This window comes from Stegodyphus dumicola, chromosome 1, assembly GCF_044657685.1.
Source record: "Stegodyphus dumicola isolate Sdum_Otavi_A_Nest chromosome 1, ASM4465768v1".
Taxonomy (NCBI): domain Eukaryota; kingdom Metazoa; phylum Arthropoda; class Arachnida; order Araneae; family Eresidae; genus Stegodyphus; species Stegodyphus dumicola.
In genome coordinates this window covers 240,299,117-240,548,055 of record NC_140768.1, presented here as the reverse complement: position 1 = coordinate 240,548,055, position 248,939 = coordinate 240,299,117, and the positions used below count along the sequence as shown (strand labels likewise).

General features: G+C 32.5%; 2 protein-coding genes across 5 annotated transcripts; one reads left to right on the top strand and one right to left on the bottom strand.

The window, feature by feature from the left end:
* The first annotated feature begins 13,891 nt into the window (after positions 1-13,891).
* Positions 13,892-52,915, top strand: LOC118202355 (uncharacterized). 2 transcript variants are annotated; one of them, XM_085826775.1, is made up of 3 exons: positions 13,892-14,169; positions 30,893-31,047; positions 52,568-52,915. In XM_085826775.1, exons 1-3 carry the CDS (start codon positions 13,969-13,971, stop codon positions 52,590-52,592), a joined length of 381 nt encoding a protein of 126 aa, XP_085682901.1. In that variant the 5' UTR covers positions 13,892-13,968; the 3' UTR covers positions 52,593-52,915. The 2 variants fall into 2 exon arrangements, with proteins under 2 accessions (XP_085682901.1, XP_085682892.1); XM_085826766.1 differs by lacking the exon at positions 52,568-52,915 and adding an exon at positions 48,458-48,709 and having other exon boundaries at positions 13,895-14,169.
* A 12,388-nt stretch (positions 52,916-65,303) lies between these two features.
* On the bottom strand, positions 65,304-205,445 carry LOC118190739 (E3 ubiquitin-protein ligase Mdm2-like). 3 transcript variants are annotated; one of them, XM_085826735.1, is made up of 11 exons: positions 205,357-205,443; positions 201,893-201,947; positions 175,204-175,275; positions 163,769-163,902; positions 161,372-161,424; positions 154,857-154,916; positions 150,168-150,298; positions 99,506-99,721; positions 78,403-78,516; positions 77,550-77,729; positions 65,304-65,754 (listed from the first exon to the last, which is right to left on the bottom strand). In XM_085826735.1, exons 2-11 carry the CDS (start codon positions 201,935-201,937, stop codon positions 65,425-65,427), a joined length of 1,335 nt encoding a protein of 444 aa, XP_085682861.1. In that variant the 5' UTR covers positions 201,938-201,947; positions 205,357-205,443; the 3' UTR covers positions 65,304-65,424. The 3 variants fall into 3 exon arrangements, with proteins under 3 accessions (XP_085682861.1, XP_085682869.1, XP_085682864.1); XM_085826743.1 differs by lacking the exon at positions 78,403-78,516 and having other exon boundaries at positions 205,357-205,445; XM_085826738.1 differs by lacking the exon at positions 201,893-201,947 and having other exon boundaries at positions 205,357-205,375.
* Between the last annotated feature and the right edge of the window lie 43,494 nt (positions 205,446-248,939).

The window sequence follows — 248,939 nt, the reverse complement described above, 5'->3', positions numbered from 1 at the left end:
TTTACGTCAATTTTACACAATAATTCGCCTCCACAGGACAAGCTTAGAATTCTTCAAATAAACTTAGGCAGAGGAAAAAAGGCTTCAGAACAACTAAGTGAAGTAATTGAAAATAACAATCCTGATGTAATTTGCATTACTGAGCCGTATTGCGTAAAAGGTGAAGTTAGATGCCTTCCCCTTCACTGGCAAATATTTCAATGTATCGAAAAAGATCCTCTAGTTAACCCACGTGCCAGTATTATAGTCACCAATACCAAATGGTCCCCTACAATTATATTAAGCCATAGAGATGTGATGACGATAAGTATTAACTGTAAATATGAACAGCTATTAATTACTTCATTTTCTGCTCACCACGAGAGGATATGGGGCTGAATCTCCACACGTTAGAAAATATCTTTAGTAATCTCAGAAGATCACAGCACGTGATTACAGGTGACTTCAATGCTCGCCATCAAATGTGGCATTACAATAATACAGATAATAGAGGACATACACTAGCTGACTTTATTGCTACATACAATCTGTATATACATAACCTCTCTTCAGACACTCCTACATTTGAAACAACAAATGGTAAAGGATGGCCGGACTTGACACTGTCAACATTGAGTATCTCCAATAAAATACAAGAATGGAAAGTTCTTGATGACCCAAGCCACTCAGATCATAACTACATCTCATTTGAATTATCAGAAGAAATCCCCGACCTCAAATTAAGAAGATTTTCAATCTCTAAGCAAAAAGCAAGACAATTTGGAAGAAAAATCTCCACATGTCTTCAGTATGCGGAGAAACTTATAGATAAATGCACATCACTCGATCCAGTCCATGATTTAATGGAAACAATTATCAAAACAATACAGGAGACAGCGACCAACACATTTAAACTCCGTAACAACAACAGGATTACGAAGACTAACTGGTGGACAAAAGAATTAAGACGTGAAAAACAACATACAAAGGCCCTTCGAAGAAAAATGAAAAGTGCTTCGGAAGGGATGAAAGTGGAAATATGGATAAAATACAAGCAACAATTAGCAAATTACAAAAAGAAAATAACTGAAGCAAAATTACGCAGCTGGAAGAATTACTGCTGTAATAATAAAGATACATACGGCCAGCTGTATAAAATGGCTACAAGTAAAGTTTCAGTCCCGCATATATCGGTCTTCCGAAAGATCAACTCTCACGTAACAGCCAGCTTGGTAATGTCACTGAAAATATTCTCAACAATATTTTAGATGCTGTCTTCCTAAAAGATAATGCAGAAGACGATGGCCACTCACATTTTAAGCATCTTCCGAATAATAAAGCTTCGGGACCTGACGGATTAGACAACAGGATTATCAAGATAATTCATCACGCAGTGCTTTTTCTGTTCCACAAACTACTAAACCTCTGCCTCAAATTTTATGTCTTCCCGAATTGTCTCAAACAGGGACAAACAATACTGTTCAAGAAAAATAATAAAGATCCTACGGATCCGGAAGCCTTCAGACCAATCAACCTTTTACCTGCAATAGGTAAACTTCTGGAACGTGCAATCGCGGGCAGATTACGCCACCACTTAGAGAAAAACGGTACCATAAGCCCCAACCAATACGGCTTCACACCTCTCAAATCTACATCACATGCGATAGCAGAACTTCAAGAGCAGATCCGTAGGAATAAATCTTCAGCTCTCCATACAGCAGTACTCTGTATGGATCTCAAAAATGCGTTTGACTCGGTGTGGTGGCTTGGTATCCTTGAAGCCTTGAGCAACATTAAATGCCCTCAGAACGTATTCAAGCTAATGAATAGTTTCCTAACAAACAGAGCAACGATAATCATCAGCAACAACTGTATAGTAGAAAGAATAATAACAAGGGGCTGTCCACAGGGATCTTGTCTAAGTGCAGACCTGTGAAACATCACCTTCAATTACATCATCTCCTACAAGTGCCGGACCATACAAAACTCATCGCCTTTGCCGACGATGTGGCCTTTGTAACAAATGGGCATTCAAGAGACATACTAGAAAAGAATAGTAACGAGACTCTCTCCATATTCCATTCCCTCTGCGTCAATCAAAAACTAATAATTTCAGAGCCCAAATCACATATTATTTTATTTCCAAAACCGGGCAAATCGCTACAAAGGCTACCTTGCATTAAAATCAATAATAGAAGAATCAAGATCTCAAAAGAAATCAAATTTCTTGGATTGAAAATTGACCAAAAGTTTTCTTGGATACCACACCTCATGGAAATTCGGAAGAAGACCCAACTATTTCAAGAGCCCTCGCAAGGATGCAAGGCACAACGTGGGGCCTCAAGTCGAGGATGTAAAACATTCTTTATAATACCGTGATCGGGAAAATAATTCTCTACGGGGCATCAGCATGGGCTCACCCTATGACAGTGAAAAAGAAAAAAACTTAGCTTCGATCCAACGCCCCTTCCTCTTACAAATAGCAAAAGCATACAGAACTACCTCAACGGCAGCTCTCTGTGTATTAACAGGAATCCCAACCCTCCATCTGAAAGCAACAGAAGATGCAGACTTAGCCAGGTTATTCCACCTCAAGAAAAACATACAGGTAGAAGATCAAAACCTGTGCCCTCTTGATTTTGAACAACCACGAAATCCTTACCTAAGACATCCTGCAGTACATGCAAAACTCAGAATATCTACAAAAGAAGACACCCTCAGTGTACCTTCATTTCCAGTCGTGTACACAGATGGGTCAAAGTTAAACGAAAAAGTAGGATGCGCGTTCTTTGCACTCCTCTCAGAACAAGAAACAACATAATGGAAAGGACACCTAAGGAACAACAACAGCGTTTTCCAAGCTGAGCTTTCAGCCATAAAACACGCTATTCTATGGTCTCATCAAAAGCATCTAACATATGTTACCATCTACAGTGATAGCCAAGCGGCAATTAAAGCTGTCGATGATGCAAGAAACAAATCATCAATAGTACAAGATATCTACGATTTAATATCACAGCACAACAGAACATCTATGAAAATAAAGTGGGTAAAAGCGCATGCTGGACAAGCCTAAAATGAAAGGGCAGATGCGCTTGCTAAGAATGCAGCTCAAGACCCATCTCTACCTCCAATCAATGTCCCATTCTCTAAATCGTATGCGAAACATATGTTGAAAAAATTTACATTAAAGAAATGGCAAGCTGAATGGGAAAATGCAGAAGTAGGTAGAAGGCTTTTTAACTTCTACGAGAAACCCACATATGATCCAATCTCTTATAACTTCTTCATCAACATATTCTTATCTCGACATGGTCCTTTCCCCACGTACTACTTTGCCCGAAATTTGAGCGATTCAGACAAGTGCGTGTGTGGGGAAAAGGGAGACCCAGAGCACTATATTTTCAAGTGCCAGCTCATAAAAGAGCTACACTGCAAAGGAAGGTCACAAATAACGCCTGAGTACATTAAATGCATGCTAACGATCCCTCAATTACAACAAAAGGTTTCCTTGATTATGAAGAAACTTTTCGTATATAAAAGAGAAGACATATGTCAAGATGTTATCACATCTCCCTAAATACCTCTTATTCCATAACGTGCAAAAAATAATGCAAGATTTCAGAAATATTGCAAATGTCTGAAACAGGCTAAATATGGTATTTTACAAAATAATTACATTAAGAATTTGGACTGTATTAGGAGATGAGGAGGGGAAATCTTGTAATAATTAAATCATTAAATAAAATAATATACGACTCTATTAGATATATTAGTGTAAATGTAAGTGTTATGTGATTTTCTAATGTATATTTTCTGTGTTTATGACACATTAATTTACAAAAATAATAATGCAAGACTTCAGTGCTGATGCAGTTGTGTCTAACAAGTTAAAAAATGAAAGGAAATGTATTAATAAGATAATTCGCCTTAGTAATTCAACTAAGTATAATAAGATGCACAAAAAAAAAAATTCTTCCCCAATTATTTCCTTAAAAAGATGTTTATTGTAATTCGATGTAACTAGATATACTAATGTAAATATATTGTTTGTATGAAGTACAATGTACAGTGAAAGTTTGTATGTATGTTCGAAGTAATTATGTTACATTAATCTGCCATAATCCAACTTTTGTTAATAGGTCAATTTCTTTGTAATAATTGTATACTGTGTCTTTGTAATTGTATATTCAATACGTAAGTCTAGTATTAATGTAAAATTTCTATGTAAATGTCTTGGTAGGCTAGCATCCGATGCGGGACAACTAAAAGCCCAGCGAGGTACAGTAGTGCGGCGGAGCAACACTGACGAAGTTCTGGTGCTCCGTCCACTTTTCCCTGTCACTGTCCCTGTTAGAAGGCGAAAAATTATTTACAAAAGGAGGGGAATGTAGTGTGTAATATGTGTAGAAATAGTGTGTGGGTGGTTAATAAAAGCATATAATAAAATTAAACCCGACAAATTTCCAAAGACATTAAAATATTATATATCGATCTAGATGGAAAGGAAGATGATTATTTATTTATAGATGAGAGTAACAGTGATGGTGAAGATGACACAAAATATTCGATGAAATGCCTGGAGACATAACGCAAGATTGAATTGGTGAACTATTCATGTTATCTATTAATGAAAATTTTTTGAGTTCAGAAGGTATGTCATTTCTTTTAAGTAAACTGCACACGTAGCACATACATTAGATACACATAAAAAAGTTATTTTTGTATGCTCAAGTTTTCCTTATGTTTAAATCTGTCAGTTTTGTATCTGGTGTATAACACTTAACCATAAATTTCGATCTTATTTTTTTGCATTGAAAGTGCGCGTTTTGTGCCGGCATTTACGGTAAGTCAAATTTAGCATTTTAAACAAGGTATTTGGTGAACCTCATGATTTAAGCATATGTAAGTTAAATTTAACTAAAAATTACCTAGTTAAACACATGCAAGTCAAATGTAGCGTGTTAAACATGAAAATTAGTACAATTAAATTCAGGCTAGCAGAAAAGCATTACATTAAGTATTTGCATAAAATTAGATAGTTAAACATGATATTTAATACGAGTAAATTCAGGTTGGTAGAAAAGCATAATGTTAAACATGTTGAAGGTATTCGTGGTTCATTTTTGTTTACTGTTACAACTTCGCTAAATCGAGACGAGCAGATGAATAAAACAGAATTAAAGTTCTTACCTTAATAAAGTGTAATCCAAGCTGCCGATGTAAGGAACACGATCATTATATTAACAAACACAAAAATAACATATTTATTAGGTATTGGAAGAAAAAAAATATAGCGATGATTACAAGCGTTGTTTACTGTCTATTGCATAACGCGAAAAGTGAGTCATACAAGGAGAGAATGTTTCTCCTTCTTTTTTGATCAAGTCCAATCACAGTTAGCGGGGGTGAGGGAGGAAATTAACGTCGGAGTGTACAGCTTCATCGCTGTCATTATGAATTGCTCCTCAATCTCCTACTCGATGAGCTGTTCTGTCCAAAGTAAGGCCGATTCCTTTTAATAAAAATTCCAGCTGTTGTCTCGGCAAAGGTTTCGTGAACATGTCTGCATACATCATTTTACTGTTGCAGTGTATTAATTTAACAATCCCTTGATTTTGTAGATCACATACGTAGTGATATTTCACATCGATGTGTTTGGTGTAACTGCTTCCTTTCTCTTTTCTGGAAAGATTTATGCATGATATATTGTCCTCGAATACGATGTTAGCTTCCTGTTGAGCGAAACCTAAATCTCCCATCAGTTGTCTAATCCATTGTAGCTCCTGCAATGTTAAGGCTAGAGCGATGTATTCGGCTTCTGTCGAAGATAGGGCGACACAATTTTGTTTCTTGCTTCCCCATGATACCGTACTGTTTCCTATTTGAAATATATATCCGGATGTGGATTTTCTGTCAGAGGTATCTCCTGCCCAATCAGCGTCACTGTAAGCTTTGATGACTGGTGCACCATTGGATTTTAGATGTAATTTGTAATTAATTGTAGCTCTCAGATATCGTATGATTTTAATGATACCGTTCCAGTCCGATGTTGATGGATTTTCTAATTTTCTGCTAAGTATTCCAACAGAATTTGCTATGTCAGGTCTTAATACTGTTGCTAAATATAAAAGTGCTCCCACTGCTTCCCTATACTTCCGATTATCGGGAAAAACGTCATCCTGGTTGTTTTGGTTCTTCGTAAAATTCGTAGTCATGGGTGTATAGCTTAGTTTCTTTGGTGACTCTCCGTCGAATTTTTCGATCATACTCTTAATCTTGTTAGCTTGATGAAGTTTAAAGCTTCCGTCTTTTTCTTTTTCGATTTCAATTCCTAGATATGTAGACACTTCTCCAAGATTTCGAATGTCGAAATATTCTTTGAGAATTCGTTCAACTTCTTGAATTGATTCACACTTGTCGCTCTCGACTAATATGTCATCAACGTAAACGATTATGTAAGTTCTTGCGTTTTTCTCGATTAGTGTGAAGGAACATGGATCAGCCTTTCCTTGAACGTATCCTTGTTTGCGCAGGATTTCAGCTATCTTGTGATTCCAGTTTCTGGCTGCCTGTTTTAGTCCGTAGATACTTTTATTCAGTTTACAGACTTTGTTTGCTTCTTAAGCAGAGATGTAGCCTTCCGGTTGCTTCATATATATATCTTCTTTCAGATCTCCATATAGGAAAGCTGTGTTTACATTGAAGTGATTTACGTGCATTTTCTTTTGAGCTGCTATTGCCAAAATAGTCCTTATTGTTGTATACTTTACGACTGGTGCGAATGTTTCGTCGTAGTCGTGCCCAAATTTTTGGCAATATCCTTTAGCTACTAAACGAGCTTTATATCTGATGATATTTCCTGAAGCGTCGGATTTTGTTTTAAATGTCCATTTGTTTCCAATTGCTTTCTTTCCTTTTGGAAAATCGACTAGTTCCCATGTTTTGTTCCTCTTCAGTGCTTCCATTTCTTCTTTCGTAGCTTTTAACCACAGTTCCTTTTCTTTGGTAGGAAAAGTTTGCAGTTCTTCCCAGTCTTTGGGAACTTCGATTTCTTCATTCTTAGCCATGTATGAGAATCTGTTTGGTGGGATTCCTTTAGTCGTTCTGTGGGATCTTCTCGGTAATGGGGGAATTTCTTCTGTTTCAAATACTTCCTCTGTAATATCATTTGGAAGTGGTTCTGTCAATTTATTTTCTTTAAAAGGCCATTCTATTTCCTCATGCTGATCGTTTAATTGACAAGGCATTTCTTCTTTTTTGTTTTCATCGAATATTACGCTTCTTCTGAGCACGACGTTGTTTGCATGTGCCATGTAAATTCTATATCCTTTAGTACGGTTACTATATCCAACAACTGCTCTTTCGTCTAGTTTACTTCTTTTCTACTTTGGAACTCGACAATAAGCTGTGCTGCCGAAGACTCTGATATGGCTTAGATTCAGCTTCTTATTATTCCATAGTTCATACGGTGTTTTTTCAACTGATCTTGATGGTAGCCTGTTTTGTAGATAGGTGGCTGTCATTACGGCTTCACCCCAAAATTCTCTTTTGAGTCCTGAATCGAGTAGCAGGCATCTTGTCATTTCCATTAAGTATCGATTTTTTCTTTCTGCTCTACCGTTCTGTTGCGGTGAATATGCTACGGAGGTTTGATGTTCGATTCCCTCTTCCTTTAGATAGTCTTCAATCTCTTTGCTTGTATATTCTCCTCCATTGTCTGTTCTTAGGACTTTTGGCTTCTTTTCAAATTTGTTCTTCGTCATGGTTACAAATTGTTTTAATTTGGAGATAGCTTCATCTTTTGTAGCTAGCAGATAGATCGTTGTGTATCTCGAATGATCGTCGATGAATGTTATGAAGTATTTCTTTCCTCCTAGTGATGTCGTACCGATTGGTCCACAAATATCTGAATGTATCAAGTCTAGAACTGATTTTGCTCTAGAGTTGTTTAGCTTGGGATACGGCAATTCAGTCATTTTGCTTCTGATACAGCATTCGCATTCTATTTCCTTTTTGGCTTCTTCGTCAATTCTTATTCCGGTTGCCAGGTCATCACTCTTTAGCCTCTTGATTGCTTCATAATTTCTATGTCCTAGCCTTCTATGTCAAAGGTCTATACTATTTTCTCTTCTTTCTGCAGTTGCAATTTTGGCTGTTTTTCTTTGCGATTCAACTACGGTATATAAATTTCCTTCTGCTTTAGCAATTCCTATGGTTTTATCTTTCTTCTTTATTCTGCAAATATCTTCTTCAAATTCAACTGTAAATCCTTTCTTTGTAATTCTTCTTACGGATATCAATCCTCCTTCTAAGTCAGGAACGTACAGAACATCTACAAGTTTCACTTCTATTTCGTTATCTTCGTCGTCTGTACAGTATACGTATCCTTCTCCTATACCTTCGGACTTCATCTGCGTGCCGTTAGCAATTGTTATCTGCTCAGTTTTGCTTCTGTCCAATTTGGTGAAAAAGCTTATGTTATAGGTCATATGACAAGTAGCACCTGAGTCAACTGACCAGTTTGAGTTTTGAGATTTTCTTTCTCTGGTGACTTCGAACGTGTAATTCTCAGTCTTCTCATGATTCTTATTTTCGTTTTCATCTTCATGTGTATCCTCGTTTACAGCAACTTTCGTTTTCTGTTTATTTCCATAATTTCCTTTATTTGTTTGCTTTTCATTCTTGAAAAATGAGTTACTTTCGTTTTTATCTTTTTCTTTGTGGTTATTTAAGAATCTGCACTCTTTTTCTAAGTGTCCTATTTTTTTGCAATAATTGCATCTTCGTTGATTGAAATGCTTGAATTTTGTGCTAAAATTCGTTTTGAAGGCAGTCGTTTCTTCTGCTCGCGTGACTTCTTTTCTTCTCAGGCATTCGTCGATGAGTTTCGTTTTTGCGTATTCCAGCGTTAGTTCTTCTTCTGGGTGTGCTTCTAAAGCTGTAATGAGATTTTCGTAGCTCTTTGGTAAGCCGCTTAGTAAGAGCGCTGCAATGTGACTGTACTTTATTTCTTCACCGATTCCTCGCAGTTCGTCTACGATTTCGAGCATCTTGTTGACATGTTCTTCGAGTTTGTATTCGTTTTCTGCTTTTAACGTATACAGCTTTCTCAGAAGGTAAAGTTTACTGGAAAGATTCTTTCTTTCATGTATTTTCTTTAATTCATTCCATATTTCTTTGGCTGTCGTTTTATTTCTTATGTGTACGATTTGGTTGTCTTCTACGAGTAAACTAATGGTAGCTTGCGCTTGTTCATCTCGTTTTCTCCATTCGACGTTTATTTCTTTTGGTGTATCATCTGCTATTAAATCCCATAAATTTTCCTTTTTTAGGATCATTTCAAGTTTGTATTTCCATACTTGATAGTTGTTATTGTTTAGTTTCATGATCGAATATTTATTTTCGCAGCTAGTAGCCATTTCTGCTTCTGTATTTCGAATGCGCAGTATGCAACTATGCAGTTTTGTTTCGCTTTTGAAGGCAGGCTTGGCTATTTCCTTTTTCGGATTATCCAGCGATAATTTATGGTAAAGTATCTTTTCTGTTTTTTTTTATTCTTAATGGCTTATCTCGATATATTTTATGCGTTTAATTGAAGTAAACATATTTTCGGTCTCATAATCTTTTGTTGAAGGTATTCGTGGTTCATTTTTGTTTACTGTTACAACTTCGCTAAATCGAGACGAGCACATGAATAAAACAGAATTAAAGTTCTTACCTTAATAAAGTGTAATCCAAGCTGCCGATGTAAGGAACACGATCATTATATTAGCAAACACAAAAATAACATATTTATTAGGTATTGGAAGAAAAAAATATAGCGATGATTACAAGCGTTGTTTACTGTCTATTGCATAACGCGAGAAGTGAGTCATACAAGGAGAGAATGTTTCTCCTTTTTGGATGAAGTCCAATCACAGTTAGCGGGGGTGAGGGGGAAATTAACGTCGGAGTGTACAGCTTCATCGCTGTCATTATGAATTGCTCCCCAAAACACAGGAAAGCAAAAATTATCTTAAAAAGTAAAATAAATATTAGTATTATTATTGAAATAGATTTCTAATTAATTCTATTATTATAAACGAGTTTATAAAGAAGCTTGTAGACTTATATCTAGCAAAGCTTCCTTTTCTTTTTCAGAATTTTATGGCCCTGTAGAAGACTGCCTTTTTTTTTTTTCCAATAACCTGATCCACTGAGGAAATTGCTGGAGATGTATGAGCCGAAAAGATATAATCTAAAATTGCATTTAAATTTTTCGTGAATCTATCTTGCCCTTATGTTTAACTTCACTCCTAAATAGGCATTCAATTAGTCATCAGCTAGATTTGTTTTATGAAGACCACTTCAGAGTAAAACTAAGTAAATTTAAAGAATGAGGTTTTAAAGGCCACCAGTTAAATTCTGCGGCCTGTGTATGTGCATCAGTTACCTGATTAAAGTAATATATGAAATTATTAACATTCTGAAGTGCATAATATTCAGCCTGCGTAAGGGTGAATATATCCGCCATTCATCATCCGTAATAGTTGTTCGCTTTCCATGTTCTTATTAATCAGTGGCATCATAATTCCGCTGATATATTGTTTCCTCTAAACATGTTTTCAATGAAGGAAATAATTTTTTTTATATCTGTCTGCTATAATTCACTGCAAACAAGCATCTGTCTCTGACAACTTTTTTAATTACAAGAAAATATTTCTATCAATTCGTTGTTAAAAAATTCAGAGCGTGGAAATCAGACAAAGTAATGTAATAAAGAAGTGAAGAATAAATTACATGTGCACATGTAATTTATTCATGTCATGCTTCAACAAAAAAGACTTAAGAGGAATGATTGCTACTTCCAAGAATGTGAATCTGTGTACCAGACATGGTACATGTGTACCAAGTTTGAACTATTATTGCCTTCTTTGGTAAGAACGGTCCATTTACTGCGTTCTTTGCAGAAATGCTTCCAATGCTTGTACATCTGCAAACATTTTACAGCAGTTTCAATTGAATTTACGGCGAAAAAATATCACATTCTGTAAACATTATTCAAATATAACAGACAAAATGTGTGTAAAAATGATGATTTTGTTTGCTAGAACTGAAGAATTATTACTTGCATGCTTGAGAGAGTTTGACAGCTTATACTAATAAGGTTGCATTAATGGTGTATTTTAAAATTTTGCTTCCATATGCTGTCCCAGAAGAAAGAAAGAAAATTCAAAAGTTTTTTGTTTAAAGTTTAAGTTGAGCAATGCATTGCATAAAGATGACTATTAATATATAATGATGATAATTATTCTAGTAATAATATTGCTTATGATGTTATTTCTATGTGTACTAAAACTGCTAAATCAGATGTTAAAACTGATATAAATTGTGTATCTAATACTCAGAGCGATGGTACTGTTAATAATCCTAAATCAAAAAGAACTAAAAAATCTAAGCGCAGTGCTAACGACATAAATAATGATGAGGGCTTTAAGCAGCCTCGTCATGTGGCCAGGCAAACTAAATTAATAAAGCCTAATATTGACATTCCTGGTTAGAGATAACTTTGAAAGTCTAGCTAACAACCATTTGGTCAATACTTCTAATGATACTGACAGTGGGAACGTACAGGGTGAGCACGAAGTTATGGAGGTTGTGCCCTATAAAATTAAGCCTTTCATGGTCAAACCAAGTATTCAATTCTCTGAGTTTGTGAAAAACCTCAAGATTGATACAAAACTCGATTTCGCTGTCAACATCAATGGCGAGTTCCTAAAAGTTTTTCCCGAACCCGAAGCTGATCACAGGCAAATCTCCAGATATCTGGAAAATAAGCAAATTGATCATTACATCGTCACTAAAAAATTAGAACAACCTATTAAGGTAATCTTTCGGGAGGTCTCCCCATCTATCTCCCAAAGGTGATATTGAAGAGGAACTAGAAAAACTTGGATATAAAATACTTACGGGATCACCAAATGTACAGATTTAAAACTAAAGTGCCAATGCCACTCTTCCAAATTCAAATAGAATATCAACCTGGTATTTATAAAATATACGATGTCTCATTTTTTATTTGTTTCTATGTAAGTGTTACCCCTTATAATGGCCTAGAAATGTTGTGCAATGTCATAACTGCCAACACTTCCACCATTCATCCGATACATGTAAATTGAAGCCCGTTGCGTAAAACGCATGGGGTCTCATAAAATTGAAAATTACATGACCGAAAGGCTCGAAAATGTTATGTGTTGTAACTGTATACAGTCAGGATACACCGCAAACTATCGTGTGTGTCCGAAATTTCCAACCATTAAGACATTTGTTAATGCAAATACTAGATCTCATATACCAAAATTTGTAGCTGCTAACAATACTGTAAACAAAAATGCTCCTGTTGTCTCTGGTACTAGTTATGCCATTATGGCAAAAGGCAAAACTGATGATAATAATATTATAAATTCAAATATGTCAAATAGTTCTATTCCAAATAATGGTAATGTGAAAAAAAAACCATTAATGTGTGTGTCAGTGCATTCAATGGTGTACTTAAATTCTTCAAGGAACTTCAAAACATATTTAAAGGACTTTCATTAACTTATAGTAAAATTTCTGCGAATATGCCTGAGCTACAAGAACCTAAGCAGAATTCTGAACAGATCCTGAACAGATCTTTATTCGGTTCTCAATGTTTGAAGACATTTTTTGCTCCAAGAAGACTGTGAAATTCTTGATATGTATTAATATGACTTAATGTACACAATTATGAAAATTTTATTTCTTAAAATTTACTGTATTATTGTTTTGTATCCTATATATACTCATTGCTGTTTACACAGCTCGTGGGCATTCAACTTTTGTCAACCAGCCTTCTTTGAATTTATCACAGAGCTGTGTATATGTGCTTCTCTATTTCTCACTGTGCTCTAGCTTGATATTATGTATGCTTTTCTATTAAATTTACTATATGCAAAATCTCTTCCTAAATTCCTTTTACTATAGCACACTTTAAGATCTGCACTTATCCCCCTTTCTATGTATCAATTGTGCATTAATCAATTTCTTAGCTTGGCAGGTTTATTCACCAGCTCGGCAGCCCTTCTCAGCTATTCCAGATGTCATTTTCACGACCTCTTGAATTTTTCGCACGATCCTTTTATTCTTACCATACCTTAAAAACTTCAAGTTTAAAAAAAAATAATAATAAATTAAATTTGTGTTATAAATATGTACTTATTTTTTGTGTAGTATATTTTACTACTGATATCTTCAGTCATTTTACTTTTTATCTTTCGGAAACTGCTTATGATATTCGATGAGGGGTAGAATTTCTTACCCAGGCACTCTGTTGCTACACCAAAAATTGCTCCCGTTCATCATTTAATTTCTTTAAATATAATACAGGGCGATAATAATTGGTGGCTATAATTTGAAAAGTCAAACAACGCTTGTAGTGGAGCAAGGAGGCTATTCTAACCTTCTTGTAGTGGAGCGACGCAAAATGCCAAAACGAAATTAATAGTTCTGGGCAAATTGCCCTTTGGACTAATAAGAACTGCATGGGATTTGAACTTCTGTTATTAGAAACGCTATGTTTCCATAGTTTCATCTACCTTTTTCTGATTTATTAACAGTTTTAGACTATTTTTTGTTTCTATTCCTCTGTAATTTCGGAAATTCCTAGCAACGGACAAAAACATATGATTGATAAGTCGAAGTTGAAGTATTTATTTCTGACAAATTGAAACCTTTCATTTTATGAAAAGTTAGCAAAGCAAATTTTGAGCAAAGAAAAATTAATTTCGATCGTAAAATTTGAAATATATCTTTACGCTTATTATATAATTATGATTGCATCAGCGTAGTTATTTTAAGTAGGTAAAATTTATAACTTTTTTTAATGAAATGAATACAATAACTTCTACTACACAACTAGCGGTTTATTTGAAAATTTTAACTGCTGCGGTTAAAAATTAATGTAAGATTGAAAATACTGAATTTGCCATGAATTTTAAAAGAAATAATATAGATTCAGTGCCTAAACGGCGTGCAACTGAAAGAAGTTTTGGTGGGAAAGAAAATAATTCTATGTCTAATTCAAGAAATCCATCTTCGACAAAAGTTGAACAAATATTTAATGAAGTTAGGATATCTGCATGTAAAACTATAAGTAACGTGAAGTGTTCTTTTGATGATTTATCTCAGGTGAGCGGTTTCTAATTTTGTTCTTATAATACTAAATTACAACTTTCAGATATTTTAATTCAGTCTAAGTTGGACATAATTTTCTCTCAAATATCAAATAAAAGAGTAAAATAAAGTATAGTATGATTAGTCTTTATGATTATGATCTTTTAAAAATTAGGATACTTAAACCTTATCTCATTAATCATATTTTACGAAGAAGTGTGACCAAACAGTGGGATTTAGAGCCAATAATGTATAAAAGTGATGTAACACACTTATAAGATCTCTGACTATTACGTGTGATAATGGCTAATTCTGACTATTGATGTACTTCATACATTTTTTTAATACATATGGATTTACAAGCTTTATATTTTAATGATATTTTCGCGTATAAATCCCACTAACTGTAGATACTGATCACATAGATTTTTGATTTTTCTGATAGTATTTCTTTTTTTTAAATGCATTGGTTTTTCAAAATTTATCTTTATAATTTCATCAGTTTAGTCTTAGCTTTTGACTTCGTTTGTGAGTTCCTTTCATATGGATAGTTAATTTTCAAATTGTTTATTTTCTTATCTTGGAAACTGTATCTGTGCTTTTAATTTTATTTTGCATTCATGTTGCTATACTTATTTTATATTTTGTATTATTATTTAGCTCTTATATTGTAATCTGCATTTAAAACCACGAGAATCTGATAAAAAAAATTCTTACAAAACTCCATTAGAAGAAGGTAGTTTAAAAATATTCCTATATCCACTTTTCTTCATTATAAAAAATAGTTTGAACAGCCCAGGATTGTAAGCGTATATTGGTCATTCCCTTTTGATCTTTAAAAATTAGGATACTTAATACATTTTCTCATTAACTATATTTAACAAACAAACAAACAAACAAAAAAAAAAAAAGTGCCACCAAACAGTGGGATTTAGAGCCACTAATGGGTAAAAGTGATGTAACACACTTATAAGATATTTGCCTTAGTTTTATGTAACCCTTATTAATTCTTGATAAATCAGTTTAGTTTAAATAAAGTATGACATTATAAGATAATTACTGTATTGTCTTCAGGGCTTAATTTCTAAAATAAGAGATACCGGAGCCCTATAGAAGACCTTCAGGAAAGAGGAACAAGCATAAATAAGTAAATAAAATCATTAATAATTATAAAATTAAATAATTAAGTAATTAATTGCTAAAGTAAATAATTAAAATTAAAATGCAAAGGGATAAATTAAAATTTAATAATAAGCAATTTTTAATATAATTTTATTGCTAAAAATAAAATTTTCAAGATAAATTTCTACTGAAATTTTTGTTCCAGTTACATAAAAGAAGTGCCAGAGCCTTCTTATCTAGGGCTCTGGCTAGAATTATGAATTATCCTCAAAACCTCAAACATGAAAATCCTCAAAAGTACCGGAGCTGGGCTCCGGCGCAATTTAAGCTTTGATTGACTTCAGTATGTGTACCTGATTACATAAATATTTTTGTACTCACTAAAAGAAAACACAATGTTTAACCAAATTAAATCTTTTTATTACATACATTTTTCAAAATTCTTATAAAGTTATTGCTCATAAAAAAAGACATCAAATAATGTGCATGTGGCATACGCAGAGGATCCGTTGGCGCCGGTGCGTATTTATTCGCCAAGCTCACCAAAGGCTAATCGGCCATGATTTTAGCGGTGTATAGTTAGTTACGTTGCAAGATATTTAACAAATGTAAGCAATGATTTGAGCGGTGTACAGTCAAGTTATAAGATATATAGCATATAGAAGTAAAATAAATAGGTTAACCATGACATTTAGCGGTGTATAGTTAAACAGGGAGGACGCGCGCTGTATTATTATGTAACACGAGAACTCGCGTCGCAATTAAACGATGTACAAATGTAATAATGTAAAATAATGCATTCTATATTAATTATAACATTTATTATATAAAATTGCTTAAAAATAAGGTTACTTTTAAAATTAATGACTAATAAATCAAAAGTACTTACGTTTTCTTCATATGACTAGGAATCATTGATTTCTATGAGAAATTTGTGTTTTTTTATTTTTGAATGCAATTATAATCCAAATTATGCAGAATTATTACATAGACAATGAGTTATATAATTAATTTTCAAATCAATTAGGCTGAAGAAGAATTAAAGATATTTTGTAGTTTGAATGATGCTTCTATTTCACAGTGCTTTTACACTTCACACATATAGTTTTTGATTTTCTGTCTTTTTCTCTTGAGCACATGTAACATCTCCGGTAACATAATTTTCTTTTCTTTGTTTGCGAATCTTCAAGAGAATCTTCGTTGTATTCCTTCTGTTTCTGTCTTGATTTTAAATGAGGATCTAAAAGTGCAAAGGCCAAATCAGAAGTGCCTCCTATTCCTGAACTTCTCTGGTGGAGTTTTAGTAGATAAAAGCAAGATCTTTGAATTTATGCTGGCAATATTTAATAACAAAAAAATATGCCCATAGGCCATCGGTTTGATACTCTGGCCACAGAGTAAGTGCCACCCATTTCGTCGACTATATCAACTGCTCCTTTTTTCATGGGGTCCACCAGCAGCTGAGCGGTAAAGTCGCTGAACACTGATAGTTCGGTCCGAGGTTCAAATCCTGCGAACAGGCTGGCTGCATGGGTGTTTTCGTGGTTTTCCCCACGTGTAACGTGTATACAAGACAGTTTCCCTTAGAAAGTCCTCCACGAAGGCATCCCTCCCTTTAGGCAGATAGGCCTAGTGTACTTTGCCATAATCTCAATAAACTTTTGTCATGTTATAAAACGTAATTATTTCAGATTTTTTCAAATCTCCCGTGCTTTCATCAATGTGGTCATCATTGTGCATAGTTGACAAAGGTTGACACATTTGTTCTTTTTAGCCATATAAGAAAGTAGCATTATATCCTTTTGAAACCCAAAGAGAGTTGAATGCTGTTCTCTATTCTTATTCGACACAAATTCAGGTGGGATAATCTTCTCATCCCTGCATATTGTTCCAACGATAGAAATTTTATTTTCCTGTAACAAATTGGTCAATTTATAAACTGGTGTACCAACTGTCTGTTGTAACGTTTCTTCCTGAATTGATGTGGTAATGTTTCTTTCTGAATTGTATAATGGAGTTAGGATGCGCTTTGCTTTTTCACAAGAACTGTTGACTTTCTTGTATGGCCCATCTGGCTACTGACCTGAGTAAATTTTCATGTTGAAAGTATAGAAGGTTCTAAAATCAACCACAGTAAATATCTTTATACCATATCTTACAGGTTTCTTAGGCATATACTTAAGAAAGGAGCATCGTCCTTGAAAAGGTTCTAGCTTTTCATCGAAAGTCATGTATTTCCCTACATGATATAATTTCTGCCAATTCTTGACAAAATTTTCAAAGAAATCTCTTATTGGAGCTAATTTATGACTCTTTCTTCTGCCATCCTATGTTCCGACATCATCAAATCATAAGGCACGAATGAAAAGAAAACGCTTATAGTTCATTGTTTTACAAAAAATATTCAATCCTATTCCATCAGTCACCCATAATTCTCTAACATTTACATGGGAGGATAGATAATGGGAATGGGATTTACATCATAAGTCCTAAAAAAGCAAGAAACACTTCTTTCTCCATAGGTTCTGCATCTCTTTAAAATTACCTGAACTATTTTTTACATAAATATTAGAGCATTTCACGATCATTTCAATCATTGGGTCATCAAATATTAGCTTCCATGCATCGATGGGTGAAGCCACATCTTTAGATATATGTGTATTGCCAGGCAATTGATTTAAGATATTATGGGACGCCATGCATCTTTGAATTCGAAAGGGTTCTTTCTTCCATTTTGTTGTTTTATCTTTTCCTCTAAAATAGTCACTTTGATCACAAGAAATTTCTTCAGAAGAGTCACACTGTTTTTCGAATTCAGACTGATGATCACTAAATATATCTTCATCATTTAAATCTTGTAAGAAAGTCCGTTTCTGAAAAGATGTTTGGAAACTTATAAGAAATGATGTTCCGCAAATTTACCTTAAAATGGACATAATTCAATGCTGTATACATTAGTGCAATTTAGAATATCCAAAGTGAGAATGGAAAAAGCAATATTCTCATTTCCATTTATGAAATAACCAACGCTGTTGACAAATTAATATGTACCCTAGGATAATTGCAGTTCTAGGATATCATTGAAATAATTTCTTCTTATAACAGATGTAGGAAAAATCAGCAGTTCCAGTATTCTAGACTTATTAAAAACCAGCAGTTCCAGTATTTTATTCTGCATCAGGCCTAATGAAATTAAACATTACAACATCATTTTCTTCTGAATGATGCAGCCATACTGAAAAAGGTAGATGAAACACTTCTCAAAATGTTGCATCTGAAATGAGTCGTAAATGCTTTGCGTGAAAAGTTCATGAATTGTTGCCAAACATTGACAAACCTATTTGTATTCTAAGAAAGATCTTTTTATACATATTTTATAGTGAGAGTCTTTGGAGAGAATGCAGCTGATATATTAATTTTGACAAAGTGGGTAACATGGTCAAGTGAGATTGTTATTATGCCCAGCAGTAATAGCTTCTGTTTCTGTCGTGATTTTAGGGGGCATGGCAGTGTGATGGCCCAAGATACTGATTACTGAAGATTCAAACTTGGGTCAAACTACCAGTATTCAGAATTGTATTGCTCAACTGCTTATGAACTTGAACAAAAGTATGAATATCTTGTTAGTGAAACCCATGGCGTAAGAAAATCGGGAAAATTTATAAAGTTTTCAAGATTAGAACATGGTCGATTTTGTTATGAATCCCATGATTCTGACATTTTTTAAATACACTCCTGCTACACTGATAGAGGCGGAATGATCATTGTCCTGCTTACAACAGATACCTCATGTCAATGTAGAATCTTAAGGAAAGTTTAGGTTATTTGAATATGGCAATGAATACCGGGTATGGACCTGAAGAAAAATGCCGTTTTGAACAACTTTCTAAGGGAAACTGGCTTGTATTTGCATTACATATGAGGAAAACTAGAAAAATCAACCATCCAGCCTGCCCTTTAACCATGATATGAAACCAGATCAAACTACCAGTATACAATATCAGTTGTAGGAAAAATCTGAAGAAAATGCTTGCAATATCATGTAATCAGAAATTAACTATGTGTTGCATAGAAGGATTACTTTTGCAAGTGTCGAGGTAGAGAATACTACTTTTTTTTTTGTTTTGTTTATGTTTGTTTGTTTCTTTTTTTATATATAGGTATACAGGTATTTGGCCATGGTATTCATTACATATATTCTCTGTCATTCATACAGAATACTAATATTTTTAGTAAAAAGTGTCTTTTTCATTACGTGCTTTGCTTGTCGATATTCTCAAAATTATGTTTAATAATTAGTGCTACTGTACATTTAATAGATTAATGGATTCATTACTAAATAATACATTTAAAACATTCATTTTACACAAGCAATTTTTCAAAGTTTTTTTTTTAATTTACTTGCTGATAGCTTAAAATATTTTATTTTGAAACAACTGTCTTTTTCATAATAAATTTGGCAATACCAAGTATCTTCAATAATATTCAAATCCTTTAAAGTAGCATTGTAAATAAAACTAGAATAAACATTATTCATCTTGTTATCTTTCAAGATTCATTCAAACTTTGATTAATTACTCAAAGCAGTGGTTTACTAACTTTGATGACCCTGGGAATACATAAAAGTATTTTGTCATCTCAGAGAACCAATAATTTTTTTTTTCATTCTAATCATCTATTGTATATAAACACCTAGCATCCTCCGAAACGTAATTTTTAAAAATGCATTAAAAATATATCAAATTTTTAAGCATGAAAACTGATTTAATTCTTATTATTTTAGGTAAAAATAACAGTAATAAAAATAAAAACTTAACCCACGTAAATCATAATATTTTAGGAGCCCTGTGGTTCTGCGTGTTTCATGTTAAAAGTCTTTTAAAAATTACGTAAGAACACAGCCATACTATTCTAAAAAGTCGTATTATATTCACCCCCCCCACCTCCGGCTATTTTCACCACCTAATGCGGTGCTAATGCACCGCTAGCCAGCAGCAAAATGAAGCCCCGAACACACGGCAAATATTCTCTTTCTAAAAGCGAACCAGGTTGCCAATTCGCCGCGTTACCAGCTTTGAACGTTTATCGCCATATTTGGCGATGTTTACATTTAACGGATCCTTTGCGGAAGTGCTTCCTTATTGTTTACATTTAACGGATCCTTTGCGGAAGTGCTTCCATTTATTTTCTAAATTAATGTAGAATATATAAAACCATACTATTTCCCTGCACACTTTGAAATTTTATGATTAAGGATTTTTGGGCATCAGAATAATTGGTGCAAGTTTCAATGAATTTGTCAGATATTGAGTTCATATTTGTTTCTTGATGTGCTGTATCCATAATTTGTATTTGTTAATTACTATTAAATAAAGGATGATTTGTGATGATCTTATTAAAATAAAGTGTTACCTCTTCTTTTCAACTTCTGCTGAAATATTTGGTGGAATCTCTGCTGACTTTCATGATCAATAGGAAATAAAAGTTTATTGAAAACTGCATAAAATTTGTTCCATGCTTAAACATAAACAACAAATGGGGTGTTCATAGATGATCACTTTTCTGGTTTACGGAGTGATGCTTAATTTTTATATTACATCTCTCATTTTCCTGGGTAGATCACCGAAGCTCCCAGTTTAAAATTTTTAGCTTTTTTATCCCCCAGCAATAACTAAAATATATTTAATTAATAAAACGTTGAAAATTCTTATTCCTTCATTCCTAATGATTTTCAGCATAAATTTTGTTATTGACTTTTATTTGATCTAAATTGTCTTAATCTATTTTAGACGTTATGCATGGACGAACAGCATGGAGTAATTTAGTAAATTAAATCATAATTCCAGAATGGATTTAGACAAACAACCCTAGTGTGCTTTCCCATATTCCATCAAACTAAAACCAGAATGGATTAGGCATATTTTAATTCACAATAGTAAAGAAAACATTTAGAATTGCATAACCTGTTGATACAAATTACACCATTGCACAAATGGTTTATAGGTAACCTGATAGGTTGTCCATAAACCATTTGTGCAGTGGTATAATTTGTATCCCCATGCAAAGCCCAACAAAACTGTTGATAAAGTTTGAGTTCCATTGAATAGAATCGTGCGCTCTGATTGCAGTCTTTAAAGTTCGATGGATCACTTCAGTTTTTCACCACATTGTGGGTGATGCCGTTATAGTGCATACTTTAAATCTACAAATAACACCAATGTTATTTTCATCACATTTAAAGGTATTAGGATAAATTAAAGCTTTCTTTTTGTATTCCAGATTGTCTCAGTGTAAAACTGTAAGAAAATTATAAATTGAAATTGGTCAAAAACATAAAATTTAGAATACTTTATTAAATATTAGTATATTTTACATCAATCATATTGTAAATATATTATACAAATCAATTATATATATCATTACCATAATTATCCATATCATTATTATACATATGTTGTAAATATAGTATACAAGTCAAAATCATATTGTAAATAAGTGTGACACTATTAACATCCTAATTTTTTATCTTTAAACATTAACCACTTCCCCCCCTTTTTTTGTGTGTGTATGTGAAAATTCTATATCTTGTTGAATGGACCAACAGCATGACAAAGTTTCTGCATCACCAGTCATCTTTGCATCACAATCACAATTTGCAACAGTTAAATTTACATTTTTTAGTATTTCCTACCCTGCCTTTTTTTACTACATTTGAAATAATAATTCATTTTGTACTTGGACATTATTTTATTATTTTCAATGACAAATATCTCTGAATATCTATTTCACATATGTTATATATCTTGAGAGGCACATGCTGAAGTAGCTCAAATGAATAAAAGAGGTAAAAGGTAAGAGAGAGAAAGGGAAAGTAGTGTACTTTGATGCTCTTTTGCTAGTTACAAGTGCTTCAGAAATAATGGTACAGAAAACATTCTGCATTTCAATGCAACTGTTTTACAAAGCAGCAAAGTCTGCCTACATGACTTTCTGTCAAGCATCTTCTCTAGCGAGCATAAGACAATGTTTTATTTTATGCTTGATTTGAATTGTTTCTCATGTCTTCTGATCTTTATTCCAAAATGCTGCTTTTTAAATACTGGGGATTTCTATAAAACAGTTATGGTATTAAGTATCAAGTTATTTGTCCTGTATCCTGACATACAATATGATTTTTTATTTTGGCCCTAAGCTGCTTTAAATATGCTTCAGATACATGCCATAATAATTTTCAGAGATTTCTTTCAAATTAATGATTAATTAATAAATAAGTAGAAATGATTTTTAGTGTTCAACATCTAAGACATTTTGAATATAGTTCATAAATATGAGATAAAATTACTAATATAAAATTTAAACTATTTATGGCTTAGAGATATGCAATGCAAACTCTGGGTTTCCAGGCATTTAAAAAAAATTCTAATTAGTTATGATGGTATTGACATTTATTGCATGATAAGTGTCTACACATAGTTGCAAAGGTTAAATTTAAATGCCATGAAAGGCACAAAATCTTAGTTTACCTAAAACAAATTTTCTGTATAACTGATGGATGGATTAAGTGCAAAAATTTAAAAAGAAAAAATATCTATAATCTAGATAGATAATTTCTTCTAGATAGGTGAAAATAGTTATTATCTAGATAGATAATAATATCTGTAATCTAATAATAATAAAACTTCTGATATTAAGTTCTAAGGAAAAAAAAATTTAAACAAAAATATTAGAGAAACTCATGTGGTATATTTCTCTTTAAAATAATAGACCATGAATGCAATATCAGTATATTTGTGCACATAGCAAGTCTTTAAAACATACTTTTACTGGGAGAGAAGACTTTAAATCTTAAGAGAGAAGACTTAAAATTATTATATAAAATGAATCTTCAGAAGCAGACATAATTTTGCGATAATAATAATATCCTAACAATGGCTTCAATTATTTGAAATTATGATATTTTACACCATCATTTAATTTAAAAGAAGGCAGTTTATACATAGTTGCTCTGTATTCACGTGTACAGTGTTCCAAGGTTTTTCACAAATAGTATGTGAAACCATGGATTATAACAAATATTAGGCATAACACTGTATCAAATCACTAATCAGAATTAATCTATTGAGGATAAATACTTAAAGAAATAGAAGAATTAAACATATTGATCATATTTCCGTTTCTTGTGATTGCTTGCCAAATCTTGAAGATCGCAATAAAGAAAGGAACTTCCAAAAGGCAAGATTATTTTATTTGCTGGTATCATAGGCCATACTGGATAAAATTGTAGAGAAGACAAATGTACTGAGCCTTGTGTGTGGCAGCGAAGTGAAACCACAAAAATTACAGATGGATTATTCTTTGCTTCAAATTTCACTTCGTTGGTTCATTCATGACTAGAGTATATATGTTTCATTTTTGGTTCTGATGTGTCTGTCTTTACTTCCGGCAAACAATTCTCAAAAATGAAATTCTCCCCAACAAGTATTTTTCACTGCTCATTCTTCAACTATTCATGTTTATGGTCAAAAAACACTTTCTTTGGATTTCAAATTAAGACTACAGTTTACTTGGACTTTTCTTATAGCACATATTAATACACCCATTCTTGAGCAGATTTCCTCCATTTCTTTCAGTTGGTGCTTGATCTTAGAAAAATATGTCTCAAAGATTTAAAAATGCAGTTTCAAACTGTAGACTGTGAAAAATGCAGATATTTATTCTCTAAAAGCTGTTTTCAGTGATACACCTTATCACAAAATTTTAAATGAATTTCTTTCTATTGCTAAATTATCAGATCCTAACCAACGTCTTAAAAACAACACTATTCATTACACCATAATCGAAGATCCACCTGTTTTTGCAAGACCTTGTCAGTTAGCTCCAGATCAATTAAAAATAACAGAACAAGAATTTTAAACTATAATGGAATTGGGGCACTTGAGACCTCTGAGAAGCAATCATGCAGTCCCACTTCACATGATTCCAATGCCTTTAGAATGGAGACCTATTGGAGATTATCGGATGTTGAATGCCCAAACAATAAAAGATAAATACCCTATTCCTTGCTTAGTTGATTTTACTGCTGTTGTAAAAAAATTCATTTTCACTGTACTAAAATTTTTAGTCATGTTGATCTTTTTAAGGTGTATCATCAAATACCTATTCATCCCAATGATATACAGTACAAAGTCCGTAATCCGGACTCGTCGGGACTTCGGATTAGGACTCGTCGGGCGATTCCGGATTAGGGGTTTTTCAAGGTTAGGGGTCATCAATTTAAATCTGGTATGATGGCATGCAGAAATTATACAATTAAAGCTATGAAATAATAATTTATGAAATAAAGAACAATTATGATCTAAAGGGTATCAAAATTTACAAAAAAAAGCTTAATATTTATTTGTTTGTTTTATTAAACATTTCTTTCAATGTAAGTTGTTTAAGATGCTTCCACAAAAAATTCAAAAAGTTCCTTTTTTTTTGTGTCATATATAGTGGACTTTCCAATGCCATACTTCTTGCATAATTTTGAGACGGATAGGCCTTTATCCATTTTCTGCAGCAATTTCACTTTTTGTTTAATGGACATCGAAATATGCTTTCGCTTTGTTGATCCTTTGGCAGCTCCAGAATTGGAAACTCTTTTTGACATAATCGAAAGTTCAAGCTTAATTTTTATAAAATTGTTCTAACAGTCTGCAAAAAATAATAAGTCGGATCCAATTAGAAGATTAAGGAACAGCGCAATTTGCAACACTAACTGAAATGCCTTAGATAATTTTAGCCTAGCTTATACTGTCTGTTATACATTAAACGAGCATGCATAAATGCATTATGCGTTTACGCATGCGTATAAAGTTTGTAGCTTTGAGGTCTGGATTATAGATCATTCCGGATTATGGACATCCAGATTACAGACATTGTACTGCCATATGTACTCCATTTGGTTTATTTGAAAACACCTGTATGCATTTCAGCTTATGCAAAGCATCTATGACTTTTCAGCGTTATATAGGCGAAGTAGCATGAGGTGTTTATGATTTCATCGACGACTTGCTTATAGCGTCTAAAGATTCTGAAGCATTGCAGACATTTGAAAGCCTTATTTTCAAAACTTCAGAACATGGACTTTGCATAAATGTTTCAAAATGTACCTTTGGTCACACATCTCTTGATTTCTTAGGTTTTTCACCTTAATGAATTGAACATCTTTTTGACAAAGTATATTAGATTTCCCTCAACCTACAACCCTTGCACACAGCTTCACCGATTTTTAGGCATGTTTAACTTTTATAGATGTTTCATACCTAAAGCAGCACACATTCTTTTCCCTTTAACCTGTTCAATGCTGAGTTTTAACTCGATAAGCCCGAGTTAACTCGGGAGCAGCACTGAACGGATTAATAAAATTGTTAGAAGGACATGTTAACAAAAAGAAATATTGTTCTTTGTGTTCAGAATTTACCCACACAGTTTAAATTGGAAGGAAAATGCTGAACAAGCCTTTATTACTGCCAAAATGCCACTGATCAGGCTATCCTTTCGAGACATCCTATTCCTGAAGCTCAGTTAAGCATCTAGTAGATGCTTATGACGTTGCAATAGGCAGCACTCTTATGCAGTTGTCTCAAGAAACATGGGAACCTATATCATTTTTCTCTATGAAAGTCAACAGAAATGGCTCACATATAACAAGAAATTATTTTAAATTTATTTTACAACTGAGAAATTCCGACATGGGTCGGAGGGCAGAAATTTTTAAATTTATACGGATCAGAAACTGTTAATATATGCTTTTAAGCAGAACCTCCATAAATATTTAACTCAGCAATTACACTATTTAAATTTTATTTCCCAGAACTCTAAGGATATTAGACATATGCAAGGTTCTAAAAGCATCATTGCTGACAATCTTTTGAGAATTAAAATTAATTCCAGAACAAAATCTCTATTTTTGGATTTAAAAAAAAATTCCAAAGCTGAACAGCATGATCCGGAGATACAAAACCTTCTCAAAAACAATACGTCATCTTTGAGCTGGAATTTAAGCTAAGCCAATACTCTGATAGTAATATTCTTTGTGGCATCTGTACAGATGTTCCTTGCTTTTTTATGCCAATTCCTTTCTTAGACACATCTTTAATCATCTGCATAATCTATCACATCTAGGAATTGCATTTACTACTAAACTTGTTTGTTCTCATTATGTATGGCCCAATATGAAATGTCATATGAAAATTTGGGTGAAATCCTGTATAACTTGCCAGAAATAAGCAAATAACAAGCCATACCAAAGCACCATTGGGTACATTCTCTTCTCCTGATGCATGGTTTTCAGAAATCCTCATGGATATTGTTAGCCCGTTACCTCCATCCATGTACCTTTTGACTCATAGGAAGATTTTCCAGATGGCCTCAAGCCATTCCTATCCCCAATATGAAAATGGAAACTATTTGCAGTCCTATTTTTAACCCACAGATATCTCGCTGTGGCTGCCCATCAGTCATAACAACAGACCAAGGTTCTCAAATGAGATCTATAATGTTTCTGAGTTTACACGTATTTTGGGTATGAACAGAAGTACAACAGCTTATTATCCATTGTGAAATGGTACTGTTTAGTGATTTCATTGATATTTAAAATCCTCTCTCAAGGTTTACAAGACCAATAACTGGACTGGATTGCTTCCAGTGCTACTTGATATTTGCACAACCATTAAGGAGGATCTGCAGAAATGGTGTACAGCACAACTCTGAGGCTACCTAGTGATATGATAATGCTGTCTAAGATACCTCCATATGACACTCAATCCATCACTAATCTCCAGCACAGAATGCAGCAACTAAATTTAGTGGCAACATCTGCACTCTGCACATTGTCAAGATAAGTATTACATAAGCTCTACCTTAAAATTGTGTGCACGTGTACACTTATATATCGATCAAGTAAAGCCACTGCTGTGCCATCCATACTCAGGTTCATGCTAAGTCCTTACAAGAATGGACAAACTTTCACAATTGAAACAAATGGCCTTAAATCTACTGTCTATAGACTGTGCAAAACCAGCCTATTTGTTTTTAGACTCTGATTTGCCCAAACTGAAACCAAACAGAGACTTGTAAAGAGTTCAACAGAATAAATCTGATACCAAACTCTCTACGACGCAAGCTGTCACAAACAGAGCTGTGGAGTCGGCAGGGAAAATGATCAACTTCGACTCCTGAAATTTTAGACTCCTTTGTATATATGTAAACATATACGCATAGGTTATTATATACAGTCAAAAGTCGTTAATTCGGACACCCATAATCCGGACCTCAAAGCTAAAATATTTCTGCGCATGCGCCGCGTTGACGCATGCGCATACACGTTTTACGCGGGCGCGCAAGACATTTACGACTGCGCATATGCGTCTGCACAAGCGCAGAATACGTTATCGCGTGCGTGTTTAATGTATAACGGACGGTATAAGCTAAAATTATCTAATTATCTATTTCAGTTAATGTTGATGATTGCGTTGTTCCTTAATCTTCGAATTGGATCCGGCTTATTATTTTTTGCAGACTGTAAAAGCAATTTTATAAAAGTAAGCTTGAACTTTCGATTATGTCAAATAGAATTTCCGATGCTGGAGCTCCCAAAGGATCTAGAAAACGAAAGTATGTTTCGATGTCCATCAAACAAAAAACGAATTGCTACAAAAATGGATAAAGGCATATCCTTTGTTTATCTAACCGTTCCGAAATCTGTTTATCAATTTCACGCTGCTCTGCGCGGGGCGGGGGGGGGGGGACGTCGCGGCGCACAATGAACTGGAAGTTGATTTGTCAGCACTATCGTTATCTTCAGGGCAGATGTTTTTATTTTATTCGGCTTATAATTCCTTACTAAATGTAGTATTTAATCTCGATGTACTCCGTCTTTGATATGATTTAAATCAAATTCCTCGTCATTATAAATATCACGAATACAAATCAAATAGTTTTCTGGTTGCAATTTTCTAATTTCGGCTATGCGTAAGGTATGCTTTACGCATGCGCGCGTTGAAAGAAATGTTTAATAAAGTAAATAAATAAATATTAAGCTTCTTTTTTTGTAAATTTTGATACCCTTTAGATCATAATTGCTCATTATTTTATAAATTATGGTTTCATATTTTTAATTTTATAATTTCTGCATGCCGTCTTACCAGATTTAAACTGATGATCTATAATCCGGAAAAATTGATAATCCGGAATCGCCGAAGTCCCGACGAGTCCGGATTAAAGACTTTTGACTGTACACATCGGTTACAGCTTATATAAAAGAAGTAATAAGTGCTACAGAGAAATAAAAATTGATGGCATAACAAATTATTTATATTAATTAGCATTTATTATGAAATGGAAAAACTGGCACTAGTTATTTCTAAGAAAAAGCGTTTCTTCGGCAAGACCTTTGTTGGAGGGCCATAGATCCGATTTGATAAACTTCAGAGCTGAGAAGATTCTTTCCACACTGATATGAGTAGGAGGAAGAGCTGTTACTGTTATGGCTACTTCTTTTAACTTTTCAAGATAGACTTTTATACGTTCTAAAAGAAGTGTCTTGCAAGAGCGATCATGTTTCTCTATTCAAAGGCTGTGTAGAAATTTTGTTTGTATTATTTCATTTTTATATCTAGAGGCTTTTGGTTCTTTATTTTCATTCACTTTGCCTTAGCCTTTTCAATATTATCCAAAAATATTTCTCAAAATCTAATTCATCACTGGAAGAGGATTGCAATGTCTGGAGTTTGACTGTCCTGATTTGAATACTCCAATTGTTTTGAGAACAATTTCATTCTTAATGAAAGTTCATAGATAGCTTTGCCTTCTTAATTTGTTTCCCATCCATCAAAATTCGGTATTTTGGCTCTACATATATTAAACCCAGCAAGATCTCGTCTAGCAAACTAGTTTCTCTTTTCTTCATTGAAGAAATGATTCCTTATGCAATAAACCCTCCATTTCAGAAAGAACAAACATCACATTCTTCCATGTTCACCTCCTGTTAATTCTTCAGACTGTAGCTTTTTTTGTAGCTATATACGGTATAGAAAAAATAGTTTCAATTCTGCAAGATCATTCCACAGTCTTTCTGTTAGTGAAACATTAGGGTTACCTACATCTTCTAAAAAAGTTCTTAATTTTAATAAATATGTATATACCATCAAATATGTATTTCCCCATCGCATTGCTTGGATCAGTAATTGCTCCTTTTCTTGCTCGCTTCCTAAGAATGCATCAATTTTGGGAGTTCTTGTTGCTATTGCTGCTTACCTAAATTTACCAGCTTTGCTTACCTAAATGAAGTAATTAAATGAATCAGAAATGGCAAATATCACATGATGCATTCTCCTCCCTTATATTTATTTATTTATATGTCAATAAAATAGAAAATAACTATTTATTAATGTATGTAGTTCATAAATAAAAATAATAACTCGGTGTGTCATTAATTTTTTGGAATTCACTTTAATTTCATTTCAAATTCAAACTGTCCAACAAAAACTGCTTCGAAATCGACCTGTTTTTAGGGAATCCAGCTCCAACTCCTTTTACCAAAAATCTGCCTAACTCCGATTCCGACTCCACAACCCGGTCACAAGATCAGGAAGACACGTTTACTTCCCCCAAAATTTTCTTTTTACATTACAATGTAAAATTTTTTTTGAAATTTGCTTTGTTACATATTTATTAATATTTCATTTTTATGTATGGGCATTATAACCTTGTCTGTTAATCACCTTGTTGTGATAATTATAGCCTTGTTGTGAATCACATTTTAATCTCTTCTAGTTTTATAGCCTAATTTTCTTATTAAGAAAATTGAAAACCTTGACAGCATGGATCCTCTGAAATGTTTGATAATTTGATGTCTTCCTTTGAGCTGCTATCAAAGGAACTGGGGGAAAACTCTGTGGTGATAGCCATAAGTAGCTCGCTTTGTGCCCACATTGCTGCCAATAAATATGGCAGCCCTAAGGAGAAGCTTCTGAAGAAGCATAGAGAGATAATAGAGACTGGTTGTTAAGGAGTAGTATGCTTATTTGAAGTCTTGAAATAATGATAAACCATTATTGTGTATTATGTCTGATTAAAGTTCTTGATGAGTGTAGTGAGAATATTCATCATGATACTAATTCAGAAGTCAAACAACAAAAATCAGCGTTATACCTACAAAATTTTGTTGTTTGACTTCTGAATTAGTATTTATTCGGCGTGTTATTGTGTCTTAATTCATCATGATATTGACAATGAAGATCAACTGGATACCAAAATAGTTACTGTAAGTCCAAGAGTAGATTGGTTAACTGTAAGCTCAGTGAAAGCATAAGAAACCTTAACAAGTCCTCTGCTGCCCTTTTTCTTTCTTTTCTTTCCTATAAAATGCTTATTTTTAGTGTTATTTATTAACAGAACAATACTTATATATCATAAAGACAGCCAAATGTTTGCCCCCTCAATTCATTAAATTGCCTGTGATTTGGAGACTTTTCTTTTGGATGATGATAATCAGAAAGTATCTAGTTCACTAAGATGTTGCTTTTCATAAAAAATGTAATTTTTAAAGACCTAAAAATCATTCTAATTGCAGAAGCTGCGTAGAAATACTAAAAGAGCACGGAACATGACAAAAATGCAGCAGTATGAGGAACTAAATGAACAAGTGACTCCTGTGAAATTATATTCCCCTTTCACTTTTGTGACTCCCAGCCCTAAAAGCAGCAGAAAAACCCGGTCACCGAAGAGGTAAGTATTATCAGGTGCTGCCAAATAGAAAATATAATTTAATATTTTTGTACATGTCTGTAAGGCTAGTGCAAGTGACAAATTCCCAAATATGGTTTATGAGGTCATAAATACTGATATTGAAGATAAATCAAAAGAAGCAGTTTTAGTAAATTTATCAAGTAAAACATAGTTATTTAAATAATTTAAGTTTATTATGAACTTCAAGCATTCACTTTTTTTATATAAAAGTCTGTCATTTTTAATTTTTTAATGAAAATTAACATCTCTCTTTCTCTCTCCTTTCCTTTTTTTAAGGATCTGGAATCCTTTTTATGCAAAAATAATTTTATTATTAATTTTATTTGACAATAAAAACTCATGTTTGGTAATTAATCACATTTTTTATGTTTTTTAGGAAATAAAAAGTCATTTTTAAATACATTTAAGAAACTTTAAAATATACAAGGGAAATACTAAGATTTTCTTTTTCATGCTTGAATCAATTTACAGAAAAATAAAGTGATTACTTAATTCACATTTTTGAAAATATCCTTTCACATAAATGAAAAATAAACAAAAAGGCTTTATTTGAACAGGCCACAAAATATGTATCAGCAGATGAAAATGTGTAATAAGTTGAGAGAGTGATTACATTCAACAGCACCTAACTGGTAATGTAAAAATTAAATTATTACTATTGAAGTTTTTTTAGGAAGCCCATCAGAACTAGTAAAGAAAGTGTTATATTATTAGTATCCACCTTTTAAATATACTCTTGTACTATGCAAGCATCAGGCTTGGGTTCTTCCAAGTCAGTGGAAGAAACTGGAGGGGAAGGGGACAGAAAAACTGAAAGTGACTAAAAGAAGTAAAGAGTGATGCCTTGATGGGATTGCTAATAACAATTTAATCTTAAAATTAATGTTTTGTTACATTTGCTATTGCAAAGTAATTAAGACAGTTTTCTCCAAAAAGTCCAGTCTAGTGAAATGTGTAGTAAAATTATTTCACTGAATTCCAACCCCTGTCCCCCCAGTCAGAAATATATTATTCAAATAATAGTTTTTTAGGAACGTTCCAATGTTTAAAACATGCTCTAGTTGACACAGTATAACATTCAATGTAGATTTTTGTAATACAGTCAAACACCGAAAATCCGCCGACCTGAAATCCGCGCTGCCTCTCAAAATATAAACATTTAGTTTATAGGTTCCGGAAACTGCAACATGGAGTACGAAATATCAAAGAAAAAATACTTACTGGATAATGACGTCATAATTACCAAATAATAATGAGTCATAACGGAATACCAAATTATTGACATCGTAATAAGAGTTTCCCCCCCCGCTCCAATCTGCATCGAAGTAAAAAGGCAGATGATTAACTCAACTCTTCTTTCAAGTTCATGCTTCACGTTGTTGTACTTTCTGATGGAGGCAGGTGCTACTGCTCGGTTTATAGCAGAATCGTATGGAATTGCCACACGGACTGTGTATGATATACGGAACAATAAAGAAAAGCTGTTGAAATTTTACAGCAACAGTGATTCTAACACCGGAATCCGAAACCGGAAATCTTTACATGAGGCGAAATCGGCAAACCTCGATGCTGTCTTGTACGAGTGGGTCGGCAGCGGCGGAGTGATGGGATACCTATTTCAGGACTACTCCTGAGAGAAAAGGGTAAGCAGATTCATGCTGATTTAAAAATAGAGAAGCCTAATGTAAATGAACTATATAATATAATCAGTTTATATATGTAATAACAATTTAATGCATATAATTAATTATTGTATTAATGTATATAATAATTTAATTAAATGTATCTAATACACCTTATTTATTTTGCACTTTTAGTCTGAATATTATCTTTTCTGTCCTGAAATCCACAAAATCCTAAAATCCACACAACCTCTGGTCCCAAGCGTTGCGGATTTCTGGACCTCTACTGTAATCAATTCAATTTCTGCTCTTAATAAATATGTTAATTTTTCTATTTGCTGTTGTTATGAATTGAAATTCAGGTTCGGAATCTATTCAAACTTAGATGTAAAAGCAGATTTTATAAGATTTAAAAAATTCATGTTTACATATTACTAAAGCTTACTAAATAAATAGATTACCAAATAAATGAGGTTACACATCCATATAATGAAAACTGTTAAAACCGAGTAGTAATATAATAGTATTGCATATGAATGAATTATATTAATAAATAATTAAATCAATAAAAAAATCCATTCCTTCTTGCTGATTTTCTTAATCATAGAAGAAAATTGCTTACTCTGTTGAGATTACAGAGTTTCCAAAACTAATTAATGCCATCTGAATACTAACCTTATTTGGTAAAAAGGAATGTGTCTTTTCTGAAATCTTACATAAACTATGTAATGCAGGTTAGATCAAAGTTTTACAGGATTAGAACAAATTATCTCCTTTTTAAAAAAAGGAGATATTCAAAATTACAAAGTAAGTTATTACATGCAATAGGAAAAAGTTTTCTGTTTCATGACACTATTTTTCTGTTGATATAGACTAAATTTTTTAGTTTAATTTTCTTTTTTATTTTCCATCCCTTTTAGATAATTATTTTGTCATTTTTGTTAATGATATTGTTGTATGTGTATGGGTTCATAATAGATTGAATGCACACAGAACCGATGATAGATTAACCAATGTCGCCAAATTTGGCGACAAACCTTAGGTGCCAAACCATTGCTATCTTGGTGATATCTTGCCACTTTAGAAAGATAGCCATTTACTCAATGTTAAATGGACTTGCCCATGTATTTTTATTTTTCCGGCAAAGCTTCACTTCTTTAGATTTTCATGTTATACCTTTTCCATATTACACATAGTCACTTGTGTTGAATCAATGTCCTGTAGCTCTCATGTTGTATCAGGTCTTCATCTTCTTCGTTGCCAAGTTGACTTACTCTCGTGCACAACTGTGCTTCAAACCATGCCTGGAGATCTTGAATGTAATCCTCAGGTAATGAAAGTGCATTCAGAGGCTAATCAAGCAACAGATCGCAAGGCAGATGAAGGTCACAACCGAAGAGTATATGGGATGGGTAATACCTGGTAGTCTCGTGGACAGCACTGTGATAGGCCTGTAAGAACAGGGGTAATTTCTGGTCCCAGTCCTTTTGGTTTCTGGAAACCACCAGCATGAGGTTAAAAATGGTTCAATTAAATCCCTCTACCATGCTGTCTGACTGGGGATGTAAAGGTGTCATTTGGTTTTTGGCAGTGCCAAATAGTTTGCAGAGTTGTTTAATTACAGCTGAAATAAAATTCCTTTCTTGATTGAAAATGCAACTGAAGATGCTCTCCATACCTGAAAATCCAGTATTTTATCATTACTTCTGCAACTATGACAGCCTGTTGATCAGGGATAGGATATGCTTCAGGCCTTTTGGTGAAGTAATAACTGACAACGAGGATGTATTTGTTGTCATCAGCAATGGTCCTAAGATATCAAAGGTGATGCACTCAAATGGCACTCCTATATTTTGACCTTGCAGCTACCACTGGCTGCACTTTTGACCTTTCCGACCCGCACTAAGATCACATGATTGGAACCACTTTTGCATGTCTGCCCAGTAGAAGCACTCTTAAACTCCATGCAAAGTTTTCATTATTCCAAAGTGGCCTTCTGTTGGACTGCTATGTAATTCTTTAAGGATGCCTGGCATCCGAGAGCTTGGAAGTATGAACTGCCATTGGAATGGTTTTCCATCATCTGATTCAAACTTCCGGTACAAGATGGTATTTCAAAATGTCCTGCCAAGTACGCTTTCTGTCTGAGTATTAAGTCAATTGTGGGTTTAATGTCACGTCTTCCAACTACTCTTTCCTAACTTTTTTGTCACTCCGTGGGTCTGGGTCATACGATGCGACTGGATTAAACCGCTCATATTTTGCTTCAACCCTGGAATAATATCGGCAGCTTTCTGGGCAGGGTCTTCTGGAGAGGGCATCAGCGTTTTCATGTGATCGCTTCCGATGATGGAGAGTGATGTCATATTCCTAGAGTCTCTGTACCCATCTGGCTATCTGGTCTTAAAGTTTGAAAGTTCCCCACCTTGAAATTTAAAAGCCAGGTCAATGATACATGATCTGTGTGGAGAAGGAATTTTCTGCCATAGAGAAAGAAAATGCTTTAGAGTTTTAATTATGGTGAAGAACTCATTCCTGATGACAAAGTAATTCCATTCTGGTTTAGACAGGCACTTGCTGTAGTATGTTACGACACATTCTTGACTGTATATTTCTCGGGACAAAACAGCACGGACACTCTCATTGCTGGTATTTGTGTCAATTATAAATGATTTGTCGAGCTGAGGATACGTCAGGTGTTAAAGCTTCCCTCAGCTTGTTAAATGCATCCTCACATTCTTTTGGCCACAAGAACTTTTGCTTGCTCTCTCAGTTTATGAAGGGGGTTTTGCGTGGATCCGTACATACATTTTTGGCAGAGGTGAAATGTCTCGCATAATACACTTCCTGTCTGAACAATTTACATTTTGTGGAACTTAAAATTTTAGATGGGCTTCCTTTAATTTCTGAAGCACCCCTAATATTTTCTAAATTTCTTCAAATTCTTCCCGACGATGTCATCCAGGTGTATAACAAAGGCTTCGTAGGAAAGACCTCTCAACACAGTTAAATACAACGGAATGCAAAGGACATCTAAAGAGCAAAGCTAAAATGGAGATATCTGAATACTCCGAATTAAATGCTGAACTAAACTACTACACAGAAATTGATGATGTGCCTAGTCTTATCAAGTTTTCTCCCATCTGCCAAGAGATTTCTAGCACCTTCCACTTCTCAGAATTACTGGAAGGCATATAAGGCCCAGATATGCTCACAGCTGCGTATAGGATCAGTTACATTTATTCAGTTATGACACATGCTACAGTTATACAGGAACTCGACCAAAATGTTACCAATTTGGGTGACTTTTGGTGGTTTCTCTCCAAATTTGGAGACAAAGGTTAGTCGCCAAAACCATTGCCTAATTTAGCAAGATAGCCATTTACTCAATATTAAAGACACTTGCCCCTGTATTCTTATTTTTCTGGCAAAGCTTCGCTTCTTTAGATTTTCATGTTACATTGCACAAAAGAAATACTACAATTTTACATATATTTTCACTAAAATTATTTACATATGTACAAAATTTGTAACAATATAAATAAAAATTCATATCAGGGTCAATATTTTGTAGCTAGACTAGCATAAATACATATAAATTTGTGTACAAAAATAACCCAAAAAAGATTAACGAACACTTGAATAAAACTGCTTAAATTGTACAGAAATTGAAAATTATTCATATAACAGTGTTACATGTGAATAAAATATGGATAAAATAATACAGATATGAATATTTTTGTTTTCTTCCACTTTAGTGGAACAAGTTTCTTCCGGCCAATTTTTTTAAAAATGTTTTTTCCATTATGGAAGAAACTTGGGAGTCTTGCGGCAATAATATCGGGCATACAATCATTCAAACTGATAATACCTTTAAGAATGCCTCCTGGCATTTACAGGAGTTATTTGACAAGTTTGTTGTTCTATATTTCAGAGTCATGTGTTTTTATTGCCATTTCATTGGAAAAATGCTTGCATTTCAAATGTATTTTGTACGATAAATCAGCAGTGAAATTTCTTCCACAAATAACTCTATGATATGTTATAATAAATAATACTAGGTGTTGTGGTACATTTTATCACTTTGTGTTTTTTATACTTTTTATAAAAAAATTATAATTTAAACACTTTTAATCGATTTATGTCAAGAGCATTTTAGGTGTAGATGGTTTCCAGAATAAAAGATCCCTATTTCAAAGCTGCATACAGGCAAAGCCAGTCATCAGAAAATTGTGAAATTCTGTGAACTAAATGAAGGGGTGGAATGTCGAGCGAAAAAAAATTGTTACGAATAGTGCCACCACAGATGGCACTGTGTTAATAAATTACACATTTAGCCACACCTTTACAATTTTACTAATTTTATTACAATGATAGCCATAATTTTTATCTACATCTGAAATTGCAAGATAGCATGTTCCATAGTTGACTGAAGTATGTGCTAGGAAATGCTGAGCACTCAGTGTGAAAAGATCAGGTAAAGTTCTTGGGTTGTCGTGACTTACCAGATCTTTCAAAAGCCCTCAAAGCTAAAAAATTGCTTAGATTGAGGTCAGGGGATCGGGAAGGTCACACATTAGGAAACTGCTGTCTGGTGACATGTTCTTTTAAAAAATATTTAAGAATATTCATAACACATTGTGCAATGTGTGGAGGAGTTGCATCTCGCATGAAGATTGTGCATGCAAGGCATTGACATGCTTGCACAGCTGAAAAAATTTTGTTCTTCTACAACAATGAATCTAATGATCAAGCATGTCGTGGGACCTGTAGAAGGTAATTTTTCGAAGACGTACGGACCCAGGATAAATGATGTAGAAAATCCACACCATACCATCACTTTTGGAGAATTCAATGGAACATCTAAGAGAGGGTACAGATTTTCCAGTTCATAATTTCAGCAGCTGTGAGAATTCTCCACCGTCTAAATAAAAATGCTCTTTGTCTATCCAGAGGATATTTTAAGGCCATTCAAGATGGACCTTACAACAAACAAGAAACTGAAGTGAGAACAAGATGTTGAGCATCAAAATCATGTGGAAGCGACCACTGCACCAATGAAAGTTTGCAAGGTTAATATCAAGATATTTCGCAGGATCTTATGGATAGTTGAACATGGCCTATCCAATACCTCTACTACACACTGGACACTGATGCTAGCCTGAAAGTTTGAAGCTGTTTCCTCTACCACCTACAATGCAACCTCCTGTACTGCCTCTATAGAAACGAGGTTTCTTCTTCTAAGACAAGCAGAAAACAATCTTGTTTCTTCAGATTTTCTTATCATTTTCCAAAGGTTTTTAACATTAATTGGACTTCTTCAAATCCCCTTCTGGAATTTCTGTACAGCAGCTGCTGGGGAATTACTGTTTTGGTAAAAGAATTTTACTAACAAAGTGCGATCTCGTAAACTTATCGTCATTGAGAGCAACGAGCATACTGAAAACAAAATCTCAAATGTTTCTATGTTTTATAACAGCTGCTGTGTGACATCAACAATGATTTACATTTTTACTACAGGTTTTAAAATAAAATGCCCTCTGGTGATGCTATTTGTAACTAATTTTTGTCACTGATAGACATTCCCATCCCTTCATTAAGTCTTCCACAGAAGTTAACTATTTTCTGATGACTGGTTTTGCCTGTAGCTTTGAAATAGGGTTCTTCTGGAGGAATAGGAATTCTGGATACCCTGTAGTTTTCCTTCCCTGGTGCAAATCACCACCCTCAGGACAAGAAAGAGAGATTTTCTCTGACAGATAAAAAATTTCAGGACGAGTAGGGGCAGTATTCAAGGTATTTTCGAACAATGAAGAAATTTATCAAGCACAATTCTGTCTAAGCAACGACACTTCAGTCTTTCAAGCTGAGTCCCTCGCTCTCAAAGAAGCAGCACTATGGTTAGGTATGCAACCAGCAGCTCACACTTCAATCTTCACAGACAGATGAGCATTCCGAATGCGCTGAATTCCTTTCCTCCAAAACATCAGCACTTGGAGAGATCCTCTTGACATTAGCCTCCTCCATCGCTTTAAAGATCAACTGGATAAAAGGACACCCCGGGCAGAAAGGCAACAAATGAGCTGATGAATGAGCTAAGAACGCAGCTCTCAAATCAGAAATTGACAAGAAAGTTCCGCTTTCCACAGAAGTTGCAAAAAGTCTCCTCAAGACAACATTCCAAGAGACATGGTCATCACGATGGCAGGAAGAAGAGACAAGAAGATTTACTTACAACATCTTCTCAATACCTACTCTTAGAAGGCTCATATGCAACCGACTCTTCCTCCAGGCCTGTACCAACCATGGGAAATTTCCAGCATATTACAGACGATTCCTCAGACGGGATGTCAACTGTTCTTATGGTTTTCACAGGGAAGACGCGGACACACTTCATTCTCGACACAGCAATTACAGGACTTGAACAGTGGAACTTTGTAACTGAACAAGAAATTATGTCTGTAGAATTAAAGAGAAAGTATTAGCACAAAAAACGAAGCAACTTAAACAACTTACATTGAAAGAAGTATTTACTAAAGTAAACAAATAAATATTAAAATAATACTAATTTGGACTATGCGTAATGTGTGCTTTATGCATGCATGAGTTGAAAGAAATGTTTAATAAAGTAAACAAATATAAAGTTTTTTTTTTGTAAATTTTGATACCCTTTAGATCATAATTGCTCTTTATTTCATAAATTATGGTTTCATATTTTTAATTTTATAATTTCTGCATGCCATCTTACCAGATTTAATTTGATGATCTATAATTCGGAAACGCCGAAGTCCCGACGAGTCCGGATTAAAGACTTTTGACTGTATTATTCATTTTCAATTTTGCAACTGATTTTTTTGGGGTGTGTGTAATTACTCCTATACAAAGTTTTTAATCAATTTTTTTGGGCAAACACAATTTGTTTTATACCAGATAGAAATGGGATTAATCACTGAAAAACTCGAATGATTATCCTATTGTTAGTGATATCTGATAATGGACCTCAGTTTGCAAGTAAAGAATTTGAAGAATTTGCAAAGAAATACCAATTTAAACATATAACAAGCAGTCCATACCATCCACAGTCGAACGGATTAGCAGAGCGTTCAGTACAAACGGCGAAGAAATTGTTAAAGAAAGCTCAAGCAGATCATGCTGATCCTTATTTAACATTGTTAGCTCATAGGATGTTAGGATCACCAGCTCAACGACTTATGAGTAGAACAAGAATGATTCTTTGTACGTCCGAAGAATTACTTAAACCTCAATTTGTGAAAAACATAAAAGAAAAAATCAGCCAGGAAAGAACGAAGCAGAAGTCGTATTATAATCGTCATACAAAAACATTACCATCGCTAAACGAAGGAGATTGTGTTAGGGTATATCAAGATAATCCCTGGAAACCAGCAGTTGTAGAAGAAGTATATAAGATGCCTAGATCATATATACTGAGATCAGGTGGATCAGTATTGAGAAGAAATAGAAACGACATTAGAGAAAATAGTTCAGGATGAGCAAAGAACTAGAAGTGGGTTTGGTGTTTGGTGTATTTAATTATGGCAAAGCACACGAGGGCTATCTGCCTAAAGGGAGGGATGCCTTTCGTGGAGGACTTTCTAAGGGAAACTGGCTCGTATACACGTTACACATGGGGAAAACCACGAAAACGCCCATGCAGCCAGCCCGTTCGCGGGATTCGAACCTCAGACCGAACTACCAGTGTTCAGCGTCTTTACCGCTCGGCCGCTGGTGGGCTCCAAACTAGAAGTGGGAGAGTGATTAGAAAGCCGGCCAGGTATTTAGACTGGGAGGGCGGAAAACTTTTTAAAAAAAACGGAAGCTGTAATATTTAATAATTTGTAAATGGCAACATTTTAATATTTAGTAACTTGTAATTGGCAACACTTTGGATACAGATATGAAAATAGAACAATGCTGGTATTGCAGTTCTCTGTAAATATACATTCTATGATTATAAATAAATAGTTTCTAAAAACTAAAAGTGCACCCTCTTTATTCTATACTGATTACTGTCTGACTTCGAGTATCCGGTAGTTTGGAGATTTAAAAAAAGTTGGAATAATAATCTACAATTAATAAGTATACATCTTTGTTAATCTCAAATAAATTTGTTGCAACTTTATACCAAGGTAAATTGGGAACTTCATGTGGTATCATAGGCTCTCTTTTGTTTTTATTCTGGTATTCATTGCATATAGGACATTTTAAAATTTTATCTTCTATCTGCTTGTTCATAAGTGGCCAAAACAAAACATCTCTAGCACTTTTCTTACATTTTTCTATACCAAAATGAATTAAATTTAACCTCAATTAAATTTAATATCTCTTTTTGCATAGATAAAGGAATAATTACCCTTCCTCCTTTGAAAAATAAGTCATTTTCCTTTGTCAACTCATCTCTGTAGTCTAAAAATACTTTGACTTGAGGTTCCACTTGATGTTTCCTTCCTGGCCAACCTCTCAGAATATATTTCTTTAAGCACTGCAGTGTAGCGTAACATTGACTATATTTCTCCAGTTCATAAATTTTGTCACCAGATGCTGGAATCAGCATACAAATTTCTGTATCTTCATTATTATCTTCTGTTGTATTCAAATATGCTCTACTCAAAGTGTCTACTATTAATAAGTCTTTACCCTTTTTGTATCGTACATCTAGGTCATATTTTTGTAAATTTAACAGCATTCTTTGCAATCGCTGTGGTGCTTTAAAAAGAGGTTTCTTAGTTATGTTTTCTAATGGTTGATGATCCGTTTCAATTGTAATACGCTTGCCATATATACACCGGTTAGCATGAACTAAGGAAAAATCACAAAAATAGCGATAACTCCCTAAAAAATAAGCCAAACCATGTAAAATTTGAATATGTCTGCAAGTAAGAGTAGCCGAATAAAACTGTAATATGCAAATTAGTGGCGCTGTAGTCGGAATACGTCATCTGTGAGCAGCATAAAAGTCATGTTTGAGAGCAAGCCCACATATTTCACTGTGATAGTGACATCAGAAATCTGAGATAGCCAATTCGTAACAATAACCTCCAGGCATCATTTGCCTGCAAAACTACAATGGAGAGCCATTAGGACACTAGAGGCATGATAAAGTCAAACAGAAGTGGCCAGATGGTTAATGCGAGTCCTTCTGTGATTCATAGACTTTGGAGGTGATTTCAAACCACAGATTCGGCATCTAGGAGATTCAATCAAGGACGGCAAACTGCCACGACGAGCGCCGATGGCCCATATTTGACATTATGTGCACGCAGGAATGGAACTGCTACTCTGTCTCTTCTTAGATCGTTCCTTGCTGCAGCCACTGGAAGGTTCGTGTCAACGTCAACTGTGCATAGAAGGCTTCACGAAGGTAGTCTGTATGCGAGACAACCAGCCATTTGCATGCCACTCACGTCATGCTATAGGAGGGACAGTTTACAGTAGGCACGACAACATGTCCACTGGACGCCTGGGCTGTTCTCTTTACGGATGAATCCAGATTTAGTCTAGAAAGCGGTAGTAGGCGTTATTTGATATGTAGAGAACCTGGAACCCGTTATCATCCATCAAACATCCGTGAAAGAGATGCATACGGAAGAGGCAGTGTCTGTGTTTGGAGTGGCATCTCTTTGGTTGGACGAACAGACCTACATGTTTTTCCAAGGGGAACTGTGAATGCTCTTGTTTATAGAGATGACATCCTTGATGCTTATGTGCGCCCATATGCCGGGGCAATAGGTGATGCTTTCCTGTTACAGGACGACAAAGCAAGACCACACAGGGCTCACATCGTATATGATTATCTTCAACAGGAAACAAGTATGCGCATGGAGTGGCCAGCTGGATCCCCGGACTTGAATCCTATCGATTATGTTTGGGATGCTTTAGAGAGACGTCTAGCTGCTCTCAACCCGCTCCCTCAGATCCTTGCCGCGCTTGCGACCGCTTTGCAAGAGCAATGCCTCTCGCTTCCTATGGAACTGATAGAGCATATAAATGAAATCATCACTTTTCGCTGTATGAGCTGTATAGCTTCTAGAGGTGACAATATTCCATATTGAAGGTACTTTTCCTATAGCAAACTGACACCTTTGATTTATTCATTTTATACATGTGCTAATATCTATACTACTATAATTGCCTGGTAATTAATTTTTATGTTATTTGATACCTTACTATGTGTTGTATATTGTGGGTACGTTTCATAAAATTCTACATGTAACTTTTTCAGTAATCATCATTTTTGTGATTTTTCCTTAATTTATGATAACCAGTATATATCGATGAAATTTAGAGCATTCAAAAGTAATAGCTAAAAGCTCTTTTTCTATCTGAGCATAATTTTTCTGACTTTTCCTTAGAGCTTTGGAAGCATAAGCAATTGATTGGTTTTCTTGTAGTAAAACAGCACCTAATCCTTCAGAACTTCCATCTACTGAAAGAATTACATCCTTATTAACATCATAGAATTTTAATACGGGTGCTTTTGCAACCAATTCTTTAAGTGTTATGAAAGCTTTTTGATGTTTTTCAGTCCAGTGCCAGAGAACATTTTTCTCAAATAACTGTCTTAATGGTGCAATTAAGTTAGGAATAAATTTGGCTAAATAATTAATCATTCCCAAAAATCTTTGTAGCAAAGGCACATCTGTAGGTTCTGACATTTTAACAATTGCTTCCACTTTAGAAAAATCAGGTTTTAGTCTATTTTCACTTAACTCATGCCCTATATAATTCACATGATTAACTTTTATTTTACATTTAGCCTTATTGAACTTCTTTTCTCATGCTCTCTGGAGTACTTTTTTAAGTCGTAGTTCATGTTCCTTTTCATTAGATTCCCATATTAAAATATCATCTATAGTACATTCAATGCTTTCTAAACCTTATTTGGCTTAATTTTCTTTGGCAAATTTCTGGAGCTGAACATATGCCAAAAGGTAACCTTTTAAATTTGTATCTGCCAAAAGGTGTATTGAATATACGCAAATTACTACTTTCTTCATCAAGCTGGATTTGCCAAAAAGCACTATTAGCATCTAAAACAGAAAATATTTTTGCATTTGGCATTCTAGTGACAACTTCGTCAATGCTTAACATCGGAATAATGTTCTCGTTTTATAGCTTTATTTATATCTCTAGGATCTAAACATATTCCTATTTTGTTAGGTTTGACAACTGTGTCCATTGAATTTACCCATTCAGTTGGGTTCTCTCACTTTTTCAATAACATTTAAAATTTCCATTCTTTGTAATTCTTTTTTAACTTCATCTCGTATAGCTATGGGTATTTTTCTTGGAGGATGAATTACTGGTGTTGCATCTTGTTTTAATTGGATTTTATATTTTCCACTCAAACAACCTAAGCCTTCAAATTCATCTTTGTATTCCTCCAGTAAGTCTTCAGTGTAAACAGACATTACTTTTTGAATCAAACCTAGTTGCAATCATGATTTTAATCCTAATATAGAAGGTACTTCTTTGTCAATAACTTGGAATTCTACAACATAATTATTTTTTCCATACTGGCAGTTAAGTACTACTTTCCCTAAATTATCCATTTTATTCCTAGAGAATGTAACTAATCTTTTAATTTCAGACTTCTGTATCAGAACATTTAGCAATTTCACTTTGCTTTTAGAAACAACATTGCACATTGCTCCAGTATCTAACTGCAAATTTAGTTTACTTTTATTTACATTAACGTCAACACTCCATTTCTCTTCCTTGTTATCTGAATTAAGGTTTAATATGCCAACATAAAATTCTAATTCTTCCTCACATTCATGATTTATTAATTTAATTTGCCTATCTTTTTTGTTTACCCTGACTGCTTCATTTTTTATTATATAGCTTTCACACTGATTTGCGAAATGAATTGCCTTTTTACACTTATGACAGATTTTTCCATATGCTGGACACTTTTGATACCCATGAGATGTTCCACATTTAGAACAAAGATTTGTCTGTTGTTTCTCGGTATTTACCTCTTTGTAGGTATTCTTATTATGTTTACTGAGTTCCTTTTTTACTAAGTTTACAACAGTTTCCTCATCTTTTATGATTTTCATTTCATGTGCACTTATTTCAGCAGATCTGTATATATTAAGAGCTTTTTCTAATGTTAATTCTGTTTCATGTAACAATCTTGCTCTCACTACATCATCTTTAATACCGCAAACAATTTTATCCTTCATTAAACTATTTGTTAATTGTGCAAACTCTCATGTTCTAGCTTTTTTTGAAGGTCAGTTACATATTTATCTATGGTTTTTGACATAGTTTGATTTCTAGTAAAGAATAAATGTCTTTCATATGTAATGTTTTTCTTAAGAATGCAATATTCCCAAAATTTTGTCTTAATTTCACTTAAATCAATTTCTTGACCCTCTTCTATAGGAAATGTATTACATATTTCAAAACCACGAATTCCTATTACATGGAGAAAAGTATTAACTCTTACCTTCTCTTCTTCAATCTGTAATCGACTAGCTACTTCATATATTTCGAACGATTGCGGCCATCTTTGCCAACTTGAAGCAAGATTTCCATCAAATTTCATTACATTGACATTGTTTTAAACTTTCCATTTTGAAAGTAAAATACTCCTGACACCATATAGAATAATGAGGGTGCACTTTTAGTTTTAGAAACTATTTATTTATACAGTACAAATCCGGACCTCAAAGCTACAAACTTTATGTGCATGCGTAAACGCATAATGCGTCTACGCATGTGCGTTTAATGTATAACGGACAGTATAAGCTAGGCTAAAATTATCTAAGGCATTTCAGTTAGTGTTGCAGATTGCGCTGTTCCTTAATCTTCTAATTGGATCCGACTTATTATTTTTTGCAGACTGTTAGAACAATTTTATAAAAATTAAGCTTGAACTTTCGATTATGTCAAAAAGAGTTTCCAATTCTGGAGCTGCCAAAGGATCTACAAAGTGAAAGCATGCTTCGATGTCCATTAAACAAAAAGTGGAATTGCTGCAAAAAATGGATAAAGGCCTATCCGTCTCAAAATTATGCGAGAAGTATGGCATTGGAAAGTCCACTATATATGACACAAGAAAAAGGAGCTTTTTGAATTTTTTGTGGAAGCATCTTAAACAACTTACATTGAAAGAAATGTTTAATAAAGCAAACAAATAAATATTAAGCTTTTTTTTTGTAAATTTTGATACCCTTTAGATCATAATTGTTCTTTATTTCATAAATTACTATTTCATAGTTTTAATTGTATAATTTCTGCATGCCATCATACCAGATTTAAATTGATGATCTATAATTTGGAAAAACCCCTCATCCGGAATCGCCGAAGTCCCGACGAGTCCGGATTATGGACTTTGTACTGTAATCATAGAATGTATATTTACAGAGAACTGCAATACCAGCATTGTTCTGTTTTCATATCTGTATCCAAAGTGTTGCCAATTACAAGTTACTAAATATTAAAATGTTGCCATTTACAAATTATTGAATATTACAATTTATGAATGTTAGCAAAAAACTGATAAATATTAAACATATTCAATTTCGCAACTGATTTTTTTGGGGTGTGTGTAATTACTCCTAAACAAGGTTTTTAATCAATTTTTTTTTGGCAAACACAATTTGTTTTATGCCAGATAGAAATGGGATTAATCACTGAAAAACTCAGATGATTATCCTATTAGCAAATTCACTATGTTTCTATATTAGGCCCGTATTCTTGGCCCTCCCATTCTTTAATTGTAATTACACAATCTAACCCAATCTTCTGGCTGAGGTAGTGGGTACGTGTATATAACAGATAAGGAATTCATATTATTTTGATTTCTGACTAAATATAAAGTTCAATAACATATAAAGAATATATAAAAAATATAAAACAGGTAAAGAATTTCTAAAAAATTCATATTTATTTGATTTCTGACTAAATATAAAGTTCAGTAACAGATAAAGAATATATAAAACAATATAAAGTAGATAAAGAATTTCCAAAAAATTTTATTAATTTGATTTCTGACTAAATATAAAGTTCAATCTAAAGATAAACTCCCTCTTCATCTATTTCCTTTTAACCTCTTAAAAAATTTAGTTGTGTAGCATTTTTATGCTACTTTTAATTTCTCCAAATTACTCTTATAAATTTGATTTTTAAGTAATACATTTATACTTCCTGAGGATGTATTTTCAGTTAGTTGCAGCTGTGTTTATACCTTCACATTATACATATTAACCCTTGAGTTGTACAGCCTTTTGGATCTGCTCATGAAGACCTGTATTTATAAATGTAACTATGTAAAAGTACTAATTTTAGGCTCTGTTATCATAAACTTCTATTCATTATGGTGATTTTTATATCATTAAAGAAAGTAAGAAAGCAAAATTTTTGTAATAAACTAACATACACCAAGTGAGTTATAAGTTGACACATACCAAGACAGTCATGCCCGTTTGGGTTAAGAGTCACTTGGTTTACTCAGTAATGTGTAGGCATGCAGAATAATGTTTAATGAATAATATTAATCATAACTTCAAATAGTTATTTTAATTGTAAAAAATATAGTTTTTTCTAAATTCTTTGGGGACAGAAATACATATATGCATTAGATGGGAACGAATTTCCGCACAGAAATTAGTGTGGTAGTAATAGTTGGCAACACTTGTCAACTGCTATTTCTCTCTATATTTTTTGCTTTTTGGAATATGATTAATTCATTTTATTCTTTAGAAATAAGGGCATTACATATTTTAAATGTGAACAAAATCTCGCATTTCCTTTCAAAATAACTCTGTATGAAATAGATTATTTTATATTTAATTGTTTCATGGCTTAGAATGAAATAAAGATGGCTTTAAGTTCAGAAAGAGCTTCAATATACGAGTCTTGTATTTATGAAGAATGGTCATTTAAAAAAGCATGGGTTCTCAACCATGTAGAATTTTCCCCATAGGGATAATGCAGTCACCCTTTTAGTTAACGGTTAAGTACTTTAGTTTATTAATGATTTTATAATGTAAAAAACTTTTTTATTCAAATTTTTATATTTATCAGTATTTTCTATAGATTTTATAGTTTATAAAGTATGTTAAAAATAATCTAAATTTGAATAAATCTATATATGTACTTTTCAAATTTTGGAAAGGTGGTGGTGGGGGAATGATCCTCTATAAATGGTGAAAGGGGTGCATGGCATAAAAAAAAGTTGAGAACTGCTGTTTATAAAAGATCTCTTTCCTCATTCCTCTTTTGGAGGTTGAGGATTGAATTCTTATGTTAATCAGATGAATTAGGTTTATACATTACACAACAAAATTTACAGTAAAATTAAATATATTTCAGTTCTTATAATTTTAATGATGATTTTAAGAAATCTTTCAAATTTTGTAACAGAAGTAAAGGAAATTTTATACTTACATTAAAGAAGAGTAATTAAGCTTTAAAGAAAGGAACTAACATTTAAAAATAATGGTTTTTTACAAATTTGACTTAAGAACGAGATTTCTCCATCATTTAAAGTAAAACTGTTTGCATCATTTTCAGCTGCCACAATTATTTAAGCAATACCCTTTTCTTTATTAAAAAATCTAATTTTTTTTACAAAGAAACTCATGATGAGGAAAAAAAACATCAAACATTCATTGTAGATGTATTTTAAAAATAATTTAGAGGATAATGTCTACTTTATATGATACTCTATGTTTCGTATTTACATATTTTAAATTAACATTCCCTCGTCTTCTAATATTTTTGTTTTTAACTTCTAGATTTCCCATTGAAAGCCCAAGAGGAAAGCTTCAGAAAGATTTCAAAGAATTATCATTAAATATAAAGGAACGTCAAAATCTTGAGAAAAATCTCAGTACGAAGAAATTAAGATAAAAATTGTTTCACGACTTTGAAGCATATTTTTCACAATGAGATATTAAAAATGAGGCAATTATGTAATTACCTTCGCCCCATTTAAATTTTTTATTTTTATATCAGTAACAAAATTGAAATAAAGAATTTTAATTTAATTTGTTTTTTACGATGCAACATAAAAAAAGGCAGTATTATTTATATAATGCATAGAAAAACTCAGTAAAATCTTCCCCAAAACAAAAACTATGTCAGTGAAACGAATATAAGAAACAAAAAAAAATTTTTCATGAATATTTTCATTAACATAAACTGCATTATTAAACTTGTGTTGCTATTTAAATATACAAAATAATATTTTCAAGGGGATTTTTTACAGTATGTTTAGAAATATGATTAATTAAGGCCATAAACTAAGTGCAGCATTTTGGCTGTTTAAAAGAAAACAAAGATACAAACATTTTTATTTTATTTTATTTTAAGTACTTGTCCTAAAAATATATTTTAAATGGTTATTTTTGTAGAAACAGTATTGCAAGATACATATATTTATACACAACGAAGGCTAGTTCATTCCTTTGAGTGACTCCTTGCCAGCACAATCCTAATAAGGAAAGCAGATGTCACTGCGTTGAATCAGCTCTGATTTCGTACATTTTTAAAGCTGTAGTTTTGTTCTGATGCGAGGCAATATGCTTGGATATCCCAAGTTAATTTTTATCACATGTATTTATTTTCCAATACTGTAAATATTAAAAAAAAAGATGCTGAAAGGAGCTTTTTTTAACGTTCTGTGTTATATTTATTAAATCATATTCTTCGCACTTAAACCATAAAATTCAGTTTAACAGCAATATCACAAAATAATTTAAAAAGAGTACATCTTTAGAATTTCCGATACAAAGTCTCGCACGCTGGAGATAATTTTTTTGTTCAGTACAGTGTTGCCATCGCTTGCTTTGGAATGATTGAGTTTCTTAATCAAAAACTCATAAATGCTTTACAAAATATGAAATAGATAATAAAACAAATTCCAAATTTGGGCTTCCAGAAGCCCATATTTGGGTGGAGACATACGTTATTAAAATTGAAACATATTTACATTTATGCAGATTCTTCATTATTTAATTTCTTTAAATATAATTCAGGGCGATAATATTTGGTGGCAACAGTTTGAAAAGTGATTTAGACTTCTAAAATTATCAATGCAAAATGCCAAAACGAAATTAATATCCCTTCTGATCTAATTGCCTTTGAACTAAAAATAAAAAAAGGAAAACCTGAAAGCTTTCAGATTTTATATTACGCCCGAAGGGGCATTTTTTAACGTTTCTTATTTTTTAAATATCATATTCTTCACACTTAAACCATAAAATTAAATTCAACAGCAATATCGCAAAATAATTTTAAAATGAGCGTGTCTGTAGAATTTCCGATACACAATCTCGCACACTGGAGATAGTTTTTTTTTCCCCTTCTATACAGAGTTGCCATTGCTCGCTTTGAAATCTTTCAGTTTGTTAATCAAAAATTCATTAAAGTGTTGCAAATTATGAAATCGATAATTCCAAATTAGGGCTTTGAGATGACCATGCTCGGTGGAGGATTCCATTATTTAAAATTTAATGGCTGTAAGTTCCGGTTTTATCACAGTGCGAGAAACATACATGCATACATTTTTGCAGATTCTTCATTATTTAATTTCTTTAAATAAACGCAGGGCGATAATGTTTGGTGGCAACAGTTTGAAAAACAATGCAGAAAATGACTGAATGCAAAATGACGAAACGAAATCAATAGCCCTTCTGGTCTCATGGCATTTGGCCTAAAAATAAAAAAAGGAAAAACATGAAAGCTTTCAGATTTTATATTACGCCCAAAAGAGCATTTTTTAACGTTTTGTGTGTTACCTTTATTTTTTAAATATTATATGTTCTTCGCACTTAAACCATAAAATTCAATTCAAAAGCAATATCGCAAAATAATTTTAAAATGACCGTATCTTTAGAATTTCCGATACATAGTCTCGTGCGCTGGAGATATTTTTTCTTTCTGTGCAGTGTTGCCATTGCTCACTTTGAAATCGTTAAGTTTGTTAATAAAAAATTTGTTAAAGTGTTGCAAATTATGAAATCGATAATTCCAAATTAGGGCTTCCAGATGCCCATATTTGATGGAGGATTACGTTATCCAAAATTTAATGACTTTAAGTACTCGTTTTATCACAATGCGAGAAACATACATACATTACATTTATGCAGATTCTTCATTATTTAATTTCTTTTACAAGGCGATAATATCTAGTGGCAACAATTTGAAAAGTAAACCGATATTTAAAATGAAATTAATAGCCCCTTTGGGCTAAAAATATATACATATATGTTACCGTGAAAGACCGAAATTGGAGAATGTCAACATTCACCAAATACGTCGTTGAAAGATCGAATATTGCATTACATTCTTGTACATTCGGACCCTCACCGGTGTATGTCGACAATCACAGATATGCTCTGGTGTAGGTCGAAAAGACACGTCATAATAGTTTAAGTTGTTGCAATAAATAAGATTTGAATCACATAATTTAATAAGTTTTTAACTTCTATTATATTCCTTTCTCATTTTAAATGTATTGTGTGTTTTAAGTTCTTATTTTAAGTCTCAAGTGCGTTGTTTCGTGACTGAATTACGGAGAAGAAAATATAATACAGTCAAAAGTCGTTAATTCGGACACCCATAATCCGGACCTCAAAGCTAAAATCTTTCTGTGCATGAGACATGCGCCAAGCCGCGTTGACACATGCGCATATGCGTTTACGCATATGCGCATGCGCGTTTTATGTATAACGGACCTTATACGTTCCGTTATACATAAAACGGTCCGTTATACATAAAACTTAACGGTCCGTTATACCGTTAAGTTTTATGTATAACGGACTTAACGGTCCGTTACTTAACATACTTAACGGTCCGTTATACATAAAACGCATGCGCGTTTTATGTATAACGGACGGTATAAGGTAAAATTATCTATTTCAGTTAATGTTGATGATCTTCGAATTGGATCCGGCTTATTATTTTTTGCAGACTGTAAGAGCAATTTTATAAAAGTAAGCTTGAACTTTTGATTATGTCAAATAGAATTTCCGATTCTGGAGCTCCCCAAAGGATCGTACAAAACGAAAGTATGTTTTGATGTCCATCAAACAAAAAGTGGAATTGCTGCAAAAAGATGGATAAAGACATGAAGAATGTGACAGAGAGGTTAGTGAAAACAAAAAAATTTCGATTGACAAGTTAGTCGGTATTCTCGGCACAGCAATTAACGGGACATGAACAGCGGAACTTTGTAACTGAACAAGAAATCATGTCTGTTTATAGAATTAAAGAGAAAGTATTATCACATAAAACGAAGCAACTTATACAACTTACATTGAAAGAAATGTTTAATAAAGTAAACAAATAAATATTAAGCTTTTTTTTTTTTTTTGTAAATTTTGATACCCTTTAGATTATAATTCTTCTTTATTTCATAAATTACGGTTTCATATTTTTAATTTTAAAATTTCTGCCTGCCATCTTACGAGATTTAAACTGATGATCTATAATCCGGAAAAATCGATAATCCAGAATCGCCGAAGTCCCGACGAGTCCGGATTAACGACTTTTGACTGTATTCTTATATGTTCAACATTCACCATTAGAACATGTTCAATGTCGACATTTACCGGTGTAAGTCAGAAATAAAAGTATTTGGAAAATATTTCGGACATACACCAAGCGACTATGTGAATGTTGACATTCACCAGTGAAAGTCGACATTCTCCAGATTTCGGTGTTTCACCGTAACATATATATATCTAGTTTTAGTTATTTTTTCTTTTAAATTCTTAAATTGTAAAATATTGTTTATGTAACATGGCTTCTTGTGCTTGTAGCAATATGCCATAACACTTACAGAAATAAGAAAGGAGGGATATTGTATTTCATGCTTTTTGAAAGGACAATTTGCTTTTCAGGAAGGAATGGATACATCATTGTTAAAGACAGGTTTGTATTAATGTGAAGAATGCAAGAATTTGAAGCGAAAATTTTTTATGCAGTGATTATTAAAATGACATGAAGAATCATTTGCTTGGATTGTCAAAAAAGAAACCACTAAAATCCAATGCTGTGCAGAAAGTAAATTTACTGTGTACAGTAAAAAAAATAACACCACAGAAATCGGAGACAAGAGAAAAGAAAACTAATGCAGACAGCTTTTTGAAATACTACATGTATTAAGTTCAAAGAAAATTCATTTTATGGACGATGAACAATAATAAATAAAATGTGAATAATTCTAAAATAAAATTCACAAAACACTATGGAAATTTTCCTGAATGCTGTAAGTATAAAGATGAACAAAAATACATTGATAATGTGAAGGACAAAATAATATCCTTAGAAAATTATATTGAAGTATTGAAAAATGGAAAATTTTAGAATGTTTGCTCTGTGACAAAGAAGATCAATGACATTTAGAAAAAAATTTATATTAGAAATTAAAATCTCGGTGAAATTTAGGGAACAAAAAGCATTAAAATCATAGTGCGATAACATTCTCGAGTCAACTGCATTTTTTCTTCAACCTAAAATTTATTTCTATGCTAAAGTACTTACAATTGGCCAATAAAAAATTGCCTGCTAGGCTAAAATAGTTCACATTTTCAAAACTGTCAATATTTTTCTGCCAGATATCGTCTGCGCATATTTCAAAAATTTCAGAGTAGCCTACGTACCTTGAAAATTTTTCCAAAATTTTGTTGTTGCTTGCTGAATATGGTATGCTTTTCTTATACTTTCTCTTATTTAAAAACATAATTTATTTGATTCCTCCTTTTTTTATTGTTGGGGTGTTTTGTTTTATTCGGTCTTTAACCATTTCTTGGTTTTTGTGAAGAAAATGATAATGAAGAAACTTATGAACTTGTAGGAGCTAATACAAAATGTTGGCAGATGAGAGAAAAAGAAATGGCCAACTTAAATACAATATTCCAACTTATGCAAATGTACGCGATTGCTTACTTTCGAAGTCCCTGATTATTTTACATGTTTATCAGTGTTGTGCTTGTGAATGTTTTGCACAAGTTCCTTCATCAATTAGACTCCCAAAGTTCTCTACTGGAGAGAAATAGAATTTAAAATTTGGAAAAAATAACCTGAAAGGTTTCAGATCTTAAATTACGTCCAAATGGACGTTTTTTTAAACATTTTGTGTGCTACCTTTTTATTAAATATCATGTTCTTCGGAAACCATAAAATTCAGTTCAATAGCAATATCGCAAAATAATTTTAAATCGAGCATATCTTTAGAATTTCAACAGTTTGAAAAGTGAAACGGACATTCAGAGTGATTCGACGCAAAATCGCAAAATGAAAACAATAACAAATTGACAAATGTAACAAAAGAAAGTTTTTTCATTCTTTTTCAAACAATCATGCATTCCTGACATTCGTATAATTGAAGTTGTTAACCTTGCCAGCCATTAAGATAATAATGACGTCAGTGGCTATTGGCCTCGCATAACAATGAGCTAACAAGAGCTTATGTACGAGCATGCCACTACTGAAAAAACCCAGATCAAAATATAACAGAAAAGCATGGCACCAAGCGTCAGCTCAGTTAAAAGAAGGTTACAAATTTTAAAGAAATTAGACTGTGTTTTACAACAATGCAAGTAATAAAGAATTATAAGTTTGCTATGAAGAAATTCTGTGAGATAAACATCATCGAGGCATTAAATGAGGTTGTTAAATTTTATGAGGTCATTGAAATACTTATGTTACATGTAGCACATTTATTTAAATACGAGGCGTATTTGAAAACTAAGTACCGTTTTGAAAAAAAAAAAAAAAAAAAAAGTAAAACAATTTTTTCGAATCCATTTTTATTTTTACATGAAAATACATGTCTTAAACTATTTTTTAACATAGTTTCCGCCAATAATCAAACACTTGTCATAGCGGATGACCAGTTTTTGTATACCATCGTCAAAGAAACTTCCCGCCAGTTTCGATAACCACGACTCCACAGCATTTTTCGTGTCATCGTCAGATCTAAAGCGTTTGCCACCAAGCTCGCACTTCATGTGCAGGAACAAGTGATAGTTGGACGGCGCCAAGTCCGGGCTGTATGGCGGGTGATCGAACTGCTCTCGATGAAACTGTCAAATTAACGATTGAGTGACACCAGCAGTATGGGGCCGAGCATTGTCATGGAGAAACAGAATTCCTTTAGAGCATTCCTCTTCGTTTGTTTTAAATGGCATGCCTTAGTTTTGTTAAAGTCTCACAATATCGTGCTGCATTAATGGTTTCACCTCTGGGAAGAAATTCAGTAAGCAAAACGCCTTTCCTATCCTAGAAGACAGTGCACATGATTTTTTGTGATGACATTGTCACTTTGAACTTTTGTTTTTTCGGAGAATGAGTGTGTCTCCTCTCCATCGATTGTTGTTTCGATTCTGGTTTGAAATGACACACCCAAGTTTTATCACCTGTCACAATTTGGTTTAAAAAGTTTCCTCCCTCATCACTGTACCGCGTGAGAAATGTCAGGGCACTACCAAGTCACTTTGTTTTGTGAACATCAGTGAGCATTTTTGGAACCCATCGGGAACACGGTTTGCGATAATTCAAGTGGTCAGACACAATTTCGAACAAAACAGTACGTGAAATTTGTGGAAATGCCTCTGAAAGAGTTGTCATTGTGAAGCGTATGTTCTCATGAATTGCTTCATCAACTTTCCTTACCAAATCATAGGTGACAACAGAAGGTTGACCACTCTGAGCCTCGGCGTGGACATTTGTTCGACCTGCATTAAACATTCTTACCCACTTGCTCACCATTCCATCACTTATCGCGTATTCACCGTAAACTTCTGTCACTTGACGATAAATTTAGGCTAGTTTAAACATTCCTTGCATTCAAAAATTTAATCATGGCACGAATCTCACAGTCAGCGGGAGAACTAATTGTCTTAAACATTTTGAACGTGCACACTGAAAACACAACATAGAGCAACCAAAATGGCGACAATTGAAAGTCATGGAGCAAAAAAGACTAGTGTGCATGCGGGGGACGCCTACCACAGCGCTAGAATGAAACGGTACTTTGTTTCCGAATACGCTACGTACTATTTTTTTCTATTAAACAAGTTTATTTATTTTTGTTAAAGCCCTTGGTCTGCTTTAACTGAAATTCTTATATATTTATATACAAATCTAGACCTTCCATATAGTATTTCAGTTATTTTCTCTCCATATTTTTTATACCAACATAGAAAAAAGCAAGGAAAAACTTTGCCCTTGAAAAAGTTAGCTTAACATAGCAGTCTCCTTACACCATGCAAGCAATTTGAAACTGCACCGGACTATACAAATTATTAGTCTAAATATACTCTGAAATTTGCATAGTGCTATGAAAATTTTTAATGAATGCGTTTTCCCAATAGAGTAGTGTTCACATTAAGCGGTTAAAAAAGGGTTAACTGCTTCAAGAGCCTATACTGAACATTTTTTTACAAAATTTACTGGTGATAATGCTAAAAACTAAGCACATAGCTACCAACCTTGAAATCTAAAAAACTGGGAAGTTTTCCTGCTGTGTGGTGATGCTATTTAAAAAAAACTCCAAATTGATTTAAATTCACTTTATAATACATGATTCAGATTATTTGACTACTCGTAATATATATGTAAATTAAATATTCTAAATTTTATGCTGTTTGTCTAATTTTATTACTTTTATATTCAGGAAAATTCCAAATAGGGAAGAGAAGCTTTTAATAATCAATCTTTTATTAATTTATTTTGTAATTTTAAATACAATGAAAATAAAATTAATAAATTAGTCTATATATTATTTATCTAAACTAGTCATTACCATATAACGAAGTAAAATAAATTCAAATATTAATCAATTAAATACTGACTGAATCTTCATACAAAAATCTACTGATGTCTACAATACATAAGACACTTCAGATACAATTTAAAAAAAAAAAAAAAAAATTCTGAAAATCATTAGGGGTGGAAAAAAAGAATTTGCGCAATTTTAAATAAAATGTTTAATAGATTCTGGGGGAGTGCGATAATTGTAAAGAAATCTCTCTTTCCTGATACCTTCTAGATTAATAGAAAAGTTTTGGTCACGTAGTTCAAGCAGAAACAGCCATGTTTATATTTCTTTATGCAAAAGCAAAAAACCCACTCAACTAGAGGTAGCAATGGTTTACAGGTTAACAGATTGCATTCCCTCCCTCTTATGTCTGGAGAGGTTATCTAACACTTGCGCTGATCAAGTGATTACACAATATGGAAATGACTCTCTTTGAAAAGGAATTTTGTCTTTTATTTCTGCAGCTAAAGAGGTAGACAGTGAAATAGATTTCACACACATTACAGATGAAAAATCATGCAATACTGTTTTCACTCTTATTGAAGAGTATGTCTGAATCACGAGAAGAGCCGCACAGTACAAATTTAAAAACGAAAGTTATGTTAAAAGATGAAATGCCAGTTTTTTGTGTTCAAGACTTCCTTTTGCTGACGAAATCGAGGAGAGGTTAAGTGATGGAATTATAAAGCTATCTTGTTGAGAATATGCTTCATCAATTGTTTTGCGCAAAAAGAAAAGTGGCACCACATGCCTTTTCATGAATAAAATAAAAATATAGTTAAGGATTCTTTTCCTGTGGCCCAAGAGGAAGAGGTTTTGGATCATGTTGGTGAAACAAGGTTTTTTTTCGACATTAGATTTAATCAAGGTTGGTACACATTTCTGCACACGGAAATTCATTACTTTTAAGGACCATTAATGAAACAAAATTAAGGACCTATGAGCAAATGGGAACTGAATAAATTCAATTAAAATTATTATTTATGCCTGAACTTCACTTTTGTAAATACATCCTAAAAATAAAATAGGATCTATTTTAAGATATATGTAAGAAGGACACATTATTATTACACATGAATTAGTTTAACACAATTGTTAATAAGTTTGAGAATGAAATAAACTTTATGATATTTATCAAGTAACATTAAATATTTTACACTCATAATAGTTGGAGATTTTTGAAAGAAGATAAGTGACATTTTATTTAAGTTTTACTAACAAAGTTAGCTTTATGTTAATTTTTTTTAAATGTCTCATTTTGTCACATACTTGCTCAGTCTAGAGCAGTGTTTCTCAACCTTTTTTTTTTTTTTTGCTATGCCCTCTCTAAAACTCTTATGCTCCCCCAAACACATACATAATTTTTAATATTCAAAAATTGACATGCTCATGAAAGAAACTTGAATGATAGGTTTTAGGAAAAATTTCTAAGCATTTAAATCTACAGTGATACAAATTATATATCTACAGTGAAAATTCTTTATAAAGTATTTAAAATGCACTGCAATTTAAAAACTCTTTTACGTATACATCATTAACATTATTCTTTATTTTTGAGACTAAAAAATTAAATTTCGACTTCTTGAAGAAAATTTGGAAATTTGAATGTCCTTTCTCCCCTTAACTCTGGGAGAGTCCATTTTCGAATCCCCCCCCCCCCCCACCGTGGGGCGTGAACCCCATATTGGGAGACACTAGTCTAGAGGTTTAGTAAATAACAGGTAGATTTTATGTAAAGTAGCATTGATTAAAATGAGAAGTAAAATCAGAATCAGCATGATTCATAAGACTGGCTGTTATCACCACTTTTGAAAGTTAGTTGGGCTCTGTCTGAAGCAGTTACTGTTGTAGCTTCGTGTAGACTTCCAGGTGTTGTAACTCAGCTAATATACTTTAAGGTTCCAATAAGCCACTAAAGCACCAGAGGTGATAAGTCATTTTGTATTATTTTAAGTCTCACTAGATGCAAAGAATAAGTTTTACACAAAGTTTTACATTTTTGTGCTTTATCTTGTTACCACAGTAAGGACTAATGAAATTCAATAACTCACTTTAATATGCAAAAATAATTTTTAAGAGTAATATAGCTATAAAAATTAAATTATGTAGTTAGATAACTTTAGTCATTATGGATTTACATGGCCACTATTAAATGTTATTTATTTTTAAACAATATTTGTTAAAAAAGGCCTATTAAAATCACAATCCAATAAAATTTCAGTTTAAAATACAGGTAATTTATAACGTTAATTCTGAAACGATATTATAGGATAATTACACATTAAAAGCTGCAAAACATTTATGTTTTGTAACAAGAACACTCAACAAAATATTTATGAGTCTTTTTAATTTGAAGCCTTCCCAGACATTTTGGTTAATTTATATCAATTTCCTTCTCTTTAAGCATCTTTTCTAACAGTCAGAAATTTGTCTCAATATGCAAACCAGTGTTCTCTCTAGTTTCGCGCTTTACCTTTTAACTTGTCAACCTCTCCACAATGTATCTATGAGGGTTTACTTGATCTGGCAAAAGTTAAATAGTCTAAAGCTCCCTGACAGACATGAAGCAAATTATCTGTATGTTTGAAAGTAACTACAATGTCAGACAAAGGTTTCAAGAAGCCTCAAGACAAAGGTTTCAGAAGAATTATTTAAAAAGAACTTTAAAACATAAAGGCATGTTCTTATGCTAACAAAATCAATTACAGCTCATGGTGATGTAATTAAACACAATCAGTCAAATTCAAACTAAAAATGTGGACTAGCAGTCATTCAATATGTATAGAAAGAAATCATCATAATGCATGTGGTCAAAGATTATACAATTTAATTTAAATTTAAGCTGGGTCAGGACTCTTATCATTTGAGAAAACAGAAACGGGAAATTAAAACGGGAATATACTAAAGGCTGAAATCAGAAACAACTGGGTAATTTACATATCTTTAAAGAATAATTTTCTTTATGTATTCAGTTTCTTTCAACATGTTTCCTTTTTATTTTACATTTTTCATGTTTAATTCAAGATTCCCGTCATTTTAAAAGAAAATAAATGCATTTAGAATGTATTGATAAAGCTTCTAATTTTATATCTTTACTAATATGAACATTCAGAAGAAGTATGGAATATATATGGTAAAGGCAGATTTCAGAGCTAGTGAGGCAGAATTTTTAGAATTTAGTGACACACCGAGCAACAAAATATACAAATAGCAAAACTTTAGGAATTTAGAGTAGGCATTGGAAGCAAAATTTAGAAAGGCACTATGTAGCAGAATTTAGGATCCACTGAGATTGTATCAGGTGGGAAAATGCCTAAATCTAGCTCCGTGTATGATGCATTAAAACATATTAGATGAATATTTTAAATTGTAAGTTTTCAATTTCTTTATTAATAAAAAAATTCCTTTCTAAAACACCTGTCCATGTGATGAGATTAGAAGCATTTTTGATATTTTCCATGCTTGTGTCTAGCAGAAAGTAGAGAAAATAAAGGGAAAATAAACATGTTAAGATTATAGTATGAAAAGTAAAACATTCAAATAATATGTTTTCATTCCAGACATTCTCCAAAAAGTAAAAAATTCATCACAAAGTTTCTGTAAAATACATCCATTAAGAGTTAATACCATGGAGATATTTTTCATTTTGTCACATATTTCTGGAAGTCTTAAGTTTTAAAGAAAAATTATCCCTATCAATTCTATAACAGCAAATAGCCAGAAATATTAAAAAAAAAGGGGAGGGGGGAGTGTAAAATTAATTTTAAAGAGAAAACTGATGGCTATAAAAATTAAATTATGTAGTTAGATAACTTTAGTCATTATGGATTTACATGGCCACTATTAAATGTTATTTATTTTTAAACAATATTTGTTAAAAAAGGCCTATTAAAATCACAATCCAATAAAATTTCAGTTTAAAATACAGGTAATTTATAACGTTAATTCTGAAACGATATTATAGGATAATTACACATTAAAAGCTGCAAAACATTTATGTTTTGTAACAAGAACACTCAACAAAATATTTATGAGTCTTTTTAATTTGAAGCCTTCCCAGACATTTTGGTTAATTTATATCAATTTCCTTCTCTTTAAGCATCTTTTCTAACAGTCAGAAATTTGTCTCAATATGCAAACCAGTGTTCTCTCTAGTTTCGCGCTTTACCTTTTAACTTGTCAACCTCTCCACAATGTATCTATGAGGGTTTACTTGATCTGGTAAAAGATGCATATTCATAGAATTCTGCAACAATTACATGGTAAAAACTCTTACTATGGAAAAATTAAAAAGAAGATATTTTTAATTAATTACATAGCTAATTTTACTTTTACTAAGAACTATTTCGTAAATTGTACTTTTTATAGCATTGTACCCTGTTTACTTTTCAGATTCAAAATATTGTATAAGTTGCCAAAATAGAGCTTTATAATATGGCAGCAAAAAATACAAATGTTTTATTTTAATATTATTTTTTAAATATAATTTCATTATATAACCATTATTTTTTAATGAAATTTATCAATATTACAATGTTTTAAAAAAATCGTTGAAAAATTCCCAGATCTCGTAATTAAAAAAAATTTTCTTTAGAAACTGATCTTAAAATCGCTGAAATGTTGAAAAGTCGTCAAATTTAGAACTGTTTAAAAAAAGAATTCACATCCCCAAAAGCGAAAAGTTGTTTAAGAGCTCATTAGGAAAAATGAATTTCGAAATGCTCATGTTTCACTTCTTGCTTAGAAACTTGAGTATCCCACCATTTATATTAGAAATAGGAACAAGTTATAACACCTGAACCCATTCAAAAGGTAACCATATATGTCCAGCGAATCCCCCAAAATGCTAATTCACACTCAAAATGGCAGTCATAAAATCAGACAGAAATTTCAGATGATTAAACTTAAGGACCGTCTACCGATTTTTGCCAAACTTAATTACTTTTAAAGACCGAAAATCGATTAAAAAAAACCCCCAAAGGACTCTTAAGGACCGTATGCACCCTGTTAAAAAGTGGTTATTTTTCTATGTTTATATGAAGGGAAACTGCACTAAATATTTAGCATTCATTATACATGTAGGTCTCTAGAATTTTTAAAAGCGGCTTTTAGTTTGCGTACATCACAGATTGTGTTCCAAAGAATTATTTATAATGTCACTTACTTTGGGATGACACCGTTGTTACTTACATGGACGATTTTATCATTCCAATGGGAGACAAGAAAGAAGGTTTTAGAAGTAGCGAAAGAAATTCATTTAGAGATCAATTTTAGGAAAGGCTAGTTTTTAAAAAGAAAAAAATAGAATTTCTTGCGTATATTATTGAGGATGGTACAATTTGCTCCTGTTCTGAAGAACTGTTCAAAATTTCTCGCAGTCCCAAAACCTTTAGCAAATTCAGAGCTTCTTAGGTCTTATGGGATATTTCAGAAATTTTTTTGCTAACTATTCTAAAACAGCCAAACCACTGAGTGACTTCTTCATAAAGAGGTGAAATTCAAATCTGGGCCTCAGCAAAAGCAAGCATTTAACTAACTGAAAGAACTTTTATTGACTAGCTCTGTTCTTCATATTTTCAAACAAGGAGCATCACTAGAATTGCATACAGGTGCAAGCAGTCATTTTTTTTTTTGCTGTTTTTGCTAAAAAAACTGCTTTGCTACAAAAGTCTGATGATGGACAGTTACACCACATTCATTTCACGAGTAAAACACTAAGCTCCAACCAGAGAAGCTACCTAGTTATGAGCTTCAAGTTTTAGCTATAGTGGAAGCTCTAAAGAAACCCAGAAAATACCTCTTGGGATCCAAGGTCAGAATAATTACTAATTGTAATGCTTTCAAGGAAAATCTAACTCAAACTGGTGAAATGGGTGTTACTTCAAGAATTCGCTCAAGGCAGCAAATAAAGCACACCGACGAGTAGAAATGCTGTCATGATGGTTACCTATTTTCAGGGAGATATAGCTAAAGCTGCAGCTGTACAAAGAAGTGATGAGTGCCTCCAGTTGCTAAAATCCTTAGTTGAGCAAGAACTGAAGGAAGAATACACAGTGAACAATGGCATGTTATACAAGTTCGACCCAGCTAGAAATCATACGTTGTAGCCACAACAAGGGACATGTCACAGTGTCTAAAACAGAAGATATACTTTTATATTCCTAACCTTAGAATTTGAACTGAGCAAGTCAAGCAAGTTGTGTAAAGTGCATTTTGTGGGAGAGAAGTAAAAAAAAAAAAAAAAAAAAAAAAAAACAACAAGGTAAGGGCAAAAGTTTGCTGAATCTCATACCAAAAGACAGTATCCCTTTGAGCATTTATATCGATTTTATAGGACCATTACTGTTGACAAATAAGAGCTACAATCATTATCTTGACAATCGTCGATGTGTTTACGTAGTTCGTATGGCTCCAGCCAATGAAGTCTACATCTGCTCAAGAGGCATTGCAAAAGCTGAAACAATAAATTTTTGGCAATCCCTCGAGAATAATAACTGATAAAGGTATGGCTTTTACCCCTAAAGATTTTGACTACTGTATGCAAGAAAAGATCCAGCACATATTTACAACTACTACTAGCATTCCTATAAGCAGGTGGAAAGAATTCAAGATTCTACCATATGGTACAAATACATTGGAAATGCACAACAGATCTTAAACAGCACTAAGAGCTCACTTTTTGAGCTCCTCACTGGTGTTAAAATGAGAAATCGAGAGGACTTGATTAACAGAAGTTCTCGAAGAAGAAAACACAAATATTCTAATGAAAGTTGGAGATGATATTATTAAAGAGGAAACAGGGGAAAAACATTAAAAAAATTTAGGAAGAGAATAGAAAAACGTACAAGAGGCTCCGGAATATAACGGTAATGATTTAATGGCCATACAATGAACACAACATGGAGGAGGTCTAAATAAAGGTAAGGTCTTTGGTCCGTATTGTGTAACAGTGAGAAACAGCTAAGACCAAGTGAAAAAAGTAGAACAACATTGAAAGTCCTGACCGTACAACCACAGCAGCTGATATGAAGCCCTGGACTGTTCCAACTTAGAACTATGCAATAATGCCAAAGGGCATTAGCCGAGCAGGGCTGTTAATTTCGTTTTGGCATTTTGCGTTGAATCACTTTTCAAATTGTTGCCACCAAATATTATTGCTCTGTGTTATATTTAAAGAAAGTAAATAATGAGGAATCTTCACAAACGTATGTACGTTTCTCGCATTGTGATAAAACAATGGTAGTTAGAGCCACCAAATTTTGAATGATGTAATCCTCCACCGAATATGGGCATCTGGATGCCCTAATTTGGAATTCATTTTATTATCTATTTCATATTTTATAAAGCATTACTGAGTTTTTAAATAAAAAACTTGACGATTTCAAAACAAGCAATGGCAACACTGTATGAAAAAACATTTTTATCTTTAGCGAGCGAGACTGTGTATCAGGAATTTTAAAGCTATGCTCATTTTAAAATTATTTTGTGATATTGCTATTGAATTGAATTTTATGGTTTAAGTGCAAAGAACATGATATTTAATAAAGGTAACACACAAAACGTTAAAAAAGTGTCGCTTTGGGCGTAATGTAAACCCTTCCTTTCTGAAAAAATTTATTTTTAGATGATGGCTTGATGCACCAGTGTTGCAGATCTGTGTTCTCGAGGCCAAAAATGTGAATCAGGATGTCAAACTGTGGGAACAATATGTTTTGCAGGGACCAGAGGGCACTGTGCAACAGGAAGAACATCGCCTGCATACCTGAAGACAGAGAACAGGTGACAGACCATGTGAAGTTGGTGACGATGGACATTTTAATTTTGTTCCGTTTTCATGAATGAGCACAAGCAAGCGCCATGCGGCAGTGTAAAAATGTAAAGTAATGCAAAAATATCTGTGTGTTTTTAACCAGTGCAAGGAGAGGCACTAAACAACTGTCATATTCCAAATTAATCTGTTGCAGCTTTGTATGCAATTAAATGTTCTGTGGGTTGGGAAAGAAGATTCTTCATATTTACTAAGTGATGTCACCCCAATTCCCCCCCCCCATATATATGTGTGTGTGTGATAATTTCGTTGTTGAGCGAGATAAACTCACTAAAGAAGGCACCAATTATTTTGCAGCTGTGATGAGGATAATGATAGATGCAGTTTGCACATGCATGAAAGAAAAAACTTGCATACTGAATACTTTGTAAATAATGAACAGAACACATACTTTTCTTTTCTTGAAGAATGATTTCTTAGGACATATTTTCTTTTCTTCACATCAATATAGGCACAACAAACATCACACAATATTCTAAATACACTTATTGGATTTAGGGTGGGGGGCTACACAACATAGTGCAGCTGCTTGATACAAGCTAATCAGACAAGGAGGGGGGAAAAAGAATATGCACTTCAGCAGGGCCTATAAATAAGATTGGAATCTTTTGTTTGAGTTCTGAATGGTGACTGGGTATGAGCTTTTACACGGCAGATGAAATAATGACATAAGTAGCACAATACAATTTCTTTGAAGGGGGATGTAGACAAAAATAAAATCAGGAATTAAAAGGTAAAGGTAATTAAGTTAGTAATTTTCTTTCATATTTTGTATCTTTTATATACATATATTTTAATTAAAATAATATTGTATTTCCCTTCTAACTTCTTTTCTCCTATTTTTCAAACAGTACACAATTCAAAAGTTATAGACAATCCAGTTATATATAAAATCAGAGGTACAAAATGTTAACTGCTTTCAGCAACCCCCGAAAGGGAGCGAGCATACTTTTTTTTGGAAGGATAAGAATAAAAAGAAGGATACTTTATATATTTAACCTTCTTTATTGCACAGTTATAATTTATATTCACAAACACTTTTCTGTACAGGGTATTGATATAAAACTAAACACACTTTTAACAAAATCATACGTTATATGCAATCTTCAAACACTACAAACTTGGTACACAACTTTATCTATCGTCCTCCTGCAAACCGGACAGCGTTTGTTCCTACGTTTCAATTTTAAAGCACATTTATAACAACATATCACATGCCCTATATTTCCATGTATGATCGAAGCATTTGCAGGTTTCGAACAACATATTAAACACAATTCAATGCTTTTTTCCACAGGTATCTGATCATCAAACTTCTCCTGAGAAGATCCACTATTTTGGCTGTCTTTAGTACTCAGAGAATCGTATCCACTACTGTCTTTAATATTTCCAGAAGTACTTGGAGAATCGCAATCACTATTCCATATAGAAGATTCCTAGAAAAGAAATATATTTTACAAAACTTTTTGAAAAAGAAATAACAGTTTTCGAGAATATTATTTTTATTAAGGTATTCAAAATTTGTTAAACCAAAGATAATGTTTTTCTAAAAATGGTTTTTAATAATAATAATAAAAAAGAGCTTGTGTATTTTGGAAAAATGTCAAACTTAGAGGTGAAAATCTCAAGTAGGGCTTGGCTGACATTTGCTTGTTTTGGACTTTTCCCCCCTTTTAAAAATTTTGCAAGAAGAGAAACAAGTGATAATTGGAGAGTGCTAGATCTGGGAGTATGGTTGACGAGACAAAATTTCCCAGCCCAGCTCTGTAATAATCTGACAAGGTGGTCTGGCATCATTGTGATGCAGTATGATGTACTTCATATTGAACATCATTGACCTCTTTCCTTTGATTGCTTTATTTAAATCATTTGCTGGCAGTATCTATCCAAACTGAGCTTTTTGTTAGATTTTAAAAGCTCATAATGTATTGGTTCTTGGATGTTCCACCATATACACAGCATTATCTTATTCATTTTAGAGGTGAAGAAGGAAAGTAGTCCGGGCTTACAGTATCTCGGTTTATTTTTGGGTAAAAATATATTTCAGGGTGCCCGTTGGCAAAAACTAGAAGATTGGCCAGCAAGGCACAATTTCAAGATGGTTGCTACACAAAAACAAAATAACAAAGAATTGCACAAACTCTTGTGCTCATGTACAAAGCGATCAATTTTCATTTAAAAAAAACATCAAAGATTTGCACGAACTCGGCACTACGCACTCCCTTGACTTTGTCCATATATATATGTGTATGTGATAATTTCATTGTTGAATGAGATAAAACTCACTAGAGAAGGCACCAATTATTTTTGATCTATTTTCACTTAAAAGAATCAGAATGATAACGTCATATAATGTTAAAGTTATTCATCACCAAAATTGGAAAAAATTTGTATCCAATCAAAGCTCAATAAACTGCATTTAAAATCCCACAATGAAATAACATAAAAAAGGAAATATCGAGTTACCATATTTACCTGTATCTTCAGACTGTGACACACAAAATTCCTTAACAGCATCTAAAAACTTTCTAAAATCATTTGAACAAAACTATGCATACTGCCGTTAGCACATAAATTCACAAAAATATTCTCTGTAGTGGCGGACTGTTGGCAGCACTTTCTGCATGAACCTTTCTTGCGACTAACCCATTCAAAGCCATCTGAACGATCTTTACATTCGACCATATACATTTCCTTCGTACAAACAGGACACTTATAATGACTACCAAGAAAAAAAAAAAAAAAAAAAAAAAAAAAAAACCTTCATTTACGCACCTGTCAAGTAATGCTTTTTTCCCCCCTTTCATTCCAAATTGTACAGAAACTTCAGATTAATCTCATCATATACAGCCATTTTACGGTGTACAGCAAAAAATAAGCAATGTACTTCCTAACTGAGATCCAACACAGAAATAAGTTCTTACAAATATTTTCCCATCAGTCCAATTCACCGCAATCATGTATAACCAATCATGTCATAATAGGGTTTCCATAACATTCAACTGCTCAGGTTACCATAAATGAAACATCAACTTGGCGATAATCCAAGGGGCACCGTAAAATATAGACTAACCCATTTTTGTTCCAAGCAAGCACAGATGTGTTATATGACGATTCGATCATGCAAATTTTTCTCACTTAACTCAGGCACCATCAGGAATATACATAAACCAAAATTAGTTTCCATATGCGGTTCAAAACAGTTTGCAGAAAAGCTTAACTCAGCCCACCAGTCTCCAATGTTATCAAAAAAAGATTTTGCTTTATCATAATCTTGACAATATCATCAATCAAAAATGGCCATACAAAGCATGGTGCATTCAAGTCAAAATCACGTACATCAAATTTTTTAAAGCCATTTCCTGCATGTTCTGTCCGATACTCCATCTCCACTAAAAAACTTTCATGAAATTTCGTCATGCTTCTGTAGCATTCTTCACTTTTGGAACTGGTATAAAATATAGTGTTGCAAATGAACTTTATCAGTAGCCATGTTACATGATCATATTTCAATTAATAATGACATGAGACACTTTTGTTTCACTTAATTTAGAAGAGCACATTATGATAGAGATAGCCATATATATCCTAAGTGAGTCGAGTACTGAAACTTGAAATAACATTATCAGACAGATTACTAGAGACCTTACATGAACACTTTCTCAAGACCTAGATTGTTCTAATGCTCCTTTTTGTAGTATCCTATTTATATCTTTCATTCATAATCAGAGAAGAATTTCTGAATTCTCACCGATAAAAATGGATGGAGAAATGACTTTTTTTAATAGTCATGTTTATGTCACATTAACTTGAAACACGGGAGTAAAGTTAACATTCTTCCCCCCCCCCTTTTTCAAAAACTTTCTATACAGACTGCACTTTTATTGCAATGGCTTTGTTAACAGCTGTATTGTTTGAATTCTACATTCATTTAATTTTGATTCAGAATCCTTTAAAATGAATTTGAGGAAGAGAGAGAGAGAGAAATGTCAGATAAGCAAAATTAAGGATTTAAATGGACTAAAAATCCCTTGGAAAAAATCTATGGACTTTTAAGGACTGTACACACCTCAAGTTACATAAGTCTAAAATAGCTAAAATGTTGAATTATTATTTAAATCTATTGGGCAACAAGGGTTTGTACACATTTCTACACACGGAAATTAAAGACCATTAATGAAAAAATTAAGGACCTATGAGAACTGAATAAATTCAATTAAAAATATTATCTAAAAATTTTTATCGATTTCCACCTCTTTAAGCATCTTTTCTAACAATCAGAAATTTGTCTCAATACGCAAACCAATGCTCTGACTAGTTTCTGCATGCTTTACCTGCTAACTTGTCAACCTCTCCACAATATACCTATGAGGGTTTACTTGATCTGGTAAAAGTTAAAATAGTTCCAACTCCGACAGACGTGAATCAAATTATTGCTATGTCTGAAAGTAATTATAATATCAGACAAAGGTTTAAATAAACCTCTTATTTAAAAAGAAATTAGAACATAAAGGCATGTTCTGATGCTAACAAAATCAATTACAGCTCACGGTGATGTAATTAAACAAGAACAGTCAAATTCAAACTAATAATGTAGACTAGAGGTCAAAGATTATACAATTTAATTTAAATTTAATCTGGCTCAATAACTGTATCATATGAAGAAATAGAAATGGGAAATTATAGTAAAGGCTGAAATTATAAACAATTGGGTAATTTACATAATAATAACTGCACATATCTTTGAAGAATAATTTTCTTTATGGATTCAGTTTCTTTCCTCAACACATTTCCTTTTCATTTTAGAATTTTTGGATTTAATTAAGGATTTCTGTTATTCTAAAAAACACTAAATGCATTAAATGCATTTAGAATGTACAGAAAAGCGGCTAATTTTATTTGTTTAGTAATATGAACATTCAGAAGAAATATGAAATATATATGGTAAGGGTCGGTTACAGAGCTGGTGCGGCAGACTATTTAAAATTCAGTGACATACCGAGCAACAAAATCTAGAAATGGCAAACTTTTAGAATTTACAGCAAACATTGGAAGTAGAATTTAGAAAGGCACTAGGCAGCAGAAAGGTTGCATCAGGAGGGAAAATGCGTAGTGCCAGCTCGGTGTATGATGCATTAAGACATATTAGATAAATCTTTTATTAATAAAAAAATTCCTTTCTATAACACCTGCCCATGTGATAAGATTATGAGCATTTTTGATCTTTTCCATACTTGTGTCTAGTGAAAAGTAGAGAAAATAAAAGGAAGATTAACATGCTAAGAAAAAGATTCTAGTATCAGAAGTAAAACATTCAAATAGTACGTTTTCATTGTTTTTCTAGACGTTCTCCAAAAAGTAAGAAATTCACCGCAAACTTTGTGTAAAATACATCCATTATGTGTTAATAATATGGATACATTTTTTATTTTGTCACATATTTCTAGAATTGTGGGTCTATAAATCTTGGCTTCAAATTCTTTTAAACTTTCCAAGCTCCAATGTCTAAAATTCTAAAGAAAAATTATCCCTACTAATTCTGTAATAGCAAAAAGCCAGAAATATTTTGGAAAAAAAAAGGAGAGAAAAAATGTAAAAATAATTTTATAGACAAAACTGATGCATATTCTGAATATTCTGACACGATTACATGGAAAAAACTCTTACTATGAAAAAATTTTAAAAAAGAAATTTTTAATTAACTATATAGCTAATTTTGCTTTGGCTAAGAACTGTTTTGTCAATAGTGCTTTATACATACATTTTCTATACATTATATCTTGTTTATTTTTCAGACTCAAAATACTGTATTATAAGTTGCCAAAATAAAACTTTATAATATGACAGCGAAAAATAAAAATGTTTTATTTTAAATAAATGTTATTTTTAAATATAATTTCAATATATTATTATTTTAGTAAAATTTATCAATGTTACAATGTTTTAAAAACTATTGTCGAAAAATTCCCAGATTTCGGAATTAAAAACTTTTTATAGAAACTGATCTTAAAATCGCCAAAATGTTGATAAATTGCCAAATTCAGAACCGTTTAACAAAGGCGAAAAGTTGTTTAAGAGCTCTTCTTAGAAAAAATGAATTCCGAAATGCTTATGTTTCACTTCTTGCTTAGAAACTCCAGTACCCCACCATTTATATTAGAAATAGGAACAAATTTTAACCCATGAACCCATTCAAAAGATAACCATATATGTCAGTGAATCGCCAAATATATTGCTCCAAAATGATAATTCACACTCAAAATGGCACTTGTAAAAACACACAGACATTTCTGATGATTAAAATTAAGGACCTTCTGCCGATTTTGGTCAAAATTAAGGACTTTTAAGGACCAAAAATCAATTCCAAAAAACTTAAAGACTCTTAAGGACCGCACGAACCCTGGCAACAACAAAAGGAATCTTATTTCATATAGGAATTATTTTTGATAAAATAATAAAAACAGATGATTTTAGATACTAACTCAACTGATAATAATTCACAGAATTTTTAGCCTTTTCGCTAAAATACCAATAGCATACCAATCAAGATTGCCATGTGTTGCCGTTTGGGGTTTATAAAGAATCAGAATCCCTTTAATTACAAGCATAAGGTAGAAACCATACCATTATGCTTTGTTCAAACGACAGTTTTGTCGCCAAAAAAATTTGTGGTTTAAGGCAAAACAGTCCATTCATGCATGCTTAGCAGGGTTTAAGCCACAGCCAATCAGGGAAGGGAAAGTTGCACGGCAAAATCCAACTTAACTGTTTGCTCCGCTGTAATTGGTCAACTTCTATACTAAGAGACATAAAGTTGAAATGTTAGAATATTTAGGCAAAATCCTTAAACCAGTTTATATATATATATAGCAAGGTCTGGTTGCCTAGCAATGAAGTTTGGCTTTAGATCACTTTTTTAAAACCATTGAGTGAATGAAGCGTTAGATGTTTAAACCATCATCTGGACAAGAAAGAGGTAGAAACCAAATTACACTATAAGATCAAAAATTTGCAAAGTGACCTAATTCTGCTTTGAGGTTGCATTGACTTTCAGTTATAAATGAAAAATCTTTAGATTTAGATTAGAATAAATGAAAATAAATTAAAAAAATAATATTCTTTTGACTTTTTACATAAAAATTATTACACATATTATTAATTTTACATAAAAATAAAATGAAAAGCTTATAAAGTACATTTTAAAAGCTTTAACATGATCTGGTTTGATTAATTCAAATTACACGGTTACTTTCTGATTAGATGTACGGTTTTGTTGCTCTAAATCTAAATCAGTTTCAATAAAGTTAACTGGCACTTTTCTGATAAAGGAACAGTAGTCATCACTAAATGTTAATGCTGATGCAAAATAGCCTAAAAGAGCTATAGGAAGAACCCTAGCGACATATTTAAGATGCAGCCTTACTCAAAAACATAACTGTAGTTAGTTCATCATAATCTTTTGCTATGGATAATTTCTTTTCCCAAAAGAATTTAATGTCAGTTTCTTCATGAATGAGCACAAACACAGATTGTACAATTCCTCTCAGTTTATTTGCTAAAAATTCCATATCAGGAAATATCTCTGCATCAAAATATATTCATTTGGAACAATTTGGCTACTATTTTGCGAATAGATTACCAAACTTCTAATTACATCAATCTTGTTGGATTAAAACAGCAAGAGCTTAGTCATGATGCCTTTGAAAACTGCATTCTGTATAACAGAGAAAATACCATAATGCACCTTAATATGTCTTTCACATCTTACATTTAGTTTATTAAAATATTACCCATTTTTTTGCGAATGACTTAAATTTTTTAACTACCAGAATTAAATAGCATAACATAAAACAAAAGTAAATTTTATGCAAAAATGAAATAAATAAATTTTTACTATCTTAATGATTTGAATTTTTCTTCTTTATGGTTTACTGCCTCAAGAAAACCTTAATGCCATAATGATTGCATAGAGTCATTCTGCTGATATATTCGCAATCTTTCTTCCTTTTTTATTCGCTACATATCATTCTCACTTTTGAAACAACCAGTTTCCTGTGACATTTTTATGAGTAGTGGTGTTGCCTTCTGTTTTATCAATAATTGTTCCATGTAAATAGTGAAATGATTCTGTCCATGATACGAAATGTTTTAATGCAGTCAATAACTGAAGATTTATTTTTCATACCAATTCCTTGAACCTATTTCTTCTACAACTCCAGCCGTTTTTGTCCTTGAATTTTAGTATTTTTTAGCAATTTTACTGCCAGGAAACCATTTTCTAAAAAATGCTGCAGCATGATTCAATGCATTCAGTGGCAGGTTGTGCCCCAATAAAAAGGCAGAGAACAAGCATTCTGCATTAATATCTTTTTAGTCCTCTGTTTCCACAGAAAAACTTAATTCCCCCCCCATTACAACTCAAGCTGTCTTTATGTACGCACATGTTTAAGAACATCGGCCATCCCACAGTGCGAAATCAAAAAATCATAATGACAAATGGTACACATTGCAATATTACATTTTCTTAATGAAATAATACAAGGAAAAAGTATGACCTTGTATTTGTCTGTGTAGGTTTTTTGAAAAGTACATGAGTATTTTATATTTTTTGCAGACATAGCTAAGACAAAAAGATTGCAGTTTCTTAAACCATTTCTAGGGAGCACTTATGGATGCTCTGTAGCGAGACAAACAAAATAAGCAACCCTGGTCTTTGTGATCACCGGCTGGCTGACTTACACCAAAAGACACGTAGCGGCACTTGATTCTCATTGGAGAACTTGAATATGCCTTTCGAACTCTCACACACAAAGCAAAAACATGCCATAACTCACTGATGAAATGACTTCGGTTCTTTTTTACATGTATCTAGAGAAAAAAACAAGCACTTTCAGATGCCAAAAATAACTTTTTGGGTGCAAATAATGAAGTTTTAAGCCAAGGTAAATAAAAATTGTGAAAAAATTTAAGAATAAGGGAAAGTCGGGCGAAATATGTTCCAAAGTATGCTTGGAAATCGGGAGAGTTGGCAACTCTAAAACAAGAATTAAAAAAAAAAAAAAGGGGGGGAGGGGGGTAGAAATTGCTGAAAAATATCAAAACTTACCGTATTTTTTATATTAATAAATTAAAAAAATACTTCACAGCTAAATAAAAGGCTGACTACATCTCTCCCTGGTTGATACCCCTGTTCTTAGTCCTAAGTTTATATAAAAAACATATTTTGCTTTAAAAAAAAAAGAGGGCGGGTCTTTAATGATTTAGTAGTTCAAGAAAGCATGTTTTATTTATAATATTTTTGCCATATTATTTGAGGTACTTGGAAGTATTGAATGTGTATATGATGCACAGTGAAACTCTTGATTTACTTCTTTAATTTGAAGGATTGGATTATTCAATTATGGCAAAGTACACGAGGACTATCTGCCTAAAGGGAGGGATGCCTTTGTGGAGGACTTTCTAAGGGAAACTGGCTTGTATACACGTTACACATGAGAAAAACCACGAAAATGCCCATGCAGCCAGCCCGGTTGCTCGAACCGAACTACCAGTGTTCAGCGCCTTTACTGCTCGGCCGCTGGTGGGCTCTTTAATTTGAAGAAATCTGCAGCTGAGACGCATCAATTGCTTCTAGAAGCATATGGTGAGGCTGCCGTAAGTGACAGAAGTTGTCGTGAGTGGTTTCAAAAGTTTAAAAATGATGAATTTGACGTCGAAGACAAAGAACATAGCGAAAAGAAAGTATACGAAGATGTAGAATTAGGATCATTATTGGATGAAGATCTGTGCCAAACACAAGTAAAACTTGCACTTATATTAGGAGTGACTTAGCGATGAATTTCAAATCATTTAAAATCATTGGGAATGATTCAAAATCAAGAAAATTGGGTTCCATATGAACTGAAGCTCAGAAAAATCTAACGCCAATTTTTTACACGTGAAATGCTGCTTGCCAGGCATAAAAGAAAGGCCATTTTTTTGCATTGTACAAGGTGTGACACAGAGACAAAAAAAGGAGACTAAGTGTGTAGCTCGAAAAAGAGTGGAGTTAGCAACAACGGTTTTGGTGACGTCATCCCACACATCTCCTCTATCCATGAGGCCAGTTTCGACTTAAATGATCACAGCACTTGGGAGTACTGCATCATTGAGTGATCATGTGCAACTGCATTCTGCTGGAAAAAATGTCTAATGTAAAAACCAAACAGTGAAGCAACATCAAGTTTCTTGTGAAACTTAAGATATCAGACACAGAAACATTTCAAATGTTAACTGAGGCTTATGGAGATGAAACTGTCTCGTGCACGTGTATTTGAATGGCATAAGTGGTTTTCAGCGGGAAGGGGCAAAGTACGCATGTCAAAATCAATTCAAGGCAATGTTAATTGTGTTCTTCAACATTAATGGAACAGAAATGGTTGAATGGGTTCCTAGCAGTCAGACTGTTAACACTACTACATTAAAGTACTAAGACTTCATGAAAGAAATTAGGGAAAGCCACAGTCATGGAGTGATGGATGGCTGTTGCACCAGGACAATGCACCTGCTCACACAGCCATATCTGTCAAACAGTTTCTAACCAGCAAAAACATTACTGTGATGGGGCATCCTCCTTATTCACCTGATTTCGCTCCACATGACTCTTTTTTATTTCCTAAGGTTAAATCTTGCTTAAAGGGAAGCTATTTTACCTCAGTTGAAGCGGTTCATGGAAAAACGGAGAATCTCCTGAAGGGTCTTCTAAAAACCTTGTTCAAGAACTGTTACCAGCAGTGGCAGCACCAAATGCAGAAGTGTGTGAATGCTAAAAGGGACTGCTTTGAAGGTGATAAATGTCACGGAGAACTGACTCTGCAAGTACAATAATTTATTGGACCAGTCTCGTTTTTTTGGTCATCGCCACTAGTGATGAAAAGTGGATCCACTATGATACCCCCCAAAAGAAGAAACTCCTGGATTTACCTGGCCAGACTTCAATATCAACAGCTAAGTTGAATAGTTGGGGGGGGAGTTATGTTGTGTATATGGTGGGATCAACTTAGTGTCGTGTATTATGATTTGCTCAAACCGAACAAAGCCTATTACTGGAGCTCTCTACCAAACACAACTGACGAGATTGAGCCAAGGACTCGAAGAAAAGTGCACTCATTACTCCTCCAGACACAACAAAATTATTCTCCTGTATGATAATGTTCATCCACATGTCGCGGCACCCATCAAAACCTACTTGGAAACACTCAAATGAGAAGTTCTGTCCCCCCAATGCATTCCCCAGCCATAGCTCCTTCTGATTATTACTTGTTTCTATTGATGACGCACGGCCTGTCTCAGCAGTGCTTCAATATCATATGAATATACCAAAACTTGGGTTATTTATGGATAGCCTCGAAAGATGAAGTCTTCTTCCTATGCAGTATATCTGTATGCTGGCAAAAAGATGGGAGAAAGTAGTGACTGGGATGGATTATACTTTGAATAAAACATAACATTCTTTCACAATAAAAAATTTTTGATAAAAAAAAAAAAAAAAGAAGAAAGCAGCGAAGCCTTATTTGTTCTTTCGATATTACTTTTTATATATTGTTAATAATTATTTATTAGGCCTTTTTAGTAAAAATGAGGATAAAGAAATTCTGTGTCAGAAATCCTTAGTAAAAATTTATCTGGAAATTTAAAGCTCAATATAACTGTTGCAATTCACTGAAGATTGTAACAAAGTACGTAAACCACATTTGGCATTATTAATGCAAACAAATACGCCAAATTTCAAAATGTGACAATATATAAATTCCCAAAGCTCCAATGTTTTTGCAGAGTTGCCTAGAAAGACACCTGTTTTAAGATAATGGTAAACATTTTGCACGTCATAATTCAAATTTAATGATAATTTATAAAAATTATTTAAAAATACAAATTTTTAACATCAGAAAGATAATACAAGAATTTTACTTGAATTAAACATAAATTTCAATTTTATGAAATAAATAAGTTTAATTTAAAAGTCAATATTAATAAATATATGCTAATACTGGAGGGGTGTGAAAATTTTGACTGCTTCTTCTAGAAAAATAGCTGCTGCGATTTGTATAAAATTATGTATTTTGCATAGTTTAAATGCGCAGAACTGAAATATGGAAAAAAAAAAAAAAAAAAAAAAAAAAAAAGGGAATGTCATTTTAGAAACGTTTGATTTTGTGTCGAAGTAAGCACACTAGAACAACACTATATATAAATCTACACATACAAAGTCATGCTTTTGAGACATGAAAAACAGAAGATGAATTTTGTCAATCAGCTTACTAGAATAAACAGGAGATATAGAACTGTCTCTCTATTTTTTTTAAGAGGTGCACAATCAAACAATTTTGAACAGGCTATTTGACAACAGTGACAAAAGTGATAATCCATAAACCTGTTGACAATTAATTGGCAAAATATCCACATTCATTACTGACATTCAACATGCAGCAAAGATTTCAGATGTTGGTACATTTTTGGCCTTCTATTATATATGAAAGAAGGTAACAAACAACAAGACAAAGAATGGAAAATGTTGATAAAAATAACTTCTGAAATTAAAATCAGAAAGAATCCCTAGAAACTAAGTTATTTTTAAATAAGCTATCAAAAGTTTTCTATTTTTTTCCTTTGTTAATATATGAAATTAAATTTTTGAATTTACAAAAACATAAGTATGAAAAATGCACTCAATTTATTTTATAAGAAAAACAATATTTTTTGGTTATCTGATACCTACTGAAATATTGCCAAAAAATACCATCTGTGACTAATTCTTGTGGGCATTTCACAAGCTTAGATGTTGCTCTGAATTCTTTTGTATAGACATAATTTTTATTTCTTTTTCTATTCATTTTAAGCTTTGTTTTCTTTTTCTTGGAGGAGAGGGACAAAAGGAGTTTGGGAAAGGCTGCCATTTTTTATTATTTAAATGCCAACTTTGAACTTCAGATTGATATCTATGAGCAAAAAAAGTAACATGTGTGGGAGGTAAAATGTATCAGGATGCAGCTCATCACCTTCCTACTTAACAAAGTTCATATAGATAAAGACAAGATCAAAAAATAACAATCTGTTTGATGCCAAATCAATACCTGCCAGATATCAAGAAACAAGATTTCATTGCCAAAAGACTGCCTGCAGCAATCGGTAGGTACTGAATAAACAAGAAATTAAAAAATAAATAAATAAAATAAAATAAAAATTTGCTTACCTCTGTAAGAACGTTTTTTTTCTTCGCGCAGCCTTTCGCTTTTTCTTTACTTCTCTTCCTCTGCGGTGGTCGCTGCTTATCTTTGTCCCTCAACCATCCTTTACGTTCATCCCAACATTTCAGACAATAACGAAGAGGAGGCTTATTTAGCTGGCCACATTTATTACATCTCCATTGATCCTGGGAAATATTAAATCAGAACAATATATTATAGCAAAAATTTAATATTTAATCCTATGAATAAAGCTCTAACTTAATTTCTTAGTATCAATAATTCTATACATTTAGTTCCTATTTTAGAAAAGTTGTCCATGCATTAAATAATATGTTTCTATTACATTAAATACTAAAAATAATTAAAAACTAAACAAGTTTGAAATTTTATTGTATACTCCTTTAAAGGTTCTAATACGATATTTCAAAATATTTATTAAAAAATTACATTAAACACTTTGTGTTAATTTTTAAAAATATTTTAAACAACTTTCTATAGTCTAAAAGAAATTTTAGCATGCATAAAATGAATAACTATCACACATATTTCAAATTATAAATTAGTAAATAATTTATGTTTTTTATCTTTTTACTTCCCTCTTTTTCCTTTTTTTGGGGGGGAAATAGTTAATAAAAAAGCTAAACTATGTAATCAGATTCTTTTAAGGTTTTTTTTTAGAAGGCATGGCAAAATTAAATACAGAAAATAAAACTATGTTTTTAAATACTAGTAAGAGGGAACTGATTACTTGTATGTGTTCATTAATTTTATAAAATTATATTTGCACGCTGATTTTAAGATGACTTGAAATGAAAAATAAAATTATGCCAAATAATTTTTTTTTAAATTCGGACTTACAGATTCTGATATTTCAACATCAAAACATTCATTTTCAGAGGAGCTATCATCAGCCCAAAACTCTATATCACTGTCAGTCCGACAGATATAGGTTATGACTGTCTTCAGCGTTTCCTAAAAGGAGCTCAAGTGTTAATATAACAAAGGCGACATGAATTTACACTAAAAAATGAGCAGTTCACATGGATTACAGGTTCGTATCTGTATAAATTCCATACATGCAATAAAGTTTTAATTTTTTTTTAGTGAAGTAATTTAAAAATAAAAGCATCTGGTACCTGTGTATCAGCCAACTCCCATCAATACACAGACAAAAATATCACTCACGACTCTGTTTTTCTGTAAACATAATGGCAATTCTTGAAGTTGTCCTTGCTTCTAAAAAGATGTGATTTTACATTTCTTTTTTTGGTTAAAGGATGCTTGGGATGGCATCTTTTTTTTCCCCATATATTTTTAACATCAGATTCAGACCAACTAGAACAAGTGCATGGCTGTAATGAATCATTATTTCCTCTGCTATAATCCTCTTCCACTAGCTGTTTCTAAGGATAATGTATAGGCATCTTGTATTAATTTTTACTACACTTTGCATCAAACATTTACTAGATTTGTCAAGAAATGATTCAGGAGCAATCCATTATTTCCATGTATGTAGTATTTTGCTAAAAGTCACAATATTTCAACCCTCACACGATGAAACAGCCCATGACAGAAATGTATATAATGAAAATGTATTTTTTGATTACTAAGGGAGAGTATTCAAGGTTGAGATTCATTACTTGAAAAATATTGTCATCCTTTTATATTTCTATGATTACATTCTAAAGGCTGAAAGATGCGAGATCACCCTAAATAATTTATATATTAATATGAATATATAATAGGCATTTAATACATAACAAAAGTGCATTAACAACTGTCAGCTAACTGCTAAATTAAAAGCTGGGAGCTGAAATGAGGGAAGTCTCATGCCTTCTTATGCAGTTATGTCTAAAAATTTGTTTATACAAATGTGACAACACAAAAATTTATTGCAATTAAATTTTGTTCACACATGTCTAATACTATGAGATATCTAACAGTAACATGAAATAATTACAGAGAGTAGGGGGCATAGAGTAGACTGTAATGGAATGTGGGAGAACACAATATGAGGAGGCATGTAGTTGAGTAATTTAAACGTCTGCATTCTAGAGGTGACTGGAATTGCAGTAGATTGTAATTGGTGAACTTTAGATGAGCTTGATGAAATTCTCCCTTCCGGAAGTTAATAGCATGTTGAAAATGGTGGTAAATTGTCAATAAACATGCACTTTCCTGTTGCAATCATGTTTTTACTGGTGCATTCTTTAAAGTCTGTACTAAACCTTGTTTTGTATTATGAGGGGGGGGGACCAAAACATGACATCGCATATTTCCAGAATTTTTCAGCTAATAATGAGTATCAACACCCCACACACTTTAACATGCCTCACAACAGGCTCTCATATAATGAATCAGGCTGTTGATCAAAGCTTGTCACAACACATCCCATTCTTCTAAACAAGAAGATTTTAAAGTCCCGAGAGTCCCAACATTATGCAATAGTTTTTCTACAACATCATAAAAATGCTTTATATTATTTAGATCTGCCCACTTTACTAGCTATACATATGAAAAATATCACTGATCAACTGAACTCTGTGTGGCCTGGTGGTATTGTCCTTTAATGTTTTTCATGACAGGCAATTTGCATTGCTAAGCCTAACATCGGGAAAACATTCTCATAAATTAAATTTGTGGCCCAATTATTCCAATTTTTGGCACATTAACACTCAGGTATTTGTCAAAATTAATTTGAAAACTTTATTCATATTTTCCTTGCCATTTGAAATATATATATATAAAAAAAAATACTCTCTATGAGGAATGAACAAAACCCTGAAACAATAAATAGTACATATATTCCCATATCACCTCTCCCCAAAAAAGTTCAGAAGCATTGAGAACATCACTATGGTTTATAACAGCTGACACATGTAATGGAATAAAAGTCTTTATGTTGGAGCTCATGGTCATGGAGCGATTTTCAGAAAATGATATTTTGTGAGATGGTTCTACTTTATGGTGAATGTGGGCGCAAGGCACAATCGGCAATGTTTTTCTGCATGCCTGAATCATTTATACAAAACAATTCTACAGGTCGTGAAACATTTCTGGGAGACAGGATGCATGACTTCAATCCAGCAGACCAGGTAAGGTAGGGCGGAAAGTACGACCAGAAGATGTCTTGTTATACACCCTCACATACTCAAACAGCAACACAAAAAGATATATGTAAAAACTGTGGCCTTTCGAAAAGTCACGCTTGGAAAATCCTAAATGAATTAGGTACTCATCCATACCAGACAACACGTAATCAGGCATTACTGGATAGAGATGTCTAGGGACGTTTCGCAAGGTGCAACTACGTCATGAAGCAGATAGAGGTGCAGCAAAGATTCTTGGCAGATACAGTGACGACGGATGAGGCCTGCTAGCAGAATGAAATGTACAATAGGAAGAACACCAAATACTGGGCATTAGAAAATCCATCATGTTCTGATGATGTTCGACATCTAATATGGGTTTGGGTAACGTTTGGTGAGGAATTTATAATAACAGGCTAATCAGCTTAATATATTACCAAGGTATGTTAACAGCCGCACAACATTTAGAACTTCTGCAAGATACCCGATTTTGTTGATAACATGGCATTGCTTCAACTTCGTAATGAATGGTTCCAATATGACGAAGTGCCTGTGCACAAGATGTCCCAAGTGAAGCAGTACCTGAGAAATTTGGAGAACGAATAATTGCATATGGTGGTTTTGATGAGTGGCTTCCACGTTCACTTCACCTGACCCCAACAGACTTTTTCCCGTGAGGATACCTCAAACAGCACGTGTATATGACTCCTCTACAAACACTGCAGGCCTTTTAATGACGTATTATAGATGCTTATGCAAATGTGTCACCCATTATGCTACGAGTGCAACATGATATTCTAACAAGGGTGTAGATGTGCTTTTCAGGCGAGAAGTTTAAACATCGAAAATAAAGATAGCTTGTGATAACTGTTTTTTTTTTCTCTCTCTCTAAGATCTTTTAGTCACGTCATAGTGTAAAATTGCAAACTAAAAGACACACGTTTAAAACGTTCGGTTCTTAACATTCATGTCCACAAGGTATCTTTACACACTAAATCAACGTTACTCTACAAGTTTGTAACTCACTTTTTCTTCCTAATCTCATACCGTTTTTGAGATAGGGATACTAACTTTGCCTTTTTCTACCAGGTGGTGCTGTAAGCTCTCTCATCTAGCAGTGCACAGCCAATTTACTATACCTAGACACCAATTTTATGACTATAGCTGCATTCATTTGGCAGTTAAACAGGTGCTACTGGACTTTAGTGGGAACCCTGTATGTGTTACAATAGTAATAATAAAAAGACTGAAAAGAACAAAAAAGTGTATGCCAACACTTAATGCTGCATCGAGAATTCTATGTTGCTATGCTACTTGTAAAATTTTTGTAATTTTGCTGTTTAATTGTATATGGAGTAAGTATGAAGAAAATGATGCTTAATAATAAAGCTAAAAAATATCTGAATGATTTCAGATTTTAAATTATGTCCAAAGGGGTGTTTAGTGTGTTACCTTTATGTATTAAATTTCATGTTCTTCGCACTTAAACCATAAAATTCAGTTCAGTAGCAATGTCACAAAATAATTTGAAAATGAGCATATCTTTAGAATTTCCGATACACAGTTCCGCGAGCTGGAGATAAAAAGGTTCTCCCCCCTGTAGAGTGTTACCATTGCTCGCTTTTAAATCGGTGAATTTGTTACTCAAAAATTCATTAAAGTTTTACAAAATATGAAATCGATAATAAAACAAATTCCAAATTTGGTTTTCCACATGCCCATATTCGTAGCAGGATTATGTCATTCAAAATTTGATGGCTCTATATACAGTTGTTTTATCACAATACAAGAAATATGCATACATTTATGCAGATTTTTCATGATTTAATTTCTTCAAATATAATGCAGGACTCTAATATTTGGTGCAATAGTTTGAAAACTGATTCACCATTTATAGTGATTCAATGCAAAACGAAAACAACAGTTCTTCAGGGACAAAGCCCTTTTGGACTAATAATAATAGCAACACCCACTCCCTAACAACTCCCAGAAAGGCCTAAGGCTCAATTATCTCATCTAATTCCACACAATCACAATTTCCTATAATGAAAATAAGCAGTGATATACTTTCCAATACACATATTTTAGTTTGATCAAAATAGCTTCCACTATGTTGGCGAGATTATAATGGAGCGTTAATGAAGAGAACAAAGCTTTCAATTTTGTTACATTCAAGAATGGGTATGCCTTTCTTCACAATAGATGAGCTCTCTTTTGGAATCTGTTGAGGAGATATACCACTGGTCACCAGACTAAAAGGGCTTATATAACAGTGAGGTTCTTCTGACAGCTTGCTCTGTCTTAATCTTTTTAAGGCAGTGGTTCTCAATCTTTTATACTCCTCTTTCACCATAGCCGGCTATTCCCTCCTCATCTCCTTTCCCATACTCAAAAAATATGTATACATTTATTTAGATTACTTTTTATGTGCTTTATAAATTAAACAGGTATAGAAAATGTTGATAAATATCAAAACTGAAGAAAGGTAGCTTTTTTGTACCCATAACACTAAAACTAAATACTTGAGAGATACATAAAAGACTGACCACACTCCCCTCCAAACTACAAAATTCTCTCTCAGGGGGAAATTCCTTCCGGTTGAGATCCCTTGCTCTAAGGCTTCATGCATATAATGTCACTTATTAATCCGTCACAGGTGGTGATGTTCTTGACAAGCCTGCTGGTAATGGTTATCACCTAGTGACGTAGTTTAGAATTTGGATACCACTATTTGAGACACTGGTAATAACCACGAAATCTCCACTTAAATCTGAGCAGCCTCAAACCTACCAATAGTTCTCCACTTTATTTAATTATCTAAACAGTTGTGAGAACCCATTTTAATTGAAACCAGTCTAAATGATTTTTCATGAAACATAATTCTCTAAATGAATTCCTCAGATTTTTTTTTAAACAAGTACCCTTTTAATATTTTAACAACTAGTAGATGTTTCAATTACATTTACAATTCCCAAATCAATAACATCATTTCTTAAACTAGGGATAGCTGTCTGGAATTAATACAAAAAATATGCTCCTCACATTAATTCTGGACACAAGTGTATTTAGCAGAGCTGCTATGAAGGCAAACTGCAGAGAATAACTACTTAAAGCAATTTTTAATGTGACTGCCAAATGATTACAATTTAATTGATCTGCCGACATTGAAAATATATTTACAATTAAAAGGAGTTAACAGACTGTCTGCAGTGCATTGGTGGGTACCAGCTAATGCTTAAGTACCAGATATTTAAAATTGGTTCAAATACTTATATCATTCACTTTAAAAGATAAAAAATGAGTTTAATCTTTATAAAAAGTATCAAATTTTAAGAAACTAAAAAAACAGCATGCTAATCTTTTTTTTTTTTTTTTTTTTTTTTAAACAAGCATTTTTAACTGACAAAAATTGTTTGGAAAACAAAATTGGTTTAATCAGCTTTCTGTTTAGAGAAAAGCATTTTTGATAAATTACAATTTTTACAGCTGCTAATAAAAATCATGCTAATCATAAAAAATTAGAAAACTATACTTTTCAAATTTGTTTCAAGAAAAACTTGAAATTTGATTGTTTATTATTTCACAAGTAGCTAATTTTTTTAATATCATAAAAGCAAATTAACAACACCAACACTTACTTCAAATTTTTCATTTAAGTTTTATCTGAAAGATTGCAGTGTGTTTGAACCTTTAAGATTCTTTTTAAGATAGATGCATTTAAACATTTTCAGCTTTAGTCAAAAAAAAAAAAAAAAAATTTTTTTTTTTTTTTTTTTTTTTTTTTTAATGTAAGAAAATGACCACATATTATATCTGTTTGCAGATTGACGGTTAAAAATGTTTATTCACATTCTGACGAATGAAAGATAACTTACAATACAAATGCAAACATAAAAACATAACATGTTAAAATAATAAAAGTAAATGAAATACAATGTGTTCCAATACAATAACAAATATATACAGAAGTATACATTGTATTAACTTTCTAAATGATCTAAAATGTATTAACTTTCCAAATGTATGCTTTAGAGCAAACAATAACTCAGCATAGTAAAACTAAATAGGCATACAGAACTCAGTATCTTTAAAGGTAGTTACATTCAAGGTGATAGAAGGTCTATGTGTGTGCATGGAGGGGACTCAATAAAGTTAGAAAGAGATGTCCTAGATATGCTACTAAAATTTTATAAATTTGTTGATGTTGAGTATCAGTCTTCTGCATTGCCAATGCTTTGAAGTTGTTTTCTGTTTATCTATCACAGTGGGAAAACAGCAATTTTCTATTTACATTCACAAAGAAAGAGGCAATGCCAAAACAATCATTTCTAAAATGAATCAATTTAAAAAATTCAGTCATTTTGGGTGACAGAACAGATGTACAATGAATACCTCAAAAAAATGTAAATCAAAAAGATAACTGAATGAAATCTTTAAGTTTCAATGCATTATGGATAACTTAAACAAAAACATATTTGACAAATATTAATACCAGGAAACAAATATGCACAACTTAGTGACCAAGGGCAGAAATTTGTGCCAACAAGAAAATACCATTTGTTTTAGCTAATGAAAAGGTAAAAATTAGCCCCCCCCAAAAAACTATACCATTCCTGAAGATACTTTACTTCCTTATTGCAAAATAACATATGAAACTAAAAATGCAACTTTCAGCAGTGCATGGCTGAAGCTACTGAACTTAGTGGTGCAATTTCCCCCTCCAAAAACTTTTACTATGCAAGAATGATCACTCTAACAACTTCAATACTATGGATTTACTTAGTATGTTCCATATTAGAGGCAAACTTACTAAATCCCGCAAAAGTTTGGCATCCTTACAAATTCTCTGCAAAAAGAATGGTGGGAAATTTCAATAGATGAACTGAAGCCTACAAGAGATAATTTTATGAAACTTATGGCTCAGAATTAAAACCAAAGGTGGATGCTTCTTTCTTCGTTATAATTATTTCAGAAAAAATTGCTGTTGAAATTCAGGTTATTATTAAGACCTTGATATTGATATTCAATCTGCTTATGTTCGTGGACACTGGAAATTTTGGAAATGAGAGGGCTGATGCTCTAGGTAAGCCAGCCATGAAATTTCATATTGATTTAAATTTGCACATTCCGGTTTCTCACTGAAAGCATTTTTATTAAAATGATACTATTTGTATTTGGAACAGACAATATCTAACCTTGGAGACTTTGTAGAGCCTGTCTGTATCTTGGCCACCAATTTTTTTTTTCTGACTAAGACAATTTCTACTTTTTGAAATTTCATTCTCAATTTAGATTACTGAGTTTTCTTTATTACTATTTTATTTATTCTAAAAGTTTTTAAAATTAATTTCCCTCTTATTTCCAGTGCTATTGTACATTTTTAAAATTTTGTTAGCAATGTAACTTACATGTGTATGCCTCATGATATACTTTGTAGAACACATGAAGTTAAAATTAGAGGTAACAAAAACAACAACAAAACAAAAAAAAGAATATTGATTGATCAATGACAACAACAAAACTCCGCCTACAGTCAAAAGTCATTAATCCGGTCCTCAAAGCTACAGACTTTCTGCGCATGCGTCAATGCATAATGCCGTTCACGGATGCGCATAATACGTTTACGCATGCACGTTTAATGTACAATGGTATAAGCTAAGCTAAAATTATCTAATTATCTATTTCAGTTAATGTTGCAGATTGCGTTGTTCCTTAATCTCTGAATTGGATCCGGCTTATTATTTTTTGCAGACTGTTAGAGCAATTTTATAAAAGTAAGCTTGAACTTTGGATTATGTCAAATAGAATTTGCTATATATAATTATTAATATGTAAAGGATCTGCAAAGCGAAAGTATGTTTCGATGTAAATCAAACAAAAAGTGGAATTGTTGCAAAAAATGGATAAAGGCATATCCTTTGTTTCTCTAACCATTCCGAAATCTCTTTATCAATTTCACGCTGCTCTGCAGGGGCCGCAATGAACTGGAAGTTGATCTGTTAGCACTATCCTTATCGTCAGGGCAGATGTTTTTATTTTATTCGATTTATAATTCCTTACTAAATGTAGTATTTCGTCTTCGATATGATTTAAATCAAATTCCTCGTCATTATTAATACGACGAGTACACATCAAATAGTTTTCTGGTTGCAATTTTCTAATTTCGACTATGCGTAATGTATGCTTTACACATGTGCACGTTGAAAGAAATGTTTAATAAAGTAAACAGATTAATATTAAGCTTTTTTTTTTTTTTTGTAAATTTTGATACCCTTTAGATCATAATTGCTCTTTATTTCATAAATTATGGTTTCATATTTTTAATTTTATAATTTCTGCATGTCATCTTACCAGATTTAAACTGATGATCTATAATTCGGAAAGATCGATAATCCGGAATCGCCGAAGTCCCGACGAGTCCGGATTAAAGACTTTTGACTGTATATATTTGAATGTTAATTTAAAAAAGAGCACAAACTGAACTGCCTGTAGCAGTTTCAGAGAATACAGCATAGCTATTTTAGATGCTAGTATGTACAGATAACATCAAACTGAGATTAAAAATGTGCTTTTCTGAACAGCTAAAACTTTAGTTCCAATGGCTGCTCTACATTATGAAAGAAGAGTATACAACATTTTAATTCTGAAAAGGATATGTATCAACATCACTTGATAAATGAGTAATTTGTAAACAAAATCAATGATAAAAAATATCACATTTCTTATGTACCAACATCAATTGATAAATAATGAGAAATTCGTAAACAAAATTGTGGCAAAAATCATCACATTTCTTATGTCTTTGAAACAGCAGACCAAAAAAAAGACCACTCTAACTAAGCCTTCAGGTTATGATATAGTTATTGAAAAACAAATTGTAATTTTAGCATCCTTTGATAGATAAATATTCCTTTTGCTTTCATTGCATAACTTGAGGTGAACCAGTAACACTTATGAATAAAGGTGATGAAACAACCAGTAACACTTATGAATAAAGAAGGTTAGTATTTTAGTTAACTATCAAATAAACTAAATTCATGTAGTTAACTGAAAGTTATATAGTATTCATGTAGTTAGCTGGAAATTTTAAGTCCTCAGATAAGAAAGCTTATAAATGTTTCACATTTAATATAATTAAATGAGTACGCTTTAAGTTTCACATCCAGTTCTTATTTGTTGGAATTGTTAAAAAAAAATCTTCTTTGCAAATCCAAGTTGAAGAATTCATATCGGTACTATTTCGTTACAGAAGCGCCAGTTGAAAATGCACAAATTTCTTTTGGCCACCGTTTATTGCTAAGTGTAAAATTATGAAATAATAATAGAGTTCAAAAGACTAAAAAAATTACTTCTGTAAAAAGTAAATTTTTTTAAATTACATAATTCTTAAAAAAAGTAAATTTTTCTTTTAATTGTTCAATCTAGAGTATTCTACACATTAAAAAAATAATAAAACAAAATTTAATCTAAACAGGTGGCATAAAGAACATTCTACACATAAATAAAAAATAATAAAACAAAAAGGAATTCAATCTAAACAGGTGGCATAAAATTACAAACATCATTCAGTATTATGGAAAAAAAAATTAGTTTTTTAATGTAACCAACATCACATAAATTCTATCAAACATGACTCTAAATGGTGGCGAGCAGTGCCTTCGCTGAAATTTGTTTCTCCATTTAGCACTGCCCCACAATTTGTGTATGGATCCGGCTTTGGGGGTCTACAAAATTATAACAGTGATTCACATGTTCAGCATTTCTTAATTCCTCTTTCTTATATTCTTTCTAGCAGTCTGAATTTGCTGCCATCTGCAATATTTTCCTCAATGGCAGCCATCAATGTTGTAGCACAACGATTGGGAACGGCAACCATAAAACATTCCTTGCTTTTCCGGCATAAATTCCTGAATACCTGCTGTTCTGGAAGAACACATCCAATGTTGTTTTTCCTTTTTGTGAAAAGACTTTCGTCTATGTTTATGATTTTGTTGGCTCCACCCATTTTATTTCTTTTACTAGACATCAAGCTATTTTGCACATACCTCCCTCAAGTAGTTACTGAACTCTAACTGAAGTTCATAAATTTAATCAAAGTCAATTTCTGACACTATGGATAGCTAACACAAATGGTACTCAGGAAAGAAAGATGCGAGCCTTCAAACCATGATTTGGTTCTCAATTTATTTTTTCACAGCAAAAATGTATGTAACAGTGCCATACATGAGCTTTGTTTGAGTCAAAAGTTAACTTCATTGAGTGATTTTGAGAACAAAGTCAATTGTTACGATTTATTCCTTTCTAAGGAATTTTATTGCTGCCAATTTGTCACTAGGTAATTTCCAAATTGTGTAGTTCATTATACTAAAAAAAAAAGGGGGCGGGGCAATATATGGCCAAAAAAATAATGTGAAATTATATTTCAAACAAAAACTGGAAATCTCAAGCCACAATATTTGGCATGTTTAACTGTTTTCTTTTCATTTTTAACTGACGCCGCTCTAACGGAATAGTACCTTCATCTCAATCATACATACAAGAACATACTTCCCAACTTCAACAAGTTTACTATAACACGAGCACAAAATCTTTTAGCCTACACAAATAAATAGATCATATTCTAAAATTTTAAGTGATTTAAAGAACAAGAAGAAACGTTTCTTCATTATAGGAATCCTCATTTTCAACTCTTCAGTAGATTACCTCTCTTTGGAATATTTTCAAAATACACACATGACAGTTGTTTATGTATGCACTAATGTACACTAATCGAATCACGAATGTCGCTGCCTACGCATCTAACTATCTAACGACGTATCTAAATGCCACATCTAAATTTCTGCAAGCGGTGGTTCAGCTATAATTCTATGATCAAATGCTCAATCTAGTTTTAAAAGGATTTATTAAAATACTAAAATTAATCTAATCTAGAATCTAGAATCGAATCTAATGTTACATCTCAGGAGCAGTGTTCTAGCTGCGTCATAACAAATCTAAAGTCAAGTTCTCACTGTTGCCATTCTGAGGCAGAGAAAAGTTTGTTTCTAATGAAACCGGAACATCGGCATAGTGAAAGTTTCTAGTCAAACCGGAATATCCCAGCCCCCGTTGGACAATTGTCCAACATCATTTGGAAATGGAAGTGGACTGATATTGGAGACGACTCGACGAAAGATTCCATCTGAAGTTCTGACGTCTACGACTCGTACTAGTCCATCTGGACCAGGAAAGGTCTCCTCGATGCGAGCTAGTGTCCACTTCACGGGCGTCTTGTTTTTATCCTTTAACAAGACTAGTTGTCCTGCCTTGAGGTTGGATCTCACTTGATTCCATTTTGAGCGGTTCTGCAAATGATTAAGATATTCCACGCTCCAACGGTTCCAGAAATTAGCTCTAAGTTTTTGAATTAAAGTCCATCTAGAAGACAAGGTCAAAGAATCTACAGAATCATTCGGTTCTGGTATTGACAAAAGTGGAGCTCCTATTAGGAAATGACCTGGAGTCAAAGGCTAAAGATCTGTAGGATCAGCCGAAATAGGTGACAGAGGTCGAGAGTTCAAGCAGGCTTCTATTTGCGTAATTAACGTATACAGCTCTTCAAAGTTCAAAATTGTCGTTTTCGCGACCTTTGTCAAAATTCTCTTCAATTTGTCAAATTTGATTTTATATTAGCCTCCCATAACCCGCCAAAATGCGGGGAGGAAGGAGGAATAAATCTCCATGTTATACTTTCTTCGGAACTAAAGTGCTGAATAGGATCCGATCTACAAATTCTAAACAGTTTATCAAGAACATTCTTCGTTCCCTTGAAGTTCGTAGCATTATCACTCCACACAATGGATGGTTTAGATCGTCTGGCAATAAACCTTGCAAGACATGCTAGAAAGGTTTCAGTAGACAAATCCGATACTACTTCTAAATGAATAGCCTTTGTACTAAAGCAAATAAATATCGCGATGTATGATTTTAATGTAACTCTAGATCTTTTCAAATTAGGCTGGGTGATAACTGGATCTGCAAAGTCCAGTCCTAGTTTTTCGAATTGTCTAGTTATTACAACTCTATCTCTAGGTAAGTCTCCCATCATTTGGTTTATGGTTTGGTTCCTTGTTCGAAAGCACATCATGCATTTACTTATAACGCGTCTAACTCTATCTTGTCCGGAAGGTATCCAGTATAATTGTCTAATAAGAGAAAGTGTTGTTTGAACGCCCGAATGAAGAGATTTTTTGTTATAATAATCTATGAGTAATTCAGCGAAATGATGTCTTTGGGGTAAAAGAAGTTGTTGTTTCTGGTCTTCTGAAAGATTGAAGAAACGTAGTCTCCCACCAACTCGTAAAAGTTCATCTTCATCCAGAAATACATCTAAGGATAAAACCTTACTATTACTTGGAACTGATTGTTTCGACTGCAGGCACTTAATTTCAGGTTGTTGTACACATTTGACTAGCACTTTTGTTACATTCTGTAATTCAGAAGCATTCAAAAAACTTTCTTTTCTTAATGGTGGATTGGTTCTACAGTTGTTCGCAAACCTTAAACACCACGCAGTAGTTCTAATCAATTTGCTGAATGACGAATACCTTTTAATGAATTAGTTCTCAATGGAATTTTCACCTGTGACTGTTGAGTTCACTACAGCTCCCCTTCGAAGTTCAAGCTCTTCATGATCCTTGAAATCTCTTACTGATTCAGCAAGTTTAGGCCACGAATCGATGCTCTGTAATAGCCACTTAGGTCCATGCCACCACATGTCACTATTTCGTAGTTCCGATATTGTTATTCCTTTCGTGGAATTTGTCTTTGTTCCTCTGGTCAGCATATCAGCTGGATTTTCATCTCCAGGGCTCAGGTGATGTTTTCTCTCGTATTTCCATTACTCGATGTTGGATGAATGGCTTCCATTTATTTAAATCGCCCTTTATCCAATGTAATGTAACAGAAGAGTCTGACCAAAAATATACATTCATCTGGAATCTTTTCTCTAACTGTTCTTTCACATTCGAGGCTAATCTTGCTTCGATGAGCGCCCCTATCAGCTCTAATCTTGGAAGGGACAGCTTCTTCAGTGGAGCTACTCTGGTTTTGGAAATGACAAAACTACTTCCTATTTCACTGTCCATCGTGACGTATCGCAGGTATATCACAGCTCCATATGCCTTCTGACTTGCGTCGGTAAAGCAATGCATTTGAATATCTCTCAATTCAGACTTGTTAGTCTTTCGGAAGTAATGTCACGGAATGTTTACATTCTGAATCGCTGACAGTTCATTAATCCATTTTTTCATTTCTGTTTTCATTCTGTTACCAAGTCCCATGATAACGGATCATCCCAATCTACTCCAAGTTGCCAAATTTCCTGCATTAGTATTTTTGCCCTAATAGTGAATGGACTTATAAATCCAATGGGATCGTAAAGCTTTTCAATGGTTTTAAGAACTTCTCTTTTTGTCATTAGATTTGTTTCCCCTTGAACTTGATTAGTTAGATTTTGTGATTCTATCTTCAGATGGTCTTCCTTGTAATTCCATTTATATCCCAATACCTTCTGTTCCAGAACTTTCTGGATTTCACCATTTCAAAAACTTCCTGCAGATTCCCACAATTTGTTTTCCATTTTCACATGTTGAAACCAGCAGCCTTCAATATACGAGGGCTATCCAGAAAGTAGATTACGTTTTGGAATAAAAAAATAAACAAAGTATAGGAAACAAATTTTATTATATACAGATGAAAGCCACACTCAAATACTACTTTTCTACATAGTCACCATACAAATTAAGGCATTTATCGTAGCGATGTACAAGCTTGGAAATTCCTTCGTCGAAAAATTCGGCCGCCTGCGCCTTCAACCACTTCGTTACCTCTTCTTGCAGCTGTGCGTCGTCATCAAAACGCTGCATAGCCAGCCACTTCTTCATTGCTGGGAATAGGTGGAAGTCGCTCGGTGCCAGGTCGGGACTGTACCGCGGATGAGGAAACAATTCCCACTTAAAAGATTCAAGAACTTTACGAGTGACATTTGCCGTGTGGGGCCGGGCGTTGTCGTGAATCAACAAGATCTTAGAGCTCAACATTCCTCTGCGCTTGTTTTGAATTGCTCTTCTGAGTTTTTGGAGAGTTTGGCAATACCTTTGAGAGTTTATTGTAGTGCCTCTTTCCAGGAAGTCCACCAAAATTACACCTTTTCTGTCCCAAAAAACAGTCGCCATCATCTTCCTTGCCGACATTGTTTGCATGCATTTCTTGGGTTTTTGGGGAGAACTTGTGTGCCCCCACTGCATTGATTGCAATTTCGTTTCACAGTTCACATGTTTCACCCATGTTTCGTCACCAGTAACGATGCGATCGAGTAAAGAGTCACCATCCTTATGGTAAGCGTCCAAAAAGTTCAACGCTGCAGCCATTCGCTGATTTTTGTGGTCCTCTGTCAAGATTTTTGGAATCCATCTTGCACAAAACTTGTGGTAACCAAGCTTTTCACTGATGATTTCGTGCAACAAACTTCGCGAAATTTGTGGAAAACTCAAAGAAAGTTCCGTTATTGTGAAATTTCGATTTTCACGGACTTTAGCATCGACTTTTTCGAGAAGTTCGGCGGTCACTATGCTGGGTCTCCCACTTCGATCTTCGTCGTGAACATTGGTTCGGCCATTTTGAAATCTTATGACCCACTGACGCACTCCACCTTCAGTGATAATGTTGTCCCCATACACTTCACGAAGCTGCCGATAGATTTCTATCGGTTTACAGTTTTTTGCAGTCAGAAACCTTATTACTGAGCGCACCTCGCGGGATTTTCAATTAACGCAGACATTTCAAACCGTCACAGTATCTGAACGGAGCACAGCACGAACCTCTCACTAGCACGGCTAGATGCAGACTGAGCTGCGCAACGCTCTGACCCCAAGATGGCCGCGCTAGCCCCGCCTCTAGCGGACACAGACGGAAACGTAATCTACTTCCTGGATGGCCCTCGTATATCTAATATCTTCACATATGAGTTTGGCTTCGTTTTCGTCTTCATCCCCACCTATTAAATCGTCTACGTATAAACATTCGTTCAATAGTTTAACTGCTTTCTGATTTGTTTCTTTAAAGGTATTTATGTGATGTTTGATAGTAGCTGCAAGCAAAAATGGGCTGGATGTAGCTCCAAACAAAACGTGAGTCATCCTAAGTATTTTTGTGTTAGGTTTCCCATCCTTATCTGTAAGGTTATTTGCCCAGAAATTCTTACAGAATCCCTATCTTCAGGTGACAGATAAATCTGGAGAAAGGCTTGTTCAATGTTGGCAGTAAATGCTATGCTATGTGTACGAAATTGTATTAATATCTCTAACAATGGTGGATTTAAATTAGGACCGGAATAGAGACAATTGTTTAAAGAGTATTCATTTTTCGAATGGCTGGATGCATCAAATACAACTCTCACGGGTTTGTCAGGTCGGATAAGTGGCTGGTGAGGCATGTAATAAATTCTTCCTGTTTCGATCAATTGCCTCAGCTATACCCATTTTTAAGTGCTGTTCTATAACTGCTGATGAAGCAGTGGATCCTTTCTTAACCTTTTAACCAGTTTATTAAAGCGAACTTCTGCATTTACGTAATTCGTTTTTAATTCAGACGAATGTTCATTCCAAGGGAGTTTAACTTCATATCGTGTTTCTTTAAATTTGATAGTTCTGTTAAAATTCTCTAAAATGTCATTATCTATTTTATTAATTTCCTTCCCTTGTTCAATTCCCATTGTTTCTAATTTCCAAAACTGCTTTAACTGTGTTGAGACCAATTTGTCGTCAACAATAATGTCCATGTTTAACAATTCACCGTTAGAATCAGTCCGGCCTTGAAGGCACCATCCAAATATTGTTTCGGAAGCTATAAGTTTATTTTTAAAACGTTTAAGTCTACCAGTTATTACTTTATGATCTAAATTATCCTTCCCAGAAAATGGACGTATCATCACAGTACACGTTTGTAGCAATGCACTGCGGAAAGTTTCGGTTTTTAATTGACTAATCTGAACATCTTCTTTACTGGATGGACTTGTCGACAAGACCTTGTTTTTCTCCGATTTGGTTTCGAGTTGGAAACAAATAGACCTATTGTGTTTTTTTATAACATATTTCGCACATTTTTCTTTCCTTACACTGCTTAATTTTATGTTGAGATTTTAAACACAAAAAACATCGGGCTTGAGATTTTAAAATATTTCTTTTCTCCTCCACGGTTTTAATTTCGCAGCGCTCCGAATCGTGTAGTTCGTCACAATATATGCATTTACTGCTAGCGACTGGAGCAACATATTCATACGTTTTAGGCAAACTTCTTTCAAACTGTTTACTGCACTTGTTGTTGACATTATCGTGAGCGGAGCGGAGACGATCATTTGATTTATGCCTCCAGTTCTGAATCATTTCCGGTCGGTGTTTTGTTTTTGTTTCTCTACTTTCATTTAACTGCGTAGCTCTTTCGCGGCTTTCTATTTCTTTACGAATAAATTCCATTAATTCGTTAACGTTCCATGTTTGGTCACTGTTTCTACTGCGACTGTATTCTAATGTTATCTCTGATGGAATTAATTTTAGCAGTATTGGGCAAAGTAAACTACCGTAAGTTTCTGATACGACGTTCATTGACTTTAAGCATCTAATTTGAGTTTCACACTGATCATATAAATTCCTAAGATTTTCTATATCCCTTACATTTCTAACAGGGGAAAGATTTAACAGTTTATTCATGTGAGCATTTATTACCAAATCTTTTCTCCCAAACCTGCTAGTTAACAGTTCTATAGCTGAATCGTAGTTCTCATTTGTAAGCGAGAGTCCGGAAACGGCATTATAAGCTACCTGACCTAGTAATGACTTTAAGTAACTGAACTTATTTACTTTTGATAATGAGTCATTGTTATGGATAGCTGCCTCGAATTGGCTTTAAAATTCCTGCCAATTGCTAGAATCACCAAAAAATTTAGCGATAGTCAATTCTGGAAGGCGGATAATTTTATTATTTTCAAGTTTGGAATCTATAGCGGTTTCATTAGGAATGTTCATACTTTCCTTATCCGAATTTTCGAGTTTGTGTAATTCCCTCAATTTTTTTCTTGCTCTAAATTGCCACAGTTGGATTTTTTCTTCATATTCTAGAGCGGATGAAACTTCAAGTTCAAATTCATCCTCTGAGATCTTCAAATCCTTATCTATTTGAGTGTTTAAACCACTGAGTTTTTGCCTTTTCGTTTAATATTTCTAAAGTTTCTTCTATTACATTTATACTAACGTCATCTTTGCTTAATTCTGTCTCAATTTTCTTTAGTACCTTGGACACTGCGGTCCTTAACACTTTGCGTTTCAATTTAAGCTTAGCGACAGGATCTTCCATAATTACACTTTAAATAGAAAACTTATCCTACCTTTTGCAGGCTTCGCACACTTCACACCGTGCAATCCATACTTACGAATCCATATTTTCGAATATTAGCCGACTTCCCGGCATATAGCACCAAAAAATGTTTATGTACGCACTAATGTACACTAATCGAATCACGAATGTCGCTGCCTACGCATCTAACTATCTAACGACGTATCTAAATGCCACATCTAAATTTCTGCAAGCGGTGGTTCAGCTATAATTATATGATCAAATGCTCAACCTAGTTTTAAAAGGATTTATTAAAATACTAAAATTAATCTAATCTAGAATCTAGAATCGAATCTAATGGATCTCAGGAGCAGCGTTCTAGCTGCGTCATAACAAATCTAAAGTCAAGTTCTCACTGTTGCCATTCTGAGGCAGAGAAAAGTTTGTTTCTAATGAAACCGGAACATCGGCATAGTGAAAGTTTCTAGTCAAACCGGAACAACAGTAAATAACTCCAACATGCACGTATTACATATGCAGAATTTACACACTTTACATTTAATGGCCATTCTGCTAAACAGCATCTACCAGTAAATATTAATGATATAGCCTCTTGTTTTTCCTCATTAAATGCTGTTTAAGAATAGAGTAGTAACTAAAAACCATAAAGATAGCCAAACAAATGTTTTTCACCAATAAGTTGGCAACCTTTCTTGGTGACATGGCTAATCAGAAGGTACACCGCGCTGGGGGGGGCAGTTCCTATATCTCCCATTCTACCTGGCTGATTGATGAAATTCAAATTGCGCTTTTCATATCTTGAAAGCAGGACTTAAGGATATATATTGGATTTATATATAGCATTGTTCTATTTTGACCAAAAAAATCGGACTTTTACTGAAATAACATGCCAATTTTTTTCCATATTTCGATTCCACGACTCAAATTATGCCTAAATATTAAATTTTGTAAAATTCGGTGCAAAAATATTTAGAGCTATTCAAAAATTTATATTGCCGCAATTTTTCTTTGTTTGGGCTAATAATAATTTACTTGGTAAATTGCTTAATATATGGCAACATATTTTCCTTTTTTTTTTTTTTTTTTTTACATTGTGCATAAGCGGAAAAAAAAGTCGCATTGTTCCTACTTTCAAGTAATTTTAACAAAGTGCCTAAGCCACATTTGATATTATTACCGCTTTCAACAAATATGCCAAATTTCAAAACATGCCAATATGTAACTTCACGTATATCATAGGAAATTTTGAATAAAAAACTCTTAATTTTTTGCAGGTACACTTATAAATACATCTACTTTGATGGTATAAATTTTACAGATTTTAATTCAAATTTTTTTTGAAAAATTTATAAAAATTATTTACAAATGCAAATTTTAAAAATAAATCATAATAAATGCGCAAATTTTATTTGGAATAAACCTAAATTTCGAAATGTGAAAGGAAGAATCAAATAAGTTTCATAAAAAAAGACAGATTAACAAATATATACCAAATTCAATAAACACTGAGGAGCTAAAATTTTGAGAGCTAATTTTTTAAAAACTACTCATGCGATTTTTACAAAGCTTGGCAGTTTGGCATAATCTGAGTTGTAGAATCGAAATATGGAAAAAATTGGCATGTCATTTCGGAAAAAGTCCGATTTTGTGTCAAACTACCTATATTAGAACAATGCTATATATAAATCTAATACATATCCTAAGTTACGCTTTCGAGACATGGAAAACGTAAGTTGAATTTTGTCAAGCGGCCCAGTAGAACGCGAGATATAGAACAGTCCTTCCCCCCTTTTTTTTGCAGTGTACCATAGGTTTTTAGCAGGACATACGAATTATCTTGCCTTAAATTAAAAAAAAGAATGGAAAACCTGACACTTCTTTCCAAACCAAATAATAAACTGCAAATCTACATTTATTAAAACCATGACAGTATCTACCCGAGTGGCAATGTAACTCCATGATGACACACCCATGTGAAATAAGAATATTTTTAGATAACTAAAACATAAAATAAAGACAAACTGGTTAATGTAAACTTTCGGATAATTAACTAAATTGTAAACTATGCATTACAAATAATTTTAAAATATATGTTACCAACTCAGAAAATCAGCACTAAAAGTAAATGCATAATATTCTTAATTCTGTAATTATTCAAAATGCTATTGCATTTTTATTTTTGCTTACAAAAATGCTGTTTTGCACAGCATGGTTATATATGGTAAACATCTTTTTATTTTAATGCAAGTTTGATACTCCCATCATAACTGCCATTAATTATAGCTGCTCTACCTTTGTTTTGGTACTACTCCCACCCCAAAGCAAGATGTGTTTAATGATTCAGTTTTTGTGTTCAAGAGGTTATATCAGGCATTACAAATTATGGAAACAGTAATTTAAACTTACTCTTGTGGAGCATCTAACAAGGAATGAAAAAATAAACAAGTGTTATTAATGAGGAAAAACACGGACACCTGTTCACAGTCACAAATGAGGGCAATACTGAGTCCACATTACATAACTGTCACAAAGATAATGAATGAAGCATTAAATTGTCTTCTACTTAACAGATCACACTCAATAGACTCTGCTTTTATAAATTATATAGAAGATGGGTTCCCAAACATCTCACAATGTCCCATAGACTATCTTCTAACAACATTTAAATCACCACTGGAAAGAACATATTATCTATGCTAAATTCTCTCCACTGCTAAAACTTCAACCCATAATTATAGTGCATAAAGTAAGAGTACACAACAGAAACATACATAGATCCAAGCCCCAAGAAGTGTTAAAAATCAATCACAAGCAATAAAACTGATGCTTATATTTTTTCTGGAGATCACAAGCTCACTACACTGGAATATTAAAAACTCAAGGGCATCATGATATAAACAATGTTCTCTAAAATGAGATGCTGCTTGCAAGTAGAAACCATGCAAAAAACTGCTATCAAAAGGTACTGTACCTTTGCATGACCATGTCTATCCTCCATACACTATTGAAATTCTTTAGAAATTCAAATTTAAATTCAAGCTAGTCCTCGGTGAAGGTTCAGTTTTACTTCTTGCAAAAAAAAAAAAAAAAAAAAAAAAAAAAAAAAAAAAAAAAAAAATCACTTTCTGGTTCATTCAAAGAGTCATTATGATGCCAGTGATTAACATAACATCAAAGAGCTTAAGAAAGAGTCTATATAAGTTGGCTTGCTGTTCCCTAGAAATATTCTTCTCTGAAAGCATAAGAAAGACTGCACAAAGGTAGATCATGCACAATGCAAAAGGACAATGCTGAAAAGTGATTAAATAAAAAAAAATTAATTGAAATAAAATTTATAGTTACATTAAGAATAACTACTCATTTAACCATACACGAATTTACTAACAGATGAAGTCCAATTTAATAAAAAATATTAATGGAACACTTTTTTCCTAGCCCTAAAATATAATTTACATTATTGTTAAATAATACAGGTACATTACCTTAACATATTTTTCCTCATCACTATAGGAATCATTTTCCCCTTGATCACTACACAAAGAGGAATCATCCGACTCTACCTCATATTCTACATCAAATGTTTCCTCAACTGCTACTATATCCCCCGCATGCAAATCATGATCGCTGGCTTGACGGACATACCACACATCTTCGTCATTTGTGTCACTTGTGTCTTTGCAAAATGCTGTTTCATAACCCTAAAATTTACACAGTATGTTATAATATGATCTAAAATGATGGAAATTATTTTTTTAGTCAAAACATTTTAAGCATTGTATAGACAAGCAATGCAATTCAAGTTACTTTGGTAAAATTTTATAAACATTAGTGCAATGAATGAATGAATTTCAATGAATATAAATTCAGACTATAAACATCCAGACATAAAATTAAAAAAATATCAAGGCTTAAATTAGAAAATTTTATTTTAATAATATTTGCAAAAATTACTCATATTGAAGAAAATTATCTCATTGTTTTTATTTTACAACTAGCAAAATTACCATTAACAATTTATTCAATCAAAATTTAAATATGTGTAATTTTAAAATGTTACAGTTTAACTGTTCACATCAACTTATCCTGTAGTCTGATAATAAATTATGGCTTTAAATAAATACAGAGGATAAAAAACATACCCCCCAAAAATAATCTGTATTTAGTCCGAAAATACTTGTATTATGTTGAATTTTTATTGTGTATTGTGAAATACAGTAATAATTACAATATACAGTATAGTAACATAATACATATTTTGAAATATAATAGTAAATTTACTACTAATTATAACATTTAATTTTAAAAATCATCAACATCTAGACGGCATTGATTTTTATCAAAATAAAGAGTTGTACATTTAAAGCAAGTTCATACTACTCTCTACATTCTTTAAAAATAAAATTGGTTTTAAATTAACGAAAATAAAATAAAGTCGGGACCAGAATTGTCGAGACTTTGGTGATTCTGGAAATTTCCAGATTTGATATCATTAGTTTAAATCTAGTATAATAACATGCAGATAAGGCAACATTTTAGCTTCATTTCTCACAAGGTTGGTGAAATCGGTAGCAGCAAAAATAGGGATGGCCGAGTTTTTAAATAATTTTAGAAGAAACACTGGGCAGTAGCAATTAGCACCAAACCTATTTCCCCTTCCAAGAACTCAGGGGACAAAACTGTGATCAAAGCCAATATTAATATAACTTCAATAAATGCATTGTATTTGGTCACAGTGCCATCCCCTAGCCAACAGGTGGTTGAAAGCGACATGCAGGATTCTCAGATGTGGGGAGAAAAATCCTATTTTTTATTAATTATATTCTCCATTCCCAGACTTTGACTTTAGACCTTATTTCATTACATTATTTTAATTATTCTGTACGGTTTAATAAATGGAAATTATTACTTGCAGCAAAAGTAAAATTTCTATTTTTGCGGAGATTGACAACCTATATCATTCTGGATTTTGGACTCTTTACTGCAGTTTATCAACAAATAAGAAAATTCATTTAGAATAAGAAATACCTTGTAAAGTTAACCTGTTATTTTATGTTTTGGATTCTTACTGTTACTTCTCCCTTCCGTTTGCCAACCAGAATGCAAATTAGTTTATATGTGTTTAAAGATGAGGTATTTTAAATTGTTAAGAGTGCATGTTCTGCCTCTCGAGGCCATGTTATTAAGTTGCTAGAGCAGATAAAATTTGTAGTCTTTGCTCTTACATCATAATTGCTGATAGCTGAATTCCAAGTTTTTAGCCAACTTTGCATTAACTGATCTGTGTAGCCATTAGCTACCAGCTTATTTTAATTAAAAATTTTACCTTTGAACTTGGTATACTTTAAGTTATCTCACTAAAAGTGGCTGGGTTAGCCATAAGCACCAAGTGTGCTTTCTGTTCTCATTGAGTTTTAAACAAAGGTCTTTTACGCCCTTCTCAAGCTCCAGTTTGCACTTTAGACCAGTGGTTCTCAACCTTTTGACTAACATGTACCATCTAAACAAAAATTTAAAAACTTTAGTACCAACACTACTTTTTACAATGATTATTTTTCAATTTCTCAATAGAAATATTAAAAAATCTGATGTGTACACCACGACTTCCTTGTATGAAATATTAAATTATACGCATTTTTTCTTGCATTTTGTTTAAACTTATTGGATTTAATTATATCTACTTCGCCCACAGCGTCTAAACCACAATAGAATAAGTGCATTCTTTAAATTTCAATCTATTTGTTTACCATAGCGACACTCTGGCACTAAGTTCACTTAACAGTATTATATTTCGTTCATATTATAACTCAGAATGCACAAAATTTGTATCATTTAAAGAATTATCTAATCATTGCCACATGTTCTATTCAAGTACTATAATAAAGCTAGAAATGATATATAAAAGAAATTATCTTAAACACTTATTTTCTCGAAAAAATTCCAGAAAGGATTAAGCATGATTTAAATCGCAATAATAAATGAAGGTGTTTATCTTTGTTGTTGCAAACCTATGTTTCTCTAGATTGGCAACAAATTCACTACTCAGCTGTTTAAAATGTAAACAAGCAATGGCCGCCATCAAAATAGGCTTAGCGGCACTTAAACAACTTTAAAATTGTTGATAATTCTAAAAATATTGCATACAGATTTACTAAAGGCATAAAACCCTTAACCGGAAGATAAAAACAACATAATTCAATCATTTTTAAAGAAAAAAGTGTACAATTTACAAACATATAAGAGTAAAGAAACTGAGATCACTGAGCAGGGTAACAGAGTGGATATATTTATATACGTTTGGCGCGGCCGATTGAAACCAAAATATGAGGTGCACATCTACATGTTACAGTATTCGACGTTGGAGAACTGAAAAAGAACTTCTTAAAAATATGCCACAACAGAAACGAGCCAAAAGATGTGATACTGTAAGGTGGCCAAATCTAGAGGACGACCTTGCAAACTGGATAAAGGAGCAACAAGGAAAGGGAATGGCAATTTCGACAGTAAAAATTCGCTTACAAGCAAAATTTATAGCAAAACGAATGAACATAAATGATTTCAAAGAAGGTGTAGCAGATTTATGAAAAGAAGAAATATTTCTGTGTGTACTAGAACAACAGTCGGGCAACAATTACCAATGGACTGGCAGGATAAAAAGTCATCTTTTCTAAATGACAGCTATTATTGACAAAAAAAAAAAAAAAAAAAAAAAAAAAAAAAAAACTTCTTCGGTCGCAGATAATAAATATGGATGAAACGTCGTTAGCTTTCGACTCTCCTGCAAACAGAACTTTTGATGAAACTGGTGCAAAAACTGTATCTGTGTTTATGACGGGGCATGAAAGAACGTCATTTACATGTGTGTTAGCTTGTGCCGCAAACGGTGACAAGCTAAAGCCGATGATCATTTTTAAACGGAAGACTATTCCGAAGGGAGATGATATCTCATATATCAGGACTTAGGTTGAGTTTTTGCATCTATACGGCCCACGACGATGTCACGCTCAATTTAATCTATACCGGCGTTTACGCTGATGCGGCATTTCTGTGCAATTTTAATTTTTTTCCCGCCATTTTTCTCGAGTGTGGCGTTTACGCAGATGCGGCCTTTCTTCCGGAAATTACGGTACTGAAATTTATCAATGAAAAATAACGATTTTTGATATTGGATGCTAATTCTTTTGTTTTCAAATTATTTTCAGTTAGAAAGCTTTCAAAAAGTGGTAAAAAGCTTATCCAATTCTTTCATTATTAGCTCAAGTTTTTTTTTTTTTTTTTATCATCACATTTATTTTATCTCTAATGGTAAACAAATTAACACTTTGTCCTTGTAATCCTAAATTTAACTCATTTAACTTCCAAAAAATATCATCTAAATATGCTAACCGTGCCAATTATAATTCACTAAATAAACATTTTTGCAATTCAAATTTTGAATCAGAAGAAAATTTGAATTTCTGATCAAAGTTGGGAGGGGAGGGAAAAAAAAAAAAGAAAAAAAGAAGAGATTTCAAAACTGGTTATCCAGAGGCAAAGTCCTTACTTCGCAATGTAACAAAAGTGTTTCATGTTCACTGTCCACTTCTTGGCATAAAATCTTAAATATTCTTGAATTTAAAGCTTGGCTTTCAATAAAATAAAAAATTTCACAGCTTGATTCAAAACGATTTTAAGGTTTTCGGGGATTGTTTTGGCTACAAAAGCTTCATGATAAATGCAGCAATGAGTAAATTTACTTTCAGATGCAATTTTCTTTAAATAACACAGGAATGTTTTCTTGTTTATAGCGCGAGCTCCGTCATTGCATACAACAATGTACTTATTCCAAGGAATTTCATTCTCAGACATAAAATTGTCAATTACTTTGAAAAGTTCACTTGCAGTTGCTGTATCATGAAGAGATTCACAAAATAAATACTCTTCAGCAATTTGTTTATCTTATTCGAAACATATGTAACCTAATAATATCAGTACTTTCATCCAACTGCAATGTGAAATACTCATTGTGTTTTATTTTTTGAATAAATGTCTGTTTTATGGAATATGCCATTTCATGAATTCGTCGACTTTCTGTACCATTTGATAATGGAATATTAAGTTCTTTAGCAACTTTTTTGTTGAATAGTGTTAAAACGATATCTTAAGCTGCTGTCAATAAGGTTTTCTCCAATAGTGTGAGCCAGCTTAGTCTTGACAATTCTTACTAGGTAACTAGCTTCTAAAGCTTTTTAACTTGTAGTAACAAAAACTTCCATTACTTGTTTACTATTTTTGAATTTCGATAATTCCCTTAAATTACTGTTGCGTTTTTCTTTTCTGACACCAGTTACGTTATTTTCTTCCTTCATGTTCGTACGGGGTTGGTAGATTTGGAGTGAATAACGATGACACTTGATGAAGTATCGAAACACACTTTATTTACCAATATTAATCAGATAGCTCCAAAATCACTTTTACAGTCGTCGAACTGTTGTAAACGCGCTGACACGTTCAGTGACACAGCCTTCACATTGTCAGGCAATAACGGTAGAGACAGCTTCACTGCAAAGCACTCGAGTACAGCTCCCAAGCCTGCTTGGTCATTCTCGGAACTCCAAGCCACAAATCACGGTGCACTCGACGAAACACAGAGCACACCTCCTGACTCTTCGGCGCAGTCGTTTCCAGAGCTTAACACGCTCTCTCGACGACACACTCTTCGATGCACTCGATGGCCAACTCGGCGCTAGACTTTGAGACACTCGCTCAGTGACTATCAGCTTGCTAGACGAGGCACACAGACTGCGGACCAGCAGGGTTTATATAGTTTTCGGCTTGTGTTCGAGAACATTCTGGGCTAAACTGGTAAAAATTCGTTCCAGTAGGTTCTCCATCCGTCCATGACATAACGCCAATTTTGTCGCCAAATGGGTGATTTCTCACCAAATGTGGCAACCATAAACCTGCTTTGCGGGGAAGCCATCTTGCATTTCGTAACAATATTTTTCAGATTTATACCTTAAACTGGCATGTTTAGATTCAAGATGTCTTTTAAGAAACGATCGTTTCATACTTTGATTGGATAATAAATCACCACAAACACATTGAGGCTGATTTTCCCTTTCAAGTAAAGCCAAATGATAATTAACTTTCATTATAGTTTCTACAAATAATTTCTTTTCAATATTCTTAGTTCTAGTAGACTGTCCTGTATCCAACACCTGTGAATCCCCACTTTTCCACTTAGTCAATCCTAGGCATTTTTACATTTTGAAAATCTAGGTTTGTTTTATTACAATATTTACTCGCGTAATAGTAGCACTTTCTTTTACTAATTTTTCATTGTGAAAGACTATGTGCGCCTATTATGGGGGGAAATGTACTACACAGTATTGTGCACTTTCGAGCACTTTTTTCTTCTGCTTCAAAATGGGGGGGGGGGTGCAACTATCATACAAGTAAACATTGTATTTTTTCAAATACTTAAATGCACTACAGTCAAAAGTCGTTAATTCGGACACCCATAATCCAGACCTTAAAGCTACAAATTTTCTGCGCATGCGTCAAAGGCGTTTACGTGTGTGCGTAAGACCTTTACGGCTGCGAATATGCGTGTGCCCATACGCATAATACGTTTACGAATGCGCATTTAATGTAACAGATGGTATAAGCTAAGCTAAAATTATCTAATTATCTATTTCAGTTAATGTTGCAGATTGCATTGTTTCATAATCTTCTAATGGGATCCAGCTTATTATTTTTTGCAGACTGTTAGAGCAATTTTATAAAAGTAAGCTTGAACTTTCGATTATCTCAAAAAGAATTTCCGATTCTGGAGCTGCCAAAGGATCTACGAAGCGAAAGCATGTTTGGATGTCCATCAAACAACAAAAAAGTGGAATTGCTGAAAGGAAAAAAAAAAAAAAAAAAAAAAAAAAAAAATTGGGTAAAGGCATATCCTTTGATTATCTAATCATTCCGAAATATGTTTATCAATTTCACGCTGCTCTGCGGCGGGAGGGAAACGACGCGGCGCCTAATGAATTGGAAGTTGATCTGTCAGCACTATCCTTATCTTCAGAGCAGATGTTTTTATTTTATTTGGCTTATAATTCCTTACTAAATATAGTATTTCATCTCAATGTATTCCATCTTTGATATGATTTAAATCAAGGTTCTCGTCATTATAATTCGCTTCTGATAGTGAAGAAAGTGACACAGAGGTTATTGAAAATGAAAAAATTTCGATTGACAAATTAGTCGGTATTCTCGACACAGCAATTATAGGACTTGAACAGCGGAATTTTGTAACTTAACAAGAAATTATGTCTGTTTAATAGAATTAAAGAGAATGTATTATCGCATGAAAGGAAGCAACTTGAACAACTTACATTGAAAGAAATGTTTAATAAAGTAAACAAATAAATATTAAGCTTTTTCTTTTTGTAAATTTTGATACCCTTTAGATCATAATTGTTCTTTATTTCATAAATTACGGTTTCATATTTTTAATTTTATAATTTCTGCATGCCATCCTACCAGATTTAAACTGATGATCTATAATTTGGAAAAATCGATAATCCGGAATCGCCGAAGTCCCGATTAACGACTTTTGACTGTATAGTATATTACAAGTTCTTCAATAACAAACGATGATATTCTGAAATCAGAGAAAAGTAAGGAACAGAAAGCAAATAAGAATACGAAATACCTGGTGTTAGAGAGACAGCAAACTGGTGTAAAAAAGTCATTCTAACTGAAAGTAGAGCAATATGAACCCGGAAATGGTGGCAACATAAAGCATAGACATGCTTAATAAATCGATGAGCTCTAAAAGAGATACTATTATATTTTTATACTAACTTATTTCCAATTAAATATAACATCCATTTCTATTACTCCTTTTAAAAATATCATTTATGACAAAATTTTGTTGTGTCTTGGGCTAAAAGAATTTTTGTGAAAATAAAAAAGGATTATTTTTTGCTAAAGAGCGGCTATTGATCTAGAACAAAGCTTAGATCGCATAAATTTACAAGTGCTAGGGAAAAAACTTAAACAGAATGTTCGGGTATTTAATTTTTGAATTTAATAGTTAAAAATACTTTGTTACTTTGCATACCACCTATTTTTCTCTTTCGCACCACCGGTTGAGAATTGCTGCTTTAGACTTAACAATAATTCACAGACAGTCTATCTAAATTTTAGTTACAATTTATGATTGCAAAGATCTATAAACTTTGTAATTTAAATTAAAAAATCAGAAAATGTAAATCTTTCACATTTCAAAGTTTATTTTTGTAAACACATTTCTTATCAAATATAGAAATTTTAGAAGGAATTAGGCAGCTTTTTGTAATTATATTTTTATGTTTTCTAATAAATGTTTCAATTAATTACATATAGTTTCTAAAATGTTGACTCCTGCATTTGTAAAACTCTTGCAGAAAATGAATATAAAATATCACTTTCTAAACAACTGTGAGAAAATGATAAAAAGATATTTTTATCAGCAAATTATTAAAATTTTTTTATTAAACAAACTGATGTATTGAATGAAGACTTCGATAATATGCTGGTAATTAATCTTGACACAGCATTTCTAGAAATTGAAACTGTTAAGCATATCTAATACCATTTTTTGCATTAAAATCTGGAGTGATTTTTATATAACTTTAATTTATAACACATTCTATTTGATAACTGCAGTAGAGTTGGACAATCCACTCCAAAACTGATTCATTTTACTGAGTGAATTTATTTCAGTTCCAGAAAACAGAGTGGTAGTTCTTTTACAGTTCATGAGAATTCTTCTTGAAAGAGTGTGGCAAATGGGGATCTGCTATTCATTCACTGATTCACTTTATAGAATGAGCTTATGCCCGATTGGCGAAAAAATAATCAAGTTCTAGTTGGAAACGTGCCAGGAAAGTTATTAAAATTTTATTGAAGAAAACAATGCTTATCCTCTCATGTTAAAAGAGAGTAATTTTTATCATTTTCCAATTATTTGAAAAAAATTTGTTCTAGAAATTTACTGTTAATTCTGCACAGAAAGAAGGTACTAGAGAAGTTGAAAGAAATCAGTTTAGGGAGTTAGCATTTGATTGAGTCAATTCTTCTGATCCCACTTCTCATTCGATTCTTTTGCTCTTTGCTTCAGCCTTGCTAACCAGTCCTGATTCCACTCCTCCTTCGTTTTTTTTTTTTTTTTTTTTTTTTGGGGCTTTCTCTTTTCTTTGCAGATCTTTTTCATCCAGGTAATTAATTGCCTGTGAATGGTGAGTCGTATAAAGGGAATTGATTTATTTCAATGAATGAGTCTTTTGATACAATGCCATAAAAGAGCAGTTTATCCATCTCTAATCTGCAGTATCACAGTAATTAAATTTCCAGATAAACAAAATATAAATTGCATATAAATAAGGTACTGCACATTCACAAATTACTAAATTAAGACAGCTCCAAAATTTTCAAGCCAAATGTAATTATACTATCGTGCAAAATGTAGTTGAAGCATTTTAATTTTTTCAGGCCGAAGCCAGAAATTGGAGAAATAGGTTTGTAGTGAACAGCTGAATGGCAATTCATTTACAAATAACAGAAACAAAACACTGCAGGTTATATGAGAGAGCACATAAAGAACTTGCAGTCATGCAGTGTATGATAAACAAAAGAAGGATAAAAGGAGTTATTAACCCCTTAACTGCAGCGGGCGTATATATACGCCTTGCTCAGCCGATGCGTTAACTGCCCCAGGTGTATATATACATCCTTCCAAACTGCTATCATTTGCTTTGCGCTGCTACACCTAAAATTATTCGCAAAGTTAACGCATCGGCTGCGCATCTGGGGGGCAGTTAACGCATCGGCTGAGCAAGGCGTATATATACGCCCGCGGCAGTTAAGGGGTTAACTGGGTTGCAACGCAGACAGGAAAATGAAATTCCCTGACTTTTCCAGGTGTGTTTTAAGAATATTACAGTCTAGTTGTTTAATGTGATAGTGTGCATTGGCAATGTTGAGGGTAAATTAATTATGGTACCACTTGAAAACAAAGATTTGCTACTGACATATGAATTTGATAAAAATAAAACTTTTGTTTTGAATCTCCAAAGTATTACTATTATAACTATCATAGGAGTTATTCGCAGTAACTTTCAAATTAAGTTTTTGCTTAGTCAGAAATCTTGCTCTACAATATTTACATACTAAACCAATGCAACTCAGCAATCAACTGTATTACAAAATTAGTTAAGTCCAAATACATTCCCTTTTTAATTACATGAAAAGAGTATATGATACCAGAAGTTATTGTTAGTATATTTGAAATATTTGCATTCACTGACACTGAAATACATTTATAATAAAATGTCAGCGCAAATACAATTAGTTAAATGTATAACTTAAAAAATTTTACATGCATAAAAATGTGTAGTTACAAAAGAAATTAAATAAATACAATTCATTCCATTAAGTAATAAACAAAATCAGAAATGAAATTGATTTTTCAATGCTATGTATAAACTTTTAAACAATGGATTCCCCCCCAACATTAATTGTAATTAAATTACATAATGACCGCAGCTTTATTGCTCTAAAAAGTATTATAACTTAATTCCGGATGCAAGTTATTGTTTACAAATTGGCAACAGGGGAGCAGTTACACTGTATCTTATTAAATAATATATAATTACTGAACAATCGTCTCTCTACTATTACAACAGTTGCTAAATTCTAAAGTAAAAAAAGCAGTTTTATTTTTAAGAAGTCAACAGACTTTTGATGAAACACTTTTAAACATAATACACAACACAAATTAAATGTAATTTTTGATTAGAACTTAAAAGGGGGAGAAGATATTTAGGATATTTAAACTAAATAGAAAAAAATACTAATAAAAATTAGCACAAAACTAGATTTGTTGTTTTGATTCTGTAATTTGCGAGTTCACTGAAAAAACTTCTCTGTTTAATTTCTGATATATATATTAAAAAAAATCTGTGCTTGCACTTTCCCTTTTTCCGAATTTTTTTTTTTTTTTTTCCATCTTAATATTATTTCTTGTCTTTAAGTGCTTGATGATATGCACCACTAGCAGATCTGGCATATCATAACATATCAGGAGTTGTAAATATATTATACCTTCATTTACTTTTACGGTATCATTAACAATTCGCATTGCTGTTAAAGAATTTTGCAGGTTTCTCATCAACATATCATTATTAACTGAACCACTTTCTATTGTGGCATCGCCATGCGATAAAATAAGAACTAGTTTTACAACATTCAGTTCTTCAAAATCGGAATTATTAATCAAATCGTTACCAAAAAGATCAACGTCGTATTGTTGTGGATAGAAGGATTAATTTTTGTGCTTTCAGAAGAGAAATGTTCCTGTTCCATGATTAAAAAATGTTATAAAATGCATGATATTAAAATTTCTTAGTGCAAAATAAGCAACATTATTAATCAAAAATAGAGAACCATGAATTGTTTCTTCTTTGTAGAAAGAAGTCTCCAAATAAATACATGAAAAAGGTACATACTGTTTCTCATATTCCTAAAAGTCTTTCCAAATACCCTTACTTCTGAATAGCAACTCTTAAAACCTACTTTTGATTTATCTGCAACTGCAAAATTTATCCCTTCATTTTTATACAATACATGCGGTAACCTCTCCATCCTTTTCTCAGATAAAAATTCATTAGACCTAATGAGCTTAGGATCTAATGAAGAAATGTATTTGACCATGCTATACATAAATGGGTTTCTTCCAGCTATTTTTGATGCAAGCTTAAACAAAAATGTTCTGCACTGAGTTCTGAATTTTTTTTTCTTCACTTTTAGCTAAACACTTCACTTTCAGCTAAACTTGTAACAGGAGCAATACCCACATCTACAATGAAGAGCCAAACCATTAATAAATAACCTTTGGCCTACAAAACAGCTGCAACTTGCTTTGGCATGGATACAAGTTCTTGGTAGATGACTACAGACAGGTTGTACCAAATGTCTGAGCAATGGTCAAGCTCGAGCCTTGTGACAAGGGGCATTGTCCTGCTGGAAGATTCCATCTCCAGTTGGGAAGACAGGTGCTATGTAAGGGTGTAACTGATCTGCAGTTATGTTCAGATGGTCTGTTCAATTATGTTCTTTCTGGTTCTGTAATCTGACCACATCTAAGCGTCCAAAAGCCATCCATGAGAATGTTTCTCAAAGCATAATACCACCACCACCAGCCTGTGTATGACATGTTGTCCAGGGAAGAGGAGCAACTGTTCACTTGGAAGACAACACCACGACCATTGACACGATGAAAAGACAAACCGTGATCCATTCGACCAGGCAACTGTCTTCACTTATCGATGATCCAATCTCGATGTTCCCAGGCTCACTGTAGGTGTAGCTGTTATGACGTTTTGCCAACAGACGCACACGAGTGGGATGCCTGCTGTGCAGTCATATATCCAACTGCGTTCAGTGAACTATATGCTCTGAGACATTTACACTGTATTGGGCTGTCAGCCGAGCCACTGTCTGGCACTGATTTGCATTTTTTATCTGGCACCGGTCAGTCTCCAATATAATCTTTCTTTGATGAACACTTGGATGTCCAACACCTTAGCATTTACTGCTGGTTTCACTATCACCTATCTACTCTGCATAAATACTAACAATGGCAGCTCATGAACAGTCTGCCAGTTGTGCAGTTTCGGAGATACTCGTTCTTATCAGGCCATTACAATCTACCCTCTATCACATTCTCTTAGATCATCAGCCTCTCCATCACTCATAAAAGTAAGTTCAACCAGAAATAAGAATCGTTTGGAAACATGGAGCTACCAAATGACACTAAATATGACATTTTTGTACATCCCTGGGTCATAGCTTTAGCTTTATTGCTGTAATTAAATATTCTAGAACAGAGGAGCAGCATCATTAAATACATTAAAAGAGATATGTGAACAAACAAGTTTCACGTCCACAGTAATTTCCAACCTTCTCCAGCAGCAGTTAAATACAATTCCCACTTAACCACGTTATCTTCCACATCATCCAGATGAGTTCATTGGTGTGGGGATGGTCAATGCTTTGGCTCGTCAGTGAATATCTGAAACATTAAAATAAATGTTTTGATCCAGAATATATATTTTATAAATTTTTCAGGAGTTTTTGCCTCTTGCAGTAAATATATTTTGACAAATTTTGATAGAAGCTGACTTAGCATACTATGGAGAGTTGTGTACAGAAAGGGGCACATAGGATCAACTAGCTGTCTGAAATGATTTTAGAAATGGATGTAGAACTCCTTCAACAGAAATAAAAAAATATATTTTGCCAAAAGGAAGCTTATCTGTAACAACTTCTCTTACTATTTCAACTGACACAGTCTTTGGCAGTTTGGATAATTCTATAAATTTTTTCACGTGAGGAAAAATACTCAGCAATAGGTATGTTTTCATACCATCTTCACAGAATTTTAGTGGAAAGTTGTACATTTATAATGGCAATATATTCTGCTATCTTTAAATAACACACACTCCAGTAAGTAATTTTGTGCCCAACTTTAAAGGCACCATGAACGACATGCAAATCACAGGAACCAATATCTAATACATAGTGATCATTGTTATTTGCTAAATTTTCTTTCAAATCTTTGAATTTAAAATTGACATTTGGTCCATCCAAGGATACCTGGAGCAATTTCTTTTTATCTACTTCTGAAGATTCCCTAATATATATATTATTGAAACAAAATACCCTGCAGAAATAGCAAAAGCATGCCTTAAAAAAAAAAAAAAAAAAAAAAAAAAAAATCCATTGCGAGATATCTTCTTCTCACTTCAACCTTCACACTGTGCCAAAATTTAACATAAAAGTCCATTATTTGAGCTCTCTGAATAATTCCATTCATTGAACCATAGTATGTATCCGGTGTTCGAAAGACCAGAAATAAGAACCAAATGACACTAAATATGACATTTTTGTACGTCCCTGGGTCATAGCTTTAGCTTTATTGCTGTCATTAAATATTTTCTGGGACAGATAAGCAGCATAATAAACACATAAAAAGAAATAGGTGAACAAACAAGTTTCATGTCCACAGTAATTCTGCAGCTAACACTTTGGCCTTAGTTATGAAGGGGTTTAAATTTAATGATTCAGCAACTGGTGCCAGATATTGGTGTTCAGAACTGTTTTTATCAGTACAAGAAATTTTAAAAACATTTTCAAGTTCATCTTCGTAAAAATTATTTTCTCATGCTTTACTGTGGTGAAAATATTATTGTAGTATGTGGTAAAAAATATTATGGCACCATATGTGGTGAAAATATTAATTGGAAGAGGAGCTATATGTAGTGAAAATATTTGTGGCAGTAAAAATATTTATATATTTTAATTTCTTATGTAATTATCAGCGAAGAAATTATAACAATGATTAAGAGTACATCACGTTGTTTCCGCAATAACCCGAATGACAGGGATAAAATATGTGACCCACAGAGGATAGCAAAATAAAGTACTTACCCCAGAGTATGACTACTGTATGTTACCAAATCAATTATATTTTATTCTTCATCTTTGATATTGAGATAAGCATTAATATAAATAATTTTATCAACCAGACAGACGAAAATATTTGAACATCAAGCACGAGTGATGCGCATCACCAGAATTAACGTTGCACTCAGAATAAAGTCAATCTTTCTTGATCCACTCGAAACAAAGTCTTGGTGTAAAAGGAACAATCAAAATTTGATGGCAGTCATTAAGCATACTTGATCAATCCTGGTATTTTTGCATTTTCTTCTTTAGATCAGGAAGTTTCAGGTTTCACAAACACGTGCTGCGAAGATTTCTCAAAAGGAGGAAGAAGCCGAACAAAATTTATTTTCTGCAGCAATGTACAGGAAACAGGAGTAATTATTTTCTTGAATCTTCATGTAAAAATCTCACTAAAAGGATTTTTCATTTACACAGTTTATGTGGCTTGTGGTTGTTTTCCTTTTCATGTCATTAAGCATGATGTTTTTTTGGCAACTTCACATGCATGTTAGGAGCTCCTTTAACGAGTTGCAACCATGGACTCCACCGAGTACTGTGATTGGAAAATGTCATTTTTGCAGAAAATTTACAGCTAAAGAAAGAAAGAAATCTATTTAAAAATAGTTTAAAATTAATTCAAGTATTTTATATTTATTTAGCAGCATACATAAGTAAAAAACATGATTAAAAAATTTCTTGATGGTATGTCATTACATTGATGGACTTATAGTTTCACGAATATGCTAGAGAAAATTGCCTGAAATTGGAAAGCATTATTGACTAATAACAAATAAATTTAGAAAGAAAAAGCCATATCAAATGATATGAATAACATTAAAAGTTGAATTACAATAATCAACAGTATTTTGGCAAATACAGATATATTAAATGATTAGCCTAGATAACTGATTATTATTTTAATTGTTACTGTAAAATAACAAAGCCATTTATTGAAAAGAAAAAATCTGATGCGTACATCACGACTTCCTTGTACGGAATATTAAATTATACGCATTTTTTCTTGCGTTTCACTTAAACTTATTGGATTGAATTAAATCTACTTTGTCGATAATGCATAAACCACAACAGAATAAATGCACTCTTTAAAATTCACTATACAGTCAAAAGTCTTTAATTCGGACTCGTCGGGACTTCGACGATTCCGGATTATAGATCATCAGTTTAAATCTGGTAAGATGGCATGCAGAAATTATAAAATTAAAAATATGAAACCGTAATTTATAAAATAATGAGCAATTATGATCTGAAGGGTATCAAAATTTACAAAAAAAGAAGCTTAATATTTATTTGTTTACTTTATTAAACATTTCTTTCAATGCACGCATGCGTAAAGCATACCTTACGCATAGCCGAAATTAGAAAATTGCAACCAGAAAACTATTTGATTTGTATTCGTGATATTTATAATGACTAGGAATTTGATTTAAATCATATCAAAGACGGAGTACGTCGAGATTAAATACTATATTTAGTAAGGAATTATGAGCTGAATAAAATAAAAACATCTGCCCTGAAGATAACGATAGTGCTGACAGATCAACTTCCAGTTCATTGCCCGCCGCGACGTCCCCCCTGCGCAGAGCAGCGTGAAATTGATAAACAGATTTCGGAATGGTTAGATAAACAAAGGATATGCCTTTATCCATTTTTTGTAGCAATTCGTTTTTTGTTTGATGGACATCGAAACATACTTTCGTTTTCTAGATCCTTTGGGAGCTCCAGCATCGGAAATTCTATTTGACATAATCGAAAGTTCAAGCTTACTTTTATAAAATTGCTTTTACAGTCTGCAAAAAATAATAAGCCGGATCCAATTCGAAGATTAAGGAACAACGCAATCATCAACATTAACTGAAATAGATAATTAGATAATTTTACCTTATACCGTCCGTTATACATTAAACGCGCACGTGAAAACATATTCTGCACTTGCATAGACGCATATGCGCAGTCGTAAATGTCTTGCGCGCAGAAAGATTTTAGCTTTGAGGTCCGGATTATAGATCATTCCGGATTATGGGTGTCCGAATTAACGACTTTTGACTGTTTTTGTTTACCATAGTGACACTGGTGCTACGCTAAGTTCCCTTAATAGTGTTACATTTCATTCATTTTATAACTCAGAATGCACAAAATTTATATCATCTAAAGAATTATCTAATCGTTGCCATATGTTCTATTCAAATATTATAATAAACGTAAAAAATATGTATAAAAGAAATTACACTAAAAAAGGTTTTCACAGACGATTCAGTATTTCCCATTCATTTACTTCAGTCCTCACTTCTCTACAAGGCTAAAATAATCTACATTTAAAATTATGAAGCAAATCTTGAACACTTATTTCCTCGAATAAATTCCAGAATGGATTAAGCATGATTTAATTCGCAATAATAAATGAAGGCGTTATCTTTGTTGTTGCTTAGTCTCTATAGGTTGGCAACAAATCTACTATTTTGCCAAGTTTGAAATGTAAAAAAACATGGCCAACATGGTAAAATTACTTCAGCTTAGCCACCCTTAAACAACTTTTAAATTGTTGATGATTCTACAAATACTGCATGCAGATTTACTAAAGACATAAAAACCTTACCTGGAAGATAAGAACAATATAATTCAATCATTTTTAAAGCAAAAAATGCAGAACTTACAAACATACATGAATATAAAGAAACTGAGATCACTGAGCCGAGTAACAGAATGCATATATATATATATATACAATACAAAGTACATAATCCGGACTCGTCGGGACTTTGGCGATTCCGGATTATAGATCATCAATTTAAATCTGGCAAGATGGCACACAGAAATTATAAAATTAAAAATATGAAACCATAATTTATGAAATAAAGAGCAATTATGATCTAAAGGGTATGAAAATTTACAAAAAAAACTTAATATTTATTTGTTTACTTTATTAAACACTTCGTTCAATGTAAGTTGTTTCCTTTTTTGTGCTAATACTTTCTCTTTAATTCTCTCTTCTATAAACAGACATAATTACTTGTTCAGTTACAAAGTTCCACTGTTCAAATCCTGTAATTGCTGTGTCGAGATTACCGACTAACTTGTCAATCGAAATTTTTTCATTTTCAGTAACATTTCGTTTTCGTTCTCTGTCACTTTCTTCACTATCTGAAGCGTTCATGTGTAAACGCTTTACGAGCATGCGCAAGTTTGTGGCTTTGAGTTCCGGATTATAGATCATTCCGGATAATGGATGTACGGATTACGGACTTTGTATATACATATATTTACACACTGTTGGTACGGGCGATTGCAACCAAAATATGAGGTGCACATCTACATGTTATAGCAGTCCTACATACAAAATTTCAACATTCTGACACTACTTGTTTTTGTTATGCAAGATATATATGTACGCACACACAGACACCACAAAAAAATTCTCTTCAGAATTCATTTAAAATTAGTTTTATAATTTTTTTTTTTGGGGGGGGGAAGAGTCCTTTATTCTGTCTTTATGTAAAAATGTCACGCAACAAGATCATTAAATTGCATTTGATAGCTGTAAAAATGGATATTTGCGTTGAAATATGATGCCTGAAACTTTTTGCGATATTTCCTTTTTATTTCGTACAAGGAAGTAAAAAGGGATTTAAAGGATTTTGTTTTGTATGAGGGGAGGGCTGAACAAAATCAGAAATTTCAAATGACATAAGATTGATTACTTATTTTTACTACATATTTAACATGTCTGTTTCTGAATTTGGCTGTTGAGTTCTATCATTGTTTGTGTCTTGAAGATAAATTTTAAATGTGAATTATTTAAAATCAAAGTAAATAAAAATAAAGTTTTGAATAAATATTTTGGCATTTACTCCAAAAAAGTATCACATTTTCTTGTATAATTGCAAAGTCTGATAATCATGATATATCCACGCTGCCAACCATGTTGAAAGGCTTAACAGTTCAATTTGGTTTTTTTTTTTAATAACGCAGAACAATATGATTAAAAAAGCATTAATGGATTTCTTTTAACTTTAAAAATGCATTACATGAATTCTTATCATTTTAACAAGCTAATAACAAAATGTTACATAAACTTACATTAAAAAATATTTAATAACATGCAAATGATTATAAAGTTCACTTACCAGATTTTTTTTTAATTGGAGATGACAGAAAGAAAACAAGCTCTCTAAAACCAAGTGGCAGAATTTTCTTTCGTTCAAAATGCACAGATTTATTTTCTTTGCAAGAACATGAGAGAGCAAAATTCTCAGTTTTCCAGGTAGTGTGGCAACCCTGTATTAAAGATATTTAACTGCATGTCCAAATGAGTTACACATGTAAAATGACTAAAATAAACTATCTGAATGACTTTATACATGGAAAAATTCTTGAGGAAGGGAGTGTATGATGAGTGCATCCCAAACATTTACTATTGACTACAGTGCCTTTTCACATGTTTGGATCACTCTCCAAAACACAGGTGTAGCAGTAAAAAAGATTTATGATAGTTGGCCAAAAAAAAAAAAAAAAAAAAAAAAAAACAATGTCAGTGGATATTTTGTGCATAACTTTGCAGTTAAAAAAAATCAGACAATAAGCCACATTGCTCAGCTTCTATGTTTTGCAACAGTTCATCAAATGCCTCTTTTCTGTAGCAGCCACACCTTTAAAAAATTATCTGATGTGGACACCACAATTTCCTTGTGCAGCCTATTAAATTACACACATTTTTTGCTGCAATTCATTACAAATTTCTTTCTTGAACTAACTCTAACTTAATTAATTGATCCCTCAAGGCAAGTTAAAAAATGAGACCAAAAATTGTTTTATATTCTGTTCCTTTATTCTGTCTGGTATGTACACATGGCACAAAAAAATAGTCAAAATGGATATTTCGATTGATTATGATACTCAAAATTTTTCACAATTATGATACTTACTTCACTTCGTACAAGGAAGTTAAAAAAGGACATTCGCCTGCTGATATGAACACTGCATACAGCTGATGGTCATAATTTACAGTAGTGTAAAATATCATCAATGGGACAATGTTCCCTTTACAAATGGCTATCCAGGGTCATGAACAATTTCGGATACCAGATGATATAATGAGAGTTAGGTGACACACTTTCATTCCAATAACATCAAGGAAAGGGACTTTTACAATGCTCCTGGCATGCTCACCAAGAGAGGCATTATACTGAATGGATGCAACCAATCTTCCTATGTTTGATGAATATAACATTAGCAGAGATAGCTATTGTCAGGAAGTGATCTTTCCTAAGTGTGTTTGACAAGAGGTACAACAGGAGCAAACTTTGTTTTCCCCTGACTTTAAAATCCTATGGAACACGAGTTGGATGCATTGGGGAAATGATTTTCTACTTAGTTACCTCCATCAGAAAACATTCAATAACTGAACAGATGCACAGAAGAAATGGCATTCTTATCTCAAAAATGTTCAATTATCTGCCATCAAATATACAGAGACAAGCTTTGCAAACACTGCAGTTAAGTGAGGTTATATTCCTTACTAAAGAACATATGTTTATTGCTCTTCCTTTTGTGCTGACAATTATTTGTATCGATGCCATTTTTCCATAAAGCTTTCTTATACTATATCATACTTGCCAACCTATGAAACTCAAAAATCAGGAGATTTTTCACAATGTTAAAAAGACTTTTTAAATGATAAAAATATAGTTTTTAATAATGAATTAACTTTAAGTAGTAACTAATTCTTAAATGCAAGCAACTCAAAAATACCTTACACATAAAAAAAATTTTATTACATGCATCATTTAAGAAAAGAAAAGAAAAGGAAAAAAAAAAAAAAAAAAAGTCACTTTAATCAGTTTTTTGTACAAATGTTATAAACAGTGGCAGATTTTGCTTTCTTTACGAAAGAAACTTCATCATTTTGTTCACAGCAATTGCCACGTAGGCCTGCTTTCGCTAATAAAAGTTTTTCTAATGTGCCATCTCTAATATTAGATCTAAATTTAATCCTCGTTTTCGCAACAACACTGAGAATCCTCTCACACTCTGCATTACTATGGGGAACTGTCAAGATGGCAAGATTTCAGTTTTCCAATTAAACTCCACTGGTGTCAATCGTAGCTGATTTTATAACTTCATCCAAGTTTTCTAATTGTAAACTGCTGTTATGCAGCTGTTGGAACTGTTTCAATTTTTCCTTCCTTTTAGAACTCCTTTCAAGATAATAATAAATATCAACAATGTGTTCATCCCATCAAGCTGCCCCTTTTTCAGCTGCTAAATTTAAGAGGTGACAGCTGCACCTCATAATCTGAAATTTCCTTTCTTAAGATGCCTGCAACACCAGCCTTCCAAGCCTACCAATACTGGTGCATTATCGGCACCAAGTGCTAAGCAATCATCCAGAGTGCCTGCAGTTTTCTTTTAAAGTTTTAATAATTAGCTGTGCTATATTAAAGCCTGTCAAATGTCCATCTAAAGTGGGAACATAAAGTAAACTGCACTCAATTTCTGAAGACTCTGGATCAAAAAAAGAAACAACAATTGGATACAGTTTTGAATCGGTATTATTGCTTCCATCCGTAGAGAGGCAGACCGGAGCTGTTTTAATGCAATCAATAAGTGAGGATTTATTTTTCAAACCCATTTCTTTAACAATTGCACCTGTTTTGATTCTTGCACCTTGAGTATTTCTTAGCGATTTCACTATCGGGAAACATTTTTCTAAATAAAGCTGCAGCGTGATCCGATGCATTCAGTGGCAGGTTGTGCTCCAGTAAAAAGGCAGAGAACAGACATTCTGCATTAATAACTTTTTGGTCCTTTGTTTCCAAAGAAAAATTTAATTTTTCGTTTTTTTTTCAAAACAACTCATGTTATCCTTGTGTTTTTGTGTACGCACATGTTTGAAAACATCCGCCCTTCCAACATACGAAATCGAAAAATCGCAACGACAGGCGGTACACATCGCAAATTTATTACATTTCCTTGAGGAAATAATGGAAGGAAAGTCAATTGTGTACGATTTTTGAAACGTATACGAGTACTTCACCTTTCTCGCAGACGTAACAAAAGATGATAATTTCTAAAACTATTTCCCTAAGGCACGTGTACTCACACAACTCAGGCCAAAACGAACAAAATAACTAAAGAACGTCCAAATAACAATTTGCTTTGTCCTCATTGGCTAATGTATGCCAGCTGACACGCAGTGGAGCTCGAAGCCCATTGGAGAACTGGAGAACGACATTTCTGGATATGTGTAATGCTCTCACTCACAAAGCAGAAACTATCTCATTCGCAAGGTTTTGTTTTAGATATAATGTAGAGAAAATTCAATTGCTTTCAGACGTCCAAAAGCACTTTTTTTTATTCATATAACAAAGTATTAAGCCAAGTTGCATAAAAATCGTGAGAAATTTTAAGAATAAGGAAAAGTCGGGAGAAATATATTGTAAATCGGGTTGGCGGGAGAGCGGTTGAAAATCGGGAGTCTCCCGCCTAAATCGGGAGAGTTGGCAACTCTGCTATATGAAACCTATTCTTTTTAATGTTAACCAGCTTTCCATGATTCCCACACAACTTTTGTGGAGAATTTATTATTAATAATAATTAAAGGTCTGTGATTAAACTTTACAAGTTTAGTTATATACCAGGTGCTGCACAAATGCAGCTCTGTCACAGTTTGCAACAACTCAAGATTACAATACTGTCAGATTAAAGTTATCTGTATACCTGAAAATGACTGACTTGGGTTTAAAAAATTATATTTTTATTGCATCATGTTCAAGAAAGTCTTCTCTTCCAAATATCTATTTTGTATCTACAATAAACAAAATATGAAACTTACCTAGAGATTGCTAACCTCATTTGGAAGTAGGAATATATAACATCTTTTGACACATAAACAAGGCTGTTCTTTTATCTCTAAAGATAATTAACAAATTCCAAATTCATATTCATTGTTTGTCTTTCCATATTGTTTTTTCAGTAGCATTTTATAATTCCATACTTCTCTTTCAGTAACATTTTACAATTATCAGCTGATTTTACTTTAACCTTTTAAGTACTTTAAGCATTAAACATTTGAAATACAATTGTTAAGAAAGAAATAATTGTTTTATTTAGAGAAATAAAATCATGAGCTAAAGTTTGACTGCATATATATTATAATTGATTTTAAATTAACACGTACATTTCTTTGCATAATAAATTTGACAATACATGAAAAATACTTATTAGAGTTTCCACATAATCTCTACACATCAGTAAAATTTTTTTACACCCTTCGTGAACGGCTGGGAAGTTTTGCTGATGCAAAGGGTTTTTATAGAATCTACCATTTATAGAAGTGTAATTCATATGAAACATCAATATTGAGTTTTCAAATTGTAAATCTTCCTTTTTATGAGCCTGATTATTATTTTTTTTTACTCAAGCAAACAAATCTTACACTAAAATTTTGAAACATTAATAACAAGTGGTAGCCAACTTCTATTTATATGAGGATCAATCTTAATTGTATGTTGATATTGCATACCACACACATTTTGTTTAATCAATGTTTTAACATAATAAATCCCGAAGCATTTAACCACCATTTAATCTGAACAAGCTAAACAGTTATGCCTATTTGAAATTTGTCATTTCAAGATGAGTTACATTTAATTCAAATTATTTTCGTAAACCTTTCTGTAGCTAAAATAGCACCGACACCTAATATTAAAATATATACATAAGAAATTCACTCCCATTTTGAAGAGTGGCTGAGTTTTCAGTGGACAAACACAAGATGCTTACAATGGCCTTGATTGGCCTCTTACATGGCTACTCTCATTATGGAAGCCATAATTTTTTTTAGGGGAAAGGGCATGTTCATTTTTTAAATACTTTTTCTATGAATATTTTAAATAGTTTCAATTTACCATCAAATATAAAAAGATATTATTCTCTAGGATTGTAACATTTCTGAACATGGAAATTAAGGACTTTTAAGGACCATTAATGAAAAAAAATTAAGGACCTATCAGCAAATGGAAGCTGAATAAATTCAAATAAATTCAATCAACTTATGTCTGAACATCACTTATGTAATAACACCCTAAGAATAAAATAGATCCGTAAGTAGGATGCATTCTTATTAAACACAATTTAATAAACATAACTATAAACAAATTTGGAAATAAAATCCACTTTATAAAACTTATTCAAGTAGCATTAAATATTTTTATACGTCAGAGGCATAGTAGCTAGGGTTTCCATTGCCCTGGGACAACTGAAGCTCTTTCGCCTCTTTCTGTGTGCCAAAAATAAAACACGTTTCATTCTAAAATTTTGTAACATCAATTTGGCACCACTGGATTGCTGCACACGGGGACAGATGTCCCTCCTTGCCCCACCCTAGCTACACCACTGTTACACATATAATAGTTGGACATACTTGAATGATTAGAGACATTTTGTTTACATTTTACTAACAGTTAGCTTTATGTTGATTTTTACTTTTAGGGGACAGATGTCCCTCCTTGCCCCACCCTAGATACACCACTGTTACACATATAATAGTTGGACATATTTGAATGATTAGAGACATTTTGTTTACATTTTACTAACAGTTAGCTTTATGTTGATTTTTACTTTTATGTCTCATTTTTCACGTGCTTAATCTACAGGTTCAGTAAATAAATAGCAGGTAGATTTTATGTCAAATGGCATAATAATGATAATGATAAATAAAATTATAATCAGCATGATTCGTAACAAAAGATTGGCTATTGTCAGTGCTGCTGCTTGCTTTAGAAAGACCTGTTGATCAGAACAAACCTGAAAGCCTGATGTAGGCATGGTTGGCAAGTTTTGAATGTTAGTTGTGCTCAGTCTGTCTGATGCAGTTAATGTCATAACTTCTTGTAGAGTTCCAACTATATATTAAGGTTACAATAAGCCACTAATGCACCAAAGGTGATGAGTTGTTTTGTATTATTTTAAGTCTCACTAGATACAAATAATAAGTTTTACATTAATTTTTACATTTTTGTGCAGTAACTTGTGACCACAGTAAGGATTAATGAAAGGCAATAACTTGCTTTAACCCTTTGCGGCATGGTGGGTCAATATATGTCCCACCTAATTAATATTTATTTTCTCAGTTAGCAATTTCCGTTAGAAATTTTCTAATCTTTTAAAAATAATCTATTTTAGTTATTATTTTTCTCAGTAGATGTTACTACTATACCAGGGCTTAAGTTTATAAGCAAAAAATATTCAAAATAGGATCACAAGAGTGATATCCCTGTATCTCGCATTTTTCAATATTTTAAAAATTTTGGTATACAATTTATGATATGTATGATACTTTTTAATATTCAAAAGTACTTTATTTTCAAAAATCTTAATTGTATTCAATATTTTATAACATTAATTTTACAGTTGAAATAAGTGGGTTAAAATTTGTCCCACCACACACTTGAATTTCCGCTCAATAGATGGCAGCACTCACGATTATTTTTTTCTTTTCTTTTTTGCATCTACGTTTTTCGTGATTGCGCGCGCTTTTACATCCGTTGTATGCTCTGATGTGCTAAAATGTGTAGGAAAAAATTAACAACTCAGGAAGCTTTGGATCTTTTTGCTGAATTGCTATCCGATTGCGACTCAAATGCTTCAGATGTCAGTTCTGATTCAGATGAAATTGAAATCCAGGAGAGAATAACTGAGGTTGAAGTTATTGCTGAAGAAGAAAGGGAAGTAGTCATAATTTGTTTCGCTTTTCAAAGACACAGACCCATCTATGCATGTGGCACTGTAAATATGGATCGGAAGTATCTACCCAAAAATTTAAAAGACAAATTTATGTCAAGAGAATATAGACTTTTCAGTTAGCGATGATTCAATTTATTGCATAAAATGGAAGGATAAAAGATCCGTTTCTATCCTGTCTTGCTTGGAAAAGGCAACTGAAATGAAAGAAATTAATAGAAAGGAACGAGATGGAAAGACAAAAAAAAAAAAAAAAAAAAAAAAAAAAAAAAAAAGTACTGTGCCCAAACAGCATTAATTCATACAATAAGAATATGGGATATGTCGACTGATTGATCAACTGAAAGGACTATATGAAATAGACCGCAAAAGCAAGAAATGGTGGCACATGATTTTTTTTTTACTTTTTAGATGCGAGTATAGTAAACACATTTATTCAAGTTTGTTCGCGAACCTGATCATGATGTAAAAAAATGAAAGATTTTCTTCTCTCAGTTACAGAAGGTCTAATGGCACTTGCAGGCAAGAAAGAGCTGAAAAGAAAACTGAAATCCCCAGTTCAAATAAAACTAAAAACCCGTTCGTACAACCAGAAAAGACACTAAAAAATGTAAGTAAAACGCCAAAGAGAACGAGCAGGAGAAGATGTGCATATTGCAGCATATCGAAAGAAGAACGACGAACATTTGGCATGTGTGAAACATGTGAAGTGCCTCTATGCTTACAAAAGAATGAAACAACATGTTTTTCAAACATGTTTCATGTTCAAACATGTTTTTCAAACACGTTCAGTTTCATGAAAGTGACTTTTTTTCAATTTTAGTCATATATAAATGTTTCTGAATAAAGTGCCAATTTTAATATTTTATTTAGTATCATATGTACGAGTATCAAATTTTAATCTTAAATTAATATTCAAGAAAATATTTTCTTTTGTTCCTAAAATTAAAAAAATATTAAATATATACTACATGCAAAATATGCATATGCAAAATTTTACAAGTCATGCATATATGCAATAAGTACAAAATGCATTTTAGTGTGTTTATTATGAATATTTTAGAATGCACGCTTTATTTTGTTTATTCATTCCACATATAATTTTTTTTCCTGCTATACACCAATATGCTACAAGACATGTGCTAGTTGCATGGTGGGACAAACGGTATCCCACTTTCCACCGTAAAAAATAAAAGCGCAAAATTTTTTTCAAGCCTTAAAGGCACTTAAGTAAGTCCATCTGACTTATTCTAAAGCATTTTTTTAAAGATTAAAATATATTTTAAATATGCGTGTCGCAAAGGGTTAATATGCAGAGATAACTTTTAAAGGTGAGCGGTTAGTTACAAATAATTAAGTTAGGCAGTTAAATACCCTTAGTCATTACAGATTTACATGGCCACTATTAAATTTTATTAATTTTTTAAAAATCATTTGTTAAAAAAAGCACTATTAGAATCATAATCTAATAACATTTCACAGTTTAAAATGGATGCAATTTATAACATTGATTCTTAAACAGTATCAGGATAATTACACATTAAAAACTACAAAACATTTGTTTTGTAGCAACAACTCACAACAAAATACTTAAGAGTCTTTTTACACAAACCAATGTTCCCACCATTTCTGCATGCTTTATCTCCTAACTTGCCAATCTCTTAACAGTGTACCTAATGATGTTCTGGTACTTGATCTGGTAAAAGTTAAATAGTCTAAAACCTCCGATAGACATGAAACAAATTATTGCTATCTCTAAAAGTAACTACAAAGTTACATAAATGTTTAAACAAACTGCTTATTTAAAAAGAACTTATAACATACAAGCACATTCTTATGTTGACAAAATCAACTACAGCTTGTGGTGATGCAATTAAACAGTAACAGTTAAATTCAAACTAAAAATATGGATTAGTAGTCAAAGACTATACAATTTAATTTTAATCTAAGCTGTCTCAATAACTCGCAACAAATTCAAATGTTAGCTGCGATAACGCAAAGATGAATAATTGCAAGTTATCAGAGCTGGCATGAACTAAGGCAACATCCAAGTGGAAGGCAAAAACACTGTCTTATGATCCCAAAACCTCAGTTTGAAAACTATCTGATTTGCATTATGGTGATGAAATGGAAAGGAGAAATTATAGATGTTATTCTAGAAAACCAAACGCATTTAGAATATTCAAAGTAAATATGAAATGATACATAGTAAGAAATAGTTTGAGCCAATGAGGTAGAATTTTTTGGAATTTAGTGACACACCGAGCAACAAAATCTAGAAATAGTAAAATGTTTAGAATTTAGGACGGCACTAGGTGGATGAATTTAGGATCCACAGAGATTGCATCAGGTGGGAAATGCCTAGTACCAGCCCTGTGTTACGATTCATTGAGACAATCTTTTAATTTGTCAGTTTTCAATTTCTTTATTAATAGAAAAATTCTTTTTTACAAATGCCTGCCCATGCGAAAAGATTAGAAACATTTCTGATATTTTCTAATATATGTGTCTAGCGAAAAGTTGAGAAAATAAAGGCAAGGTAAACATGTTAAAAAAGAAACTTCTAGTATCAGAAGTACAACATTCAAACATTATGTTTTCATTGTCCTTCCAAAAATTCTCTAAAATGTAAGAAATTAATCACAAACTTTCTGTAAAATAAATCCATTATGTGCTAATATAATGAAGATATTTTTCATTTTGTCACATTTTTCTGGATCCTTCTAAGAATTGTGGGTCTATAAATCTTGCCTTCAAATTATTCTAAACTTTCTAAGTTGCAATGTTTAAAATCCTAAATAAAAATTAGCCCTACCAATTCTGAAACGGGGGGGGGGGGAAGAGACTAAATATTTTAGGAGAAAAAAAATATCATTGGGAAAAAAGTGTAAAATTAATTTTATAGCGAAAACTGATACATATTCAGACAATTCTGAGACAATTACAGGGAAAACATTCTTACCATGAAAAATTAAAAGGAAGAAATTTTCAATTAATTACATAGCTGTTTTGCTTTTGCTATGAATGGTTTTTTAAATTGTGCCTTATGGCATTTATTGCGTTGTTTATTTTTCAGATTAAAAATACTGTATAATAAGGTACTAAAATGGAAAGTAATGCAACTTTATAATACAATAGCAAAAAAATAAAAATGTTTTATTTTAATGTTATTCCTTAAATATAATTTCAATACATGCCATTATTTTAGTTATTTATCAGTGTATAATGTTTAAAAAAATATTTGAAAAATTCCCAGATCTCCGAATTAAAAATTTTCTACAGAAACTGAAAAAATTTCCAAAATAAACTAGCCAAATTTAGAGCTGTTTAACCCTTTAACTGTCAAGTTATTTTGATGATTTGGGTACACAAATTGTCAAATTTTTTTATTGGAAAAACCAAATGTAGCCGAAATAAACATCTCCCGATATATATTCGGGTATGACAACACGATGCACTCAAAGAAAAAAAAAAAAAAAAATTACCCCGAGAAATACTCGGGCGTGACATTTTTGAACTATCTCGGGCATGACAGTTAAAAGGTTAATAAAAGAATTTGCATTCCCAAAAGCGTAAAGTTGTTTAAGAACTCTTCATTAGAGAAAATGAAATAATTTTGAAATGCTTATGTTTGAATCCTTGCTCAGAAACTCCAGTAACCTACCCTTTGTATTAGAAATAGGAACAAATTATAAAACCATTCAAAAGATAATCATATTTGTCAGTGAATCGTCAAAAATATTCCTCCAAAATGATAATACACATTTAAAATAGCAGTTATAAAAACAAGACAGAAATTTCAGATGATTAAAATTAAGGACCTTTGGCATATTTTGGCCGAATTGGTCGATTTTTGTCCTTAAAAGTTAATTGGTCGATTTTTGGTTATAACTTTTAAGGACCAAAAATCGATTCAAAAAATCTTAAGGACTTTTAAGGATTCTTAAGGACCGTATGAACCCTGCTTCCAAATAAAGGAAATTCTACCATACAATATGCTTTGTATACAATAAACAAAAACAAAACAATAACAAAATGGAACTTAAAAAATAAACAATTCCTAAAAATCCACATTTCTGACAGATGCTGGTTTCATAATCAAAATTTCCCTCCTAGAACTGGGAGAAATGACACAAATCTAGTGGTGCGAAAACAATAATAAATAAAGCTTTGATTGGTAATAAAGCTTTGATTGTAATAGTTTTATGAAGAGGTTTGTTCAAAATGTCTAATCAAACATGTTCTAAACAATCAATTGGAAGACCAAATGAAATTGTCATAATGAATGAGAATCTGAGAATCTCTTTGCATAAAGAAAAAACAATGTCAGCATTTTAAAACACTTTTCTAAAATAAGTTATTCAAAATACTATCTTGCTGAATTTATGTGATGGAAGTAAAAAACACAAGTAGTAGCAGTTGCAGAACTATGATCAACAAACATTTCTCATTTTACATCAGTACTCAAACAACAAATTGCTACAGCAAGTCATACAGCAAATTGCTCCAAAGGTCTACAAATACATTTAAGTATAGGTCACTAGAGGACATCCTACAATACAAACCTGTAGCTGGGCACCGAATAAAATGATAGACTCTGTTATATAATTTTCTATTCTTGAGCTGGTAATGTCCCTCATTATAATTTTTTTGGTACTTTTCCATTTTGCCGGCGCAGGCGATAAAGTCGCCAAAAACAGTACAACCGGTGCCAAACGGAATATCCTCGTTGATAAACTTTTACGCTTGATATTTCAGAGAAGTAGCAGCAATTTCTTATGGGATTGATTGTTTCTTTCAATACTGGCATAAAATTACATAGAATTTTTACCAGATAGTTCAATTTTATGTTCTAAGTGAGAGAAATTACTTTCAACTTGTTAGGCTTAGCTTTGCCGGCACTGTGGATGACGCTTTTCTTTCGGGAAAAATCAAAATTTCTTCTTCGTTTCTGCTAAATTAACTTTCTTAGAGCATATCGTGATAGAAATTACTTAAATGGCAGATATATTTTGAAAATGTAGTTGAAATATTTACTTGGCTAACTAAACATGTAACATGCATTTGTGGTTTGCTTATTTCTTTCTACTATATTTTCAAAATATATCTGTCATTTAAGTAATTTCTATCACTAAGGGCTTTCGCTGTAATTAAGTCAATTAGGATGCAATCCCACTGCTCACCTGAAAATTCGTCAATTCTAATGAGAATGCTCTAGCGAAGTAAAGCATTGTGGTTTTACATAATTTCTGAGTAAGCTAATCATACGAATTGAAATAATTCTTGCATTTAAATTTGTATTCCATAAGATTTAACCCTCCAAGTGGCCGAGCCGTATATATACGTTCAACCAAAATTGTGCTCTAAGCGGCCAGCAAGCATATATACGTCCAACCAAAATCTTACTCTAAGCGGCCAGCAAGCATTTATACGCTCGCGTTAGGATTTCTTTCCCCCGGCAATTTCGACGGGAGTGATTGCACTATTCGCTTTTCTGAAATTTAGCTTGTTATTTTGGGGTTGCTGCACATAACTGTTGAGTCACCAAAAATCTATGTTTTGTTCGAATTTTTAATACTGCTATCGAATTAGCCAAGACAGAAGAAATACTTTCAACACGTACTGAAAGTAAAAATAGAATTTATTTCTTCATCTAATATCTAAAATGAAGAATAAAAATAATTAAATAATAACCGCTCTTCAACTAAAATCTGGTTTGACAGTTTGAAGCTAATATATAAATCCAGAGTACTTATTCAAAGTTCCTATTTTTTAATTAGAATCGAATATCCGCAATGCAATAAGTTGAACAGAATCATTAAAATAAATTTCAAAATGTTAATGATTTAACGTACCTTAACATTTAATGAAGATTTGTTTTAATAGAAGCATATCGGTATTGTATTGAAAATTTATATATACAAGAGATGTTTTAATGACAGACTTTTGACAGCATAAGACTGATATTAACGTTATAAACATAGAAACATCTTTATTTTCGGAAATACTAGAATAATAAACATGTTACAAGAATTTTAAATAATCGTAAGCTTTAAACTGATACTCGTTGAAAGCAGGGCTGACGTCACAGCAGGAGCGGCAGAATTAAAAGGCGGGAAAATTTTTAGAATTTAGAAAAACACTGAACAGCAAAATTTAGGGATGACAAAAATTTTGGAATTTAGGTAATGCACAAGGCAGAGGCATTTGGAAGCTGAAAATGTTTTTTAATTTTGTAATGCACCGGAAAGCAAAATTTAAAACCTTCAAAAGTTACGCCGATCGACAAAGTGCTTAAAGCCGGCCATGGTTGCAATGCCTCTACGTATGCTATCATATGTTAGAGGTTCTGAACTTTATTATGTAAGCACAGTAATGAGCAAAGTGATTTTTTATTAAATATAAAAGTAAATGAGTAATAAAATAAACATTATCTTTCTTTTCTATTCAACTTTTCCTTAACTTCATTTATTATTAAAATTATTGGTATTATTATACCAATACCAGCTACTTATGGATCTTTCACTACATATTTTAAAGGCGATAGCTGAATTCCTCTCCCGCAGTAATCTATAGTATAATAAACATATATTTAAATAGCTTATTGTTTCGTATATGTTTGGGAAAATGGACTAATTTTCATAACAGCAATCTTACAAATAATAAGCAATTTAAATCCGAATAAAAAAATTTTATTATTCCAAACGGTGTTAACCCAAAAGGGCTATTAATTTCGTTTTGGCATTTTGCGTCGATTCACTTTCTGCATTGATTCACTTTTCAAACTGTTGCCATCAAATATTATAGCCCTGTATTATATTTAAAGAAATTAAATAATGAAGAATCTTCATAAATGTATGTATGTTTCTCGTATTGTGATAAAACAACGGTACTTAGAGCCATCAGATTTTGAATAACGTAATCTTCCTCCAAATATGGGCATCTGGAAGCCCTAATTTGGAATTTGTTTTATTATCGATTTCATATTTTGGAACACTGTAAGGAATTCTTGATAAACAAACTCAACGATTTCCAAGTGAGCAATGTTAATATTTTCCCGGGGGGGGGATTATCTAATGATACGCTTATTTTAAAATTATTTTGCGATATTGCTGTTGAATTGAATTCTACGGCTTAAGTGCGAAGAACATGATATTTAATAAATGAAAGTAACACACAAAACCTTAAAATTGGGCGTAATGTAAATGTAATGTTTTCAGATTTTATCTATTTTTTCTTCTCATTAAAACTGCAGTTGTGACATGAATACCAGCAATTTTTCCTACAAAGTCTCTCTATAAAGATGTCTACCTCAAGGTAAATAGCTTTTCCGTGCATTTCCATTTAACTTTATCAAATCTGTCTATAAACACAGACGTCTAGTGATTATCTAATCAGTATAAAAACGTAGTCGTTTAATACTTATGCGTAAAAAAATGTTATACATATTTTATTACAGTGTATTGCAAAAAGTGTTGCTTAGACACTGTCATAAAGCAGTGAATGAGAAGGAAAAAAAAAAAAAAAAAAAAAAGAGCTTCTCACTTTTCGTACAGCTGTTAACAGGATCATTATTTTGTTTTCAAACAGAGAACGAAATTTTCAGAATAGAGAATTTTCAGAGGATGAAATATGTCGAAAGAAATTAATGGTGTTACCGCAATTTCGGTTTGCGCATTTTAAAAAATCCATACAATATGCACAAATCTATAACAATCACTTGAATGATTTTTAATACCCAATTTAGAAGACAGACCTGATATTTGATCAATATGCTTTCAGTTTTATCTTCTTCTCGGTATTAATAGATTGAATACGTAATTCAATTAAACTTTTCCTTGAAAGCATCAATTTCATTTGTAAATGTTTTGCAATACTAAATACTAATATTAATAAAAAATTCCCAGCCTTAGTAAAAGGCCAACCACTGGCAGAGTGAATAAGACTACTGTAATTGTGTTAAGCCGACGTTAAAATCCCAGAGAATGAGGTGGTTACTTAGTCGTTTTTGTATTTTTTCCCATTAGCAATGCGAACACGAGCTAGTTGCCCTTAAAAAATCCTCCTCGTATGCGTCCTTTGCCTTAGGGAAATAGCCCTCGTATGCTATATCAGGTGCGCTGCAAACTCGGGAAAGTTTATGTTTTTTCATTATAGTTAATTAAAAAAGCAATCAAACCCAATAATACTGTTTATGGATGTTTCAGAAGTTATTTAAGACTTAAAGAAACATACTAGAACAGTTACTAGGATAGTGTTACTAGAACAGAATTTTTGATAGGATTAAATTAGATCAAGAAAATTGCAATCTATTGGCTATGCATTAAAGAAAAACAATTCATTCCAAGTTAGCATTCATTTCAACATGTTACAAATCTTTAATTAAAAAATACGTATTTATAACAAAAACAAGATCAAAAGAGGAAAATATTTCAATTTTTCAATTTGATTGTGAAGAAGTAGAAAAATGCAGTAAATTTTTCGTATGCTTTAAGAATTCTTCAATTTCATAGTATCGACCTAGCGGTAATGTCGCTGAACTGGTAGTTTGACCTAGGTTGAAATCCTAGTGAGCGGGTGGACTGCATGGGAGTTTTAATGGTTTCCTTTTCTGTAGCGTGAATACGAGATATTTTCCCTTCAGAAGTCTTCACGACAGCATCCTTGTTTCATAGGCAGATAGTTTTAGTCTCTTAGTTAAGAAGAATCGTAGGTTACCTCACTTGCGTAAACAAACGAAAGTGAGTTCTCGCTCTATATTGCCTCTTATAGACTTTTGCATTGATTTAAGTTTAATGTAAATTTGAACGTGACTGTCACAAATATTATTAAATTTATATAGCATAATCATTGGTACGCTAGTGAGCTAACCTCTTCTTCTACGGACTTTGAGTCATTACGGCTTTTGAAGCTGCAGACGTGAAAAATGTACATTGCCCTTTGCCGGGATTCGAACCCTGGAGCTCTCGAATACGCGTCGAGTATACTTCTAATTACACCGCGATGGATTATGTAAAGGAGGGGGAAAATACATTATTAATTAAACTAACTATGATAGTGTCCAAACTCTACTATTCTATTCTAAGCAAGGCATTGAAGAAAGTTGATCTGCAGTAACTCTTATTCTCGAAGTAAAGGAAAACAAACTACTGAAATATTACGTCCTTTGATTGTAATCAATTTTGAGTTTTTCTCGTTTGAAAATATAGTTATTTTAAAGAATTTTTTCCTTTTATGAAAATAAACGATCTACAGTTTACTGAGATCAATGTACTAGGAAAAGAAACATAATTTATCATATCAAATATACATAAAAACAATGAACAAATTAGAACTCACTTCAGTTATCTGCAATCAATGCATATATTCTCTAGGAATACATCAAAGATGAATGCGTTGATTATATAATGGAATTCATGTATTTATATAAGATTAAAAGCACTTCCTTCATTAGAGACTTCAAAACGATATCTAACGACGCAGGTGTGGAATTGCAATTAAAAAGCGCATAGGATAAGCAATTTTGTAGAGGAATAACAAATATCATAAGCTTGAATTATTTTGTCGGTTATGGAACTTAGAATTTCAAAATTGTGAACATTACGGATAAAACAGTAATAATAATAATAATAATAAAATAATAATATTTAAATAATAAATTATAAAATATTATATATATATATATTATTAAATAATTATTCATAATATATATTATTAAAATAATAAATTATGCAATAAGGCGCGTTTTTTTTAAATGTTTTGTGCGTTACCTTTATTTATTAAATATCATGCTCTTTGCGCTTAAACCATAAAATTCAATTCAACAGCAATATCGCAAAATAATTTAAAAATAAAGAGATCTTTAGAATTTCCGATTCAGAGTCTCGTGCGCTGGAGGTACTTTTTTTTTTTTTTTTTTTTTAAATCCCTTACAATGTTGTCGTTTCTCGCTTTGAATTTGTTGAGTTTGTTAATCAAAAATTCTTTAATGTCTGACAAAATATGAAATAGATAGTAAACTAAATTCCAAATTAGGGCTTCCAGAAAAGTGAATGGACGCAAAATGCCAAAACGAAATTAATATCTTTTCTGGGCTAATGCCCTTTGGGATAAAATGAAACTACACAAAAGGAGTTTTTTTTATTTATTTATTTATTTTTTTATTATTATTATTTATTTAAGTTATTTACATTTGCAGAATAAAAGAAAAATCTTAAAAGTTTCAGATTTTAAATTACGTCCAAAGGGACTTTTTTAACATTTTGTGTGTTACCTTTATTTATTAAATGTCACGTTCTTTGCACTTAAACCATAAAATACAGTTCAAGAGCAATATCGCAAAGTAGTTTTAAATTGAGCATATCTTTAGAATTTCCGATACACAGTTCCACGCGCTGGAGATAAAAAGGTTTTTTCTGTACAACATTGTCATTGCTCGCCTTTAAATCGTTTAGTTTGTTACTCAATTCGTTAAAGTTTTACAAAATATCAAATCGATCACAAAACAAATTCCAAATTTCAAATTTGGGCTTCCACATACCCATATCCGCAGTAGGATTACATCATTCAAAATTCAATGGTTGTATGTACCAATGCGAGAAATATACATACATTTATGCAGATTTTTCATCATTTAATTTCTTCAAATATAATGCAGGACACTTAACATTGGGTGGCAACAGTTTGAAAATTGAAACGGACATTTATAGTGAACCAATGCAAAATCGCAAAACGAAAACAATAGCCTTCAAGGACAAAGCCCCTTTGGACTAAAAAGAATATTAGTGAAAGACTTAAACATTATTCTTTAAATTGTTAAGCATTATTCGTTAGATTAACCTTTGAGAGAATTTAGGGAATAACGTAAGAGTTTCACTTATCATACAGTGTTAAAAAATCTTTACTATCCTTTTTTTGTTTTGTTTCTAAAAATTGTTGCAACAAACTGTAGTTTTATTCTTGAAACGCAATTCTAACTTGAAACAGGAATGAAAGCTTGAAAAAAATCTTCAAATGAAATGACAGATACTTTCTCACGATTCTGAAAATCAAAGATATATATCGTCTGCATCTTTCCGTTTGGATACAGGGCCAAGTCAAAATTGTTTGAATGCGGCGGGGGCGGGGGGGGGGAGAAGAAAAGGCAGGGACAACCCTGCAGTAGGTTGCAATTATTGTAACGTTTAGGTCCAGCTTTTTTTTTCTTTTGAAGGATTTTCTAAGCTTTCACATTAAAGAAAAATTCTGATATTTTATATTTCCTATCTGTTGTCTAAAAGTGTGTAATACAGATGTTAATCCTTAGTTCAATTTCAATCAAATTTAATCATATTAAAATTGTTATTTTCTTAAATCCCTGAATAATAATTTACGATAAAATATCAATCATTCGTATAATGGCATATTTTAAAATTTTTACGTCGTTTTAGAGTTTCGGATGACCTCTTGTTGTCCATCCATTAAAAGTATTATCCACTGAACGATGAGTGCGCATTCAAAACATAAAAAATTTAAAAAGTAGATGAATAAAGATTTTAATTAATTTTGGAAATATTTTAGAGTAAAGGTTTGGAATTCTTATGATTTTATATTCTAAAAGGTATAGTCTACACTAAAAATGGATAAAAATATTTGAGCTATCTTATTCCAAAAGCGTTAAATTTTTAAAAGCATTTCAAAACATTTTTGATTGATGCTATGATAAAATAATACGAAATACCAAAAGCAGATTTTGGTTTTTAAAATAAATTACTATCATGAAACTACATTTATAATATTCTGTTGCATTCTGATGACCATACTTTAGATACTCCTTTCAGTTTTTAAATTAAATGTTGAATCGAATTGCAGATATAAATTTATACAAAATGAGAATGAAATTTACGTATGGTGGAAATAATCATACAATACTTGCCACCAAGAATAATTCTCAGTAACTGAACAGTACTTCAGGATCTGCATATAAAACTGTACAATGTTAATTATATTATAAAATGTTCAGGAAACATCAAGAATTTCACTTTATTTGTAATCATTCTCATTAAATAATCATTAATTAACACAAGCAGTATTTTGAATTTGGATTAACTAAGTCTCAAGTTGTAAGTCGCAAGAATAAATTTTAAAAAAAAGTAAATTATTGTAATTTCCAAAACTGGTATAACTGTGCATAGATTTTTCCAAATGATAAAGTTTTCTTATTTTTTAAAGATCTAAAATTTTACAAATTTCATTTGTAAAATTTAAAATGGAATTTTTTAAAATTTGCTTCAGATTTTTGAAAAGAGAAGGTGTAGAAGAGTTTTAAGTTTAATCTCGATTTAATAGACGCGAAACGGATTTAATGCAATTTGCCTGTCCAAGATTGCTCTAGAAATCGATAGTGTATTATATCCTCACGTATTTTTCCCACTATCTTTTTAGCTGCAGGCTTCGTAAATTAAAAAATATTCCTGTAACTTTCCCCTTCCTCAATGCCTTCAGAGGACGCACTCCTCTAAATTTTAAATTGGATTCGTCCACGTCGTGATTGTTTTAATTTTATTGACAAAAACAAATCCCTGAAAACTACCTGTGAAGGTAACGCCGAACCTCTCACTTCTAACTCTTGAAATTTATGCCTAATACAAGAACCGACGAATAACAGCGAAGTAAACCCGAACTGACATTCACTCTATGATTTATCTAAGTCAGCTACAGACTCCTCTTCTCTAATTATTTACGGATGTCTTGGAGCCTAGGAGTAGCAGAGACAACTTTAAGAACGGGAAAGAATCAGCTTTAACACTGTACAGAGAAAAAAATCATTTATTATTTAATGTCATATAATTTTATCTAACACGATTCAAGACACACTTATTTCAAGGCATTTTAATTTAATATTCTGTCATATAAATTTGTTGTGATCAATGTTTAAAGTTACCATGTAGAGAAACATTTTTGAAATTCAAATTCAACTCAAATAGATTTAGTAATAATTCAAGTCAATGTCGTTGGAAAGTATTCACGTTAACGTCATTCAGAAAAGATTATTGATTAGAATATAAATTGAAGTAATTAAAAGATAAAATAAGTAAAATTAGTAGTTTATTAAACTATATGCTAACGTAATGCATTTTATTTAGTACATAAATTATGTATGTTTTTATTTGTATAATGCGATGAGTAGAAAATTTTGATGACTAACTTTTCTCTGGGCCTAATTATTAGCTCTTTTCTTCTTGCTACGTAATACAAATGAGTAATGGTACAAAGTTATGGTGGAATCAAAACGAAATTTTCTATAAATTTTTGCGTGAGGAATGACTACAATTTTTATGCAGATTTTGTGAAATATTTTAGTAAAACACAGAGAAATAAAAGTAAATATTTTTCCAAATAAAAAACTAAAAACTCAAAGCAATATCAATTTCAAACACATATTAATAAAGTACGTACGCTGTTTAAAATCTGCTTAGTTACGCAGCCAACACGGCGATAACCACTAAAATCTGGTGGTGTACATTCAATTATCTTTCTTGCCATAACGAGAGCCTGCTGGACAAAAGGACATGGACACATCAATACGCCCCGCTGAACGACGGTCATTTGAGTGGGGGGAAAGCAACTAAAGACAGCGAAACGTCTGCCGCTTTTAGCGTTAATTTGGATGCAGAATGGGCAAAAGAAATAGTAGAATCTGGTTTCTTTTCAAGACTTGAAATGAAGAGTTTTTAGTTCAGGGTCTCGGCCACTAGGAAGGTTAATTTAAGATTTAACTTCAAATTAATGTAGATAATTACTGACGTAATTAGATTTTTGTAGCTTAGTTAACGTGACATGAGATCACTTGGGGTCATGTGATAGGAACCGGCGAATCAGGATATTGAACCATGAGATCATAGTAAATTCTTATATTGTCTTTTTACAAATTTATTGCCTTTATTTACTGTCTTTTTACAAAATTTAAAATGATATTAAAATGTTTATGATTTCAAAATAAAAAATTCTTAGAACTAACATTGGTTATTTATGTGTATACTGTGTGTTGTCACCAATATAGTCTGCTTGGCAAGATTTGCGCCGGCCAAATGGAAAAGTACCTTTTTTTTCCTGCTGTTATATGGTTCAAAGCACAGATTAGTACTCTTACCATTGCATTCTACATTCATAATAAGTCTGTAACGTTTACTCCACTCGTTTTGTGAGAACACCTCATTCGGTACTTTCCACTGAACAATATTCTACTTCAACTATACATTAACAACATAATGCATTTTCATTACTAATAGCTGTTATATAAAATAAAAAATCTGATGTGTACACCACATGACCTTCTTGTACGGAATATTAAATTATACGCATTTTTTCTTGCATTTCATTGAATTAAATCTACTTCGCTAACAGCACATAAACCACAATAGAATAAATGCATTCTTTAAAATTCACTCTAGTATTTGTTTACCATAGCGACACTCTGGCGCTAAATTCACTAAACAGTATTATATTTCGTTCATATTATAACTCATAACGCACAAAATTCATATCATTTAAAGAATAGAATTATCTAATCGTTGCCACATGTTCTATTAAATACTATAATAAAGCTAGAATGATGTATAAAAGAAATTAAGCAAACAAAACAAAAAAGAAACAGTTTTTCACAGACGATTGAGAATTTCTCATTCAATTAATTCAGTTCTCACTTCGGGAGAAGTCAAAAATACGTAAAAACTCAAAATATCTATATTAAAAATTACGAAGTAAATCTTACACACTTATTTCCTTGAAAAAATTCCAGAAAGGATTAAGCATGATTTGATTGGCAATAATAAATGAAGGCGTTATCTTTGTTGTTGCCAAGCTAAGTTTCTCTAGATTGGCAACAAATCCACTAGTCTCCTGTTTCAAATGTAAACATCAATGGCCGCCATTAAAAACAGGCTTAATGGCAATTAAACAACTTTAAAATTGCTGATAATTCTAAAAATATTGCACACAGATTTACTAAAAGCATAAAATCCTTAACCGGAAGATAAAAACAACATAATTCAATCATTTTTAAAGCACAAAATGTACAATTTACAAACATATAAGAGTAAAGAAATTGAATCACTGAGCCGGGTAACAGAGTGGATGTACGTTTGGTGCGGTCGATTGCAACCGAAATACGAGGTGCACATCTACATGTTATAGCTGTCTTATATACAAAATTTCAACGTTCTGAGGCTACTCGTTTTTGAGTTATGCGAGATGTGTACGTACGTATATACGTTCGTACAGACGGCACGAAAAATTCTCTTCACGATTAATTTTAAAGCAGTTTTATAACTTTTTTGAAGAAACGAGTCTTTTATTCTGTCCTTACAAACAGATATCACGCAAAAACATCGCTACATAGCATTTGATAGCGGTCAAAATGGATATTTTCGTTGAAATATGCTGCCTGAAACTTTTTGCGATTACAATACTTCCTTTTTACTTCATACAAGGAAGTAAAAATGTTCCTGAAGGCCTTTTTTGAATTCATTTCCATTATCCTTTATTTCTAACACTCTATTGGTCTCCACTATAGAATAGAAGTGAAGAAAAAAAATCTGATGTGTACACCACATGACTTCCTTGTACGAAATATTAAATTATACGCATTTTTTCTTGCATTTCATTTAAACTTATTGGATTGAATCAAATCTACTTTGTTGACGGTGCATAAATCACCATAGAATAAATGCATTCTTTAAAATCTACGCTACTGTTTGTTTACCATAGCGACACTCTGGCGCTAGATTCACTTTACAGTATTATATTTCATTCATACTATAACTCATAATGCACAAAATTTATATCATTTAAAGAATAGAATTATCTAATCGTTGCCACATGTTCTATTCAAATACTATAATAAAGCTAGAATGATGTATAAAAGAAATTAAGCAAATAAAACAAAAAAAAAAAAAGTTTTTCAAAACAATTTGAGTATTTTTCATTCAATTAATTCAGTTCTCACTTCGCAAGAAGGCAAAAATACATAAAAAATCAAAATATCTATATTAAAAATTATGAAGTAAATCTTAAACATTTATTTCCTCAAAAAAATTCCAGAAAGGATTAAGCATGATTTAATTGGCAATAATAAATGAAGGTGTTATCTTTGTTGTTGCGAAGCTAAGTTTCTCTATATTGGCAACAAATCCACTAGCCTGCTGTTTCAAATGTAAACAATCAATGGCCGCCATAAAAAAAGGCTAGCAGCACTTAAACTACTTTAAAATTGTTGATAATTCCAAAAATATTGCATACAGATTTACTAAATGCATAAAAACCTTAACCGAAAGATAAAAACAACATAATTCAATCATTTTTAAAGCAAAAAATGTACAATTTACAAACATATAAGTGTAAAGAAACTGAGATCCCTGAGCCGGGTAACAGAGTGGATATATATATATAAACATATTTATATACGTTTGGTGCGGCCGATTGCAACCAAAATACGAGGTGTACATCTACATGTTATAGCAGTCCCATATACAAAATTTCAACGTTCTGAGGCTAGTCGTTTTTGAGTTATGCAAGATATGTACGTATGCACGTACATACGTCCGTACAGACGCCACGGAAAATTCCCTTCAGAATTAATTTTAAAGCAGTTTTATAATTTATTTGGAGGAAACGAGTCTTTTATTCTGTCCTTATGTAGATATCACGCAAAAACTTTGTTAAATTGCATTCGATAGTGGTCCAAATGGATATTTAAGTTGAAACATGCTGCCTGTAACTTTTCGAGATTACAATATTTCCTTTTTAGTTCGTACAAGGAAGAAAAAAATCTGATGTGTGCACCACGACTTCCTTGTACGGAATATTAAATAATACGCATTTTTTCTTGCATTTTACTTAAACTTATTAGATTGAATTAAACCTACTTCACCGACACCGCATAAACCACAATAGAATAAATGCATTCTTTAAAATTCACTTTGTTTACCATAGCGACACTCTGGCGGTAGGTTTACTTAACAGTATTATATTTCATTCATATTATAACTCAGAATGCACAAAATGTATATCATTTAAAGAATTATCTAATCGTTGCCACATATTCTATTCAAATACTATAATAAAGCTAGAACTATGTATAAAAGAAATTAAGCAAACAAAACAAAAAGAAACAGTTTTTCACAAACGATTGAGTATTTCTCATTTAATTAATTCAGTTCTCACTTTGCGAGAAGGCAAAAATACACAAGAACTCAAAATATCTATATTAAAAATTACTAAGTAAATATCAAACGCTTATTTCCTCAAAAAAATTCCAGAAAGAATTAAGCATGATTTAATTGGCAATAATAAATGAATGCGTTATCTTTGTTGTTGCGAAGCTAAGTTTCTCTAGATTGGCAACAAATCCACTAGTCTCCTGTTTCAAATGTAAACATCAATGGCCGCCATTAAAAACAGGCTTAGCGGCAATTAAACAACTTTAAAATTGCTGATAATTCTAAAAATATTGCACACAGATTTACTAAAAGCATAAAATCCTTAACCGGAAGATAAAAACAACATAATTCAATCATTTTTAAAGCACAAAATGTACAATTTACAAACATATAAGAGTAAAGAAACTGAAATCTCCGAGCCGGGAAATAGAGTGGATATATATATATAAATATATTTATATACGTTTGGTGCGGCTGATTGCAACCGAAATACGAGGTGCACATCTACATGTTATGGCAGTCCTATACACAAAATTTCAACGTTCTGGCTACTCGTTTTTGAGTTATGCGAGATACGTACGTACGTACATACGTTCGTACAGACGGCACGGAAAATTCTCTTCAGAATTAATTTTAAAGCAGTTTTATAATTTTTTTGAAGGAAAAAAGTATTTTATTCTGTCCTTATGTACAGATATTACGCAAAAACATCGTTAAATTGCATTCGATAGCAGTCAAAATGGATATTTTCGTTGAAATAGGCTGCCTGAAACTTTTCGCGATTACAATACTTCCTTTTTACTTCGTACAAGGAAATAAAAAGGAGACACATTTATTCTAGTGCTTCCACAAAGCCAAGCATTTTACTTAAAACAAAGTTCGAGGAGGACAGGGTTCATAGCCACACTTTAGTTAAAAAAATTAGCACCTATAATGCACTTTTCAAGCACATTTTAAGAAAAAAAATTAAGCACCTGTCTAATTACAGTCAAAAGTCGTTAATCCGGACTCCTCGGGACTTCGGCGATTCCGGATTATCGATTTTTCCGGATTATAGATCATCAGTTTAAATCTGGTAAGATGGCATGCAGAAATTACAAAATTAAAAATATGAAACCGTAATTTATGAAATAAAGAACAATTATGATCTAAAGGGTGTCAAAATTTACAAAAAGAAAAAGCTTAATATTTATTTGTTTACTTTATTAAACATTTCCTTCAATGTAAGTTGCTTCGTTTCATGTGATAATACTTTCTCTTTAATTCTATTAAACAGACATAATTTCTTGTTTAGTTACAAAGTTTCGCTGTTCAAGTCCTATAATTTCTGTGTTGAGAATACCGACTAATTTGTCAATCGAAATGTTTTCGTATTCAATAACCTCTGGGTCACTTTCTTCACTATCGGAAGCAAATTATAATGACGAGGAACTTGATTTAAATCATATCAAAGACGGAGTACATCGAGATAAAATACTACACCTAGTACGGAATTATAAACCAAATAAAATAAAAACATCTGCCCTGAAGATAAGGATAGTGCTGACAGATTAACTTCCAATCCCCCGCGTGAAATTTATAAACAGATTTCAGATTTCAAAACATACTTTCGCTTTGTAGATACAAATTACAAATTAGTAAATATATATCGGAAATTTTATTTGACATAATCTTTCTAATCTATCATAATCTAATAATGACGTTTCTGCCCCCCCTTCTGCCGCAGAGCAGCGTGAAATTGATAAACAGATTTCGGATTTCAAAACATACTTTCGCTTTGTAGTAAATATATATCGGAAATTCTATTTGACATAATCGAAAGTTCAAGCTTACTTTTATAAAATTGCTCTAACAGTCTGCAAAAAATAATAAGCTGGATCCAATTCGAAGATTAAGGAACAACGCAATCTGCAACATTAACTGAATTAGATAACTTTAGCTTAGCGTATAACTCCGTTACACATTAAACGCGCATGCGCACAAACATATTCGCAGCCGTAAGGGTCTTACGCGCTCTCGTAAACGCCTGTGCGCATGCGTGAACGCGATGCATGCGCAGAAAGTTTGTAGCTTTGAGGTCCAGATTATAGATCATTCCGGATTATGGGTGTCCGAATTAACGACTTTTGTCTGTACATTATACACAACTGCATAACCTTAAAAATTAGACTCGTAATTTAAAATATGAGAAATGCAGTATTTATTAAAAAAGAGAATAAGCATTACCTCAAACATGGAAAATAATTGCTTTTCTTTTAAATTTTAAATAACAGTTCAATTTACAGAACTAGTTTACAATGAGAGAAAAAAAGCTATGCAGAACTAAACTATATTACAAGATTTAATGATGAAATTTCAGTTCAAAATAGAGGAAATAAATAATAATAAGACATATTTATTCTATTCGCTTGGAACTTAATAATAAATACAATTTATTTTTCCTCTCATATTGATATTTAACTAATTTAAATCTAAATTCTGAATGTTTTCTAAATTTTCATCGTACATCAGTTTTCCCTTAACAGATATTGCAAGCAAAGTAATTCAAGTAAAAATGAGGAACATTTCTGAAATCAGAAAACAGAAATTTGCTTCATGCAGTCATCCTTTAACAGTAAAAGCTTAACTACTCGCATACTTGAAAAAGAGGGGCGGAGGGGGGGGGAATTGTTCTTTAGATTTTTCCGCTAAATAAATGCTTTTGACATTTCGATACGTGCATCATATAAAAACAAACCAACGGAACAGAAAAATATTCTGCTTTGCAAGCACAGTAAAACTCTTTTAAGTGTTCATAAACAAATCTCGGACAAATAAATAATTAAGTCTTTTAAGTGTTCATAAACAAATCTGTTGAGTGACTCATGTTAACTGTTTCAACAGTTTCTCTAATAGATTTTCCACATTCAATATGCAAATTAATAACTAATTTTCGAATTTCAGGCAAAGTTTCTTTTCGTTTAGCATTCATGGCTGCACAGAGCTAAAAAACACAAGAATTCCAAAACAAACTGGAGAGAAAGACTGCAGACGATTTTATAAATTATTGCCAATTGCTTTTGAGACAAAAATAAAAACCCTCAAAAATATTTTTATTGTAGTACGTAGTAGTATCTAATGGTGTCCCATCACTTATGTGAGCCATTTTTTGCTCCTTTCCAAACAATTGTATTTTTATTAAATTACTATTTTAATATTTTGAGAAAATGTATGTTATGTAATAATTGTTACTAAATTTAAGTATGAAACACACCCACAAAAATTTTTTACATGTTTTTTAATTTATTTTATTAGTTTCTTTTTGTAAAGCACAAGTGTCCCATCACTTTTGTGAGACACTGTATATCAGTTTTCCCTTAATAGATATTGCAAGCAAAGTAATTTAAGTAAAAAAGAGGACCATTTCTGAAATCAGAAGACAGAAATTTGCTTTATACAGTCATCCTTTAACAGTAAAAGCTTAACTATCCGCATACTTGAAAATTGGCGAATATTCAGACAGTCGAGCGTAACTTGAAAACGAGGAGCGGAGGGGGGGGGGATAGACTGTAGCCGTTCTTTAGATTTTTCCGTTAAATAAATGCATTTGACAATTCGATATGTGTATCATATAAAAACAAATCAACGGAACAGAAAAATATTCTGCTTTGCAAGCACAGTAAAACTCTTTTAAGTGTTCATAAACAAATCTCGAACCGAACATCAAAATTAATGTATCTTTGCAAAATATCGCAAACGTTATTGCGCAATACGTGCGCCGTAATTTTTCCCTACATGATATTACGCAATTGGATTCAACAGCTGCAGGTATTGGGAGAATAAAGAACTAAATAAAGGAAAAGAAAGGATTGGATTGGATTATTCAATTATGGCAAAGCACACAAGGGTTATCTGACTGAAGGGAGGGATGCCTTCGTGGAGGACTTTGTAAGGGAAACTGTCTGGTATACACATTACACATGGGGAAAACCATGAAAACGCCCATGCAGCCAGCCCGTTCGCGGGATTCGAACCTCGGACCGAACTACCAGTGATCAGCGTCTAAAGGAAAAGAAAGAGACTTACGAATCTGGGGTGGTTTTCATTCTAATTTTCAACAGACTGCGTTAAATTTCCGGAATAGAATCATTCTTCACTCTGGTTGGTAGACCGCAGAACTTTTAGTCCTATTCAATACAGATTGGGGGGGGGAAGAGAGCCCGTTGCTTGTTTTGCAGCGAACTGCAACAGTTTCAATATTCGAGATTTTGCGAAGAAAGGGGAGAACCTCTTTATTTAAGCCATTCTGAATATTATTCCTTAGAAAACAAATCTTTGTTAAAACACAACCATTTTTGGAATTTACTATGCTTCAGCAGTTACTGCAACTATGTTATTATAAATATTCATACATATGCTCATAATATAAGCATAACGATCATAATAAACACGAATATGAACTGACCAAGCGGAACGAGAATGCAAATTATTAAGATCTTGATAGAAATTCAAACGTGTATTGTATTTGGGTGAGAGGAAAAGAATGCTGAATGTACCGGAATTTTCTACTTTGACCAACAGAACGACGGGCATCTGTCTGTACTCTCCGCACACACCATGTTCATGCAGAGAAAGAGGTAAAAGCTATTTCCGGGAGTATGATTCACCATCTGACATTCCATATTAGGAAGAAAAGTTGTTTATTTACTTTCGGCTTTGGTACAGGGTAAAATTGCATGTTCATTTAAGAAAAAGCACTAAAAAAAAAAAAAAAAAAAAAAAAAAAAAAAAAAAAAAAAAAAAAAAAAAAACACTAAAAACAAAAAATAAGAACATTTAAAGAAAAGTTAAGCACCTATAAAGGCCTTTATATTTTATTTTCAAATAGAAGGACTTATAAGCACTTATAAGGACCGCTACAAACCCTGGAAGAAAAGAAAATTTCAAACTCTAACGGTTAACAAACATACGTAAAAACTACTTCTATCATCAAGCCTGAAGAACTTCATACAGAGATAAGTATTTTGCTTGAAAACATAAATTAAAAAAAAAATTTAATTTAAATTTTAACAAACACGTATAAAAGTAAAAAGCAAATTTAAAGCCAAAATAAAAGATTTAATTCTTGAACTAATCTACAATATCATTTAAATTCAGAAGCACAAGCAAATAAAGTGCAAAACCAATCCATGAAAATAAATTCACTAATTTAGCAAATTAAAATTAAACCAAACAATTTTTTAAAAATGCATAAGTGAATGACTGTTGAGTAGGCAGGAGACAGACTTATCAAGGGGAAGTTGCCTCCAAACCTAACTCTCCAATCATTCAATTTGTGTTTCGTCATTCATGCAGGCAAGGGTAAAAGTCAAAACCAAAAGTAAAAAAAATTACCAATAAAGTGGTACTCTTAGAAATTAGCATTTAAGAATTAAAGTTCTAAAAGGAAAATACTATTGAAGTCTTTTGAGAAACAAGCAAGTAAAGTCAAGTATTAAATTAAACTTTTTTTAAAAAAAAATTTTTAAAAAATAAAAAATAATTTAGAAACCAATGTATTTTAGAATCCCTTGTCTACAGAAACCTCCCCGACACAAATATGCATATCAATAAAAAGAAACTAAAAAAGAACTATACATAATCTATATAAACCAATAAGAAACAAAAAGAACTAATACAATTTTTAAAAACAAATATATATTTAAAAATATAATTTCATATTTAGAAAATACTTAAATACTACAGAAAAATTTTTAAAAAAATACTTAAAGCAAGTAAATAGTAAGTTTTAATTCTAACTTACCTACTATATGAGTGTTGGGGTCTGCAAAAGTGTTGTTAAAGAAAGTAAGTTATGATGGCGCTTTATGTAGTTAAAGTTGAGTGTCAAGCTGCTATTTTTGTTATATTAAAAATTTTTTGTAAACATTAATATTAAAATAAAATTAAATTAAAAATTAAAAAACCTAAAGGTAGTAATTATCAATTATTTAGGGAGTTCAGCCAATCAAGAAATGTAAGTTTGCTTGAAGGAAAAAAAAGTTAAGTGGTATTGTGAATTAAAAAATGTAAACTGTTTGTAATGTGAAATGTGTGTTCTGTTGAAAAATTGTGTAAAATTTGTAAATAACGTTAAGTGAAAAATTTTTTGTGTGTGTGAAAACTGCAAATAATTAAAGTAATTAAGTAAAACTAAAATGTTTTAAAATTAAAGTTTAAAAGTAAAAGTTCCTAAAATGTTTTTGAAACGAAGTCCTTAAAAAACCTCTAAAAAAATTCCCAGAAATTTCCCAAAAATTCCTTAAGGAAGTTAATTAAAAGTTATATTTAATGAAAGAAAATATTAAAAGTTTAATGAACTTGATTTCAATTGGTATATCAAAACTTAACTAAATACTGGCTAAAGTATGGAAAATTAGAAGAAGAAGATAAAAATCTTCACTCAATTCGGGCTATAATTGAGACTTTTGAAAAGAGTTGGCCCTTTATTAGTAAAAGGAAAGAATCCAGTATTGATTAAATATACATACTTACAAATTTATTTACAATGAAAATTTACAAGATAATTTCTCTACTCTTCTATATCCTTCATTACCCTCCAGCTAAGGTTTAAGGTAATGTTATCATATCAAAAAGAGCCAAAAAATTATAAAGTAAAGTCAATGCCTGCCTTTTTAATACAGTCAAAAGTCGTTAATCCGGACTCGTCGGGACTTCGCCGATTCCGGATTATCGATCATCAGTTTAAATCTGGTAAAATGGCATGCAGAAATTATAAAATTAAAAATATGAAACCGTAATTTACGAAATAAAGAACAATTATGATCTAAAGTGTATCAAAATTTACAAAAAAAAAAAAAAAAAAAAGCTTTATATTTATTTGTTTACTTTACTAAACATTTCTTTCAATGTAAGTTGTTTAAGTTGCTTCGTTTTTTATGTGATAATACATTATCTTTAATTCTATAAACAGACATAATTTCTTGTTCAGTTACAAAGTTCCGCTGTTCAAGTCCCATAATTGCTGTGTCGAGAATACCGACTAATTTGTCAATCGAAATTTTTTCGTTTTCAATAACCTCTGTCACTTTCTTCGCTATCGGAAGCGAATTATAATGATGACGCATTTGATTTAAATCATATCAAAGACAGAGTACATCGAAATGAAATACTACATTTAGTAAGCAATAATAAGCCAAATAAAATAAAAACATCTGCCCTAAAGATAAGGATAGTGCTGACAGATCAACTTCCAATTAATTGCACACGCTGCAAAGATAAACAAAGTTTAGATAAACAAATAAAGTTTAGTTAAAGTTTAGATAAACAAAGGATATGCCTTTATTCATTTTTTTCAGCAATTCCACTTTTTGTTTAATGGACTCCGAAACATTCTTTTGCTTTGTAGATCCGTTACATATTAGTAAATATAAATCGGAAATTCTATTTGACATAATCGAAAGTTCAAGCTTACTTTTATAAAATTGCTCTAACAGTCTGCAAAAAATAATAAGCCGGATCCAATTCGAAGATTAAGGAACAAAGCAATCTGCAACATTAACTGAAATAGATAATTAGAGATTAGCTTATACCGTCTGTTATACATTAAACGCGCGTTCATAAACGTATTTTGCGCATGCGCACACGCAAATTTGCAGCCGTAAAGGTCTTACATGCATGCGTCGTGTCCGAATTAATGACTTTTGACTGTATATAAATTAATAAATTTTGGTGGTACTTGGTTATCAATTAGAACATTAATTAGCTTTATTATTTCTTCCTTTAAATCGTCTATTTCAGTACATATATTTTTGTACTCTGATTATTTGGCTATGAAAAGTGTCTTCTATTACTTTTCTAGAGATATTACGGTTCCAATTAATTAGTTTAATAGTATGAAAATGGAAATTCTTTCTTTTATCAAATAATTTAATTTTGCTGTGTTTAATAATTTGCAGGTCAAGGTATTCAATAGTATCTTGATTCGTATTTGTTTTATTAAGTGTTAAACTATTTGGGTAAATTTTGAATTGCTCAAAAGTAGAATTATTATTGAAAGTTATATCATCTATGTATCTAAAAGTATGAGCAAATAGCTTTAATTCATTTTTATTTAAACTTAGTTGAAATTTATATTCAAAAGTAAAAAGAAATAGGTTATAAATTTGTGTAGAACTGTTTGCTCCCATAGGAATTCCTCTAACTTGCTGAAATATCTTATTATTGAATTTAATGTAGTTATTAAATAATGCACAATTCAGATAAGTATTCCATCTTTCAATGCAAAGGATGTCAAGTATGTCAGGAAAAAGTTGTGGGAGTTGCATAAACTATATATGCACTAGCCTATTTTTAAAGATAAGTCTTTTCTAAGCATACATGCATCCCTTATATTCATAAGCAGCAATCTATTCAACAAGTATATACAACAGATATCCACAAAGGATTAATAAAACAATTAAATTAATTTTATATGAATTAAGTAAAATTTTTCTAATTAATGTAATTATGAAGGCAAATTAATATATATTAAATATAGCATGTATTAATTTTCTCAATTATTAATTAAACTTAAAAAAATTATAACTACTTAATTGATTTATTTAAAACCTTTTAAAAAAAGAATTGTTATAAATTAACAATTCCTTTTTTTTTTTTTAAAGTTAAAGAAGGAATTACTAACATGGATACTTTCATGGCTGTCAGAAGTATTTTCATATTTTGGAGTTGATGGGATATAAAGAATCATCGGAGATGAAGGCTGTTTAGAAGAGGCACATCCACAGAATCTCTTTGCCCTCTCAACATCTGATTCTAAACATATAATAAAAAAAGATACAATACATAATTTAGCAAAAAATGACAGTTAAAACTAATATAATATATTGCTGCACACATACAGGTTTATAACAGATTGAGAGCATGCAGGTTCAATGATAGGTTGATAAAATTTATTTTACCAAAAGAACACTTCAGAGTTTTGATATTTTCCACAGAAATACTTGTACAGCTGTTCACAGTAACACAGAGTACAATCAGTAATGACACGTCAAACTATAATCGGTAAAAGTATAGTTTAGGGTACCCCTTGGCGAAATTTGGCGGTACACGAATACCGATTTTGTGCAATTCTTTGACTCATTGTTATTCTGGCTTGTGAAGCGGCGATTTTTGCGCCAAAATTCGCCGCTACACAAAGCCAAAATAACAAGACAAACAATAGCACAAACTCAGTATCCATGTACACATAGACTTATTTTCACTTAAAAAAAAATCCCCGAATTGCAAAAAAATAGCATTGCGCACTACTCCTTTGACTTTATCCATGTACACGTCGACCTATTTTCACTTAAAAAAAAAATCCCTGAATTGCACAAAAATGGCATTTCGACCTCTTTTAACTTTATCCATATACACATCAACCTATTTTCACTTAAAAAAAAATTCCCAGAATTGCACAAACTTGCATTGTGCACTCCCTTTACTTTGTCCATGTACACATTGATATATTTTCACTTAAAAAGTCAAAGGAGCACCAAATTCTACAATATAGGAAAAAAAAAAAAATACATAATCTCAATAAAATACAATTTAAACCAAACAATAAAATAACATAAAAAAAGAAAAACATGTTATACATTTAAGCACTACCGAAAGCAAATATTCACTTACCGTGATTTTCGAGTTTGCTTCGTACACCCAGAGCCACGTAAAAATTAAAATATTAATCATATTCAAATGACTTTTTTCAAATCAGGTACTCTTTCTGATCGAATGCTTCACATAGTGACCATCTAAACCTTTCTTCCTACAAACCTATTCAAGTCCATTTAAACGGTTTTTACGTTCGACTAGAATCCTTCCTACATACAGGACACTACATTCCGCCATACTACCGTCTAAAGAATCAAACCAAAACACATCACAAAAAAGCTTACAAAACATCCCATGATTCAAAATTTCCCAGAATCATACACCCGATTACATCACAATAGGGTTTCCATAACATTCAACTACTCAGGCTACCATAAATGAAACAACAACTTCGCCATAATACAAAGGGTACCTTAAAGTCTACTCTACCCCTACAATCATTTACACCACTCTGCATCTGTGAGTGCAATCCAGAGCTTAATTCAATAAATAAACAAACGTATGCACCACGCTATTTTCATTTTTGCGCGCGGTTTGAGACAAAAGCATCTTGACGTGCGAGGCACGTCTTCTTAGCGCAAGTTGTTAAGAACATTAAACACAGAGCAATGCAAGGTGCAGCTTAAGAGCAAAGTTAAACCGGAGATAGTACTCGGAACTCGGGCTGAGCTAGCAGCTAACAACAATGACTGAGAGCAGATGCTCTCTCTGGCCTTACATAGTTTTCACTCGGTTGCCGAGATATTTCTAGTACTTTCTGCTTTCCAAAATTCTTGAAGGCAATATGAAGGATGAATTACAGTTAATATAGTGATCAATTACAATATCTATTATGGTAATAGAAGGATCAGACCTGTGGCGACTTTACACGATTTCTCATCAAATTACTAAGATACCCATTTATTCAATGTTAAATAAACTTGCTCTGTATTCTTAATTTTATGGCATAGTTTCTCTATTTTTTTTCAAGCTACATTACATGGAAAAATACAACATTTTCACATATAACTAAACTAAAATCATCTATCTATGTACTTAATTTGTAACGATATACATATACATACATATAAAAAAGGAAGAAACATTTTTGAGTGATATTAATCGAGTACCTTACATTTAAAGAGAATAAAAATTTACATATAACGTACTTTTCTATACAAAAAATGAGCACAATGACAAGGTTTTGCAAGATACAGTCGAAAGTCTTTAATCCGGACTCGTCGGGACTTCGCCGATTCCGGATTATAGATCATCAGTTTAAATCTGGTAAGATGGCATGCAGAAATTATAAAATTAAAAATATGAAACCGTAATTTATGAAATAAAGAGCAATTATGATTTAAGGGGTATCAAAATTTACACACACAAACTTAATATTTATTTGTTTACTTTATTAAACATTTCTTTCAATGCGCGCATGCGTAAAGTATACATTATGCATAGTCGAAATTAGAAAATTGCAACCAGAAAACTATTTGATGTGTATTCGTTATATTTATAACTAGCAGCTTCGCTCCAAGCCTTCATCTGGCTTTTAAACGTACCAAAAAAATGGCTGAAGGGAACACCAAACTTTAAAATTAAAAACTGCGTAGAATTTTACTCTGCAGAGTAACTTGATAAAAAAAAGTTATTATGTATAACAAAATTACAATGAAATAAGCAATATCCCTTAATACAAATATTAATTATCCTAATAAATAAATTAACCAACTTCCCTTTGCAAAAGCTTAAGAACTCAAATGGTATAAAAGAGGTTACGAACTTTGTTTCCTAAAAAAAATCACTCAAAACTTTTCAATATCTTAAAAACAGTGAAATGAGCAATAAATAACATAAAAGAATACAAAAAATTTTAAAAAGCAAAGTATAATTAATGATATTTTATCTTATATTTTCAAGAGAAAAAAATTACAATGAAATAAGCTATATCCCTTAATACAAATATTAATTATCCTAATAAAAATTAATCAACTTTCCGTTGAAGAAAAAAATCATGCAAAATTTTTCAATATATTACAGACAGTGAAATAAGAAAAAAATAACATCAAAGAAACTCAAAAAAACAAAATATCAGCGCACAGTTTTACTCTGCAAAACAACACCATCAAAAAAAAAAAAAAAAAAAAAAAAAAAAAAAAAATCAATAAAAATGTATTATATATATAAAAAAATGACAATGAAATATGCCAATTAAACTGACATAAGAAATACGATAAAAAATTCTTGTCAAACCCATATTTCTAAAAGAATGAAACTATTTAAAATGATACGATTTCATCAAAAATCTATCAACAACAATAAGAAAGGAAAATTGTTGCCAAAATCACATTTTTAAAGATGTGAGATGTGCACTCGGAAGCTTCATTTAAAAATCATTTTAAAAATACAAAATATTATCATTTTCCCAAAATTCTTTTTGTAAAAGCAGTCGCAAGAATGAAAGTTTAACGTGTCCAAAAATCAACGGAAAAGAAACTGTACATTTTTAAACAAACTTTTTTAGAAAAAATCTCATTGAAAAAGTATTAAGCTCACTTTGTTAAATAAATTCGTATTTAATCGATTTATTGAAACATGAGATTTATTTTAGGTTCGTAAATAGCTAAATACCTACGTTTTATGACAATGTGAAAATGGAGTGTGTAGAGTAAAATCTCGCTTTCCTATAGCCCATTATGCCTCAAAATGACGCGATTTCGGCACAAAACATGAAATAAAAAAATTCAAATTCAAAAACATCGCTTCGAGGTGCACTGGCTCTTGTCCAAATGCACCTATGTACCAAATTTCATAGCCGTGGGTCTATTAGCTTATGCGCTGCGCGAACGAAAGACACAGACACATACAGACTCTTTCTTTTATTATATGTAGAGATGATGAGGAATTTGATTTAAATCATATCAAAGACGGAGCACATCGAGACGAAATACTACTTTTAGTAAGGAATTATAAGCCAAATAAAATAAAAACATCTGCCCTGAAGATAAGGATGGTGCTGACAGATCAACTTCCAGTTCATTGCGTGCCAAGACATATTAAGAAAATTCGTAGCACGTGGGGGGGAAAAAAAAAACAGAATGCGACAATCCACGCTCGCTGAGTAATTCCCTTGCAGCTGAAGCGAATTCGAAAAAAATTATCTGGTGCCTACAAAAAAAAAAAAAAAGAGTGGAAGAAACAAGTTCAGCGCATTGGATTGGTTGGTTAAGCGGCGAGTTGGAAGAAACCACAGGTTACTGGATTCGAAGTAGTCGGTAGTTGGCGGTAAAACACGATGCAATTGGCGAAAAATTCTAAAATTTCGACAAAAATCACTTGAAAAAGGAAAAAAATCGTAAAAAATGGATTATGATCGTAAAATTGTAAAGACAAATGCATTTTCGTAAAAGTCGGCAGGTATGCTATGCGCAATGTATGCTTTACGCATGCGCGCATTAAGAGAAATGTTTAATAACGTAAACAAATAAATATTAAGCTTTTTTTTTGTAAATTTTGATACCCCTTAAATCATAATTGCTCTTTATTTCATAAATTACAGTTTCATATTTTTAATTTTATAATTTCTGCATGCTATCTTACCAGACGTTACTGATGATCTATAATCCAGAATCGGCGAGGTCCCGACGAGTCCGGATTAAAGACTTTTGACTGTACTTATTTTTCCCCAAATCTCAAATACAAAATATATTAATGTAAAAGATAGCTAATAACTTACCTTCTGATTTTCTTTTGGATGCATTACCAAACACAGACGCACTTGTGAAAGCACCAGGAGCTTTTAGTATAAAAAATAAGTATTCAGTATAATTATAACACAAGCTATTATAGTCTCTCATAATATTAAAAAAAAATGCAATATCTATGCTATGCATAAATAAGACACATGCCAACTCGAACTCTTAAGCAAGGTTCAATCTTCAAACTGGCATTATTTTATAGAAAGGCTCTATGCATTTCGAGGAAATATGATAAAGGCCTCTTGTATCCAAGGGACAAAAATATTCTGCAGCACTTTCACGGAAACTTCTGAAACAAGCAAAATTATATAAGATGATAGACACAACAGTTATAGCACTGCATATTAATCAAAAAGAATGAAAATTATGAGCTAACAAGGAAATCACACTTTCTGCCGACAGTTGCTAAGAAACTTTCAAGTGTGATCAAACTTGTGGAACAGACCAAGTGCTAAGTATAGCATTATGTAATCATTTGCAAACCTCGAAATAGGGCATACGAAGTTGCACACATGCTCATAACATTTTTAGGCATGGATGGGACACAAAATCATACAAATACACGTGAAATAAAATCTTTATTAACCACGAAACTTTCACTGGAATGTCCATATCAAAATCACTGATATATAGCTCTGTAACTTTTTAGAAAAGGAATCATCCCTCTCATCCATTTACCATACTCAATTGGCCCATTTACTGTACTAATATAATCCTTCCTCTGATAAATAAAGCTTGGTTGCCATAATAAACTGAAGTCAAGATTTTCCAAAATCGGTAAAAGCAATACAAAACATAACAGAACCCTACACAATCATTCTAAAAGATCCTACATTGTAGCGAAAAAATAAGAAAAGTATCCGAAGGGATAACATAAATGCGAATGTTTATGTCACATGGCCAGTTATTAAATAGACAAGCTCTGTTCATTTACATTAGCTTCCTCTTCCCTCGCAGCATCTGACACACCAAAGTTAGGCAAAATGTGACCAAAGTGAAGGTCAGGATTTTAAAACTATATGCAGTTCAAAACTTATGGACACAGGATGCCATCTAATGGTCTTTAAAAAATGGTTCAGCTTAATATGCATCACCCATCCTGTCAGTGCAATCTCCAGTGGTGCATCCATCTGGAAAGGGTTAAAGCAGAACAATTAAAACTCTGACAAAAACTGCATAAAATTTTAACACTCCAATTTTTTCATGGATATGAGAGTAATTTTTATGGAATGAAGAAAAAAGTTTTATTCAGGGAATAAAAAATGACGTTAATTATTATTATCATTTACTAGATATGGAAAAGAAAGAAGACAAAGGAAAAAAAAAAAAATCTCTACTGCAGGCTATTACTGGAATCTCAAGCTAATGCTAATTTATATTAAATTAGGAAATGTATATTAAAAAAATCAGCATCCTCTTTCTCTGTATTTTTCTGATCTTCATTGCTGATTCAAAACCAAGTTCCAATGTAACAACTTTAAAATAATGAATTACTTGCAAACACCATTTCATATTCATTAAAATTATCGCCTTTTTGACAAAAAAAAAAAAAAAAAAAAAAAAAAACCTCCAATTTACAAACAAGATGTCTGAGAAATGTTCCACATTCAATAAACCTACCAACTAAATTCCTATTGTAAAAAAAAAAAAAAAAAAAAAAAAAAAAAAAAAAAAAAAAAAGCGTACGCTAAAGAATGAAATGTCACAAACAATTCAGATTAACTCGATAACACACAGGATAATTTCCTGGGTTAATCCAAGAACAGTTAAGAAAACCCACAAAATAGGAATAACCAAGATTATAGTTAAAAAAAAATAGTAACCAATTTATCTGCACTTTCAAGTTGCTTAATTTAAAGTTCACCAGATAAAAAAAAAAAAAAAAGGGGGGGTGGGGTGGGGGGTATTCAAAATTTTCTCTTCTTTAACATACACTTTGTTTCACTCTATTTCTTCTTACCTTGTATGCATTTCTTTCTCAGTTCATAGTGAAGAAAAGTTAAAAAAAAAAAAGGGGGGGGGAGCTATTAGATTGTGCATTTTCTTCTTTTTCTTGTACAGTGGAACCTCGAGATACGCGTTTTTTATTCATTTCAGCATTAAGCTCACATAGCAAATTTCTCATATCTAGAAACAAACTTCGCCATTGAAAATAATGGAGATCCAGTTAATCTGTTCTGCACCCCCAAAAATATCAACATAAAAATGAATTTTTCTAATAAATAACACTGGTAAATAATATAATCGTAGTTTACCTTTATGATAGCTTCTGACACCGACCTTTTAGCTGCTTCTCGTTAATCCACACCAACAACAGCTTGTAAGAGTTTTGGTGGCGCTTGGAAGTAACGGTAACTCCTTAGGCTGCATCAGGTTTCTTAATTTCTTCAGAATAGTGCAAATCTTTGATGTTAAAAGGCCGTAAGTCTTTGCCAATTCCATCACACTTACACCATGATTGTTTATCTATGATTTCTTTCTTAATTTCAATGCACATGGCTTCCTTATTTTTCTTTACAGTGCTATCTGATACCACAATCGGGAGGCATCATGAAATAATTATTTTCACATTAAATGTAATAAACAATTGACTCGCAAGCGCACAAACACATAGATGAAGAGACACCAAGTGATCTGAGGAGAGGATTCCCCAAGTCGAGCCAGATCAGGAAATGACGCCACGCATACCAACAACCTGGTTCATTGCTCATTACTTGAGTCAATGTTTGTATTTAGAGACAAATTTTTCGCTCATACTTTCCTCATATCTCGAGGTTCCACTGTACTTTCTGCATACATTTCATTTTACATAGATAGCATTTTATATTTTTCCCACTGTTCTGCAATAAACAAAATTTTATTTTTAGACAGAGCCTGTTTAATCTACCCCCAGGTAATAGGTGACTGCAATAATAAGCAACAGGAGTCAGCAAAACCTATATAACAGGACTATAGTTTTGAAGAATGAAGTGAATGTTCTTCAGCTGCAGGAATGAAAATAATGGAAAGTCTTACCTAGGTACAGACTTTTCCCCAATCATTGTCATTTCCACAGCCAAGAAAGAAAGTTCGATTTAACCTTTAAAACTAGTCCTAAAAATTCACTCAAATTTATACTATTTCTTGTCACTTTTTATCAGCTGCTTTAATATTTACTTCAAATTCTGTTTTTCTCAAAGTATTTCTACAAAAGCCATACCTTTTATAACTTTTTATGAATCTCTTTGCATTTTATATTCAAAAGACTGTGCTATAATTGTCACTTCTTTCATTATTATTTATTTACATCAGTGAACGCTTCCAGCATAATGACACAGAATATTTTTACTTCTTGCAGAAGAGGGATTTGTATCATTTTCTCTTAAAATGCATAGAACTTTCAATTTTACAAATTTTTAATGGCATTTGTTATTTAAATGACACTAAAAGCTCTCTTGGTAACAGAATGTGCCAAAGCAGCAATCCTACTCACAGCTCTTCATAAACTGCTGCCCTATGGGCAACATGGCAACAGTTCTGACCACAGTCACTTAAAAATCTGTCTGTCAAAAGACAGCTCCGAGTAATGTTATTGCGCTGGTGCAGTCCATTAACAAGAGGGCTTGTGGCCACTATTTAAAACAACAGATGCCATAATACAAACTTTGTTCAATTAATAGCTTTCTTCCAAAGGGTGAAAATAAATTGAACTGAGAAAGTTATAAATACCTTTAGTAAAGACAGTTTGTTGCTTCAGTTGAAATTAAACAACTCCTGAAAACAAAACTAAATTCAGGTGACTAATAATAAGTCTTATCTAATTCCATTACAATGCTGGATTCACTCCATCTTGTAGGAATAGTTGGAAATTTCACCATGGTACTGGAACAATGATCTCTTTCCTTCCACAGCAGATGTATTTTTGAAGAAACCACTCACTAGGTTAAATGAATTTTATACACCACACCAAAATCACTTGAAATTGGTAAATAAAAATAACATCAAACAACTTAAATTGGCTGCTGATGTCATTTTTGTTTACCCATGTTATAGTATTCACCATTTTAATATGCTATCGAACACTCGCAGTAAGAAGCACAATTGCAGAGTTGTCCATGAAATGCAGAGGACACACATGGCTGATTGAGTATGTAGGATAACTTAACACCATTGATCACGTTCAAAGCAGTACATGCAAGTGAGTGGCAAATAATGGAACATAACACAATTTTTTAAAATTCACTGTATGTAGGAAGCTGGCAGGAAATGCTGAATCTCAACTTGGCTCATCTGGCAGTTGTTACAAATACAATGAAATTCTTAAAATTGAAGTTGTGTAATGAAATTTAGGTACTTTAAAAATGTATGTATTATTGAAATAAATGCTTAAAAACCTTCATGGTTAATTTTAAAATGGGTCTGTTAATAGTAAGCAGATTTTCACAAACTGATTTTTAAGTAAAAATTAAAACATCATCTTCTCATGGATGAATAAAAAAATTTAACAGCTGTATACATTTAAAATATTTGTACGATATACAAAGTTGGATTCAAAAACTCGGAGACTGCCTTGATAAGCTCTTACAGATTAAATTGCTAAAACATATTCCAGCTCTAAAAATACCAATTGCAACAATACATTTTTGACAGAATATTTGAAGCATTTTTGGAACCCATTTTTTAGATGCTTCTCATTCAGTGTTGTCCTTTTTAACTGTTTCATGTTGGAAAATTGTAAATAATTCTAACATGCTGGAAAATAATCAGTAGATGTGCTGACTCAGGAAACAGATGGAAGTTGGCTGGTGTGAAATCAGGTAAATACAATGACAGATGCAGATACTGGGTTTAAGATTCCTATTCTGGCAAGAAATTCATAAATCAGGAACATTTTCATATAAAAGCATCTACGATTTACAGATCTAAAACTGAAAGTCAAATAAATAATATGTTTGACATCAAACTATCACTTGCACTGGTGGTTATTTTAAAATCCTTTCTTGTCTGCTGGCTTATACATTGCAGCAACATGTACAATTTTCCAATCCTTTCATATAACAGGTCTAATTTTATGGTCATCCTCTTTAAATCTTCCTAAAATTATAGAAATGAAGCCCCATGATGATTCCGAAATGCCGTACCAGCATTAATCCCTTCAACATTTTAGAGGTTTATATCGGAAATCTGGCTAACACAAACACATCATACAATGCTCAAACAATATTTTCCTCATATTGTCAGTCACGATACACCTTACTCAAAATACCCATACTGCACTGAAGGAATCATTTGATTTAACTAGATAAAAATAACCCTATATTTCTGGAGGAAACTTTTGAAGCATTTTGCATTACTGATCAACCATTATATTCAACTTGATTATTTTCCTAGATATTTAAAACACTGATGCCATTCAAAGACTGTACCTGGATATGTATAAGAAGAACCATTTAATGTAAACAATTTGATTGTTCTGGAGGAAGCTTTTGAAGTTTTCTCATCATCTGACACTATAGTTGACCACTTTCATTTTGGTATCTCCCCTGAAAATTACCCAAAACTTTGATACCGTTCAATGAATCTTACGACTGTAAACCTTCTTCATAATTTCATTAGCTTATGTTATATGCACACAGAACATAAATGCTCCCATTTTGTTTAAAAAATAATATTTTTCACACATTGCCAATAATTACTAACCCAGAATATTCATATCTATCTAAGGAACCACTTGACATAACTGGATAAAGCTACTCATCACAGGGAGGAGGGGGTATGATAAAATGCATTTGAGGAACTACACTAGATTTGTTACACCAAGTCCACTCTCCTATGTACACAATCCCCAAAACTTTAAAACCTATGGTGTACACATATATCTATATATTTAATTTCTGAATAAAGGCTACTTCAGGTTACTTCCCTTTTTCGCAGATGATGCAGTGTTCTCAATATTCACAGTATGCTCCAGCATGTGATTGTATGCGACAGCACACACATAATAATTTACTAATGAAGTAGGATTACCTTCATTAATTTCCAACTTTAATATTCACCACGATAACTACAAATTAAGTAAGAACGTTTTCTCAAATTTTAATGTCTTCAAAATGCTTAAGAGATATAGGAAAAAATTCATAGAATTTCCTCTTGTAGAAATAACAGTTCAAATTACACTGTTTTAAGTTTTCCACATATTCAATTATTTTCCATACAAATTCAGTATTATATCCAAGCCAATTTAAATTGATTGATACTAAAGGACAGTTGTGTTTCATTTTGTGATGGGAAGCCCATTAACATACTTTTCACTTTCCACTATGTAAGAATACTGTATGTAATTTGCATTGGAAATTTACTTTGCCCGTACAGTTGTCATGAAACTTCACACTCTGTTCCAAAGGAAGGCAGTATTATAATTCTGTTAAATATAATTCATTTTCGTTCTTGATCACAAATTTCTGAAAAGATAATTCATTCCTCCATGTGCTATTCAATTTCATATGATACTTACAAGTGGTAGCAGAAACTTTCTTGACTGGATACACTAATTTATGGAGAAAACCCCTGCAAAGACAAATTTCAAATATACTAAACAAAGATAAAATGATAATACTCCTCTTATACATTCAAATTTTAAAACATTATTATAAAGACCAACTTAACTAATGGAATCAGAAAAGGTATGAAACTTTTTTTTTTAAATGTGTTCTATAAAGTTTATTTGTGATACAAAATCAGAAATAATTGAGTCGGTGAAAAGGAATTTAAAATACTGCCCTCGCGGCAAAAATATTTAATTTTTAATCTAAAAAAAATAGCAGCATAATGAAAAGTTATATGAAAAAAATCTGATGTGTACACCATATGACTTCCTTGTATGGAATATTAAATTATACGCATTTTTTCCTACATTTCATTTAAATTTATTTCCTCGAATTTCATTAGAGATATTTCTCATTCAGTTAATTCAGTTCTCACTTCGTGACAAAGCAAAAATACATAAAAACTCAAAATACCTGTATTAAAAATTGAAAGATATAGAAAAACATAAAACACCAAATACAGTTAAAACAATTTTTTTTTACAATTAAAATTAATTTCTATGCAAAAACAAGCAATTTTTCCAGTGGGCAAGAAGGCAGATTTTTCAGTGCACAAAACTAAGTTTATTTTTGTTCTCACTCGGCAAAAAGACACTAAAGGCGTAGAAACTGACTTAAACTGTTGTAGATGCTATGCTGAGTCAATATATGAGATAATTTAAAAACTTAAATGATTAATTCCATAATGGATTAAGCATAATTTAATTTGCAAAAATAAAAGAAGACGTTACTTTGTTGTTGCGAAGCTTAGTTTCTCTAGATAGGCAACAAATCCACTATTCTGCTTAATTTCAAATGTAAACAAATGTGGCTGCTATGGTAAAAGAATTAGGCTTGGCTATACTTAAAAACTTTTAAATTGTTGATAATTCTACAATTATAACATGCAGGTTAACTAAAGGCATAAAAACCTTAACTGGAAGAAAAAAACAACATAATTCAATCATTTTAAAAGCAAAAAATGCACAATTTACAAAAGTAAAGAAATTGAGCTCAATGAGCTGAGTAACAGAGTAGATATATTTATATTTTTGGTGTGTCTATATCAACAAAAAGGAAGGTGCACATCTACATGCTATAGCAGTCCCAGATACAAAATTTTAATGCTCTGAGGCAATTCGTTTTTGAGCTATGTGAGATACACACATGATGTACATATGTACGTGCAGACGCTACGAAAAAATCTCTTTCGAATCCATTTTAAATCAGTTTTATAATTCGTTTGGGGGAAAATGAGTCTTTTATTCTGTCTTTACATACATATATGTCATGCAAAAACATCATTAAATTGAATTCGATAGCGGTCAAAATTCAAAATGGATATTTTTGTTGAAATATGGTACCCGGAATTTTCTGCGGTTACAATACTTCCTTTACTTTGTAAAAGGAAGTAAAAAGTATTATTGTAAAAAATCATTACAGAAATAAAATTGCAGCTGCACATAATTTAGTCAAACAAACCTGAATGGTACTATGCAGTTTACAATCGTGTGATGAAGCATCTTATTAACATCACAACAGCCGATTCATTATGATACACTATGTTAAGTAAAACTAAGGAATATGTATGGGGAGAAAAGTTGTTTTCTATTATATGTAACCACAAAAATTACAATGAATTTTTTTAACTTTTTAATTACATTTATAAAAAAATATTCATTATGATACATACTGAAAAACATTGAGGCAGAATAACTGTTTTCTATCACTTACCACAATGAAAATCTAACTATAAAAAATTATGATACATACTGGAAAATAATCAGAGGCAAAATGACTGTTTTCTGGCAATTTATTACTTTTATAGTACTTAATTACTGCCTAAAAAGAAATATGTACAATTTGACGCTTTAAGGCTTCACTTCCTTTTTGGTCCTCAAGTTTTGGCTTAAAATTCCAGCGACAAATACACACTGGTGTGTGTGTGTGTGGGGGGGATTCTGCTTTAAAATCATATTTAAGGGAGGAAAAAAAAAAAAAAAAAAAAGGTAGTTGCTGAATATGTAAACAATTTCCATTACAGAATTTCATGCAAAAATATTAGATTCATATATCTTCAAAATTTCTCAGCATAAACTTCTTAAATCATCCATAAGAAGGTCAAGTCTTGAAGGAGAGAAATTTCACTATTAATATAGTTTAAATGTATTCAGGAATATCATATGGGCATTTAATTAAAAATTTACTTTTACAATATATGCATATAATATTTATACATTTTATTGACAGACACTGACATATAAAAATAATCAAGACATCAGATTTTAATATTATTAAAATATAATAGTTATTTATTATGTGCTCACCTTACTTCACCTATTCTGAATTCATTCACTCCAAGGATTGACCCTAAGTCGTCATTTTCACAGCAAATTCTGTCAGGCATGTAAGGATCATACAGTTTTTTGGTACATATATAATCTTTTAATAAATCGTACACCTAATAAAAAAAAATAAAAAAAATCATGTAGTATTGAAATTACTTAGCAACAAAAAAAAAAAAAAAAAAACATTGATACAGTACTCCAGTTATAATGTCATTTGATGTACAGAGATTTAGACTGAGGTGCTTTCCGAAACCAAACATAATAATGCTACTCAGCCCAGTAACAAAATAGTGGTTCTTCAACTGTCAAGAAAGATTTCTTTTATGAAGAATACATGGTACTTGGGTATTAGATGGTATCCATTGATACACTACCAATAATACCCTCATCCCTTCCAGAAAGCGCAAAAAGCAACAATTCTTGAAGTTGTTTTGGATTCTTCTAGGATTTTTTTTTTTTCTTTTTTCTTACATATTCTGTGAATTTCAACTAGAGCTAGAACATATCTATAATGTCCCCCCCCTTTTTTTTTTTACACAGTGGTCAAAATAAAACTGGCTTGAAAAAAATAATTGGAATTCTGACACAGAATGTACACTTGTTGATGAACAGAATTTCAACATTTACAGAAAATGCTTGAAATGGCCACTGATGATGTCGATATAACCATTGTTTGCTATCACGTCTGTGCATGCTCTGTCCTATTCTCTGCTGTGTCACATTACATTTGAGTGAGAGGTGCTTAGTGATCAGTTGAATGTAATACAAAATGGTGCTCACGATAAAACTGCACGTTTTCACTGTCAGGTGTTATGCAACGCAGAATTCATAGAAAAGTAGGGATTAAGAGATCACTGTGCCGAAACATTACCAAAAGGGACCTGCATTTGTAAACATATGAATTTACAGTTGTGCATGCGTTAAATCCTCCAAACAAAGTCGCACATGTTGAGTTCTGCTGGTGGTTTCTGAGTGAAGTGGAATCAGGCTTTCTGGATTCCCAGTTTTTCATTTCTTCAGATGAGAACTGTTCAGCCTGTCAGGGTATGTGAACTCGTATAACATACACTATCATGCATCAGATAATCCCTTATCAGTACTTTTGCATAATCTCAAGCTTGATGATTGCTGCACAATGTCTGGATTCCGCATCATTAACCATTTGCACTACGACTAAACTTCATGGTTACAGTGCCGTGCGCAACAATATAACAAGCGGTAAAGTGTCTCATTTACGCCACTCCGCGCCTGCGAGTGCAATCCAGAGCTGTAACTCGAGAAATAAACAATCTCGTTGTTAGGCGATGTGTGCATCACATTATTTACATTTTTGCGATAAATGCCTATTGACGTGGTGTTCACGTTGCTCGTGGTTTGAGACAAAAGCCTCTCGACGTGCGTGGCACGTCTTTTTATCGCAAGTGATTAACAGGATTTTTTGACCCAACTTTTAATGCTGTGAACATTATGATAATATTTTTACATGTGCTCTGTCATCACAACACAACATGGATTGGTCCCAACTGAGATATCCCCATATTAGACAAAGGGCTGGGTTCACAAGTCAGAGTTTCCCGATAGGGTTAGACATTTTCGCTAATCATGCTACCACTCCAGGCTCCCAATCCAAAGTGGAAGACTAAGTTTCTCTATGACGACGGCTACCTCATGGGCACATGGGGTCAATACTCCCGGTTCTCAGGTTTCACCGTAGTAGAGAACATGCATGCTTGGAGATCTGACTGGCCGTTGAAAATGCTACTTGCCAGTATTATGGAGAATGCCTGAAGCCCTTTCAGGTCTAACACGGGGCTTACAACACCTCACCCTGTGGGCTACCCGAAAGAACATGGATGGTTTTACCTGCGAACACCCACAGGTCACGGGGAACCGCAAACTCAATGATTTTATACACCCCCGTGGCTGATGCCTATGTACAGATCCTAGCCAATAGCTTCACAATGTTCTCTGCGTCGACCCATGGAAGGGGACTGCTGAATGGTACGTCCAGAATTAGCTTAATCATTTCAGAGATGAACGATTGTATGGATATTTTCAGCAAGACAAAGCAACAGCACACACCATCATGACCACCTTATCATGAATGCATGAAGTGTTTGGTAAGAAGAGGACAATCAGCAGAGGCAGTGCAACCTCCTGGCCACCTTGATCTCTCCCTTCTGTAATTTATACCTGTGGGGACAAATTGAAGGGTCAGGTGTATTCAAATAATCCTCAGACACTGGAAGAGAAACATCGAAAATGCTAATTGTTGCTATCGCTCAGATTGAGCTGCTACAGGTGTCTCAGTTTGATAAATTGAGAACAGTGCTGCATTGACATTAACAGTGGAAATTTCCACCATTCTCTATAATGGAAAGTTCTCCTGTTCATCAAAAAAGGTCAATTCTGCATAAATCTTATAAATATTTGTCAGGATGGTTTTATTTTGCCCACCCTGTATAACCCTTTCTTATAAAAAGTTCATAGGATAATGTCTGTCTAACAGGATTCATCTCATGTTAAATTTCATTGATGCATTTATTAGATTTGCTAAGAAATGAAGCAGTTGCAATCCATTATTTCTAGGCAGGGAACTACAAGAATAAAAGCATTCCAATTCTCGCACTACGAATGAAACTGCACAGAAGATGTACGACAGAAATGCAACGAAAAAAAAACTGTTAATAAATTAATAGAATAAGAGCTGGGGATTGGTTTGAGGGATGCTACTTACTTTCTTGCTTAGTAAAGTTAATATGGGGAAGGTGGGGGAAGATGCAGAGAATAATTTATTTGATGCAATTGCCAAAAAACACAAACTGAATATAAAAACTGCTGGTAAAATTAACAGAATAAGATACGAGGACTTTTTTTTTAAGAGAAGCCACTTGCCTTCGTTCTCAGTAGAGTAAACATGCAAAAGAGATATGCTATGGAGAATAATTTGCTTGATCAAACTGCCAAACACCACCCGCTGAAAATAAAATACAAAAACTGAGTAATAGATTGGATGATAAAGAAAATATCTTACGCTGTCAAATAGCGGCAACAGACTGTTGGAGACATACTGGCCTTCTAATTAGCATAATTTTAAATTTCTCCCCTCCGTGGTAAAAAAATTAAAAAAGAAACGATCTGCTATAAGAGCAGTAGTTACGAGGCTGTTAAAAAAGATAGAAACAGAAATTTATAATTGAGAGGGCGGCATGGTCGGGAGGATTTTGCGAGTGTATGGTTCAGTCTCTAAAGGCTCTTCTGAAGAGAATCCTAGGCAAATCATCCTTGACATTCAGGGAATTAGAGATAGTCATAACAGAAGTGGAAGCTATATTAAAGCTATATTAAGTCCAGACCTTTAACATTTACATACTCGGATCTGGGAGAGCCAGAATCTTTGACCCCTGGTCACTTCTTAATCTGTTTGCTAAATTAAAAATCCTGTACGTTCGACTTTCTTTTCTTAGGAAATTTAGCAAATTTGTAATTTTTGTCTGGTTATCATCTTCATATTTCCTATTAAATTCTAGAGCTAAATCATTCGGAATCACCTTTATTAATATTGGATACAATAAGGTACTGTACGAATCTGGTAAAATATTACACGATTCTAATCCTCTAATTTGTACTTCGATCATATATTTCCTGAAGTGCTGTCACATTGCAAGATCTTTTAACCGGAGTCAGAGTTATTAAACTGCTAATGAGGAGGATAAAAATGTAATTGAAGAAACGGTTGCTCAGTTAATTAGTAAAAAAGAACAACTTAGCTGATAATGGCATTGAAACTTTAATTGATGTAACAAATTTAGAAGATGAAATCATTTCTAGAGAAGAGTATAAAAGTAAAATTATTGTTTGGAAATTACACGCAAAAAGATATTCAGATACTAATCCACATAGCACTAATTCTGCTTCATGTGAAACTGTCACTGAATCGCAAAACAAGTTTAACTCCCCAAATTGGCCCTGGAAACGTTTTCGGGAAAGGATGTATGCAGTTGGCCCGAGTTTTGGGCACGATTTGAGACAGCTGTACATGAAAATGAAAGTCTACATGCAGTAGATAAATTTAACTATTTAAAGTCAATTCTTACTTCCAATGCAGAAACTGCAATACAAGGGTTGATGTTAACAGCAGAGAATTACGAGAAGGCTGTGAAAATATTAAAAGATCACTTTGGACGCAAAGAACTAATAATAGATACCCACATGAACAATCTTTTACCAAATCTTCAATTTCTATCAAAACCACGACCTTTGAAAAAATTATCACTTCCCAGATTGGAATTGATGGGTGCTTTGATAGGCTCCCGCTTGTCAAAATACACCCAAAAGAAACTTCGGGACATTGATTTAATTGTATATCTGTGGAATGATTCTAGTATAACATTACACTGGATTCGAAGTGATGTGAAAAGATGGAAGCCATTCGTTCAGAACAGAGAAGAATTAATGTCTTGAACTGGGGATATACGCCTGGTGAAAATAATCCAGCTGATTTGCCAACTAGAGGTGAAAATGTCAAACATCTGAAGCAGAATAGCTTATGGTGGGAAGGGCCCACTTGGTTAAAAGAAGAAATGGAACACTGGCCAAAAACGAATTTATGTTCCACAAAGAACATTTAAGATTCCAACAAGGAATTAAGAAAAACATCAAAGAAAGTTTTTGTAAATTCATGCGTTACCGAACCTTCCAAATATTTATTTAAAGCCCAAAATTACAGCAAAAGTCCCTCAATCTATTTGTAGACGAAAGTGGTGTAATTCGTGTTGGTGGACGATTAGAAAATTCATATTTGGATTACAAACAAGCACATCCAATCGTGTTGCCTTATAAAGATCATTTGACTGATCTAATTATTCTTCACAGTGATCAGGTGATAGGGGATGGAGGAACAGCAGATACTTTAAATCAGATAAGAGATAAATTTTGGTTGCTAAAGGCTCATAGGAAAATTAAAAGTGTTCTGTACAATTTCAATGTCTGCAAAATATTTCGAACGAAACCTGTCGTGCAAGATATGGAACCTCTCCCACCAGACAGATGCCGAGAAGCTTTTCCATTTTAGAACTCCGGGAACTCCGAGAAGCTTTTTCATTTTAGAACTTAGAAGCGGGTCCACACTACGTCAAAAGTGGAAGAGAATTATCTAATACATGTTTTACTGTTTACCTGTGCTGTAACTAGAGGCGTGCATTTAGAACTTACAGCTGACCTTTCCACAAAAAAAATTTTGCTTGCATTTAGATGGTTCATAGCGAGAAGAACTTTGTGTCGAATAGTGTATACCGATAACAAAACCTTTAAAAGAGAGAAAAAAGAATTAGAGCTATTGAATGAGGTGGATGAAAAACAATAAAGTTCAAGACGAGTTCTTCTCTAAGCAAGGAATCAAATGGAAATTTATAATTGAGAAGGTGGCATGGTGGGGATCTTTTGGGAGCGTATGGTTCAGTCTCTGAAGACTCTTCTTAAGAGAATCCTAGGCAAATCATCCTTGACACTCAGGGAATTAGAGACAGTCATAACAGAAGTGGAAGCTATATTGAACTCCACACCTTTAACATTGACATACTCGGATTTAAGAGAGCTAGAATCTTTGACCCCTGGTCGCTTCTTAATAGGAAGATAGTTACTATCATTGTCGCAAGGAAGCTCTAAATTGACTTCAACAAAGGAGAGTCTTACACATCGATTTAGACATCACCAAATACTGGCAGAAAGAATCTGGAGAAAATGGAGACAGGATTACTTGATGAATTTAAAATCTGATCATTCCAAACCGGCGAAAACAGGAACCTGTTTGAAGAAAGGAACTATTGTATAAGTGTATGAAGATAAAATTGCAAGGCTGATGTGGAAGATGGGCATCATAATGGAAATCTTTCCTGGAAGAGATGGCAAGGTGAGAGCCTGTGTTGTCCGCTTGCCAAATGGCCATACGATTAAAATACCAGTGCAACTACTATATCCAGTGGAGCTGGAATGTAATAAGGACAATTACAGAAATTGTCTTAATTGTCCTTCCGGGCCGGAGGATGTTGCAACTCTTGCTGAGATCCGATGGCTGAGTGACGTCATCGTGAACTATGAACTCTAGTTCAGAGATTGTATGAGAACTCGGAACAGAGAAGTCGCATGCTACGTTGTGCTAAAATTAAAATCCTTTTCATTATGTAAATATTCTGTAACCTGTTTGCGTTTTCATTAAAATATGTTTGTGTAAAGAATATATTTATCCTTTATGGATTATTCTCTTCAAGATTTTGCAGATAGAGATGCACAGAAGAGATCAATTTCAACCAGTGGCCCTGGCAGAACCCATTGGGACAACGTAAGCAGCTTTGTTTTACCTTGATTAATTAGTTAGAAGCATAAATCAGTAAACTAACGGTACCGATACGGAAATAAATAATAATAAAGTATTTATGATATAAATATTCATTAAACTTGCAGCAGAAACACAGACTTTAATGCACATTGCTTTCAAATGGATTTTTTGTCTTGCTGCACTATGAAAGATCTTAAAGACATATAGATCAGCTTCATTTCTATCTTGGATAAGATTTTTAAAACAAAAGCATTCTTTTAGATTAGTTTCTAGCACTTTATTTTTGGCTCAGCACCACTTACTCTTGTAATCGTTGCACATTAGATATCTCCTGAATATAATCCATAGATATTAACTAAAAACATATACAAATTTTTAAATATTTATTGCACTTGCAATGAATCATTTTAATTGGAATTCCATATTTCTCATGAAATATGGAAACAGAACGTTAAAGATTTCTCATAATACTTCGCAAAATTTGCACAGGAATTTTTAACATGAAATTTTTAACATGCACAGGAATTTTTAACATGAAAATTCATGTTACAACATGCCTAGTGGTATAAATTCATGTTACAACATGCCTAGTGGTATAAATTCATGTTACAACATGCCTAGTGGTATATACTGAATCACTTGCTCTTATTACTTACTTGCTTCTCGGTGCTTACTGCTCCTTGGGATCAGTAACACCCTGTCTAGACTTCCTTAGTTTCACTAGTACGTAATAATGTTGGAAATAATGTGTTTTGGATGTTTAAAATAGAAATATATTTAAAATTTATAAAAAAATATTTATGCTCAAAGACAAGGATGTTGACATGATCAAAATAATTAATTATCTGGTTTTTATAATTGCGAAATTATAAATAAAATAATATTTACTTAAATTTTCTCTACCTCTATTTACCAACTAAAATTATTACAACAGAATGTATAATTATAAAAAAAAAAATAACTACATTACTACAGAGGATACCTACACAAGAATTACATATGGATAGAAATAAAATATTTTTATGATCATTAATATATTTCAATGTCCAAAATTGCTGTCCCAAACACTGATGAATTTAAACAAGGTGGATAACAAACTAAATTTTACAATTACAAAATTAAAATTTATCTCATTAAAGTACACTCTAGATCAGCGTTTCTTAAACTACGGATCGCAAATCGAAACTCTGGCATTGCGAAAGTTCAATTTGATAGATGAATTTAACAACACTTCATTCATAAGACTATTAAAGAAATTACATTAACTGATAAAATGAGATTAATTACGTGTTAAGTGCGAAAGGAATTTGCAAAGCTATCCAGCGGTTCAAACTTAAAATTTGAGTTTTCATAAAAGTTCTTGATGAATTCTGGATCACATTTTGGTATCAGTTAATTAATGCCTTGAAATACTTATCAACTTTCTGTGCTGTGTTAATATAATCTTAGAGACAGTCCTAACACATGCAAGGGAGGAAAAGGACTTTTCTCAGTTAAATAAAATGGATGCTATCGCCACTGTTCCGAATCACATGGCAGTGCTAACCGACGAGATGTACAAGTTCGCTGAAGAACAATCCCTGATGCTTCAAATGTTGTCGCACTGACCTTGCGGACACTTCTTGCACTAGTGACCAATAAGTAATTAAATGGTATAAAAGGGTCAGTTTTCACACTCAGCGGCATTTTCTGCTGTGGATTCCGGAGATGATGGCTGGTTACACTAATCACAAAATGGGCGACATTCGCTCCGTGTTTGGTGCAGCTGATGGGAATAAGAGTGAAGTACAGAGATTTTACTGGGACTAGTTTCCGATGAGACACAGAACTAGATTTCTTACTATTTCTGAAATGACATAAAATGTTCTATTCCCATTCAGTACCATATTAACTACTTTTTCAGCTTTAATGATATTTAAAACAAAATGGCATTCAAGGTTTAAACATGTTGAAGATGCTTTATGTTCATCAATGTCATATATCGCACCAACATTTAATTTGTTATGCAGCAGAAAACAAGCATATCTGTTTCATTAGAATTTTCTTTCATTAATTTTTGTTTGCTTGAAATAAATCCCAAAACTACTTTCTTTTCATGTATATTGTTTGCCAAAAAACACAAATTATTTATAGAAGGATATTTACTTTTATACTTTTATTTTATATTTAATAACTGAGGTCACGAAAAAATCTCGATGATAAAAGGGGGTTGTGAAAGAAAAAAGTTTTACATATGCTGCTCTAGATAAGGCCACTAACCCAAATTCAAATCCCTGTGTATGAGCTTTTCCCCATATCATATAAATAAATACAAGAATATTTCCCTTAGAAAGTCCTCCACAAAGGCATCATTCCCCTTAGACAGATAGCTCTCATGTGCTTTGCTTTAAATCTATTAACCAACGAAACATTTTTACACTGCATTATCTCTGGTTATGTTACAACCGAGTTACTGAAGTAGGTTAATTACTATCACTAACATGCTATAAACCATAAAAAATAGTGCTTATCTCATTTAAATAATAAAACTGAATAACAATAAAACAAAAATATTTATTTCATCAATTTAGCATGTTTTCTTGGTACTTTCTGAATATCTAAACTCCTCTGAAAAGAGGAGCATATTGGCAACCTCCTAAATTAGAGAAAAACATTTGTTTGGGGATCATTATGGCTTCCAGGTACTGTTCTATTCATAAATAATAGTAAAAAGAATTCTTTTATACGAAACAAGAAATCTTATTAGGAGAAAAAAACAAAAACTGAACTGTGAAAAAACTGTGAAAATTTACATTTTCACAGGCAGTTGTTTAGGAAAATGACCATTAAATATAAAGCAAGTAAATTGAGTGCACACAGACATGTATGTGGCACACGCATGCATGGGTTAGTTATCGTTATGTATATCCTTCGAAAATACTCCAAAAACTGATAATTCCACTGAAAGTTAAAGCTGGGTGTCCAAATAATTTGAAAACATCATTTACATGTTTACATAATAGAGTCAAAAGTCTTTAATCCGGACTCGTTGGGACTTCGGCGATTCCGGATTATAGATCATCAGTTTAAATCTGGTAAGATGGCATGCAGAAATTATAAAATTAAAAATATGAAACCGTAATTTATAAAATAAAGAGCAATTATGATCTAAAGGGGGTATCAAAATTAACAAACAAAAAAAAAAAAAAAAAAAAAAAAAAAAAAAAAAAAAACTTTATATTTGTTTACTTTATTAAACATTTCTTTCAACTCACGCATGCGTAAAGCACACATTACGCATAGTCGAAATTAGAAAATTGCAACCAGAAAACTATTTGATGTGTATTCGTGATATTTATAATGACGAGGAATTTGATTTAAATCATATCAAAGATGGAGTACATTGAGATGAAATACTACATTTAGTAAGGAGTTATAAGCCAAATAAAATAAAAACATCTGCCCTGAAGATAAGGATAGTGCTGACAAATCAACTTCCAGTTCATTGCGTGCCGCGTCGCCCCCCTCCCCCCGCATAGCAGCATGAAATTTATAAACATATTTCAGAATGATTAGGAATCAAAGGATATGCTTTTATCCATTTTTTGCAGCAATTCTACTCTTTATGGATATCGGAACATGCTTTCGCTTTGTAGATCCTTTGGCAGCTCCAGAATCGGAAATTCTTTTTGAGATAATCGAAAGTTCAAGCTTACTTTTATAAAATTGCTCTAACAGTCTGTAAAAAATAATAAGCCGGATCCAATTAGTACGCAATCTGCAAAATTAACTGAAATCGATAATTAGATATTTTTAGCTTAGCTTATACCATCCATTATACATTAAACGCGCATGCATAAACGTATTATGCGTAAGCGTGGACGCATATGTGCATGCTTAAAGGTATTATGCGCATGCGTTTGGACGCATATGTGCATGCTTAAAGGTATTACGCGCATGCGTTGACACATGCACAGAAAGTTTGTAGCTTTGAGGTCCAGATTATAGATCATTCCAGATTAAAGACTTTTGACTGTATATATTTACACTACGTCTAACAGAAACTTATTTTTAAAGCAATAAAAAATATAACTGCTATTTACTTCTTTAAGGATTTTGAAAGGTAATTGCCTTCATACTTTACAAATTTAATCCTTTACAATTCACAACTAGCAACCAAAGAATATTGAAAACATGTTTCAAAAACATCCAAATTGAATATAAATACTTTAAATCCGCTAAAAAAAAATAACTTTCTCGTATTCTTCATTTTGAGATTTTTTACCATTAATTGCTACAAAAGAATTTTAAAAGCCATATTTGTCATGAGTTTCATATTCTAAAGACTCGTGTTTAAATAATAAGTGTTTGCACATTGATTGCTGCTAAGAATTTTAGTTATTGCCAGTTTAATTTTGGAGGAGCTCAGAGCTTGACTTCTCCAAGAGTTTTTTTCTTAAAGGTAATTGTCATCAGTGAATTTTTTCTCTCCCCCAAATACCCAGTCTTAATAGAGCCATAAAGCATGCCATTAAGAGACAACAACAGCAAAAATTTATGGGCATAGCTATGACAAATAAGCAGGCATTTAATTGGCAGGTTGTCGTATCTTAGTGTAAATAAAATTCCTAGCAGTAATTAATATACAAATATCACTGTCTATATCTATAGGCTATTTAATGACATTTAAACATTTATATAATCATTCATTTTTATTTTCTATAATATGTTTCAATTTATACAGCCAAGCAACGTGAAAATTCTTAAAAGATCAAAGGAATTTCAATGATTTACTTAAGTAAACGATAAAAACATGCTGTTTTTATTTGCAGAGAATGCTTTTTAATTGCCAAGCATTACCTTATGAAGTAAAAATAATCTCAGATTGTATATTTTCAAGAATGAATATTTATTTCAGCTATTATTATTTTTGTGAAAAATCAAATGCTTTATGCAAGAAATGTTTTTTACTATGCTCGAGAGAATTTACAACTTATAACAATATATTTCTTACCATATACAAGTTAAACAGAGGTGTCAGTTTTAATTCATTAAGTTAATAAATATAAGTTATATCCATAAAGATTAATTTACCAACCTCATCAAGGGTAGTGGCAAACTTCATTTTCCCTGAGGAGCTTATTAAAGTAGCCAGTTCTTCACAAATAAACTTTAAAAAGAAAAAATATATATACATACATACATACACACACACATATATATATATATATACACATATATATATATATACACACATATATATATAATAGAACTTAGAATAAACATAATATTATTCATATTTAAACCAAAAGCTTTAAAAAATAATGTTTTGATTTAAAGCAGTTACTTAAACATCATGAAAACTAATTATATTTATCTGTAAAATAATGCAAGAAAATGAGCATAGAAATGATAGTGCCATTGTATGAAAGAATGGATATTGTTAAGAAGTTATACGATTAATTGCTCTGCAAATGCATGTATTATAGTATCACGTTTTATTAAAAATTTACCATGTATAGCAATTGATAGCTCCAATTTACATATTAAAAATTTGTAAGTAATATTAAAAAATTATTTTTAAAAGTTAAATCAGCATGGAAAAATTGATTTAGTAGCAATGGCCAATAGTAGTAGATGTGCATAAAATTATGACAAAAATTGCTAATGTTAATTAAAAGCCATATAAAGAGAATTACTTAAAGATGAACAATTGAAAAGATAATGAAATAATACTGACTCTTCAGGACGGAATTAGCTTATTTCACATACCTTAACCTTGAGACATTGTATTTCATAGATCGAGAGTACACATGAAATTAAATGTAAATATTTAATTCCCCATATTTAGCATACTCACATGGATTTTAAGAATTTCCCTACACGATGTAAAGTACCTTTAAAATTTTTTAAAATATTACTTAAAAATTGCAAATTTGTAAATTGGAATTTATTTAGACTTCAGATTTTAATTCTTTTGCTTTATTAGCTTTCTTAATTTAATTTTGAACTATAAGAATTTTAGTAGGAGTATTCCCCTTCAATTATACATATATATTGTAGTTGTATTTATACCATATAACATACTGCACTTTTTTTTGATAGATCAAACAATTTTGAATAGTTAAATTAAACCATATCAACCTGAATATTATACACTTTTCCTGCAACAGTATATTGAGAACTTCCTATTAACAGTCAGTTACACATCAAGTCCAATGAGTAATATTGAATGGCGGTCAAGTCTTACGACTCTTAAATTTAACAAGTGCTTTAAAACAGCTACAATGTGTTTAAAGTATTATGAAGACTGATCTAATTCAACTGACATGCCTAAAAAGAAGTTAGGATATAGGGCAATGTAAAAATATTTTCTTGGTACTTTTCTGTTTCGCCGGCGCAAATCTCGCCAAGCAGACTTTATTGGCAACAATACACAGTATACATATTAAAAATTTTAACAAATGTTAGTTCTAAGAATTTTTAATTTTGAAGGTATAAACATCTTAATATCATTTAAAATTTTGTAAAACGACAATAAATTTGTAAAGAGACATTAATTTAAGAATTTACTGTGCTTTCATGGTACAATATCTTCATTTGCCAGTTCATACTACGTGACCCCAAGGGATCTCATCTCACGTAAACTACGCTACAAAAATATAATTCTATCAGAAATTATCTACATTAATTTCAAGTTAAATCTTAATATGGAATACAAGTTTAAATGCAAGAATTATTTCAATTTGTATGAAAGCTTACTCAGAAAACAGCAGTGCTTTACTTCGCTAGTGCATTTTCATTAGAATATACGAATTTAACCTCTGACCTTACCTTTTATACATTTTCGCCTTCGGGGAGCGGTGTGATTGCATCCTAATTGACTTCCTTACCGCAAATAGCCTTACGGCATAAAATTGAACTATCTGGTGAAAATTCTACGTAATTGTATGCAAATATTGAAAGAAACAATCAATTTTATAAGAAATGGCCACAACTTGTTTTGAAAATGAGGCGGAAAATGTTACCAGTGAAGATATTCCGTTTGGCATTGTTTGTAACATTTTTGGCGACTTTATCGCCTGCGCCAGCAAAATGGAAAAGTACCATTTTCTTTAACTTTTTGGGTCTACGATCTGACACCTACAAGTTCCTTATACATATATACAACAAATATATATTATAAAAAAGGGGGTTCTCCCACCTCCTCAAGAAATCACTTCTTGTTTGCAACAACAATCTTTGTGCATGATTTGAACCATTCTCAGCAAGATACACATACTTCACAGAAGACAACAAAAGAGAAGGAAATTATAGAAATAAGTAACTAGATTGCCAAATGTTTTTCCTTACAGAGGGATAATTTCAAGCTGCAATTATTCCCAAATTAGATTACTCAGTGATTTTTATTTATTTATTTATAATGTACATTTCATGAAGTTGCTTTCTTAGCTTCTTTAACTTCACAAAAATCCCTGTTTCATTAACTGAAAGGATATCATGTAAATATTGCAGTCAAAAGTTGTAATTACATTTAAATTTCTTTGTAATTTTCAGCTTGTTTTGTGTTATATGTTGCCAAAAATATCTGAAATCTTTATTCCCATGGAAGGAACTGTTAAAAATAAAAGTTCGTTGATATGAAAATAATTAAAAATTAAATTATATGAAAATGTTAAAATTTTAACTTAATACATATATTACAATTTGGAAAACATTATTTAAGAGGCGAAACTGTCAAAAAATTATAATATGCAATGGTCGATTAAAAAATGACTTCATTTTACTCTACCTGTATAGTACTCAGTGGCGTAGCTAGCATAACTGGCGCCTGGGGCACGATACCTTTCTGGCGTCCCCCCCAAAAAGATATAGTAATGTAATATATATAGAATATACTCATAATAAGAATATAAGACAAAAATAAAAGATTACAGTACCTAGCTTAAATATTCTATAATATATTATGAATAGTCACTGCAAGTACTCTTCTACAAAATACTGTTCTGTTTTTCGAGATATATAGGAACACAGGCTCATGTTAGGCTTTAAATTCGAGGCAAAAGAATCTTGTTAAAAGACCAATCGTATTAAAAGATCGAATTAGATTCAGAAATCTGTCTGTCAGTAGAAAAATCGGACACATGGTCATCTAGCATAAGATGTTATTTATTTAACATACTTAATTAATTAAAAAAACGTACAATTTTCAAACAATTTAAAAGTTAATATATAAGAGGTCGCTATATTTAATAATATTATATTACATTATAATAAAAGAATACGATTAATTATTATGTATATATTTTTCTTGCCTTTGATGAAGGAAATTTATCAATTACTTCATCGTCGATCATTTCAAATTTTTCTCTTTCTACACTTAAAAATGTTAGGTCACTTAGGCGATCTTGTCCGATCGTAGATGTGTGAAGATTAATTTTAATTTGCTCAACGAACGTTCACAGCTAGTAATTGATACTGAAATAGTAAGGAGTATTTTTAGAGCAACTCTCAGGTTTGGAAAAACATCTCCTCCATACAATATTATAAGAAGCTGTAATGGAGTTTTAGGTTAACTTTTTTTTCTACTCGTGAGTAACATCTGGCAATCGCATATTTCGACACAGAGTTTTGTTCCATTAAAATCTGTATTATAAAATTCACTCAAATTTTTACAATTCTTTTCAAGATCGTTATCAACATTACCCTTGTTTAATAAATTTTCAACATCCAGTAAAAATCCAAAATTGGAGTTAAGATCACTTAGTCTTGTAAATCACTTATTTATTGCCTGCTGCAGACGATCAAGAACGCTTCTCTAAAATTCATTTTAGCATCTTGTAACCTAAGCTGCACACGATCAATTCTCCTCAAGATTTTATGCCAGAAATGGACTAAAGTTATGAAACTAAAATTCAGCATATTTTGCAATAAAAGTGCAGCTTTACTTCTGGTGTCACTTGTGGTAGTACTATCCTCTGTTAATTTTTCTAATAATCCTACTAATTCTTCCAGTCCTCCAACAATAACACTAACTGCTTCTGCTTTGGTGCTCCATCGTGTTTCAGATTCATGTTTAACAGTTTTCTTTAAAGCATTTTTTAATAATTCCCATCGTAATGTTGAACGTGAGAAAAAGAGATATATGTTTTCAATTATTCCAAAGCATGTTATAACAATTGGATCTTACTTAGCTGTAGTGATTCCTACTAAAATTAATGAGTGGTTATCACAATTTACAAATAATGCTTTATTACTTTTTTCATAATTCTTTGTTGAATGCCAGATATGTGACCTGACATCACGGCAGCATTATCATAACATTGTAATCTACAATTTCTTAATGAAATCAGATCGGAATTTAATTTTTCTAAAATCATATTTTCAATTGAGGCTGCATCTTCAGCATGTATTTCAATAAATTCAAAAAAGATTCTTTGATGAAAACTTTTCTGTTAATAAAATCAATATCTACATGCCTAAAGACTTGCGACATTTGTTCTCGATGAGTAATATCAGGAGTCGAATCAAATAAAAGTCTGTAATATGTATTTCTTTTGATGTCACTTATTAATTGATTTCGAACTATAGATGCCAAAAGATGAATAAATTCATTTTGGATTTGTGGTGATAAGTATGAGACAGTTCTTGACGTTTCTATGACATTTTTTAGACGAGTAGCTAGCAGTGGATCAAACTGAGCTTCAAGTTTAAGTAAAGATAATATGTTTCCAACATTAGTACCGTCTTGAAGCGCTAAAATTTCAACATGACCACGTAGAGGAAGAATTTGTATAATCATATACTTCATACAAGCTAATATCCATTGCAATATATTTCACCACTAGTAATTAATTAATTTTCTTTCCACGTTGTAAACGATTTTCGATTAATTTGACTTCTTTCATGGCTAATCAATTTATCTTTTTTCCTCCATTTATTAAAACCAGATGTTGTTGCGAAAGATGACTGTGTAGCGGAGTTTGATGTAGCAAACAGTAAACAACAAAAGCCGTATGCTGCATTATTTTTTTGGTGAATATAATAACCAAGATCGGTTTATTTCAGTTCCTTCTTCTTCATTACCGATTCATCAGAAAAACCCAAGATTTTGGCATCAGACAAATAGTTGATGTTGCTATTGCATTTAGACGGGATTCGTTTTGAAATACGCGGCATCCACGGATAATCATTTCGATGCGAAGATGGTTTGATATTATTGGAAGATTATTAGAGAATTTTAAATAAGCAACATCTTTGAACTCCAGAACGTCCGGAATTGCAGCGAGTGTTTCTGTTGCATTCTCTGTACTTATTAGTAATGGACATGGATTTGGGACTTCTGATGTACTTGGGCCCCCAAATTCATCATCTTTAGAGTATTTTATTTGTTGTGATGTGTTATTGCATAACATTTAGCAGCAATAGAAATACAATTTCAATCTGATTTTAGTTCTTCATCCTTCTTAACTTCTGGTTTTTCTTTTTATGATTTGTTTATTAAATATAATTCCATTCTTATTCTGGAGTTCTGAGCTTCTTTTTCTTGCTCTAGTTTTCTTTTCCAATTCTGAGAACCGCTAAGTTTTTTCTTGGCATTAACATGATCTAAATAAAAAAATAATTTGTGACAAATACGGGAAGAGAAGTTATTGAAGAAATAAAAAAACATTAAAGGCAATTACATACAATTAAAAATGAAAAATCTCTGCAACTATTAGTGATAGGTAGGGCTGGATTTAAACTTGATGAGGCCCTAAGCTATTTGAAAATTGGGGCTCTTTATAAGTCTGTTATGCTATATTTTAAATTTTGGGGGGCCGTAAACTATAGCTTGTGTAATCTTGCACTGGTGATAGAGAAATGGGAGTTGCATTTTTGTATAAAGCTTTTAGGATTCTCCACTGTGTAATTCTAAGTTAACGTTGAAAGTGAAGAATCTTAAGAACTGATAAGCGAATAATCGCTTGAGTTTGTGTGACAGGAAAGAATAAGATAGAAGGGTAAAATAAACCTTTATTATTCAAATAAGATTTAACAGAACTCCGTCTTGGAGTTGTGCAATAAAGCCGATACTTGGTCTTGAACTTAAGAAAATAAGAATTATAGCTGAAGCTATTAAGATTCTAATTTAGATGGCCTCTTAACGCTAATTTACTGCGAAGTTATGAAGGTCCTAAAGTACAGCCGAGCGTAACAATAGCTTAAGAGAGAGTAGCCTAAAAAGGCGAATGTGTGCTAACCAGAATCTCTGATATCTCTCTCCCTCAGACAGTAAAACTTTGCAGTTATATATCGGTCTTCCTCATTAGTATTCAGACATGATTCTAAAACTACGTTCTGGTCTAAAGTGGTAAGTTGAAGTTAAGAAGCAATAGGAAAGTTTAACTCAAAATTTATTTATTAATAGAATTAACAAAATTTAATTGTTAATAGAAATAACATAGTAAGCTAGCTACTGCGGAAATTTGGGGGCTCTAGACTCGAAATAGAAATTTCTCTAGGCCTACCGCTTCCTTTTTGACACTGAGCGCAACCATGGTTCATCCATTCCTGCCAACTTCGTCTAATAGTGGCATCGCCCCTGCTCAAATGTCGATCTATTCGCCGATAAGACCAACCGGCTTCTTTGAGCCCAACTACACGACCTCTCTCAAATTCTGACATCTGCGGATATCGTTCGCGCACCTGTATGTGAAGCATAGTTACTGTCTACCAGAATATAAGGAATGAAATTCATCAAGAATTTATGACCCGGAATCGTAATTTCTCCTTTTAAATATCCTGCCAATTGAGCAGATCAGATGCACTGTAGCGACAACCGTTCATTCAGTGGCAGCCAAAATGTATAATTTAGCATTTTCCGTCGAAACGTGTATGTATGTATATCAATTTGTGTCAAATTTGCTTTATATGTTCTCGGTGCATCTTTTGTTTATCTAAGTGTGTCGTTCAAGGTAAAAGGGTTGTAATATGAGATTGTACCATTTGTTATCGTTTTAAAATAAAAAGCGGGAGCTTTACATGCATTTCGTTTAAAAAAATAAAAACATCTCTCTATTTTAGAAGAATAAAGTGGTCAGAAAGAACGTTTTGTATACGGAGATATTCGATTGATGTACTGCAAGCATAAACATTTTTTACACATTTTATCAGACAAATCAAGAAAATAAATGATTAATTATATTACAATAATTATTAATTTTAAATACATTTTCCAGAAATCGATCAAAATAAAAACTGAAATTTTCCAGAAAATCTCGTTTGGAGATAATTTGGCGCCCGGGGCATCATACACCCTCTTGAAGCCCAGTCGCTACGCCACTGGTAGTACTGCAATGTTCCGTTACCCACGTTCCTGAATTTACATTTAAGATCAGTTTAAAAATACCAGCAAAATAAAAGAGAAGCTATAGAACTATTTTCTGGAATAATACATAATACTTTGCAAAATCAGTTAATAATACATATTACTTCTCAATTATTAATAATATAAGGAATTTAATTCACACACACAACACAAACACCATAAAAAAGGTGTGTATTAAAACACAGGATTAAGTCACCTGAAAGCGGCTGACAAAATACTAAAGCCTGTACTCACAGAAAATGTATACTAATAATGTTTTAAACAGAACTTATGGTAAAATTGGAAGGCTAAATAACAGAACTTGAAAAAAGCCTTTTAATGAAGTGCGAAACACAGCGGTTCAAATACGAATTATTTATAAAAGAGCTGTCACTTCCTTCAGAATTTTGCAAAAACAATCAATTAACTTTAGCAGGATCTCTGCCAGCTTTCATGATTCAATAGTCATTAACTTTCATAATAGACATCATAAAAGTATCACTAATGCATTAGCAAATGAGAAAGTGCAAAAAAATTTACTTGGTCTGTTTCTGAAATGTTTATAAAGTATAATAAAAACATCTTAAATCTAAAGTATACATTTTTTAGCCTAATGAAAATAAATTTCCTTAAAGTTTACTATAGATACACAAGACAATAAGAATAAAATTATAAAATAAGGGGAAAATAACTTACCTGCACTGTTGCAATATATAGTCACTGTGAAGGACCAAAATTAGAGAATGTCGACATTCTTAAAGTACATTGGTGAAAGTCTGAATATTTGTTTATATTCTTGTACATTTGGATCATCACTAGTTGTAGTAAAAAATGAGACTGTATACCATCAATCATATACAGTACAAAGTCCTTAATCCTGACTTGTCGGGACTTCGCCGATTGAGGATTAGGGTTTTTTCCGGATTACAGATCATCAATTTAAATCTGGTAAGATGTTATGCAGAAATTATAAAATTAAAAATATGAAACTGTAATTTATGAAATAAAGAGCTGATCTAAAGAATATCAAAATTTGTAAAAAAAAAAAAAAAAAAAAAAAAAAGGGGGGGGGAGCTTAATATTTATTTGTTTACTTTATTAAACATTTATTTCAATGCGTGCATGCGTAAAGACATTATGCATAGTCGAAATTAGGAAATTGCAACCAGAAAACTATTTGATGTGTATTTGTGTAATGATGTTGATGTTTTATAATGACGAGGAATTCGATTTAAATCATATCAAATATGGAGTACATCAAGATGAAATACTACATTTAGTAAGGAGTTATAAGCCGAATAAAATAAAAACATCTGCCCTAAAGATAAGGATAGTGCTGACAGATCAATTTCCAGTTCATTGCGTGCTGCGGCATCCCGCCCCCGCAGAGCAGAGCGAAATTGATAAACAAATTTCGGAATGGTTAGAGAAACAAAGGATATGCCTTTATCCGTTTTTTGCAGCAATTCCACTTTTTGTTTGATGGACATCGAAACATGCTTTCGCTTTGTAGATCCTTTGGTAGCTCCAGAATCGGAAACTCTTTCTGACATAATCTAAAGTTCAAGCTTACTTTTTATAAAACTGCTATAACAGTCTGCAAAAAATAATAAGCCGGATCCAATTAGAAGATTAAGGAATGCAATCTGCAACATTAACTGAAATAGATAATTAGATAATTTTAGTCTAGCTTATACCGTCTGTTATACATTAAATGCGCATGCATAAAGGTATTATGCACATGCATAAACGTATGGGCAGAAAGTTTGTAGCTTTGAGGTCCAGATTATAGATCATTCCGGATTAAAGACTTTGTACTGTATTAAGTAAGTTTATTATTGCTGTCATTTTCTTTTCTCATTCAGAATGTACTGTTCGTTTTATGTTCAACAGTTTATTTACATGTGCAGTTACTTAAGATTTTCCCTATTTTGACATGCATCATAATATGTTTTAATAACAAAGTATGATTTAAAAACGTAACAAAATATTTTTAGTCAACATTCTCCATCAGTCAGTGCATGGCAAATCTCGATATTTGCCAGTGTAAGTGAGAAATAAGGACATTTAGCAAATATTTTGGATACACACTAAGTGACTCGGTGAATGTTCACATTCTCCAGATTTCGGTCTTTCGCATTTACGCATATATGTACACTGCTCAAAAAAAAAAAAAAAAAAAAAAAAAAAGGGACAGTGCTATATCTCCCGTTCTACTGGGCCGATTGACAAAATTCAAACTGCGTTTTTCATGTCTCGAAAGCGTGACTTAGGATATATATTAGATTTATACATATCAGTATTCTAACATAGGTATTTTCACACAAAATCGGACTTTTCCTGAAATAAAATACCAATTTTTTTTTACATATTTCGATTCTACGACTCAAATTATGCCAGAATACCAAGTTTTGTAAAAATCGTACGAATAGTTTTTAAAATATTAGCTCCTCAATGTTAATTGAATTTGGCAAATATTTATTAATATCTGTTTTTTTATTAAACGTTTTTGATTTTGTCTCTCACATTTCGAAATTTTGGTTCATTCCAAATAAAATTTACCCATTTTTTTGCGTTTTATTTTTTAAATTTCTATTTTTAAATAATTTCTATAGATTTTTCGAAAAAAATTTTGAATTATAACCTATAAAATTTTTACCATCATCTTAAAGTAGATGTATTTTTAAGCATATCTGCAAAAAATTAGACTTTTTTTTATTCAAAATTTTCCAAGATATACACGAATTTACATAATTTCGCGTTTTGAAATTTGGCACCTATTTTTTTGAGCGATAATAACGCCAAATGTGGTCTATGGATTTTTGTTACAGTGAATTGCCACAGCTATTTTTAACCTTAAACTTCAAGTAAAATTAGAGAATTAATTATATGACATTTTTTCACTCAATGATGCGTAATAAATATTTATTAATACTATATGAAAGGCTATTTTTTTAAATTATAGATGATACAGTCAAAAGTCGTTAATTCGGACACCCATAATCCGGAATGATCTATAATCCGGACCTCAAAGCTAAAAACTTTCTGCGCATGCGCCGCGTTGGCACATGTGCACAGTCGTTTTACACGTGCGCGTAAGACTTTGACTACTGCGCATACGCGTGTGCGCAAGTGCAGAATATGTTTTTGCCTGCGCGTTTTATGTATAACGGACGGTGTAAGCTAAAATTACCTAATTATCTATTTCAGTTAATGTTAATGATTGCATTGTTCCTTAATCTTTGAATTGGATCCCGCTTATTAATTTTTGCAGACTGTAACAGCAATTTTATAAAAGTAAACTTGAACTTTCGATTATGGCAAATAGAATTTCCGATGCTGGAACTTCCAAAGGATCTACAAAACGAAAGTATGTTTCGATGTCCAACAAACAAGAAGTGGAATTGCTGCAGCAAAATGGATAAAGACATGAAGAATGTGACAGAGAGTTAGTGAAAACGAAAAAATTTCGATTGACAAGTTAGTCGGTATTCTCGGCACAGCAATTAACGGGACTTGAACAGCGGAACTTTGTAACTGAACAAGAAATTATGTCTGTTTATAGAATTAAAGAGAAAGTATTATCACATAAAACGAAGCAACTTAAGCAACTTGCATTGAAAGAAATGTTTAATAAAGTAAACAAATAAATATTAAGCTTTTTTTTTCGGTAAATTTTGATACCTTTTAGATCATAATTGTTCTTTATTTCATAAATTACGGTTTCATATTTTTAATTTTAGAATTTCTGCATACCATCTTACGAGATTTAAACTGATGATCTATAATCCGGAATCGCCGAAGTCCCGACGAGTCCGGATTAACGACTTTTGACTGTATTATTCAAATTTTTAACTATTTTTTTTTAAATTTCTCTCATATCTTTTCTTTTTTTAAAAAATTTAAGAGTAAGTTTTCGTAAGAGTAAATTTTTACCTTCCGCGTTTTATCGTCTGCTACTTTACTTCGTTTAAATCAAATTGTCTAAAACTGAGAATTTTCGTTTGATATTTATTTGAATTTTATGACATTAACTGCATAATTTATTTCTAAACTAACTGTTGCTTTTGAAGTGGCCGAAAGAGCGGCTGATACTATTATCCATATTTTTAAAGCACAATATATTTTTATAGAAACCTAATATTTAGAATAATAATTTTTTATAAAAGTCAAATTATGATATAAACATACAACCCTCTAGAGACTGAATTAATGGAAGTTCAATGGTTATGTAGAAATGATCTGCAGCTACTTAATGGCTGGAAAAGTCAGCAGATTCTGTGGACATGTAAGAATAATTATATAAACGACACCAACATTCTGGATTCAATAAACAACGAGGATACGATGTTTACTAAATGAATTTAAAAATTTAAAAATATAAAAAATCAACTCATTTTTTTTCCTAAAATGTATTTTTGTGCGTAGCGTATTTTCATTATATCCCTAAAATTCTAATTTAGAATGTAACTGACAAGAACTGACTCCTAATCATCAGTAATATAATAAGTAATTATTACGGTTATTAATAAATCCTTCTTATAAAGTAATTGCAAATATTTCAAAAAACTTTGAATACAAACATTTTTCTATGCAAATATTTTTAATTTTATATTAATCAATATTGCACACCAAATTACTTATTTCCACTTCAATTCTTACCGTCAGTTCTAGTACAATTTACAAATCAATTATATTTAATTAAGGATTAGATTGGATTATTTAATTATGGCAAAGCACACGAGGGCTATCTGCCTAAAGGGAGGGATGCCTTCGTGGAGGACTTTCTAAGGGAAACTGGCTCATATACACGTTACACATTGGGAAAAGCACAAAACCGCCCATGGGGCCAGCCCGTTCACGGGATTCGAACCTCGGACTGAACTACCAGTGTTCAGCGTCTTTACCGCTCGCCCGTTGGTGGGCTATTTAATTAAGGAATGACCATCTAAGTTAAGAAACAGCGTACCGTAACAAAATTTCAATTATTGGCGCCGTATCTTTCATGTTACTCCTGATTGGCTAGCTACATGATTTTTAATGAGTATTCGGATTTTACTAGTAACTTCACTTGGAAATCGCGCTTAAACTAGGTTAGTTGGTTATTTGAACATAGAAAGAACATGGGAGCCATTTGATTAAGATGCTTTCATAGAGAATCTTTGTAAAGAGAATCTAAAAAACTACAAAAACCAACCATGCAGCCTGGGTTAGACTGAGCAGCAAACAATTAGTATTTAACAATCTTCAAATGCTAGGCAACTGGTGAGGCTCCAACTAAATCTCCAATTTAAGGCAACTGATGAGGTTCCAATTAAATTTCCAATTTAATATTTTATTTGTAAAGATTTAAAATATTGTTGCATTCTCAGACACAAAAAGCAGAATTTAAGTTTTGTTAACTCGTTAGTAAACTACCAAGCCGTAGTGCAAATGAATATTCAATTTCTTTGGCAATAATTGTATTCACTTAATATTCTTGGAATATGAGCTAAAGAAGGAACGTTCTCGGAAGATTAAAGAAGTGTTTAAATCCAGTGATATTAGGTTTGTCTTACAAGCTCAGGATCAAAACGATTCTGCAATTGCCCAAGTAGTTGACTTGTAAATGGATGTGAATTAAGCAGATGACTTTTAATCTTACGTTATTGAGCCAGAAAACGTATTCCAAATGTTTTGTATTGCATGACAATGCATCTTTTCATTATTCAATAACCAGTCGGAGAACTGCTTGTGTTCCGAAAATAAGTATGTGTACTCAATCGTTCTGCATGTTCTTCAAATTTGTCTTGTTGTGATTTTTTTCTTTCCCAAAAACTAAAGTTGACTCTCAAAGGAAAGTTTTTTGACATTGAAGAGACAAAATTAATATGACATCTACTTTTAGAGGCATGTCAAAAACAGATCCCTACAAACCTTCTCTTCCATTACATGTTGTGCCGTCAAACAAAAAGTTACATCAGCGTAAATTCTATAATCTACTTTTATTACACTCTGATTACTTTATTAACATACAGTGAATATATACTAAATCTTTTACTTTAGCTTAAGTAATTCGGAATTTTTGACGGAATTGTTGTCGAAACTAGGACTTAGAAGATAAGTCAAATTAAATATTTTGATAACCCAGTAAATTCAAGTTCGAAATTTCAATATTTTATTTTCGGAGGGAGGGGAAATGTTTTCAGTTTTGGTCCATTATGCTAAGTATATTTGCTTCGATTTATTTTTCCATAAAAGCGAAAATTTTACGCATGGTATACATATAACGCATAGCTTCAAATTAAAATTTAATAATATTCAGAGTGGTTATAATTAAAGTTCCACATTGAAACGGTAATAAAAGGTAAACTACGGGATCAAATGTTATCAAACTTGGAAATTGTGTAAAGGAGGTCATGGGAATTTATTTTCCGTGAAAAAAAGGAAGTTCGAAGCCTCACCACCAGGGGGGAAATGGCGCTGTATGCAATATTGTTAAACGAAATATGGGTCGGAATCTAACTTAACCTTTTGTTAAACGGGTTTAATATGTTGTATACCCTTAAGAAACTTTGAAGTAGGCAAATTACCATTTAAAGACGTTAAATTCGATAAATGTCGAGTGCGCCATCCCTGTAATAAGTGAGAATTTCGTCCGTGAAAACCACGAATTAGCGATTAGAAAATGTGAGATCGCAAATCACTCTCACAAGTGCGTACAATCTGGAAATCGTTTTCTTACAGATAGCTAATTTGTAATTTTTTAAGCCTGAATTCGGCACTAAAACATGAAGATACTGATTCAAAACGCTTTTAATCGATTTGGGCCAAAGAAATCCCTCATGTTATCTACCTAGTTCCATTGCATTCTCCTACTGCATTCGAATGCATAACAGTCATTTCACACCGTTTACTGTTGAATGACAGCTAGTTTTATAACTGAACCATTTTTTTTTTTTTGAAGGGCAGTCGACAGCTGGACTACTGCGATTGCAGCTCACTTAGAGCCAATATTAAAATGATTTGTGATACATGAACTGCAGTAACGTGGCATTTTAGATACTACGATTTTTATGCAGGGCTGGGCACCACCTCAAGAGTGTCGCATAGTTACTTAGGCAACATTTCACGAATGAACAACTTATAGGTCAACACTTCCCCTCTTCCCACCAGACCTCAACCTCTGTGACTTTCGTCTATGAGGTTATCTCAAAAGCACTGTTTATGGTGATAATCTAAACAATTTGGCAGAAATGAAAAATATGATACACTGATAACATTCCTCCTGATATGCTATGTGTAACGTGTATACGAGCCTGTTTCCCTTAAAAAGTCCTCCCTCCCTCAAGGCAGATAGCCCTCGTGTTTTGCCGTAATCTAATAAACCAAACCAAAACCAAACCTGATATGCTAAGAGCTGCTGTTGAGAATGCAGTAACATGATTTAACTTGCTTTCGGAAAATGCTGGACGCTACATTGAACATGCTTTGTAACACGTTTCGAAAAATATTAAACACATTTTAAACATATTTTTTCGTGTCTTATTTCATTTAACAATATTGCATACAGCGCCATTTTTCCGCTGATGGCGAGTTTTTGAACTCTTTTTTTTTTTTCTGCCGAAAATAAATTCCCATAACCTCCTTTAACGATTCCTAAGTTTGATAACACTTGGTCCGGTAGTTTTCCTTTTATGCCCATTTCAAATTGGAACTTTAATTATAACCACCATGTAAATTATACTTTAAAAGTTTGACAATTTGGTTGAAGTCCTAGCTTTAAAAAAATATATATATAAATATAATCTTTGACATTAATCCTCTTAGAAAGAATGTTTTAAGAAGCTAATTTTTCTCTCCTGTTATAGATCGTATAAAAAAACATGATCTCTAATATGATTTAGATTGTTTCAGCCGATATAAGAATCGGGTCACTCGGTGATACAGAATAAACCCTGTTGGACTGTTTTATTTCTTTGTCATTTAGCAAAAATCCTTTAATTAAAATATTTATCCTTTGGACTTCGCTTTAAACTTTATTTATAGTTAAAATTACTAGAAAATGAAAAGTTGTCTTCAGCTAAAACGCAATTCATGTAATTGATATTTTAAAAAATTGACAAGAATGCAAAATGTATGGATATCTAGCAATCGAAAAATCTTAATTTTCTTGTGTGAGCACTGAAAATAACTATAGAAGGAAAGAAGAAAATTAGGGAGAAAAGTAAGCAAAAATTTGCAGGGAAATTGGCTGTCAGACGTACCAAGATGTTCAAAAAGTTGGACGCTTTCGAATATACTTTCAGGATACTTCAAAGAATTTAGGTGTTCAAAGAGAAAACACTTGGACGTGTACACCAGCAAATACCATCAATTGAGCTTGTGTTAACAGAAAAGACAAAACGATATCATTGCAGATTAAAGTGAAGAGCGACTGGTTTTAAACTATATGGTTGTGTAAATTACGTTCGTATCATAAATGGTGAATCCCATGATTTCCTCAGTCGAATTATTTGAAACATGATCTTTAGTATGATCAGGAGTTTATCCAGTGATGTATGTGGATGTCACTTAAAGATGTTTTCTTCTCCTTCCTGATGAAACAGCGGCCGAGCAGTAAAGTCGCTGAACAGTGGTAGTTCGGTCTGAGGTTCGAATCCCGCGAACGGCTGGCTACATTGGCGTTTTCGTGGTTTTCCCCATGTGTAACGTGTATGCAAGTCAGTTTCCCTTAGAAAGTCCTCCAGGAAGGCATCCCTCCCCTTAGGCAGATAGCCGTAGTGTGCTTTGTCATAATAAAATAAACCAAAACCTTTTGATGAAACCAGTCTTTCCTTTCATCTCATACCTTCAAAATGTTTAGCCTCTAAAGACTGATAAAGGCTCTGACGAAATACTTCGTGAAGAACTTTCTAAAGGAAACCAGCTGTCATACGCGGTACACATGAGAAAATCCACGAAAACGCCCATGCAACCAGCCCGTTTACCGGGGTTCGAACCCCGGAGTGAACTACCAATGTTCAGCAACTTTACCGCTTGGCCGTTTGTGGGCCTTTATGAAATGGAAGGCGATAACTTTATTTAAAATGATTGTCAGAAATACCAAAATGTTTCGAAAAGTTGGATACTTTTCAATATACTTTCAGAATGCTTAAAGAAAAAGAGAAGAAAATTTTTTCGTAAAATTTAGTATTCGTATTTGTTTAAATTTAAAGCTTTTCAATCTTATGATATTTGATTCTTGCGATTTCAAAAATAAAATATTTGACTAAAATATGAATATCATTTTAAGAAACCAAATGTAGGATAAAATTGTGTAAAGCAATGGGCACAATGATAAAACTGTTTAAAGCAGTGTATGCAAGTCATCCTAAGTTAAAATATCGGTTATACATCTCTCTTATTTATATATATGTTTTCTGAACGGAACATTGAAAGGTGTGTAAAACTGTGCTTTACTGTATTTTCTCTTTTAATATAGTATGCAGTTTTCAAACGCATTGTAGTCTGGGTTACAAAGTATTCTTCCGAAAGAAACGCAGTTCAAATAAATAAAATCAAATTCTGGAAAATTGGTATTAATAAATATATTTAAAATGCTCAGTTCGAAGGAATAAATAGAAAATTTTAAAACAATTATCTGAAGAGACAATGCAACACAAACAATTAAAATAAAAGAATAAAAATTTAAAAATGACCTAAAATAATAACTATGACGAAAAATATACATACAGAAAACTATTTGAAAAAAAAAATAAAATAAAATAAAATAAAAAAAAACGGTTGCACCTTTATTTATGCAGTTCGAATAGGTAAATAGAAATTTTTAAAACAGTTATTCAGGGGAAAAAAAAAAAAAAAGAAAAAGAAAAAGAGAAAAAAAAAGTGCAACTTAAACAATTAAAATGAAATTCGAAAAAGAAAAATTTACTTAAAATAATAAGTTATAATTAAAAATAATATATAGAATATTATTTGGAAAAAAGGAACGATGATGACTTTTTTTCCTCTCACGGAAAAGGAAACTAGGTTGCCATATATTAAGAAGTTCGCTAAGTAAAGTATTCTTGGCGCAAACTGACAAAAAAGTGCCAAGATAAATTTGTGAATTTCTCCGTAAATTTCGCTCCAAATTTTACAAAATTTCATATTTAGGTGTAATTTGAGTCGTAGAATCGAAATATGTAAAAAAATTGGTATGTTATTTCAGAAAAAGTCCGATTTTGTGTCAAAATACCTATGTTAGAATAGTGCTATATATAAATCTAATATATATCCTAAGTCGTGCTTTCGAGACATGAAGAACGCAATTTGAATTTTGTCAATCGGCCCAGTAGATCGGGAGATATAGGACTGTCCCATTTTTTTTTTTTTGAGCAGTGTACATACATACGCCACTGCTAAAATTTGGAAATCAATACGCACATTGTATAGCTAATTTGCAGATTAAAAGTGCGGAATCGCATTTTACCTACATATTACACATTAACGGTTTCCATAACGTTTAAGTTCAAAAAGTTTGTTTCTCTCATTTCTTTTCCCTCCACTTTGCATGTTACCTACTAGCCTCTCGATAATTTAAACCTTGCCTACTAGGCGCTCTTTAAACTGAATTGTGAAAACAACAGCAACATTTCTGTATGCTTAAATTATCATATTATTATTTATTTTTCGATACCTAAAAAATCAAGTTGATAGAATTAATCATCGATAAATTAAAGAACTATAATACAAAGAATAAAACAGTTTAAAATTTTATTACAATTAAGGAAATGTATTTGCAAAACATATGATAAAATTATGTTACTTATTAGTGCAATCTAAAAAATGGTGGAACTTTAAATTAAATAGCAATGGGATTTTGCGACAAGCACACCTATTAGTGGTACATTTAGATTTGCAGTAACCTGCCTAATCAACAATTTAAAAGTGTAAGTTGTAGCTGTTTTAAGCATATAGAAATGTTGTTCCAGCATAGATCTTATTTTCACTACTAGTGCCTAGTAGGTAATGTGTAGATTATCTAGGTAATTTAAAAATTGAAACAATTTTCCGCACTTTAGTGGGTCACCGTACTTAATCTGCAGGATAACCGATTTTCACACTTTAGCGGTAACACATATAATGGGTTATGTGTAAATCATAAACAGGAAACATAAATCCAATACATATATTTTATAATTTGAATTTAACAAACATTCTCTATTTGTAAAAAGCAAATTTAAAGTTAATTAAATTTTAAATTATGCAATGGCGCAAGAGAATTATTCAAATTTAATTTAACTTTACTATATTCTTTTGAAACCATTTTATAATTTGAATATAATTAGTTCACTAATTGCAATACATGAATATATACCATGACAATAACAACAAAATGCATTAGAAAGTGAAAGATACTGGGGAAGGGAAAAAAAACCTACTTATATGACTGTGTAAACTAGACGATCATTAATTCGATCTCAAGGTTCTCAGAAAAGAGTTTGAATTATTCGACATTAAGAGAAAATATATTTTTAAAATGTATTACTAAATAAAAAAATTCTCCTGGTATGTATAAGCCCAGAAAATGTACTATGGTATCTAAAATTAAACATATTAAAAAGCAATAAAGGCTTACCTCAATCATAAAATGAAGGAGAAGATATGCAGCAGAAAGTAAAATTTAATTAAAAATACAAATTACAATTTTGGGAAAACTGTAAACTAGAAGTTTGGTTTTTCAGCCAGTTTCTCGATTTGCAGTAAACATTTCAATTCATTTTCAGAGGAAGGTTCAAGCTGAATAAATGCTTTCAATGTTTATATAGAATCTATTATGGCTTGATCATTAGAACGCTTAATAGTCTTTGCAGTTTCTTCTGAATCTGATATGGTCTCTTCTTTTTTTTATTTTCTTATAAAAAAAGATTCTTATTATTTTATAGATTTTATTATGCCATCATTGCCCAGTTTTCCACAGACTTTCAAGTCTTCATCTACCCACACATAATCAGAAAAACTAAAGTTATTCCATTTAAATTTTTTGAATTCTGGAAAAGCCTGCATCAGTTCTTCAATATGATTATTCTCTTCAGCATGCGCATATATAGCATGATGAAAGCAATTACTAATCATGCTTTCTTTAACCGCATCCCATTGGGCATGTAGATCATTTACAGCTGCCAGCAGAGTAATGTCGTAGTTAACACCACAATCTGAAGAAAAAATTATTTGCTGTATGAGCCTCTTATGATAATTTGTTTTAAGACTGCATGATTTGATTTATTAGTTGTTGCTTCGCAGTTGTGCTCGAGAACACATATTCAACCTGCTCGAATTTGGTTCTGTAAGGTTATTGTGGCAGGTTAGTTTGAATTAACCAAAGTGATAAAAATTTAGCTCGAATTAATGAATTATTTTTTACATTAATTCCAATACAAGTTTTTGGGGATTTCTAGATTAGTTTGAATTAATGAGCATTCTCTGTAGTAAGGGGGGGCTTTCTCTTTACTCCCTCTCTCTCTATATACACACATAGACAAATACAAGTTAATTGTATCTGTACCTTTTTACATTCATAAAGGAAACAATTCCATACATAGCGCTATGACTCTTTAACCATAGCGATATGTTCAGAAAAATAACACATATTAATAATTTATAGTTTTCCTATGAGAAACTTAAAAATGTCTTTTTAATGAATTGAAAACAATATAAATAGCAATACAATTAATATACAAAACAATGCACTAATTTCCAAGCTTCTTTTTCTTTAATTTTATTTTTCTTGTTTTTAATGAAGAAAAATCACAAATAGTGTTTCAAAATCTGCTTGATTGTTTAATTTATATCCTGTGGAGTAAATAGGCTATGTGTGAAAATTTTTCCTGATGAAATGAGGAACTATAACTTTAGTCTTGAAATGGGAATTTTAATGCATATTACTATAAATGTTCAGCCACTTTGGATGGCTCGCTCACTTTTCAAATTGTTGCCACCAAATACTATCGGCCTGTACTATTTAAAAAATAAAATAATGAAAAATCTGCATGAATGTATGTATTTTTCTCGCATTGTGATAAAACAACGATACCTAGAGCCATCCAATTTTGAATGATGTAATCCTGCTGCAAATATGGGCATCTGGAAGCCCAAATTTAGAATTTGTTTTATTATTGATTTCATATTTTGTAAAATTTTAATGAATTTTATGATTTGAAAGCGAGTTTTCAAAATAAAACATTTTTATCTTCAGCGTGTAAGACTGCTGCCATTCAGAAAAATGCAAGATATAAGTTCAGTTTTAATTTATTAATTATATCCTTCAGTCTTAATTAACCAACTTGGCTCTATGAAAGCAATGTGTCACTGCTGCCAGACCTTATGTTAAGTCTTGCCCTCTCACAGAGACATGGCGGTTCCCGGCGCCAACATTCTTTATAAAAGCTTTTTCATTAAGCAGCCCAGGAAGCTCAACAGCATTAGGACTGGATTTGTGTAGTCCACAATAACGGAGTATTGATATCAGTTGACAAAGATATAAAGCATTCATGGAAACTGGTTTTCTGCGACTTCTGCAATAAGTCCATCTTAAATCATTGTGGAAATTAACATTAGACTGGTAACAGAGAAAACAAATGTAAATGGTATACTAATGCATGGGTGTAATAACGTAAGTGTGTGGGCATTACATATTAAAATATTGTAGACCATATTGGGAATAGTATATTGTAGAGCACAATGTGTACAGTATCTCATATAATGTGCAAGTGCCCATAAAGCTATTCTTTGAGTGGCATGGATTATAGTAACCGTAACTATAGTCCAACAATTTAACATACTCAAGAGCATGCAATGTAAATAGTATAAGTGTGTATGGCATCAAGTATAATGCGTAACATATCTAGTGCATATAGAGCAATGTGATGAAAGGTATTGCGCAAAGCAATCATGAAAATTGCTCTGTATAGAATGTATTGTGTTTCATGTATACAATGCAGAATTGAAAGCAAAATCTTTAGCCAAACTACACACTTTATATATTATAATCACAGCATTAAGCAATCAATGTATGTTTCTGCATTATGTAATTTGTTTGTAATGTGTATTTTTGACAGTTTGTTAAAGCTTTTGTATCCAAAATTATTTTGTACATAAGAGTTATGCTAACAAGAGCCTATGTTTGTATAATCAACAGCAGTGTTCAACATCATGTGTACGTAATACTCGAAGTATGCCAATGAATTTTGTAAATGTGTCTTCAGGTACTCACGGAAAAACCCCTTCACCATTTTTGCCTATTAAAGAAAAGACGCCACACTACGCGATTTTTCACCAAAAATGGAAGTCTTCTTCAAACACACTAGGTTTGGTGTAACCTTGATTACATGCATTAGTTATTATTCTTGAGTAAAATCTCCTTCCTTCCCCTCTATCACGCATTTTCGGGGGAAAAAAAAAAAAAAAAAGATTAAAATTTGGGGCCAGCCTACTGCAGAAGAGCATGCTGTTTCCAAAGTTATGGAATCGGCCTAGAAAAAATTAAAACCCTGTGAAAATAATTGCTTTTACAGTACAGCTCCTTAATAAAAATTAATGGAAATTTTAGATGGATGAAAAATTAAATATAAATAAATGATAATATCCTAAATTTGAAAGCAAAATAAGAATAGAATGTTTTTTTCTTGTATTTAGTAAATGGTTTCTTTTTTGGTTTGGCGCGATTGACGCCGTCTCTTGCGGTCAATGGGATTTTCCGTAAATACACTGGTTATCATAAATTAAGAAAAAATCCCAAAAATCATGATTACTGAAAAAGTTACATGTAGAATTTTATGAAACTTACCCACAATATACAACACATAGTAAGGTATCAAATAACATAAAAAGAAATTACCAGACAATTATGGTAGTATAGTATTAGCACATGTATAAAATGAACAAATCGAAGATGTCAGTTTGCTATAGTAAAAGTACCTTCAATATGGAATATAATCGCCTTTAGAAGCAATACAGCACATTCAGCGATGTGTGATGCTTTTAATTATGCGGTCCATCAGTTCCATAGGGAGCGAGAGCCATTGCTCTTGCAAAGCGGTTGCAAGAGCAGCAAGAGTCTAAGGGGGTGGATTGAGAGCAGCTAAACATCTCCCTAAAGCATCCCAAACATAATCGATAGGATTCAAGTCCGGGGATCGAGCTGGCCACTCCATGCACATACTTGTTTCCTGTTGAAAATAATCATATACGATGTGAGCCCTGTGTGGTCTTGCTTTGTCGTCCTGTAACAGGAAAGCATCACATATTGCCCCGGCATATGGGCGCACATAAGCATCAAGGATGTCATCTCTATAAACAAGAGCATTCACAGTTCCCCTTGGAAAAACATGTAGGTCTGTGTGTCCAACCAAAGAGATGCCACTCCAAACACAGACACTGCCTCTTCCGTATACATCTCTTTCACGGATGTTTGACAGATGATAACAGGTTCCAGGTTCTCTACATATCAAATAACGCCTACTACCGCTTTCTAGACTAAATCTGGATTCATCCGTAAAGAGAACAGCCCTCCATTGATCAGGCGTCCAGTAGACATGTTGTCATGCCTACTGCAAACGGTCCCTCCTATAGCATGACGTGAGTGGCATGCAAATGGCTGGTTGTCTCGCATACAGACTACCTTCGTGAAGCCTTCTACGCACAGTTGACGTTGACACGAACCTTCTGGTGGCTGCAACAAGGGAGGATCTAAGAAGAGTCGGAGTAGCGGTTCTATTCCTGAGTGCCCATAATGTCAAATGTCGGTCATCGGCGCTCGTTGTAGCAGTTGGCCGTCCTTGGCTGAACCTCCTAGGTGCCGAATCTGATTTGAAATTGCCTCCAAATTCCATGAACCACAGAAGGACTCACATTTAGCCATCTGGCCACTTCTGTTTGTCCTGCCTCTAGTCTCCCAATGGCTTTCTGTCGTAGTCCTGCAGACAAATGATGCCTGGAGATCATTGTTACGAATTGGCTATCTCAGATTTCTGATGTCAGTATCACAGTGAAATATGTGGGCTTGCTCTCAAACATGGACTTTAATGCTCCTCGCAGATGCCGTATTCCGAGTGCAGCACCACTAATTAGCATACTGGAGTTTTACTCAGCTACTCTTACTTGGCAACACATTGAAATTTTACACAGTTTGGCTTATTTTTGAAGGAGTTATCGCTATTTTTGCGATTTTTACTTAATTTATGATAACCAGTGTACCTGTCTTCAATACAGTGCATTGTTCGTCATGTGTATTATAAAAATTATAGTGTACTGAGTGTTTTATATACAGCAATTTGTTAATGTGCAATATAACCAGGAGAATGTTTAATTACCAAGTTATTTTTGATACATTTTCAGAGTACAGCAAAATTTTGCAACAAGCTTTTAGCATAATGTTATTGAATCAAAAGTAGTATCGAATGTATTGTATCCTCAAATTTGTTACTTGTATTTTGTATATTACGAGTACAGCATAAAGTAACCATCAAAATTTTGCAACAAGCTTTTAGCACAATGTTATTGAATCAAAAGTAGTATCAAATGTATTGCATCCTCAAATTTGTTATCTGTATTCATATATTATGAGTATAGCATAAAGTAACCATCGTGTGTTTCTGCATTGTGTAATTAATTTGTTAATGTTTAAATTTGCTATTTATTTAAGCCTGTTGAATAAAAAATTATGTTGGTTAATCTTTGGATTATGGTAACTTGGCAACTTTTTGGCGAAAATTTGGTGACCAACCCTGCTACAGCAAACTGCTAGTTTTTTTTTTGATGCTATTTTGTTTTCAGGAAGTAAACGCATGTTTTTTGTTTTACTCAAAGTTTTTTCCCAACAATCTGCTAGCCGAATTATGCTTATGCTAGAACTTTTATGGAACAAAAGTGCTTAATCATGTCGAAGATTAGGTTCGAAATTGGGAGAAAGTGCAGAATCGCCCACTGCTTGCCGCATTTTTAAGAATTGCACATACACGGTATCCATGTACATGTCGAACTACTTTAACTTAAAAAAAAAAAAAAAAAATCCCAGAATTGCACAAAAATGGCATTGCGCATACTCTTGACTTTATCCATGTACACTGCTAAAATCCTAGCTAGTAACCTTTATCGCCTTACCAAAATGTCGCCAAACTACCTATTACCATATTCCAAAGATTAGCCATTATGTTTTATATATTCAATTACATTATCAAGTGGTAATGCTAAGTTGTACAGAGTAATGTTCATATGTGTAGCATAAAACACATAATATAATATATACACAAAATAATTAATACTTTGTTAAATTTTTTGTTTTAATTAGCCAAAGTGATAAACATTTAGTTCAAATTAATGGGATTTTTAACATTAATTTCAAAGGAAGTTTCCAGGGGGGTGGGCTTTAGATTATTTCAAATTAAACGAATTTGAATTAATGAGCGTCTATTCTACATATATACATCTTGTCACAAAAAAATATATGCACCCAGAAGGAAACCAATTACTATTGCAAAACTTGACATATGAAGGGATAAACAAATGATTACAAATTGAGAACAAAAGATCATTTTATTAAGAGTTTATGACATGAAAAAGGTTAAAATCAATAAGTAGTATAGCCACCTCAGACAGCTATACAAGCCAAAACACGGTGTGGCATCGAATCAAGTAGGTCATCTATGACCCCTTGTGGAAGATCACGAAATAATTTTCGCTACTCAGCAGTTAATTCGAAAACATTCCGGGACAGCTGCAGTTGCCTTCCAAGAATGACCCAAACGTGCTATATTGGCAAGATGTTTGGCAAACTCGAACGCCACGGATGTACATCATATCCTTGAAGATGATGGGAGAGTAACGCAGTATGTGGATGAGTGTTGTCTTCCTGATAAATGACACTTGGGTGACTTGATAGCATAAGCAGTACAACCGGAGTTAAAATGTCGTCCACATAAGTACAAGCCATCATAGTGCCTTGAAGGACGACTAAAGGTGATCGGATGTCCCAACAAATTGCTCCCTCGCACTGTCACTCCTTGTGTAATCGCCATATACGACTTAACAAATGTCGGATTGGACTGCTGGACTGTCTGCTTCCACACGTGTGTGCATTGATCATCAGCACTGAGACGAATTGAGATTCATTGCTGAAGATCACATGCCTTTAGCCTTCACTCCAGTTTGCTTGAGTTCGGCAAAAGTCCAATCAACACTCCTTATGGAATTGATTCCCTATGTGGAATCAATGGCAGGCATCTTAATGGACATCAGCAGCATTGGCCAGTTGTCTCCGAATGGTTTCCTTTGATACCACCGGAATCTTGAAAGGTAGTAAATGGCGTCGAATTGATGCTAGCATCATTGTTAGTGTGGAAATGGCCACTCTCATGATTGCGCAACCTTCACGCTCATTTGTGTTCCTGGGTGACCCAGTCCATGATTCAGCGTTGGCAACACCACACAGCTACCTTATCGCTCCGACTGAGGTGGCGGCCGATACGCCTATTCAACCAACCTACTTTTCCGGGATCTACTATATGCCCCTTTTCAAAGTCTGACAATTGTTCTACCATTGGTTACATCTCAGAGGCATATCTCTAGTTGCAATACTGTCCACCCGAGTCGATAGACTTGTTTGAATAGCCCTACAGCATGACCAATCATGCTTTTAAAATCTCACATGCATAGTGTACTTACCTTTGTCCCATTGGCATTGAAATTTAAATCATTTGCATATATTTTACCATACTACATTCTTGCCGAGTTTCATGATTGTGGCTCGATTTCTTCCGAGTTCATATACTTTTTTATGATACAGCACATTATAACTTTAATGCAATCATGAATGAAAAGTCTAGATCCAACAAATATATTTTATAAGCTGAACTTGCACTTTATCATCAATTACAGTAGTTTATAAAAAAATCTAAATTTATAGCTCATAAAATATTTTGTCAATGTAAAGCATTCATTGTATATTTGTTATAAATGGTAAGAGAGATCTGTGACTGACATTATACACTAAATTCCAACAAAGTCACATTATGTATTACACTTTTAATAAAAACAGAAAAAAAAAAAAAAAAAAAAAAATTAGAATTATTTTAAAATACTTGAAAATTCAGCTATAATGTTATACAACTGTCACATCAAATCTAATAAATATTTATTAATCCACCAAATGGCCAAGCTATATACACACACGTGTGTGTTCAAAAATATTTGTCATGGTACATTTCGATATACTGACAAGCATCTGGAATGATGTCCAGATAATTCGGATAGTATAAATATTGGAAGAAAAGAATTAATGAATGAAGGTGAAGGGTAATTACGGAATTATGATGAAGAAAATACCATTTACTCATGGCCTTTAGGGCCAAAGCTTTGACCATCTGGAGGGTTAATATCATACACAAGGAAAATTTTAAATACAATTAATTTTACTCACTACTTTCTGCTGTAAAAGTTGTGAAGTGCTAGGCTTAGATTCCATTGACTAATACCTGAAAAGCCAAAATTATTGCAATCAAATATGTCACAACACTGCTAAACCACTCACTCAGAAGCACAAATTTATGATCTGAAATAAAGAAAATTAACTGGATTTTGAGAAGAAAAAAAATTAATTTCCATAAAATTTTCCACATTTCATTAACAAATGTAACCCTGGTTTAGGTTCTGTAAGTTTCTGCAGTTTTCAATTATGTCATCCTGGCTTATAACCAACATCCAATGCTAAGATGCCCTACATTCCATTCATCCTCTTCCTAGTGCACCACATATGTCTAAATCTACCTTTGCCAATTCCAGCCAAGGGTAAAATCCTAGTATACGGTGCAGCCTTGGCGCGATTTTGAAAATTATCGCCAACACCAAAAATGATCAAAAGAACGTCTATATATATACTATACACTATATGTGTATATATAGTATATATTATGTATAACCATATATATTCTTTGAATGACCTGTTTACTACTCATCGTATATGTCGCGTTTTTACTGCTCATCATAAAGTTGTCAAAAGTAGCCAAATCCCGTGTGCACCAGATACTAGGATTAAACCCCAGCCAAGTTTTACAACAATCACCTAAATTGGGTGTTTTTATGATATTTGGCATGATGAACTTTGAAATAAGATTAATTTGGCGATTTTTTAGAAAACATTTCATTCACTGAAAAAACTATGGCACCAAGCAATACCTTCTTCATCTTTGCTATTTTTGAAACTGGAAATAAATGTAGAAGCAGGAAGAGCTGAAAAGTAATGCAAACCATTTTAAAAATGGGATTTAACACAGTAGCATCTATTTTGATGCACCTTTTTCTTTATATCTTTCATGGCTCTATAAGACACTTTCAAATGATTAATTTGACTTCTTCAGAAGAATCAATTCAGTGGTTTGCATCACTTGTGATTTACATCACAAAAATATTGCATTTGTTAATGCTGTAACTGCAGAGTAATGACTTGTAAGATTTTCTTTGGCTTAATGAAAACTTGGGAAGAGTCAGTAGCAATATCTCTTAGCTCAAGCATCATCATGATAACCACTCAATGATTTCTATAATCACATTGTGAAATGTGTAAATGTGTTTTATCATAACTTTAGAAAAATATTTCTTGTGATATTAATATGAACCAGCATCATGTAAAGATTGGCTGGCATGATAATACAACATTTAATTCCAAAAGAAACAAGGCTAAAAGTTACCTTACTGAAATTCTATACAAATCAATGTAGTAAACTTCCAAATTAGGCAAAATGCATAATTTATCAGGATTGTGCAAAATTGAAACTGGCATATTTCTTTTTCTTCAAATCATCAGTAATTAAAGAATAATATATAATCTTTTCTTGTTTTTCCGTGTGTTACAGCCGCACACATCATTATATGTATACATATTTTTTATGAAAAACAGAAGAAAGTTTAATGTGCAGATTTTTAGAGAAATAAATGCAAAATTTTCTAGGTTGATCTTTACATTATGGTAACTTGGCGATTTTTTGGCGAAAATTTGGCAACCAACTCTCCTACAGCAACCCTCTATTTTTTTTCCCCGCCGCCATTTTGTCTTCACGAAGTAAAGACATGTTTCTTTTCGTCTTATCTACTGAACACATCTTCCAACAATCTACTAGCCGAATTACACTTATGCTAGAAATTTTATCAAACAAAACTGCTTAATCATGACAAGTATTCACTGCAAAATTGGGAAAAAGTGCACAATACCATACACCTTGCGCGTTTTTCAAAATAACACATACACATAAACCATGTACACGCCGACTTATTTTTACTTAACAAAACATCCCAGAATTGCACAAATATGGCATTGCGCACACTCTTCACTATATCCATGTACACTGCTTTTTTCTCATAAATTAGAAAAATTTCACGAAAATACATGACAATTTTCTCAATCTTTAAACCCGGTAAAAAGAATATATATGAAATTACCTGATCGCGAAAAAGTATTTACCCTTTACAAATATGAACATTTCCACATATAAAATAAATAAAATATCCAAAAACTTCTAAATCATCTATTACATTATACACGTCACCAACGAATTCATACCGCAAGTATTACAAATACTTAGTATCAAATATTTAAATTATTTCCATGCACGTTTATTTCAACTTAAACGTATACCAAATTCCTACAAACATAAAATTCACAAAATAACTATCATTTCATTAAAATATAATTAAATTCAAAAACACTACTTAAAATATAAATGAGCACATACATTAAATTAATAAAAATTACCTTACAATCCTAATTACTTTAAACTAAATCATTGCTAATAACAATTTTCCCAATAATACCAAATTCCTTTCCACCTTACATTTAGAACAATGCATAAAAATAATATCCTCAAATAATTAAAAATACTAACTTACCTAATCTTCTTCAGAATCTTGATTACGTGGTGGATACACTTTTCTAATTCATTCAATAAAATTATTGAAAGATTTTTTCTGCGAATTTTTCCTCCATACTTCCTCCGCTAAATAAAAAGCAAACTTCTCTTTATCACAATGCCTAAATACCCATTTCGAATCACTTTAGTTAAGGCCATGGGATCCAAAAATTACACAACACTGTTTCACACAACACAGAATAAAGCTAAATACAAAATTTCCACATTTTTTCCCGATTTCCCCCCTTTTCCGATTAAAGAACCGTAATTCGTACATTAATATTACATGACATATCCCATGATCTCTCATTTCCCTCACGCAAAATAATGCGTAATCGGAACTGAGTACTGCTCACATTATTACCAAAGTCCCAGGTAGTAACCTTTATCGCTTCCAAAATGTCGCCAAACTACCAGTTACCATATTGTAAAGATCAACCATTTTCTATTTCTTATATAACTTTATTACCAAGCAGATCAGCATATTACAAAACAACTTAGTGTCTGTTATATTACCCGCTGAAATGACATTCTTTGCATTTTCGCCTTTTCCTAAAATGCTATTTTATAATGCATAAATAAATGTTCTATAACTCATTCTCTAAATTTTTCCTCTATCAGTTTTTTTAAAAAAGTATTGAAACATACAAAAATTAAACACTTATTAAATACCTTTACCATAATGAAAACTTCCGAATTTTCAAAAATCCAGCTGAAAATAAATACATGCTGAAATATAATATTATACGATCCTTAAGAAAATCTTGCGCATAAAAAATTCAGAAACATAAGAAGCTTAGAATACAGTAACACATTTTCTAAAAACCGAAGTTAAAATTTTACACATAACGATTTGAAAAATAATAATGCAGATGAAAGTTCTGAGATATTAATCATTAAAGACAACGTGATGAAAGAAAAGAAAACATTCATATTAAATATTAATAACACAGTTTTTTTTTAAAGGGCACAAAATACTTACTTGCTAAAACACACATATATAACATACGACTCAACTTCTAACGACAAGTTCAGGCATGAATTCAGAGCGTTGCCATTACCTTCCGAACTGACAGAATTAAAATGGAGATATTATGAAATCTTCTTCTTCTTGAAGCTTGGCTTCCCTTTGGCGCCTTAAGTAAAAGGAGGCGCAGCTTTCTGAAACTCATATTCACTATATGTTCTTAGTAGATTTAGTTTGGCGCCTTATGCTTCAACTCAAATATAATGTTATTTACATGTTAAACCACAAGGACGCATTCCCTCCAGTTCAGGGGAGAACGTCGGTCCGAAAACCAAACCTTCATACACTAAAGACCCGTTTCCACTGCTGCGTATGCGTTGCAGTGTCTATGCGTTTATTCAATCAGCGAGCGAATTCACTTTGATTGACATCTGCAATCCGGTCGATGTGCGGTGACGGATGGCGTACGGATGGAGTTCAACCAAGGCTTTGGTTCAACAATGTTCAACCAAGGCCTTGGTTCAACAATGTTCAGCTTCTATCCGTATGTATGCGGATGCGTTGGGGTCACGTGGTAAAAAAGGAGCAATCAGGTGCAGTCACCAAAAATTACGGCAGCAGAAGTAGCGATGAAAGCTCGTTTAGGGAAAGAATGTTTTGCTAAAAAATACTTATTTCTGAATTAACATTATAGCGAGAAATCTGCGTGCTGAAAAAGACAGCAATCAGCTGCATTTAATTAAAAAAAAGATAAGAAAAATAAGATAACTGCAACTACAGTACTTGTTCGCAGATAAATTCAAGAAATTCAGCGGCAAAAATTATATTTCCAAGTCCATAAAATAGCAAAATTTATCCGGACAATTATTTCCTAGTTCTGCATACTCATTTACCTTTAATGAAAATGAATGTCTGACTATATCAAACTGCTATAGCAAATTAGATATGATTAAAAGATTTGTTATTTTTTTCTTTTGAAACAGGTAAAAACTAAAAACGTTAATTATAAATTAAATTTGATAGCCTTTTAAATATTCCACTGCATTAAAGAGTATGTTAAATTTGTATTTCCCTTTATAAATATATTGTTGCGTGCGTACGGGTTCGTTATGAAATGAATGCACAAGTCCGATGAAAAATGAACAACAATTTATTATTATCCCAACAAAAATGCTTAAATTTTCTCAAATTATCATGCAGTATTACAATAGCTCACAGTAGTTATCTTTTAACTACTCAAATGTACAATAGAACGTAATTCAAAACAGCTAAAGAACGCTAATCCGCGAATTCGCTACAATCAACAAGAGCAGTTTTCTAAACAACGACAAACTAAGCAACTACTACAAACTGAGATGTTTTCCTCCTTTTATAAGATTTTAAAATCACGCGCTAGAATTTTCCAGTACTTTCTCGAAATCAAAAAGAGATATTTATTTATTTAATGCACGCGCTCTTGTATTTTCAATTTTCCTGCTTAGCTTTCTTTTAATATTCTTCACGCGCTGCACTGCGCGAGAAATAAAACCATTTAATTTATAATTGAACTAACATTAGCTTTTTAAATACCAAATTCGTAACACTGCCCCCTTCCCAAGGACTGCACGTCCCGGGCAGTACAATCCCTGGACAAGAAGCTAAACTTGCAACTGTGGCATAAATGCAACTGAGGCATAAACATTACATTACAATATCAAACAACATGAACAATAAGTGCAATAACTAACTTAAACAAATCAAATGCTATCAAATACTAAATACAAAACAAATACTAAATACAAAACAAATACTAAATACAAATCAGATACTAAATGCAAATCAAATACTAAATACAAATCAAATCAAATACACATTTAAAAACAAAAAGGACCATGGTCTGATACTTACAATTATTTACATTATGTACTATGGCCAAAGTAATGAGCTAACCTGTCATAATGAACGACTTTAGGTTTAGAGTTCGAAGATTTACGAATCCGAACCACGACGTCATTCAGCCTGTTTAGGACTGTGTACGGGCCATCCCAAGGTGACTGTAATTTCGGACAAAGTCCTTTCCGTCGATTCGGATTCCACAACCACACCTTGTCTCCTTCGTGAAATTCATGTTCAGTAGCTCTTGTGTCATATCGGGTCTTCATCTTCTCCGTCGCCAAGCTGACTCGCTCTCGTGCAAAGTTGTGCATCACTTCAAACCGGGCCTGGAGATCTTGAATATATTCCTCAGACGATGAAGGAGCATCCAGAGGGCGACCAAACAAGCGGTCACAAGGCAGACGAAGGTCTCGACCGAAGAGCTTCTGAGATGGACGAGCAGGCATCGGTAAGAATTTAAAATCATCACTCTTGCTCCCAGCCGTCGCTACGAATTTCTTTAAAGTTTCCAGTTCTTTGGAAACCGCAGAAACCCGGTCATCAATTTGTTGTTCGATTTGTTTTTGAACGGAACATACTCTTCCTTCTATTTCTTTTTTATCGGAAGAAACATTTTCCTCAATTTGTCCCACTTTATTCTCAACCACATCTATTCTGCCTTTCCATATTCTGCCAGCATCGAATTTGGTTTCTATTATGCAGGCAATTTCTCTTTTCATTTCGTGTTGACTTTCTTCAATATTGACTTGTCCAGCTTTTATTTCTTCTTTAACAGATTCCTTAACAACTTTTATTTCGTCTTTAAAAGTTAATTGACCAGCTTGAATGGTCTTCATCTCTTCCTTAACGGATTCTTGGCCCAATTTCATTTGTTCCTGTGCCGTTTTCATTTCTTCCTTGAGGAATTCCTGGCCCAATTTCATTTCTTCTTTAACGGACCTTTGACCAGCATCCATTTTCTCTTTAATTTCTTCTTTAAGAGATGTTTGGCCAGCTTCCATCTTTTCTTGGAACGCAGCAAAAGCAGTAATGAGCTGTCTCAATTGTTCTTCCATCCCTCTTGTTATTGGCATTCAAATCCCACTTCTGACACCAAAAATTGTTGCGTGCGTACGGGTTCGTTATGAAATGAATGCACAAGTCCGATGAAAAATGAACAACAATTTATTATTACCCCAACAAAAATGCTTAAATTTTCTCAAATTATCATGCAGTATTACAATAGCTCACAGTAGTTATCTTTTAACTACTCAAATGTACAATAGAACGTAATTCAAAACAGCTAAAGAACGCTAATCCGCGAATTCGCTACAATCAACAAGAGCAGTTTTCTAAACAACAACAAACTAAGCAACTACTACAAACTGAGATGTTTTCCTCCTTTTATAAGATTTTAAAATCACGCGCTAGAATTTTCCAGTACTTTCTCGAAATCAAAAAGAGATATTTATTTATTTAATGCACGCGCTCTTGTATTTTCAATTTTCCGGCTTAGCTTTATTTTATTCGTCACTTTATTTTATTCATTTTATTCGAGAAATAAAACCATTTAATTTATAATTGAACTAACATTAGCTTTTTAAATACCAAATTCGTAACAATATGTTTTTGGTCAACATGTATTTGTAAGCACATGAAATATATTTTTAGCAGCCCGTTTAACTTCAATCGGAACGCCACTTTAAAAGATAATGTTTTTGTAAAAAATGTACTAGAAGCTGAAGAACAAACTCTGGTGAATTTTTCAGACGATAGCACACTGAAATAGGACCAAAAAATTTAGTTTTAAGAATTGATTTAGTTAATGATGTATATAAGCAAAAATATTCATACGTCTTCTGTGTGATGTTAGCTTAGTGGTAAAGCTGACGGTAATAAAGTTTACTTTTGGAGGTCGTTAGTTCGAATCCCATACGCTTTTTGCACCCGTCTGCAACTTTCTCAGCTTTTTGTTCCAATTTGATCCATATTCGTGTTTTATAATTTATTTATATTATGCGTTAAATATATTGTTTTATTTATGCTCTTATTTATTTAAATTTCCTCCCGCAAAAAAAGTTTGAAAATTATGTAATACTAATTTAAAGCATACTCTGTACATATATATTTGAATTTAACAAACACTCTCTATTCGTAAAAAGCAAATTTAAATTTAATTAAATTTAAATGAAATTTAAAGCAAATAAATAAATGATTAATTATTACTGCGAACTAATCTACACTTGATTAGTTCGCAGTAATAATTAATCATTTAAATTCTGAGAGCATATGTAAATCAAGTGCAAGTATCAAAATCCATGAATAAATATATAAATCCAAAAAATTCTAAAAAATCCTAAAAAAATAATCCTAAAAATTTATAAAAATGCATAAGTGAATAATAGGATAACTAAATTTTTGGAATTATATATTTATTCATGGATTTTGATACTTGCACTTGATTTACATATGCTCTCAGAATTTAAATGATATTGTATATTAGTTCGCAGCAATAATTAATCATTTATTTGTTTGCATTAAATTTCATTTAAATTTAATTAACTTTAAATTTGCTTTTTACGAACAGAAAATGTTTGTTAAATTCAAATTTCATTCCTTGCAGCAATGGCGCAAGAGAATTATTTAAATTTAATTTATTTTGAAACCCTGTAGATATATATATATTCGTTTCACTTTTATGTGAATGCATATACATGTGATCAGACTTTGGGATGTTTACAACTCTAAACTTTCATTCCAATCAACGTGAGACAGTATTAATTCCCTAAACATTTTTGACAAAAAATTACTATAATGATTGCTTTTAAATTCAGTCCTCTCCAGCAGAAGCGCAGGAATTAATTCATTAAATATTTCCATTTTCTTTACCTAATGTATGTATATATAAAGAGAAAAATTGTTTCATAAGAATAAATTGAATTTAATTAAATAAATACAAATTTAATTAAATAATTCTTTGCGCCATTGCTGCAAGGAATGAAATTTAAATTTAAACAAATTTAAATTTAAATTTTAACAAACACGTATAAAAGTAAAAAAGCAAAATTAAATTTAAAGCCAAAATATTTATTAAAAAATTATTTAAAAAAATCTGCAAACATATGAAAGATTTAATTCTCGAACTAATCTACAATATCATTTAAATTCAGAAGTATAAGCAAATCAAGTGCAAAAACAATCCATGAAAATAAATTCAATAATTTAGCAAATTACAATTAATTCAAACATTTTTTTTAAAAATGCATAAGTGAATGACTGTTGAGCAGGCAGGAGGCAGACTTATCAAGGGGAAGTTGCCTCCAAACCTAACTATCCAATCATTCAATACGTGTTTCGTCATTCATGTAGGCAAGGGTAAAAGTCAAAACCAAAAGTAAAAAGTGAAGAAAGTCCAAAAAGAAATACCAATAAAGTGGTACCATTATAAATTAACATTTAAGAATTAAAGTTCTAAAAAGAAAAATATTAAAGAATTCTTTTGATAAACAAGCAAGTAAAGACAAGTATTAAATTAAACTTTAAAAAAAATTAAATTAAAAAAAATAAGTTTTTTATAAAAAATAATTTAGAAATCAATGTATTTTAGAATCCCTTGTCTACAGAAAACTCCCCGACATGAATACGCATATCAATAAAAAGAAACTAAAAAAGAACTAGACATAATCCATATAAACCAAAAGAAACAAAAAGAACTAATTCACAATTTTTAAAAAACAAATATATACTTAAAAATAATTACATATCTAGAAAATACTTAAATACTACATAAAAAACGTTTAAAAAATACTTAAAGCAAGTAAATAGTAAGTTTTAATTCTAATTTACCTACTATATTAGCGTTGTGGTCTGCAAAAGTGTTTTTAAAGAGAAGTATGTATTTCAAATTAATTATATAGATGGCGCTTATGTAGGTAAAGTTGAGTGCCAAGCTGCTATCTTTGTTATATTAAAATTTTTTTTGCAAACATTAAAAAAAATAAAAATAAATAAATCTAGAAAAAATTAAATTAAATTAAATAAAAAATTAAAAATCCTAAAGGCATGCAATTCAAGTTTTAATTTTAACGATCAATTATTTAGGGAGTTAAGCCAATCAAGAGATGTAAGTTTGTAGTTTGTTTGAAGTAAAATAGAGTAAATGGTAATGTGAATTAATAAATGTAAACTGTTTGTAATGTGAAATGTGTGGTCTGTTGAAAAATTGTGTAAATATTGCAATGCAAGTAAATAACGTAATTAAGTAAAAATGAAATGTTTTAAAATTTAAGTTTAAAAGTAAAAATTTAAAATGTCAAAAAATGTCATAAAATTTTTTTGAAACGAAGCCCATATATATATATATATATATATATATATATAAGAAAAAAAGAAGAAGAAGAAGAAAGAAAAAAAAAACTAGATATTTTCCAAAAATTCCTTAAAGAAGCTAAATTTAATGAAAGAAAATATTGAACGTTTAATTAACTGATTTCAACTGCTATATCAAAACTTAACTAAATACTGGCTAAAGTATGGAAAATTAGAAGAAGAAGATTAAAATCTTCACTCAATTCGGGCTATAATTGATTCTTTTGAAAAGAGTTGGCCCTTTATTAGTAAAAGGAAAGAATCCAGTATTGATTAAATATACATACTTACAAATTTATTTACAATGAAAATTTACAAGATAATTTCTCTACTCTTCTATATCCTTCATTACCCTCCAGCTAAGGTTTAAGGTAATGTTATCATATCAAAAAGAGCCAAAAAATTATAAAGTAAAGTTAATGCCTGCCTTTTTAATATATAAAGTAATAAATTTTAGTGGTACTTGGTTATCAACTTGAACATTAATTAGCTTTATTATTTCTTCCTTTAAATCGTCTATTTCAGTACATATATTTTTTATTCTGATTATTTGGTCCTGAAACGTGTTTTCTATTACTTTTCTAGAGATATTAGAGTTCCAATTAATTAGTTTAATAGTATGAAAATGGAAATTCCTTCTTTACCACTTTACTGATATTTCTTTTTTAGACTTTCTTCACTTTTTACTTTTGGTTTTGACTTTTACCCTTGCCTACATGAATGACGAAACACGAAATGAATGATTGGAGAGTTAGGTTTGGAGGCAACTTCCCCTTGATAAGTCTGTCTCCTGCCTGCTCAACAGTCATTCACTTATGCATTATTAAAAAAATTGTTTGAATTAATTTTAATTTGCTAAATTATTGAATTTATTTTCATGGATTGTTTTTGCACTTGATTTGCTTATACTTCTGCATTTAAATGATATTGTAGATTAGTTCGAGAATTAAATCTTTTATATGTTCGCACATTTTTAAAAATATTTTTTAATAAATATTTTGGCTTTAAACTTAATTTTGGCTTTAATTTTGCTTTTTTACTTTTATACGTGTTTGTTAAAATTTAAATTTAAATTTGTTTAAAGAGAAAAATCTTATTTTTATAACTTCTATAAAAAGAGATATGAATTAAAAATGTTTAAATTAAAAATAATATTTTATGGATTATGCATGAAATATAACTGCCCATAGTGCATTTTAAAACAAACGAGATTTCTAATAAATTATCTAGCTATGACCCTGAAGTCAGCGGTATACAAGCATAGCAAATCTTGCGTAAATATTGTGAACCTTTCTTTACAGTTGCTCTGTATTTTTAAAGTACCAACTAGTTTTTAATTCCTCTAACTTTTAATTTTATTTTTTCACTAAAAGTACATTTTAGTTTTAATAATATATATATTATTTCATCAATATTTAAGGCTTCTAAAAACGAAAATAAATAAATAAATAAATAAATAAAATAAAATAAAAATTTATTTCAGCTTCTATGGAATTAGTGATGTTCATAATATGCATTATAACCTTACTTATCTAAAAATTGCTAGCGTACTTTACTTTCGCAGTTCATAAGCAGAAATAAAAAATTCCAATAACATGGAATTTGGTAAACAAAACTTTTCTGCGTTTTACGTCAGGATCCATATCAAGTCCAAAACAAACAATACTCGCTTAAGCGGGAAAAATTCAGATGTTCAGCGTCGTAACTCGCGAACTGCTTGTTCGGTGCCAAAATATTACAGTGACACCTAGCGGCGGAAAATGAAAATATTATACGGATACGCAGCAGTAGAAACGCTTGTACGGATGCCGTAGACGTGTCTTCAATTGACGCAACGCGTTCGTACGCAGTAGTGGAAACGAGGCTTAATAGTACTTATGAGTCCTTAAGGATGTATTTGATGACAAATTTGCCTAGGAGATAATATTTCCAAGGTTTCTTATTACAATGATTTAAAAGATCAGCTAAGAGGTCAATACTGCTAATTTTCATCTTCTTGAGCATAATGTTCCTGGCACTATCGTACTTTCTGAAGTGAATAATTGCATGTTCTGTACTGTCAATCATATGACACGAGTCACAAAATGGCGAATTCGTTCTACGGTACCTGTACAACAGTTGGTTCGTGTCCAACATTTGCAATCTTATTTTAGTGATTACTACTTCCATTTTCCTATCTATGTTTAATCCTTTACTCCACTCACAAGGAACATTACAGTAGCTGAATCTGCGGCCGGTGTGAGAAGTCCGCCAGCAGTCGATTTGCTCTTTCTTAATAGTATTCTCGATGAAACTACACGCATCCTCTGCTGAAAAATCCCCCGAGTTATTCATATTTCTTCTTTTCGAAACTTTGTCCGCTCTTTCATTGAACCTTATACCTTTATGGCCAGGAACCCAGATGACAGTGAGGTGATGGAAAGCCTTAAGGATGAGAGAGTTGGATCACCTAAGAACACAGCTCAACGCGCTAACTACTGACTTGCTATGTGTAAGGATAGCAACCTTTTCGTTAGGATTCAGTTTCTCAAGACAAAGGGTCCAAGCCTCAGCTGAAAAGATGGAACTTCTTATGTCTGTGCACTGGCTGACAATCACCGCGATTCGATCTACAGCCGCAATACCAACTCCTGTATCAGACTTGGAAGCGTCTGTAGCGTAGATCTTAAAACCTTGATTCACATAATCATTAATAATGCAGCGGGAAAACTGCTGTATCTCCACATCTGAGAGATTTTTGTTCTGGAACTCATACTCATTTATTTTGAAACAACACTTTACTTCTTCAGAAAAATCTTGCTCATTGTTAAAAGTAATACACTTGCTGAAATCTAGATCGAGATTTCTAAGCTTGTCTTGAACACACTAGCTAATGGGCTTACGTATTTTGCTCCACTTGTACTTGCATCTTTGCAAACAATTTTTCAGACTGTGGATTTTTCAGACTAGTGGATTTCGCTAAACTGGCAATTGTTTTGGAAACTAACTTTGTTGCCAAATTTGGTGAAAAAGCTTCAAAAGTTGCCAAACTTGGCTACAATTTCGTCCGATCCCTGTGTAACTGTAACTGTATTTCGCCGTATGTAACTGTTACTGCATTGAGAAATCGAAGGCACGCGTAATTTCTCGGCGGACGGAACAAATCTACACTGAAGTGACCAAAGTCATGGGATACCTCCTAATATTTTGTCGGTCCTCCTTTTGCCCGGCGAAGTGCAGCAACTCGACGTGGCATGTACTCAACAAGTCGTTGGAAGTCCCCTGCGGGAATATTGAGCCATGCTGCCTCTATAGACGTCCATAATTGTGAAAGTGTTGACGGTGCAGGGTTTTGGGCACGAACTGACCTCTCGATGATGTCCCAAAATGTTCGATGGGATTCATGTCGGGCGATCTAGGTGGCCAGATCATTCGCTGGAATTGTCCAGAATGTTCTTCTAACCAATCGCGAACAATTGTGGCCCGGTGACATGGCGCATTGTCATCCATAAAAATCCCATCGTTGTTTGAGTAAGTGAAGTCCATGAATGGCTGTAAGTGATCTCCAAGTAGCCGGAGGTATCCATTTCCATTCAATGATCGGTTCAGTTGCACCAGAGGACCGAGTCCATGCCATATAAAAACAACCCAGACCATTATGGAACCACCACCAGCTTGAACAATGCCTTGTTGACAACTTGGGTCCATGGCTTCGTGGGGTCTGCGCCACACTCGAACCCTACCATCAGCTCTTACCAACTGAAATCCTGACTCATCTTACCAAGCCACGGTTTTCCATTCGTTTAGGGATCAACCGATATGCTCACGAGCCCACGAGAGTCGCTGCAGGCGATGTCGTGCTGTCAGTAAAGGCACTCGAGTCGGTCTTCTGCTGGCATAGCCCAAGGAAGACAAATTTCGCCGCAATGTCCTATCAGACACGTCCCTCGTACGTCCCACATTAATTTCTGCGGTTATTTGACGCAGTGTTGCTTGTCTGTGAACATTGACAAGTCTACGCAGACGTCGCTGGTCTCGGTCGTTAAGTGCAGGTGGTCGGCCACTGCGCTGTCCATGGTGGTGTAATAGCTTTAAATATTATTAAAATCTTGTAGTTTAAAATTAAATAATTTAAATAGATGAACATTAAGGTATGTGTAAATGGCAATATTTGAAACCAGACTCGAGTGCCACGTGCGACTCTCGCACGAAGAACGTAAATTATTTTTAAATGTTAGAATTCTTTTCTCTTCTTGTTTGGTATGTTGCCTTTTTGAGTGCTAAATAAAGCTTTTTCTGTGTTCCATCATTGGAGTTGCTTCATATTGGCAAAGAAGTATCACAGTCATAATTATTTTGGAGGCACCGACCGAGATCGAATAATCGTGTGTATTTTTATTTTATTAGTTCATCACTGAACATAATATTAGTGATACCAGATTATTAGTTCCTGTTAATATTGAATTGCTTTATTTTATTAGTTCATCACTGAATGCAATATTAGCGATACCAGATTATTACTTCCTGTTAATATTGAATTGTCTTATTATATTACCGTTTTGGATATTATTTTTAATATTCATTTTAGTTGTCCAGATAGTAAATATATATATCGTTCTATGTTGTTATTCTTATTTTAGTCACAATTAATGTGGTAGAGAGTATGAACTTCATATAATTTAAATATTTCATTTTTGAGGTATACGTATTTAACAGAGTGCATTTAATTCAGTGATTCCTGACTGCATTAATTAATTAAAATAATTGAATTGAGCTATTTTGAGGAAGTATAAAGAACTTAGGTCCGTTAATTTTAAACATAGAAACAATGTCTTACTTAGGAAGAGCTCGTAAGGAAGATTTGCAAAATCTCGCGGTTGAACTGGGAGTTCATGTGACTGCAGATTTGAAAATAGTCGGTTTAAAACAGAAAATTGTTGAAAGTAGAGATTATGATGAAGTATTCGTCAAAGGAGTCTTAGACACAATAATAGAAAAACGGAAAGAGAGGGAGAAAAGAGAAAAAGAGAGAGAGGAAAGAGAAGAACGGAAAGAGAGGGAGGAAACGGAAAGAGAAGAACGTAGGAGACAGGAAGAAGCAGAAGAGCGGAGAAGGAACGAACAGTATGAATTAGAGAGATTAAGACTTGAAGCAGAGACAAAGTCTCAAATACTGGACAGATCCGGCCGAAAACGGAGCTGCGTCACCTTATGCAGAAATTCGATGACAAAAAAGGAGATATCAGTCTATATTTGCTATTGTTTGAAAGGCAAGCAGAATGGGCTAAAATTGATAAAGAAGAAATTATATCTCATTCACTAGGACTACTTCCTTACGAAGTAACCCAGTGAATAGCTAGAGAACCCTCGATAAAGCTAAAGACTTTGAACACCTGAAGAATTTATTGTTAAGACGGTTTAAACTAAGCCCGGAAAAGTTTAGGCAGAAATTTATGAAACATCAAAAGAGTACCGAATCCACATGGGTGGGTTTCAATTATGAAATAGAAAATTATTGCAAAGAATGGGTGACTGGTCTAGGAGTTAAGACTTTTGATCAGTTGCTAGATTTGATGGTGATTGACCAACTTAAGCGTCGAGTTCCTCCTGAAATTCGAGATCATTTTCTTGATGAGTGGGTAGAGATGTTTTCATCTAAAAAATTAGCTGGAAAACTTGAGGCCTATGAAAATGTTTGCGGAAACTTTCAAAAAGGCCTGTAGTGGATCAGCAGAAAGAAAGATACAATGCACTAACTCAAGGTAAATTGAGTTCAGATAATAAAAATAAAACTGAAAAAAATTGTCATCAGGATTTAATTCGCAAGGCTGGTTTCATAGACCTAGAAGTCCACGTCAAGATGATAAATATTGAAAAACGAAAGACGCCACAATGCTATCAGTGTGGGTCCTATCAACATTTAAGACCCCAATGTCCAAAACTTAAGAATAGTACTGAATCTCCTGCTAATCTTAACAGAATTAGTGCAAAACCAGAGGATAAATTTCTATTACCTTATACTAGTATGGGTTACGTAAATGGTCATAAAATTCCTATATTAAGGGATTCAGGTGCTAGTATTGATATAGTTTGTCGCAAATACATCACGCCGGAAATGCTGACAGGTGAAAATGTGTGGGTGCAACAGCCATTAGATTTGAATCCAACCTGTTTACCATTGGATGAGATCGAACTAAATTGCGATCTTGAGGGAGTAATAACTAAGGCTGCCATTATTAGAAATGAACTCGACAAAGAAAGGTATTTATTAGGCAATCGAACTTTTGCAGTGTTGAATAAACAAAGAAAGGAACCTGATAGTCATCCTCACCAGGTTAATGCCGTATCTACTAGAGCTCAAAGGAAAAGAAAAATAGCTGAAGAGAAGATCTTGGAATCGATGAAGGAAAAAAATAAAGCATCCAGAGATGTCTTTGAAGAAGAAGTTAAATCACCGGAATTAAACGTGGAAGATATTCACGAAAATTTGAAAAACGATAAAGAAATTAATATTGAGAATCATTTTGCAATGCAGGGTTATCATCATCTTTCGGCTTTTAATTTAATATCAAAGCCGCTACTAATAGACGAAGAAAACAATTGTCGAAAGCAAATGACAATTGAATATTACCCGAAAGGCACAGATGAACTGAGGAAAGGCTTTTCTGTGAATTATAACCGAGGAACTGGTCCAACATGGAAGAGATCTAGAACATCAACCTGGAAGAGATCTGGTGCCGTCAAGAAAAAAAAAAAAAAAAAAAAGGAAGACTAATTTGAACACTGTCCATTTTCTTCCTATTTAAATGTGGTGTAAAAATATTTGTTTAAAACTTAAAAATTTTGGCCTGAAATTTGGAAACTTATAAGAGAAGTTACATTTTCTCTTTAAGCAAATGAGCAAGCCGAGCTTATAAACTTTCGAATTTTACAGAACTTTTCCCTTCGGTAAAAGTCTCTCCGTTGGAGGAGAGGTTGTAACAGCTTTAAATATTATTAAAATCTTGTAGTTTAAAGTTAAGTAATTTAAATAGATGAACATTAAGGTATTTTTGAATGGTCATATTTGAAACCAGACTCGAGTGCCACGTGCGACTCTCGCACGAAGAATGTAAATTATTTTTAAATGTTAGAATTCTTTTCTCTTCTTGTTTGGTATGTCACCATTTTGAGTGCTAAATAAAGTTTTTTCTGTGTTCCATCATTGGAGTTGCTTCATATTGGCAAAGAAGTATCACAGTGGGATGTTATGCCTGAAATTAGACACTCTAGGCACGCTCTTCACACTGTGGATCTCGGAATGTTGAATTCCCTAACGATATCCGAAATGGAATGACCCATGCGTCTAGATTCAACTACCATTCCGCGTTCAAATTCTGTTAATTCTCGTCGTGCGGCCATAATCACGTCACAGCCTCTTCACATGAAGAACTTGAATACAAGGGAAATCCCTGCCAAAGCATTTCACATTTATACATTTTCTACGCGATACTACGGCCATCTGTATATTTGCATATTGCTATCCCATGACTTTTGTCACTTCAGTGTATATTATATCGGAGAGAGAAGCAATTTATTTTAGTTCAGAATTCAGTTCACAGATTAATCCAGAGTTTAGCTCATTGTACTGAGATTTCAGAGGGATCTCCGTGCGAGGTTACCCATTTGAAGCTTTTTTGCATTGCCTAGTGTTCGGCTTTTCTAGTAGTTTGAAGAAGTATCTACTGATTATGCTCTGTCATCCATAGAAGAGCTATAGTAGTTTTGTGTGAAAAGTTTTATAACTGTAATGTATGATTGTTGGAAAAAATAAATTTCATCAAATGTGCATTCAATCCATTATGAACCTATACGCACGTAACAAGAATTTTCGATGCATTATAAAGTAAAAGAGCATGCTTGGATGGCATCAGGTGTTTTTAGAGGAAGAGCTGATGCCACTTGATTTTAAAAAGAAGCAAATCAAATTGAAAATTGTACTTTTTGTGAATAATTGTTCTGCTTCTTCAGTTAATTTGAAATTGAAAAATGCAACGTTTCTTATCTACAAACACCATATATCAATTTTACAACTTATGGGCAAACGAAACATTTCCTTTTTTAAAGGAATTACAGGAAATAAGCGGTGAAAACGTCAGCTGCCTTTTTGACTTTAACGATACTATTACATCTGACATTACTATCATTACTACGCAAGTATCAACTATTTATTGGAATTACCATGATAGATAAGTCATGCAATGTAATTTAATTAAGAAGTATATAAAATTTCTTATGTTTGGGATTTCGTAAAATTATCGCTTTTAAATCCTGAAGAAATGATGAAAGATGACTTTCATAATTTCAATTTCGATAATGAATTAAATTGAATATTAATACTGAGTCAGTGGTATTCGGAAAGGTACCCGAAAGTGAAATTAAAATTCTTAAAAATGATATTGCAGACGCTATCGGTTTGATGTTCAGTTAAATACGTAAATAAAATGCTGTCATCTACAGAAGTGATCGATATGTGCAATATTCCAATGCATCCTTTGGAACACAGAAACAATGTGGAAAATCAGAAAGCAAACTTATTAATGATTTTATAAAATGATAAAATTCTGTGATGCTTATACTCTGCTTCAGAGATGGAGCCATTAATTTTCATTACTGTAGACTAGTTACTTAAAATGCCGTAGACTGTAATCTTATGAGCAATAAAAACGTTTTCAAAATTCAGAAGACCTTTGTTATTCGTATTATTAAGAATACAAAATAATAAGTATGCAATCATAACAATAGCTGATTTCCTTTTTCAACTTCTATAAAATTTCCATGCAAAGTTTTAAGTTATTTAGAAAATAATAGTTTACGTTATTTTTTTTTTTTTTTTGGCGTAAAAGCGAAATGTCAAAAATATCCTTTCCGGTAATATATTTAATCATGTATCACAGCTCTGAATTCATAAGTTTAAATTGTTCATCATGATATTACCTTTACTGTTTATTTCCATTTTCTCATGCATGATATGATCATTTTCTTACTGCTCTTAAAATTTCTGTATGCTTTTCCGTAATACAAGTAACACGTTACATAGAATCTCTGACACAAATGTTATCTAACATTTTAGGGGTCTTCAATGCAAAAACCTTATAAAATCCCTAAAATCCACCACTATACAGAATAACTATAATCATATACAGCTAATTTTAGAGCTAGAGGAAACATCTTTTAGGCACAGTCTGCCAAGACACATTATTAAAACTCTCATCTGCATTTCGCATTTTTTATGAAGCGATTTTCTAACAGCTCTTTTCAGCACAATCTAAGTTAGTGATTCTCAACCTTTTCTTTGTTGCGGTACACTTTTAACAATTTCAAAACTTTTAACAATTTCAAAATTTGGAGGCACACTAACAATAAAATAAGTTTAAAAGAATTTTACTTGTCTATAATAAACTATTGTAAAATAGTTTAATTTTCAATGTTAAATAAAATAATATGTACAACAAAGACAACAAAATGTTTATTGAGTAATTAATTACAAGAATATATTTAATGCGAAATTTGAGCCTGATGATTTTTGATAATTTCGTTTATATTTGGTCATAAAAATGACAATGCTACTCTTATTTCGTCATCTACATTTAAAAGTCTCGATCTCTTTTTCATTTTTATTTGTTAATGCTCAAAATATGAATTCACACAAATAAGATGTAGAAAATTGTAACAATATTCTTAAAGCTTTTTTGGGTTACTATGGGATAATCGCCTCTGATTTTAATCGAAAATGAATCAATTGACTTTGAAATTAAATCTCGATTATATTACAGAGCGAAACTAGTTTTTTCTTTTCATTCCAAGTTAATTCATATACATAGATATCCGTTATCACAAATGGATTACGAACCCAATAAAATGTTTTTATAGCTAAATTTATAAGTAATGAATAATTCTTTCCTCTAGTGTTATCAAATGGTCAATAACAATTTTATGAATAATTTTATAGGAGTCTTTTTGAACTGACAAAAACTTTTGCAAATTACTTTGCTGTGCTTTGTTCTTTCATAAAGTTATTTTTTTAAAAATCCCACCTGTTTATCTGTTGGATTTAAAATATTTTCTTTCGGTCCTTGCAAACATGAACTTATGTTATTAAATTAAAAAAAGTATCCGTTAACTAAGCTAGTCTAGCACACCCTATTTATTCTTTAAACAAACAAACAACACCATCATTTTTATGTTGTTAAAAAATATTGTTACCAATTTGGTATTTAAATAGCTAATGTTAATAGAATTATAAATTAAATAGTTTATTCCCCGTGCAGTGCAGCCCGTGACGAATTTTAAAGGAAAGCTAAGCCGAAAAATTAAAAATATAAGAGCACGTGCATTTAACATTTAATAAATAAATATATGTTTTTGATTTCGAGAAAGTGCTCGAAAAATCTCGCGCGCGATTTAAAATCTTATAAAAAGGAGGAAAACTTCTCAATTAGTACAATTCAGTTAATATCAGAATTCGATGAGATATTTACGTTTTGAGCTTGTTCTTTTCAGTTCGTTGTTACGATGTTTTCTGAAGAATTTGATCAAGAATAATCAGAATTTGATTTTTGAAAAAGTTTATTTGACTGATTAATTACCTTCGGGTAGAAAATGTCCTTTTATAGGACACCACTCGATAGTTCTGATGAAGAGGACTACCGAAGCGAGCGTTCGTCCAAATCCAACAAGACCTATCCATTGAAGAAAGAGGATTTCATACTTATGGCCAAAGAAAAGAAAAGTAAAGCAAAAAAGGCGAAAACTATGTCAGATACGGAAAGCGAACAACCAAGTAAGAAGAAAGATGTTAAACCTGGCAAGGAAAAAGAGACATTCAAACACAGAATGGAGAAGCTACTGATGAACAGACACCAGAAGATTTATCAATGGGAAATGATGAGGACATCCCAAAATTCAAGTCATGTTCTGAAGAAGAAATCCGGGACCAGATTGCGAAATTTGGATTTGACGTAATTTACAATTACTTTCATAAAAGAAACTAAGGGTGAGATGGATGTAGAGACATTCACGAAAAAATTTTATCCAGGGCAGATAACTAAAAGAGGAACAGACAGCAGGGAACAAGAATGGATTTCTCCTAAGAAAACCGCGAAAGTATCAGAAAACGAAGCTCCAATGGAAGTTACGATGGAAAATCGATTTGGGCAGCTAAGTGAAGTAGAAGGTAAGGAAAAAGAAGGAGGAGCCGAAAAAGAGGAAACTCCACCCCCAATAGTTTTCCAGCAAAGCGAAGTGGATTGGCCTAAAATTCATGAAATCCTTACCAATACCTGCAGTGAACAATTCGAAGCCGATATGAAAATGAAACTATATATGTTAATTTAAAGTCAGTAGACGATTACAGAAAAGCAACTCTGGTTTTGCAGAAAAGAAATATACCATTTCATACTTTCCAATTACTCAGCGAAAAACCTATTAAGGTTGTTCTTAAGGGCCTCCCATCGACGATGAAGGAAGAAATAATCCAGGCAGATCTGGAGAGAAGGAAATTCCCGATAAGTAAAGTTAAGCAGTTTTCCAGACGAAGAGGAGACGCTATCGAGAAACTTCCGATTTTCCTGTTGGAACTGAAGAAAACGAAGGAAGGACGTGCAATTCATGGACTCAACAATATGTTAAGTGTTAACGTCAAGATCGAGAAGTTTGCCCCGAAAAAACGCGTAATTCAATGCTATAGATGTCAAGAATATGGACATTCGCAACATCTTTGCTCAAATCCTGAGCGATGCTGCAAGTGTGGACAGCACCATAGAAGTAAAGAATGCCCTCTAAAGCCAGAAGAAAAACCTAAGTGCATCTTCTGCTCACTACCGCATGTAAGTTCATACAGGGGTTGCCCCGTGTACAAGAAGCGATATGAAGCAAAGAAGCAGCAGGCGAAGCCAGCAGCTAAGATCCCTACGCCGGCAGATTTTCCGAAATTCATCGAAACAGAGGAAGACCGCAGTAAAACCCAGATGAAACCTCTCTACAGTGATAGAGTAAAGAAAAAATTGGAAAACCCTCCCACAGACTACAAAGATATCATAAACTGGATCCAAGATCCTAAAATCAAAAAATTTCTGAACAGTATGGTTGAGCACGTTGAGAAGATCCGCGCTGCAAAAACCACGGCTGAGAAGTTTACTGCCGGGTTCAAAGCAGCCATGACACTGATGAGATTTGCTGAAAGTGAAGAGTAATCACCAGCTTGAAGCATTTGAGGGAATTTCACTATGTTTACGATTTCTTTCACTTTTCAACACACAGGTTCCCCTGTTTACAGCAGCAGAGCTCGGGGTCAGTACTTAAGTGGGTGACCACCCACGTGACTGGCCTCGACGTATCATCTTTCTTCAACTAGTGAAGATACAGCTTGTACGGCGGCCAGAAGCTCCTTCTCCAAAGTCTACTTGACCAACTCACGTGCATTAGCACATGTCGCTGCTTAACCTTTGTCGGTGCGGTGTAAATCACCTTAATTTTTAATTCTTCCCAACGCCTTAGGGCATATCTCCGGACGGTTAAAGTAGCAGAGGCTACTAAATGCCGCCCAACCATTCACTCGATTTCGATTTCGATTTCAATTAGTAGTTAATCAGTTAGTTTGTTGTTGTTTTAAGAGTTTGTTTAGAAAACTGCTCTTGTTGACTGTAGCGAATTCGCGGATTAGCTTTCTTTAGCTGTTTTGAATTAACTTCTGTTGAACGTTTGAGTAGTTAAAAGATAACTACTGTGAGATATTGTAATACTGAAAGAATATCTGAGGGAATTTAAGCATTTTTATTGTGATAGTAAAATTTTGTCCATTTTTCATCGGAATTGTGCATTCAATTCAAACGAACCCGTACACATGCAACAATACTTTCATCTCGTTTTTCATTCAATCAAGCACGCGAGATAAAACCATTCTTTTGGACAACTACCTTACTTCCGTATGCAGTATCAAGGATTCGTATTTAGCTTCGACAAGCTTGTCATAAATTACTAAATAAGCGACTTTTTAATGGTTTTGATTTTATATAATTGACCATTTTAACATATTGTTCCAGCACTATTTTCAAGTCAGATATTTTGTAATATAATCAGATATATATATCAAAATATCAGATGGCAGATATTTTGTAATAAGTGCTTCCCGATGCAAAAAACAATGGGTAACTAGTAATATATCTGCATTCATTTCTTTCACGTGTGCCACAAATCCTTTTGTATGTAGTCTTAGCTGGAGCACCATCTGCGCAAATATCAATACATAAATTCCATGAAAATTTATTTTCTTGTAAATACGAGTTAATCGAAAATATGTTTTCCGGTTGTACAATCAGATAACTCACGGCAGCACAAAAGTTGATTAATTATATCACTTTCGTGAACGAATCGCAAAAATGCAATTAATTGTGCTTCCTTTCCAGTAAAGTCTGTTGTTTCGTCTATCTATAGAGAAAAGTTTGAATTTGCAAGAGTTTTTACAGTATTTTCTTCAATATTTCGCCACCTGTCTTTAATTCTGCGATGAACGGTGTAGTTTCAAAGTGGTATTTTACAAATATCAATATCTGCTGATCCACTAATCCTTATTTTTACAATTTTTGCATTTTTTTAAAAATTATATTTATATTCTACTTCATAAAAATTCCTATTTTTCAATTATATGAGATAAAATAATAAGATATATTAATAACATATTTAAGATAAATTGCTTACTAACAATTTATCATGAGAAGCACGTTAGACTGCGCATAATCGAGATTGCCAGTTATTAAATATACGACTAATCTTTGAATATGTAACAGGTAGTTTGGCGACATTTTGGTAAGGCGATAAAGTTACTAGGTAGGACTTTAGCAATAATCTGAGAAGTACACAGTTCGAATCACAGATTATTTTGTCTCAGAGGAATGAGGGATCATGACACATGTCATGTGACATTTTCCGGAAAATTCCTATCATGATTTTAGCTAATAAGCACTTAGAAACAATTTGGCTGCTAAAGTGCAGAATAGCCCACTTATTTGTTTGGCGCTTTTTATAAGAGTAAGAGGAATTGAATTTTTGTCAATTTTCTTTGACTTTTTAAGTGAAAATAGGTCGATGTGTACGTGGATAAAGTCAAGCGTGTGCGCAATGCCATTTTTGTGCAATTCTGGGATTTTTTTTAAGGGAAAATAGGTTGACGTGTACATGGATACTGCGTATGTGCAATTCTTAAAAACGCGCGAAGCAGTGGGTGATTCTGCACTTTCTCCCAATTTCGCACCTAATCTTCGTCATGATTAAGCACTTTTGTTCCATAAAAGTTCTAGCACAAGCGTAATTCGGCTAGCAGATTGTTGGAAAAAATGTTGTGTAGAAGAAAAAAAAAAAAAAAAAAGTGTGCCTTTACTTCATAATAACAAAATGAAAAAAAAAAAAAAAAAAACTAGCACGTTGCTGTAGCAGGGTTGGTCGCCACATTTTCGCCAAAAAATCGCCAAGTTAACTTAATCCGAAGATTCACCAAATATACATATAAAATTATAGGTTTTCAAGCATTCATATTTTTTTAAACGCCATCTTATATTAGAGACGTATTTTATAAATAAGCATTTATTATATTTTCTTTATTCATTATTGATTTTTCGTTCTACTATTTTAAACGGTTACAACGATTATTTAAAACTGTTTTTAAATAAAAATCTAGTTTATTAAATAAAAATCTCTGAAGGTATATAAACAATTCGAATATAGTAGCTGAATTTCGAATCGGTTGGGGCCAATTCCTCGTTGGGCGGATCACACGATTTGATGAGTTTGACTTCAGTGATGTGCCTTCATCTATTTACGAAAGGATAAGTTAAAAATATGCCATGAATAACCATTAGTTTATTTCTATAAAACGGCCGAATGCTTCGGCTCCGAATTTCCTTTTTTTTTTCTCAGAGTATAATTAATAATTAAAAAAAAATTCGCGGCACAGTGGTTGAGAATCACTGCTCTAAGTATTTTTGGTTTGATAACACAGCAGTTGGTTCACCTCGGTATTCCACTTAAACTTGTCCGTATACCGTTGATAGTGTTTATTCTTTAGACTTAAGAGATACTTAATGGTTTTGTTACTAATTGTATTATGCATAAGCTGAAAACTTTAGGAGGAAGGCTATACATCTTGGAGTTACTTGTGACCGGTGAAGAAAGTAGTGCTATTTTATTAGTGAATATTTCAGATAATGCTGATCGTCTCCTAATTCCCTGCAGATGCAGTTATTTGTCGTGTAAAGTCATTAGGTTTATTTGGAAACAGGAGGCATGAAAAATGAGGATGCCCTCGTAGGGACTCGAAACTAGGCCTTTCGAATGCACGCCGAGTGTGCTATCATTACTCCACGGAGGCATACTGGAAAAAGGCAGAAAATACCTTACATTTGACTGGTTAGACAGGTCGGGCTGCGCCCAATACTGATACTGACATCTTACATTTGATTGGATTGGGCTGTGCCTATTTCCGGTACCTTACAGTTGGTGAAAAGCTTTTTCATCAGAAGATGAAACAAGTTGTCATCAAGGCAAATTAACATAAGTCCAACTAAACAGAAACAAAATTTAAACAAATTTGGGAAGGCAAAAGTCTTACTATATTATTATAAAAAACAGAGAAGTCATAATTTGATCCCAAATCGAATCTTAAAGGATTCTGATATCTTAACATAGATTAAAAAAAATAGGCATTTATTTCCTTCACCATTTATTCGCAGTGGCTTTATTTGAAGCGATCAGATAATATAATACCTGCAAAATCAGTTTTTATTAAAATTAAAATGAATTATTTATTTGTTTACTTGATGTGGTACTTCTTTGGAAGTACTTCTTAAAACTGTAAATTTCATGAATATTAATTGTGCATTTCCAATAAATTTTTCTTAATAATTTTGCGTATTGAGGATTATGAAATAATTCATATTCAAATACTGATTTTGATGCTATTTTATGTATTACATATGGTTTTGATTTTGTCAGTGAGTATAAATTTAGTAAGAATATACACACAGGAAAGGTTACGTTTGTTTACAAAAAGAAATTGAAATGTAAAAAATAATTAATTTCACAAAGATATATTTTTTTCGTTTACAGATATTCTGTTTTACTTAAGATACTCGTATTTACTCTGAAGAAATCATAATCCAAGTATACGAATCAGAATAGTTGAAACTGGATTATTACATTATTTAACAGGCTTCTTACAAACAATTTTATGTGCCGAAATTTTAGCGAAGAAGGAAATGAAAAAATATATCAAAATTCTTAAGCAATCAATTAATATTCCATACGTTTTGTCAAAACTTCTTTTCTTCCGATAAATGTTATATACGGATTTTGCCAAAAAATTCGAAACCCTACGGAACTTAAAAATTTGCGTAGTCAGAATATGAAATAAAGATATCGGAAAATGGCCTTTTGAGAAAGAGTAAGGAAAATTATTTACGTGAATCTGCCTTCTGGCGGATTTCTTTGAAGTACAGGATTAAATGCTGGAAAGAAAACACGGCTTTGCATAAAACATGTTTGTCACTAAAGTATTTTCTTGATATGCCCTTTGTGGATTTTTTCTCCTTTTGAAAAAGATGGATTTTACAGGTAATGTACACTGCTAAAAAAAAGGGGGGGGACAGTGCTATATCTCCGGTTCTACTGGGCCGATTGACAAAATTCAAACTGCGTTTTTCATGTCTCGAAAGCGCGACTTAGGATATAGATTTATATATAGAACTATTCTAACATAGGTATTTTGACACAAAATCGGACTTTTTCTGAAATAACATATCAATATGTTTCCATATTTCGATTCTACGACTCAAATTATACCAGAATACCAAGTTTTGTAAAAATCGTACGAGTAGTTTTTAAAATATTAGCTCCCAAAATTTGAGCTCCTCAATGTTAATTGAATTTGGTAAATATTTATTAATATCTCTTTTTTATTAAACTTTTATTATTTTTCCTTTCACATTTCGAAATTTAGATTCATTCCAAATAAAATTTACCCATTTTTTGTGTCTTATTTTTTTAATTTCTATTTTTAAATAAATTTTAGAAATTTTCCGAAAACAATTATAACCTATAAAATTTTTACCATCATCTTAAAGTAGGTATATTTTTAAGCATATCTGCAAAAAATTAGACTTTTTTAGTCAAAATTTTCTAAGATATACACGAATTTACATATTTTCGCGTTTTGAAATTTGGCATCTTTTCTTTGAGCGATAATAACGCCAAATGTGGTTTATGGATTTTTGTTACAGTGAATTGCCACAGCTATTTTTAACCTTAAATTTCAAGTAAAATTTTACGGAGAATTAATTATATAAAATATTTTCCCTCAATGATGCGCAATAAATAAATATTAATACTATATGAAAAGCTATTTTTTTTTAAATTACGGATGATATTATTCAAATTTTTAACTATTTTTTTGAATTTATCTCTTTCTTCCTTTTTAAAAAAAAATAAGAGTTAATTTTGTAAGAGTAAATTTTTACCTTCGGCGTTTTATCGTATGCTACTTTACTTTGTTTAAACTTTGTTTAAATTGAATTGTCTATAACGGAGAATTTTCGTTTGATGTTTATTTGAATTTTATGAAAATATTTTATGACATTAACTGCATAATTTATTTCTAAAGAAATTGTTGCTTATGAAGTGGCTGAAAGAGCGGCTGATACTATCATCCATATTTTTAAAGCACATTATATTTTCATAGAAACATAAGATTTAGAATAATCATTTTCATAAAAGTCAAATTATGATATAAACATACAACCCTCTAGAGACTGAATAATTGGAAGTTTAATGGTTATGTAGAAATGATCTGCAGCTACTTAATGGCTGGATAAGTCAGCAGGTTCTGTGGACAGGTAAGAATAATTATATAAACGACACCCAACATTCTGGATTCAATTAACAACGAGGATACGATGTTTATTAAATGAATTTAAGAAGTTTTAAAACATAAAAAAATCAACTAATTTTTTATCCTAAAATGTATTTTTGTGCGTAGCGTATTTTCATTATATCCTTAAAATTCTAATTTAGAATGTAATTGACAAGAACTGAATCCTAATCATCAGTAATATAATAAGTAATTATTACAGTTATTAATAAATCCTTCTTATAAAGTAATTGCAAATATTTCAAAAAACTTTCAGTTTGAATGAAAATATTTTTCTATGCAAGTATTTTTAATTTTATATTAATCAAGATTGCACACGATATTAATTATTTATACTTCAATTCTTACCGTCAGCTCTAGTAGAAGTTACAAATCAATTATATTTTATTAAGGATTGGATTAGATTGAATTGGATTATTTAGTTATGGCAAAGCACACGAGGGTTATCTGCCTAAAGAGAGAGATTCCTTCGTGGAGACTTTCTAAGGGAAACTGGCTCGTATACACGTTACACATGGGGAAAACCACGAACACGCCCATGCAGCCAGCCCGTTCGCGGGATTCGAACCTCAGGCCGAACTATCAGTGTTCAGCGTCTTTACCGCTCGGCCGCTGGTGGGTTATTTAATTAAGGAATGACCATCTAAGTTTAGAAACAGTGTACCATAACAGCAATTCAATTATTGGCGCCGTATCTTTCATGTTACTCCCGATTGGCAAGCTACATGACTTTTAATGAGTATTCGGGTTTTGCTAGTAACTTCACTTGGAAATCGCGCTTAAACTAGGTTAGTTGGTTATTTGGACATAGAAAGAACATAGGACCTATTTGATTAAGATGCTTTCATAGAGAACCTTTGTAAAGAGAACCTAGAAAACTACGAAAACCAACCATGCAGCCTGGGTTAGACTTCGCAACAAACAATTAGTATTTAACAATCTTCAAATGCTAGGCAACTGGTGAGGCTCCAACTAAATCTCCAATTTAATATTTTATTTGTAAATATTTAAAATATTGTTGTATTCTTAGACACAAAAAACAGAATTTAAGTTTTGTTAATTCGTTAGTAAACTACGAAGCCGTAGTGCAAATGAATATTCAATTTCTTTTGCAATAATTGTATTCACTTAATATTCTTGGAATATGAGCTAAAGAAGGAACGTTCTCGGAAGATTAAAGAAGTGTTTAAATCCAGCGATATTAGGTTTGTATTACAAGCTCAGGATCAAAACGATTCTGCAATTGTCCGAGCAGTTGACTTGTAAATGGCTGTGAATTAAGCAGATGACTTTTAATCTTACGTTTTCAGTCAGAAAACGTATTCCAAATGTTTTGTACTGTATGACAATGCATGTTTTCATTATTCAATAACCAGTCGGAGAACCGCTTGTGTTCCGAAAATAAGTATGTGTATTCAATCATCCTGTATGATGTTCTTCAAATTTGTCTTCTTGTGATTTTTTTTCTTTCCCCAAAACTAAAGTTTTCTCTCAAAGGAAAGTTTTTTGACATTGAAGAGACAAAAGGAGTATGACATCTACTTTTAGAGGCATGTCAAAAACAGATCTCTACAAGCTTTCTCTTCCATTACATGTTGTGCAGTCAGACAAAAGTTGCATCAGCGTAAATTCTATAATGTATTTTTATTCCACTCTGATTAATGTTATTAACATAAAGTGAATATATACTAAATCTTTTACTTCAGCTTAAGTAATTCGGGATTGTTGTCGGAACTAGGACTTAGAAGATAAGTCAAATTAAATATTTCGGTAACCCAATAAATTCAAGGTTGAAGTTTCAATATTTGATTTTCGGAGGGAGGGGAAATTTTTTCAGTTTTGGTCCATTATCCTAAGTATATTTGCTTCGATTCTTTATTTTTCCATAAAAGCGAAAAATTTACACATGGTATACATATAACGCATAGCTTCAAATTAAAATTTAATAATATACAGAGTGGTTATAATTACAGTTCCACATTGAAACGGTCATAAAAGGAAAACTACTGGATCAAATGTTATCAAACTTGGAAATTGTGTAAAGGAGGTCATGGGAATTTATTTTCCGCGAAAAAAAGGAAGTTCGAAACCTCACCACCAGGGGGGAGAATGGCGCTGTATGCAATATTGTTAAACGGAATATGGGTCGGAATCTAACTTAACCTTTTGTTACACGGGTTTAATGTGTTGTATACCCTTAAGAAACTTTGAAGTAAGCAAATTACCATTTAAGGCGTTAAATTCGATAAAAGTCGAATGCGCCATCCGTGTAAGTGAGAAATTCGTCCGTGAAAACCACGAATTAGCGATTAGAAAATGTGAGATAGCAAATCACTCTCACAAGTGCGTACAATCTGGAAATCGTTTTCTTACAGATCGCTAATTTGTAATTTTTGAAGCCTGAGTTCGGCCATAAAACATGAAGATACTAATTCAAAACGCTTTCAATCGATTTGATCCAAAGAAATCTCTCATGTTATCTACCTAGTTCCATTGCATTCTCCTACTGCATTCGATTGCATAATAGTCATTCTACACCGTTTAGTGTTGATTGACAGCTAGTTTTATAACTGAACCATTTTTCTCTGAAGAGCAGTCGACAGCTGGACCACTGTGATTGCAGCTCAATTAGAGTCAATGTTAAAATGTTTCCTAATACATGAACTGCAGTAACGTGGCATTTTAAATACTAAGATTTTTATGCATGGCTGGGCCCCACCTCACGTGTGTCGCACAGTTACTTAGGCAACATTTCACGAATGAACGTCTTATAGGCCGACACTTCCCCCTTTCCCACCAGACCTCAACCTCTGAGACTTTTGGTTATGGGGTTATCTCCAAAGCCCTGTTTATGATGATAATCTAAAAAATTTGGCAGAAATGAAAAATGTGATACACTGACATGTCCGTAACATTCCTCCTGATATGCTAAGAGCTGCTGTTGAGAATGCAGTAACAGGATTTAACTTGCTTTCGGAAAATGCTGGACGCTACATTGAACATGCTTTGTAACACGTTTCGGAAACTATTAAACACGTTTTAAACAGATGTTTTCATGTCTTATTTCATTTAAAAATATTGTATACAGCGCCTATTTTGCCCTGGTGGTGAGGTTTTAAACCCTTTTTTTTTCTCGCGAAAAATAAATTCCCATAACCTCCTTTACACGATTCCCAAGTTTGATAACATTTGGTCCGGTAGTTTTCCTTTTATGGCCATTTCAAATTGGAACTTTAATTATAACCACCATGTAAATTATACTTTAAAAGTTTGACAATTTGGTTGAAGTCCCAGCTTTAAAAATATATATATATATAAATATAATCTTTGACATTAATCCTCTTAGAAAGAATGTTTTAAGAAGCTAATTTTTCTCTCGCGTTATAGATCGTATAAAAAAACATGATCTTTAATATGATTTAGATTGTTTCAGCCGATATAAGAATCGGGTCACTCGGTGATACAGAATAAACCCTGTTGGACTGTTTTATTTCTTTGTCATTTAGCAAAAAATCTTTTACTTAAAATATTTATCCTTTGGACTTCGCTTTAAACTTTATTTATAGTTAAAATTACTAGAAAATGAAAAGCTGTCTTCAGCTAAAACTCAATTCATGTAATTGATATTTTAAAATATTGATAAGAATGCAAAATTTATGGAAGTCTAGCAATCAAAAAATCTTAATTTTCTTGTGTGAACACTGAAAATAACTGTAGAAGGAAAGAAGAAAATTAGGGAGAAAAGTAAGCAAAAATTTGCAGGGAAATTTGGTTGTCAGACATACCAAGATGTTTCAAAATGTTGGACGCTTTTGAATATACTTTCAGGATACTTCAAAGACTTTAGGTGTTCAAAGAGAAAACGCTTGGACGTGTACACCAGCAAATACCATCAACTGAGCTTGTGTTAATAGAAAAGACAAAAACGATATCATTGCAGATTAAAGTGAAGAGCGACTGGTTTTAGACTATATGTGTTCTATTAAACTTAATATGTTTCACAAACAATAATCAATCAACAAATGGACTGTATTCCTACACTTTTATTTTATTACACTTGTCAGCGATGCGAAATAATTGATACAAAATAAGCGAGCCATTCTACATGGCTGTCACAAACACAATTCTATCAATCAATTATCTTGTTGCCACACATAAAGTTCAAAACTAAAGGAAGAAAAACAAAAGGAATTTACGCTGTTTGCAACAATAAAATGAAGCAAACGACATCCTGGCCCTCGTTGAACAAAAAACATCCTGGCCCAAAAAACAAACAAAAAACATTGAAACAAAAAACATCCTGGCTGAACAAAAAACAAAAAACATCCTGGCCCTCGTTGAAATCCCAGGGGATTTCAACAGTTGGAGCATTTTGAAACTTCTTAGTCTGTAATAAAGATAAACATAAGAAAAAATAATACAAAATATTATATGCGAAGCAGTTCATAGTTTTTTAGTCTGAATAGGAAGAGGACACAATTTCACGACTGGTCGTTTAATGACACCATGACCAGTTTTAATACTAGCAACTCTTTGATCTGAGCCCGGATGAACAGCAATTATTCTCCCTAACCTCCATTTAAGAGGCGGAAGGTTGTCTTCTTTGATGAGGACTAAGTCATTGACTTCTAAATTGTTTTGACTTTTTTGCCATTTAGGTCTTTGTTGAAGCTGAGACAGGTATTCTCGACTCCATCTTTTCCAGAAGTGCTGAAAAATAAACTGTCTCACATGCCATCTGTCAATGTGATTGAAGGAACTATAATTTAGGTCTGGTTCAGGTATGGCAGTTAAAGACGTTCCTATTAGGAAATGACCAGGTTGCAGTTAAATCATTTGGATCAGCCGATGTTGGACACAATGGCCTAGAGTTGAGACAAGCCTCAACCTGCGCTATCAAGGTCTGAAATTCCGGATAGGTCAGCACAGTATCACCAACAGTCCTTTTTAGATGTAATTTCATTGACTTTACTGCCGATTCCCATAGTCCACCAAAATGGGGAGATGATGGCGGGTTGAATATCCATTTTATTTCCTCTAAAGACAAAAATTTGTGAATTTCTTGATTTTGCTAACATTGCAAAAAACATTTTCTGATTTCTTTGTCTGCACCTTTAAAGTTAGTACCGCAGTCACTATAAATCTCAAATGGTTTCCCTCTTCTTGCAATAAATCGTTTCAATGCACTTAAAAATGCCTTTGTTGACAAATCTTCCACCACTTCAAGATGTACTGCCTTGATTACAAAACACACAAATAAGCATACGTAATATTTAAATGATTTTTGTACACGTCCTGCACGATGTTTAATCATGAACGGTCCAGAAAAATCTTTTCCAGTTCGATGAAATGGTCGCGATTGTGTTACTCTAGATTCCGGTAGATCAGCCATCATTTGACTTGCAGTTTTAGCTCTAATTTTGCAACACGTGATACAAGATTTTACTACTTTTCGGATAGCAGATCTAGCAGCTATGATCCAAAATTGCTGTCTAATTAAAGATAGAAGAAGTTCCGGTGCTGCATGCAGATATTTGACATGAAAGTGTCTAATTATGATTTCTGTCAGATTGTGTTTTGAAGGTAATAAGATTGGATGTTTTTCATTTTCTGACAGTTGCGCATTTTTCAGTCTTCCTCCTACACGTAACACTTTGTTTGGACACAAGCTAAGGAGGTTGCTGATTGTAGGTAAGTCTTTTCCCAACTCCAAACATTGAATTTCTTTAAAAAAGTGAAATCGCTGTATTATTCGGACAATACAGAAAGTTGCAGTTCGAATTTCATTACTAGATAAAATGACGTATTTCTTTCTAGATATGCTACTTTAGAATTCGATATGAATCTTAATATCCAAGCAAATATGCGTTGTAACTTTGGAAATGAAGATATATTTGATATAATAGCAAGTTCCTGTACAGGTTCAGAAACTACAAATGAGACTGTTTTACGTGCATCTGGTAATGCCTCTTCATCTATAAGAATATTTTCAGATAAGGCAATCTCATTGCACTTTAACCAAAAAGGACCATTCCACCACAATTGATGAGATAATAGTTCTGCAGGAAATAATCCACGTGAAGCACAATCAGCTGGATTTTCCTTTCCATCAACATGACTCCAGTTCTCAGGTGGTAAGATGGATTGTATTTCAGAAACTCTATTGGATACGAATACTTGCCATTTTTTAGGATCTGACCTTAGCCATGACAACACGATTTGTGAATCACTTCAAGCTTGCACTAAATCAAAATTTATAACTAATGCAGCTTTTACAGACTGAATCAAGCGTGCCAATAACACTGCTGCACATAATTCCAGTCTTGGAATCGTAATAGATTTTAATGGTGCTACACGAGTTTTAGCTGTTACGAGTTTAACATTAATGTCAGAGTTATTGCAAGTTTTGATATAAATAACTGCTGCATAACCTCTTTCAGACGCATCACAAAATCCGTGAAGTTCACATCGAAAATAATCAGGTAGCAGAATTTTCCTAGGTATATTTATAGAATTCAAAAGTTTAACTTCTCTACATAGATTTCTACAATTTCGATCAATCTCTTCTGTTACAGGATCATCCCATGATAACTGTAATTTCCACAATTGCTGAAGGATCATTTTAGCGAGAATTACAAACGGAGCTATCCACCCCAATGGATCGAATAGTTTTGCTACGAATGACAAAATAATTCTTTTAGTTGGAACACTTTGATACTCTATTACACCGACATTACATTTGAATTCATCATTGTCCGGATGCCATTCCAATCCCAGAACTTTCAATGGTTTGTCTTCTATTACACGATGAATATTGTCACTATCTGTGTTTGTTAAGCCAGAGGTTTTTAACAATGACGGTTCACTTGTCGACCATTTGTGAAGTTCAAAGCCACCACTTTTTAGCAGATGTTGCAATTCGTCTATCAATGCAATACCTTCCGAACTATCTTTTACACCAGTTAACATATCATCAACATAAAAATCTCTTAAACTATATTCTTTGCCTTTGGAAAGTTCAATCCTTCATCAATCGCTAACTGACTCAAAACTTTGGTTGCAAGATATGGAGCAGCTGCAGTTCCATATGTAACTGTTTTCAAACGATAAACTTGTATTTGCTTATACGGGCTATCTCTCCATAATATTCTCTGAAAATCTCTATCTTTTTCATGAACCTTTATCTGTCTGTACATCATTTTAATATCAGCGGTTATTGCAATGTTATGAAGTCTAAATCTTAGTAAAATACAAATTAAGTCATCTTGTATTTTTGGGCTTATCATTAGTGCATCATTTAAAGAAACACCTGTGGTTGTTTTAGCGCTCGCATCGAAAAAAACTCTCAATTTTGTTGTTAAGCTAGAGTCCTTCAACACGAAGTGATGTGAGATATAATAGTGTTTATTCTCTAATTCATAATCTGTGTCTGGCACTAATTCTACGTGTTCTAGTGAAAAGTACTCTTTCATAAACTGAATATACTGGTTGTAAATTTCTTTCATAGATAATAGCCTCTTCTCCAAGTATTGAAATCTTCTGTACGCCATTTCACGGGAGTCACCTAGAATATCTCTATTATGTTTGAATGGTAATGCAATTGAATAACGACCTGATGTGTCTCTAAAATGCGAGTTTTTAAAATGTTCTTCACAAAGTTTTTCTTCATTTGTTAAAGGTTGTACATTTGGAAACTTTTCTAACTCCCAGAAAGAATTTACTAACTCATCTGTGTTTGTATTCAAATGATTTACATATACTGGCTCAAAATTTGTAGATTCAAAATTTGTAGTACCCGAAGTTATCCATCCCAACCTCGAATTTAGAGCAAATGGTAGATCAGGACCACGTTTGACAATTTCTCCCGTCATTAAATGCAGAAATACATTTACTCCAAATAAAATGTTAACTGGTTGTGACTTGTAAAATAATGGATCAGCTAATTGTAAATCACTGAAGTTATCGAAGATGATTGATGGCAAAGATACATAGGGAATGTTATCTGTCACCTTGTCCAGTACAAACGCTGATGTTGATACACGAATATCACTTTTAAAATGAGAAGTGAATACTAAATCGACTTCCCCATTACTTATAGTATTAAATTCTCCTAAACATGATACAGAAATGGAATTATCTTTCACTCGTAATCCTAATTTCTTTACACAATCCCTTGAAATAAATGATCTCTGAGATCCAGTGTCACATAAACATCTACACTTCACAAATTGTTGCTTAGAATTTTGAACTTTTATTAAAGTAGTACACAATAAAATGTGACTGGTTTGATTACCTTTTGCATTCGAATCATAATGAGAGGCACAAACTGTGGCTGAAACGTCCTTAGGACTCATTAATTCATCTCTTTTAATGATAGATTGCGTAGGCGGAGATATACTGTTTAACTGAGTTTTATTCTTTGAATTATTTACAATGTGAAAAATACTGTGATGCTTCTTAAAGCAATGTTGACATGTATTTAAACTCTTGAATTTTTTGAGCAAGTGCATATTAGATAAACAATTAAAACAGTAACGATTAGATTTTACAAATTCTATCCTTTGCTGAACCGATAAATTTAGAAATTTCGAACATTTGGCTAAACTATGATCTTCTTTACAATAACCACAACCCAAAGTAGCAACCAGAACATTATTCTTATTTTGAAACACTGATTTAGGTACCTTATTACTTGTTGATTTGCTATTTTGAAGTGTTCATGCATAGTTTTTTAAGAATTCAATTAAAGTCGTAAGTTTTGGAATTTCATTAGATTTTAACTGACGTTCCCACCATAATTTTGTAGAAGGGTCTAATTTTTGCAAAATTAAATAAGTCATTAAAATGTCACCAAAATTATCAATGGTTTGATTCAATACTTCTAAAGAACGAATTACTTCATTAATATTTTCAACTAAATTTAAAATAGCAAATGCTGATTCATTTTGAATAGTTGGTAAACTTAAAAAACGTTTAATATATGCAAAAATTTGTTCTCTCTTATTTGAATATCTTTCGTCTAACAGATTCCATGCTATTTCAAAATTACAATCCGAAATTTGAATGGTTTGAATAATGCGATATGCTTCACCTTTCAACGAAGCCTTCAAATACTGCAATTTCTGAGCATTAGATAAATTTGTATTATTTCTTACACAAGCACTGAAAACATCTTTAAAAGCTATCCATTCTGTAATATTATCAGGTTCAGTGTTTCTCCTTACTTGCTTGGGGAACATTCAAGAACCTGACCCAGAACAGGGAGCTTACTAAAGCTATGTTCAATAAATGTGGGAAGTAGGCAAGATACACAGGAAGGGTATACGAAACCCTTTATTTTTCACTCTTTACAATAATTTACGGACTTCGGAATACAGAGACCAATCACTTGTGGTCTGAACGTAAGAATATAAAAATATTAACTAAACTCTAACTTAACTTTGGAATAATAAACAAGGGTCTACGTGGAAGATTGGCCATATATTAACAGGAAGCCGTATGTAGTACAGAGCACTGTTAACACTACAATACGTTTAAAATTATCAAGAGGATTAAACCTCTGGACTGGAAGGCAACCAGGAACCGAGTAAAAACTGCTAAGGCAAGCGGCCTGCTTCTACTAACTCCTTCCTCTCTCTCGCTTGGCAAAAAGCCACAACTTAAGTACTTGGCGTTCGCCAGACAAATTTGCATAAATAAGTTAAAGCTTTTAATTTTGGCCGGAAGTAGAAAATAAGAAGTGATAGTAAAGATTTAAAATAAAATAAACGTTAGTAAAACTTAAGATCCTTACAATATTACCACCAAAAGTCGGTAATGTTAACTTGGGTAATTTAATATTGTCAAGAACCTGTTCTGAAATTACACTATTAGAATTATTTTTATTATTTTGATTTTTTAATATTTTTTCACCTTTAAATTTCCACAAATAAATTTTATCTGTGTACTCCTGAACATTATCTATTTCGTTTTCTAATTCTTTAGTATCTGTAATTAAACTTTCGATTTCAGAATCAAGCTTCCTTAACTCAGTTTCTTTTTGTGTCAATAATTCGACACATTCCTCTAGTTATATTAAAATAATTTCATCTGCAGTTAAAATAGTTTCAATTTTCTTTACATAATTAGTAACACTCCTGCGTAAGACCACTCTTTTGTTTTAAAAGTTATAAGTTCACTCATAATTGATCAATTCAAAAACAGAAATTGTTCTTAAATCACTTAACACTATTATTAAAATGAAATCGAATTCTATGTTGTATTACAACATTGTTCTTAAAATTTAACAACAAATTAAACGAATTTTTGTTCAAAATCCATTTACCTCACAAAGTGGAGGAATATTTTCACCAACCATATGCATATTTGCGTTGTTAGAATACACTTAGAACAGTCACTATCTTCACTAGCTCTCCGGCTAGACTTTTGACCAACAATATGTGTTCTATTAAACTTAATATGTTTCACAAACAATAATCAATCAACAAATGGACTGTATTCCTACACTTTTATTTTATTACACTTGTCAGCGATGCGAAATAATTGATACAAAATAAGCGAGCCATTCTACATGGCTGCCACAAACACAATTCTATCAATCAATTATCTTGTTGCCACACATAAAGTTCAAAACTAAAGGAAGAAAAACAAAAGGAATTTACGCTGTTTGCAACAATAAAATGAAGCAAACGATACTCACATAAACAATATGGTTGAATAAATTTAAATTACGTTATAGAACATCATATCGTATCATAAATGGAGAATACCATGATTTTCTCAGTCGAATTATTTGAAGATTCAGGAGTTTATCCAGTGATGTATGTGGATGTCACCTAAAGATGTTTTTTTTCCTCCTGATGAAACAGCGGCCGAGCGGTAAAGTCGCTGAACACTGGTAGTTCGGTCCGAGGTTCGAATCCGCGAACGGGCTGGCTGCATGGGCGTTTTCCTGGTTTTCCCCATGTGTAACGTGTATGCGAGCCAGTTTCCCTTAGAAAGTCCTTCACGAAGGCACCCCTTCCCTTAGGCAGATAGCCCTAGAGTTCTTTGTGATAATTAAATAAAGCAAAACCTCTTGAGGAAACCAGGCTTTCCTTTCATCTCATACCTTCAAAATGTTTAGCCTCTAAAGACTGATAAAGGCACTGACTAAATACTTCGTGAAGAAGTTTCTAAAGGAAACCAGCTGTCATACGCGGTACACATGAGAAAATCCACGAAAACGCCCATGCAACCAGCCCGTTTACCGGGGTTCGAACCCCGGAGTGAACTACCAATGTTCAGCAACTTTACCGCTTGGCCGTTTGTGGGCCTTTATGAAATGGAAGGCGATAACTTTATTTAAAATGATTGTCAGAAATACCAAAATGTTTCGAAAAGTTGGATACTTTTCAATATACTTTCAGAATGCTTAAAGAAAAAGAGAAGAAAATTTTTTCGTAAAATTTAGTATTCGTATTTGTTTAAATTTAAAGCTTTTCAATCTTATGATATTTGATTCTTGCGATTTCAAAAATAAAATATTTGACTAAAATATGAATATCATTTTAAGAAACCAAATGTAGTGTAAAATTGTGTAAAGCAATGGGCACAATGATAAAACTGTTTAAAGCAGTGTATGCAAGTCATCCTAAGTTAAAATATCGGTTATACATCTCTCTTATTTATATATATGTTTTCTGAACGGAACATTGAAAGGCGTGTAAAACTGTGCTTTACTGTATTTTCTCTTTTAATATAGTATGCAGTTTTCAAACGCATCGTAGTCTGGGTTACAAAGTATTCTTCCGAAAGAAACGCAGTTCAAATAAATAAAATCAAATTCTGGAAAATTGGTATTAATAAATATATTTAAAATGCTCAGTTCGAAGGAATAAATAGAAAATTTTAAAACAATTATCTGAAGAGACAATGCAACACAAACAATTAAAATAAAAGTATAAATATTTAAGAATTACGTAAAATAATAACTATGACAAAAATATATATATAAAGAAAACTATTTGAAAAAAAAAAAACATGCATTTTAAACAATTAAAATGAAATTCGAAAAAGAAAAAAATACTTAAAATAATAACAGTTATAATTAAAAATATAATATAAAGAATATTAATTTGGAAAAAAGGAAAGATGGTGACTTTTTTTTCTCTCACGGGAAAGGAAACTAGGTTGCCATATATTAAGAAGTGAACTATTCTTGGCGCAAACTGAAAAAAAAAGTGCCAACATAAATTTGTGAATTTCTCCGTAAATTTCGCTCCAAATTTTACAAAATTTCATATTTAGGCGTAATTTGAGTTGTAGAATCGAAATATGTAAAAAAATTGGTATGTTATTTCAGAAAAAGTCCGATTTTGTGTCAAAATACCTATGTTAGAATAGTGCTATATATAAATCTAATATATATCCTACGTCGCGCTTTCGAGACATGAAGAACGCAATTTGAATTTTGTCAATCGGCCCAGTCGAACGGGAGATATAGAACTGTCCCATTTTTTTTTGAGCAGTGTACATTTATTCTCATGCTATATTTATAATTTTAATTTCTTTTATGATATTTTCTTGTTATAAGGCTGCTCTATATGCAACGGTTTAGGATATTATGCGGGTGTTGCCTGAAACACGTATAAATAACGTCATCCTTGAGCAATCTAACAACAAAACTGCTATTTTCTTTTTATAGAATTCGCTGAATCAAAGCGTAAAACAAGTTTCTTCTAATGGATGATATTAAGTAGATCAGTAAAAAATTAGTGATTTCTTTAAAAAAAATTGCTTTTATCAGCGGTCGAATGCTTAATTTTGAAATGTAAATGCAGAAGTTCAAAATAGCTGAATATTTCAGAAATGATTTTATAAGAATAATTTAATAAATATACATGAATAGATTACCTTTAATAAATATACATGCATATATTACCTGCATATTCAGCATGTAAACTCACTCATGTAAAAATTCGATTTATATATCAATTAGCGTATTTTGCACTTTTTAATTTTGTTTATTGTTCGTTGCTTTCAGAATTTGTTGACTGAAACTACTGACATTTTACAAATTAGCTAGTCATTATAAAGATACGCATTTTTCTTATGTTATTAACCTTTACCCTTTTAGTATAACACAAGTTTAATTTCATTCCTAAGTCTCATGAGAAAAGTAATGATATTTAAAGTTTTTAAGAGTGATGACGATATTAGTAATATATATACTACTGTTATAATGAACCAATGATACTAATTTTAGGTATGATACGTTACTAATTAGTTATGTGGTAGCTCCCGAGCAGGGGGCTCATGCTGGCGTCTGACAGGAAACACAAGAGGCATAGCTATCCGGGAAAAACGAAAGAAAGAGAAATAGAGTGGTGAAGAAAGACGATGACGTGAGTAAAGAAACGTTCAGACGATGGTATAGCTCTCCTCTACTGATGGTTATAAAGTTACATGCCATTAACTTTTAGAGTGTTCAGATAAAAATATAGCTATCCCAACTCCATAAGCAAATCTCCTGTTGCTAGGCAGCTAGCCAGGTCTACAACACGGAAATCGGTATAAAGATTTTGTCTAAAGTTGAATTTTATGCAAACTTAAACAAGAAATAAACAATCACAGCGAATAAAACACGAACTGGTATCCGTTCAACGATTTCTCTATGTCAGCTGCACATTAATAAGTGCACAACTTTACTCTCCCTGACTGATTAAGATTTAAATCCCATTCAAAGAGTGTGAAAGAAACCTAATGGCTTTTTTACGCCTTAATGGCTAATGACAATAGTGACAGCATTGAAAGCTCCCTTAAAGATATAATAGTGGTACTTTAATTTGTATTTTTGGCCATATTAAGAGAATACATAATTTTTGAATTTAGAGAATTAATCGGGCATAAATAAAATACTTCGATCGATATAGTAAGTCAGCTACTATAAATTCGGTTACACAAATGTAAAGTACGCTTCATGTAGTTCCTTGCAAGATGTCAATATGAGTTTGTCGCCATCTTGCTTTCCTCAAAAACAAGTGAAAAAAATAACTTTTTTGAAAATATCTATACTTGTATTGCATAAGAAATTGTGCATAGTGTGGTATTTATTTTTATGGGACGAGCGTAATCATGTTCTCATCTACATGTATAAGAATAAAAAATAACAAAAGAATTCTTCTTCTCTAGTCATTTCAGGTTAAGTCATCATTTTCTATTTTCGAAACATAGTGCGACACTAGAGATATTCTTATTATTATTCTAGGGATAACGTATTGCGAATAAATTTAAGAAAGTATTAAAAACCAGCTATAAACGTTTACTTTCTTAATATATTTAAATACCTCCCCTACGTTATTTTTCTTCAATATAAAAATGCTATTCGCTTAACAGAATTTGAAAGATTTACATTATTACGTAATTAATAAAAGAATTATTACATTATTTTACTTATAGTAACAGAATGTCAGATTATTATACGTTACATATATTAAATTAATTAACGTATAATTATTATGCATCACATATAACTCTATAACTAACTGAATTCTTTAAATTAAAGAAACATCACTTGTTTCAGCTCAAAAATTAGAAAATAGCTCAAATATGATTGAACTAACAACCGGAAACTCCACACACAATTTAACACTTTCGCTACTCGCGAAGAGATCGAACTGCTAGACCTAAGACATGAAAAATTATAAAAAGTAAGAAATCAGAAAAATGATCAAATCCACACAGAAAACAAATTAGGCTTTTCGTATTTGTCAGATTTCTTAGAACAGTATAATCTAAGAATATAGTAATCCCTTCAATGGGTTAAAAACAATAGCTAACAGATAAGGTTTAAAAAAAACATATTGGTTTATAGCTTACAATAATGAATCACTTGCATCAAGGCAAAAAAAAAAAAAAAAAAAAAATACTATTTGTAAATAAATTAGTTGAAAGTTATGATCCGAAATAAATGTCGCATCATAAATTAAATTAGTTACAATAATAGCAAAACCTCGAAACATTTCGGAGCATAACTTATTTAGTAAACAAAATACTAACTGAGAAGCCGCCAATGTGCTTTGAAATCGTGATTCCCATAAATAGTCTCATTGAATGTCGCAAATTAAGACACCAGCAACACTGTTATATACTCATTGGCCACGTTTTCTGACGCAGTCGCCGACATTACCTCACGCCCCCTTGATATATTTCTTCATGTTAACGAAGCAGTCGCCGCGCACGCGATAGTCAGATCCACGATAGCATACGCATTCAAAAACCTGTGGCCAATGTTTGACGTGTAATTGATATGCAATATACACGTGATTATTTGTGAAGCCACTCATACCCTGGAAAGGCAACTGAAAAAAAGAGTAATGAGAGGACAATCATTTAAAATAAGGCATTTTGTAAAGGCTTAAGAAATTTTTAAAGATTTCAGCTGTAGATAGGAATAAAAATTGACATTGATGAAGTGATGGCTATTTGATTTCCTGAAAATTTAGCTTCCTTCAGAACACAGGCTTAATGATTAAAATTTATTCAGAAAGGAATTTAAAATGATGATAAAAGCATTACTTTTCCAAATTATTCATAAACATTTGCTTTTTGAAAAATTAGTAAAAATGACTTATTAATTATTTTCCCTTTTATTATGAAGAAAATAATTCTTGTGTGGATAAATGTAATGCATTAAGATTTATTACTTCTGTATGAGGTTATAAGGTATTTCTCCCACTTTCCTTGCGAGCCTTCATGGTGTAATGGTTCTGCACACTGAGCCGGTATTTCAGAGGTCCGTGGTTCGATTCCCGGGGAAGACGGTTGCATATTTTTCATCTTTTCTGCTTCCAATTAACCTAATGACTCTATAAGTGGCGCCCGAACCAAAAGGGTTGTGGATGATGATTCTCCGCACCCAGGATTTGGCGACTAGATCCCCTAAAACCCTAGTCGCCCTTTAAAAAGGGGAGTATATAAGGTATTTCTCCCACTTTCCTGGCGAGCCTTCATGGTGTAGTGGTTCTGCACACTGAGCCGGTATTTCAGAGGTCCGTGGTTCGATTCCCGGCGAAGGCGGTTGCATATTTTTCACCTTTTCTGCTTCCAAATAACCTAATGACTCTACGAGGTAAAAATGATCTTATCGAAGAAATAATTAACTTTTAGAGTGCATTTTAGTGATCATTTAATCTTAAGGAATAAATTATTAACTCAATTGATGACAAAATTTCATCAATTCAGCTAATAATTTATTCCTTAAGATTAAATGATCATTAACTTATAGTTTCTGACTAATCACTTCTCTGTTAAGGTAGAAATGAAAGACCATTGGAAACTCAATGAGCTGTTGCCTTTTTCTCTTTCTTTGAGAGAAAGTGGAATTCGGTTGGGGAAAGAATTTTATCTGCAGAGCCTTTTCAAATTACTTAAGCTAGAAAATATAGATTTTTTTATATCTCATTCAATGAAGTAGATTTTTTTCTTGTCTAGACGCTTAGAATAAAGAATAAAAGAAGATACCGAAATTAGATAAAAGAAAGTGCAATTTGTTAATGGAAGTCTCTTTGCGAGGACCTTTCGCATTTTTATATTTGGATGCATATTTTGCGATACATTAAATAATATTACTGAATTCTTCATTATGAGCCTCAGACACTTTATCATTTGTATTAACATTCTAAGGGAAAAGTTTATTTATTGCGAAAGTTAGGATTTGTATGGTAAAGTTTGATGGTATAATCTGCAAAGTAGTATAAAATTGGTGCTCTCAGCTATACTTTCAGTACTTCCTACTATTTGGTAACTGCGACTGTTTCTACTTTTTCTAGTTGTTACGCTACGCAGGTTACTTTTACAGGTTAATTTATTTGTTCGACAAGATTAACTATGAAGTTATCAGTAAATATATTAAACCTTTCCTTTTATGATTTAATTTATTTGGTTTTGAAATTGGCGAACTTTGCTTTCACTACTATGTACATTTACGTCACCTCCATCACTAGCATTTGTGAAGAATAGGTGACACGGTTCTTATTTTTACACAGACAAGCATTTTATAGATAGATTTTTCCCTTTAGAAGGAATAAAGTGAGCAGTGATTGCCCCAAAATGCAAGACAACACCAAATAAAATGCAGAAACTTGTTATGGCTCTTAAGATAGGATTTCAGTAGAACAGAAAGTGGCAAGAATTTGCCAACATATGCACATCAATGAAGAAGACACCTAACATTGAATTCGTTGAAGAGAATGTCAAGAACCTCACAGATACATTTACAAGTGTCAACTCGAGAACCATTTTATAAATCCTTTTCTCTTATTGTTTTGTTTACATGCTTGATTATGCTGAAAATTTCGTGGGAACTATAGTTGAGAAGTCCGATAGTTTTCCTTCTAAATTAGTGAAGGGTAATTTCGAGTGTACAGATTTCATAGCCCACGGTTTTGTTCATATTATCATTACGTCGAATTTCTGAAACTTCTTGAACAGATTTTAATGAAATTTAGCTTGAATATACATTTATAACAAAGCAACAGTGAAAGAAATGTACCATTGAAAAGTAATTTCATGTCCGTATGATTATCAGTAAAGCTCATAGTGCAGGGATGTCCAAAATCCATGTTGCGATAAATAAAAATATAAAATTATATATTTTATTTAATCTTATATATTTACCACAAATTAATGATTCTTTTCTGATTTGGAGTTTTTAAAAGTTTTTTGGAGTTCTCGAAAGTCTTACTCTGTTATGTCTTCGCCTTGCATTTCTCTATCCATATCATTGATATTCACTTTCTAAAAAATATCACAAGCACCAGACTTTTGTCTCTTATGTGACTTTTGCGGTTCCTGAATTCAGCCACCCGGTGCCAATCTAAATTCTAAAAATTTAAGTGCATTGAAATTCTGCCACTGGGCAAAACATATCGGTTGATTCGTCTTTCGAGCAGGCAATGTTTCTTTTGTCACGTTTTTACTATGCCTCAAAGGTAAACAATTGCACTTTACTCGTAAAAGCGAGAACGTAACAGGGGACAAAATCTCGGGATTGTTTGAGAAAGATTATCATAATCGAGAACAGAAGTTAAATTTACCACGCTGTTGCCAAAGTGCCAAATGAGGCATAAACCCGTAAGATGGGAGATTTGAGAGAGACAAACTGTTGGCGCCGGAAGTGTGCAGTCATTCTAGAGTGCTCTCAACGTTTATTTCGAAAAGACGTTGAAGGTAAGTCAGCACTCTACTTCACATAAGAGTCGTCTGATAGTAATAATAAGTTTGTAAGGTATTTCTCCCACCTTCTTGGCGTGCCTTCGTGGTGTAGTGGTTCTGCACGCTCGGCCGGTATTCCAGATGTCCGTGGTTCGATTCTCGGTGAAGACGACTGCTCATTTTTCATCTTCCCGGCTTTTCCAATTAAGCTAATGTTTCTACAGTGGCGTCCGAACTAAAAACAGAGGATGGATGATGACTCTCCACACCCAGGATTTGGCGATTGGGCCCCTAAAATCCCCAGTTGCACTTTAAAGGGGGGAGCATATAAGGTATTTCTCCCGCCTTCCTAGCGTGCCTTCGTGGCGTAGTGGTTCCGCACGCAGGGCCGGTATTCCAGAGTTCCGTGGTTCGATTCCCGGGGAAGGCGATTGATCATTTTTTATCATGCCTGCTTCCAAAAATTATACCTAATGTCTCTACAGTGGCGCCCGAACTAAAAAGGCGGTGGATGATGATTTCTCTCTACCTAGGATTTGGCGATTGGATCTCCTAAAAACCTAAGTCGCCATTTAAAAAGGAGAGTATATAAGGTATTTATCCCGCCTTCTTGGCGTGCTTTCGTGGTTCAGTGGTTCTGCACGCTGGGCCGGTATTCCAGAAGTCCGTGGTTCGATTCCCGGCGAAGGCGATTGCTCATTTTTCATATCTCCGCCTTTTCCAATTAGCCTAATGTCTCTACAAGTTTAGACGACTAATTGTTAGCTTTTGGTGATGCATATAGCTAGATTAATTGGGTGATTTTGAATCTGACTTATGTGTTAACAGCGTTGCCTGAATATTTGCAGCAAAATGATACTTCTCGGTTTATATTTGAAAAGTTAGAATAATTTTATTGCACATTTCTGTTTTCTGAAATTTTTGGCCACTTACTGTGTTTATATTATGTTGAAGATCTTGTAACGTTGAGTAGATCAACGCTTGAATTTTAATGAAAGCTTAATTAAAACCAAAGATGTGGGCAGAAGCAATCTTATCGGATCTTCAGAACAATTTTTATATACAGTTTTGGGTCATTTAGATATTTCTCTCAAAATTGGAAACCTTGAGGAAGTTTCTAGAAAAAGCGTTTTTGGGACTAAAAGCTATTTTTCTGGTATCTTCCAAATTGCTGGTGCAATCTTAGTGCTTCTGCGTTACAACCGAGAGGTACCCAGCTTAATTATTTTGTTCAGAATAGTATGAC

What these genes read in the sequence shown, in the direction of transcription:
- LOC118202355 (XM_085826766.1), top strand. Translation starts at nt 13,969, where the DNA reads ATGAATTTTAAAAGAAATAATATAGATTCAGTGCCTAAACGGCGTGCA. An exon ending in CTTTTGATGATTTATCTCAG is followed by an intron (nt 14,170 to 30,892) that starts GTGAGCGGTTTC and finishes TTCTAATTGCAG; the next exon opens with AAGCTGCGTAGAAATACTAA. An exon ending in AAAACCCGGTCACCGAAGAG is followed by an intron (nt 31,048 to 48,457) that starts GTAAGTATTATC and finishes TTTAACTTCTAG; the next exon opens with ATTTCCCATTGAAAGCCCAA.
- LOC118190739 (XM_085826735.1), bottom strand. Translation starts at nt 201,937, where the DNA reads ATGGAATCTAAGCCTAGCACTTCACAACTTTTACAGCAGAAAGTA. An exon ending in TTCAGAATAGGTGAAGTAAG is followed by an intron (nt 161,425 to 163,768) that starts GTGAGCACATAA and finishes TTGTCTTTGCAG; the next exon opens with GGGTTTTCTCCATAAATTAG. An exon ending in ATCCAAAAGAAAATCAGAAG is followed by an intron (nt 150,299 to 154,856) that starts GTAAGTTATTAG and finishes TTATATGTTTAG; the next exon opens with AATCAGATGTTGAGAGGGCA.